This window comes from Capricornis sumatraensis, chromosome 18 (genome assembly GCF_032405125.1).
Source record: "Capricornis sumatraensis isolate serow.1 chromosome 18, serow.2, whole genome shotgun sequence".
In the NCBI taxonomy this organism is placed as follows: domain Eukaryota; kingdom Metazoa; phylum Chordata; class Mammalia; order Artiodactyla; family Bovidae; genus Capricornis; species Capricornis sumatraensis.
Window position 1 is genome coordinate 16374565 of NC_091086.1, and position 288358 is coordinate 16662922.

At 43.4% G+C, this 288358-nt stretch overlaps 1 non-coding gene across 1 annotated transcript; it reads right to left on the reverse strand.

Moving 5' to 3' along the window:
• Positions 1-240267: 240267 nt before the first annotated feature.
• On the reverse strand, positions 240268-240339 carry TRNAY-GUA (transfer RNA tyrosine (anticodon GUA)). Its single transcript has one exon. It is a non-coding gene; the product is annotated as a tRNA-Tyr (tRNA).
• Between the last annotated feature and the right edge of the window lie 48019 nt (positions 240340-288358).

Here is a 288358-nt window from a genome sequence, read left to right on the forward strand (position 1 = left end):
CTCATAGACAGCTGAGGTGAGGAGCACCTCATTGCTCCTTTCTCTGATCTGATTACACCTCATACTCCTGCTTTTGAGGGCTCTGGGAGCCATTGAATTCATGTCATCCTCAGGCAGGACCAATGGACTGTTCTGCATTTCCAAGACCATCTAACAGGGTTGCCAAGACCCCCAGCATAATTGTTCTCATCCACCACTTCTATAGCACATTGATTTCTTAATCTTTGGAGGTTATGGGTTCTCACTCCAGAAAAACATGCTTATGTACCTTCCCATAACATTTTGCATATAACTTACAGGGTAATAGACCGCCCATGAAACCAACTCATTGACTCCCTAGATATCCATGCCCTCAAGGTTAACAGTCCTGGACCAGGTCATCTAAAAGTCTTCTGCCGGTTCTAACAGCATGACTATTTTAATTCTCTATGCTCCCCATCCAAGCTTAGTCAGCTCCTGTCTTTCTTTCTGAGAAAAAAAGAAAGTTAAATACTTCTTACTTAATTGGCTCTCTCTAGCCAAATAATGGCTTGTGATTATCAAATTAATAAAGCATCTTTGTTATTCATAATGTGCTCACAAATAAATGGATACAATCTTGTAAATTGTGTTTCACTGAAGGTATGACTAATAAGTTAATGAATTAAAATGTTTCAGTTTTCACAAAAACTGAAAATGAATTATAATGTTATTACAACTTTTCTTCCATCATTCAGAACGCTTATTTGCTTGCAATATTTACTGCAAATAAAAAATGGCCCCAAATAAGATACGGTTTCATTTTTGAAAAGAGAAATGAGTTGTTGCAGTTGTTTTTAAGCACTCATTTTGGGTTTATTTTTCATATTGTGATATTTATGATGTATATAAATATATTACAAAATTCAGCAATTTTGTTAGATTATTTTTACCTATCTTGACTAGCTCCTTCACAGCCTTCACATACAGACTTCACTATTAACTTTTGCTACTCAAAGACAATCCAGGATTTATTTTTAAAAAACAACAAAAACAATAGCAACCATACAAATAGTCATAGAGAGGCCCAGTGACAAGCAACTACTGGTTGCTGACTTCTCAGTTATGGGAAACTGAAAGGTAAAAATAAATGATGTCCTCTGCTCCCTATCCTTACCCGCCCAACTTCCATAGGCTAGCAGGAAATAATGACGACAAAGAAAGGGCCATGGGACACATGGGCTTGCTTACTAGCAAATATTTATTGAGCACATCTATTTGCCAGGTGAAAAGAAATTGGGATATGAAAGCAAAGAAGAGAAATGTAAACACAGGCCCTAAACTCATGGAGCTCACATCAGACAGATGAATAAGTAAACATAGCTAAGACACAGCAAGTGGGGAAACATTTAAGTCTTGTAAAACACACTCCTTTTCCTCTCCCCTATACATAGCTCCTAACCCCTGCGTATGTTGGTACCTTTAGAGAGTTGAGAGACTGTGCTGCATTCCAGAGTAGGCAGGTTTCAGCGTTAGCATGGGTGATGGTCTTTTCTTCTCCCTCTCAATATGTCAAAGGGCTAATAAGTATACCAACTCCTAACATGGTATTATCGGAGAAGGCGATGGCACCCCACTCCAGTACTCTTGCCTGGAAAATCCCATGGATGGAGGAGCCTGGAAGGCTGCAGTCCATGGGGTCGCGAACAGTCGGACACGACTGAGTGACTTCACTTTCACTTTTCACTTTCATGCATTGGAGAAGGAAATGGCAACCCACTCGTGTGTTCTTGCCTAGAGAATCCCAGGGACGGGGGAGCCTGGTGAGCTGCCGTCTATGGGGCTGCACAGAGTTGGACATGACTGAAGTGACTTAGCAGAAGCAGCAACATAGTATTATATTCTTATCTTACAAACAAGTTATATGAGACACAGTATTTTATGATTGGCCAAAGGAGGCAAGGGGGGCAGAGGAAAGAAGAAGCTCTCACTCCTCGCTTATCTAAGGAATTAGAAATATATTTGGTCTTTCTTCTCACCCTGATCAAGACAGCCAATCTCTATGTATGATATGGCTTGTTTTTGGAGCAGTAACAATGCTCAGTTGAATGGGCAAAGAAATGCTACATGCGTTAGTCCGGGCTGCCAAGGAGCAGATGCCAAGATGGGAGTAGATGTGCAAGAGATTTCCTGGAGGAGAGAGCCTGGAAGGCAAGGAGCACTCTGAGAGCACACTAACAGTCCAACACCTATAGAGAGAGAGGGGTAAGGAAGGATGGTTGGGTAAGAAGGGTCTCAGACTTCTTGAAGGGTCTCAGACTTCTTGAAACTAGCAAAGTTTCAAGAAAGATTCACGCCTATGGAAAGTCTTTGAGATAAGATTATCCTTAAAGGAGTTCTGCATCTCACAGAGTGATCCCACCTTAGTGCCTTTGCCATGGTGGCTATGAGCAGCTGGGGGACAGCATGGTCCACGGGGCCAACAGCTGGAAATATCAGTCTCCCACAGCAGGAGACCTGAGTGGCACATTTTCATGGCCACTGCAGTATGTCACCCTATTGATCTCGAGGCAGCCTCCTGCCTGCTCCAAGCTTCCATTTCCATGGCCGCAAGCTGGGTTCTGATCTATAAGTTGATTCTGGGAAGCAGTCTCCGCTGGACATTTCAGCAGCAGCCCTGGGTCTCATGTGACGCCAAGAAGCACAAATTCCCTCTCTTCTCCATACTCAGTTTAAGCATCAAGAGCATTTTTATTCTTTGTTTCTAACCACATTTCCTGATACTCTGAGTGGAATGGAAATGCCAGCTGCAATGAATGGCCATCCTGGTCCCTTCCAATCACTGATTTAAAGTCCTGTGGGTGAAAAAGTTATCTGATGGCTGCAAAAGCCAAAAAACCACATTCAGCCAAGCGGCATCAGTTCCCAGAATCCACCCTCCCCTTGACTTGTGTTTGGTAAAGAATTTATTTTGAAAACACTTTCCCCAGAAGAATGAATACAGCCTTTATTGGATACTACCTCGACCGCATCAGAGATGCTGGAGCCTGGAATCTAAAAAGCTAAGGCTACCCTTTGTTCTCAGAGGAGCTAAGCCCTCTAAGAACTGCCTAGCCCCAGTTAGTTGCAAGGCAAGTTTATTTGTATCTGGTTTTAACTTTGCTTAGATTGCCTCAGTGAAAGAGTGCTGTTCCGCATTAGCCCTGGTTGTGGTTAGACATGTTATCAGGTTGGGCAAAAGTTCATTCGGATTTTTCCGTAACATCTTATGGAAAACCCACATGAATTTTTTGAGCAACCCAGTGCATACATCTGGATCTTCGAAGCACGATAGTAGCAAGGAAGACTCAGACTGGAGAAGTCTGAGATCAGCTCCACACAGTAGCGGGGATTTTCACATTGACCATAGGTGTTTTTCTAGAAAATAATTATTATTAGAGGACAGATATGGAAGCACATACAGAAGCAATTATTCATCATTCAGAGTCCGGTGAGTTCAGTTTATCAGGGCTCATTTTATCAGTCTGTCTGTGAGCTGAGAATTATTTATTTTATTTCTAGTATTGTGATCAAAACAGACATGCTCTCTATTACCTGGGTTCTTACTGTCCAATAAGGAAGAAAGATAATATTACAAATAAGCATTCCAAGTTAGCCTCAGTGCCTTTGCCAGACCACTAGCCTAGGCAAATACTCTATGCATGGATTTAATAATGTATTTGACCAAGTGTCTCATGATAAATCTTGAAGGCGAAATGGAATAACGTGAGCTGGCTAATAGCACAGTCTCATTTTATGCTTAGGTGCAAAACATTGGCTGTTCAAGAACAAAAATGAGGACATGTGGGCCAAGAGAATATTTCTTGGAGGAGACCTGCAGAACATGGGGGGAAAAAGCCAGCATGACTCAGCACTTCTCCATGATGCCCAAAGCTGCTGTGTCTGGAGCTGACAGCACAGAACATAGAGGGTTAACAGCAGATCAGAGCCGCTGCAGCCAGGGACACTGTGGTCCAGGAGGAGGGCTGCTGTCGCCTAGGAGATGCCAACACTCCCGTAGGTGTGGTCTGATCCACTGCCATAGACGAAGTCACCACCCAATCAGAAGGTTGTTATCAAAACACACCACAGCGTATTTTTAAAACTGTACTTTCTTGGCAGAACACCAACAGAGAGAGATCAAAAATACAAGACATGCCTCAGAATGGATGAAACAGTAACACAAAGGAGCTTGCAAATAAATTATTTGTTACAATTAGCAATTAATACTAGATCCAAAATGGTTTTATTTTACATAGGACAAAACCAAGAAAAATGCTGAGCTAGGGAAATTGAGGGTTTAGTACATGTCTGGCATATGTTGTATTTAATGTGTACTGGCTCCTTTAAGGCTCTCAGCAGTCTGTGAAGTCAGTGTTATTATTATAACCCCCATTTTCAGGGAAGACAGGAGGGCTGACCAAGGCTAGCAAGTGCGAACTCAGAATGTGAATCCAGGTCTGCCTGGCTCCAGAGTTTACTCTTGTCAATAAACACTGCTTCTTGCAAGTAAAATTTTTCCTCTTATAAATAATGACATGGAACAACATCAACCTTGTAAAAATGAGAAGTGTATTTTCATGAGATATTTGTATATTAGGGAAAATATTGTCATATATTCCCATCAGGTAAAGCATCAAGTCTATCCTTTTCATGTTGTTTTTAGAATAATAACAGAACTTTTGTTTTCAAAGATGTTTTATAGAAAAGTAGTAACAAGTGGCAGGTCTGTGTTTAGTAATAGTCTGATACTCAAACCAATCTTTTCTGAACATCATTAATTTATTTATATTGGATACTTCAGTCTCAATTATTTAGAAATCTAAATCCACAGTGGTTTTTATTTCCTTTGTAGAATTCTGGGTTTGTGTTGGTTTGATTCAGAAGCAGATTAAGACTTAAAGCTGACTTTTCATTTAAGGCTTTCTTTTCTTAGAATCTGATCTGTGGGAAGTGAGATTTTTTGGTACCCACACTCAACATACAACGAATCACTGTGCTCCATCACTGTTGTTCACCTTGGGGGCCTTCGTCCCTGCATCTTTTTTGCCTCTCAGAGATACTGTGCTGAGCTTCCCTCTACGGACCTCAATTTCTTTGAACCAGTTATTATCATCCTGTTCTCATTTGTCAGACACCCACTTTCCCAATGTCCTTTGCAGCCAGTGGTATTCAGGGGGTCCACTTTTTTTCCCAATGAAATATATGGGTGAAGTCCACTAGGGGAGGCTTTAGAAAAGATTTTATTTTCTGATAAAACGATAGACATAAGAGGAAAAGCTTACTCAAATCGTGCCTTGTCAACCTTCTGCTCTATTTGCTGCCTATGTGAACATCTGCCTGGAAAGGCAGCCTGCACTGAGATGCCTGAGTAGGAAGGCCTGGATCGCTGGTCTGGTTACCAAGCAGCTGAAACAAGCCTGCCACTGCCTACCTCCCAGCTACTCAGAAGGTAAGAAAACTGAATTTTTAGTTGTGTAAGCCACTATTAACCAACTTTCCGATTTCTTGGTATTAAAAATCTTTCTCTCTATTACACCTCACAAATATATGCTAGGTTTATAAGACCCCAGTAGCACAGGTCAATGCGGTGTCTGCTTGGTCCGTGCTATTGAGATTGAAAGTCACATGCTCTTGCAGTGGCGATTTCTTCACCTTCTCGGGTATAACAGGTCACTCCCCAAAGGCTTGTTATCACATGAAAGCAGCTATATAAATACACCTAGTATTTTTCATCTGTGTTCAATGAAAAATACATTTTGGAAGAACCCCTACTGCTGACATTGATTTTTCCTCCAAGAACCACCTGTGAACATCTGAAGGCTCCTGAACTGGAAAAAGCTGGCCCTACAAGCTCCTCTCTTCCCACTTAGTCATCCCCCCAGCTACAGCTCAGAGCGGTGGGTGTCATGCTGATCACAGAGTGTAGCTGTGGTGGAGTGCTCTTTCAGGGAACACAAGCACAATCACGGAAGGTTGCCCTTGAGGAGTTAACTTGAAGCAATCACACACATAATGCCTGCAAGTTCTCAGCAGTTGGTTTAAAGCCACCATGACCCTCAGACCAGTGCTCCAGACCCAGAACTGCATGACCCAGAAGGGAACAGGCAGGTGAGCAGGTGTGGGATGATGAAAGGGCTGGGACGCCAGCTGCCTCCGAGCTCACCCCGAGGGGAGGCCTTCAGTGACTCCCCAGTGAAGAAGGATTAGATGCTAATATCGGAGCTGAATGACTAGTTCCTTGCTATTAGGCCTAATCATGCTTAGTAAACTCTTGAGCAAAACTACATTTACTTCCTTTCTCATAGTATACTAATTTATAATTACTCATTCTTTTCACCTTTGTAAGCTTTCAAGTGAAAGAGACCCTTCAGGGTGACGTCTGGAATGGATGGACCCAATTGGTGATCTTAGGCAAAATTTCCATCCTTACAGTGAGCCCCAAAAGGTGAGCAGAAATGCCTTCTCCTCCCACCCTGCTTAATGAGCATAATGGGCTAATACTTATAGAAAAACTCACAGTCTGCCCATGGTAAACACCCAAGACAATCACTTTCTCTCCTTGCCCAGACAGAATTCTTTCTCATCACAGATTATATTTCCCATGAATAATTGTCATTGTCACTAATGAGGAGGGTGACAGTCACACCGTGTTCATCTCTAGTCAGATCATAACTTCAAGTGGGCAACACACTGTAAGAGAGATGAGAACAAAATTCTTCCATCCAAGACTGAAAATTCACGTCTTTAGAGGAATGGCTGATGTCCCGAGAATGCTCAGTCTGTACTAAAGAAGGCTGAGAAGAAATGTCTTCATGACAAGTGTTTTCAGCTCTGTAAAGGCTGTCATGTTGAAGAAGGCTTTGACTTGTGCTGTCCCCAGAGGATAGAAATAGGATTAATGAGTAAAAGGAGTACAGAGTTTATTTTTTATGTCTATATCCTTTGGAAGTGTGGAACTCAGGAATAATGGGCTAACTTCAGGGAGTGTTGACATGGTTGGCTTGAAAACTTAGGCAACACACAGAAAGAGGAATGCAAACATTGTATATTAACACATATATGGAGTCTAGACAAATGGTGTTGAGGGACCTATTTGCAGGGTAGGAATAGAGATGCAGACAGAGAGAACGGACTTGTGGGGACAGCCGGGGAAGGAGAGGGTGATACGAACTGCCAGAGTAGCGCAGACATATATACACTACCGCGCGTAAACAGATGGCTGGGCGGAAGCTGCCATATAATTCAAGGAGCCCAGCCCGGTGCTTTGTGACCACCTAGAGGGGTGGGGCTGTGGTGGGGAGGGAGGCTCAAGAGGGAAGATTATTCATACATTCACTTATGGTTATTTGCTTGGTCCTATGGCAGAAACCAACACAACTTTGTAAAGCAATTATCCTCCAATTAAGAATAAAATCAGAAAAAATAGATGCAAGAAAACTTAGGTGACATGGACGCGAGGCATACCCTTGTTCTAGCCCAAATCAGACCACGAAGAGCCCACCAACATCTTGTGTGTGTGTGTGTGTGTGTGTGTGCTGTCGCTTCACACGTGTCCAACTCTTTACGACCTCATGGACTGTGCCCACCAGGCTCCTCTGTCCATGGGCTTCTCCAGGCAAGAGTACTGGAGCGGGTTGCCATGCCCTCCTCCAGGGGATCTTCCCGACCCAGAGATTGAACCTGCATCTCCGGCAGCTCCTGCATTGCAGGTGGATTCTTTACTGCTGAGCCACCAGGGAAGCCACCGACATCTTACAAGCTACCAAGCAACTCTGCTCACAATGCCACCCCCTTCCTCACCGTGACCTGAGGCAGAAGGGACAGAAGACATCTCTAATCCTAGTTTGTCTGGGGCCCTGTCTCAGCCCAAGACAACCAAAGATTTGTAACACCAGCATGAGGCTCAGTGTTACGATTTAAAAAAGCAAAAATGCCCAAATATTACATATGCTTGGACCACTCCTAGGGGGATGGGTTTGCTGGAAATAATGTTATTCTAAAGCAATTTGTTGGGGATAATAGAAAAAAACCTAGGAAAGCCATTATGTAAATATGAGGTTATTCAAGGCAATTCAAAACCACCTGCCTTGAAGCAATAATGTCAGTAGAGGAGATGTGAATATTTTCTCCAGTCTGAATTATTACTCCTCTTTGCCATTAATATTAGGCCTGTCTGATTATTGATGTTATTGCTGCACCGGCTGCATGTCTTCTCTCCTACTGGAAGGTACACTTTCCTGGACATCCTTCATCCTTGAAACACCAAGACCTCCAACATCTGTCATGCCACCAAGGCCCCTCTGGTCTTAGGGGGATGGCAATAGGCTCACAATGAGAGAAGAAGAGCCACCACTTTTATTAGGCTGACATAGTGATCAGGGAGGCCATCCCTTTTCCTGACCTCTGGCCCGAGTGGCCTGAGAATACCAGGAGGCCAGCAGTTCTTCTCTGTTAGCAATATCTGAGCACAACCTTAGCTGCCTAAAAACATGAAGCAGCTGAAACCACACTGCAAGGGAAAGCCAAGGAATTTATTTAAAGCCATAATAAACATAGCCTCATACACAGAGTCCTTGAACAAGTAATAATGAAACAAAAATAGCAAAGGAGACTATAGTCAGATAGCAATTGTTTAATTAACAGCCTTATTAAGGTCTAATTTTCATACCATATCGTAGAGAGACAGGACCCCTCCTACACTGTTGGTGGGAATGTAAATTGGTGTAGTCACTATGGAGAACAGTACGGAAGCTCCTTAAAAAAATAAGAAGAGAGTCACCATATAACCCTGAAAACCTACCTGGGTAAATATCCAGAGAAAACTAGAGATACCTAGTTCAAAGAGATAATTCAAAGAGATATCTGCATCCAACATTTATATCATCACTGTTGGACATGGACACTACCTAAATGTCCAGTGACAGGTGAATGGATAAAGAAGATGTGATATATATATACATACATATATATATATATATTTCATTATGTATACAGTGGAATATTACTCAGCCGCAAAATAGAATGAAGCAATGCCATCTGTAGCAACACAGATGGACCTGGAGATTATCACACTAACTGAAGTGAGAGACAAGTATCATATGATATTGTTTATATTAATATGTGGAATCTAAAAAAATAATACAAATGAACTTATTCACAAAACAGAAAAGACTCATAGATGTAGAATGTGAATTTATGGTTACCAAAGGGGAAGGTGGGGAGAGGGGAGGGATAAATTAGGAGTTTGGAGTTGATATATGTGCTACTGTATATAAAACAGATAATCGACAGGGACCTACTGTATAGCACAGGGAACTAGCCCTACTATTTTGTAATGACCTAGAAGGGAAAAGAGCCTAAAAGAGAATATAGGTATGTGTGTATAACTGAATCACTTTGCTGTGCGTCTGAAACTCACACAGCATTGTAAATCAGCTCTTGGTCCTGCTCAGTCGCTCAGTCATGTCCGACTTTTTGCTGCCCTAGGTGCTGTAGCCTGCCAGGTTCCTCTGTCCATGGGATTTTCCAGGCAAGAATACTGGAGCAGCTTGCCATTTCCTCCTTCAGAGGATCTTCCCAAGCCAGGGATCAAACCCAAGTCTCCTATGTGTTCTGTATTGGAGGCGGATTCTTTACCACCAAGCCACCGGGGAAGTCCACATCAACAACAACAAAAAATTATGAAAAAAAAGTTTCATAACATAAAATCACCCACTTTAAAACTACAATTCTGTGATTTTCAGTAAGGCTACAGAGTTGTACGTCCAACAGCACAATCTAATCTTACATTATTTCCATCATCCCCCAAAGAAATTTCCTGTCCATTTATAATTACTCTTTATTTCCACCCTCAGCTCTAGGCAATCTCTAATCTACCCTCTATGTCTATAAGTTTATCTGTTTGGACATTTCATATAAATGGAATCATACAGTATATGTTCTTTTGATCTGACTTCTTTCACTGAGCATAAATTTTTTGAGGTTCATCCATGTTGTAGTAAGTATCATCACTTCATTTTTTAAAATTGCCATTCTACTGTATGGATATATCCATATTTGTTTATCCATTCATCAGCTGAGGGCCATTTGGGCTGTTTCCACTTTTAGTCTGTTGTGAATAATGCTGCTATGAACATTCATGTACAATAATTTTGAATTTTAATGGTTTATAAACATTTGTATCCTATCTTTTCAATTGGCTAAAAATTTGTTATAGATACTTAGATTCTTCCATCTGAGTGCCACAGTTGGAACCTGTTTCCCTCTTTCTTTATGTCTGCCCTTGCCCATTCCTTTTGTTTGCTTAACTTTTTATCTTCTATAGGAGTATAGTCAATTAACAGCACTGTGCTGGCTTCAGGTGGACAGCAAAGGGACTCAGCCACACAAACACATGTATCTGTTTGCCCTCAAACTTCCTCCCACTCAGGCCGCCACATAGCATTGGGCCCTTGCTCGTTCTTCTGTTACAGCATCCAGTACCAAACTGCTTGCCCATTCTCCAGAAGGCTTTATAGATTCCATCAACATACCTGTTTAAAGTATCTTTTTTCAAACTGCATTTCAAGTATCAGAATGTTTCAATCAATTTCCTTTCGTTCTATCCTGTGATCCACTACCAATTCCCATTCATCCCAGTCTTGTGAGGCATGATATAAAGAATGCTTTCAGGACATAGAGATGTAAATAAGGGCCTGGTTCTTGGTGATTTTAGGTGCAAAAATTAGTTTCCAGATAGGGTCAGGCATTAGGTGAAATCAGCTACATCTTCTCTAATAGTTTGCCTTGTAACTATTAATAAGTAACCTGAATTATCCCAGCATTGTTGACTGGGTGTAGAAGATTCAATTCCACTTTAGAAAGGAAAATGCTCATTCATTTAAACTTGGAATAGGTTTACAGTTGAGCAGTGCTTCTATAAAAATGGTGTAAAAATGTTACCCTTTTTATTCAGATCTCAAAATACAGTATATATTTATTTATATCTATATTTCCTGCAAAGAGAGGTTAAGATTTCCACTTATTTTAATGAAGGCTTTAGTTCATGATATCCAATTGGTAAACTTCATGATCTTAACATTTTAGGAAACTGGATTCCAGTAGCTAGAGGGATGGATTTTTAATTTCATGTCTTGGCATGAACATGTACATAAACCCCCAAACTACTAAAATTCCTCAAAATGAGTACAATTACTGACTTTTCCTTAAGGAAGGCTTCCTTACAATTCTTTAACCCTAGCAACCAATTTAGCCTACAACCTCAAGGATAATTTTTCAGGATTTTCACCTACATATGAAAGGAAAAGTTTAGCTCCATTTGTAGATGAGCGTTACGAAAGTTGAGACATAAAAAGCCTATGCATAAGCCCCAAGCCTGGTCTGATCCCAGAACATTTTATCCCAGATTATCCTTGTCCCTGAAAGAATTCCATTTCTAGGAGTCAACAGGTATGTTCCGGAAAGTGAGGTTTCCAGCAACTTTCCACAGCCCAGTCTCTCCCATCAAAAAGGTATGATATCCCAAGGCCTTTTTCCCTTTAATTGGTTCATTCAAGCAATGAGGTCAGTTGTTAAAAATCAGTTTCCCCTTTCTAATATCGCTGGGGGTAGAGACCTTAGTGCCAAGGGAAGGAACAAAATCTAAGTTTTCCATCTAATCCTGTTTCCCTTTTGTGGCAAGAGAAACTTATCCCTTTACTCACACTGAAAAGATGGTTTACTAGAAGAATTTAACCATCCTGTATTACAGTCTGGAGGATGCTGTGAAGATTAGCATAGGCCACCCCAAAATACGCCACTTTGGTGTAAGGATTATTTTAAGCTGAAAGTGATGAAGACGCAGAGTCAACACCAAAATATCTGCCCAAAAGGTCTGGGCAAACAGACCTTTCTAAAGTAGCCTCTATCTTCCATTCATCATCCCAAATATTTCCTAGTCACTTCCCCATAATCTACTCTCCCTTGAAGCCGGAAGTCCCCTTCGTTTGTTAAAATGGTATAAAAGCCCCCAAGTCTAGCCACTTTGAGTTTCACTTATTTTCTGTGAACTCCCATGCATGTAAAACATGAATAAAAGTTGTATACCTTTTTTGTTGTTGTTTACCTGTCTTTTTGGGCTTCCCTGGTGGCTCAGTGGATAAAGAATCTGCCTTCAATATGGGAGACCTGGGTAGGATCCCTGGGTTGGGAAGATTCCCTGGAGAAGGCAACAGCAACCCACTTCAGTATTCTGGCCTGGAGAATCCCCATGGACAGAGGAGCCTGGCGGGCTACAGTCCATGGGTTCACAAAGAGTCAGACACTACTGAGCGACTAAGCACAAACCTTTACTTAGTTTAATTCACAGGTGTCTAATTACAGAACATAAGGGGATAGAGCAAAAGCTTTTCCTCATAGGACATTTCCAGTCTAGATTCTGAGCATTTGTTCATCAAGTCTATGCAGCACCTGCACAAAGATGTGTCTAAACCCTGTGTCTCTTAAGAGGTGTTCCCCAGTGAATTTTTAATGATGTGGCCACACAGTGATCTAAACCCCTCCACAGGGCCCTATGTGAAGAAGTCCTTTAAATTTACTTTTGAATGCCACTCACATGTCCAGGTTGGGCTTCCTTAGTAGTTCAGATGATAAAGAATCCACCTGCAATGCAGGAGACACTGGTTCAATCCCTGGGTCAGGAAGATCCTCTGGAGAGGAAATGGCAACCCTCTCCAGTATTCTTGCCTGGAGGATTTCATGGGTGGAGGAGCTGGGAGGGCTACAGTTCATGGGGTTGCAAAATGTTGGACACAACTGAGAGACTAAAACACACACACATTCATGTCCAGAGCTTTCTGACCCAGTCTGAGTTGACTCTGGCATAATTCAGTCCAAACTGATTGGTTCTCAGAATATACCATAACTGTTTTGGTAGTTGTGGCCCATTAGGGGTCCTAGGAAGTAACTGAAAGGAATATAGAAATGACCGTCCCTTGTGACTTGGGAGTCAGGAAATTTCCTTCAAAAATTTTTTTATAAAGTGTTCAATTATAATATTTTCCAAGGCTTAGATAATTTTTTTATCAATCACTGTTTAGAATAACAGTTATTCTACAGCAATTAGTCTAGAGAATACAAAAACAAAAAGGATGCCATTAAACCAATATGTGGCCAACTACAATTGCTCAATATTTTCTTGCCTTGAGAGATTCAAGTCAGATAATGAGGGAGGGAAGATATTTGAGAATTTTTTGCTTGGCTGAATTGCTAAATCTCTTGGAAGGATTATTTAGCTTCTTCAGGATTATTAACATTATTCCATAACAGTTTCAGGTCCAAAAAGGTGTGAACCATGTAGTAATTAGAACGGCCCTTTGAATAGAATTGGGGTCTTTCTTTGGGAGCTGGTGAATTTCCCATCAGTAGTGTTTGTTAATTGAGGAAATGAATGAACCACTAGCAGCATCCACTTGAGGTGGTTATGGATGTTGTCTATGCCCATGCTCAGTGGAAACAAACAGCACAGGGGACCATGGGGTTGCTAATGTCAAAGGTTTTCTGAAACCCCATGCTTCCATGAGCCCCTGGTTAACCAAGGTGGCCAAAGAAAGATAGCTATAAGCAATCAATATGTTTGATTTCACTTTCCATTCAATCTTGAAGTTCTTCAGGGAACTTAATATGTTTTTCCTCAGTTTCATTGATTGTGCAATTCTGGTTCCTTTAGGAAGTCTCCCAATTTATCAATGCCTCTTAGCTATTTCTTATAGATAAACTGTAATTCCAACAGAAAATATTGATGGAACAATATTTGTCCAAACCCTTTGATCAGGCTCTGATATAAACCCTGTGTTTTATTCTAGCCTGTTTTTTTTGTTGTTGTTTTTTCCTTATTGCCGAATAAATAGAATTTGCTTTGGCAAGACACAGACTGTTATACTTTGATTTCATTTCAAGAATTCTGAGGCAGTTTCAGTTCTGGCGCAGGGAGTTGCACTGTTCTCTGGCTGGCCGAATCATGCTTTGGAAAAGGAACTCTGAGCATTTATTTTGTAAAGTGCTTTTAATGTTTTCAGGCAATAGTCAATGAATAGCTAAAATTCAGAATAATGCAAATTTTTCTTTTATCTCATTCCATTGACCAAAGGCCTGTTTGCGGTTAATCATCTGACTGACTGAGATGAAAACATATTAACTGTTCCCAAACTAAGATTGGGACAGCGCTGTGGATCTGGCAATCGCTTCTGGGAAGTGACTATAGCAAGCCCCTGCTTTGTGTCTTTCTCAGTCATCACATGCCATATTTCTAGGCAAAGGAGAAGAATTGCCTGGAATGTGATCCTTTCTCTAGGGTCCATGGTCTTCTGGTTCTCTGGGATATGTTCCTGTGCTGGCCCAGACTCCGTCCTTCCCAAGCAAAGGCATTTCCAACGACACTGGCTTAGATAATAGACCCCAAAGTCTGTTTATTTGGCTTGAAGGGACCCAGGGAGGGCAGAGGGGCATCTTTATCCATTTTTAGGTCAAGTACCTAGACAGCGTATTAAAAAGCAGAGACATCACTTTGTCGACAAAGGTTCATACAGTCAAAGCTATGGTTTTTCCAGAAGTCATGTACAGATGTGAGAGTTGGACCATAAAGAAAGTTGATCACCAAAGAATTAATGTTTTTGAACTATGATACTGGAGAAGATTTTTGAGAGTCCCTTGGACAGCAAGGTGATCAAACCAGTCAATCCTAAAGGAAATCAACTCTTAATATTCATTGGAAGGACTGAAGCTAAAGCTCCAATACTTTGGCCACCTGATGGAAAGAGCTGACTCATTGGAAAAGACTCTGATGCTGGGAAAGATAGAAGGCAGGAGGAGAAGTGGGCAACAGAGGATGAGAACGTTGGATACCATCACCAACTCAATGGGCATGAGTTTGAGCAAACTCTGGGAGATGGTGAAGGACAAGGAAGCCTGGCATGCTGCAATCCACGGAGTCCCAAAGAGTCAAACATGACTGAGTGTGACTGAACAGCAACAACTTGCTTTCTTGTTTTCCCAGATCTGACTAGAGAAGGCCTGTTAATCCTAAAATAAGAGCCATTTAGATAAAGTATAAGGAAGACCTTTCAGATATGAGATATTGAACTGCCTCCTGCTCCGAATGGAGTTTTCCTGGGAGGGAAGATGAACTATATCACCGTTTACATTTGCTTCTGGCTGCAGAGCTCTATAATTTCTTTCTGGATATGGTTTCTATTTTTGTTGCAGCAGAAAGATTTGATTTCAAAGATGTATAGGAAAACTGTGTGGGTGAATCTCTGGGGCACGAATTCTTAACATGAGGTCCCTGGCCTCTAACTGATGACCAACAGAGGCCTGTGAGCTCCCAAAATTGCATGTGAAATTATGTTTCCATGGATATTGGAGGAAGAACATTCATAACAGCCATCAGCTTTGCAAAAGAGTCCATGATTTAAGTAAGAACAAAAACAAAACCAGTGAAAAATCATTGCTCTAAGGGAAGAATTTGTTTAGCGAGGATGGTTAACTAACTCTTATCCTGGCTGTTCCTTTGCGTGCCTTTGCATGCGGTGGGAAAGTGAGGAAGAGGGCTGGGGAGGGTGGGACAGAGAAACCTGAGGGAGGGCTGAGTTCAGGGTGCATCCACCCTTATTCGTTCACTTATTTGCTCAACAAATATTTACTGAGCACCGACTACTTGCCAGACACTGTTACAGGCACTGTAGATACAGCAATGATCAAAACAGATGAGGATTTCTGGTTTATAAAGTTTACATTGGGGGAGGTGGCAGAGGATAAACAATAAACACAGCGTGAGGGACTTTTCTCTGGTGGTCCAGCGGATGAGTTTGCCTGCCAGTGAAAGGGACACAGGTTCAGCCTTTGGCCTGGGAAGATGCCACATGCTGTGGAGCAACTGAGCCTGTGTGTCATGACTGCTGAGCCTGTGCTCTAAAGCCCATGCTCTGCAACAAGAGAAGCCATGGCAATGAGAAGCCAGCCAAAAACAAATAAATAAAATTAAAAACAAAACCATAACATGAGTATATTCTATAGTGGACCTGGACAAGGGGGATTCACTGTGGAGAGGGGAGGGGCAGGAAGGTGGACGGTAGGCCATTTGCACTCTTGAAAGTGAAAGTTGCTCAGTCATGTCAGACTCTTTGCGAGCCCACAGGGTGTCCATGGACTTCTCCAGGCCAGAATAGTGGAATGGGAGCCTTGCCCTTCTCCAGGGGATCTTCTCAACCCAGGGACTGAACCCAGGTCTCCCGCATTGCAGGCCGATTCTTTACCAGCTGAGTCACAAGGCAAGCCCAAGAATACTGGAGTGCAGAGTCTATCCCTTCTCCAGGGGATCTTCCCGACCCAGGAATTGAACCCATGTCTCTTGCATTACAGGTGGATTCTTTACCAATTGAGCTATCAGGGAAGCCCTATTTGTACTCTTACATAGGGCAAATCTCAAAGAGAAGGTGTTATTTGATCAAAAACTTAGAGGTGAAGGGGTTTCCCTTGAAGATATCTTGTATCTGGGGGAAGACCAGTCTGTCAGGAAAAAAACAAAACAAAACAAAACAGGGAGTATGTTCCTAAGATGGAAGGGAAAGGAGTGATTGATAGAAGACTAGTCAGAGACTATCCAGGTGAGAGAGTTACTTGGACCATGGTGACAGCAGTGGAAGCGGTGAGAAGAGGCAGGATTCTGGACATATGTTGGAGGGCGAGCAAATAGGATTTCTTTATGGATCAGGTAGGGGGGCACACATTAACACTTCTCACCTTCCCCTCCATCATTTCCCCTCATCATTTGGTGCTCCACCATCATTGGGTGCTCCACCATCATTGGGTGCTCCACCTTCTTTGGGTGCTCCATCATCTTTGAGTGTTCCACCATCTTTGGGTGCTTCACCATCATTGGGTGCTCCACTATCTTTGAGTGTTCCATCATCTTCGGGTGCTCCACCATCTTTGGGTGCTCCACCATCTTTGGGTGCTCCACCATCTTCCAGTGTTCCACCTTCTTTGGGTGCTCCACCTTCTTTGGGTGTTTCACCATCATTGGGTGCTCCACATTCTTTGGGTGCTCCACCATCTTCCAGTGTTCCACCTTCTTTGGGTGCTCCACCTTCTTTGGGTGCTCCACCATCTTTGGGTACTCTACCATCTTCAGGTGCTCCACCTTCTTTGGGTGCTCCACCATCTTTGAGTGTTCCACCATCTTTGGGTGCTTCACCATCATTGGGTGCTCCACCATCTTCAGGTGCTCCACCTTCTTTGGGTGCTCCACCTTCTTTGGGTGCTCCACCAACCTGTCCCATGTTGACCCATGGTCTACATCTGCATAGTCCAGTCCAGAAGCCACTAGTCACATGTGGCTGCTGAGCACTTAAATGTGGCTGGTCCAAAATGAGATAGACTTTAAGTGTAAAATACACACTCAAATTTGAAGATTTAGGACAAAAAAAGATGAAGTGTTACATTGGTCATTTAAAAAATATTGATTATATGTTGAAATGACACTTTGCATGTTGTTGTTATTTTAGTCATTAAGTCATGCCCAACTCTTTGCAATCTCATCGACTAGTCCACCAGGCCCCTCTGGGATTTTTCAGGCAGGAATTTTTCAGGCAGGAATACTGGAGTGGGTTGCTGTTTCCTCCTCCAGGGGATCTTTCTGACCCAGGGATGGAACCCGCATCCCCTGCATCTCCTGCATTGGTAGGTGGATTCTTTACCACTGAGCCACCTGGGAAGCCCCTAATACTTTGGATATATTGGGTTAAATATTAAAATCAATGTCATATCTTTCTTTATATATTCTTAATAAAATAGACAAACTAACTACATGTGTTGAAGTAGGAAATGGCAACCCACTCCAGTGTTCTTGCCTAGAAAATTACATGGATAGAGGAGCCTGGTGGGCTATAGTCCACGGGCTACAAAGAGGTGGACCCAAATGAGTGCGCACACACACACACTACATGTGTTCAGTTCAGTTCAGTCGCTCAGTCGTGTCCGACTCTCTGCGACCCCATGAATCGCAGCACGCCAGGCCTCCCTGTCCATCACCAATTCCCGGAGTTCACTCAGACTCATGTCCATCGAGTTGGTGATGCCATCCAGCCATCTCATCCTTGGTTGTCCCCTTCTCCTCCTGCCCCCAATCCCTCCCAGCATCAGAGTCTTTTCCAATGAGTCAACTCTTCACATGAGGTGGCCAAAGTACTGGAGCTTCAGCTTTAGCATCATTCCTTCCAAAGAAATCCCAGGGCTGATCTCCTTCAGAATGGACTGCTTGGATCTCCTTGCAGTCCAAGAGACTCTCAAGAGTCTTCTCCAACACCACAGTTCAAAAGCATCAATTCTTCAGCACTCAGCCTTCTTCACAGTCCAACTCTCACATCCATACATGACCACAGGAAAACCATAGCCTTGACTGGACGGACGTTAGTCGACAAAGTGATGTCTCTGCTTTTGAATATTCTATCTAGATTGGTCATAACTGTTCTCCAAGGAGTAAGCATCTTTTAATTTCACTACATGTGTAGCTCACATTACATTTTATCTACCAGTTCGACAGCACTAGTCTAGAAGATATTTGAGACACTGATGTTTACATTTGAATCAAGAATCCTCTGGGCTCGTTCTTCCAAGAACAGAGATTATTTGAAACTGCTCAAGAGTGGGGCTTTTTTGTGTGTTTTTTGTTTGTTTTTGCTTTTTTTTTAGTTGCAGCATGTGAACTGTTAGTTGTGACATGGGGGATCTGGTTCACTGACTGGGAATTGAACCCAGGCCCCCCAATTGGGAACACAGTCTTAGCCACTTAGTCTTAGTCTTAGGGAAGTCCCAGTGAAACTGCCTAAGAGTGATAAAGGACAATAAATGTCCAAAATACTTGTTCTGTAGAACCTCACATGGTTAGGGGAAAAAATGAGCTTTTTACCCATGTGCAGAAACCCTGCAGCTGGCCCATCCATACATCAACAACCAGTGACTAGACTCGGCTGTAGGCACCCTCAAGAGGTCACTGCTCAGACAGCCAGAGATAGATTTCCCCACAACATCTGCAGCAACACACCATGAAGCCCTGCGGTGGAGATTCTTTTGGTCCAGAGCCATGACCTGCAACTTGAAATATCACTTCATATCAACCTCATAGTTTCACATAAATGTCTAAACCCCGAATGGTGTCTGAGCATCTCTGCTGAAGATGGGCGTGGCTGGAGCTGTGCATGTCTATATTGTGCCCTCACTTATCTTCTTGCTTGGCCTCATCTCTGCTTTATCACTCTTTTCTATTTGATAGAGAGGGTAATGCTGAATACTCTGATTAGTAAAAATGGTTTTACACCGTGGGTCAGAACCTCTGGTGAGGTGGACTGGGGATTCACATTTTTATCAAGCATTATAGGTAAATTTTGAAGAAGGAAATGGCAACCCCACTCCAGTATTCTTGCCTGGAGAATTCCATGGACAGAGGATTCTGGTGGAATGCAGTCCATGGGGTCGCAAAGAGTCAGACATGACTGAGACTAACACACACACACACATAGGTAATTTTGATGCTCCCTGAAGTTAGAACGCTGCTAGAGAGAAAGGGCCACACACACGTATGTAAATGTGTGTGTGTGTGTGTGTGTGTGTGTGTGTGTGTGTGTGATGAGAGAGATGGAGAAAGGGGTGGGGAGAGAGATCTATCAATAGAAGATCAATGTGACTGACCACAACAACAAAAACCTCATCCTATTTTCATTGCTCAGGAGGAAAATTCCACCCTGAGTCACAGGCAGGCAGTTCTGGGCAGCTCCCACCTCGCAAGCTCAGGCTCTTCAGCCTCCTCCTCCTCCTCCTGCCCAGAGCTGCCTATAGCTCATGGGGAAGGGAAGGATCTGTTTGCCACTCACTCGGGTGTCCCTTTAAAAGCTCTTGTCTCCTTCTATATCCCTATCTTTCCCGAATCTGGCCAATTTCTTTCGAATTCTTTGTCTCTCTAGCCCAAAACATCTTTTGGAGGCTAGTGGACTGTCCCCTCCCTGAGTGTGGGCACAGGAAATTTAACCCCCAAACCACTGTCCTCCTACTCAGCAACTGGGGCTGTGGACCACACACCAAATGCCAAGGGCATCGCCTTGGCCATGTACCAACTGCTACGCCTGCTGCTCCACCGCGTTCCTGCTGTTTCCTTCAGATCTTACGTGGTCTTTGGGGGAGACATGACTTTACCTTTCTGAGGTGAACTGAGCCATGGAGACAGGGTCCTCAAATTGGTTTGTTTGCCTGGATTGCATTTTTCGGGAAACCATGTGATATGCAGGCAGCCATGGATGTCTCCCTAACTCACGGTGGCCTGGAGTGCTGTGCTAATTGCACGGTCTCAGTTCAGTCTACTGAAAATGCTCCTGCGGGGTCTGGGCATGACTTGAGAATGGGAACACAACTCCCTGTGCCCGAGGAGACGGGGAGATGTGTCCACCAGGGGTGGCTGCTAGGGGTGTGGGGCGGGCACTGGCTGGGGTGAGAGCGGAAGCAAGAAAAATTCTCATGAGTTCTACCAACTTGATCATTCTCTCTGCTGCAGAAGAGGGGCTCGCAGTCTGGAGGGATTCTCAAAGGGGAACAAAGGACAGAGGAGAGGGCTTTTTCCAGGAGCCAGAATTCATTCACAAGGGGACCCGGCCCTCATTTCATTTATTTCCATTGTAGTCTTTCCACCAAGTTTCTCAAGACCGGTCCATGAAACATTTCACATTTTGTGAGATGATCCTGCTTTTTAATATTTCTGACAGGTGTCCTGCCGGTCCTTCTGGAGGGACAATCTGTCCCTTTCTTCTTTTATGCAAATGTGCTCACCCTGCTTTCGCTCTCTGGGAGAGGATCAGAGATGAAAGATGGCCCTCCTCACCAAGCTCTTCTCTCACTGGTGCATTAAAAATACTAGAAGCCTCCAAATGACAGACTTCAGAGCTTCTCCTGATTACGAACCTTGCCACGCTGTTTCTCTCCTGCTGTTACTCGGACTGTTTGCTGGCTGCATTGCTTTGCCTATAGAGGCCTCTCCTGCCTCTGCAGCTATGCCTTCGATAGTGTTCATTTGTATTTCTGAGCTCTCCGACTTTTAGTGCTTGACCTTTGCTGAGACAGAACGCGCTTGAGAAAGCTGGACTGTCAGAAGGCGAGGATGGACGACATGGGGCTGGCAGCAGTGCCGAGTGGTTTTTTAACCACAGCATCTGTATCGGGTTATCTTTTAGAGACGATCCCAAATTTAAATTGCATAAGATTAGAATATTTCTCAGAGCCAAACCATGGTTGTTGTTTTTTTTTTTTTTTTTGCCTTGAAAGGCTGAAACAGGCTTTTTAAGACTTGCGGAAGAGCTAGAAGGTTGGAAGGAGAGAAAGATGTGTTGGCAGACCACCAGAGCATGCAGTTAATTATGTCTCTTGTATAAACCTGTCAATAGTTTTCTTCTCACTTTAAAACCGCACTCTTTTGTGACTGCATTGATGATATTAACCCCTTGTGATCATTTAGAGAAGGGGGCCGAGTTTTATGCGGGGAGAGTACTACAAACGCAAAACAAACAGGGCTAGAATGACAAGCTGGCTTTCACACAAATCACTGAATAATCTGGCTGAATAGGAAATGGGTGAGAAGGCAAGCGGTTCCTGACTCATCACTGTTTTCTGTCCCTGAATTAGGGTTTAGAGAACCTCAGGGCTGAAGGGGAGCCTTGAGAGCATGCTGTGTAATCCCCCTGCCCCAGTCTTGGCCCTCGCTCCAGCCCCAGCAAGCATCTTCTCAGCTCTTCTTGGCCACACCCAGGCCTAGGAGGCTCTCTGCTATTAGAGCTAGCCTTCATGCTAAGAGGAAATGTGTCTTCTCCTGGCTTCCACCCTTGGCTTTGGTAACTTAGGGCTTTGAGGAGATCTGGGATTACTCATCGATGGCAGTCTCTGATGACCAAACATCATGTCAGGCCAGAATGGATGGCTCCCAGGACATGCTGATTCCTTGGCCCTAAGCCCCAAACATACTGGTGTCCATAATGGGATGGCTGACCTACAGCCAATGTGAGCGTCATTCATACCCCTGACTTCCAGTGTGGACTGTGCACCGGCAACATCAGCCTCCCCTGGAGCCTATCAGAAATGAGTCTAGAGTCCCCACCCCAGACCTACTGGATCAGAATCTGTGTTTTAACAAGACCCATCTGCACATTCGTATGCACAGCCTCACTGGCCCACGTGGCTTATGAAGAACACTGGCTGACTCTGACCCATGTGCCTCTTGGCACCCCAGAATCTTGGGGCACAGCATTGCTGGGAATCAGCCACCCTGTCCAGGAAAACTAGACTCCCATGGTGGAGGTGGCACTTCCAAGAAGGATACCTTGAAAGACGACAGCTGAGTGCTTGGAAGAGGTCCTCCTGAGAAGGTGACCTTGGGGAGGAGCTCCAAGGTGTTGCCCCAATACTGAGAGATATGAACTTCAGGAAGCCTTCCTCCCTTCCTCTGGGATAGGCCCTCAGGCCTACTTACTGGGAAGAGGTCCAACTCAATGACTAAGAGAATCGTTCAATTCTGGAGCCTCTGTAAATTTCCCCAGTTTGTTGTTATTGTTTTCAGCCTCTAACAGTTTGTTTCAAGAAAGATTAATAGTTTAAAACTACTTTAGGGACCAGCTCCCCAAAGACAGCAGGGAACCAGGAAAGTGGTGCATCCATCCATCACTCAGAGTGCAGCTTGCAGACAGAGGAGCTCCTGGAGCAGAAGAGATAGCAGCAGCGTGGTAAAAGGGAAGGAGGGGTCAGGAGCTGCAGGAAGGGAGCTGCGGAGACCTAGAGGCGTTCACCCACCAGCCAACACAGCGGGGTTTCAGTGGCAGGAGGACCACGTGGCTGACTTGTTGTTTATAGTTAAACTCGCACTAAAGGATCCTGGAAGGCAGTGCCGTACAGGTGTGGAGAGCATGTGCTCACCAGCCGTGGACCACGTAACTTCTCATTGATTGTCTTCCCACCTAGGAAATGTAGGTTGTAAGAGCATTTACTCCACAGGACTAATGAGAACACCATTGTGTCAGGCATGGTGTTCGCACATCCATGCCACCCCAGCTGCTGAAGGCTTTGGAGTTTCTAGAAAAGCCATCAACTCCACAGTGACTTGTTAGGGATGGGCAGGCCTGAGCCAGCTTGGGTCTCTCCTGAAGTAGGACCAACTGTCCTCAAACAGTAGGACAGAAAGACAGAAGGAATCTTGGGTCTTGGCTGATATCATGGTGCCTCTGAATGAACCAGTCCTGAAGGCCGTCAATCTCTGGACTCCAAGCTCTTAACCTGTGACCTGTAACCTGTGACCCGACACATTTTCTTACTGTTGAACCTGTGACCTGACACATTTTCTTACTGTTGAACTCTGTTGAACTCTGTTGGACTCACAGCCACAACTACCCATACAGATACAAGTCCACCTCACTTCAGTGTCTCAGTCGTGTCTGACTCTTTGCAACCCCATGGACTGTGGGTAAAGTGTAACATGCCCAGGGTGGAGTAAGCTCTTTAAAATGGCTAGCTCTTACTGCTGTTATTATTATTGCAGACAGCGTACAAGACATGTACAGACCTTTGCTGGAAACAGCACCAACCCAAAAATGGCACAAAGAATAAGACATCTCTTTTTTAGAGGCTGAAAAACAACATGTAGCGATCTACTGTAACCAGGCAACAAGTTTTTTTTTTTTTCTTTTCCTTCTGCAACCCCCTACCTCCACCTCACTTTTCACTTACAAGAAAATCACTAAAAAAACTAGCAGATTGAAAGGATTTAGTAACTCCATCAGCAGTCATGGCCAAGCCATGCCCTAGCCTCTCAACAGCTCCAGGCCCTCCCCTCTGCCCCGATCTCTACACTCGTACAAGAACAAGAAGAGCAGCTTGCCAGCCAGAGGACAGGCGGCTGGGCTGAATGCTATCGTTTTGTTTGTTTCTCTTCATTTTGAGAAGCTTTGAAAATATAGAAAAAGACAAATACAATCTAACAAGCTCCCATGTTGTTGTGTTTACTTTGTTTAATAAAATTAAAGTTACAGAAAACAGTTGGAAGGCTCTGACCAATCCCTTCTTTCGACCAATTAATATGAATAGGTTTGATTCATAAATTTATAACCTATTTTTCTTCTATTCATATCCGCAAACAGAATACACTAATTTAGCTGTATTTTTAAAATTTACATACGTGTAAGACATAACTCTAAAACTTGCTCTTTTCATTGGGCATTATGGTTTCAGATCTATCTGTGTTGATACACATAGAGCTAGTCCATTATCTTTACTCAGAGTAGCGCTTCAACAAAGACGTATAAAAGATTTTGTTGATCCATTACTTTGCTAGTGGACACTTCTTGGTTTTTAGTTTTTTGCCATCCTAAGTATAGTAGCAACGAACAGCCTTGTACGTGACCCATATCTTTAGCTCTCTTTCACACTGAAATGTATAGCTCAAAGCCTAATGCATAAAACATTTAACTCATCAACACATGTTTATTAAGCTTAGTTGGCATCAGAGTAAAAAATTGGACCAGAGAATCTTAATTAACAGCTCCAGACTTGCCCAGGGATGTGGTCTATAGCTTAAGGCACTGCCAGTGCTGTTAAGAGTAAATATATATACTCAGGAAAATACAGCTAATAATGCAAGGCAGAAGACACTTAGTATCAAATGAGAAGTACAATCAGTGCTGTAAGAACTGAGAATATATGAGTTTGAAGAAAGGTGATCAAAAAACAGAACGTCATTCTAGATCTGGAAGGATTTCAGATAGAATTTCAATAGGCAAAAGATATTCAAGTCAGGGTCAATGATGTGAGCAAGGGGAAAAGGTGGGAAGCTCTATGAAGTCAAGGCTCTGGGTGAAGGAGGGCTTCCCTGGTAGCTCAGCTGGCAAACAATCCACCTGCAATGCAGGAGACCCCAATTCAATCCCTGGGTTGGGAAGATCCTCTGGAGAAGGGGTGGCTACCCACTCTAGTATTCTTGCCTGGAGAATCCCATGGACAGAGGAGGCTGGCAGGCTACAGTCCACGGGGTTGCAAAGAGTTGGACACAACTGAGTGACTAACATACCCTGGTTGAAGGAAGACACCAGAACTCCAGTTCACTCTCTGCCCCTGGAGGAGTTATGAATCCAACTGGCCAGACTCAGGACGATGACAGGATCAGGCTTTCATGGTGGATAAGAAAACCAGAATCTTAAAAAGCGTCTTCATTTTCTGTCCATGTGGCTGGATGGGAAAGCCAGGGGGCACGTTGGCCTGGCAGGAGACATCTTGGTTGCTTTTGTTTCTCCTTGGTCATGCGTATTCAGTTTTTCTGCCTCATTCACATAAGGGGCTGGCGCTAAGCTTTAAGTCTGGGCTTAGAAGAGAAAGAATCTCCTTATAGCCCTTGCACCTCAACTCAATTCCAGTGCAATTTGCCAGACAGTGCTTTAGATTAGGCAAACAAGTTGACAGAGAAATTTTGTGTAGAAGATAAATTGACTTTAAAGGGTAGTTTTAGGTCAGATTGTGATGGACAATGAATGTCAGACTGTGAAGTCTGACTGATTCCCAAGGACAATTATGTTCCTCTGAAGATTTCTGGACCAAAAAATATGGGATCAAAGGATGATCTAGGAATACCAGTCTGAATTAGAGGGGACTGAGTTACAGGATGGGCTTCCCAGGTGGTGCTAGTGGTAAAGAAAATCTGCCTGCCAATGCAGGAGACATTAAGAGGCACCAGTTCGATCCATGGGTTGGGAAGATCCCCTGGAGGAGAGCATGGCAGCTCACTCCAGGATTCTTGCCTGGATAATCCCATGGACAGAGGAGCCTTGGTGGCTATTGTCCATAGGGTCGCAAAGAGTCAGACACAACTGAAGTGGCTTTAGCACGTATGCACGAGTTAAGAGACTGTGGAAGAAATCCCAAAGTGTGATGATCTGAAATGCTATTTCTGAAAGTGGCAAGGGAATTAGGAAAGACAAAAAGTAACAGCTGTGAGAATTTTCAAGACCTGCTGAATAACTGGATATGGAAGAAGGTGGAAAGTAGTACGATTGCGATGTTTTTAATCTAGGTAATAGACAATTAGTCAAAACAATCAAGAAGGGGATCTGGGATTGATTGATGTGGAATTTGAGCTGCTCACATTTTAATCAGGTGATAACATACTTTCGGCTGTAAGGGCTGTGAGCCTGGGGCTCAGAAGAGAGCAGGGAGACTTGGAGTCGTAATGAATGGGGACAGGTCTGCACTGTTGCCTAGTCTTCCACCTAAAAATGGCTACACTCACTGAGCACTGACTGAATACCTGTCAGTCAACTTTTCAAGTCCTTTATGAGTACTGATTCATTTAATCCTTACAGTATCCCCCAAGAAAGAGGTACAGTTGTTACTCCAATGTTGCATATGAAGAACGCAGGGAGTTTTAAGTGTTAGAGCAAGGTCACAAAGCTCTGGGAAAATGACTGAAACCCAGGTAGTCTGACCTGACAATTTACTCATAACAACATTCCACATCCTCAATACTCAGACAGCCTTGTACAATTGCACACAACACTGTTATAACCTTTGGACAGTTCACTGCTACTGAGTACCACTGTCTTTTCTGGATGACATTTAAAAGTAGGAAAGCAAGGATGACGGATCTTCACTAAATCTCTGGTAGTAATCATTACATGATCTATGTAAGTTATATCACTTAAACTTGTACAGTTTGTCAATTATATCTCAATAAAACTGGAGGGGGAGTAGCAAAGTAATGAAGCTCGGTTATTTTAAAGATTATTCAGTTTTCATTCCAATCCCAAAGAAAGGCATTGGGATTTCTTCCACAGCCTCTTAACTCGTGCGTACGTGCTAAGTCACTTCAGTTGCCAAAGAATGCTCAAACTACCGCACAATTGCACTCATCTCACATGCTAGGAAAGTAATGCTCAAAATTCTCCAAGCCAGGCTTCAGCAATACATGAACCGTGAACTCCCTGATGTTCAAGCTGGTTTTAGAAAAGGCAGAGGAACCAGAGATCAAATTGCCCACGTCCGCTGGATCATGGAAAAAGCAACAGAGTTCCAGAAAAACATCTATTTCTGCTTTATTGACTATGCCAAAGCCTTTGACTGTGTGGATCACAGTAAACTGTGGAAAATTCTGAAAAAGATGGAAATACCAGAGCACCTGACCTGCCTCTTGAGAAACCTATATGCAGGTCAGGAAGGAACAGTTAGAACTGGACTTGGAACAACAGACTGGTTCCAAATAGGAAAAGGAGTACGTCAAGGCTGTATATTATCACCCTGCTTATTTAACTTCTATGCAGGGTACATCATGAGAAACGCTGGGCTGGAGGAAGCACAAGCTGGAATCAAGATTGCCGGGAGAACTATCAATAACCTCAGATATGCAGATGATACCACCCTTATGGCAGAAAGTGAAGAGGAACTAAAGAGCCTCTTGATAAAAGTGAAAGAGGAGAGTGAAAAAGTTGGCTTAAAGCTCAACATTCAGAAAACGAAGATCATGGCATCTGGTCCCATCACTTCATGGGAAATAGATGGGGAAACAGTGGAAACAGTGTCAGACTTTTTTTGGAGGGGCTCCAAAATTACTGCAGATGGTGATTGCAGCCATGAAATTAAAAGACGCTTACTCCTTGGAAGGAAAGTTATGACTAATCTAGATAACATATTCAAAAGCAGAGACATTACTTTGCCAACAAAGGTCCGTCTAGTCAAGGCTATGGTTTTTCCAGTAGTCATGTATGGATGTGAGAGTTAGACTGTGAAGAAGACTGAGCGCCAAAGAATTGATGCTTTTGAACTGTGGTGATGGAGAAGACTCTTGAGAGTCCCTTGGACTGCAAGGAGACCCAACCAGTCCATTCTAAAGGAGATCAGTCCTGGGTGTTCTTTGGAAGGAATGATGCTGAAGCTGAAACTCCAATACTTTGGCCACCTCATGGGAAGAGTTGACTCAGTGGAAAAGACTCTGATGCTGGGAGGGGTTGGGGGCAGGAGAAGGGGACAACAGAGGATGAGATGGCTGGATGGCATCACCGACTCGATGGACATGAGTCTGAGTGAACTCCAGGAGTTGGTGGTGGACAGGGAGGTCTGGCGAGCTGCAATTCATGGGGTCACAAAGAGTTAGACATGACTGAGCAACTGAACTGACTGATCCATACAACTGATTAGTGTTTGAAAGAGGTTAAAGGAATTTATTTTGCAGGTATCATTTCTTCTTGAAATAGCTATTGAAAGCCCTCTTTCTCCCTGCAGGCTCTGAGGAGCTGGTGGGAGGTGGTGCCTTAGTGTGTACTCTGAATACCTATATGTTCTGCCATGGTCTATTTATATGCTTATTCGACTGTGAGGCCGGTAGGGCCAGGTACTTCCTGGCACCTTTTCAAAGAGCTTAGTATAATGTTTTCTTGAATAAAAGAATAAATAAATATACGTATACCACTTATAAACGTGTGTTATGACATATCCCAAACCTTGGATATGTGCTAAGGAAAACTTGTGACAGCTGATGATATCCAAATTGAGCTTAAAAGGAAGGTGGATTGGAATCACCTGGGAAGAGCTAGGGAAAAGGGTTTCTGGACAGAGGAACTAGCTTATGCATGAGAGAGTAAGGCATGTTCAGGGAGCTGGCCACAGTCAGTGGGGCTGATGGAAAGAGAGCAAGGAGTGAGGCAGGAAGTGAAGACAAAGAGACGCACATGGGCCACTCTGTAAAAGCACACTGTACTGTAAGGAAGGAGTTTGGACTCCATCCTGAGCATGACGGAGAGTCACTGAAAACATTGGTTTTCTTATGCATATTTTTCTTTTCCAGATTTATAAAAATTGAGGAATAGTATATACAAGGCAAAGTGCACAAACCTAAAGTTAGGGGCCAGTCATTCTGATTTCCCCAGGATTGGACTTTTAGTTTTAAAACCAGGTCAGTTCCAGGTAACCCAAGACAAGTTGGCCATTCCAACTAAAGTGTGGATTTTACCTATGTCTACACCATTGACCCTCCTCCCAGATCAAGATCCAGGAGGCTTCTGCATGCCACCTCATCAGTCAGCTCTAAAGTAACCACTCTTCCAGAATCTCATTATAGATTAGTTTTGCCCCATTTTGAATTTTACATAAATGGAATTATACAATGTTTCCTTTTGAGTCTAGCTTTTTCATTCAACTTTATGCCTGTGAGATTCATCCTGGTTATTGCTATAGTTTGTCCTTTTTCACTGCTGTGCGATATTCCATTGTAAGACCACATCTCAATTTCTGTAATCATTCACCTGTTAAACGGCATTTACACTGAATCAAGATTTTGGTGATACCAATAAAGCTGTTGTGAATATTCTTGTACACATCTTTGGTCGACATATGCTGTTGGGCAAATACCCAAGCATGGAGTTGTACATGGACATCTGGCTTTAGTTGCAATTGTCAAACTGTTTCCCAAAATAGTTGTGTCATTCGACACTTTCAGCAGCAATTTTGAAAACTCTTGTTTCTCCACATTCTCATCAACACCTGGTATTGTTTATTCAGTGGGTGGCATATTCATCCATCCATTTACTGAGGACTTAAAAATTTCTCTCAGTAGTGTTTTGGAGATTTTGGCATAGAGGTCTCGTGTTAGATTTATTCCTAGCCATTTTCTTTTTATGCTACTATAAAATGACATTTAAAACTTAAATTTCTAATTTTTTGTGTAGTCCTGTCTGAAGTTTTAATTTGCATTTCTCTAATGACTCATCTCACACGCTAGTAAAGTAGTGCTTAAAATTCTCCAACCCAGGCTTCAACAATACGTGACCCATGAACTTCCAGATGTTCAAGTTCGTTTTAGAAAAGGCAGAGGAACCAGAGATCAAATTGCCAGCATATGCTGGATCATCGAAAAAGCAAGAGAGTTCCAGAAAAACATCTATTTCTGCTTTATTGACTATGCCAAAGCCTTTGGCTGTGTGGATCACAGTAAACTGTGGAAAATTCGGAAAGAGATGGGAATACCAGAGGCCTGGCGTGCTGTGATTTATGGGGTCGCAAAGAGAAGGACACCATGAGCTACTGAACTGAACTGAACTGAATGACTGATGTTGTTGAGAATCTCTTTTATTGGTCATTTGGATGCCTTTTGCTAAGTGTCTGCTCAAATATGATCTTTAAAGAAGTTGGAATGTTTACTTTTTATTGTTGTTAAGGAGTTATTTATATATTCTGCACATAAATCCTTTGTGAGATATACATATTGCAAATGTTTTATCCCAATCTATGACTTGCTTTTCCACTTTCCTTAATAGAATCTTTTGAAAAGAAGAAGCCAGGGTTTTAATTTTGAGATACAATTTATCATTTTTCCCTGTGGTGAGTGATTTCTGTACCTTATTGTAGAAATTATTGCTTGCATCACTTACAATAGCCAAGATATGGAAACAACATAAGTGTCCTTTGACAGATGAATGGATCAAGAACATGTGATATATATGTATATGAATTTTACTCAGCCATTAAAAAAAAAAGAAATATCTCCATTTGTGACAGTATGGATGACCTGGAGGGTATTATGCTAAGTGAAATGTCAGAGAAAGATAAATACCATATGAACTCATTTTTATATGGAATCAAAAACAAAAAACTTAGCTCACAGATACAGAGAACAGGTTGGTGGTTGCCAGAGGCAAGGGATGGAGGGTGGGCAAAGTGAGTGAGGAAGCCAAAAGGCACAAACTCTCAGTTATAAAACAGATAAGCCTTAGGGATAGAATGCATAGCATGATGACACTGTATTGCACATCTGAAAGCTGCTATGAGAGTAAATCTTTAAAATTCTAATCACACACAAAAAACCTTCTGGAACTAGGTATGGTGACAGACCACTAGACTTTTGTGGCAATCATTTTGCAACATATCAAATATGGAATTATTATGTTATACATCTGAAACTAATATAATGTTGTAGGTCAATTATACTTCAGTTTCAAAAATTAATGCTTAAACCCTATGGAGGTGAAGATATTGATTTTCCTCTGGAAGTTTCATGTTTTCTCATCTGCATGTAGACCTACAGTCCAAGGAAAATTTTTGTTATGGTATGTAATAGGGGTTGAGAATCATTTTTCCCCCATATAAATATCATTTTGTCTCCACACAATTTGTTGGAATTCCCCCATTGAATTATCTTGGAGCTTTTGTCAAAAATCAATTGGCCACATATGTGTGGGTCTATTTAGGGGCGTTAATATGTTTCATTGACCTATTTGTCTGCCCTTATGCCAATAACACACTGAATTGATTGCTGTAATTTTATAGTGAGTGCCCAAATCAGGTAATATAAGTCTCCCAGATTTGTTCCTTTTGTTTTCAGAATTGTTACCTAGTCTATATGATGTGCGCATCTATGTAAATTTTTAAATTTTGGTAATTTCTACTTTTAAAAAAGCCTATTGGAATTTTGATTGGAATTGCATTTCATCTGTGGATCAATTTGGGGAAAACTGACATCTTAACAACATTCAATCTTTCAACCCATTAATTTGGTATATTCATCCATCCATTCACTGAGGACTTAAAATTTTCTTTCAGTAATATTTTGCAGATTTTGACATAGAGGTCTTATATAAGATTTATTCCTAAACACTTTACTTTTTATGCTACTATAAAGTGACATTTAAAACTTCTTAAAATTTCTAATTTTTTGCTAGTATATGCAAGTGATTGCTGCATGATGACCTTGCATAGAGATATTGTTAAATTATTTATTAATTTTAATAGTTTTTCAATTGATTCTTTTGAATTATTTACTTGTACAATTATATACTCTGTAAATAATGCCAGTTTTATTTCTTCTTTTCCAATCTTTAAACCTCTTTTATGCTATGCTCACTGTACTGGTTTGGCCCTCCACCATAATATTGTATGGTAATGATGAAAATGGACATTTTTATCTTTTTTGCTGAACTCAAGGGGTAGCAAGTAATATTTTGCTATCAAGTATAATGTGTGCTATAGAACACTTTCTTTTATTCCCAGTTTGCTGAAATTTGTTTTTTTAATCAAGAATGGATGTTGAATTTTGTCAGATTTTTTCCTACATCTATTGAAATGACGATAATGTTGTTATAATGTTTTTCTCCTCCATTCTATTAATATAGTAAAATTTTGATTGATTTTTGAATGTTAAATCAAACTTACATTCCTGGCATATAGCCATCATGTATTATCTTTTTCTGTATATTGATGGATTTAATTCATTAAATTTTGTTTGGGCATTTTGTGTCTGCTTATATGTAAGATTGGTCTGTGATGTTAATTTCTTGAAATATCATTCTCAGATGGATACATGTATATGTATGGCTGTGTATATACATGAAGATGTATATGTCTTCATTGTTCACCTGAAATTACCACAACATTGTCAATTGGCTATACCCCAACACGAAATATTTTTGGTGCTTAAAAAATTAAAAATTAAAAAGAAATGTCATTCTCAGATGTTGGTATCACTTGATGAAAATAATGCTGGTTTTATAAAGTGAGTTGGGAATTTTTCATTATTTTTCTTCTTTTTCCTGGAAGAGTTTGTATAAGATTAGTATTATTTCTTCCAAAAATATTTGGAAGAAATTATACCATAGATACAGGAAGATTCTACTTGTCTTTGTGTTAATTTTAGGAAATTGTACTTTTCAAGAACTCATTCATTTCATTCAAATTGTTAAATTTATTGGCATAAAAATGTACACTTAAAACCAAATATATCAATGAACATGTGGAAGTGTTAGTTGTTCAGTTGTGTCCAACTCTTTGCGACCCCATGGACTGAAGCCTTCTGGGCTCCTCTGTCCATGGAATTCACCAGGCAAGAATACTGGAAGGGGTCACCATTCCCTTCTCCAGGGGATCTTTGAAACCAGGACTTGAACCTGGGTCTCTGTTTTCTCTACCGACTGAACACTTCTGGTCACACAATGTATGGGTTTTCCCCCATGCCTACTAGTTCTCCAAGAGAAGTTTCATGTCTTAAAATTCAATTCAATTCTGACTCTGTGTACCTGGAGTTAGCATCAGATGCCACAAATTAAGGGCTCAGTTCCACAAGGCTGCCCCTGCTTCAGATGCCAGTCACAAGTAATCCCCAGATTACCTGAACTTCCATCTAAACTGGCTACAAACTGGAGATTCCTATGACTCCCTCCTCAGGTTCAACAATTTGCTATAATGGCTCACAGAACTTAGGGAGACACCTACATGTACCAGTTTATTACAGAGTATGCATGCTGCGCTGAGTTGCTCAGCCATGTCTGACTCTTTGTGACCCCGTGGACTGTAGCCCACCAGGCTCCTCTGACTATGGGATTCTCCAGGCAAGAATACTGGAGTGGGTTGCCATGCCCTCCTCCAGAGGATCTTCCTGATGCAGGGATCAAACCCAGGTCTCCTGCATTGCAGGTGGATTCTTTACCTTCTGAGCTAGCAGGGAAGCCCACTATAGAGTATAAAAGCTATAATATAATAAAGGATACAGATGAACAAAGAGGTACACAAGGTGAGTGCAGGAGATCCTAATCCCATGAATTGGAATGTGCCACCCTCCCCGCTCATAGACATATTCATCAACCCCAGAAACACTCCAAACCTTATACTTTAGGGATTTTTATTGAGGTTTCATTACACAGGTATGATCAGTAATTGACTGAATCTCCAGGCCCTCTTGGAGAAGGCAATGGCACCCCACTCCAGTACTCTTGCCTGGAAAATCTCATGGACGGAGGAGCCTGGGAGGCCGCAGTCCATGGGGTCACTAAGAGTCAGACACAATTGAGCAACTTCACTTTCACTTTTCACTTTCGTGCATTGGAGGAGAAAATGGCAACTCACTCCAGTATTTTTGCTTGGAGAATCCCAGGGACAGGGGTGCCTGGTGGGCTGCTGTCTATGGGGTCCCACAGAGTCGGACACGACTGAAGCAACTTAGCAGCACCCAGCCCCTCTCCTCTCCCATGAGGATGGGAGTTTGGGCTGAAAGTTTCAAGATTTAAACATGGCTTCATCTTTCTGGTGACCAGACCCCATCTAAGAATCCACCAAGAGTCATATTATTAGAATAGGAATATTCCTAGCACCCAGGAAATCCCAGGGGATTTAGGAATTATGTGTCAGAGTGTGGACTAAAATATAAAATATTAGAAAAAATATTCTAGGCCCTCAAATGGTGGTGCTGGAGAAGACTCTTAAGAATCCCTTGGACTGCAAGGAGATCAAATCAGTCAATCCTAGAGGAGATCAATCCTGAATATTCATTTGAGACACTGATGCTGAAGCTGAAGCTCCAATATTTTGGCCACCTGATACAAAGAGTCAACTCATTGGAAAAGACCCTGATTGTGGAGGGGACTGAGGGCAGGAGGAGAAGGGGACGACAGAGGATGAGATAGTTGGATGGCATCACCAACTAAATGGACATGAGTTTGAACAAACTGGGAGATAGTGAAGGACAGGGAAGCCTGGCGAGCTACAGTCCATGGGATCAGAGTTCGACATGACTTAGTGACTGAACAACAATAATTCTAGCTTCTAGCATTCCTATTACTCAGAAGACTACAAGGGTTTTGGAGCAATGTGTCAGAAACCAGGGACAGAGAGAGACACACACACAAATATATATATATATGAAATTATTATTTTACAAAGACATCAGTTCAGTTCGGTCGCTCAGTCATGTCCGACTCTTTGCGACCCCATAAATCACAGCACGCCAGGCCTCCCTGTCCATCACCAACTCCCAGAGTTCACTCAGACTGACGTCCATCGAGTCCATGATGCCATCCAGCCATCTCATCCTCTGTCGTCCCCTTCTCCTCCTGTCCCCAATCCCTCCCAGCATCAGAGTCTTTTCCAATGAGTCAACTCTTCACGTGAGGTGGCCAAAGTACTGGAGTTTCAGCTTTAGCATCATTCTTTCCACAGAAATCCCAGGGCTGATCTCCTTCAGAATGGACTGGTTGGATCTCCTTGCAGTCCAAGGGACTCTCAAGAGTCTTCTCCAACACCACAGTTCAAAAGCGTCAATTCTTCGGCACTCAGCTTACTTCACAGTCCAACTCTCACATCCACACATGGCCAGTGGAAAAACCATAGCCTTGACTAGACAGACCTTTGTTGGCAAAAAAAGTCTCTGCTTTTCAATATTCTATCTGCTACTGCTGCTACTGCTAAGTTGCTTCAGCTGTGTCCGACTCTCTGCGACCCCATAGACGGTAGCCCACCAGGCTCCCCCATCCCTGGGATTCTCCAGGCAAGATATTCCATCTAGGTTGGTCATAACTTTTCTTCCAAGGAGTAAGCGTCTTTTCATTTCATGGCTGCAATCACCATTTGCAGTGATTTTGGAGCCCCCCAAAATAAAGTCTGACACTGTTTCCACTGTTTCCCCATCTATTTCCCATGAAGTGATGGGACCAGACGCCATGATCTTCATTTTCTGAATGTTGAGCTTTAAGCCAACTTTTTCACTCTTCTCTTTCTCTTTCATCAAGAGGCTTTTTAGTTCCTCTTCACTTTCTGCCACAAGGATGGTGTCATCTGCATATCTGAGGTTATTGAAAGTTCTCCTGGCAATCTTGATTCCAGCCTATGCTTCTTCCAGCCCAGCGTTTCTCATGATGTACTCTGCATATAAGTTAAATAAGCAGGGTGACAATATACAGCCTTGATGTACGCCTTTTCCTATTTGGAACTAATCTGTTGTTCCATGTCCAGTTCTAACTTTTGCTTCCTGACCTGCATACAGATTTCTCAAGAGGCAGGTCAGGTGGTCTGGTATTCCCTTCTCTTTCAGAATTTTCCACAGTTTATTGTGATCCACACAGTCAAAGGCTTTGGCATAGTCAATAAAGCAGAAATAGATGTTTTTCTGGAACTCTTGCTTTTTCCATGATCCAGCGGATGTTGGCAACTTGATCTCTGGTTCCTCTGCCTTTTCTAAAACCAGCTTGAACATCTGGAAGTTCATGGTTCATGAACTGCTGAAGCCTGGCTTGGAGAATTTTGAGCATTACTTTACTAGCGTGTGAGATGAGTGCAATTGTGCGGTAGTTTGAGCATTCTTTGGCATTGCCTTTCTTTGGGATTGGAATGAAAACTGACCTTTTCCAGTCCTGTGGCCACTGCTGAGTTTTCCAAAATTTGCTGGCATATTGAGTGCAGCACTTTCACAGTGTCATCTTTCAGGATTTGAAATAGCTCAACTGGGATTCCATCACCTCCACTAGCTTTGTTTGTAGTGATGCTTTCTAAGGCCCACTTGACTTCACATTCCAGATGTCCGGCTCTAGGTGAGTGATCACACCGTTGTGATTATCTGGGTCGTGAAGATCTTTTTTGTACAGTTCTTCTGTGTATTCTTGCCACCTCTTCTTAATATCTTCTGCTTCTGTTAGGTCCATACCATTTCTGTCCTTTATTGTGCCCATCTTTGCATGAAATGCTCCCTTGGTATCTCTAATTTTCTTGAAGAGATCTCTAGTCTGTCCCATTCTGTTGTTTTCCTCTATTTCTTTGCATGGATCACTGAGGAAGGCTTTCTTATCTCTCCTTGCTATTCTTTGGAACTCTGCATTCAGATGCTTATATCTTTCCTTTTCTCCTTGCTTTTCGCTTCTCTTCTATTTACAGCTATTTGTAAGGCCTCCCCAGACAGCCATTTTGGTTTTTTGCATTTCTTTTCCATGGGGATGGTCTTGATCCCTGTCTCCTGTACAATGTCAAGAACCACATTCCATTGTTCATCAGGCACTCTATGTATCAGATCTAGGCCCTTAAATCTATTTCTCACTTCCACTGTATAATCATAAGGTATTTGATTTAGGTCATACCTGAATGGTCTAGTGGTTTTCCCTACTTTCTTCAATTTAAGTCTGAATTTAGCAGTAAGGAGTTCATGATCTGAGCCACAGTCAGCTCCTGGTCTTGTTTTTGCTGACTGTATAGAGCTTCTCCATCTTTGGCGGCAAAGAATATAATCAATCTGATTTCAGTGTTAACCATCTGGTGATGTCCATGTGTAGAGTCTACTCTTGTGTTGTTGGAAGAAGGTGTTTGCTATGACCAATGAGTTCTCTTGGCAGAACTCTATTAGCCTTTGCCCTGCTTCATTCTGTACTCCAAGGCCAAATTTGCCTGTTACTCAAGGTGTTTCTTGACTTCCTACTTTTGCATTCCAGTCCCCTATAATGAAAAGGACATCTTTTTTGGGTGTTAGTTCTAAAAGGTCTTGTAGGTCTTTATAGAATCATTCAACTTCAGCTTCTTCAGCATTATTGGTTGGGGCATAGACTTGGATTACTGTGATATTGAATGGTTTGCCTTGGAAATGAACAAAGATCATTCTGTTGTTTTTGAGATTGCATCCAAGTACTGCATTTTGGATTCTTGTTGATCATGATGGCTACTCCATTTCTTCTAAGGGATTCCTGCCTACAGTAGTAGATATAATAAATTCACCCATTCCAGTCCATTTTAGTTCTCTGATTCCTAGAATGTCGACGTTCACTCTTGCCATCTCCTGTTTGACCACTTCCAATTTGCCTTGATTCATGGACCTAACATTCCAGGTTCCTATGTAATATTGCTCTTTATAGCATCCAACCTTGCTTCTATCAAGTCACATCCACAACTGGATATTGTTTTTGCTTTGGCTCCATCACTTCATTCTTTCTGGAGTTATTTCTCCACTGATCTCCAGTAGCATATTGGGCACCTACCGACCTGGGGAGTTCCTCTTTCAGTATCCTATCATTTTGCCTTTTCATACTATTCATGGGGTTCTCAAGGCAAGAATACTGAAGTGGTTTGCCTCTTTGTAAACCATACTGAAGTGGTTTACAAAGACATAGCTACTGCTAAGTCACTTCAGTCATGTCCGACTCTGTGCGACCCCATAGACGGCAGCCCACCAGGCTCCCCCATCCCTGGGATTCTCCAGGCAAGAACACTGGAGTGGGTTGCCATTTCCTTCTCCAATGCATGAAAGTGGAAAGTGAAAGTGAAGTCGCTCAGTTGTGTCCAACCCTCAGTGACCCCATGGACTGCAGCCTTCCAGGCTCCTCTGTCCATGGGATTTTCCAGGCAAGAGTACTGGAGTGGGGTGCCATTGCCTTCTCCGACATAGACGTAGAAAGGTTGAAAAAAAGAAAAAGATACATTATGTAAACCAAAGACTAGTATGGGTATATTAATTTCAGGCAAAAAAGACTTTAGTCAAAAAGTATTACTAGATATACAGTGCTTAAAAAGATTAATAAAATTAATCTCTCTACTTAGACTAATGCAGTGGAAGCATGGAGTCGTAACCGCTGGACCACAAGGAAAGTTCCCCACTTTACCTCATTGAACACTGCAACTGACAACTTCAGAACATACTCTTTTCAAGTATATTGTTGTTGCTCAGTTGCTCAGTTATGTTCAGCTCTTTGCAACCCCATGGACTGCAGCACCTCAGGCTTCCCTGTCCTTTACTATCTCCCAGAGTTTGCTCCCCATCATGTCCACTGAGTTGATGATGCCATCCAACCATCTCATTCTCTTTTCAAGTATATATGAAACATTTACTAAATACTAACACATATTGGGCAATAAAGTGAAGAGATGATATTACAGATCCAGCAAACATTAAAAGAAAATGAGTCTGTTATGAATTATTTTTTTGCCATAAATATGACAATTTAGAAAGCATTTTAAAATATGGAGCTATATGATCAGACTTTCATTTCAGAGAGATTACCCTGGCTTCAGTGTGGAGAACGGAGTAGACTGAGGGCAATTCCAGAGGCACTGAAGATGTTTGACGCCTACTGCAACAGTCTTGGCAAAGACAAGGATGACTTAGATAAGGAAGTGGTGGTAGGAAGACTGAGAAGGGATCCAGTGAAAGAGTGCATAAGAAAGGAAAGCCAAGGGTCAGTAATCACGAGACTCTGCAAAACACTGACTCAATAAATATTTACCAAGTGCCAGACACTGTTTGCAGTAGTCAGCAAGACAGATGTATGGTCCCTGCCTTAGTGACATAGCTTATCTCTGACTGGTATCAGAGCTGGACGTTGTACCTATGTGTCTTAAATCCAGACCCAAGCCTAGTATGCTTTCTACCAGATACCCCAGCCCAGGCAGACCTGTGTCATATGACTCGCTTGGTCTGTTACCTCTGATGCCAGTATAACTATCCCTGTGTCTGCTCTTTGAGCCACCACAATGGCCAGATTCTTCCAGGCAGCACTTATTGATTTAAAAACTTTATAAGAATAAGCTGAACCCTCATAAATTTCCTTGGTTTGGCTCAAAGTTTCATTCTCTAGGAGATGGCTGTTTCAAAAATCAATATGCTTTCCTTTTAAAATGGAGCCAGGATCTTTGTCATAGTGGCATTTGCAATCTGCTGGGCATTAACATCTACTTCCTGGGGTAGGGCAAGCCTAGGTTTGGTGAAAATAGCTTCCTCCAGCCACTTCAATCACCTTGGTCAAAAGCAGAGGATGTGGGAAGCCTGGCACCCTGAACTCATCTGGTTCGCTTTTAGTTTCTCCCCTAACTATAGAACTGTAGAAGGCTGGAGCTGGAAGAAATTGTGGAAACCATTTAACCCCACCCAGACATTTGAGAGAGGAAGAGATTCGAGCTCAGAGAAGTGGAGTGACTTGCAAAGTCCACAGCTTCTTCTCCCCGGGCCCAGGACCGGCATTCCAGTCTTTGGGGTGCTCTTTCTTCCAACACCACACATCTGTGCCACAGCATTGAGAACAAGAGGTCTATGCTTACTTAGTTTATATTTTGGGAAAATAACACTTGACTTATTGCTCCAAAGGACCATTTCTAATTCAAATCCCTTTCTTTGTTCACCTCCAGCGTTGGTTCCTCATCCTTCTCTCTGGCTGAAGGGAGGCCAGAGCCTATGCAGGCAAAGCAGGAGCAGGGACAGTTCCAGATGTTGCCAAGGACCCAGGGAAGGGCCTTCTTCTCACTTGCTTTAGGTATCCAGTACACAAGGAGAGCTAAGGCCCATGTTGCAAATAAACCAGGAAGGAAAATGCGATGACTTCAACTGACACTGAATGGGAAATAACTGACATTGGATCCCTTCCTAAAGCACTTTTTGATAGTCAGGCTGGAAGATGATGCAAAAGGACACTAGCATCCTTAAAAAGGAGGGAGAGAAGTTCTAGAAGAAAGGAAAAGGTGTTTGTGTGTGTGCATGCACACGCATGTGTGATGAGGGTGGAGCTAGAAGGATTCAAAGATGAGCTTTGTCTAAAATGATCTGCATCACAGCTTGGTCCTGCCTTGACCCTATCTGCCCATCTGAGGCACCTGCGTCCTCATCCTAGGCCTGCATGTCCAAGCACTTCCATCCCAGGAGCCAGCACAGAATTGGGGTAGCAGAACATCTTCCAGCCAGTGAGCACCTAGCCAGCTGTGCCCTAGAGACAAATCCCCGGACTAATGGTAACTAAGCCTTGTGATGGGTTCCTTGTTATAGGAATTGTCATGAAAATTTTCTGTGCAAGGACTTTCAGTATGACAGAGTACATGTCAGAACTCTGTACAATGTTGCAGTGATGACTATATATCATCATACATTTATCCAAACCCACAAACGTGCACCACCAACAGTGAGCCATACACCATGGACTTCAGGTGACTATGATGGGTCAGTGTAGGTTCATCACAAACGGACCACTCAGATGGAGGATGTTGATAATGGAGAAAGCTGTATGATAATCGAGAAAGCTCTATGTATGGGAAATCTCCATACCTTCCACTCAGTTTTGCTGAAAACCTAAAACTGCTCTAAAAAAGAATCTGTTAAAAAAAAAGAGGGGTTTCCCTGGTGGCTCAGATGGTAAAGAATCCACCTGCAATGCAGGAGACCCAGGTTCGATCCCTGGGTCGGGAAGATCCCCTGGAGAAGAAAATGGCAACCCACTCCAGTATTCTTGCCTGGATAATTTCATGGATAGAGGACCCTGGCGGGCTACAGTCCATGGATTCTCAGTTCATGGTGCCTGGTGGGTTGGCTGTGAATTCCTACAGGGCGTACAAAGCGGAGGTGGCAGGTGGAGTGAACGAGGCTCAGATGGGAACCCGGGACTCTACCACCTCTGCCTCTCATCGTGCGGCCTTGACCTCCACTTCCATGACGGTAAAATGAGGAGGACAGGCTTGGGGGTTCACCGCTGCATTCTGATTTTACGGTCTTCATTAAAGATACTGCTCTCAGATTCTGTCTTCTTGAAAGAACTGTGCCTTGGAATTAAAGAAAGAAAGAAAAAAAGGTTCCCCTTTTCTCAGCTGAGACCCTCAGGGCTCCATCTGGTTTGGTTGGCCACCTCCAGAAGTACTGCCATGATCCAGCTAAGGTCTTGTCTTCATCTGAAGAGGCCTCGGTGCTCTGGGTTCTGCTCAGAGTATGTGCTGGGGCTGCTCGTGGGGGCACAGAATTTCTTCTCTGCTCGCACAGCAAGCTGGTCTCTCACCAGGAGAATGGTGATCTTCAGCCGTGAGCCTGACACCAGGATCATTACAGCAATGTGCAGTGTTGACATTCAGGCCAGGTCATTTCTCCTGGGTCTGTTTGGTTCTTCTTCCTCCCTTTCCTTCTCAGAGCCCTACCCAGGATGCCATCCCTGGGCCAGCAGGAGCTTCAGAATCGTGTTTTTCTTTCTTTTGCAGCTCCCAGTGGATGGTGAGTCCACCCAAAGCAGAATGTTACTTTTAACATCAGCTGGCAGTCCCGGGTCTCTCAATCTGGGACTCGAGCTTACACTCCAGCCCCTGGTCAGGGATGCTTGCTGGGTTGGGACTTCAGAACCTCATGTCTCTACTCCCTTTAAATTCAGCTAAGTGCTTGTGAGTCTCACCTACCACGCCTGTTTGGTAGCAGCAGGAGCTAAAGCCCTCTGGCAGCTCCTAAGCCTTTCATCAGTGAAAGCATTGGATAGAATCAAGCAAGTCCATTTTCATGGTTTTCCTTGTGTTTATTTAGCAAAACACCACCCACCAGCCCTCCGTTCTGGACCGCAGGCATGCCTGGATGTCTGTACTCCAATGAGCTGCCGGCTGCCTCACTGCAGGGAAAAGCCCCTCTATTTAGTACCCCTTGTAATTAGAGTAACTCATTTCCCTGGGTCTCTTTCCATTCAGCCTACCACTGACAACTTTCCTTTCCTCCGAATTGTTTTTATACCTTCTCCTCCTTGGAGTTCAGCAACCTCCCCACCAAAGCCTTTCTGCCCAGATCACACATCTGTGGGCTGGTCTTGGGATGTATGAGACGAGCGATCAAGATTCGAGGAGTTCGGAGCAGACCCAAGTGTTACGAGTCCCCTACTCTCCTCACACACACAGTGCTCCCCTCCTCCTGGGTTAGCCTGACAGTGGCCTTGACAAGGTGCACCCTAGACCAGTGACTGAGCTTTCGGATGAAGGGCTATCCAAGTTCTTTGCTCTCCCCTCTGAGAGAATGTCCCACAGAAGCAGGGAGCTGGGCTGAGGATAGGCTACACAATTTGGCCTAGGTCTTTTCTGGAAATCTGTTGGTGGCTGGTTGCTGGAAAGGATCTAATGACAAGGGAAAAAGCAATTGAATCCACAGTTGGGGGCCGTGGCTTGCCGTGTACATGAAATGAGAAGAGCGTTTCCACAGCAAGGAAGGACTTCCCTTCCAGGGGCTGGCGAGGCCTCAGCCTCCTCCCTGTAACTGCTCCGTGCTGGGGAGCAGCGGGGGCCTGGGCCTTGCTGAGAGTGCTAGGCGCTTGGTGGTCCAGCCCTGGGACCCAGATGACTCATTGGAGAAGGGGCCCAGGGTTTCCGTTTGGTCACTTTCTTCCCCAGTTTATTCCATGTCATGGGAAAGACAAAGCCTATGGCAAAAAGTTCAGGAGATGGAAATCCATTCAGAAAGGAGCCCATGGGTGTGTGTATGTGTGCATGCATGTGTGCGTTGTATGTGTGTATGTGTGGCTGTTGGGGGATACTTGTAACATTGATGGCTTTTATTTCAGGACAATGGAATGCAGCAAAAACATTCTCTTTACTCTCTTGTTGCTCATACACGGACACACCCATGAATGCTCACTTTACCTACATTCCCTGCAAAGAAAACTGTTATTCCTGCTGCGTGTGCATCCAATGGGGTCTTCCAGCGTGCTAAATCAATATCTTAATTTTTTTTTTTTTAAGATCCAGGAAAAGGCTCAGATGTACCCTAGGGAGTGTGAGAGGATGCGGAGGAGCTGGCAGCAGCTTCCTCCCCTCTGTGTCTGCTCCCTCAAAGGCCTCCAAGGAGCCATGAAAGAGAAGAGCATGCGGCAGCCTGGGGAGCTCAGAGCGGGACGCAAGGTTCATACCAGGGTCAGGGCCAGCGAGCTGAGCAGCTGAAGCTCTGCCCGGGAGGAGAGGCCGAGTCCAGAGCTGAGGGTGAAGGTGAAAAGGTGGCTGGGAGAGGGACAGCTGTGGCTGGTTTACTTCTCTGGAGAAAGTCCTGCAGGCGGGGGCAGGGTGGGGGGGCCAGGGAGGGGGATGTCTTCAGAAACGGTTGCCTGCACCGCTGTCATCCACCCTCCCCCTCCACTTGGCATTCCGAATCTCTCCACCCTTAGAGTGCAACAACATGGCTGCCAGGAAATCAATCATTTCCAACTTCCTGCAAATTTAAGCCAACGTGTTCTCCCTCTCAGGGTCATTTGCATTGTAAGCCTTGGCCCTAGTTGGAAAATAAAAGTCATTTCATCTTATAAAGGACTGACACCCACCAACCCACTGACGGGAGAGAAATTTTAGGGACAGGAACAATTTCTGGACTTTGGGACTTCAGTTCTTTCCGACGCCAACCCTGCTCTGGAGAATAGGAGGCTGCTGCCAAGGTCTGGTCTATCAACACTCTCCTCCACTTGCCTTCAAGAGCACCTGAAATTTTCACTATTTGTCTCTTAGCATTAAAGCATTTCTCTGCAAAGCTACATTTCCTCCACTGTTGCCCAGGACAGGGGCATTACAGTGACAGGATAAGGGACAATCATGTCCACTTCCAGATCGTAGCGACATCTCAGACACAGGACACAGAACAGCTCATTCTGATGTCCAAAAGGGAAGAGAAGCACGATGTGGTATTAATAAAAAGAAGCCTACATTTAAAGTCAGGAGAAATTCAAACAAATAAATTAATTTAAAAAAAAAAAAGAAAAAAAGAAAAAATAAAAAAATAAAAAAAAAAGAAAATAAAGTCAGAAGACCTGAGTCCATTGATAGCTATGTTAGGGGAAACACTGATTGAAACTGCCCACCCTGGTCAGGCACCATAGTAACTATCTGCATGAATTATTTTATGGCAGGAGGCCCTGGTAAGGAATACAGAACCAACAAGCCACCACCAGCTGGAAGAAGTTGGGAAAAGTCAAAAGGAGATTACCTCCCAGAATCCTGCTCACTGGAATCCATCTTGGCTGAGCAATGCATGAGCCACCAGGAAAGACCCTGAGTCAAAGTGATTGGCCAGAGACAGTCTAGAAACTGACCCCATCACCATAAAACTCACGACTGTGAGCCACATGTCCAAGCAGCTCTCCCGGGTTTCCTCACCCTCCTGCTCTCGTTCCCAAGGGCGCCACTTCCCAACAAAATCTCTCGCTTTGTCAGCATGTGGGTCTCCTCTGACAATTCATTTCCCCGGGTAGACAAGAGCCCCCTTTCAGGCCCTGGAAACGCTTCCCTTTCCTGCAACGGTTGTGTAGTCTTATATCCTCATTTGAAAAAATGAAATGCAAGCTGTTTTTCATGTGATGGTTGTGAGAGTCAAAACAGAGAGTTCATGTGAAAGAACTTTTAAAGTTGTAAGTCCTATAAAAATGTAAGTTCTTGTAATATTTGAATCTGTGAGACATAACCCCTTCCTTTTGCTAATGGGTCCCTCCAAGGCACTGATGATGTCCATGTGTAGAGCTGTCTCTTGTGATGTTGGAGGAGAGTGTTTGCTATGGCCAGCATGCTCTCTTGGCCTAACAGAGGTTCCTAACATCGTACAAGAGGCGATGATCAAGACCATCCCCAAGAAGAAGAAATGCAAAAAGGCAAAATGGTTGCCTGAGGAGGCCTTACAAATACCTGAGAAAAGGAGAGAAGCTAAAGGCAAAGGAGAAAAGGAGAGATATATCCATCTGAATGCAGAGTTCCAAAGAATAGCAAGGAGAGATAAGAAAGCCTTCCTCAGTGATCAATGAAAAGAAATAGAGGAAAACAACAGAATGGGAAAGACTAGAGATTTCTTCAAGAAAATTAGGGATATCAAGGGAACATTTCAGGCAAAGATGGGCACAATAAAGGACAGAAATGGAATGGACCTAACAGAAGCAGAAGATGTTGAGAAGAGGTGGCAGAATACACAGAAGAATAATATAAAAAAATATCTAAATGACCCTGATAACCATGACAGTGTGATCACTCACCTAGAGCCAGACATCCTGGAGTGTGAAGTCAAGTGGGCCTTAGGAAGCATCACTACGAACAAAGCTAGTGGAGGTGATGGAATCCCAGTGGAGCTGTTTCAAATCCTGAAAGATGATGCTGTGAAAGTGCTGCACTCAATATGCCAGCAAATTTGGAAAACTCAGCAGTGGCCACAGGACTGGAAAAGGTCACTTTTCACTCGAATCCCAAGAAGGGCAATGCCAAAGAATGTTCAAACTACCACACAATTGCACTCATTTCACACACTAGTACAGTAATGGGCAAAATTCTCCAAGCCAGGCTTCAATAGTACATGAACTGTGAACTTCCAGATGTTCAAGCTGGTTTTAGAAAAGGCAGAGGAACCACAGTTCAAATTGCCAACATCCATTGGATCATAGAAAAAGCAAGAGAGTTCCAGGAAAACATCTACTTCTGCTTCACTGATTACACCAAAGCTTTTGACTGTGTGGATGACAACAAACTGTGGAAAATTCTGAAAGAGATGGGAATTACCAGACCACCTGACCTGCCTCTTGAGAAACCTGTATGTAGGTCAGGAAGCAACAGTTAGAACTGGACATAGAACAACAGACTGATTCCAAATTGGGAAAGGAGAATGTCAAGGCTGTATATTGTCACCCTGCTTATTTAACTTCTGTGCAGAGTACATCATGAGAAACACTGGGCTGGAAGAAGCACAAGCTGGAATTAAGATTGCGGGGAGAAATATCAATAATGTCATATATGCAGATGACACAACCCTTATGGCAGAAAGTGAAGAGGAACTGAAGAGTCTCTTAATGAAAGTGAAAGAGGAGAGTGAAGAAGCTGGTTTAAAACTCAACATTCAAAATAGTAAGATTATGGTATCTGGTTTCATCACTTCCCAGACTTTATTTTCTGGGGCTCCAAAATCACTGCAGGTGGTGACTGCAGTCATGAAATTAAAAGACGCTTGCTCCTTGGAAGAAAAACTGTGATTAACCTAGACAGCATATTAAAAAGCAGAGACATTACTTTGCCAGCAAAGGTCCATGTAGTCAAAGCTACGGTTTTTCTAGTAGCCATGTACGGATGTGAGAGTTGGACCATAAAGAAGGCTGAGTGCCGAAGAACTGATGCTTTTGAACTGTGGTGTTGGAGAAGACTCATGAGAGTACTTTGTACTGCAAGGAGTCCCTTGGACTGCAAACCTGTCAGTCCTAAAAGAAATCAATCCTGAATATTTATTGGAAGGACTGATGCTGAAGCTCCACTACTTTGGCCACCTGCTGCAAAGAGCTGACTCATTGGAAAAGACCCTGATACTAGGAAAGATAGAAGGCAAGAGGAGAAGGGGATGACACAGGATGAGATGGTTGGATGGCATCACTGAGTCAATGGACATAAGTTTAAGCAAACTCCAGGGGATGGTGAAGGACAGAGAAGCCTGGAATGGTGCAGTTAATGGAGTCCCAAAGAGTTGGACAGGTCTGAGCCTCTGAAAAATAACCAGGGCACTGGGCCTGCAATTCAGGTTTCTGCCACTAGAGGGACGGAGTTATCTATAGCCTGCAAAAACCAAGCGTTGTACATTTCCTTCAGTTCAGTTCAGTTCAGCCACTCAGTCGTGTCCGACTCTTTGCGACCCCATGAATCACAGCACGCCAGGCCTCCCTGTCCATCACAAACTCCCGGAGTTCATTCAAACTCATGTCCATTGAGTAGGTGATACCATCCAGCCATCTCATCCTCTGTCATCCCCTTCTCCTACTGCCCCCAATCCCTCCCAGCATCAAGGTCTTCTCCAATGAGTCAACTCTTCACATGATGTGGCCAAAGTACAGAGTTTCAGCTTTAGCATCAGTCCTTCCAAAGAAATCCCAGGACTGATCTCCTTCAGAATGGACTGGTTGGATCTCCTTGCAGTCCAAGGGACTCTCAAGAGTCTTCTCCAACACCACAGTTCAAAAGCATCAATTCTGCGGCACTCAGCCTTCTTCACAGTCCAACTCTCACATCCATACATGACTACTGGAAAAACCATAGCCTTGATTAGACAGATTTTGAATATTCTATCTAGGTTGGTCATAACTTTTCTTCCAAGGAGTAAGCGTCTTTTAATTTCACTTCTGCAGTGACCACCTCCAGTGATTTTGGAGCCCCCCAAAATAAAGTCTGACACTGTTTCCACTGTTTCCTCATCTATTTCCCATGAAGTGATGGGACTGGATGCCATGATCTTCGTTTTCTGAAAGTTGAGCTTTAAGCCAACATTTTCACTCTCCTCTTTCACTTTCATCAAGAGAATTTTTAGTTCCTCTTCACTTTCTGCCATAAGGGTGGTGTCATCTGCATATCTGAGGTTATTGATATTTCTCCCGGCAATCTTGATTCCAGCTTGTGCTTCCTCCAGCCCAGCGTTTCTCATGATGTACTCTGCATATAAGTTAAATAAGCAGGGTGACGATATACAGCCTTGATGTACTCCTTTTCCTATTTGGAACCAGTCTGTTGTTCCATGTCCAGTTCTAACTGTTGCTTCCTGACCTGCATATGGGTTTCTCAAGAGGAAGGTCAGGTGGTCTGGTAATTCCCATCTCTTTCAGAATTTTCCACAGTTTATTGTGATCCACACAGTCAAAGGCTTTGGCATAGTCAATAAAGCAAAAGTAGATGTTTTTCTGGAACTCTCTTGCTTTTTCCATGATCCAGCAGATGTTGGCAATTTGATCTCTGGTTCCTCTGCCTTTTCTGAAACCAGCTTGAACATCAGGGAGTTCATGGTTCATGTATTGCTGAAGCCTGGCTTGGAGAATTTTGAGCATTACTTTCCTAGCGTGTGAGATGAGTGCAATTGTGCAGTAGTTTGAGCATTCCTTGGCATTGCCTTTCTTTGGGATTGGAATGAAATCTGACCTTTTCTAGTCCTGCAGCCACTGCTGAGTTTTCCAAATTTGCTGGCATATTGAGTGCAGCACTTTCACAGCATCATCTTTTAGGATTTGAAATAGCTCCACTGGGATTCCATCACTTCCACTAGCTTTGTTCGTAGTGACTTGACTTCACACTCCAGAATGTTGGCTCTAGGTGAGTGATCACACCATCATGATTATCTGGGTCATGAAGATTTTTTTTTTGTACAGTTCTTCTGTGTATTCTTGCCACCTCTTCTTAACATCTTCTGCTTCTGTTAGGTCCATACCATTTCTGTCCTTTATTGGGCCCATCTTTGCATGAAATATTCCCTTGGTATCTCTAATTTTCTTGAAGACATCTCTAGTCTTTCCCATTCTGTTATTTTCCTCTATTTCTTTGCACTGATCGCTGAGGAAGGCTTTCTTATCTCTCCTTGCTATTCTTTGGAACTCTGCATTCAGATGCTTATATCGTTCCTTTTCTTCTTTGCTTTTCATTTCTTTTCTTTCCACTGCTATTTGTAAGGCCTCCCCAGACAGCCATTTTGCTTTTTGGCATTTCTTTTTCTTGGGGAAGGTCTTGATCCCTGTCTGCTGTACAATGTCATGAACCTCCATCCATAGTTCATCAGGCACTCTGTCTATCAGTCTAGCCCCTTAAATCTATTTCTCGCTTCCACTGTATAATCATAAGGGATTTGATTGAGGTCATACTTGAATGGTCTAGTGGTTTTCCCTATTTTCTTCAATTTAAGTCTGAATTTGGTAATAAGTAGTCCATGATCTGAGCCACAGTCAGCTCCCGGTCTTGTTTTTGCTGTCTATATAGAGCTTCTTCATCTTTGGCTGCAATATAATCAATCTGATTTTGGTGTTAACCATCTGGTGATGTCCATGTGTAGAGTCTTCTCTTTTGTTGTTGGAAGAGGGTGTTTGCTATGACCGGTGCATTTTCTTGTCAAAACTCTATTAGCCTTTGCCCTGCTTCATTCCGCATTCCAAGGCCAAATTTGCCTGTTACTCCAGGTGTTTCTTGACTTCCTACTTTTGCATTCCAGTGCCCTATAATGAAAAGAACATCTTGGGGTGTTAGTTAAAAGGTCTTGTAGGTCTTCACAGAACCGTTCAACTTCAGCTTCTTCAGTGTTACTGGTTGGGGCATAGACTTGGGATACTGTGATATTGAATGGTTTGCCTTGGAAACGAACAGAGATCATTCTGTCGTTTTTGAGATTGCATCCAAGTACTGCATTTTGGACTCTTTTGTTGACCATGATGGCTACTCCATTTCTTCTGATGGATTTCTGCCCGCAATAGTAGATATAATGGTCATCTGAGTTAAATTCACCCATTCCAGGCCATTTTAGTTCGCTGGTTCCTAGAATGTCGACGTTCACTCTTGCCATCTCCTGTTTGACCGCTTCCAATTTGCCTTGATTCATGGACCTGACATTCCAGGTTCCTATGCAATATTGCTCTTTACAGCATCAGACCTTGCTTCTATCACCAGTCACATCCACAACTGGGTATTGTTTTTGCTTTGGTTCCATTCCTTCATTCTTTCTGAAAAGTTATTTCTCCACTGATCTCCAGTAGCATATTGGGCACCTACCAACCTGGGGAGCTCCTCTTTCAGTATCCTATCATTTTGCCTTTTCATACTGTTCATGGGGTTCTCAAGGCAAGAATACTGAAGTGGTTTGCCATTCCCTTCTCCAGTGGACCACATTCTGTTAGACCTCTCAACCGTGACCCACCCGTCTTGGGTTGCCCTGCAGGCATGGCTTAGTTTCATTGAGTTAGACATGGCTGTGGTCCTAGTGTGATTAGATTCACTAGTTTTCTGTGATTACAGTTTCAGTGTGTCTGCCCTCTGATGCCCTCTTGCAACACGTACTGTCTTACTTGGGTTTCTCTTACCTTGGACGTGGAGTATCTCTTCACAGCTGCTCCAGCAAAGCGCAGCCGCTGCTCCTTACCTTGGTTGAGGGGTACCTCCTCACAGTCGCCGCCCCTGACCTCTGGCATGGAGTAGCTCCTCTCGGCCACTCCTGCACCGTCACAGCCTGGCGCTCTCAAATCAAGATCCCACAGTAGTTATTTGGAAGTCTCTGTGCACCCCGAGACCCCTGGCTTGGATAACAGCTTCTTCACAAAGAATCTGAACTTAATGTGCTTTGCATCAGAACCTGGAACTAAGTCTATACTTCTTTTTAAAGGCTCCCAGTCCCCGAAAGCCATAAGGGAGCCCAAGAGTAACTGTTTTTAATGAGTCAAGTCATGGACTCTTCTTGATGTCATTTTGATAAACTGAGTTGCTTCACAGCCTGAAAACGAGGCTACCGGTTCTATCTTGCTCTTGGTTTCACAAAGCCAGACTTTTCCATCTTAGCTGAGCATGTAATAAGCAAGACTTCCTTTACGCTTTATTGAGGCCATCCCAAATTGTCCAGTCAACATGGTTAGGCCCAAAACGCACCATCACAGGTCACTTCGTCCTATGTCTACTAGGCAACATTTGTGTCTCATTTAGACAACTTGCTGTCATGGTACCCGTCTCTCAGGGAATTTGGCTTTAACAGTAGAACATGAAGAACAGCTATCAAACCAATCGGTTGGATGCAGGACTCCAACTTGAGGGTGGCCAAAGTAACAAGGTCAGAGCCCAACACAGAGATACATGCAGGGAAAGTCCAGCTTTCTCAGGCTGTGGCAGGGCACTAGACAACTCAGTGATTTTTCTTTTTTACTCTATTCTCTGCATTCCTGTTTTACTCTGTCTCTAGGCTACAGTCTCCAGAGAGCTGGGGGTGGGGCCGTCAGCTTTTCCAAAGTCTCATTCCTGCCTGAGTGCTGTGGACTGAACCTCTGGGCTCCTGAAGCCTGAGCAAAAGTTTAACTCTCGTTAGAGATGTCCCATGGGTCAGGAGCTGTGTGGAAACCTGAGCTCTGCAGGGCTGAGCCTCTAAGGTAAGAGGGCTCTACTGTGCGTCTGCATTTTTTAAAAAATGTTTATTTATTTATTTATTTGGCTACATCAAGTCTTAGTTGGGGCACGGAGGATCTTCACTGGGGTATTCGGGATCTTCTGTCGTGGAGCGCAAGTGGTGGCGTGCAGGCCTCAGTAGTTGCAGCATGCAGACCTCGTTGCTCCAAGTCACGTGGGATCCTAGCTCCTCAACTAGGGATCAAACCCATGTCCCCTGCGTTGCAAGGCAAATTCTTAACCACTGGACTACCAAAGGAGTCCCAGCTCCGGGATTTCTAATGCATGTCTGTAGAGCAGAGGAAGAACCCCTTTTCGGGGAGGAAAATCAAGCAGTGGTTTGCCGCCAGTTCTTTTCAGAACAGAGAAGACCTGAGACCTGTCCATCTGGCTCCAGGCTGTGTGTTGTTTCTTAATGGAACTCCTCAAGTCTCTGTAAACTTCCAGGAGAATGTGACATCATGTCTATAGCTTGTAACTGGTCACGATGAAGGTATCTGTACCACAGAAACTGGCAAGTGCTACAAACCAGTGTCCTTTCTTGCCCCAGATGGCAGTTGTTAAACATTTTCCAGCACTCCCTGCATGAAGCCATCAGGGAAGGCGCAGTAGATAAGACTATAGCTGTTTGCTGTTACTTATTCTTAGCTTTGCCCTTAGAACACAACCGCTGACACTTTCCTGGGGGTCCAGCGGTTAAGAATCCACTTTGCTATGAATGGGATGTGGGTTCGATCCTTGGTCAGGGAACTAAGATACCACATGCTGTGGAGCAACTACAGGCTTCCCTGGTAGGTCAGCAGGTAAAGAATCCACCTGCAGTGCAGGAGACCCGGTTTCACTCCCTGGGTCAGGAAGATCCCCTGGAGAAGGAAAGGCAACCCACTCCAATACTCCCTTGCCTGGAGAATTCCATGAACAGAGGAGTTGGGCAGCTTACAGTCCATGGGATTGCAAAGAGTCAGACATGACTGTGTGACTAACTTATGGAGCAGCTAAGCCCACGAGCCTCAACTAGAGAGTCCATGTGCTGCAAAGATTCCACCTGTCACAACTAACACCTGATGCAGCCAAATAAATAAATAAGCCTTGGTTTAAAAAGAAAAATCACAAAAAACCAACTGTTTTGTTTATGATTGCAACTAAGCCAAAAAAACACACATCACAGCTTCCCTGGAGGCTAGAGTCACGTGACCCATTTCTGACCAATAAGGAGGAGCCAGAAACCAGCTGAGAGACGTCTGGCTTCTTTTTGCGCGCATCTCTTTTTCCTCCTTAATTTTTGCTGCTTCTCTATCCTACCTGGAATGGTGACTGGAGGTTGACCCTCTTAGACTGTGGAGGGACACATTCCAAAAATGGCCAGGCAGAGAGACTAGAGGGGCTAGGGCGTGAATGGCACCATGGAGCTGGCATCTCCCTGCACTACGCACTTGCAGACTTCTTAGGTGAAAAGCACCCCTTACTTGGTCAAACTCCTCAGCTGGTTCTCTTTACGTGCAACCCAGTGCAATCTATTACCAAGAAAGAAGACTTTCTTTAAGGAGTGATGTTTGCTCTGGTTCAATGGGAAGAGGCAGGAACGACATGTCAGTTAAATGGGGCATTTATTTTGTGCCAGGTGAGCAGGTTTGCTGTGGTGCATAGCACTCAAATTTGCACCCCCTGAGCTCCTGATGGCTCCCTGCTGCTAATGCCTGGAATTTGCCAGGTGAAAGGGAAGGCTGTGATGAGGTTGCTAAGGGGATCGCAGCTTTGTTTTGTCCCTAGGGGCATCGTTTCATGGATTAATTGGCAGCCATGGGCTCTCATGCAGCAGGATGAAGATGAATTTAAGCTCTAACCAGCCAACCTGGCACAGCAAATAGCAACCTCTCCTACCCTGGTCCACCAACAGCCTTCCAGTCTTATTCCCAAATTCTCAGCCTCCAGGAAAACTAGCCCTCTCTTTTCTGCCTGCCACAAGCTGCTTTCCCAGGGAGGGGCCTTTTGAATTCAAGTACAGAAAATCCTCATATTAAAAAAAAAAAAGCTTTCAACCGGTTACCAGGGTTTCCTGCTTACCAAGCCCTCTTAGGAAAGCGACTCGTCTCTGTAGAGACAGCCACGTCACAGGCTGCCGCTTCCAGCACAGGCTCCTATCAGAGGCCCTCTCACTGAGGTGTGTGTCTAGGGGCTGGGAAGGGAGAGGACCCTGGAGTCAGTGGTGGCTTCAAGTGCATCTCAGTCTCTCTCTTTCTCCTTTGTATTGCAAGCAGAGAAGGCATTTCCAGTAATAAAGAGCATTTCTCTCTGTATTTCTCCTTTTCTTCTGACCCATGGAAAGACTGGGTTCCTACAACACCCACTTATGCAAATACACGCACACCCACACACTCTGTTCCAACCGGATTAGTGGCAGCTTAGAGGGGGTGCCTTTGATAGAATGCTCAGGAATCCCATCTTATTCATGGGGACTCAAGGCTTACTGAGGCCCAAGTCCCCAAAAGCCCTTGAGTCAATGCAAAACCAGTGTCTGAGGTGTGGGGGACCCTCTTCCATATCTTAGAGAGGAATGCAAGGTCATCTAGGCAAAGCAGTTATCCCCCTGCACAAAGATGCCATATAAATAGAGTGATTATATCTTTTATCATCCAAATCTGGACATTTATAAGAAGAATTCTTAATAATTATATTAAATATAGGACAACAATCATACACCAGGAGTGTCTGACTAAATGAGGACTTTCGCCAGTCCACTTAAAACTTGGAAATACATGATTAATAAAGAACACACACAAGAAAATGTCTTCCTAAATCTGGTTCTCCCTGGAAGGCTCCATTGGTCCTAAAAATGATGAAATCTGGAAAACTGGAAGCTTTTGGAGATCCTGTAGGTTCAGAAGTGAAAAGGGAATGGCATTATTGAAGGATTACAGGAGAGATTTTTAAGAATAAAGATCCTTGTATATTTGATGTTTTATACATAGTCTCTGAGGATAATTACCTGCCAGCAATATATGAACGCCTGTGTCTACACACTTTCATCTACATGTCTTCTTAAGTCTTTGAAGCCATTGTCTCTCCAACATTCTTTAGAACCAAATTGTTCTTCTGATGTCTGGCCCAACTTTCTCTGTTCACAGCCAGACTTCTGTCCACTCAAAACTTTAGCGCTGGCTTGATGAAGATAAGCATAGTGACTGGAGATCAGTTTGGCCTATGTTTGAGGAAAGAGCCACAACAGCAAGATGGAAGGAGCTGGCTTTCTCCTATCATGCTACAAAATCCTGTAAGGCTACACTACCATGTGTTACACAGCTAGCGGGAAGCTGCTGTGTAACACAAGGACTCAGCTCGGTGCTCTGTGATGACCTACAGGGGTGGGTTGGGAGGGGTGAGAGGGAGGCTCAAGGGGAAAGGGCCATATGTATACTTTTGGCTGATTCACAGTGTTGTACAGCAGAAACCAACACGACATTGTAAAGCAAGTGTCCTCCAATGAAAAATAAAAATTAAAAAAAATAAATAAATGTAAATAAAACATGTATCTCAAAAAACAAATCCCATAAGGTATCTACTACTCTCTTCTTTCAGAAATTCTGGCTTTATGCTTGTTAGTTTTTCTAAGCAGATCTTAGCATCAGTGAATTGCTTCCAATTTTTTTTTTTTTCCACTTGAAGTATTGTTTGAGGCATTAACTTTCAGGTTAATGTAGGGGAAAATGACATCTTCATGTTAAGTCTTCCTATTTTCTTACACAAGAAATTGGTTTACCTTTCCAATTTGTTTGTCTTTTTTTGTGTCAGGGTTTTTTTGTGGTTGTTGTTGTTTTGTTTTTAATACAAGCTCTTGAACAACAATTATGGATAATCTGATTTAGTGTACTTGGAGCTGGGCCAGTGAAAAGACCATCAGGGGTACAGAGAAAAAGCCTGAGGGCTCAAAAGACAAGCTCAGCATAGTTGATTTCACATTATTAGATTAAGGATCACTTCACGTCCTGCAGTCTGCCTCCAATTCTGAAATTGGGAAGCAAACATTTTCCCTAAATTGCAGTGTTAATAACTGTGGGTGAAACAGCCTTTCATGTGTGGATCCAGGAAGCTGGCCAACAGCGCTGATGTGGAAGGAGACTGACTGGGCTCGGAGTCCGAAGACACGGGTTAGCAATCTGCTATCGCTCACCAGCTCCGTGAACTTGGAAAGTTTGACTTAGTTTCTCTTTGTTCTCCACCATCTGTTAATGTAGACTCATAATACTCTCTACCCAAGTTGTTGTGACGAGCAAATGAAATCACATTCCATTTATGCTTGAACATCTGAACAATATCTAAAAGCTATTCAACATGATTAAAAAGTGAAATGTATTTTTATAATTTTTGTTTCTAATGAGAACCTATATTTTAAGTTACAAACACCTGGCCTGTAGTTTTGGAAATCCAACAGGCCCTTGAAATTGGAATACTTATAGACTGCAAGAATTCATACCTATGTTTCTCACATGCTTCAGGAAAGAAAACCCGTCTCTGCCAGATTATCTTTAAGGATCAGCAAACAGAAGGTGACTACCTGGGTGCTTGGTAGTGGCATCCTGGGGATCTCAGAGCAAGGTACCATCAACTCAGTGTTGTCAACAGCAATACACATGGGGGGGTGTTTTGTTATTTAAGTGAAATTCACTAGTGGGAAATTAAAGAGCAGACTTTTCCAAAAATGACATCTCCCCCCACTCCTATTTATCAACAGGGTCAATAAATAAACCCCAGGGCTGGCAATCCAAAGATCTATGTTCTACCAGTTGCTGGAAGTGTGAGCTGATTTCCCACTCTTCTGATGGGAAAAGTACCTAACCACCCAACCAAGGACTCATCCAAATTCTTAAAAATAAATTGGAAGAATATGAGGACTGAAGAACCAGAAAGTATCAGTTGTAAAGCTTCATGGCCAATAGGTTAACTTATGGAATGACTTTGTTGGCTGCTCTGAAAGTTAAAGAAAAAGGCTATAATTTAAAAAGATACATGTAGGATTTCTCTGTATGGCAGAAAGTGAAGAGGAACTAAAAAGCCTCTTGATGAAAGTGAAAGAGGAGAGTGAAAAAGTTGGCTTAAAGCTCAACATTCAGAAAACGAAGATCATGGCATCTGGTCCCATCACTCCATGGGAAATAGATGGGGAAACAGTGTCAGACTTTATTTTTTGGGGCTCCAGAATCACTGAAGATGGTGATTGCAGCCATGAAATTAAAAGACACTTACTCCTTGGAAGAAAAGTTATGACCAACCTAGATAGCATATTCAAAAGCAGAGATATTACTCTGCCGACTGAGGTCCGTCTAGTCAAGGCTATGGTTTTTCCAGTAGTCATGTATGGATGTGAGAGTTGGACTGTAAAGAAGGCTGAGCGCTGAAGCATTGATGCTTTTGAACTGTGGTGTTGGAGAAGACTCTTGAGAGTCCCTTGGACTGCAAGGAGATCCAACCAGTCCATCCTAAAGGAGATCAACCCTGGGATTTCTTTGGAAGGACTGACGCTAAAGCTCAAACTCCAGTACTTTGGCCACCTCATGCAAAGAGTTGACTCATTGGAGAAGACTTTGATGCTGGGAGGGATTGGGGGTAGGAGGAGAAGGGGATGACTGAGGATGAGATGGCTGGATGGCATCACGGACTTGATGGACGTGAGTCTGAGTGAACTCTGGGAGTTGGTGATGGACAGGGAGGCCTGGGGTGCTGCAATTCGTGGGGTCGCAAAGAGTCGGACACTACTGAGTGACTGAACTGAACTGAACTGAAAGTGGATAGGAATCTGCCTGCCAATGCAGGGGACACAGGTTCGATCCCTGATCTGGGAAGATTCCACACGCCACAAAGCAGCTAAGCCCACGTGCCACAACCACTGAAGCCTGTGAGCCCTAGAGCATGTGCTCGGCAACAAGGAGAAGCCACCACAATGAGAAGCCCGCACCACAACCAAGAGACTCGAATAGCCCATGCTCTCTGCTCTCTGCAACTAGAGAATGCCCATGCTCAGCAACAAAAACATAGAGCAACCAAAAAAAAGGCACCCAATGTTCACAGCAGCACTATTTACAATAGCCAAGGCACAGAAGCAACTTAGATGTCCGTCAACAGATAAATGGACAAAGAAGATGTGGTACACGTACACAAAGGAATATTACCTATCCATGAAACAGAACCAAATAATGCTGTTTGCAGCAACATGGACGGGCCTAGGAATTATCATACTAAACTAGCCAGACTGAGAAAGACAAATACCACATGATATCACCTGTATGTGGAACCTAAAAACAAAGATACGAATGAAGATGTTTACAAAACAGATAGACTCACAAACACAGAAAACAAACTTAGGGTCACCAAAGGCGGAAGAGGGAGAGCAATAAATTTGGAGGTTGGGATTAATATACACACACTACTATACATAAAATAGACAACCAACAAGGACCTACTGTTTAACACAGAGATATTACAAAATCAATAATATCTAAAGGGAAAAGAATCTAAAAATGAGTGTATATATACATATATATAAATATGAATAATATATAAGTGTATACATAGGACTGCCCTGGTGGCTCAGACGGTAAAGCGTCTGTCTACAATGCGGGAGACCCGGGTTCAATCCCTGGGTTGGGAAGATCCCCTGGAGAAGAAAATGGCAATCCACTCCAGGACTATTGCCTGGAAAATCCCATGGACAGAGGAGCCTGGTAGGCTACAGTCCATGGGATCGCAAAGAGTCGGACACGACTGAGAGACTTCACTTCACTATATATACATATATATAACTGAATCATTTTGCTATACACCTGAAACTAATACAACATTATAAATCACCTATACTTCAATAAAAACTTTAAAAAAGATGCAACAGCCTAAATAAGCCTCCTACATGAGGGTCCATGTTAAAGAGATACCCTACTTATCTAAGCCCCTTCTGGATTCACCTCGTGGTTTCAAGACTACTTCTGTCCTATTTGTAAGGGGTCCTTAAAGCTATTCTTTATACTTCTTTCTCTGTCAGTAACTCTCCTATCCTGCCTTTCTCTTCTTGAAAATATAAAATTCTATTTTATTTTCTCTTAAAAAGAATCACCTCCACAACAGTGCTTGCTGACATTTTTTTGGAAATACTAACAGTGTTATATGACAAAACCCACAAAAGTGTTCACATTCTTTGATCTATCAATCCTAACCTTGGGAAAGGGTCCCAAAATAACATCTCAAAAGAAGCAAAAGAAAAAAACTGCACCTTAAAAAAAAAGATATCTACAGGAAAACATTGGGAAATGTCCAGTGATGGGGTCAAATAAACTTGTGGAGAATTTACAAGATAAAATATCACAATTTTAAAGGAGAAAAGGGAAGACATTGTAGAAACATTTTTAAATTGTTTATGATCAGTGAAAAACAAAGACCATAAAACAGTATTCATATTATGATCCTAATTTCATAGCAATTATATTCATAAATGGAAATAATTGCATAATCAGAAGAGAGCAGAGTGAGAAGGGGCACAGCCCTATGGGGCTGCTTTAATAAATGGCACTGTAGGGAAAGATGCACTCAGTGATTCCCACCGAGTGGCTCACCTGCCTTCTGATCTCCCCAGCCTATTCCAGAATATTGTAAGAACAAGGGAGGATTCTACATCAAATAATCTCAATAGTTTTATTTGCTAAAGGCTAAATGTGAGTTTTTCACAGCTTGCCAGCTGCCTCTCCAACCCCGCCAGTTGCCACTGGAATAGGATCATTCTGTGACTTCCTATGGGCTTCCCCAGTGGCTCAGACAGTAAAGAATCTGCCTGCCAATGCAGGAGACCCAGGGTTCAATCCCTGGGTCAGGAAGATCCCCTGGAGAAAGAAATGGCTAACCACTCCAGTATTCTTGCCTGGAGAATCCCATAGACAGAGGAGCCCGGTGGGCTACAGTCCATGGGGTCGCAAAGAGGTGGACACGACTGAGCAACTAACCAACGAACGTGCAATGTCCGTGGCTTCTTATAAACATTTCACAGGTGGCAGTAGATAAAAGTATTTTTTTAATTTTGAAAAGTGCTGACTTGATTTGCCTGAAGCAGGATCCTTCCTCAGGCTTAAGACGAATGGTGAGGATGAGGTATGTCAGAAAACTGATTACATATTAAAAAAATTTTTTTTACTCAAATGTCATAAACATTGTTCCCAAACTTCGGCAGGCTCAGGGTCCCAACCATACCATGAATCAAAAGCACAGTCAGACTACGACAATATGCTGGTGCCCAAACATAAATATTTTTATGTTTAACAATACATAATTTTTTATGTTTAATATTTTATAAAAATTTATTTGTTGAGTCAGAAACATAACTTTAAAAGATAAGAAAACTATTGGAATAAAATCTACTTAGTAATAAAATAGTGCAGGAGCATTAAAATATTCTATAGAAGGCAGAGATGTGTTATTCTATTCAAGTTTCTATAATTAAATCATAATTTATTTCCCAAATTCTTTGGATTTACATCTATATTGTTATAGGCTGGGGGTGAGGATATGTTACTTACTGCCTACCAGTAAGAATTTGTCTTACTGCTAAGCAGTGAGTGCACATGTGTGCTAGTCATTTAGCTGTGTACAACTCTTGAGACCCCATGGACTGTGGTCCAGCAAGCTCCTCTGTCTATGTGATTTTCCAGGCAAGAATACTTCCAGGGAATAGTTTGCCATTCCCTTCTCCAGGGGATCTTCCCAAGCCAGGGATTGAACCCAGGTCCAAGCAAAAAGTACTTTATGTGAATTAACTCATTTAACTATCCAAATAACCCTATGAGGGTGTCCCTGGTGACTCAGCTATAAAGAATCCACCTGCCAGTGCAGGAGGTGTGGATTTGATCTCTGGGTTGGGAAGATCCCCTGGAGAGGGAAATGGCAACCCACTCTAGTGTTCTTGCCTGGGAAATCCCATGGACAGAGGAGCTTGATGGGCTACTGTCCATGGGGTCGCAAAGAGTCAGACACAACTTAGCATCTAAACAACAACCCTAAGATGTTGGTAGGATATTATCCCCATTCTACACATGTATAAATCGACGCCCAGACAGGTCACACTACTAGTGAGTTGCTGAGCCAGGAGTCAAACCCAGGCCTGAAGTGAGTGTTCTAACCACCGCGCAGAGAAGTCACCTCTGTCAAATCAGTATTCTGAGCTTTGACCCTGTAGCGCCCTGGCCTAGTTCTCCAGGGGAGTTCCAAGAAAAACGCAGGGTACTACCAGGCAGAAGGCATGCAAGGAGAGGAGTCAGAAGAACCACGGCCAATCGGGGCAATACAGTTAAGCCTGTTCGGGTCTTAGTCTCCTTGTTCTTAAGCAAAATGCTTACCCGCCTGGGCTCCTGGTTTGGTTGTGAGACAGGTTTTGCAAGCGTTTACTAAACTGCGAACTCTGCAGTCATCAAGCATCATTTTGAACTAAAGTTAAAATTTCCAAATACCTACATTTCACTGGAAATGTTGCAAAAAAGTATCACAAATTTGCAGCCTTCTCTAAAGAGCTCAAGGCTTTTTCTTGATGACTCAGTTTCAAGTTGTATATAAAGAACTATTTGCCCCCAATTCTTACGGCTGACTTTGTTTTTCTCATTCATCAGCCCCTGAGAGGATAAACATAGGAGTGCAGCTAGGAAGCCACAATTCTTCTCTGCCTGCTATCTTCCCTTGTCAGTCTCCCGGCATTAAAATTTCTATCTCTAATCTTCTGTGGACTGGGAAACAATGAAACCAAACTTGTCAGAATGCTGCTTGAGACAAGAGAGTAAGTAGTTTAAAGTTGAGGGCCACGTCTTCCCTCTTCTGATTAAAGTTCATGAGCTTCAGTATTTAGATTGACTTATTTCACTGTTCTAGGGCTTTTTCTTTTGCGCTGCCCTGTGGCTGGATCACAATAAACTGAAAAATTCTGAAAGAGATGGGAATACCAGACCACCTAACCTGCCTCTTGAGAAACCTATATGCAGGTCAGGAAGCAACAGTTAGAACTGGACATGAAACAACAGACTGGTTCCAAATAGGAAAAGGAGTACGTCAAGGCTGTGTATTGTCACCCTGCTTATTTAACTTCTATGCAGAGTACATCATGAGAAACGCTGGGTTGGAGGAAGCACAAGCTGGAATCAAGATTGCCGGGAGAAATATCAACAACCTCAGATATGCAGATGACACCACGCTTATGGCAGAAAGTAAAGAGGAACTAAAAAGCCTCTTGATGAAAGTGAAAGAGGAGAGTGAAGGCTTAAAGCTCAACATTCAGAAAACTAAGATCATGGCATCTAGTCCCATCACTTCATGGGAAATAGATGGGGAAACAGTGGAAACAGTGTCAGACTTTATTTTTTGGGCTCCAAAATCACTGCAGATGGTGACTGCAGCCATGAAATTAAAAGATGCTTATTCCTAGGTTATGACCAACCTAGATAGCATATTCAAAAGCAGAGACATTACTTTGCCAAGAAAGGTCCATCTAGTCAAGGATATGGTTTTTCCAGTGGTCATGTAAGGATGTGAGAGTTGGACTGTGAAGCAAGCTGAGCGCCAAAGAATTGACGCTTTTGAACTGTGGTATTGCAGAAGACTCTTGAAAGTCCCCTGGACTGCAAGGAGATCCAACCAGTCCATTCTAAAGGAGATCAGCCCTGGGTGTTCTTTGGAAGGAATGATGCTAAAGCTGAAGCTCCAGTACTTTGGCCACCTCATGCGAAGAGTTGACTCATTGGAAAAGACTCTGATGCTGGGAGGGATTGGGGGCAGGAGGAAAAGGGGACAACAGAGGATGAGATGGCTGGATGGCATCACCGACTCGATGGATGTGAGTTTGAGTGAACTCTGGGAGTTGGTGATGGACAGGGAAGCCTGGCGTGCTGCAATTCATGGGGTCGCAAAGAGTCGGACACGACTGAGCAACTGAACTGAACTGAACTGAACTGTGCCAAAAGTTGATATAAGGAACCCAGGTTAAGTGGGATGGACTGTATGCCTGGCCTAAATTTACACTGAGACATAGATTTTTGCAAGATTACTTTTAATAGCCTCATGACCACCTCTTGGCCAACTCCTGACTTGTCTGCTACCTGGGCTGTAGATTCTGAATATCAGAAGACAGTTGGGGCCATCACTGCACAATGTCTGCTCTCGCGAGCACCGCCTCCTCCCTGCCACAGACACCCATGTCTGTCCCCGGCAACGCCCCTCAGGCCACAGTAGACAGAACCAGGCTTTATCCCATGGAGAACCCTCCCTGTGTGTACTCAGAGGCATGGAACAATGTTCACTGGAGCATTATTTGTAGCAGAAGACTTTAAAATGGCCCAAATATCTATCCCCAGGAGAATGAGCAATAAGTTGTGACATATTTATTCTTATATTAGAATATTATACAGCAGTTAAAGTGAATGAATAACTCTATATGTATCAACATAGTTAATTTTCAAAAACCATAATTAGAGCAAAAGCACAAGTTGTAGAAGAATTTTAAAAGCAGGTTGTAGAATACCACTTACCTGAAACTTAAGAGTATGTAAACATATCATATGTTGTTTATAGATGGATATATTTGTTGTAAAAAATAAAGAAATTCATGGGAACACTAAAAACAACATCAAAATTTTAGATTCTAATTAGCTGTGGTGAGTAAGAAAGGAAATTAAATATCTAATATCTTTTTCTTGAATTGAATACATACATATGAATGTTTATTATACCATTCTCCATATTTTATTGTAAACAAAAATTTTCAAAAGGTTGTAAGTGGAAAAGAGAAGCAAAAATGCTGTAAAAAAATATTTACAGCAGTCAGATCTGAGGGATAGGATTGTAGATGAGATTCCCTTACTTTTCCTGTAAGAATTTCCCCCAATTTGTCCATTATTACACTTATTTTACTACCATCAGATTAATTAAAATATTGGGCTTCCCTGGTAGCTCAGTCGGTAAAGAATCTGCCTTCAGTGCAAGAGACCCAGGTTCGATCCCTGGATGGGGAAGATCCCCTGGAGAAAGGAATGGTTACCCACTCCAGTACTCTTGCCTGGAGAATTCCATGGACAGAGGTGCCTGGTAGGCCACAGTCCATGGGGTTACAAAGAGTCAGACATGACTTAGTGACTAAACCACCACCACACTTACTTTATGGCAGAAAAAGAACATTTATACATAAGAATGAAGTCTGAAAATTTCTCTAACCAGGCACAAAATCTTTCTTCCCATAATGAGGAACTAAATTATACACACAGACACACACACATATATATATATGTGTATATATATATATATATATACAGACACATACACTATATATATGTGTATATATACACACATATACACAATATATATTGTGTGTATATATGTATTTATATTTTCTATATAATGTATATATACTGTATATATAATGTATGTATATACAATGCATGTATATATACTATATATATAATGTATGCTTATATAATTGTATATATAATGCATATATAATGTATATATACATTATATATAATTGTGTATATAATGTGTGTATGGTACTGTATATATAATGTATGCCTACTGTATGCATATGTATATTTATATATATACTATATATGTATGTGTATTCTAAATATATGGAATGTATACTCTATAGATACTTATTTATATAGCATATATACATACAATATATAATACTGTACACATGGGAAATCATATATATACTTCTTACTAAGATGTAAATGATTGATACTTAACTCGGCAACTTCTCTGGTGTCTCAGACGGTAAAGCATCTGCCTACAATACGGGAGACCCAGGTTCAATCCCTGGGTCAGGAAGATCTCCTGGAGAAGGAAATAGCAACCCATTCCAGTACTCTTGCCTGGAAAATCCCATGGACAGAGGAGCCTGGTAGGCTGTAGTCCACGGGGTCGCAGAGTCAGACACAACTGAGCGACTTCACTTCAAAACTTCTTTTTAACTTAGCAACAACTGCCAGGAGAGAAGGGAGAATAAGAGCAAGAGAGTATTGAACACCTGAAAGATCATGAGTGTGTGTGTGCACGCGTGTGTGCACGCATGTGTGTGTGCATGTGTGTACGTTGGGGAAGTGTGTGTAGGCGTGGGAGGAGACAGGAGTTGAAGTGAAAAGCACAATTAGAAACGACTGTCACAGGAGGAAACTGGAGACCTGAGAATGAAGGGGCCACTGCCACCTGTGACTGGCAATTTCGGGGCCCATACTCCTTAGGTGGGGCCCTGTGTTCCGTGCAGCCATGGAGAATACCAGCAGGTCCCCAGGATGGGGCCACTCTGCAGCAAGGAAATAGAGGCCTGGATGTGCCGGGATGCTTCCCTTACCTCCCAAGACAAGGATGGCTCGTTCACACTCGAGTCCCTCCAGCTGCCCAGCCTGCCGAGGCCTGTGGCCTCTCACCAGGATCTGCTTCTCTGGAATTCTTTGGCAGAAGCGTCTGTTTTACCCTGATCACTGTAAACAGAAGCATTTGACTTTTAATTAATGGAAGCGGATGCATTTATTTAATACACAGAAGGAAAAGATTGATTTATGCCTTTTGCGTACGCACAGGGACAGCTTAATTTAATGGAGCTGAAGTGGGAGGGGAGAGGGTCTTAGCAAGACCCATCTGGCCCAGCTCCGATTTAGCATGGATCACTTCCCACTCACGACAGAGATGCTAATTGTGAATGCTACTTCCAAACACCATAGGATGCAGTGTAATTACACTGCTCATAAAAGAATTCCAAACAGGGCTCTGTTTTGAATTTGATGAAACATAATGAGAAATCTCTGTGGCAGATGACAACAGTCTTCTTTCAATTAATGGGACGCTTGCTCAGAGTCATCCCCCAAACCATTAGGAACTGATTAGAGAGATTTATGATCTCTGAAAGGACCAAACACAAACATTTTTCAAGTAGAAAGTGCAGTAACACTATCTCCTTTGAGGACATCAGGAAGGACATTTATTTAAATGAAATGCGAATAGAAAGAATAATTTTCTAGAACACCTTCCACCCAGCTCTGAAAGCCAAACTGCCCAAAGCAGACCACAGTAAGCCATTTTATGAGTTTCATTTATTCCTTCCCCCCTTCAGTCATTCATTCATAAAAGGGATCCAAGAGGTATTTATGGAACATGATCATGAGTAAGGTGTAGGGCTTGGCTGTCTTACACAGCAGTGATGAGTCACAAGGGGAAGTTTTGTATTAGAAGACTTGGCATGTTTGAAAGAAAACAAATGTGAAGTTAGAAATCCTTAATTCAAGTTCAAGCTTTCCCTATTACTAGGTATGTGCTCAGTCAGTCACTCAGTCATGGCCGACTCTTTGCGACCCCATGGACTGTAGCCCTCCAGGCTCCTCCATCCTTGGAATTTTCCAGGCAAGCGTACTGGAGTGGGCTGCCATTTCCTTCTCCAATTGCTAAGTATATGACTGGGCAAATCATTTAACCTCTGAGTTTCAAAGCCTTCAAAGTGAAGATAAGAATGCTTGCCTTTCTAACCTCATAGAATTGCTCTGAATAAAATTATGTGCACAAATCTGACTATAAGTGCAAGAGTCTACTGATACAGAGATACTGACTGCCCAGGAGTGGAGATTTAAAGCCCGTAGAAAATTACCTATAATACAAGGCAAAAAGTCAGTGCTAGTTTGATAGAGGTACAAATTTATTGATTCAAAATATCTATTGAGCCCTAATATGAGCCAGATGACATGCTCACATGAAGCGCAGAGTTCAGAAGAGGAAGAATTACCTGCTTGCTCTTCAAATGCTCCCTGCCAAGATTATGCCCCAGACCTGACAGTCACCCTAATGTCACCAGTGCGGCTCAGTCTTTCCAACTATTGTAAAGTTCATCGTGTAGTTGGATTTCCTTTCACCACCATGATCTCCCATTGGTCTGAAAATGATTTTCCCCAGCCTCTCCCTCCTCTTCCTCTATCTTTCACTCACCTGAAGATGAGAAGACTAAATTGGAAACACACTGACCTGGACTCTACCTTGTCCAAATTCTGTGACCTGGGAACACTCCCTAACCTCCCTGAGTCTGGTGATGTCCGCACAGCGGGGTAAATAATACTCATCTGGTCATTCCTTGGGCTGAAAAGTGTGGAGAGCTCCCTGCACCTTGCACATGCTTAGCCAGGGCAGCCTAATGTTAGCATTGGAACAAAGGCCATTTCCACACACTCTCCTTTTTTCCTTCATTTATGGATTGACTCGGGTTTTGACAGAGGATTTGATTCAACGGAGTCATAGATATTTTCTCGTTTCATTTATTGATTTGGGAGGAGAAAAGGGAGTGTGGTGAAAATTTTTTCAGTAGCTTCAAGCCTGTTGTCAAAAAAATAGACATGAGGAGATGGCCTGTTGTAGGGAGAGCGCTTGCTGCTTCTTTTATGATCGTGGAGCGAGAATCCGCTCCTCTTTCTGAGCTACTTTTAGCCTTTTCTCAACGCTTTCCCATATGGCCTGGCTTCTGTTTCTTCCACCAAAGGCAGGGGATGTCAGTTTACTTGGTTTCGCCTCTAGTTCCAACAATTCAGTTTACAATTATGTCTTACGTTTAAGCACATGATGGGGTAGAAGTGGAAAATTATCCAATTGCTTTAAAGCAAGGTTCTAGCTGAGACTCCTTGACCTGGCAGACACACAATGTAACAAGAAGATGGGTGAGGACGTGCTTTCAGCCCATCAAGACCACCTCGAAAGTGCAATGGATTAATGCTTTTTCATGACTCCCTCTGGAAGTCAGGGGAAGTGCTGCCCTTAGTGATCTCAGAGAGGCTGTGGAGATAGGATTTGGGCCAATTCTCTTCCAATCAAGATTCAGAAACACAAGTTCAATTATCGTCCCCTACCACTTGGCAGGGAAACTTCCCAGTCATGGCATAGAAGAAGAATTTGACCCGACAAGTATAAGAGCTCCCACACAAGTTAATAGAACTTGGAATTACGGAGACACTTGAAAATAGCTTTGGACTAAAGATCTTCTCTTTGACAGTTACTCTTGTTTCCTTGAATTTCTGAAAATGTCCAGAAAGAGGCTATCTGAACACCTTCCCAATCACTTCTCTAGCCAGGAATGGATGGTTTTTTTCACTTTTTTTTTTTTTTTTTTTTTTTGTGGAGGCATTTTATTTACCATTTGCTAAGCAGCAGCAGCAGCCTGTGCTTTTTGGGTCCTCAGAAAAGCAGATGCCAACCAGAGTAAGACATGCAGAAAGCAAGTGTTTGGGAAGGGTACAGGGGACAGGGAGCAGGAGTGGGCAGGGAGAGGCTTCAGACCCCTAAGCAGGGCTGATAGCTGTGTAAGGAGAGGACAAGAAGGAGAAGTGGGTAGGAAGAGGTTTACACTGCAGAGAAACTCAGATACAGGCTCAGCCAGGCCAATAGGGAGCCCCAGTGCAAAGACTACCCATTCAAAGAGCCCCACATGGGCAGCTGTCACCCGGCTCTGGTCTCCTGACCAGGCTTACAGCCCCTGGAAAGCAAGGCCTAAGCATGAATGCTGTGTTGGACCCCAAGGGGCACAGCTAGAAACTGCCCATGCACTCCTCTCACTCGTCTTGAAGGGAGACCTCCATAGCTGCTGTGTTCACTCAGTTCCATTTCTCTACATGTGTTCAGCAAGCAGCATCTCCCCAGTTCCCACTGGCATCTCCTCTGGAGGGAAAAATTAGAAGAGGTTAGTTGGGTGAACTACATCCCATCTCTGCAGTCCTACGACCCAAGTAAATGGCAGTCGGTCATTGCCTCTGCTCTCCACTATCCCTTCTAAGTTTCTCTTACCTTCAGCATCACCTGCGGAAGTCTTGATGGTGTACCCAGGGATAGACCCCAATATTTCATTCCTAAAGGGTCCAAGCCCTTAGTACCACTGAGCAGAGACTCTGAAAATGTGCCAAGTGATGTTTCACACACATTCCTCTCTGTTTCACACATATTCCACCAAAAGGATGATTCCTTTCACCTGCTGATCCTTGGACACTAGAAGTTCAAAATGCCCAGGTGGAGGGACTTCTCTGGTGATCCCAGTGGCTAAGGCTCTGAGCTCCCAGTGCAGGGTGCCTAGGGTTCCTCTCTGGCCAGCGAATTAGATCCCACCTGCCACAGCTAACGATGCCACCTGCTGCAACTAGACCCAGTGCAGCCAAAAAAATTAAATTTTTGTAAAGAAAACAACAACAACAAAATGCCCAGGTAGGAAGAGTAGCTTGTAATACAACGGGATGCATGATGCGTCCTCTGACAATACTGCACCCTCTCTAGAAACCAGAACCTCTGTCCTTGCAAAGCCCAGAATTACAGGGATGGGAAACAGAAAGCCCCGTGCGGGTCACTGAGAGTGATGGCAAGTGGAGCTACTCTTGCTCTCACCCTCTTGGTTTCTAGAGGTTCTGCTCTATTCAGCTTATATTATGACACTGAGTGGGAAAGTTTACTGTAGCCCTGGGGCAAAACTAAATAAATATTGTTGCTTGTTCAATGTAAATGCAAACTGTTTCTGCTCTTTTGGTTTTCTGATTGAAGTAGAAAGAATGCAGATGCCAAATCAATAGCCATCTACCCGAGACCTTATTAATCAGCTATAGCAAAGATACTGTGTCTGAAACAGCATTGCAATCAGGTCTACTTCCTGGGTGAGCTCGTGGTAGTCTACAGCCATTCTCCACGATCTACCTTGTGTCTTTAGTGTTCCGACTGGTCAATTAGATGGAAATGTGATAAGGCCGACCATCCCTGCATCCTTTAGGTCTTAAATGGTTGTCCTAATCTTCATCATCCACGTCCTTCCCCTCAAAAACCAAAACACAAAACCTTTGGACCTTATAGTGTTTTCACTAACTCCAGAATTTTCCCCTTGATCTTCTCACCATGCAAGCTCTTAACCACAGGCCAGGGGTTAAAGTAAGGGTTATTTCAACAACCAAGTATAGGTCTGTGGACCCTTGAACCCATTGAAAACCAAGCTAACCAAGCCTCCATTCATTAGGGAGTTATAAAAACATTTTGGGCCTTTGAGTGTTAATTTTAACTTGAGACGCTGGGTCTAACACATATTGAAATGTCTAGGTGTTCCTCTTTCCCAGTGTACTGCTGCTGCTGCTAAGTCGCTTCAGTCGTGTCCGACTCTGAGCGACCCCATAGACGGCAGCCCACCAGGCTCCACTGTCCCTGGGATTCTCCAGGTAAGAACACTGGAGTGGGTTGCCATTTCCTTCTCCAATGCATGAAAGTGAAAAGTGAAAGTGAAGTCGCTCAGTCGTGTCCGACTCTTAGCGACCCCATGGACTGAAGCCCACTAGGCTCCTCTGTCCATGGGATTTTCCAGGCAAGAGCACTGGAGTGGGGTGCCATTGCCTTCTCCTTCCCAGTGTACAGTCACTCAAGTAAACCGCCCCAAGTCTTTTTGAGGAAGGGAGTCACTATAGTGTATAGTTTCTGTGGTGTTGTAAGGATGTTCCGTCTGGAGATCTGGCCACCTCTTTAGTCAATGGAACCCAAATCAATGTATTAGCCCAAGACTAGTAATTGAGCAAGTTATCATGACCTTTTATTACAGTAACTGCCTTCAGTTTCCTCCTCTGTTTTTATCTTCTTCTGATTGTCTGTGTCCAAAGAAACTGGGAAGTATATCTGTTAATAGAGAGAGGTAGGCTGCCTCCAGTGTTCTTGCCTGGAGAATCCCAGGGACGGGGGAGCCTGGTGGGCTGTTGTCTCTGGGGTCGCACAGAGTCAGACACGACTGAAGTGACTTAGCAGCAGCAGCAGGCTGCCTTACCAAGTTTTAATGGTCCAAAGGAGTCTACATAGCTAAAAGTCTTGGGGACATTCCCCTAGATATGCAAAGTTTCAGAGTCCAGGGCTTTTCTAGTCAGGGTATTGACCTTAGCATAACAGCCCCGTCTTGGTTGAGCACTTAAATGTCTGAGAAACTTGTGGATTCTGAGGCTCCCTTCAGATATGATCTTATTCCAGTGGAGATAAAAGACTCTCTGTATTGGATTGACCAACAAGTTCATTGGGTTTCTCCATAAGATCTTACAGAAAATCTGAAGGAACAAACATTTTGGCCAACCCAATAATTGTCCGAAGAGGCTTTCTGGCTCTCACACTTAGCCTGAATTACTTGTTAATGGCCCTCAGTTTCTAATTACCTGACTACAGGGTATCAATACAATACCCTGCCATTGTTATTATTGCTCTTGTAATCATTGTTCTCTTGTGTATTTCAAAGGCCTGAACCACTCACTGTATTGGCAAAGGCATTCCCCACATCAGGACATTCTTCCAGTTCTCCCCTCCCCACCCCATGCCATGAAATCTTCAGCATCTGAGCCATACCATTTTACTCCAGGGACTATCCATGCCCCACATTTCACTTGGGTTGGTGTTCTCTTTGCCAGCTGTGTGGTGAATAAGCTAGTTCCCAAACTCCATTCTCTGTACCAACTATATAAGTCTGAGTCCTCCAAGCGTGGATCCTCCCGCCTGTTAGCTGCTCAGTCATGTGTGACTCTGCAACCGCATGGACTATAACCCACCAGGCTCCTCTGGTGCTTGGAATTCTCCAGGCAAGAATACTGCAGTGTGTTGCCATTTCCTTCTTAAGGGGATCTCCCTGACCCAGGGATTGAACTGGGGTCTCCCACACTGCAGACAGACTTTACCATCTGAGACACCAGGGAAGCCCCAAGAGTGGACACCAAGTTGGGATGAGATGTGCTAGAGATTTATTGGGCAAATGTTCATGAAGGAGCAGGTGTGGGTGGGAATTGCCCTCAGAACATGCAGGTGAAAAGGAAGAGGTAAGGAAGGAAGACCCCAGACTACCTGACAGATCTAAGAAGGTCTCAGCTGGGCAGACAGGGAGCCCCAGAGCAATGATTTCCCGTCATAGGAGTCTTGAGTCAAACAGGTACGGCAGACATGAGTCTCCATGGTCGACACATCTCCCCACAGAAGTGGGAAGCCAGACAGTGGATGCTGTTGGTGACACACCTGTCTTCCACTCAAACACGATTCTAGAGTCCCTGCCATGCTCAGTCCTGGCTGGTGTCAAATCGGGGGGAACGTGGCCTCAGCAGGAGCGCTCCTTGAGATCCCAATCTGCAGCATCTGGAAGCCACCTTCCAGGCACCATCTTGGCAGCAATGTATCTGAGCAGCACACTTCCATGGTTGACACATTTTCCCACAGAGGTGGGAAGCCAGGTATCTGGACATAAAACCAATGACCAACCTCCAGTGGGACAGAAGTTTGGAGAACTGAATTTGCTCCCCATTGTCTATGTGGAGGAGTTCAAGCCATCGTTGAGGCCTTCCTTGGGCCATTGAGGGGGAAGGTAAGGTCTATACCTATGGTATCAACTGATTTCCTTTGATTCTATCTGGATTCTTATCCCTGTAGGTTGAGCTTCTATGTACAGAACAAGATATTCCCATCTGCTATCTATACAGCTGTGACTCAGAAATCTCCAAGAGTGTGAGCTGGATTCAAGCCCATAGTAGGATTGGCTTATTGTGATCAAATCTGATCAGAAAATCTCCTTCTAGACACTTAATCTTCAGTCAGTTCAGTTGCTCAGTCATGTCCATCTCTTTGAGACCCCATGGACTGCAGCACACCAGGCCTCCCTGTCCATCACCAACTCCCAGAGTTTGCTCAAACTCATGTCTATTGAATAGGTGATGCCATCCAACCATCTCATCCTCTGTCATCCCCTTCTCCTCCTGCCTTCAATCTTTCCCAGCATCGGGGTCTTTTAAATGAGTCAGTTCTTGCATCGGGTGGCCAAAGTATTGGAGTTTCAGCTTCAGCATCAGTCCTTCAATGAACACTCAGGACTGATTTCCTATAAGATGGACTGGTTGGATTTCCTTGCAGTCCAAGGGACTCTCAAGAGTCTTCTCCAACACCACAGTTCAAAAGCATCAATTCTTCAGCACTCAGCTCTCTTTATAGTCCAACTCTCACATCCATACATGACCACTGGAAAAACCATAGCCTTGACTAGATGGACCTTTGTTGGCAAAGCAACGTCCCTGCCATTTAATATGCTGTCTAGGTTGGTCATCGCTTTCCTTCCAAGGAGCAAGCGTCTTCTAATCTCACAGCCGCATCACCATCTGCAGTGGAGCATCTGCATCCCCTTGATCTCGGACTTCACTTAAGTCTTGTACTGAACGCGTTCTATGTCCTCCCTGGGGGTCCTGTCTTCAAAGACAAGAGGACTAATTTGCTCGATTAAGAAAGCAAACAAATGAAGGCTTAGACATTGAAAGCAAGAAAGCCAACTGATTTCTCCCTAAGATGAGGCTGATGGAAGAGACTATCCGGGCAATGATCTCTAAATCTTACTGTACGGGATAACGGACTTGGGGAAACCCACTTCAACACAGTTATAAATAAAACCCTCTAAGTTCAGTTCAGTTCAGTCGCTCAGTCATGTCCGACTCTTTGCAACCCCATGAATCGCAGCACACCAGGCCTCCCTGTCCATCACCAACTCCCGGAGTTCACTCAGATTCACGTCCGTCGAGTCAGTGATGCCATCCAGCCATCTCATCCTCTGTCGTCCCCTTCTCCTCCTGCCCTCAATCCCTCCCAGCATCAAAGTCTTTTCCAATGGGTCACCACTTCACATGAGGTGGCCAAAGTACTGGAGCTTCAGCTTCAGCATCATTCCCTCCAAAGAAATCCCAGGGCTGATCTCCTTCAGAATGGACTGGTTGGATCTCCTTGCAGTCCAAGGGACTCTCAAGAGTCTTCTCCAACACCACAGTTCAAAAGCATCAATGCTTCAGCGCTCAGCCTTCTTCACAGTCCAACTCTCACATCCATACATGACCACAGGAAAAACCATAGCCTTGACTAGACGGACCTTAGTTGGCAAAGTAATGTCTCTGCTTTTGAATATTCTATCTAGGTTGATCATAACTTTTCTTCCAAGGAGTAAGCGTCTTTTAATTTCATGGCTGCAGTCAACATCTGCAGTGATTTTGGAGCCCCCAAAAATAAAGTCTGACACTCTTTCCACTGTTTCCCCATCTATTTCCCATGAAGTGATGGGACCGGATGCCATGATCTTCGTTTTCTGAATGTTGAGCTTTAAGCCAACTTTTTCACTCTCCCCTTTCACTTTCATCAAGAGACTTTTTAGTTCCTCTTCACTTTCTGCCATAAGGGTGATGTCATCTGCATATCTGAGGTGACTGATATTTCTCCCGGCAATCTTGATTCCAGCTTGTGTTTCTTCCAGTCCAGCGTTTCTCATGATGTACTCTGCATAGAAGTTAAATAAGCAGGGTGACAATATACAGCCTTGACATACTCCTTTTCCTAAAGAAATACCACAGTCCTTAGCAAGCAGGCAGACAAGTGGGGAGTCTAAAGTGCGTAGCCAGGCAGCACATTACCAGGATGTGCATGGTCTTCAGAGAGCTGGCTCGGCTCTCCTTCCAGCTTGCTGGAAGACCATGGGCAAGTTGTTTGATGCCAGTGAGTCTTTGCTTCCTCATTTATAAGATGAAGTAAGAAACACATCTCTTGTTCATTATGTAGTTAAAGGAATTAAGAAACACAAAGGAGAACAGCACAGTAAGAATGAGTTCTGGAGTCAGAAGTCCCAATTCTCCATCAGCAATTCAACTTCTTTGAAGAAGCTGCTGAATATCTCTGCATCTCAGCTGCCTCTCTTTAAAATGAAGGCCATGATAGCAAGTCATAGAGTTGTGCCTGTTAAGTAAAAAATGCATAAGGAGCATTTAGCACAGTGCTCCATGGTGGATGCTGTTGGTGACACACCTGCTTTACACTCAGACAGCATCTGCCCCACCTGCAACTTTCCAACTGCCAACACCTGCATTTCTTTTCTGTGGGATTTTTCTTGCTGCTGGACCAGATTTGCTGCTGAAGAAGTGGGACCAACTTGCCAGAGAATGAATGTCCCCAAGGAACAGCCCTCAACCAATGTCTAGTGGTAACTATACAAATCACCCAGTAATCTTCCATCTTGGTGGTAGCTCAGTCAGTAAAGAATTTTCCTGCAGTGCAGGAGACCTGGGTCCCATCCCTGGGTAGGGAAGATAGCCTGGAGAAGGAAATGGCAACCCACTCCAGCATTCTTGCCTGGAAAATCCCATGGACAGAGGAGCCTGGCAGGCTACAGTCCATGGGGTCACAAGAGTCAGACAGAGTTTAGCGATGAAACCACTACCAACCTTCCATCTCAGGTAGAGCAACTCAGGCTCATGTCTCATGTCCCCACATGTAACTAGCCAACGAAATGCACCTTTTACTGGCTGACTTTCCCTCCCTGTCTTACTTCCCTACTCTCCTAACAGATTTTCTTCCCTCTCCTAAATATAAAAGTGCTTACACATCCCATCAACAGACAAAAGAAGATGTGTTATATATAGACAATGGAATATTTCTCAGTCATAAAAAGAATGACATTTTGCCATTTGCAGCAATGTGGATGGACCTAGAGGACATTACGCCTAGTGAAATAAATCAGACAGAGAAGGTAAAATACTATATGATGAGACATATGTAGAATACAAATGAACACATATGACAAACAGAAACACACTCAGATACAGAAAACAAACTAGTGGTTCCCAAAGGGGAGAAGGAAGAGGATGAAAATTAGGGGTTTGGGATTAACAAACACAAACTAGTACGTATAAGATAGATAAGCAACAGGGATATCCTATATAGCACACGGAATTATAGCCATTATCTTATAAGAACTTTTAATGAAGTATAATCTGCAGAAATACTGAATCACTATGCTATACATGTGAAACAAATATATTATTGTAAATCAACTATACTTCAAAGAAATACTTGAGCTTGAATTCATTTCTCAGAGCCTGCCTTTAGGGGAACCTGACCAAGATAATCAGGCATACACACGCAAAACATTCAATAAAGCTGGCCAAGAATATTATAAGGAATGTGCTTTGTAAAATATAGATCATTATGTAAATATTAGCAGTGATAAAATAATTTATCAAATTCTGAGTAGGAAAAGAAGGCATCCAACACTATCACAGTTAAGACGTCTAGCAAGAACCTTGAAAGTCACCTTGTTTATTTCCACCAGTAACTTCCCACTCATTCCCATCCCTACATCCTCCAGAACAAAATGTAAATTCATGTGACACCTTGGAACCCTGCCCTTAGAATAGTACATGATTGCAAAGCTTTCTTGGAAGAACTAGAAGAGAGAAAGAAGTTTTCACAACCACTTTTTATCTTCTCAGGTCAACTTCCTATCTTCTCAGCCCAAGACAGATTTGGATGTAGCTACTCCAAAGAGAAAACAAAGAGTTTAGCTACTCACAAAAAGCTGACAGCCCCTAGGGTGGGTGGAGTAGCTGGGTTTAAACTTCCATCCTAGCAGGAGGCCTATTCTCCTGTAGCCCTTCAAGTCTGCCCAGACAGCTCTGTAAAGCACAGCTTTAATAGGCCAGTCTGGGGCCCAGCCTCTGCAGACTGACCAGATCACAGGTTCTGCTGCAGCTTCACCGCTGCCCCCCCTGCACCATCTGCCCAAACCAAACTTGTCCCCAAGGAGCCCATTCAAAGCCTGTAACTGAATCCTGCTTTATGTGGAAATGAAATATGGCCCAGAGGGGTTTTCTTCCAAGGCCCCTCTTCAGTTCAGTTAGCACATCTTGGCCTATGAAAGTGTTTGTTGCTTCAGTTGTGTCCAACTCTTTGCAACCCCATGAATGGTAGCGCAGCAGGCTCCTCTGTCCTTGGGATTCTCCAGGCAAGAATACTGAAGTGGGTTGCCGTTCTCTTTTCCAGGGGATCTTCCTGACCCAGGGATTGAACCTGGGTCTCCCGAGTTACAGATTCTTTACCATTTGAGCTACCAGGGGAGCCCATCTTGGCCTATAGGAAATACCAAATGCCAACACATCATCACTTCCCAACCATGTGGGCTGGCCTGTCTCCACATCTTGAGAATATCTACCATCAAAACAGCAAGATAGCTAATAGGAAAGGGTGAGAAGGTGTGGCACCCCGAGCCATTTTCTACAGCAGGGGGAAACCATGATTGCAGAGGTTCAATTTAGCGCATTGGGATTTTACTTATATATCCAATGTATAGTCTAGAATTAACCTTCACAAGGTCAGGAACATTTTTGTCAGTTTGTTTACAGGTATATCCCAGCACCTGGAACAATGCCAGATGTATAGCAGAAACTCACTATTTTCTTGTTCTTTTCTTTAGAGGAAAATCAGCTATAATTTATCTAAGGAGAAATGTGAAAGGGAGCAGGACTTGCCCCCCAACCCCCACCCCACCATGTCTCTTGCCTGCCTTTTGCCTATGGAAAACTTTAGTCAAAGAGTAAGTTTAATCAGAGAAGTGAGAAATGCTAAAACAAAGGAAAGGAGTCTAAGGGAACTAAATAATAATATAGTCATTAAGCATAGTCAAGGACTTTGCTTCTTCCTCAAGGGCTATAGATAATATTCTGAGCCATATCCTGTGAGCTAGATATCAAAACACCAGGTGCAGAGACATGACTGGGCTGTACCCAGGGCTTGAGCTGCCACAGTTTTGAGAATTGACCACAAAGAAATGGGAACAAGCGCACCCTGGAGCTGAAGATTAACTGTACCTAAAACAACCAAGATGATGCTAGTCAGACCACTGATGACCAATTTTAAGATGACTGTTAGAGATGTTTCTGCATGTAGCCCCCTACCCCACTCTATCCATAAATGCTCTCACTCCCTGCTTGTCAGTGGAGGAGTCAGCCTTTGGACAGATGTCTGCCAGCCTCCCCCCATGTTGGCAGCATCTGAAATAAAGCAAACTTTCCTTTCCACCAACCTGGCCTGTTTATTGGCTTTGAGCGGTGAGCAGCCGGACCCCCCATGCACACCTTTCAGTTACAAATGCTCAGACCTTAAGTGTATGATGAGTTTTAACAAATGTATGTACCCAATTAATTTAAACCCTCCTCAAGACTGAGAATATCTTCATTACCCCAAAATGCTCCCAAAGGTCTCCTCCTTGTCAATCCCCTAGTCCTTCCCAGAGACAACTGCTATTTGGATTTCTATCATCATAGATTAGCTTGGACCTTATATAAATAGAATCACAGTACATTTTGTACTCTGTGATGTCTGACTTCTTTTGTTCCACTTAATATTTTTGAGATTCAGCCATTTTCTTACAAGTTTCAGTAATTTATTTCTTTCTATTGCTAAGCAGATTCCATTTATGAATGTATCACAACTTGTTTGTTCTCCTGTGGGTAGACATTGGAGCTGTTTCCAGATTTTGGCAGCTATACGTATTCTTACACAATTGTTTTTGTGAGCATATGTTTTCATTTCTCTGGGTAAATAGATAGGAATGGAATTTCTGGGTCATAGGATAGATGTATGTTTAACTTGAAAAAAAGAAACAATTTTCTGAAAGGACTGTATCAGTAACATATATTCTCACTAATATTTGATATTGTTCATCTTTTTCATTTTAATTATCCTAGTGGGTGTGAAATGGAATCTCACTGTGGTTTTAGTTTGCACTTCTCAGATGACCAATAATATTGAGCATATTTTCACGTGCATGCTGATCATCTGCATATCTTTTTTATGAAGTGTCTGTTCAAGTCCTCGGTCAGTTTTTGTATTGGGTTGTTTGTTTTCTTACTGATTCTAAGGAGTTCTTTCATTATTCTGATTACAACTTTTCTTTCGTCAGAAAATAGATAAGTATGCCTCAGACTGGGAGAGAGCTGAGCAGAAATTTTTAATGCTGATTAAGCTCAATTTTTAATTGTGTGTACATGTGTGTGGTTAGTGCCTACTATGTTCTGTCTAAAACATCTTTGGCTCCCCTAAGTTCACAAAGGTATTCTCTTTAAGTTTCTTTAAGATGCTTCATAACTTTAGCCATTTAGCTCTATGATCCATCTGAACTTACATCCAGGGGGCTCAGATGGTAGAGAGTCTGCCTGCAAAGCGGGACACCTGGGTTCAATCCCCGAGTCAGGAAGATGCCCTGGAGAAGGAACTGGCAACCCACTCCAGTATTCTTTCCTGGAGATTCCCAGGGACAAAGGAGTCTGATGGGCTGGAGTCCGTGGGGTCACAGAGTCAGACATGAGTGAGCGACTGAACCACGATGGTCTAAAGCAGTGGTGGAGGCCCTTTATTTTGCTGCGCAGTTATCTAGTTATCCCAGCATCATTTGTAGAAAAGGCTTTTCTTTCCCTATTGAATTGTGATGGTGCCTTTCTTTAAGAAGAACAACCAATTGACTATATCTATACCTGGAATCTCAGAGAAGGCGATGGCACCCCACTCCAGTACTCTTGCCTGGAAAATCCCATGGACGGAGGAGCCTGGAAGGCTGCAGTCCATGGGGTCGCGAAGAGTCGGACACGACTGAGCGACTTCACTTTCACTTTTCACTTTCATGCATTGGAGAAGGAAATGGCAACCCACTCCAGTGTTCTTGCCTGGAGAATCCCAGGGACGGGGGAGCCTGGTGGGCTGCCATCTATGGGGTCGCTCAGAGTCGGACACGACCGAAGTGACTTAGCAGCAGCATATCTGGAATCTGAATTCTGTACCACTGATCTGTTTGTCTATCCTTATGTCAATACCAACTGTCTTAATTACTGTAGGTTTACCAACTGTCTTAATTACTATAGGTTTGTATTTACTCTTGAAAGTAAGGAATGTTAGTTTTCCGACTTTGCTATTTTTTTCCAGATTGTTTTCACTAATCTTGTTCCTTTTTAATCTAACTTTTGGTACTGGCTTGACAATTTCTACCCAAAAAAAACCTGTCAGAATTTTAGTCGGGATTACTTTGAATCTTTGGATTAAAGTGGGGATAAATGACATTTTAACAATACAGGACCTTCTCATCCATGAACGCAGTGTATCTTTCCATTTATTTATGTCTTCTTCATTTGTTTTAGCAATGTTTTATAATTTATAGTTTTCAGTTCAAGAATCTTGCATATCTTCTGATAAATAATATATTTATTATATGCTTTATAATGCTATTGTAAATGCAGACTTTTACATTTCATTGTCTAATTTTTATTCTTAGTATATTGAAATACAACTGATTTTCAGATACCGACTTTATGTCCTTGCTAAATTCACTTATTAATCTTAATAGTTTTTGGTAGATTCCTTCCAAATCAGATTATCTATGTATACAACTCTAAGTTTTACTTCTCCTTTCCAATCCTTCTGTCTTTTTTTTATCTTTTACCCTGCCTAGGATTTCCAGTACAATGCTGAATACAACTGTGAGAATGGACATCCTTGCTTCATTTTCAATTCATTTTTTTACTTTTATTATATGCTGTTAGCTATAATTATTTTGTAGACAGCCTTTATCAGGTTGAGGACATGCCCTTTTATGCCTAATTTGTTGATAGCTTGGATTTTTGTAATGAATAAATGTTGGAATTTGGTCAAATGATTTTTCGGTATCTATTGAGCCAATCATAATTTTCTCCTTGATTCTGTTAATGTGCTTACTAACTTTTACTGATTTCCAAAGTTTAAACCAACTTTGCCTTCCTGGAAAAATCTTCCACTTGGTCTTGATATAAGCATCTTCTTTGTATCTTGCTTGATTCAATTTGTTAATATTGTGAAGGATTTTTGTGTACAGTTATAGGAGGAATGTGGGTCTGTTGTTTTGTTTGTTTGTTTTGGTGTTTTGTCAGCTTTTGATATCAGGATTATGCTGACCTCACAAAATCAGTTGTAAAGTATCTCCTTTTTCCTCTGTTCTGAAAAATTGTGTAGGATTGGTATTATTTTCCTATGTAAAAATGTTGGATAGAACTCACCAGTAAAACCACACAGCCTGGAGTTTTCTTTGTGTGAAAGTTTTTATTATTAAATGTCCTTAACAGATATATAGCTATTCAGATTTTGTATTTCTAGGGTTAGTCTTGCTAAGCTACATCTTTCAATAAATTTACCTAGTTCATCTAAATTACCACATTTATGGGCATTAAAACACATTCATAATATCCTCTTAATATCCTCTCTCTGTCTATAGGCGCTGTAGTGATGTCTCTCCCATTCCTGGTATTATTTGTATTTTCTCTCTTGTTTTACTTGGTCCATTGTGCTCTGGATTCATCAGTTTAAAAGAAAATCTTTTCCATGAAACAACTTTTGGCTTTGTTGGTTTTGCCAATTATCTGTAGACTTACTGTTTTAGTGATTTCCAGTCATCTTTATGTTTTTGTATTTTTATTATTTTGGTTTAATTTGCTCTTCTTTTCCTAGCTTTTTAGGTAAAAGTTTAGATCATTGATCTTAAATCTTTCTAGTTCTCTAATATGCGCATTTAATGCCATAAATTTCTCTCTAAAGATTTAGATAGCAGCATCTCACAAAGTTTGACTCCCATTTTCCTTCATCTTAAAATATTTTAAAATAATTTATTTATTTAAAATAATTTCTCTCATGATTTCCTCTTTGATTCGTGGATTATTTAAAAAATCCATTACTAATTCTCCAAATAATTGAGGGGTTTTGTAGATACATCTTTTTTATTATTGATTTCTAATTTCATCATATTGTGGTGAGAGAACATAAATATGATTAACAATGTTTATATGCCCATCATTCCAGTTCTGAGTTGGCAATGATGAAGGCCGGTTAATGTCAACTAACTGAATCATTTTATTTATTTTATTATTCAGTGGCTCTTCTGTTGGATGCTTTCTGGTGGGTGTTAAAGTGTGATACAGAAATCTTCACACATTGTTCCCACTCCCATGTGTCCATGCACAAGCCTCTACTCCACCAACACAGTCTTGATCTTCGTGTGTTCCTTCCAGGCCGCAGACCAGCCAGCCAGGCCACCGGATGCCGTCTAGGAATCTGCACGTACACTCTTACCTCATGCTGCTTCTCTTTCGGCTCAAAGTGAAATGCCACGTGTGTCACTTGCAGTTCTGTCTACAAGGAAGACTCTCCCTCTTCACTTTCTTTCAAGGTCACCCTTGAATGTGGATATAATGCAGCACTATCTGTCTTCATCTCACTTCCATGTACTGAGATGACTCAACGTTATCCCAAGCTCAGGCTTTTTCCTCCTCCCTCAGCTAATCATATGAGATCCTCCCTACAGCCACAGGTATGAGCTGGGAGACGGCTGCTGCTGCAACTATAGAGAGTGACGCAGAAGTGTGGGTGAGCTGCCCAATGCAGACACCTGTGCTCTCTGTGCTGTTTAGGCCTGAACCTAGACTGTGTGCTGTGCTAAGTCACGTCAGTTGTGTCTGACTTTGTGCAACCCAGCAGACCATATCCCACCAGGCTCCTCTGTCCATGGGACTCTCCAGGCAAGAATACTGGGGTGGGTTGCCATGCCCTCCTCCAGGGGACCTTCCCGACCCAGGGATAGAACCCACATCTCTTACATCTCCTACGTTGGCAGGTGGGTCCTTTACCACTAGTGCCACCTAGGAAGCCCTGGAACGTATCCATTTTACTGTAGACCAATACTAGGCCTGTCCAACTGTATGATTTGATAGATCTGATAGACCATAGGTCAGAATGGATAGTCTCAGGTACAGGGTCATTTGGTGCTCCAAATAACCAAGCATTCTATCTCTACCAGGTCCCAATATCATGCCAAGAGCTGTTTTTCAAAAGGTGTCTATTTCTCTGCTGCAAATGCTACGACCTTGCTCCAGAACCCCAGAGGCCTGCATTGCCATTCTCTCACAGAGGCTTGCCATAAATTCCACACTGCATCTTTTCCCACCGTGGACACCTCCAACACTATAGAGCCTGTGAGACTGTATGACCTCCATAGGAAGACTGCATCACAGCCTGGACTTGCGCAGAGCCCTTTCCTACTCGGCCACGCTCAGCCCTGACAGCCTTCCGTGTCACTAGGTGTATGGGCCTGGGCAGTATCCCTAGGTGTGGAATGTGTTTTCTCTAGAACCCAAATGACCTGCTAAACCCTGTTCTTCCTTCTTTGTGATAGGGGATGCAAAATGCTATCAGTTTTCTTTTACTTTGGTGGAGATATTCCAGCACATTCCTGACCACTATCCCCTAAAAACTTTACTGAAGCATCAGGTTCTTCAATCGTCACAGGGGTTTTCTCTCTCTTTCTGAACCCTACGGGTTTTAAATGGATTTCAACACACTACCTCCTCTTGCTCATTTTTCCTAATCAGTAATAGATTAATGCAATGTCCCACAGGATGTCTAGACAGTCCAGATCTCTTTGGAATATATTAGGACAGAGAGTGGGGAAGTTAACATAGCCCTAGGGCAAAACTGGAAATGAATATTCATTGTCCATTTCATATAAATATGAACTCTTTCTAATCTTTTCTGATCAGAATAGAAAAGAACACGTTCACAAAAGCCACTGACTTTAGGCCATATGTCTGAGGCCTTCTTAATCTGCTTGAGCAAGCATCCCCAAGTGTAGCACAGCAGCTACCGTTAAGATTCTTACAGTCACAGAAGAACAAAAGAGAAAGGAGGCGAATAGAAAACAAACAGCAAAAAGGCAAATCCAAACATGTTAATTATTACATTAATGTGAAAGTACTAACACTCCAGTCGAAAGATATAGATTTACAGACTGGATAAGAGAGATAGACCCAAGTACATATTGTCTACAAGTGTTTCAGGGTGGCAGATTTTAAAACTTGATTATGATGGTTGCAAAATGTGTACATTTTCCCAAAACTGATCAAACTGAACACTTTAAAAAAGGCAAATGTTACTGCATATAAATTATACCTTAATAAAGATGTGAAAGAAAATGTTACAAAAAGAGGACATGCCCAGCTCATTCCTTGCGTCTAGACTTACCATAATAATATATATAAACAAGGAAAGAAGGAAGCAGGCAGGCCAGTAGAACTGATAAAAGTAGATGCAAAAATCCTAAGTTAAATATTAACAAAGTGAATTCAGCAATGTGTAAAGAAAGAGAAAACATCATGACCAAGTTGGGTGTCCCAGGATTATATGCTTGGTTTAAGCTTTAAAAAGTTGGTCAATGTAATCCATCATATTAATAAATTAGGAGTGAGCACATATGACCATCACAGGAGATGCAGAAAGAGCATTTGATAAAATATAGAAAGAAACTTCCTAAACATAATGCTTAAGATCATGAAGATCTGCTTTCTTTACTCCTTTTCACATACTGGAGATCTTAAGGAATACATAACTGTCACTATATATCGGTACTATGACTGTTCACAAAGAAACCCTGAGAATCTGTAGGTAAATTATTAGAATTAGTAGCAAAGCTTTTATATACAAAATCATTATTAAAAAATCAACAGAATTTCTATATATTAGACAAAATTTAAAATGTGACTTATGTAAGGATGTTATTTACAATAACAATAGCAACAAAAGAAGTCCCCAAAAGAAATTTAAATACAGATATATATGCCCTTTATGGAAAAAAAGCATAATTATAAAAATTTACTGGGCTTCCCTGGTGGCTCACGGGTGAAGAATCTGCCTGCCAGTGCAGGAGATGTGGGTTTTACCCTTGATCCAGGAAGATCTCATGTTCTGTGGCTCAGCTAACCAACCCCGTGTGCTGCAACCACTGAGCCTGTGCTCTAGAGCCCAGGAGCCACAACTACTGAGCCCACCTGTGGCAACTGCTGAAGCCCGTGCGCCCTGGAGCCCCCGCTGCACGACAGGAGAAGCCAGCACCACGGGGAGGCCGTGCACCGCAGCGAGAGAGCAGCCCCGCTCGCCACAACAAGAGAAAGGCCCTCATAGCAATGAAAGCCCAGCACAGCCAGATAGAAATAAACACATGTTAAAGATAAATAAATGAAATTATTTTTAAAATTTACTGAACGAGAAGAGCTAAGTAAAGAAAGCAATATTCCATGTTATTGGCTAGAAAGACTCAGTGTAATAAAGGACTTCATTTCCATAAAAAAAAGTATCTGTAAAATTAATCCAAGTCTCATCAAATCCCCAACTGAGTTTTTCGTGAAACTCAACAAGCTGTGTGTGTGTTCATATTCAGAGAACAAAGAATAATGCTTCTGAAGAAAAACAAAGTGGGGGAAGGGAGATACTAATCCCTAGAAAGATTTATTATAAAGGTGTACAAATTAAGACAGCAAGGTATGGGTAGAGGAATAGACAAAAAAGATGGCTAGGACAGCCCAGAGATCCTCCAAACAGACTCATCTATATTTGGAAACTGGGATTTATAACAACAGGCATTACGCATCAGCAAGGTAAGGATGAGCTATATAATAAATGGAGGTTAGACAGTTTTTCATATAGAAAAATGAAATTGGATCCCTACTCATATCATACATGGCAGTCAGTTCCACGTGGAATAAAGACTAAAATGTGCATGGTATAATGACGAGATTTTTTAGAAGACAATATGGGAAAAAGTCTTAAGTATTCAGCATAGAGAAGTATTTCTTACATCGGATGGACAAAGTACAAACCACCAAGGAAAGCACACCCCTCTCAGTGCAGGTCTAGCAGAGCTCACAGTGGCCTCTGGTGTCAGGGCCAACGGCTCCTGCCTCTTGCCATTCGGGAGACTTTAGAGCAGGGCAGTCAGGGCTCCAGGGAGGTTCTGGATGAGCAAGAAAACACGGCCGCTTCCATCCTGGTAATCTCCTAGCAGGAGATTGGCTGCATCTTCCCACAGAAAGAATAAAGGTTCAAAAGGCTGGGCAACACATCAATGTAATTTAGAAAGCACTATTCCAAAGGCAAGTAGTTAAGCTTTGAAATATTGCTTCCCCAGTGTAATACCTGCCAGATGAGCAGCACATTTTCTTTGATGCAGAGCTAACGAGAGATGGGCAGGATGACATGATGAGGAGTGAGGATGAAAGAGGACGTATAAAACGGGTGGGAAGGAAGGACCCCACGAAAGGGATGCATCAGAAGTGACCAAATCTCCATGGTGGAAAAAGGGGACGTGCATCTCACTCCTCACTACCCTAATGCTGCCGCACGATAGTGGACGCCCCTCTAGCCAGCTGGGGGGATATGACTGTCATGACTCCCAGGGGCCAACTGCAAGGGAGGGCTCTGGTTGCCCCTCCTTCCTGCATCCTCTACTGAGAAAAGCAGGAGAACTATGCAAAGGAACCAACGTATTACAAGGAGGAAGGGGATCAATTCTAAAACACAGAACAACTGGCTTTTCTACCACTGCTTTCTACCAGATTATCATTTACCCTTGAGAGTCTAGAGTTCTACACTTGAGTAACAGAATAAATCTCTGCTGTTGGACAGGCACCTCCAAATTCACTGGGATCATTAACATCCAACTCTCTCAGGAAGCTAAATGTGGCACCTGTTGTCTGGTAGAGGTTCAGAACCAGTATTAAGTCTCGTGGCTATTTTACAGGGCTATCAGCTTGCCACCTGTCCTTGTTTTCAAGACTAGCACATTTTTAACCATGGCTCTGGTGTATCGTCATCTTTGGAAGATTAGCAAAGCATTTCAGGCACTTAAACCTGCATGTACACTGTCAGCAAGGTACGGGACAATGGCTCCAGCTGTTAGAAGGGAATATGCAGTGATTATACCTGCTCAATAGACTGTATTTTTCACTGCCTAAACAACCCTGGTGATAAGCTAGCCATCCTCACAGGCACTATAATTCTGCTGAATAGTACTTTCCTATTCCCAGTACCTCAAGTTTCTGTCTCACTGTGACTTCATTTGAACATGCCTCTCTCTGCCCATTCAAGCAGTCATCCATCAGCTGACTATATATGTTTCATCTGACATTTATGAAAATCCCCTCCATGTGTCAGACTCTTTGACATTTAGGAATAGATGGAAGATAGAAACCAAATAGTCCTTGTCAAGGAGAATCTGAGCACTCTGTGAGAAGGACAAAAGATAAACACACACGCAGAGTTTTAAGAATGCGGACTTTGGCACCAGATGACATGGGTTCAAATCCCACCTCTGACATTTCCTAGTGGTGTGGCCTTGCATAAGTCACTTAATCTTTCTAAGCTTCAGTATCATCCTCTGTAAAATGGAGACTCATTTATCTAACAAGCATTTCTGAGGACCCATGTTATGCCCAGCACAGGCTATGTGCTAAGGCTCCAGCGCTGGACCAGACAAAAGCCCTCACAAGTGAGGCTGGCATTCAGATACTGACAAATGGGTATTAACAGGGAAACCTAACACGTTGGGATTGATAAAGTGCTATGAAGAAGAACAGGGCAGGGTGAGTGGACAGTGAATGAAGGCACAGGCTGCCGTATCAGATGGTCAGGCAACACCTCTCTGAGGAGGCAGCCCTGGGCAGAGACCCAGGTGATTCGGCAGAGAGCCCACTTGACAGTCTAGGGGAGGGCATTCCAGGCAGAGAGAAGAGCAAGGTGGGGGCATGCTTGGTGTGGCTGAGGTTGTGAGCAAGGAGAAGTGGGGGCTGGTGTGAGAGCTAAGGCTGGAAACAGGTCACACTGGGCTATGTAGACCCAGGTAGGAACAGTGTTAATGGAGGCCCATAATAGCAGCTTCCTTTAGGGTTGGTGTTTGGGTAAGGCAAGGTCGTGGATAGGAGGGTAGCATTCAGTAAGCCCTCAGTGTGTGTCAGCTGTTACACCCATGGGAGGAGAATATCACAGAGCTAGGAGGCTGGCATCAGGAAAGCATAGCAGAGGGCTCTGAGGAAGGGCACCAATATGAAACTGCTTGTGCCCTCAAGGAATTTACAGTCCAGTAGGAGAAATCAGACGAGACCCTGTATATACACCTGCACTACATAAAATACGGCATGAGCCACTGGGAAAGCTTGATCTTCTGTGTTTCAGGAATAAGTACCATGATTTCCTTTTTCCCTGAAGATCCAGGTGAGCAGATGTGGGTCTTTCTTCCCTGCAGGGTCCCTGAGGCCTAGCACAGGGTGGCGTGCATTGTATGTACTCAATATTTGATTTGACAGGAGCAATCATATATATCGACACATGTTCAACTTCCTGGTACTGACATATTGGTTTCTTAAACCTTCGGACAAAAAGGAAAATGATTTTTTTTTTAATAATTCCTGGGGCCAATCCATCAAATGTTTAAGTAGGTCACTGAGATTCTTAGAAATTGATGACAAAGAATCTCTTTCAGGCAAGAGAGTCGTTATGAGGAAAAAACAGTTGCTCTCTGAAAGAGGATGATAAGCTTTCCTGTGAAATACATCCCAGGTGTACCCAGTGGTCACCCTGGCACTGGTGACCCCATCTGATTCACTTTGTTTGAGACCAAGATTCATAGAATGAAAGGAGAGCAGAGGGCCTCAGAGGTCATTCTGGCCAGTTCTCACAAGCAAGATGCTTGTATTGTGAGAGTAATCAACGTGGAACTTTAAAAAAACAAAACCAAAAGCCTGTCCTATAGTATTGTCCAGTTCTACCATAGCTGAGGACCACTATTCTTCACCTAGATCCAGAGTTAGGCATTCATCTAAATGCAGGGCCCACGGTGTCCTCAAATCATTTCTATTTTTCATCTGACATTTATAAAAACCCCCTCCATGTGTCAGACTCTGACATACTCTTTGAGATACTGACATGCTCTTTGAGATACTGTTCAATTCATCTCTCTATTGTTCAGGAGCAGCCACCAAGGGCCTCTTTCAGTGTCCAGCAACGAGGGTCAGAGTACAGGGAGGTTGTGGAGCTGAGGGTGAGGCATGTAAATATTCATACAGCTGGTAGAATAGTTCTTCCCAAGCTGGAGGAGAAAGTCAAAGCTAGCAAAAGAGGAGGAAACTAGCCCAGCAAAGTCAGCATCAAACTGAGTTGCTAGGAAACAAGAAGATCCTGATACTGTGGGATCCTGGGAATCATGGCTAGGTGAGATAAGAGAAGGGAAAAAGAGGAAACAAAACATGATTTCAGAAAAACATAAGGGGAATGCTTACATTGTCAAGGTGCCAAGCTCATTTTAAAAAGCAATACCAAAAAATGAAATGGTGCCTTTGGAAAGAGATGAGACACTTGAGCAACAGAAATGGGTGAAAGTTCAAGGTAAGCTAGTAGAAGGGCCTCCCACTGCACAAACGTGCCAACACTTGTCCTCACTCTCCCCTGAGCAGCCTGATCCCTCTCTCACACCCACATCTAGAGGTTCTGATAGTACTGCCATGGGAATTTTTGTGATAAACAGCGAAGCCTTGCAAATCTCTGAAACTGGTGTTCAGAAAGAAGAGAAGATGCGATAACTAGCTGAGGGAAGCTGAACTACAAAGCAAAAGACCAGCCTGAATCTGAAGTCTTTCCCACAACAGTCCCCAGAGCTTTCTACTTAGGGAAATAGCTTCTTATACTGTGTTAAATTCTAGTGGTTAAAGATGCATGTACACCACTGTACATCCTCTTTTTTAAAAAACAAAAACTCCTAGGATGTTATTGGAGATGTTAGTGATCATTTACAGATTGGTATAAACTACTAATAAAGCGTGTCCACTTATCTTTCATTTGCTGCAAGCAAAGGGAAGTTTCAGTTAAGGGTGAAAGTTAATAAATGACTCTATATTTCTTCATGTCTTTTGCTCTACTTTGTATTCCTGCTACTTCTAAAAAGAATTTGGGGCAGCAAATATTTCTGGATTTTGAGGATTTTATGGAATAATGTGGACCAATTTTGCCCTCCCCACTTCCTCTCCCTCCCATACACACATAAAACAGTGATGCTGTGCTTGAATATATAGTTGGAACATAGCTGAGGGGTTAGAAACATTAAATTGACGTGATCTCTGATAACATTGTTTTCTGCTAGTTAAATTACAACCCAATTGCTCAATCAGAACAGAGAGAGTGATACTACCTCAGTTATAAAACAGCAGTCCTACTGGGAAATCAGATTTAGTTCTAATCTAATTGAAGAAATCACAAAGGATCTGGAGGTTTAAGAAAGGGCGAATAAAGGAAGAAAGCCCTGAGTTTTGATTATGCATGCTGTAACCAGAGGAGAGAACAGTGGAGCCTAAAGATGCCCTGCCCAGCCCTGTGACAGCTGATGCCCTGATCTAAGTGAGGCTCACCACACAGCTTGCTGATTGCACTCTAGCTTCCTTTGCAGATTTGCTACCAAGGAGGAAACTGGTAGCACTGGTGGCAACATGCTTATCCAGAGACTTCATAGCCAGTAATGCTATTCTGTTTGGTACATCAAGCTGGTATAAGTTTGTTTAATAGAGGTCAGACCCTAAACTCTAACCCTTTTTGGCTCTAAGGCCACAAGAGACTATTTGCATAAGACCTGACTATTATGAACCTTAGCCCAGGACTAGAACTGTATTAATAATGGAAGGTGAATAAAATCCTCCGTCCATGCCCATTTCTCTTCCTATCCCCCCAACTCCTCTGTATACCCTCTCACGTACCACACAGATATTCTGTTCCTAGACCCCTAATTTGCATTATAATTCAGCTTCATTCTGGATAAAATGGCTTCAAAGGGATATCTTGAGTTGCTCTCCACTCGCACCCAGAACCACCATTGTATATACAAGAAAAAAATAAGAAACATTGTTAATTCCAAGAGTTGATTCTCAAATGAATTTTGGACCATGACCCAGTGATAACTCGGGGACATTTTGTTCCTGTAAATTGGTCTTTCTAGCCAGCATCTGGGAGCTGGCTAGGAAATGCACTTAGTAAATCACTCCCAGTGGTTTGGGGAAGGACAGAGAAGGTTCTAGAAGAGATGAGTCAGGCTAGGGGGTGAATAGCACGGAGGGGAAAGGAACAAAGAGCCAAGCAATATTCTGAAAATGGAATTTGTGCCCAGCCAGAAATAACTGTTTGATCAGGTCTAGCTAGAGACTTTCTGAAATGATGAAGCAAATATTAAGAGAGGAATCTTTAAAAGCCTCTCTCAGTGAAGATTACATTCTCATCAGTGATACAGGTGGGTGTACAAATATCATGCTCTGCCAGGCAATCTTGATAAGGCCTTGTTCTCCTCTCCAGAGTTGGAAATTGATGTTTTATATTTCAAAAATACAGCATCTGATGTGGAAAGTAAAAGTGAAAGTCGCTCAATTGCGTCCGACTCTTTGCCACCCCATGGACTATACAGTTCATGGAATTCTCCAAGCCAGAATACTGGAGTGTGTAGCCTCTCCTTTCCCCAGGGGATCTTCCCAACCCAGGAATCAAACCCAGGTCTCCCCATTGCAGGAGGATTCTTTACCAGCTGAGCCACAGGGAATCCCGATGTGCCGCACCTGAATGCTCCTGCCCAGTGGCTTGGGATGGACATGATGATGTCATGCTGACTCTACCTAAAAAGAAGGATGTCAGCTTCCTCCCAAGTCCCTCAGTGGAAACGCTGGACTGAGGTAGGAATAGCCCAATACCAGGCTGCCTCTCACCTAGCTAGTGTGTGAGTTTAAGTGTGTGGGCTTGTCTTTGGCAGGCATGCGAGGGGTTTGGGATGAAGCTGAAGCTATGGAAACAGACAGAAGTCAGTGCAGTGTAGTTGCCACAATCCTTCTAGACTGAAATTAAGCATGCAGCTCCTTCCCGAGGGGGTCATACCAGCAGTCCTGTCAGAAGGCCGTAATGCTACAGACACACTGAAAGCCTCATTCATTCATCCAACAAACATTTATTGGCTGTCCACAATGTGCCAGAGACTGCTGGCCTAGGAGAGGCAGCAGAAGGTCGGTTGCAATCTTGTAGGAAGGGAAAGTGTGTCCAAGGGGCTTCAAAAGGACAGATGACAGCCAGGCCAGGGGGAGTAGAAACAAGAGATGGCTCCAGGCCACTTTCGCCCTGACTGGTCAAACACTTACGGAAGAAAGAGTGACTTCAAAGGGGGTCGGGGCAGGAAGGCTGGATCTGATTCTCTCTGGGGAAGAAAGGAAATGAAAACACTCAAAACTGAACCCAAACTGGCCACACCAAAGTGACAGTGGCCCAGAGTGACAGGGAGCCGGGGCTTTCACATAGAGAACAAGGATGAGCCTGACAGGGCAGGACACACTGCAGTTTTGACCATGCCTGTCAACGTCAATTTACTCACAGTGTCCCCTCCACTTGAGAGAGTTGCTGCAGCTTCCCAAACAATCTGACAACAGGGAAGACAGGGCAGGGCAGTCATACAGAGGGAGGGACTGGGTTCATGTTGGGGCCAAGGCGAGACTTCCAGCTCTGGGTGCAGAGCTGAGCTCAAGCAGAGCTCTACCACTTACTTCCTCTGCACTGGGACTCAGGGTCCTCATCTGGAAAACTGGGAGAACAACAGGATCTGCTGCTCAGAATTGCTTCAGAGCAAGGATGAAATAAAATAATGCGCCGAAGGCTTCCCTGGTGGCTCAGTGGTAAAGAATCTGCTCGCCAATGCAGGAGACATAGGTTCAATCTCCCATCTGGGGAGATCCCACAAGCCGCGGAGCAACTAAGCCCTGGCGCCACTACTGAGCGTGTGCTCTAGAGCCAGGAGCTGCAGTTACTGAGCCCACGTGCCACAAGTACTGAGCCCACGTGCCGCAAGTACTGAGCCCACGTGCTGCAAGTACTGAGCCCACGTGCCGCAACTATTGAAGCCTGCGCACCTAGAGCTGTGCTCTTCAACAAAGAAGCCACTGCGGTGAGAAACTGGTGCGACAAGAGGGTAGCCCCCCTCCCCCAATCACGCTCCGCAATTAGGGAAAAGCCTGAGTGGCAGCGCAGACCCAGCACAGCCAAAAATAAATGAACAAATAAAAATTTAAAAAATAATGTATCATGTTAGCACATAATAAGTAGCCACATATTAATATATTAGCCATCGTGGTGGCCAACAGTAAAGGAGGGCTACTCTGACTTGGTGTCTGGGAAGGCAGGGCTACCCTGGTATCAGTGGGATGCAGAGCTGAGTTTTTAGACAAGACAAACACAAGCCAGGGACGGGACACCTTCCCTCCTCACCTGGCCAAGCCCCTTCTCCTGGGGCCATACTCACTAAGCAAGGACTGGTAATTGTTCAGCCCCAGGTCCTGCCTGCCCTTTCCCCAAAGACCTGCCAACACACTTGCAGACAAGTTTCAAAGCCACTGTGCACAGGAACTAAGGGAAGGAAGAAAATTGGGGGTGGGGAGCAACCAGCAGGTCTCTTCCTGAAGAAAATGTTTCGTCCTAGTATGGGAGGCTGAGATTTAGCCAGAAAACACCCCTACAGATTTAATACACCATCCGAGAATGAGGGCAAAGGCACAGCAGATTTCCTGAGGTCTTTGAGGAGAGGGGACACTGAAGCTTATAAACGACCTTCAGTGACATGAAGGGATCAGCCAGCTTGTTGGTCGGACAGGAGCCAAGGGCCTCTATCCCGGTGAGGCCACAACCAGAGCTCCCATAAAGAGCAACGGCAGCAGGTCAGGAATTGTCATTGACCGGAATATAGAATTAAGAACAGTCAGAGATCTTGTGGAAAGAAATGCAGAGGATCTGGAAAGCAAGCCAAACATGAGGAGAGGACAGGGAGAAGGCGGGAAATGCCGGGACCCGGTTATGGCCCCACAGGGAGAATGAGAGCCACCACTCTGACTTAGAGGACAGTAAGAACCTCCTGCACTAATTAATCTGGGGATATTCTTTTCAATTAATTCATTTGAAAAAAGATCTCCTCAAGAGCCGGGGAATTAATGCAAAACAAAAGATTGCAGCCGAGATAGAAGAACTAACTCAGAGCATCTCAATCATCTCAATCAATCAGCTTCTGGACCCCACCCCATTCCAGGGAACAGATACATCATACCCAGAGCATTGCCGAGACCTGCCCAAGCAGAGCCACTCTCCTGCTTCCTGGCCGTTCGAACCCCCGAAGGGAAGGAAGATGGTGTTTGGATTCACAAGCCTTACCAGGCACACCTGAGTGTGAGGACTAAGAACTTTTGGCCTTTCCTCTTATATTTTATAATAATCCAAAGACCCTGTTAGAACCCATCAGCACAACTGTAGCTGGCCCAAATGTTAAGAAGTTAGAGGCTCAGAGATGATGGTTGCCGCTGCTGCTAAGTCACTTCAGTGTCCGACTCTGTGAGACCCCATAGATGGCAGCCCACCAGGCTCCCCTGTCCCTGGGATTCTCCAGGCAAGAACACTGGAGTGGGTTGCCATTTCCTTCTCCAGTGCATGAAAGTGAAAAGTGAAAGTGAAGTCGCTCAGTCATGTCTGACTCCTAGCAACCCCATGGACTGCAGCCTACCAGGCTCCTCCATCCATGGGATTTTCCAGGCGAGAGCACTGGAGTGGGGTGCCATTGCCTTCTCCAGAGATGATGGTAGGGTGACAAAAAGAGGGTAAGTGCATGCTATGGTTGGCCCCTGACTAGGGTTTTTAATCAACTCTCAAATTCCTAGTTTCTTCCTCAATCCAAAGGATACCAACCAAGGTAAGCATGTTGACATAGAGATTCTTAGAGTAGAAACCTTTTTATCAGGAGACAATGATCAAAGTGAAACCCAGTTTAACCTTGCTGCGTCCTTCTCTGCCACTTTCACCACCCCACATCCACCCCAAATCCTAGCTTTAGTCTATTTCTTACAAGCAGGACTCTGCACATTGAGGAAAATTGATGTAATAAATAATGGATGTATCGGATTTTTCTACAACCTATCTGAGACACCTGGCCTTTGCTGGGACCCCCAAATCACTTATCCTGGGGAAGGCAGAGCAAGGTGGAGAATCTGGGGATGCTCAAGAGATCCCATGACAACTAATAGCTGGTTAACTTTTATCACGACAATATATTACATGGGTGTATTAGAACTGTTTGGAACACCAAGGCACCAGAAGATAATAGAAGCAGAAGCAACAGTAAGGGGCATCTGGAAAGGGAAGTCTTCTTCACATTGCTTTTATCATCATATCAAGATTTTCAGAAATGGGGGAGAGTTGATTGTACGTTCAGAACTAACCTGTCCCTTGCAAACAGCGCTTCCATTTGACACATCTTAACATTGAAGATACAGTCTGCAAACTGAGAGAAGGTATTCCCCAAAGCAGAATCATTTTATGACAGGGAATTTAAGGCACTCTGCTTATTTCACATTAGTAAGATGCTTCACGATCTCCTGAGGAAAGTACATTATCAGGAAATATTCTGGGTCCAGAGCATTCTGCAGAATCCCCCAGTAGAAGATGAGACATGTCAGACACCCATCTGGCAATAAAGTGTAAATAATTTAAAACTCCTAGATATTATCCTGCCTTCTCATCATGTACATCTTTAATAATTAATTCAGCTCAGTCTTTAAAGGAATTCTCTTCATATCGCTTAAATCATTGTGTTTCACCTGTTAACAACAGGAGACCATTTCCTGTTTAGGACTCGTCCTTCCCAAGTGAGGTGCATTTACTTACACAGGAGACGTTTTCCGGCTGCTGTCGGTTTCCATGGAAGTGTTGTGCGCCTGCTCAGTGAGCATCATGGTTCGGATCAGAATTCTCATTAAGGTACTCACCACTGTCAGAAACTGTTTTAGTGCCTAATATCTAGTGGCATAATTTTCACAGCAATCCTATTACCTCCCATCATTTCTCTATTTTATAGATGAAGAAAATGGTTAAATAACTTGAATGCTTCCATCACACCTGCCTACCTCCAGCAGATAAATCATTGCCTGACATATTCACCATGGGAACAAGGCTGTGCATAATTCCTATCGTGGTGTTAAGTGGGCTTAATTTTTTGTAGAAGAAAAAAGCTGGCCCCTTTAAATATCTGATTACTGAGTCTTGCTAAATCATTCACACACAGAAAGCCTTGGGGGATGGGGAAAGGGAAGTGACAAGGTAATTGAAAATAGCTGAGGAACAGTGACATCAAATGCTTCCAACAGAAAAGACAGAGGACACCAGCCACAGGAGAAGATTTAGAACTGGAGGGAAAGGAACTGGAGCATGTTTATGTTTTGCAGAATGCAGTTTGCTCCAGAAATGGAAATTATTCCAGGAAGGTCAGAGAGAAGACACTGCTGCAGTTAGAAAGGACAGTTGAGCAGGAACCCCAAGATCGAAAAAAGAATCACATCAGGTAAATCCACAACTGTGTAATTCTATGTAATATATTGATGGCAAAGTGGAATTTACAGTGTTTCTGCCCTGAGGTTCTGCCTATTAAGAAATGGTTAAGAAGGTCATAGCCAAGGTGTCATAATATATCTTTTTTATTGTACACTTTTATTTTAGTGTTTCACTTGCATATGTTACTTATTTTTGGTTTTTAAAAACTGAAGTATAAAATACATAAAAAGTTTAATGTGTGAAGGACACAAATCTCACCTGCGTAGCTTCATGAATTTTTATATGCATATATCTATTTCAGTGTAACCAATCTCCAGATCAAGATATAAAATATTCCCACCACCTCAGAAAGTTCTCAGGCAATACCCACCAACCTCTGCCTGAACGAGAAACTATTCTTTCTTCTAACAGCATAAGTGAGTTTTGCCTGTTCTTGGTAAGTTACAGAAATGAAATCAGGCAGTCTATACTCTTTGGGTTCTGGCTCTTTCACTCAACATAATGTCTGTAAGTTTCAACCACATTCTTGTATCCATCAGCAGCTTGTTCTTTTATATTGTGGTTCCCTCTTCCATTGTGTGAAGATACTCCTAATTCATTCATCTTTTCTCCTGCTCATAGACATTTGTGTTGTTTCAAGCTTGGGGCTGTTATGAATAAAGCTGCTATGAAAATTGCTGTATCTTTCTTTGTTGCTGTTGGACAAAGGCATTCATTTCTCTTCCATGTTTACCTAAGAGAGGAATGTCTGGGTGATAAGGTAGGTATATCTTTAGCCGCCATTGATAATTTTGCTGGACGCTACAGCACATCCTTCATTCTCCTTCAAGACATTCCTCCTGGCTGCTGGGACGAGAGCCAGCTGTCAGCCCTCCTTGGAAATGGCTGCAGCTGAAGAGTGTTTTCCCTGCAGCTCATACCTATGGCCATGTGGGGGATCCATTATGACCAGGGAACAAAGAGAAAGAAGCCTAAGTTCATAGATGGGTGGGTTTGGATGTACATGAGTGTGTGCATATGTGCTAAGTCATTTCAGTTGTGTCTGACTCTTTGCAACCTATGGGTTGTAGCCCACCAGGCTCCTCTGTCCATGGGAGTCTCCAGGCAAGAATATTGGACTGGGTTGTCATGCCTTCCTCCAGAAGATCTTCCCAACCCAGGGATCGAATTCACCTCTCTTACGTCTTCAGCATTGCCAGGCAGGTTCTTTACCACTAGCACCACCCAGGAAGCCCAGGTTTGGATGTGGGTCTAAGCCAAATCTGGGTGAACCTGAAGATAGTTGTGAGGAAATATCCTCTCAAAGGGCAGAGCTTGGCAGTGATCTGGCCATCTACTTTGTGTGACAAGAGAAACGCTCAGAAGTTAGAACTTACAGAGAGACCCACAGGCAGGGGCAGAGGGCATAGCCAGCAGATCAAAGGTCTGGGAGGAGACAGATGGGAAGGTCAGGGACAAAGCACAAGTAAGAGGGCAGAGGGATGTGGATAGACATGGAAATGAGCTGGAAACATGGAGACGTCAGTATTTCATGTTAATAACATGCCAGCACCAGTACAATGCACGTATGAATACAGTAATCATGGTAGGATGAAGACTGTATGGTACCAACAGCATCCCTCCCCCTTACAAAGGCTGACCTTGCCCATGCTGCTGTTGAATGTCCAACTTGCTAGGCTCAGGGACCAAGCATATGTCCCTGATATGGCACCATCCCTCAAGTGGGCCAGTCACTTGGTGGCAGGTTTATTACATTGGACCTCTGCCATCCTGGAAGGGGAAGTACTTCACTGACAATAACAGACACATACTCAGATATGGGTTTTTCTTTCCTGCCCACAGAGTCTAAGCCAACTCTACTACCAAAGTTTTACGGACTAAGTCATCACTATATAGCGGAGAATCTGTGTGAGTGGGCTCCACCTGATTATATCAAATGCCATACAATTCAGTAGCAGCTAGGCTGATAGAGTGATGGAAGACCTACTGGAGGAACAGCTAAAGTGCAAATTTGGAAGTGGTACCTTGCAACGATGTGATGTCATCCTTTAGGACACAATATATGCTCTAAATCGGTGACTTTTTTATGGTGCTGTGTCCCCAGTAGATTGAATACAGCGGTGCAGGAACCAAGGACTGGAAGGAGGAAAGGTCTCATGGAACGTGACTCCCAGTGATGCACTGAGAGACCTTGTGCTCTCCTTCCCTGCGGCTCTGGGCTCTGCAGGCTTAGAGGCTCTGGGACTTTCCATGAGGGGACACGCAAGAGAACCAGTGAGCTAGGGCTGCTGCCTGGGCATTGCTTGCTCCTTCTCCCAGGAGAGCAACTGGCGAGAAAAGGAGTCACTCTTCTGGGAGAAACAACTGTCCCAAGTCATCAGGAGGAGGGCAAAGAGGAATATAATTGACATGCAGGCAACGCATTTGGTGCCTCTTGATACCCCATGCCAATTTCAGTGGTAAAATGACGAGTGCGGTGACCATAGCCTGAGAAGAGGGTGGTAACCAAGACTCAGGAACGAAGGTCTGCATCATAGCTTCAAATAAGCCACTGAGACTAGCAGAGGGGATAACTGGCAGTGAAAGGAAGACTGGGTGTAGGGTATGAGGAAGGTATGTGTCCCAGCTGAAACAGCAGAGACTGCAGTTTGTGCCAAATGAAGTCCATCAGAATTCTGGAGAGTTTATGAAATGAATTCAAAACTTTATGAAATGAATCCAAGCAGTGCAAGCGGTGGACTGTGGTGATGATCTGATGCCCCTCAGACCCCCCTTCAGAGCTGAAGGACTGTTTTCCTAGCTTTTGGGTGTGCAGCTGGAGGTGAACCCTCTTCAGAGATTGCCTTGGCTAAGGAAAGGGACACCTCCTTCCTCCTAAGGTCACACAAGGTCACACATCCTTCTCAAGCCAGCCCACATCCAATGACTTACCAGTCATCGATGACTGAAGTGAAGTGAAGTGAAAGTCGCTCAGTCGTGTCCAACTCTTTGCAACACCATGGACTGTACAATCCATGGAATTCTCCAGGCCAGAATACTGGAGTGGGTAGCCTTTCCCTTCTCCAGGGATTAATGACTGATCAGGGGTATAAAACTGAGGTCCCTTGCCCCACCTCTGAATAACTCTGAATGGTCATCTATCCCAGCTTTAGAGCTTCTATCCTGAGGCTGCCTTGTAGCCCAGCTTTTCTTTCTTCCCAAAGCTCCTTTCTGTTCTTCCTCATCTTTCCCTTTCCCTGGTGTTGGTTCCAAAAGTGCTCCCTAAAAAACTTCCTACATGCTAATCTTCATCACAGAATTTGCTTCCGGGGGAGTTCAACCTCCAGAGTTTTCCGAAGCGGCTTATCCAATTTACATTCCCTTCTGCAGTACATCAAAACCCTAACGGCTCTAGATCCTCCTCACACTTGGTACTCTTAGTCTTCTCAATCGCAGTCATTCTTATGGATATGCAGTAGTATCTTATTGTGGTTTTCGTTTCCATTTTCCTCATGAATAGCCATGTTGAACACATTTTCAAATGGTCATTGGACATTCAGATATCCCCTTTTTCTTACTGATGTATAGCTATTCCTTACATATTCATATTTATATACAAGACCCCTTGTCAGATAAATGTATTGCAAAAAAAAAAAAAATGTTCCCAGATAGTGAAGGTTGCTCAATCATGTCCAACTCTTTGTGATCCCATGGACTGGACTGGAATTCTCCAGGCCAGAATACAGGAATGGGTAGCCTTTCCCTTCTCCAGGGGATCTTCCCAATCCAGGAATTGAACCAGGGTCTCCTGCATTGCAGGCAGGTTCTTTACCAACTGAGCTACGAGGCAAGCCTGAATGAGGAGCTTAAATTTCACTCTCTTAATCACAGTATGTTAGTTTTCTTTTGAAAAAAAATTAAGCCTTCTACCTTTGAAATAATTATATATTCACAGGACACTGCATGGAGAGGTCACCCAGTTTCCCCACTGGTTACATCTGACATTCCTATAGTACAATATCAAACCCAGGAAATTGACATTGTATAATATGTCCACAGTTCTGGGTCATTTTATCACATGTATTGTTTTGCGCAACTACAACTGTAGCTAAGATACAGAACTGTTCCATCACTATAAAGCTCTCCTTTCTGCTATCCCTTTATAGTTATATACATTCCCTGTAACCTCTGGTGATCACTCATCTGTACTCCATCTCTATATAATTTAGTCATTTTAAGAATGTTACATAAATGAGATTGTACAGAATACAACCTTTTGAAATTGACTTTTTTTTTTTTTTTGCTCACCATTATGCCCTTGAGATCCATCTCAACCTTTTTTACATTTAGAAAATTATGTTACTCAGACTACTTTGCATTTTTTGAGTTCTCTATTTATGTTTGGTAAGGGAAAAAACAGTTTTTGCTATTAAAAATAAGATTCTCATCTTGTATATCCCACACTGGAGTGATAATTCCTTGGAGGCTACGTCCAGGCCACTCTGCCAGGCTGTATGCTCCATACACTCCTCTCCCACAAGTCTTGATTACAGCTTCCATTATTGCCTGTGGTCCATAGGGCCCCCTGACTTCACAGGAGGTGTGTAGAATAAGAACATATGATGGAACCATTTGAAATTTCTCTTTTTATTGTTCAGGGCTGGTGAGAAAAACAAATGATTCGTTTTGCTTCTAAAAATGATGAAACAATTTTTTTAAATGGGGCATATTAATAACCTCCTTTATTATGATTACTTTCAGAAGAAATTAGAATATCACCTCTGAATGCACAAGTGGTGTTTTTACCATAGGAGACGATATTCCTCTGAAGCCTGGTGTCCCCTGCTGCCCTCCAGGCCTCTGCAGCTTCCTCCTTCAGGTCACCGTGTCCTCGCACCTTCTCTAAGTTGTCTGCCGTGAGCTCTGACTCTCGAGCCTGGGTCTGTGACTGTGCATGCTAATCAACAGCCTGCAAAACACCTCTGCCCTTCACTTTGAAAGGGACACACTTGGTGGTGCCTTATTTCAATTGATTCTCTACGCATTTCGACTGTATATTGCAATATCACAGAAGGTCACCAAAATAAAGTGAGAAGTGGCTGCTTCTGCCACTCCTCCCTCAGTCAGAGCCAGGAAGACGTGGGAGAAGATGAACTGAGCGGGCTTTCTAGGCTGGATGGGACGTGTGCAAGGAATAGAACATTTCTAGGTTAGCTTGCGTGAGTGTGGGGCTTGTCTGGAAGACTGCCTGTTGAGTAATAACGGAAAGAACATCTCAAGAACTTCTCAGAAGTGCCTGGGGGCCAAGCTTCCTGGATAGAGGAGCTGGAGGGCAGCATGGGGTCCCTGCAGGAGGGCTTCCTGGATCTTCACTCTGCAGCTGTCTAGTCATGCCTTAAGCACACTGTGCCTCTTCTCTGCTTCTATTCTATTTTTCTCTGCATCTCTACTTCAAAAACCAAGTAAGTTTCTGTACTTCCTAGTTCAAATTTTGGAGGGACTTGATTGGCTGAGCTAATCATTTTTTTCAGGCCAGCCTATGGGTCAGCTGTTCTTAGGTTAGGTGTCCGCCCTTGGTCCAGTCAGATGTAACTGGAAGAAGTTGGGTTATACGTAGAATGTGGCTGCCTAAGTCTGTCCCTCTGCCAGTGGCCGCAATGCATTTTGTTCTACATGGGTGTGGCAGTCATCACGGCTGACAAGTCTAATACAAAAGAAAAAAGGGAAAGGATGGATTTGCAGTTGGTTTTCTCTCCTTCCAAGAGTAGTTTCAACGTGTGGCTCCAAGGGGAAAGACACTGGATATTAACTGGGACTGCAGTGAACTGACCTGTCCCGATCCACAGATAGCTATTGCCTGTCAACTTGTTATTCTAAGATGATAACTACAATTTCCCACCACATTTGTGAATTTTCAGGTGATATTTCCTGTGTGGATTCATCAGCTCTTTCCGTAATAACGCTGCATATCAACTCCAACAACCTCAGTGACTTAAATAACAAACACTTATTTCTCATTCATAGATCTGATTTGAGGCTCTGTTGGGATCAGCTGAACTCAAGTGGAGTCAGTCAGCTGTGACCCGAGGCTGGAAGTCAGAGTTGGGTCTGGTCCCTGTGTCTCGCATTTGGGGACAGGCTAAAGAGGATCCCAGGGATGTGTTCTTTTCACAGTGGGTGGAAAAAATGCATGGGACCAAGCCAAACTCTGCAAGCACAATAAGAGCCTCTGCTCACATTGTATCTACCAATATTTTGGTAGCCAAAGCAGGTAACATGGCCAAACCCAGCGTGGGCAGGGAAGTATACTCTTCCCATGAGCTGGGGGAAGGTGTCAGGGAGAGTGAATATTTGCTGACCAGTAACATATCTACTGGACCATGCATTTCTCCTTACTGCCCTAACATGGTAGAAATGCCGAACAAGACGTGTGGTGGCACATTTGCTGATACTGTGACCTCCCCAAATGAAGAAACCATACCTCAACTTATTTTGTGCCTAATTTCAAAGTATCTAACCCCATGTATCACTCTCAGAAGGTGTGCAGTAAAATTCCCTTTAGTTGACACAAATTATCAGAATTCTAGACTAGGATCAATATCAATCCACCTGTGACTATAGTCAAATAAATTCTTATTTTCTCTACTCGAAGGACTGTGTATGTGGAAGATGAAATGGCAGAATGTAGCAGTCAAGAGCATGAGTTCTAAGGTCAAAAAGCCTGAGTTCCAATCCTAATTCACAGCGTCCTAGCTGTATGATGTGGGACAAGTTGCTTAGCTTGTCTATATCAGCTTCCTCATCTATAGAGTGAGGATGCTAATAGTAACTTCCTGATAGGGTTGTTCTGAGGTTTACATGGTGTATTCATGGAAAGACCACGCAGGAGGGCCTGACTCATGGGAATTATTTCACTGTTGTAACATGACTGGAGTGACTTAACACACGTGCATTCACACAAGCAAGCTAAAAAAAACAAAAAAGCAACGTCTGCCTTTTAAGAGAGCTGGGACCTGGAGTTAAAAAAAACCACAAAACTCATGTTGAGTCCCAGCTCCTCTATTCACACTACCTGTGATCTTGACCAAGTCCCAGTTTCCTTGCCTATGAAATAATGGCTCCCTCCCCTGTGCATGTGGGAATCAAGTGACACATGTGAAAGCACTTTTGGAAAGTGCAAACCAATAGAAAATGTGAGCTGCTTTTATCAAATTATTCCACCTTTTGCGATGCTTATCTGATGAGAGCCAACGGCCACTCAGCGAAGAGTCAACTCATTGGAAAAGATCCTGATGTTCGGAAAGATTGAGGGCAGGAGGAGAAGGGGGCGACAAACGATGAGATGGTTGGACGGCCTCACTGACTCAGTGGGCATGAGTTTGAGCAAACTCTGGGAGATGGGGAAGGACAGGGAAGCTTGGCGTGCTGCAGGCAATGGGGTCAGAGTCGGACATGACTGAGCAACTGAACAACAATGGCTAGTAAAGGGGTTCTCTGCTGGACACCACTGATCCCATCTTTACAGACATAAGAATTTCTCTGCAGCTCTCAGTTGGGTGAATCATCGCCTCCCTGATCTAGCAGACACCCAGCAAGCTGATCTCACAGACACCCAGAGACAAGAATGAGCTCCTCTTTGCTGACTGAATACTGGGACTTCTCATAATTCCACTGCATCAACAGTGAACGCCTTGAGGCTACTTTTTGGCCTTCACCTCTCGTCTACCCTTCCTCTCCTCCCATCCCCTCATGAGGCCCCTGTACTTCCAATTTTCCACTGCAGCTGCTCTAGTCAAAGTCACTGTTGACTTCAGCACTGCCAAAGCCAGTGGTCATTGCTCAGCAAATCTGACTCAGTCCATCAGCAGTTTTGATTTGATGGTTGATCACTGCCTCCGTCTTGGAAGATTTTCTTCAAATGACCTCTGAGACACCACCCTCTTGCTTCCCCTCCTCCTGCCCTGGCTGCTCCTTCTCAAGCTCCCCTGATGTCATCCTCAGATCTCATCTCTATGTGCACTCACTCTCAGGGTGATCTCATTCAGCCTAGTGGCCTCAAATGCCAGCTCCATGTTGACAACTCCAAAATTTAATTCTGTAGCCCAGACATCACCCCAAACTGCAGAGTCATAAATCCAACTGCCCACTTGTGAACCTCTACTTGGATGTCAAAGTGACATCTCAAATGTGGTGTGTCCAAAGCTAAGCTCCTGTTGTCCTGACTTTAATCTGCTTTCCTCTAGTCTCCCACTTCTCAGTAAACAAGCAATGTCTTCTTCTTGCTCAGGACAGAAACATAGGAGCCATTCTCACCTCCTCTCTCTTGTGCTCTACAGGCCATTTATCAGTTAAACTTTAGGCTCTGCCTTTGAGTTACATCTGGAATCTAACACACACACACCCTTTTTTTTAACCACCTCTACCACTGGCATCCTCACCTGAGTCAGCGTCATATCTTGACTATGTCTACCCTTGTGCTACTGGCCTCCCCTCTCCCAAGAAGCATCGGTCATATTATGTCACTTCCTTGATAAATACCCTTCAGTGGCTCCCTGTCTCACTCAGAATGAAACACCCAGTCCTTGCTCTGACCTGCAGAACCTCTCAGTTCTGCCCCCCCATTGTCTCTCGGACCGTCCCTCCCAGCATTCTCCTTCTTGCTGTTGGGTTACACTGCTCCAGCTACAGCAGCCACCTTGCTCCTCATGGGACACACCAGCCTGCTCTCACCACACAGCCTGTTCACTTTCCATCAAGCATTGTCCCTCTTTTGAAACAACCTCATCAGACAAAGGGAGATGTTATCAGTGTGAGTCTCCAGAGGAAGGATGCAGCAAGTTACTCTTTTATCCTTTGTGCTTAAAAATTTTTCTAATTATTTTCAATGAATATTGTTTGTAATTTATTTTGTAATCAGAAAATAAATATGATTTAAATTTAAGCCAGAGTCATGTTTGAAGAACTGTTGCTTAGATACCATGAAAGACTCGTCTCCAGGGCAGACTCCTCACACAGCCCAGAGGCCAGATCCGCAGATGGGCCTACTCAAAGCCCACGGGTCTCCTCCACCCCATCCTCTCTGCTTCTTCCCCTTTCCCCCCAGTTAATGAGCTTCACACCAGGATGACGATAACTGATCTCTGGATGAAAATTCTGACTCACCAGTTAAATTGCAATGAAATGCTTTTTAATTCCTAATCTAGGATAATAAATAAATTGTTATTTTCCCCTTGTGAGTGGCATTACCTGTCATTATAAAAATTAATCTTATTTAAGAGATGCTTAAAATATGCAGCAATATTGGTTCTTGAGACCAAGCAGTTCAAGGAGAATTTAATCTGTGTGAATTATGAATCTTGATATTTTTCAGTGCTATTCTCCTTTAGAGCTATGAGCGAATCTCTTCTTTTCTCAGTTGTTACTGAGATTTACGTTCTGATTTTACAGAGTCCTCTCTATAAGGTAGAGAAAACACTACTGACCTACTTGAACTTAAACAACAAACATTTCTTTTGGTGTAGTAATTGAAAAAGTTCAGGACCCCTTAGAGGAGGGGTTTCCCTAAGGTGTGGCAGGTGGGTGTCAAGAACATGCAAAAAAGGTGACTCTTACTTCCTTTGAAAGAAAAATGACTTGATGTACCAGGCATCATAGCATCGCTGGAAGTCCTAGTTGCAATTTCATTTTTAAACTCCACATGTTCCCTGGAAGATAACTGGACAAAGAATTGTGGCAAGTGGTGAGAGATGGAGTGAAGATATCTATTTATCATGGATTTTATTATGTGTTTCAGACCTTTTGTGTATGTCTTTAAGGCCCTTCAAAAGTATTAAATTGAAATCTGCTTTTAAATGTCAACAGTCCTAGCACTACTCTGCAGTTTGTTCTGTTTCTTGGAGAGACTGGTAGAGAGGAGCAGACTTTATAGCCTTGGTTCAGCTCCAGGCCCTGTTCTGTGTTTGTATCTATGGCTGCCACCCAAGGCCTGGGAGCCTATGACATAAAGATGGAGATATTTTTGCTGGCATTAGCATAGCTCAGCCATCCTGTGCTTAGAAGCGGGACAGAAGCACACCGTGGGACTAGTCCTGTGGTTTCAACAACCCCATCAGACCTCACCTAATTGTACTGGCTCTGCTCAAGAGAAACACCAGATTTGGACTGTCTCCCTTTCTGCAGGGAGTCTGACCTCTCGGCTGCCATAGGTAGCTCAGAACCTCTACGTTCCTCTTCATAAGTGGTCTGTGCTCCACCTTCCCTCCCATAATGCTGCCACCGGACCGTAACGGCCTGTCAGCAGCCCAGGAACCACATCTGCCTCATGTGTTATTGTAACCCAGGGCCCAGCACCGAGTTTGGCACATGAAAATGCTCAATAAATATTTGGTGACTAAATGGATGGGTGAATTGACAGATGAATGCTGTCACACCTCCTGGGCAAGTCCCAGCAAATGCTTTCTCTAAGCTTCCCTCCGGGTTGCCAGCAGCTCTACACTGTGTTCATATGCAGTCTCCTTGGAGGAGGCTGGAGCCAGCCAGACCGTCTACACTGGCCTCTCATCCACTTGGGCTTGGTCTCTGCAAGCGCAAAGAGCCCTGATCCTGTCACTCCTAGCCAGACTCAGAAACTCTGCATGGCAGTTCCCAATGAAATGAAACAAAACCAAGGGCTTTGTAAGCATGTAAGCAATAACCTGACTAATGACTCAAAATTTACTAGACACACACCCCAGCACTGCCATCTAAGCCCTCACTGTTGCTCCTTTTAATTACCACAGGTGGTTACGCTGGGGAGGCCCCTCAGCTGGCGTGAGGCAAAGGGACCCAGGAAAATTCATATCCTGGTCTATTCTGTGACCCTAGTCACCACTGGGATCTGCTCTTATCACGTGTTCCTGAATTTTTATTGCATCCTGGACACTGGTGTCTCTCCTCTAGTGCTCATTTTGCAACCAAGATTTCATTCTGAACATGATTAGAATGTGATGGAATCTCCAGCTGTCATCACACACAACAGCAGTACCCAAGAACCTCTCATCAGCAACATCGTGTATTCCCATGAGTGACCCTGAGATACTTGGGCCTGACATTGGCAGCTCACTAATTAATTTTGTCAGTCAAATACTCACTCCTATGTTAGACTCTTTGTGTTTATAATTTAGAAATTTCCCTGGTGGCTCAGTCGGTGGAATCTGCCTGCAATGCGGGAGACCTGGGTTCGATCCCTGGGTCAGGAAGTTCCCCTGGAGAAGGAAATGGCAACCCACTCCAGTATTCTTGCCTGGAGAATCCCATGGACAGAGGAGCCTGGTGGGCTACAGTTCATGGGGTCACAAAGAGTCAGACACAACTGAGTGACTCATTTTCACTTTCAAGTTAGGTATATATATGAAACAACAAAACAATAACACCAATAAAAACAGCCAGTACCATGTAGAACTTATGTGCCAGACACTGTTTTCAGTGTTTTATGTACCAACTCATTTACATCCAATAACAGTCCTAAGTGATAGGTATGGTTGTAATCATTCCCATTTACAAATGAGCAAACCCAAGTACAAGGAGGTAAATAACTTGCTGAACACATCTATTATGAGGCAGAGTCAGGATATAAACGCAGACTGTCTTAGTCTGAGTCCAAGCTGAAAACTCTGCACTTTCAACACTTACCTAAGACAATAAGCATCCCCATAGAAAGTGAAAGTGAAAATGAAGTCGCTCAGTCCTGTCTGACTCTTTGCGGCCCCATGGACTGCAGCCTACCAGGTTCCACCATCCATGGGATTTTCCAGGCAAGAATTCTGGAGTGGGCTGCCATTTCCTTCTCCAGGAGAGCTTCCCTGGTGGCTCAGATGCTAAAGCGCCCGCCCGCAATGCAGGAGACCTGGGCTTGATCCCTGAGTTGGCAAGATTCTCTGGAGAAGGAAATGGCAACCCACTCCAGTATTCTTGCCTGGAGAATCCCATGGACAGAGGACCCTGATAGGCTACAGTCCATGGGGTCGCACAGAGTCGGACACGACTGAGAGACTTCACTTTCACTTTTCTCCCGCATTGTAGGCAGATGCTTTATCGTCTGAGCCACTCAGGAAGTCATCCCCATAGAGCCTCACTCTTAAATTCAATGTCTCTAATCTACATATGTTCTCATTACCCACCTAGGCCCCTCCCCACCATCTCAAGCTTATCAGTTAACACTGATACTAATATTTATGGAGCACTCATTGTCAGGCAGTGTGGCAAATAGTTTTACGCTCAGTACCTCATTTGATTTTCACAGTTACTTTTAAGTATATATGCTACTATAGTCCCTCATTTTGTGGAACAGGAGACTGAAGCCAGGCGAGGTGAAGTAACTTCCCCAAAGTCTCCCAGCTGAGCCCGTAGCTGCGCCAGGATTCCAGCCAGGTCTGAACGGCCTTGAGATCAATATCCTGTGTTTTCTATGGAGGCTCTCCGAACCACACCCTCAGCACCTATTGCTGACCTGCTTGACAATCTTGACAATCATGACCTCCAAGACAACCTTCCCTTTAACACCTCTCTACTAGTTCTATTTCTTTGCAGCCCACTGAGGTCTTTTTCCACCCAGATCTCTGATCGCCAGCCCCATTCACCATACCCAGCGTGTGAGTCACTGGAAGACAAATCCCACTATCTTATTTTCATTTCTTTTGCAGTCCCTCCCTGGACACTAGAGACACAGCATACCCACCACACATACACTGACTTGCTCACTTGGCCGTGTCACTTGACACAACCAGAGAGGGCCAGCTTGTCAGGGATGCCCCTTCACTACAGCACTGTGGTCCTTTCTTCTCATTAGCTTTTCCTCCCCTGGCTCGACGTTTGGGTTTACCGTTGTTCGGGATAAATGTCCCCCTCCTCTGTGGCCTGCACAACGCCACTCTATAGGGTCAGCGGGCTCAAGTCCAGGCACCGGCCATCACCCCAGACCTGGAGACTTTACTGAAAGCATTCAGAATTCTCTCCAGATGTAGACCAAGCATAGTGGTCAGAGCAGCTCTTCTTCAAGAAGGAAAGTCCCCGAGGAAATCAGCTCTAAGCTCCAGATAAGCAGAAGAGAAGAAAGCCAAGTTCGATTACCAGTCCCCACTAAAAACTACAGAAGCAATCAAATAACACACTCCCAACCAGAGGGTGAGAGCAGAGTATCCACACAAGACCCCTTCCCTTGGAGAGAGCATTTCCCAACAACCCCAAACAACCTGCTTTAGAAACCTTCCTATTGCAGATGTCCTGGGCTAGACACACAGCTGAGGTTCAAGCATATCCATGTAAACGAGGCCCATCTCCTTCCACTGATGCCATCATTACTATGCACAAAACATATTAAGAGCCAAGCTACCTTTATGCTGGACTTGCATCCTCAGCAGTTCATTTAGCCAACATGATAAACTTGCCAAGTCTTTTAGCCTTGTGCTTCCATTCTGGGGCACAACCCATCATCTCCCTGCAAAGCAACCTTTCAATTGATCCATGGTTTATATTCCCCTATATTGCCTGTTTAGGGATATATTTATGCTATTTTTATAAGATACTCTCAGTCAAGTATTATTATTGACTGGATTATTCTTAGTGACATACAATAAAAATAAAGTCACAGTGCCTGTCCTTCCTCGTGATGTCTATCTGATAAAGATTTTGCAGATGAAGCGAGGTGCATTGACTGATATGCTAGGTGCCCTGTGCATGTCATTAGGCTGAGGACTGGAATGTCCAGAGCATTTATAAGAGGAATCATTACCCCAGCACTGCCTACTTAGATTATATAAATAAATATTTGCCCATAATATGGCAGATTTATGAGCTGCATTTAATACTGTAATGAAAAAATCTATCACTGTGTGAGAGAGCAAGAGAAAGGAGAAGAGTTAAGGTTGCCATGGGAGCCTTTGGCACTTCAGAACCTTTATGATTACGAACAATAATTAGCAGTAATGTTTTACGGTGGCGAAGCTCCTCATGGGCTCCTGATAATTGTAAAGTGTTTGGCAATTAACTCACCCTCCCTGAGATTCAGGTTGATGTAATTAACCCCACAAGGAGAAGCAGCCTCGGGGAAGCAGAGTCACGTGGGGAGAGTCACCCCTCTTTGCGGTGGCACAAACAAAGGGACCTCCTCAGCTCTTGCCCACACCCGCTCCATCACATATCTCTGTCACAGACTCCTTCCTGGCCAGAGGCACTTTGCTCATGGCTGGGTTGGGTCCATGGGAATGTTTGCCTGCACTGTGGAGAGACGGGTAGGATCAAAGCCCAGGCATCAGTCAGGGTTTCATTTCCCTGGGCGTGGACAGGCAGCCCTGCACAGCTGCGGCAAGAGGAATGCAGAAAGCCACCTGGGGTAAAGGAAGCTGGAGATACGCTGCTTTGCTGTGATCAGCTAAGTCTTCATGAAACCAGTACTCCTGTCCTCTCTTTCCCAAGAAGCTCCAACCTGGGATCTGTCTTTAGTCAGCCAACTTCTCTATTTATTGTTTCATGACACAAACTTGCTATTAGACACTAACAGGAAGCTGGAGAGAGTGGGTTGTCTTAAAGCAAAGTGTTACTGACATTATATGAAGTGAAATGAAATGCAAGTCCCTCAGTCGTGTCTGACTCTTTGCGACCCCATGGACTGCAGCCGATCAGGCTTCTCCATGCGTGGAATTCTCCAGGCAAGAATACTGGAGTGGGTAGCCATTCCCTTCTCCAGGGGATCTTCCTTACCCAGGGATAGAACCTGGGTCTTCCACATTGCAGGCAAATACTTTTTCCCATATGGCAGGGAAGCCATATGCATATCAGTTCAATTCAGTTCATTTCAGTAGCTCAGTCATGTCTGACTCTTTGTGACCCCATGAACCGCAGCATGCCAGGCCTCCCTGTCCATCACCAACTCCCAGAGTTCACCCAAACCCATGTCCATCAAGTCGGTGATGCCATCCAACCATCTCATCCTCTGTCTTCCCCGTCTCCTCCTGCCCTCAATCTTTCCCAGCATCAAGGTCTTCTCCAATGAGTCAGCTCTTTGCATCAGGTGGCCAAAGTATTGGAGTTTCAGCCTCAACATCAGTCCTTCTGATGAACATCCATGACTGATATCCTTTAGGATGGACTGATTGGATCTCCTTGCAGTCCAAGGGACTCTCAAGAGTCTTCTCCAACACCACAGTTCAAAAGCATCAATTCTTTGGCACTCAGCTTTCTTCACAGTCCAACTCTCACATCCATACATGTCCACTGGAAAAACCATAACCTTGACTAAAAGAAAGAAAGTGAAGTCACTCAGTCGTGTCCGACTCTTTGCTACCCCGTGGAGTACAGCCCACCAGGCTCCTCTGTCCATGGGATTTTCCAGGCAAGAATACTGGAGTGGGTTGCCATTTCCTTCATCCAGGGGATCTTCCCAACCCAGGAATCAAACCCAGCTCTCCTGTATTGCAGGCAGATGCTTTAACCTCTGAGCTACCAGGGAAGTTAGATGGACCTTTGTTGGCAAAGTAATGTCTCTGCTTTTGAATATGATATCTAGGTTAGTCATAACTTTCCTTTCAAGGAGTAAGCGTCTTTTAATTTCATGGCTGCAGTCACCATCTGCAGTGATTTTGGAGCCCCTCCAAAAAAAGTCTGACACTGTTTCCACTGTTTCCCCATCTATTTCCCATGAAGTAATGGGACCAGATGCCATGATCTTCGTTTTCTGAATGTTGAGCTTTAAGCCAACTTTTTCACTCTCCTCTTTCACTTTCATCAAGAGGCTTTTTAGTTCCTCTTCACTTTCTGCCATAAGGGTAGTATCATCTGCATATCTGAGGTTATTAATATTTCTTCTGGCAATCTTGATTCCAGCTTGTGCTTCTTCCAGCCCAGTGTTTCTCATGATGTACTCTGCATAGAAGTTAAATAAGCAGGGTGACAATACACAGCCTTTTCCTATTTGGAACCAGTCTGTGGTTCCATGTCCAGTTCTAACTGTTGCTTCCTGACCTGCATACAGATTTCTCAAGGGGCAGGTCAGATGGTCTGGTATTCCCATCTCTCTCAGAATTTTCCACAGTTTATTGTGATCCACACAGTCAAAGGCTTTGGCATAGTCAATAAAGCAGAAATAGATGTTTTTCTGGAACTCTCTTGCTTTTTCCATGATCCAGCAGATGTTGGCAATATGATCTCTGGTTCCTCTGCCTTTTCTAAAACCAGCTTGAACATCTGGAAGTTCACAGTTCACGTATTGCTGAAGCCTGGCTTGGAGAATTTTGAGCATTACTTTACCAGCGTGTGAGATAAATACAATTGTGCGGTAGTTTGAGCATTCTTTGGCATTGCCTTTCTTTGGGACTGGAATGAAAACTGAACTTTTTGAGTCCTGTGGCCACTGCTGAGTTTTCCAAATTTGCTTAGCTTATTGAGCACAGCACTTTCACAGCGTCATGTTTCAGGCCTATATGTATATGTGTATTTGATGTTTAGTTGCTACGTCCTGTGTGACTCACTTGCAACCCTGGACTGCAGTCTTGTGACCCCATGGACTCCAGCCCACCAGGCTCCTCTGTCAATGTATAGTATATTATAGTATAGTATAGTATATGTCTCTATATTATATAAAGACATCTATGTCATCATATCATATTGTTTTATGTATATTGTATAAATATATGACATGTATATGTGTGTGTGGATATATCAGGTAAATCCCTAAAATAAGCGGGTCATATGCGGGCTTTATATCAACCAAACCTAGCTCTCCATTTTCTCCAAGAAAAATGGCTTATAACTCTTGAAAATATCACCCAACACCCTCTTTTGTTTCAACTTAAGGTTCCATAGGCTAGCTGAAACATTTCATTTTCTTGGTTGAAAGCTACTACCTTTTGTATCTGACAGATTCCGATGAGGGAAGGTGTTGGATTACTGCCACTGACAGACGTCACCCCATTTCCCAATCTCTGTCCGACCCCCCAGCTCCCCACCTCACACAGTTCAGAGAAGGTTTGGTAAAGGATCACTGCCTGACTCGAGATGTGAGGGCCACAGGTACACAAAGCTGGCACGGAGGACCCTGTCTGCCAGCGCTGTGCTAAGTGGGAAGACAACGTGAGCGTGTTCCCTCAATGCTGTGGTCCTGTTAATACCTGCTCCCAAGAATAATACCTGATCTCATTAGAGGCCACAGCTGCACTGCCATTTGAGCCAGGGACACAGAGAAGAGATGAGGTAAGCCACATCTTTTACTTCCCTCCAAGGAAGAATCTGCGCAGCACAAGGCCTCTAGCATTTTTGAGAGAATGTTTTGTACAAGAAAAGCTAATTTGCTGTGATTAGTTCCATTACATCTGGGAGATTTTTGCTCTGTATTTATTTGGAGGCCAGTTTGGAGTCCTCTTTGGTGATTTTCCTCTATGCACCCAAGGCATTCTCTGAAACTTCTACCATGAATAACAAAACCCAAATGCAATGAGTAATATCTCTTGGGTTCTAGGAGAAAGAAGTGCTCTTGTGACATGAGAAGAGAGGGTCCTGAGTCATTTGCAAGTCCCCTGAACAGGAATTCAGAGGGTGGGAAGGGGAAATGGAGAGCCAGGTGTGGGGCTGGGGTCTGGGAGAGAGGCGGGTGGGGTCATTCACTTTCCACCTTCCACACTTCTCTCCTGTCTGGGACACTTACAAGTTTCTTTCTGTTGACAAAAACAAATGTTGGTCATTTAGGATTCCTACTGCTTCTGAAGCAGCCAGGGGTACATTATTTGCTGAACTGGTGATGACAGGGAAGATGCAAGCTGCAGGGACGGGGCCGGAGCCAAGCACCAGATCAGACGGGAAGACAGAGGCATCCTCTGGGAAGGTCTGAATGGTAGACATGAGTTGGGGGGAAATTAGAGGCTTTGTGGGGCAGGACCAGGGAGAGAAGTGAAGCCTGTGGCTGAAGGCTGAGCAGTAAGACTTGAGGAAAGCAAAACCCAAATGAGGTTTCCCTCTTTCCCTCCCTCCAGCTCTCCCCAACTCCCTTCCTTCTTTCCTCTCTTTCTCATAAAATTCTTCGTCCTAGGCAATATAGCCCACAGATGGCTCAGATGGTAAAGCATCTGTCTACAATGCAGGAGACCCGGGTTCGATTCCTGGGTTGGGAAGATCCCCTGGACAGGAAATGGCAATCCACTCCAGTACTATTGCCCGGAAAATCCCATGGACAGAGGAGCCTGGTAGGCTACAGTCCATGGGCTCACAAAAAGTGGGACACGACTGAGCGATTTCACTTTTGCTTTCACAGACCATGATGGACATGAGTTTAAGTAAGCTCCGGGAGTTGGTAATGGACAGAGAAGCCTGGCATGCTGCCATTCATGGGGTTGCAAAGAGTCGGACACAGCTGAGCGACTGAACCGAACTGATAGACCATTAGTCAAGTCCACAGTTCTCACTAATGTCTCTTGGAGTGGGTTTCCTTTTTAAGTGTTGCAAGAAAATGCTAAATCCCGCTTGGGGGTGATGTGAGGGAAAAGTAGGGGACAGCTACATACATATCCACTGGGTTTCTATAGTCATAAAAGATGGTTGACACAATGGAAGGGAGTAAGGAGAGACAGTGGAAGTTTGGAATCCTGACCCCACGTTCCTCCCCTACTTAGCTGCCCTGGCCTTGGTCCTTCGCATTCTGTAGTGTCCCCTCCCCTGACACTTCCCCATCGCCCTTCTCCCAGGGAGAGTCCACCCACATGGTATTCTCAGGGGCAGTGCCCAGGACTGGGGGCAAACACTAGCCCCACCACATGGGCCCACACTGCCAGGGACCCAGGTGAAGGCAGCCCCAGCCAGTCATACGCTCTCCCAGGTGCCAGGGACAGCCAGCTAGACCTGGCCCTTCCGATTCTGCACAAACTCATTAGACAGGGACTTGGGTGGGAGCCGGAAGAAGGAGAGCCGTTCCCAGGGCAAGCAGCGGTGGTCTGGGCCATCTGGGTGCCAGGAACAGAGGACAAAATGCTCTGAAACCCATCTTGGGTGCAGAAGCTGGTGTCAAAGGAGGCAGACCCTCCTGCATATTCTTAACACGTCTTTGCATATCGTCTCACAGTGCTGATCAAAAGGGCTCTTTTGAGAGATTAGAAAAGAAAAGAAAGAAAAGAAAAGCCAAGCGTTCACGCATGCAGTCTTCCTAATTAACACTGCAGGCCCAGAGGGAGAGAGAAAGCACATGGGTTTTTCTGAAGCAGCTGTGCTCCCCACAGCAGTCTCTTCTCTGGGAAGCTTCAGGCTACTGCTCGTTGAGTCTCTGAATTCGGAGAGAGGCCTCTGACTGCTTCCGGTGAAGGGCTAGCTGACGTCTGGGGCAAAGTAGATATTCTCAAAGCCAGCCGCACAGGCAGCTGGAGTCTCGTAACCTGGAATTCACAGGGGCCAAGCGTAACACAAGGTCTTGTGCCATGCTCTCTGCTTTCATCTTCCCAACAACTCCATTCAGTCTTTGCCTCCCTTGCCAGTGAGGACTGTCACTGCCTGTGGTCACACAGCAAGGAGGGGATAGACACAAAGTTCAAAGACAGATTTGTGTGGGGCTTCCCTGGTGGCTCAGTGGTAAAGAATCTGCCTGTCAATGCCAGAGACACAGGTTCAATCCCTGATCCGGGAAGATCCCATGTGCCTTGAAGCAAGTAGGCCCAAGCTCAGGACCTGCAACTACGGAGCCTCTGTGCTGCAGCTACTAAAGCCTGAGCACCCTACAGACCCTGCTGCACAACAAGAGAAACCACCGCAATGAGAAGCTCTGCACCACAACTAGAGAGCAGTCCTGGCTCGCTGCAATAAAGAAACGCTCTTGCAGTAATGAAGACCCAGCCAAAAACAAATAAATAAATAAATAAAATTATATTTAAAAAGACAGGTTTGTCTGAATCAAAGCCCAACTGTCATCAGTTCCCGTCAGCATTCCACTAGCATGTTGGGCTCTGCCTCCTAGCTCACCCTGCTTTAGACACTGGGCTGTATCCAGGCCCTGGCATTGTTAGGGCTGGATTCAAGCCTGATCATTATGGGCATGATACCGTATGGGCCTTCATGAAGCTGTCCCTAACCCCAGGCCCCTCCTCTGTGCTCACAGCACACCCACCGGGGACCTAGCAGGGTTCACCTTGCATCTGTTGCCATTACTGACTCCAAGCTGCCTTTTGTGTGGGCTTCCCTTGTGGCTCAAAATTCTGTGAGCTCCTTGAGAGGAGAGGGATAGTAACTGTGTATTTATCCCCAGCACCTAGGCAATGCCCGATACATAGTAGATGTTTATAGAATGAGTGAATGACCTAAATGAGTGACATTTCCAAAATAAATTAAGCAACAAAAGAACAATGGAGTTATTTGCAACCCCATGGACTCTTTGTGACCCCATGGACTGTGGCTTGCCAAGCTCCTCTGTCCATGAGGGTTCTCCAGGCAAGAAAACTGGAGTGGGTTGCCATGCCCTCCTGCAGAGGATCTTCCCAACCCAGGGATCAAACCCAGGTCTCCCACATTGCAGGCGGATTCTTTACAGCTGAGACACAAGGAGAGCCCAACAATGGAGTAGCTTTCTGCCATGGAGAGGGCACCAACTACTGAATCAGAAATCCTGCCTTCATGTCTAGCTACCTTTTCTAATAACTGTGTGCCTTTGGACAAATCACTTAGCCTTTCTGGGCTTCTGCTGCCTTGTCTACAAGCGGAGGCAGTTGAAATTTAGCTCCCCAAGGTCATATCCAATGCTGATATTCTATGAGTTTAGGTTGAATACAGTCCATCCTTTATGAACCATCCTGCTCAAATAAGATGCTCCAACCTCAACATGAAGAGATGGCCTTCCTCAAACCCAAAGTTCAAGGATTTCTTTCTTGGGCTGGGGAGCCCCACAGCTATGCCCCTACTCATCCCCATCCCTGACTCCTGGCCCCTTGGCTACGTCTCTGCCCAGGTACCAACGCATCCACCACATCCCTTTGGCTTGGTCCTCACTTCAAGCTCTTTCTAATTCGAGTTCCTCTCTAACTACTCACTTTATATGGATCTGGTCCTCAAGCAAATACCCCCCCACCCCCCCCACTCTGTGGGCAGGACCCACTCAAGAGCTTCAGCACCTCTAATTAGAATGTCAGCCTCCATCTTTAACATCTTAAAATGATTCCTAGGCATTAGGAATGATGGTGTGGTTAGTCACCCAGAGCCAGACATTCTGAAGTGCAAAGTCAAGTAGGCCTTAAGAAGCACTACTGTTAATAAAGCTAGTGGATGTGATGAAATTCCAGCAGAACTATTCAAATCCCTAAAGGATGATACCATCAAGGTTTTGCATTCATTATGTCAGCAAATCTGGAAGACCCAACAGTGCCCACAAGACTGGAAAAGGTCAATCCTCTTCCCAATTCCCAAGAAGGGTAGTACCAAAGAATGTGCTAACCATCAGACTGTTGCACTCATCTCCCTTGCTAGTACGGTCATGCTTAAAATCTTTCATGCTAGGCTTCAGCATTATGGGAACCATGAACTTCCAGATGTCCAAGCTGGGTTTAGAAAAGGAAGAGAAACTAGAGATCAAATTGCCAACATCCACTGGATTGTAGACAAAGCAAGGGAATTTCAGGAAAACATTTATCTCTGTATCATCGACTACGCCAAAGCCTTTGACTGTGTGGATCATGACAAACTGTGGAAAGCTCTTAGCGAGATGGGAATACCAGACCATCTTACCTGTCTCCTAAGAAACCTGTATGTGGGTCAAGAAGCAACAGTTAGAACCCCGTATGGAACAACTGATTGGTTCAAGAAAGAGAAAGGAGTATGACAGGGCTGTCTGCGTCACCCAGCTTGTTTAACCTATATGCTGAGCAGATCATGAGAAAAGACAGACTGGATGAGCTACAAGCTGGAATCAAGACAGGTGGGAGAGGCATCAGCAACCTCAGATATGAGGATGATACCACTCTAGTGGCAGAAAGTGAAGAGGAACTAAAGAGACTCTTGATGAGGGTGAAGGAAGACAATGAAAGAGGAGGCTTAAGACTAAATATTTAGAAAAAAACTAAGATCATGGCATCCGGCCCCATTACTGCAGAGCAAACAGAAGGGGAAAAGTTGGAAGTAGTGACAGATTTCCACTTCTTGGGCTTTAAAATCACCTCGAATGGTGACTGCAGCCATTAAATCAGAAGACAATTTCTTCTTGGCAGGAAAGTGATGACAAACTTAGACAGTATGTTGAAAAGCAGAGACATTACTCCGCCGACAAAGGTCTGTATAGTCAAGGCTATGGTCTTCCCAGTGGTCATGTTCAGTTGTGAGAGATGGACTGTAAAGAAGGCAGACGCCAAAGAATTGATGCCTTCGAACTGTGGTGCTGGAGAAGACTCCTGAGAGTCCCTTGGATAGCAAGGAGATCAAACCAGTCGATCTTAAGGGAGATTAACCTGAATATTCACTGGAAGGACTGATGCTGAAGCTAAAGCTCCAGTATTTTGGTTATCTGATGTGAACAGATGACTCATTGTAAAAGTCCCCAATGCTGGGAAAGATTGAGGGTAAAATGAGAAGAGGGCGTCAGAAGATAAGATGGCTGGACGGCATCACCGATGCAATGAACATGAACTTGGGCAGACTCCAGGAGATGGTGAGGGACAAAAAGGCCTTGCGTGCTGAAGTCCATGGGGCTGAGAAGAGTCGGGCATGATTGGGCAACTGAACATCAACAACAAAGGCTTGTAGCACATCAGGAAACCTTCATGAAAGGTCAATTTTTAAATTTCCCTTGTGAGGTGTTATTAATGGATTTGGGCAAGCAGACTAAAGGACACGCTGCAATACAGATATTGCTAATTAACACCATTCTAGCAGGTACATACTAATTGGGCACTTCCTATGCTTGAAGTCACTCCCTTTATCAAGTGGCTTTGATAAGAGAATGTGAGAGCCAGGTGTGAAGTCGTTTGCAGGGCCACTTGCTCAGCCACTGCCCAGTGCATGCAGGCAAGCAGGTGGCTGGCAGAGCAGAGACGGAGCTTTTCAGACAGAAAATGCCCTTTCCCCTTCCCATTGCCTGAGTTTTGCAGTGAAAATGGCCAGAGGCGTTTTGCTGTGAAATGATGGCAGAGACATAGCAACTGAGTCAGCAGTAATGCGGGAATTCTAGTTTCTGAACCTGACATACTTTGAAGAAAATGATTTAAATTTGTCTTTAAAATGGGGAGGGAGTCACCCTGAGGCTTATTTGTGGAGGGCTTTGTATTGCTGGAATAAGAGGAAGCCACCAAAACTGCCATGAGGAACCTAGAGGAGAAAAGGCCCAGGTTGATAGGAGGGCAGGGGTGGGGGTGGGGGGTGCAGTGCCAGGCATTCACACACACACACAGGGTGGCATGAGGACAAGGATCTGTCTGTTCCCCCTCCCTGCTCTGTCCAGGAGGGGCTGGAAGATTCCTGCTCTGTGTGGGGAGCACTCTGCAATGATTTGAGCTCTGACTAGCAAGCTTCCTGTCTCTGTTATGAGTCTGGATGGCCACATGGCTGGATGGTCACAAACGGGCTTCCATCACACAAATGGGCTCCATCACACATGGACAAAAAGCTTCCATCTGACTCTAACATCAACCAGATATGCTCAGCCTCATAACTGTGACAGGGTGGCACTGATTTTCCACGTGGCTGGGGCACGGGAGTCTATCACAGGCCTGTGAGTCTTGGTTTTTCTAAATTCTTCCCACATTCATTGTTTATGACAGATATATTGGTTCTCCATCACTTGATATCCAGATGTCATACCTGACCAAACAATGCCCACACTCTACGGATGCTAAAGAAGTTTTACATGACCCTGCCAGGGAGGATGTCTCAGAGGACCTGTGAGAACCCTCTCCCTGGTGGGGGGGTGGTACTCACCAGTCGTTGGACAGTTCCACGGGGACTGGATGATGAGAAGAATCCTGCAATTCACAGCCATCTGCCTACAGTTAATTGTTTGTGTCCTTTATATACAGAAAAGTACACTTGTGTCCTTGATTCATGTTCCCACCAAACACTACAACTACAGAATGTATAAGAAACAATCCTGCCCTCAGATGGCTTAAAATCTGGGGCCATAAAGTGGCATGTGTGCAGGGAAGAATTAGAGGACAACCAGACGTGCAACTTTGTGGAAACAGCCCTATGGGGTATTGGAATGAAAGGCAGGCATTGATCAGGAGGGTCAGGCCAACCACACTCAACATTCCAGTCCTGCTCTGTATTAGCTCAGGGACCTTGGATGGTTACTTAATCTTGCTGAGCCTCATTTTCCCTCTGTGTAAAATGGAAATAAGAATACTCACCTTTCTGAGCTCTTTTAAAGATTACAGGTAATATACATAAATTACCATATAGTGGTAACATTCTTACAGTGTTTATTATCTGCCAGGTACTGTGAAGTAGATTCATTCTATGAGGTAAGTACTATTTGTTGTTTAGTCACTGAGTCATATCCGACCCCACGGACTGTAGCCCACCAAGGATTCTGTCCATGGGATTCTCCAGGCAAGAATACTGGAGTGGGCTGCCATTCCTTCTCCAGGGGATCTTCCCAACCCAGGGATCCAACCCACATCTCCTGCATTGCAGGCGGATTCTCTACCACTGATCCATCAGGGAAGCCCAGATGGTAGAATTTTGAACTATGATAACTTGCTTCTGTCTAATTTAGGGTGTCCAAGGTCAGGGGCGGCGGCCGAGAGTGCCAGGCTGCCACGGCTCAAGAGCGGCCGGGAGGAGCTACCCCACGTCCGAGGAGCAGTGGCTGTGCAGGCACAGGAGAGCCAAGAGGGGCTATTCCACGTTCAAGGTCAGGAGGGGTGGCGGTGAGGAAACAACGCTCGCCCAAGGTAAGGAGCAGCGGCTGTGCTTTGCTGGAGCAGCCGTGAAGAGATACCCCACGTCCAAGGTAAGAGAAACCCAAGTAAGATGGTAGGTGTTGCAAGAGGGCATCAGAGGGGAGACACACTGAAACCGTAATCACAGAAAACTAGTCAATCTAATGACATGGACCACAGACTTGTTGAACTCAATGAAACTAAGCCATGCCCTGTGGGGCCACCCAACATGGGCGGGTCATGGTGGAGAGGTCTGACAGAATGTGGTCCACCGGAGAAGGGAATGGCAAACCACTTCAGTATTCTTCCCTTGAGAACCCCATGAACAGTATGAAAAGGCAAAATGATAGGATACCAAAAGAGGAACTCCCCAGGTCAGTAGGTGCCCAATATGCTACTGGAGGTCAGTGGAGAAATAACTCCAGAAAGAATGAAGGGATGGAGCCAAAGCAAAAACAATACCCAGTTGTGGATGTGACTGGTGATAGAAGCAAGGTCCGATGCTGTAAAGAGCAATATTGCATAGGAACCTGGAATGTCAGGTCCATGAATCAAAGCAAATTGGAAGTGGTCAAACAGGAGATGGCAAGAGTGAACATCGACATTCTAGGAATCAGCGAACTAAAATGGACTGGAATGGGTGAATTTAACTCAGATAACCATTATATCTACTACTGTGGGCAGGAATCCCTCAGAAGAAATGGAGTAGCCATCATGGTCAACAAGAGTCTGAAATGCAGTACTTGGATGCCATCTCAAAAATGACAGAATGATCTCTGTTTGTCTCCAAGGCAAACCATTCAATATCACAGTAATCCAAGTCTATGCCCCAACCAGTAATGCTGAAGAAGTTGAACAGTTCTATGAAGACCTACAAGACCTTTTAGAACTAACACCCAAAAAAGATGTCCTTTTCATTATAGGGGACTGGAATGCAAAAGCAAGAGGTCAAGAAACACCTGGAGTAACAGGCAAATTTGGCCTTGGAATATGGAATGAAGCAGGGCAAAGGCTAATAGCGTTCTGCCAAGAGAACGCACTGGTCATAGCAAACACCCTCTTTCAACAACACAAGAGAAGACTCTACACATGGACATCACCAGATGGCCAACACCAAAATCAGATTGATTATATTCCTTGCCGCCAAAGATGGAGAAGCTCTATACAGTCAGCAAAAACAAGACCAGGAGCTGACTGTGGCTCATGAACTCCTTATTACCAAATTCAGACTTATATTGAAGAAAGTAGGGAAAACCACTAGACCATACAGGTATGACCTAAATCAAATCCCTTATGATTATACAGTGGAAGTGAGAAATAGATTTAAGGGCCTAGATCTGATACATAGAGTGCCTGATGAACTATGGACGGAAGTTCGTCACATTGTACAGGAGACAGGGATCAAGACCATCCCCATGGAAAAGAAATGCAAAAAAGCAAAATGGCTGTCTGAGGAGGACTTACAAATAGCTGTAAATAGAAGAGAAGTGAAAAGCAAGGAGAAAAGGAAAGATATAAGCATCTGAATGCAGAGTTCCAAAGAATAGCAAGGAGAGATAAGAAAGCCTTCCTTAGTGATCCATGCAAAGAAATAGAGGAAAACAACAGAATGGGACAGACTAGAGATCTCTTCAAGAAAATTAGAGATACCAAGGGAGCATTTCATGCAAAGATGGGCACAATAAAGGACAGAAATGGTATGGACCTAACAGAAGCAGAAGATATTAAGAAGAGGTGGCAAGAATACACAGAAGAACTGTACAAAAAAGATCTTCATGACCCAGATAATCACAACGGTGTGATCACTCACCTAGAGCCGGACATCTGGAATGTGAAGTCAAGTGGGCCTTAGAAAGCATCACTACAAACAAAGCTAGTGGAGGTGATGGAATCCCAGTTGAGCTATTTCAAATCCTGAAAGATGATGCTGTGAAAGTGCTGCACTCAATATGCCAGCAAATTTTGGAAAACTCAGCAGTGGCCGCAGGACTGGAAAAGGTCAGTTTTCATTCTAATCCCAAAGAAAGGCAATGCCAAAGAATGCTCAAACTACCGCACAATTGCACTCATCTCACACGCTAGTAAAGTAATGCTCAAAATTCTCCAAGCCAGGCTTCAGCAGTTCATGAACCATGAACTTCCAGATGTTCAAGCTGGTTTTAGAAAAGGCAGAGGAACCAGAGATCAAATTGCCAACATCTGCTGGATCATGGAAAAAGCAAGAGAGTTCCAGAAAAACATCTATTTCTGCTTTATTGACTATGCCAAAGCCTTTGACTGTGTGGATCACAATAAACTGCAGAAAATTCTGAGAGAGATGGGAATACCAGACCACCTGACCTGCCTCTTGAGAAACCTGTATGCAGGTCAGGAAGCAACAGTTAGAACTGGACATGGAACCACAGACTGGTTCCAAATAGGAAAAGGAGTATGTCAAGGCTGTGTATTGTCACCCTGCTTATTTATCTTCTGTGCAGAGTACATCATGAGAAACACTGGGCTGGAAGAAGCACAAGCTGGAATCAAGATTGCCGGGGGAAATATCCATAACCTCAGATATGCAGATGACACCACCCTTATGGCAGAAAGTGAAGAAGAACTAAAAAGCCTCTTGATGAAAGTGAAAGAGGAGAGAGAAAAAGTTGGCTTAAAGCTCAACATTCAGAAAACTAAGATCATGGCATCTGGTCCCATCACTTCATGGGAAATAGATGGGGAAACAGTGGAAACAGTGTCAGACTTTATATTTTTGGGCTCCAAAATCACTGCAGATGGTGACTGCAGCCATGAAATTAAAACACGCTTACTCCTTGGAAAGAAAGTTATGACCAACCTAGACAGCATATTCAAAAGCAGAGACATTACTTTGCTGACTAAGGTCCGTCTAGTCAAGGCTATGGTTTTTCCTGTGGTCATGTATGGATGTGTCTTGGACTGTGAAGAAGACTGAGTGCTGAAGAATTGATGCTTTTGAACTGTGGTGTTGGAGAAGACTCTTGAGAGTCCCTTGGACTGCAAGGAGATCCAACCAGTCCATTCTGAAGGAGATCAGTCCTGGGTGTTCTTTGGAAGGACTGATGCTAAAGCTGAAACTCCAATACTTTGGCCACCTCATGTGAAGAGCTGACTCATTGGAAAAGTCTCTCATGCTGGGAGAGATTGAGGGCAGGAGGAGAAGGGGATGACAGAGGATGAGATGGCCGGATGGCATCACTGATTCGATGGACGTGAGTTTGAGTGAATTCCGGGAGTTGGTGATGGACAGGGAGGCCTGGCACACTGCAGTTCATGGGGTTGCAAAGGGTCGGACATGACTGAGCGACTGAACTGAACTGACCCCCAATATATAAAGCAGGAGTCTGAGTCTCTAAGATGTAAGTGACTTGCCCAAGTTTAGTAGCTAGTAGGTGACAGAACTCAAATACATACTGAGACAGACTGCCTAAACACAGCCTTAAACACTGCACTACTTGACTGATACAGTCGGTGCTTAATAATCTGTCATTGTTCCTAACAGGACCAGCATCCCCACCAAGACTACACAACCAGCACTAGTGTGGACTGGACAACCTGGCAGAGTTCCCATCAAGAGTAGCATCCAGGGCTAAAAATCACAATAGCTTGCTTTTTTGATGCTGATTAAGTGGGAAGAATAGAGGACACAGCAGGTCAGAACTGCAGGACCAAAGACAGCAGAGCCGTCTAGGGACAGCCCTGAGAGAGGCAGGGCAGGCCTGCCTGGGTGAAGTGTGCCATGGGCTGGGAACCGTAAAACATGCCCCGAAGCAGCAGGGCGGGGGCCAGAGCGTGGAGGCTCCTGAGACCCACATAGAAGACGGACCGGACTCAGTGACGGCCATAGGAGGCCAGGCCAGTGCTCAGACCGGGCAATGTGACATGCTGAAATAGAAGCTGTATTTTAGAAATCAGCTAAACAGCAGAGAGACCAGCCTTGGCAGGAAGGCCAGCAAGGACATTGCTGGTAACAATGATGTCTAAAGTGATGACACCATGAAATTGGAGCAAAGGGCAAATGAGTGTCACTACAAGGGTTTAAATTCAGTGCAGGAGACAGAGGAGTGGATGGAAGGGAATGAGAAGGAAACTTTAAAAGATGCCGCCAGCTTTACCAGTGATAACCGTGCAGAGAGCTACAGCTGCATTTTTCAACCTTCACTCTCCCATGAGTTCTCGCGTCTGCTCAGCGCAGTACGCAAGCATTTATAAAGCAAGGGAGGTCTGCACATGATGAGCAGCTGGGGAACGTGCACTACATGGGCCTGAGGTCTCTGACCTCAGAGCGTAGGATCCCGTCCTCCGGGAAAGCAGACCAGATCCACACACCGTGTCTGTGTCTCTCTGAAGCCCTTCCAAGATATGGGCTGCATATCAACCAAGACGGAAGAAATAAGAGGCTCTCTGAAAATTCTTTGTTAACAATCCTTCTGTTTAAAAATCACAACGGCTTGCTCTTTTGAGGCGACCCATCTGCCCACACATTTTCTAAAGGAAAGATGGGAGGAGAGCTTGACATTTGTACCCAGATAAGGTGAAAAGTGGTGAAGAGTAGTGTCACGGGGCTCTTAGTTCCTGCCCTTGGTGAGACAAGAAACCGGTCAGAACACTCCCTGCTCTCAGAACCCGATTGCAGGGTCAGTTGTTGCTAACTCAGAGCTCAGCTGCAGGCCATTTGTTGCAAACCCCTCCGCAGTCTGTCCCTGTCACCGAAGGAGACACCAGCTCTGAGATTTTGAGACTGTTTGGAGAGCTGAATGATCCCACCTTTGCAGAGAGCTGAAGCAACATGGAAAATGTGTGTGTGTTAGTCGCTCAGTCCTCTCCAACCAACCCCATGGACTTCAGTCCTCGGCGACCCCATGGACTGTAGACTGCCAGGCACCTCAGTCCATGGAATTCTCTAGGCAAGAATGCTGGAGTGGGTAGCCATTCTCTTCTCCAGGGGATCTTCCCAACCCAGGGATCGAACCTGCATCTCCTGCACTGCAGGCAGGTTCTTTACTGTCTGAGCCACTAGAGAAGCCTAAAATACCGGGAACTGAAGAAAGAGCAGGCGAAACTCTTCGAGCAAGTGAAACCTTTCATTCAGACTCAGCTTCTTGTTATCTTCTATCCCATCTCCACGGCCACCTCCTCCGTGGGCAGGACTCGCCTTCTGGGGATGGGAGAGGCTAGGGACTCTCCCCCAACCTGGTAACAAAGTCCAGAGGCATGTGGGCCAGAGATGATGCAGGAGATCCTCAGAGGAGAGGCCCTGCTGGGTCCAGCCGAACCCCCACACAGCAAGTTTGTTTCCATCTAATCAGCCAAGCCTGACTCCCAGGCCAGGAGAAATTAGATTAGTCTGACAAGATTTGGGCTGTCAGAAAGCACATTTTATTTTTACCCTCAAGCTTGTGATCTTCTAGGTGTCTGCAAATTGGGGAATTATTTTTACCCAGATGTAGAAATCAAGTTATTCCACTTTGCCTTCCTGCATGCACGTCCCACATGGTATTGGCTCTGCTGGTTGGAGTAGCCCGACCTCTGCAGGGTCAGAGCTGAGCTGGAATCTTGCCTGTGCCACTTTCAAGCTGTATGTTATTCTGGGCGAGTGTTTTTAACCCTCTCTGGAACTCAACCTCCTTATCTATAAAACACACAGGGTTAGAGATGGCCTTTATGGTACAAAAGAGTAAAAGGACAAAGCTTTTTTAAAATGCACCTGTTTGAATACAATCCATTTTGTCTTTTCTCCCTCCCATTTGTGAAAAGGGCAGCATCTTATTTCTGTAGATCCAAGGACATTTGCCATGTTTTGGAAACGTATTGTCTTTACCAAATGGAGGGATGGGTGATGGAGGAAAAACTAAGAAACAGAGAATGCAAGAAATGAAATGGTCCTGTTTGTAGAGACTGAAATGTCCAGACTGTAGCTTCAGAGGGTGAGCTTTACGGGCCTGCTCCCCACCCCGCCAGCCCATTGGCTTTCTCATTCACACCTGGCAGAGTACCTTTTAGCCCTCAGGCTCCGTATGAAGCACCATCTCAAGCTCTGTCTCTCAGGCTCTGCTCCCCAGTGATTTGACATCCTCAGGACTGAGAGCAAACGAGTCAAGCTGCGAGGACATGAGATGCTCTTGCTGGACTTTCTGAGGGACACAAGGGTTCTAGTACCAGAATCCTGCGCTCCTGACCAGCCCGTAGCGATCAACAGCATGATAAAGTGACTTGCAGTCATTAGAGACTTTGTGCGGCAATCACCAGCTTTCTAGCTCTTCAGAGGAGGGAGGTCAGGGGAGCCAGAGCAGGTATGCACATGGAACACCAGCCACGCACAGTGCTCCAAGGGCCAAGAAAGAGCGTGTTATCTCTGCACTGACATTTGTGGTCTCATCATTCACTCCCGCCTTCCTTCTACCAAGACTCCAACTTTGTTCTCTTTTTTTTGCAACACTGTTTTGGTTATTCTAGGTTTTGCTTTTCCATACAAATTTAGGAATAGCTTGTTACTTTCTATAGAAGAAAATAAAAGGTTGACATTTTTATAGAAATTACAGAACAGGACAGAAATAACTGCCATCTTAACCCTACTGAGCCTTCCAATCCAGGCCTGTGAAGCGCTTCTCTCCATTTAGTCAGGTTAGATCGTCTCTGATTTCCCTCAGCAGCATTGTGTAATTTTCAGGGTATAATCTTGCACTTCTTTTGTCAAATGTATTCCTTAGTATTTTATCCTTTTTAATGATATTGTGAATGAGATTGTTTTCTTTCTTTTACCAAAAGCTACAAAGAAACAGGTGCACTAAGCAGAAATAGAGTCACAGATGCAGAGAACAAACTTATTACCAAGGGGAAGGGGGTGGGTACGAACCGGGAGATTGGGACTGACGTATGCACACTCCTAACTATGAAACAGGCAACTAATGAGAACCTACTGTGTAGCACAGTGCTCTGTGGTGACCTAAATTGAAGGAAATCTAAAAAAGAGTGGATAAATGAATATGTATGACTGATTCACTTTGCTGTACAGCAAGAAACTGATGCAACATTGTAAAGCAACTAAACGCCAATAAAAATTAATAGCAATAAAAAAATAAGACTATGATTTTTGAAAAAAAAGCTCAAAATTTTGTTTAAAAATGTAGGGATATACTCTAAAGCTATTTATTTAGCTTAACTACTTTTTGTTTCATATAATAAAGATGTTTTAACGATTTGCTTTAATGTATATGGATATGTGTTGTTTTCTGTGGGTGTGTTAGTTTTAGTTTTAAAGGAATTTTATTTTTGAAAATAGTTTTGAACAGAACTATTCTGGGCTGTCAATATTATACAATTAATATGTCAGCCAACAAATCAATTTTTTTAAAGAATTAGAAAAAAGGAAGCAGGTGCTCTAGTATCTCTAACAGATGACACAGGAGAACAGTAAAGAAAGCAGAAGGGAAAAAAGGAAAAAAAATAGCAAAACAGAGAATTCCAGAGACTTAGCATCTAGGACCATTCAGTGAAGGGTGAGCAACACTACATACCTCAGAAAACACTGAATGTTAGCAGCCTGTGATAATTAGCCTCCCAAGAAAGAAAAAAATTAAATTAGGTTCAGTGACTGCTAGTCAAGAAAAATAAAGATACGCATCTGTCTATCCACCTGACATGGTCATATTTTTAGAGTTTGACATTTGCTAGAACACATTGTTCTCTCCTAGAAGGCTTGTTTGCTTGGAGATGCTCCCTGAAGCATCACTGTCTTCTCTTTCCCCTGAATCTAGGGTCACCCCGGCAGCCACCACGGCCACCAGGCCTTTTCCCAGTGGTCCCTGGGGTTCTCTGTATAGTAGAAACTTTTCAAGTTAATGTGCCTTGATTAACTTGAGAAAATCATCTCCAGCCAACACTGAGGAGTCTGCTGAATCTGGGTGGAGGTCTGATGCTGCCTGTCTGTGTTCTCGGCACAACAGCCTGTGAGCCAGGCCCAGGGAGAAAATTATGCAAAGGAAATTAATACTGCGGAATGGCCTTCTATCTGAAGGGAGAAGAAAGCCAGCTGAAGCCATTAAAGTGAGTTAAGTGCTCAAAGACACAGCACTGTCCGTACCCCTGAGGCAGGCTCTCTCTGTCTGCCAGCTTCCCAGCAGCTCGGATGGAACAGATGGGCAGGGCCCCCGGGAGCAAGGAGGCCAGGGTGTGCAAGCAGCAAATGCCGGCCAGTCCTTTGCAGAGCTCCAGGGAGAAACAGCCCCTGGGGTGGAGATGGAGAGGAAAGCCAGCTGTTCCACAAGGTCCAGGGACCCTGCAACGTGACCCTGAGAGAGGCAGGTGATCGATCAAGGAGCCCCTCCTGTTTCCATTGGTGACATTCAGGGTATGAACAGGGTGTCGCTCTCTCACTCTACTGCAGATCCCAGAGTGGAGGAGAGAGGGGAGGGAAAGACAGAGAATGCACATGAGCAGCAAAGATGCCGTGTCATCGCTGAGCCTCCAGGCAGGCCTTGGCTCCCCCCTGGCCTGGAGGTCCTTGGAGGATGCTCATGCCTCCTCCCATCTCCCGGTTGCACCTGACCCCTGTCTCTTCAGGCCCATTCTTCCTCTCCATTTCCCTGCTTTGACGTCTCACAGGCATCCCTATAGCAAACAGCCAGAGCAAGCACCAGGTTGCAGTCATGGTTCACGGCAACCCATGTGAATCGGAGCCGCCCCCATCTCCATCCTAAGGAACCACTCAGCCTGCCTGGCTAACCCAACCCACCACTGCTGAACCAGGTCCAGGCAGATCCAAGAATGCTGACTCTGGGCTGCAGGCTCTGGTTTCCAACCCAGGTGGCTGCTGTGGTGGGGGCAGGGGGTGGGGGGGTGGGGAGGTGGGAACTACATGCTACTTTGCCTCTTAGGGAGCAGGAGGGGCCCAGGCCTGGGCAGACCCAGTTGCCTGCCCCAGTCCCCCACCCATATGCATCAGAGCACTGGCTGAGCCTTTATTTACCCAGCTGATCTAATATCAAGGGCTTCCCTTATGGCTCAGCTGGTTAAGAATCTGCCTGTAATATATCAGGGAGACCTGGGTTTGTCAGGGAGACCTGGGTTCGATGCCTGGGTTGGGAAGATCCTCTGGAGAAGGGAAAGGCTACCCACTCCAGTATTCCGGCCTGAAGAATTCCATGGACTGTAGAGCCCATGGGGTGGCAAACAGGTGGACACGACTGAGCGACTTTCACTGACCTAACATCAAACCAGAGTCAGGAGAAGGCAAGAGTGTGAGACAGTCAATTCCTAGGCAGGTTGATAAGAAGTCTGGGGTCCCTGAGGAGAAAGGAGTCTGGGGCTCTTGAAGCACAGACAGTGGTCTGGAACTCTCAAGGAGGAGGAAAGAACAAACATCTTTTTTTTTTTTTTTCCCTATATTCCTTAGTCTTAATCACATAAAATGTTTTTTCTTTAAGCCTGAAACTGATGATTACACAACAAACAACTCAGTTTAAACTCTGTACTAAGGATTATATAACAACAATGTATCCGGCTTGAGGACAGTTTCTTCCTGAAAACCTTCTGGCTAATCCTGTAATCTTAAAATGTAAACTACTGGAGTGGGTCTAGTAAGGTCTTTACAACTTTGGGACATTCTTTTGATTTGTTGTAATAACTAATTTTAAAAGTATATAACTCCCTTGCTTAGACTAGCGAGGGGGGCACTCTCCGTCCCCCTTCTGATGTCTATGTCAGAAGCTTTCTCGTTACTTTTCATACTTTAATAAAACTCTGCTACACAAAAGCTCTTGAGTGATCAAGCCTGGTCCCTGGTCCTGAAGCTCAATCTTCTTTGGAGATCACGAATCAGACACCATTAACTGTAAGCTATCAAGCGGATGCTGGTGCCCAGGACAGGAATCAGGGTCATCACAACCAGAAAGAGTCTAGATTCTCACCCAGAAGGCCTTAGACAAAACCAGCAGCTCAAAACTGTTAGGCCTAAAAATAGGAAACCGAGCTGACAGGTAGAGAGGCTTCCTGAGTTATGAAACGAGGGCTGCAGCCCCTGGGTTTGGGGCCTAGAAGCAGTGGACTAGTGAAAGCACAGTATTTGCTCTTAGACACCTGAGCGACTGGCTAGTCGGGACCCAAGGCAGCAGAACCAGGCTTTAGGGGGCGGGGCAGACGGTGCACCAGCCCCAGGCTTGTTGGGAGAGCTAAATATGAGGATGGCACACAGAAGCACAGCTTGTCCCCTGCCAGACAGCCAATCAGAGTTCTCCAAACAGCAGCTGTTTCTACCCATGTAGAAACCTTCCCTGCTTCCAAAGGACCGAGTTGTTCCACCCGAGTGGGATCACCCCTCCAGTGACAGAACTTGTTTATGTTAGTAACTTTAAATATCATGCTTCAGCTCAACACCTGTGGCTCTTACCATTAAAAAGAAACAAAGCAGATAAATCACAAAGCCTGTGATCCTCACAGCTCATCTGTGCAACCAGTGAACATGCACCAGGTTCTTCTCATGGGCCAAGCACCAGAGAGGCTATCAAGCTGCCCTGGGCATGAACTCTGCTCTCTGAGAGCTGATGGGGTGGTAGGGAACACCCATTGTGTACACAGACAACCGAAAAACAGGGTCGACAGTGACACCTCACAGGAGGCTTCTTTCAGGAGAGATCTGAAACAAATGCCGTGAACACACATAATAGACACATATGCACTTCCTAGCTCTGTCCCCAGAGAGCCCAGAAACAGTGGCTTTCTAGTGGCCACATCATGCCCAGTGCCCAGATCTTAGTTTCTAAATACCTTCTTCAATAAAAGAACCCAAAGCTACTTGGGAAAATAGCTAATTCTCCCGGGTATGGGGTGGGGAGGGTTGGAGGAGGCATACAGGACCCAACCTGAAAAAGCTTTCAATAGCCAAACCTAGAACAATTTGACTTACTAAATATATAAGGATAATATAAGATTATAACGTAAGAACAAAATATTGCATATACAAATTTAGTTATATTTATTTTTATATCAAATAAAGCCTGATATATGAAATAAAAATAGAACAAAATAAATATCTGTGAGTCCATCCTGAGATGATGGAATGAGTAAAAAAATAAGAGACGGGATAGGTCTTCCTTAGCGAAGAATTACAATGAATAAATGTAGAAGGAATGGGCAAAACAGATCATCATTATATCACCACAGCAGTGAGCCACTGATAAATGCTAAAATTAGTGGGAGAAACTTAAGGGCCTCAAAGTACTGCTCCCCAAGTTCAATAATTAACATCACAAATTCTTTGGTTTCCTCCCCTCCAGGAAATAATGCTTAATTCCCCTCCTCCTGGATGTGGGCTGGATGTAGAGATTCATGAATATTTGTGGAAGGGGAAATATAGGAACATTACAGTGGAGAAACCTGGCAAATATGACCTTAATGAAGGGGTCAAGGTTAACATCACCAGTGATGTTAACACTCTGACATCAGGTGCCCACTGATAATATGGGAGGAAAAGATACTTCTGTGATATTTTTCCAAAAATCTGTAACCTTAGCCTATGAATGAGAACATACCAGATAAACCCGAACTGAACTATGAAACATCTATCTACTACTCTTCAAGAGTGTTAAGGTCATGAAAAGCAAAGAAAGACTGATGAACTGTCAAGGTTTGGGGGAGATTAAGAAAATATGATGACTAAATCTAATGTGGTACCTTGGATTGGAGTCTTCCCTGATGGTTCAGTGGTAAAGAACCTGCCTGCCAGTGCAGAAGATGCAGATTTGATCCCTGAGTCAGGAAGATCCCCTGGAGGAGGAAATGGCAACCCACTCCAGCATACTTGCCTGGGAAATCCCGTGAACAGTTGAACCTGGCAGACGACAATCCATGGGGTCACAGAGTCAGACACGACTTAACAACTAAACAACTTGGACTGGATCTTGGAACAGAAAAAAAGACACAAATCCTGACACAAATCCTGTGTGTCCCAAGCGTGCATGTATAGAACACACCCCAAGAAATATAGCAAAGGCTTTGGGAAGTCAGCCACAAAAGTCACTGCTCAAGTCCTCAACTACCCCTGAGTGATATAGACAAAAGGCAGTCTCCAAAAGCATAGCAAAGGCTTTGAAAACAATGTGAGCACTGGAACCAACAGCCTCAGAAAGTAAGACAAAACTTGCAGTGTAAATCTAATTGGTGTGATTGCCAGCCAAAACATAATGCTCCACATTTCTCTGGAGGACTTTAACAGGCCCAGGGGTCGCACAGAGTCGGACATGACTGAAGCGACTTAGCAGCAGCAGCAGCAGAGTCTCATGACTAAATATGCAAACTCTCCTAGATATCATCCAAAATTATCCAGCATACCAAGAACCATGAAAATCTGACCATTCTCAAAGGGAAAGAGACAATCAACAGATGCCAATCCTAACATGACCCAGATGTTGGAATTGTCAGATGAAGACTTCAAAGCACTAACTGAGGAAAAACTGAACACTCCTGAAATGAATGGGAAGTTCTCAACAGAGAAACACAAACCATAACAAAAGAATAAAATGGAATTTTAAAATGAGAACACATTATCCAAAAGAAAAAGAATTCACTAGAGAGATTCAAATAATTGAAATCTATCTTCAAAAAAAAATTAGAGATGACAGAAAGAGAATGTCCATTAACTTGAGGAGAGATAATAGAAATTATCTAATCAAAAAAGCAGACAGAAAAATCTGTTGAAAAAATGAACAGAGCCTTGGAGATTAAAAAGGATTTAAAAAATAATAATCACATGCAACAGTGACATTGTTTCAGATGTGATTTCTACCAAAAAAAAATTGTAAAATGACATTTTCCCAATAACACAGGTACTTGAATATGGATTGGATATTAGGTGACTCAAAAATGTATTGTTAATTTTATTAATAATTACAGTCAAGAAGAAAACAGCATAGGTTTTATGAATGTTTAAAGTGTTTTAGCAAATATAAGAGAGGATGGACTAAAGAAAGCAAGTGTAACAAAATGATTAATCTATCTTTTATATAAGAGAATGTGTTTATAACGTCATAGTCTTTAAAATGCTATGTGCATATATCATCTTTCTAAATGGCGGCCACACTATTTTCATGCTTTGGCAAATACAGTTTTGTGTAAATTTGTGCATATCAAAGTTTATGGAATTGTCAATCTCTCAGCCAGTGTCCGTTACCAATGTGCAGTGGAGGGTGATAAATAAATTAGAAAGTCAAAGGAAAAAAGAAAGTGAACAGAGACTCAGGACTTTTGGGGCAATATGAAAAGGTCTGATGTATGTGTGGTTGGAGCCTGTGAGGAGAGGGGACAGATACTAGCCCAGAAAACAAAGTTTTGAAGAAGTAATTACAAACAACTCCCAATTTCAGTGAAAGACAAAAACGTACAGAGGCAAAGACACTCAGAGAACATTAAACAGGATAAATTCAATGAAATCATCATCATCAAACCATGAAAACCAAAAGAAACAAAGAAATCTTAAAAGCAGCCAGAGAAAAATGGCACATTAAAAGGAGAGTAAAAATGTGTTTGACTGTGGGTTTCTCATAGCAACCAAGGAGGCCAGAAAGAAAAAAGCGGTCAACTGAGAATTCTATATCTTATGAAAATATCCTTGAAGTATGATGGCGACATAGAGGCATTCTCAAGTGAAAGAAAGCTAAGAGACTTCATTGCCAATAGACCTGCACTAAAATAAATGTTAAAGAAATTCTTCAGGGATCTGAGAGAAAACAATTAGAACTTCGGAAATGAAGGAAGAGCAACAGAAATGGTAAACATCTGAGTACATATAATAAATTACTTTTCTCCTCTTGTATTTTAAAATACGTATGACTATTGAAGACCAAAATTATAACATGGCTGGGTAGTTCTCATGTATGTAAGTATAATATATATGACGTATACAATGCAAAGGGGGAAGGGTTAAGGGGCATATACAGTTGTAAGGTCTCTACATTCTACTAGAAGTGGCCAAATATTAAATCTAAACAGAATGTGAAAGTTAGGTATATATATTGTAATCCCTAGAGCAGCTGCTGCTGCTGCTTAGTCGCTTCAGTCGTGTCCGACTCTGTGTGACCCCACAGACAGCAGCCCACCAGGCTCCCCCATCCCTGGGATTCTCCAGGCAAGAACACTGGGGTGGGTTGCCATTGCTTTCTCTGCTATAGCAGCTACCAGAGGTAAATACAAGGAAATATAGCTGTGAGCAGGGCCGCCTGATGCCTCCCCAATTCTGGCCTAGTCACTCCCCTATCAGAGGCTGTGAGGAGTGATTGACCCCCTACAGCTCCCCCAAACCTTCCTTCTGGGGCTCTACTGGAGGCTCCTCCAGCCATCATGTTTTCTAATCCCCTCCAAAATATGAAGACAGATTGGCTCATGGCCCAATCCACATCCCAATGTCATAGATAATGAAGGAAATTCAGGCCCTTTCAATCCAGTCTTCTGACCTCGCAGGTGGAGAGTCTGAAGGCAGAGAAGGAAAGCTACTATTTGCTCAAGACTCCACAGAAAGCCATTGTTAGAACCAGATCTTCCAACACTATTGTGAAACTAGAGCTCTGGGGCTCCTGAGCTTTTGTGTCTGGCTATCCCCTAGGTCTGTTATTAACTGACATGTCCATAGCCTATGTACCAGGAACTCTTCTAAGTTTACCTGTCTGCCTAAAGATCCATCAATAGATCCATCTATTTTCCCTTTTTCTGTATCTATTTTCCCCTTCTTTCATCTATCTTCCCTTCTTTTTTTAACCTATGTATTTTCTACTCTTCTGTCTTTCCTTTATATCTATCCATCTATCCATTCATCCACCCACCTATCCATCTATCTTCTATCCATCTATTTTGCCTTCTTTCCTTCTTGCCTGTCTTCACTTCCTCATATTGATCTTTTCCTCTGTCGTCTATCTTTCCTTCCTTGTTATTTTAGCCGTGTCATGCAGCTTGTGAGATGTTAGTTCCCTGACCAGGGACAGATCCCAGGCCCTGGCAGTGAAAGTGCCAAGTCCTAATCACTAGACTGCCAGAGGATTCCCTCTATTTTTAAAAAATGTGTTTATTTCCTATCTATTTTTCCTTCTTTCCTAGCTATTTATTTTCTGTCTATCCAGTTTTCTTTCTTTTTATTCCAGTCTTGGCTTTTTATTTTATTTTTTAATTTTTATTGCAGTAGAGCTTATTTACAATGTTGTGCTAGCTTCAAGTGTACAGCAAAGTGAATCAGTTATAAATATATATTTTTTTCACTCTTTTTTAGATTCTTTTCCAATATACACCACTACAGAGTATAGAGTTCCCTTTACAGTGGGTTCTTGCTGCTGCTGCTGCTGCTGCTAAGTCGCTTCAGTTGTGTCTGACTGTGTGCGATCCCATAGACGGCAGCCCACCAGGCTTCCCCGTCCCTGGGATTCTTCAGGCAAGAATACGAGAGTGGTTGCTATTTCCTTCTCCAATGCATGAAGGTAAAAAGTGAAAGTAAAATCGCTCAGTCATGTTCAACTCTTAGTGACTCCATGGACTGCAGCCTACCAGGCTCCTCCTGGAGTGGGGTGCCATTGCCTTCTCCAACAGTGGGTTCTTACTGGTTATCTATTTTATATATAGATCCCAGTCTATATATATCCCCCTTACCCTTTGGTAACCACACATTTGTTTTATAGATCTATGGCTCTATTTCTGTTTTGCAGATAAGTTCATTTGTACCCTATTTTTTCCTTCTTTCCTTTCTATCTATTTTCTATCCATCTACTTTTCCTCTTTTCCTTCCATTTATCTATCTACTTGCCTATCTATTCACTCTAAATCCTCACATTGGCTCAATTGAGGTAGGTACCGTTATTCTCCCTGATTTATAGGTGGAAAAACTAAAAAATACTGAGAGGTTAAGAAATTCCCGAAGAGGACATATCTGTAAGCACTTGTTCTGGAATCGGAGCTCAGACCTGGCTCCAGCATCTGAGTTCCGAACCATCACTGTCCTCTCAGGAAGAACGGTCCAGACCAAAAACTCTCTTGGTTCCTTGGTCCAGAGCAGAATGTGCGCTGGCTGCCCCTGACCCATGCATGGCCCACACACTTGGCGGCATTTCTAACCAGAGGAAATCTGGCTAAAAGGCGCATGAAAGGCAACTTTGAAGGAGAAAATAAGGAGGCAGGAGCTGACAAGAGGCCCCAGAAGCCTGGAAGGCACCGTTGCTAGGCAACCTACCCTCTGGTCCTCACAGGACTAGAGTTTCCTCCCAGGCTGCTCTGTTCTTTCTTAACAACAGCTGACGACACCAGCTCCTTCTCGCCTTCCAGCATACTGCCCCCTGAGTCACTGCCATGCCCACTCTCACGCTGAAGGTAGCTTGGCTCTGCCCCAAGACCCCTGGTGAGCCCAGATAAGGAGCCTTCAGCCATGCTGGAATCCAGCCTCCCTTCATTCCTGGGAAAGTCCAGTCTCCTATGGCTACCAGGGAAGGGGGGCTTCAACCAAGAAGGGGGTTTAGCTGAGCATCAGCAAAGCATTTTGCAGCTGAGCTCAGTCTGACTGGGGGAGCTGGTTAGTGGCTTGCATGGTGGTCAGGGGGAAGGCAGTCTCCTTGTCCTGCTTGTTTTTTGCCTTCGTCAGAGGTATCTGTTTTGCCACCAGCTCTGTCCAGGTACCAACAAAGTGTGATTGCTGTTGGAGCCTCACAAATGTGCCCCTTGGATTCACTAGGAAGTCCAAAAGGAGACAGATTAATCATCCTGCTCTCTAAACTCCTTTCCTGGTTTCCCTGTGATTCACTGAAGGTGAAAGGCTATTTTCACAGCCCACTCTAAAAGGCTAGAAAAATGAGATCATCACGACCCAGCAAAGAGGGGCAGACACTGCCCCCACCCCCAGGAAAGCCATCAAAGCTGTTGGGTGCTCCGAGTGCTTTCTCTGCCAACAAGTCCACTCATGGGAGCAACTCAGGGTCCAGTCTCCCCCCACAGAGGGCCCTCCTTCCACCACCCTGCCCCATTCAGCTCACAAACCATCTAGCCACCTTCAGAAACACGGAACTGTGCCACTATCAGTAAACAGCCTCATTGGATGCCTTGTATGAGCCAGATTCTTGACTTTAATAACTTAAGAGTGTGGCAGCCAACAACATGCCAGAAATCATTCACTATTTGTTTAGTTAGTTATATAAATATTTATTTAGTTATTAGAAAACCTGCCAATTTTTGTGCACAGAAACGACTAAGAAGGGGAGCCCAGGAAAACAGCTCCCACCATAAATGCATCCTGATGACAAGTTGCTCAAATACCACTTTGCAGAGGCAAAGGTGGCAGGTTGGGTCTTCACATCACCCAGGCCTGGAAAGGCACCAAGAAACCCAAAGCTGCTTCCTGCTGAAGGCTAAAAGCATCCTTCAGCTGCACTTGAACATCTTCTCCAAGGTCATTTCCAAAAGTGGGCTCCAGGGTCAGGGTCACTGATGCTGATGGGGTATCAAGCCCGCTTCCCACTCATCTCTTCTGGAACCCAGAGCTCTCCTGTGGGTCTTTCAAAGAAGGGTGAGACACCCAGGTGGAGGAGGAGGAGGGCAAGGCCCGTGAGGTGTCCAGAACCCTAAACCCCTCCCATTTGATGCAGGAGGAAGTTGTGTTTCTAACATATTGTCAATTTTCCAGAAAGCAGCAAGTAACCGTTTGCCTTCTTCCTAACCTGATATCCCAGGCTTGGACACTTGCCCCCAGAGGCATGGAGTAATTTTCACCAGTGCATTGCCAGAGTTCCCATGCAGAGGGAGCAGAGATCTCATTATTATTCCTTCTGGTGAAACACAAAAGGGCTAGTTTGTTTCGGTCAGCAAAGCTTAGAGTTCTCACTTGGTTGCCCACCCCTCAAGAAGATATCTTCAGTCAATGAGTTCTAAGGCTCTGAGTGGTCATACTGGGTAGCTTTGCACTGGGGTGAAAGAAAGGAGATTCTGGATAACTCCTGTGCTCAGGAAGAGGAGCAGGGAAGTTTTTTAACTTCTAATCTCAATGGCACTCCTCCAACCCTCCACCACACACACGCAAGTACACGCCATCGTAGGTTATAATAGTTTGTTTTCCTTAGAATGACAAAAGTCCTGCTCAGTTCATCAGATCCTGTTCTCTGTCATCACCTCATATCCTCTGAAACCATAGATGAGGCCTGGAGGAGCGGACAAAAGAGGGCGTCTTCCTGTCTCACACGCACCGCAGAAACCAAGGACAGCTAAGTCGCTTCAGTCGTGTCCGACTCTGTGCGACCCCATAGACAGCAGCCCACCAGGCTCCCCCGTCCCTGGGATTCTCCAGGCAAGAACACTGGAGTGGGTTGCCATTTCCTTCTCCAGTGCATGAAAGTGAAAAGTGAAAGTGAAGTCACTCAGTCGTGTCCGACTCAGCGACCTCATGGACTGCAGCCTACCAGGCTCCTCTGACCATGGGATTTTCCAGGTAAGAGTACTGGAGTGGGGTGCCATTGCCTTCTCCGAGTCATGGGTCAGGACTCATTAAAATGACCTAGAGAATAGAACTTGCAGATAGGAGCCAAGATTTTAGTTTCATCTCTGCTGATCATAATTAAAGGTATCATTTATTATAGGCCATGTGCTATGTTAAGCACTTTACATGCATTATCTCACATATTCCTTAAAATTATTCTATGAGGGAGTTATTAGGAGGTCTATTTAGTAAGTGAGAGAATTAAGGTTCCAAAGTTAAGTTAAGTTGCTCAGTTGTGTCCGACTCTTTGTGACCCCCTGAACTGTAGCCCACCAGGCTTCTCCGTCCATGGGATTCTCCAGGCACGAATACTGGAGTGGGTTGCCATTTCCTTCTCCAGGGGATCTTGCCAACCCAGGGATCGAACCCAGGTCTCCCACATTGCAGGCAGACGCTTTAACCTCTGAGCTACCAGGGATGGTTCCAAGAGGTGAAGTAATTCACTCAAGTTTCATAGAAGTTAGTTAACTGAACTGGGATTTAATACTCGTTCTGTCTTACTCCAAGGCTCCTAATCACCTCAATCTAAGACCTGGGTCCGTGGACAAACCCCTTCATTCTCTGAACCTGAAACCCTTTACCTGTAACAAGGGAAGACTATGATTTCTACCGTCCTTTTGGCTCCACCATAGGTGGGTAGCCCTGGGCAGTAGGCACTGGAGCCTTTAGCATTAAATTCCTTTAAGGCATGGTGTTAAAGAATCTGCCTGCAATGCGGGAGACCTGGGTTCGATTCCTGGGTTGGGAAGATTGGACATAACTTTTCAAGGCTGAGAAAGTGAAAGAGAAAGTTGCTCAGTCTTGTCCGACTCTTTGCGACCCCATGGACTGCAGCCTGCCAGGCTCCTCTGTCCATGGGATTCTCCTGGCCAGAATACTGGAGGGTTAGCCATTCCCTTCTCCAGGGGATCTTCCCAACTCAGGGATCGAACTTAGCACAAATGACATTTGGGCTGGACAGTTCTTTGTTATCAGGGCTGTCCTGTGGATTATAGGAATTTTAGCAGCATCCCTGGTCTCTACCCATTAGATGCCAGTCACATACATTTCCCTAAGTTGTGACAACTAAAGATGTCTCCAGGGACCTCCCTGGCAGTCCAGAAATTAAGACTTGGTCTTTCAATGCAGGGAGTGGGGGTTTGAGCCCTAGTTGGGGAGCAAAGATCCCAACATGCCTCGCAGCCAAAAAACCAAAACACCAAACAGAAGCAATATTGTAACAAATTCAATAAAGACTTTTTAAATGGTCCACATCAAAACAATCTTTTAAAAAAGATGTCTCCACACCTTGCCAAATGTCCCCTAGGAGGCAATCTTGCTCCGCCCCTTCCCCACCCCCACTCAGAATGTCTGTTTTCAGTAATATTACAGTGGCCCAATTCTCAGTCTTCACAGAGGGCCTGGTGGACAGCATCTCCTTCCCCAGATGTCCCTGTCCTCTTTCTGGTAACATCCCTGGCTGGGAGAATCAAGGAGAGATCTGGGTGGTATAACAAACCCTTTTGTTTCCCTTTGCGGGGCTATGCATTTGCTTTACACTTAGACACTCATTGGTTTAGAAATTGGTGGCCCTTGGAATGCCAGCAAGTGCCAAGTGTCAGACTAAAGTGCAGAAGTCTTTTCCCCTACCCCCTCCCCGCTTCCTGTCTCTATCCCCCCTGCTACCCTGGACTCTGCTTCTCTCTCCTATTCTCCTCTCTCCCTGCTCTTTCTCATCAGACACTGGCAGAGCAGGGGAGCCGCTGTTGCCAGGAAACTGTTTGCACACTGTTCCCAGCAGGCCCTTCCTCTGAGTGGAGCCTGAGGAGAGCCAACGATGGCCGCCCAGCACCAGAGGGGCTCCCCTCTGGTTCCCCGCTCAGTTCCCTACAGACTCTGCTCACAGAAGCACTCCTGCTGTCACACACTGCGGGGGGACATACCTGGTGCAATGAGGGACACCCCAGGACCTCATGCTTCCAAAGCACAGAGCACTAGAGCAGGGTGGATGCAAGAAAGAAAGCCCCTCGCCAGCAGCCTGAGCTCTGTCCTCTGCTCCTGGAGTCCAGCCAGGTTCCCACCCCCTCACTGGGCAGCTGGGATGCAAGCACAGGTCAGAGGTGTCGGGGTTAGAGCCTGACTCTGGCAGCTTTTCTCCTCGGCTCCCACACCTGCCCTTGTGAGAAGGAGGCTGCTTTCCCTCCTGCATGAGAGCCTGTGAAAACATTGGGTGCATTACACGTCTCTCAGCTTTTCTCTGTCACAGGTTAACTACCCCCAGTTCCTTTGAAGAACAGTCCTGCAGTATGATTTGCAAACACGGAAACAGCCTGGATGTGCTTCCTTGCCAGTGGCACCTCCAAAGAAATATATCCAGATCATTCTCTCCTTTTTCTTTTTCATCATTTTCCTATTGCTGAGTCCAGCAACCTGTATAACAAATAACCTAGACATAGTGTATTATATTTTTGCAAGCTTCAGCACATTCTATGATGTAACTGTCTTGACATAATTACTTCAGGTTTGTGTCATCATTGGGACATTGGGATTTCTCCCCATGCCCTTAATCAGTGGGAACATTACTTCTCTTAATACTTCTTGAGTATTCTTAAGACTTGAGTCTATATTTTTATTAATGCAACTGACTGCAATTTGCAGAGTTTCTGCAGGCCCTGTGCTGGCCCAAAGGATCACCACTCCTTTTCTAAGTTCTGCCAGATTATCTAATTTATCATCTCTTCTAGGATTTTGCAAGGGATGAACATCTGTGGTTTCTGGAAAAAAAAACTTTAGGAAAAACCAGGAAATGTGCTCGCCTCCAGTCATTTGGCATCTCTTTCTCCATAGGCTTTAAAGATAACCAATGACAACAGATTTATAATGCCAGTTTTTGATGTTGTGTGACATAACTCATCTGGTCTTAAACGTTGTCCTCACTTGGTGCCATTAGGTCTTCCTTCCCACCCCGTCTCCTATCTTTGGATGACGTTTGCCCTAAGCCATGTTTATTCTGCAAATTTTCAGTTTGGAAGATCCTTCTCTCTGATGCAGTAGAGAAGAAAAACAGGAAATGATCAGGGCCGCTGACCCCATCATCTGTCAACATTACATCATCTGCTCCTGGCCCTTATTTCTTCATTGTTTTTGATCCCTGTGCAGCTTCTTAAATGCTCTTGTTTTTTCCCTTAGCATTTTCTGCGAGCCTCAGCTTGCTCTGGGATCTCCCTCACCTTTCTGGCATGATTCCTGCGGGTTTGGTGTCACTCCTTTGAGTTTGTCTCTGACTCTTTGCCCATTTTGTTTTTAACATAAAATTATTATACTACTAATATTTTATTTAGCAGCCTCTTCCACCCCTCCTGACAAAGGCTGCTTATAGCCACAGGCTCCACCCTGTAAGATCTATAAGATCTTACCTCCATTTTTTTGGCTTCAGTCCTGAGCCCTCATAAGCTCAGACCATACACAACCAGTGCAGTTTTAGAGGTGTAAAGAACCAAAGAGTATGGCTTACAAAAGAAATCTCAACCCCAAGAGAGTGTGAGATTAAAAAAAAAAATAGTAAAATGAGAGTAATAAGGAATATTAGGGCTCTTGCAAAACCGAATTTCCCTGATCACCTGAGATGTTTGTGGAAAGTGCAGATTCTTATCATCACCCGGGACTTCCTGAATCTCTAGGGGGAAAGCCAAGGTGTTCATTTTTAAACAGTTTCATCAGATGTTTTTCCTGTAAATCAAAGTTTGACAGTCACTTTACTAGAGGCCAGAGAGAGGAGAACAGAGTAAGATTTGATGGCTGAGATGGATTGGAAAATCCAGGCCTGCCCATCCTCTGTACTGCCACATCACTCTGAATTGATGTGATTTCAAAGAAATCTTTCAGTGGGGGTCAGAAGGGAGTTGAACATCAGAAGAAATAAGACCCTAACTGAAATGTTAACAGAGAAATTTCTAGGACTCTGTTGTAGAACTAGAATTTCATGCTGACATTAGAATAGTCATTCTTGCATTATTTGTCTTCTTAAATCACACCATGTAAGGGTATACCTTGGGGGCATACACTGTGAGTTCAGTTCCAGACCACCATGATAAAGTAAATATCACAATAAACTGAGCACACAAATTTTTTGGCTCCCAGTACCTATAAAAGTTATGTTTACACAACATTGTAATCCATTAAGTACGCAATAGCACTATGTCTAAAAAAACAGTGTATGCACCTTAATTTAAAAAGTTAATTGCTACCTAAATGTAAGGCCGGATACTATAAAAGTCTTAGAAGAATACATAGGCAGAACACTCTTTGACATAAATTGCAGCAATATCTTTTTGGATCTACCTCCTAGAGTAATGAAAAAAAAATTTTAAATGGTACCTAATTAAACTTAAAAGCTTTTGCACAGCAAAGGAAGCAATAAACAAAATGAAAAGACAACCCACAGAACAGGAGAAAACATTTGCTAACAAAGTGACCAACAAGGGATTAATCTCTAAAATATACAAACAGTTCATGCAGCTCAATACAAAAAAAAAAAAAAAAACCCAATCAAAAAATAGGCAGAAGATCTAATTATAGGCATTCCCCAAAGATGACATATAGGGAGCCAAAAAGCACATAAAAAGATGCTCAACATCACTAATTATTAGAGAAATGAAAATCAAAACTATAATGAGATATCACCTCACACCAGTTAGAATAACCATCATCAGAAAACTCTATAAGTAATAAAAGTTGGAGAGGGTATGCAGAAAAGGGAGCCTTCCTACACTGTTCAAGGGAATGTAAATTGGTACAGCTGCTATGGAGAACAGTATGGAGGTTCCTTTAAAAAACTAAAAATAGAGCTACCATATGGTCCAGCAATTTCAATCCTGGACATATATCTGGAGAAAACCACCCCAGTGTTCACTGTAGCATTATTTGCAATAGCTAAGACAGGGAAGCAACCCAAATGTCCATCAACAGAGGAAAGAAGATGTGGTACATATCTACAATGGAATATTATTCAGCCATTAAAAAGAGTGAAATAATGCCATTTGCAATAACATAGATGGACCTGGAGACTATCACACTATGATATTACTTATGTGTAGAATCTAAAAAATGTTATACAAATGAACTTATTTATAAAACAAAAACAGACTCATAGACTTCCAAAACAAATTTGTGGTTATCAAAGGGAAAATGTGGGGGAGGGGAAGTGATGAATTACAAGTTTGAGATTAACATATATTAATTACTATATATGAAATAGGTAATCAGCAAGGACCTACTGTACAGCACAGGTAAATCTACTCAATATTCTATAAACACCTACATGGGAAAAGAATCTGAAAAAGAACAGATATATGTATATCTATAATTGAATCACTTAGCTGTAACCTAAAACTAACACAACATTGTAAATCAACTATACTCGAATATAAAATAAAAATTAAATTTAAAAATATAGTTTATTGCTGGAGAAAAGACAGTCTCTTCAATGAGTGGTGGTGGGAAAACTGGACAGCTACATGTGAAACAATGAGATTAGAACATTCCTTCACACTGTATACAAAAATAAACTCAAAATGGTTTAAAGACCTAAATGTAAAATGGAAATCATGAAACTCCTAGAAGAGAACATAGGCAGAACACTCTGACATAAACTGAAGCAATATTTTCTTGGATTAGTCTAACATGAAAGAAATAAAAGCAAAAATAAATGGGACCTAATTAAACTTACAAGTTTAAAAGCTTTTGCATATCAAAGGAAACCATCACATCAACAAAACAAAAAGAATACCTACAGAATGGGAGAAAATATTTGCAAATAACATGATCAAACCAAATGGCTCAGTGGTAAAGAATCCACCTGTCAATGCAGGAGACACCAAAGATTTGGGTTTGATCCCTGGGTCAGAAAGATCCTCTGGAAGAGGAAATGGCAACCCACTCCAGTATTCTTGCCTGGGAAATCCCATGGACAGAGGAGCCCGGTGGGGTTCCAGTCCATGGAGTCACAAAGAGTCCGACACAACTAAGCAACTGAGCATGCACACAACCCAAAATATTTAAAACATCAATACAACTCAGTATAAAAAAAAAATGCAGAAAAGGAGCAAAAGACTTGAATAGACATTTCTCCAAAGAAGACGTACAGATGGCTAACAGGCACATGAAAAGATGTTCAGTGTTGATAATTGTTACAGAAATGCAAACCAGAACCTCAAAGAGGTAGCACCTGTCAGAATAACTATCATCAAAAGATCTACAAACAACAAATGTCAGACATAAACTACTGTATATTAAATGGATAAATAACACGGATCTACTGTATAGCACAGGGACTTATACCCATTATCTTATAATAACCTATAATGGAATATAATCTGCAAAAATACTGAATCACTATGCTGAATATCAAGACAATCTTGAAAATCTACTATATTTCAAAAAAGTCTATTGCTGAAAAATATTAACCATCATCTCAGCCTTCAGCGAGTCATTGTGTCAATGGTAACATTAAAGCTCACCAATCACACATCTCCACAACAAATACATATAATAATAAAAGTTTGAAATATTGTGAGAATTAACCAAAATGTGGTACAGAGACACAAATAAGCAGATACTGCTGGAAAAATGATGCAGATAGCCTTGCTCTGCAAGGGTGGCTGCAAATCATCAATTTGTAAAAGATGCCGTTATCTGTGAAACACAATAAAGTGAGGTATGCTTGTAGTTGGACAAGAATTCAGTACACACACACTCTTTGATAAGTGTCACGGCACTGGACAGTGGAAACACATGAGTTTTGGAGTCTGGTAGACCTGCACAGGAGTACTATGTCTTCCACTGAATAGCTGAATGACCTTGTTCAAGTTGTTTAGCTATACATACAAAATGGGGATAATAATACTAATCTTGATTTTTCAGAAAGTCAATGAGTTAATAAGGTATTGCTAAAGCACCCAGGTTTCCCACATTGCAGGCAGATTCTTCACCATCTGAGCCACAAGGGAAGCCCCCGTAAAGAACCTACTGTATATTAAATGTTCAACACACATTCCTTTCCCTTCTTCCCTAAGGAAGATGTCAGATACTAACCATTTTTCCCACTCCATGGAGAGTTCTTAAGGAAAACTTCACATCCAATTCAGGGAAACTGCTGTTATGTAACTGCTGTAAGCAGCCCAAAACTCCAGGACAAGAAGGCCTGGATCTGTCCTAAATGGAGTTCTAATTTAAGGCTTGACTTATTAATTATTTATTACCTGTCCAAAGTGATTGTTAGTATGTTATACTTTCAGAATGAGTTTTCCTAATAAGGATGTAAAAATTAGAGACTTCTCTGTGCTGCAGTGTATCTTGGAATTCTTTTCATGGGAAAATGTTTTTTGGAATAAAAAGCTATGGGATTTTGGAATTCTCCTTCATATGAATTCCTTTCTTTTGAATAATATTTAATCTTTAATAACCACAGTTTGGGGATATTCTGGGAGACTATATCTATGATTACGGTTCTTCTGCTTTTTTAAACTAACAATGCTGACCCATTGACAATCAAGGACTTTCTCTATTCATTTACACAGTATTTATGAAGTACATAGCATCTAGTTTGACTTGATGGGTCATTACTCCAAACTCTACCCCCCTCAGGATCCCTCCTGACACTTGTTTTCAGACTGCCAGAACTTTTCTCAGATCGCTTAAGAAGAAGCCTTCCTGAATTTAGGGAACCTAATGAGGAGTTTTAGTTTATGGTCACATCTTATATTTACATAATGACTCCTTTGATGATAAGCCCTTAGACTAGAATCCAAGATTATAGCTTACTGCCAAGCCCGTCAGTATGAGAAACAAGGCAGGGAACGTAACTGTTTTCACCTCTGTTGCTGGAGGGATGGTTAATGAGGTGACACATAGTTAAGGACCTGTCAAAGTGCTGTCCAAGGGTGGAAATATTTTTTTAGACTTCAAGCAAGAAGTGATATTCTCTTCCAAATTTGAGTCTTAAAATTTCATTCTTACCACAAATTCAGAAAGAGGGCAGAAAGAGGGTCCTGGTGAGTAAGTCATTAACAGTCAGCCATTTTTTATTAATAGGTAACATTCGTTAGTAAGATGCAGTACATAAGGCGAGTACATGAAGAAGGAAGGGAGGGAGGTTGGTTCTGGCAAATGACCTGGGGACAACAGCAACTGGAACCCGCAGAAGAGGATACAGGGGCTTCCCTAGTGGGCCGGTGGCTAAGACTCTGCATCCCCGGTGCAGGGGGCCAGGGTTCGGTTCCTGGCCAGGGAACTAGATCCTACTTGCCGCAACTAAGAGTTCTCATGCTGCAACTACAGATCTCGCGTGCTGAAACTAAGCCCTGGCGCAGCCAAATAAATAAATTTTTTTTTTTAAGAAGAAGAGGAGGATGCAGATTGCCCCAGAGTAGACCCTTTCCTCAACCTCTTTTGCCAAGTGTGACTGACTGTTCTGTGAAAGTGAAATTCTCTCAGTTGTGTCTGACTCTTTGCGACCCCATGGACTGTACAGTCCATGAATTCTTCAGGCCAGATATGGGAGTAGGTAGCCATTCCCTTCAGGGGATCTTTCCAACCCAATCCAGGTATCAAACCCAGGTCTCCCACATCGTTGGCGGATTCTTTACCAGCTGAGCCACCAGGGAACTGTTCAGTAATGAACAGGAATTAGGGATTGAAGTGAAAATCCACTGTGTGTTCTTTAAAGTTCTTGAAAATAACTGTGTATATCAAATTGTATCTAAATTCTATTAATGATTTCAATCATTCTCAACTATGTCTTTCTTCATTTTCATGAACCCTTTTTAGTTATGCTCAAATGGATATATATGCATGGCTAGGTGAATTGTATTTGCTACAGTTAAGGCTTTGATGTCAAGATTAGTAAAATCTGGATAACCTGAGCCCTCCCACAACCACCTTCAAAATTCTGTCTTAATGAGGCTTAATTCCCAAGATCCCTGGGTCTTAGAAAATAAAAACAGAAGTGCTCCATAAAATCAATAGGCACTCCCAAATGTTGATTTTGGTTTAGTCTGTCCCTCAAAAACTGTTATGTTTCACTCTTTTTTACTTGAGGGATTTTAAATAGGAAATGAGAAGCAAGGAAGGAGTATTAGTTAAGGACAGAGGTGATCAAGATGGCACTAGGCATTTAGAATTAGCTGCTGTAACAAATAACAAAATATAGAATGATTCATATACAACAGAAGTTTATTTACCTCAGTGCAAGTTGGATGTTCCTTCTCAGAAGTTGGCTTCTCTTTGTCATCCAACTGTCATTCAAAGGTTCTGGCTGACAGGGGCTCTGCCATAGTCATCATAATCATTTCCATCCTAATGGAAAAATCATGGAGTAGTACTTTATGGAAAATTTCTACAGACCAGTCCTGGAAATGGGACATATGGCTTCTGTTCCAATTCTGTTGGCTAGACCTTGGCATTACTTGACTGCAAGGGAGGCTGGGAAATGTGGTCTTAGCTATATACCCAGGAATATAAGGAAACAGATGAGTGAATAGTTAGCAATCTCTGACACAGAAGGTATGTATATATTTACTGCCCTCTCCACTCTACAACGGACAAGGCAATGGCACCCCACTCCAGTACTCTTGCCTGGAAAGTCCTATGAATGAAGGAGCCTGGTAGGCTGCAGTCCATGGGGTCGCTAAGAGTCGGATACGACTGAGCAACTTCCCTTTCACTTTTCACTTTCATGCATTGGAGAAGGAAATGGTAACCCACTCCAGTGTTCTTGCCTGGAGAATCCCAGGGACGGGGGAGCCTGGTGGGCTGCTGTCTATGGGGTTGCACAGAGTCGGACACGACTGAAATGACTTAGCTTAGGAGCCATTCTACAAATCTAGAACACTAATGCTCCATTCCCAGGACCATTACAGAAAGTCAAGAGATGGCTGTGTTTATTATAAGAGACAACAACAAGGTGGGAGCTACTGTTTCCTGAAGGCTTCCTGTGCTCTAGAACCTGTGTTAGTTAGATGCACACATTATTTTATTTAACGCTCACGTCAACTCTGATTTTACAAACACGGTGACTGAGAGAGGATAAGTCACCTGACCGAAGACTCATAGGTAGTCAGTGACAGAGCTCGGATGTGAACTCAGGCTGTCTAACCCTGATGGCCGAGTGCTTTACTGCCTCATTACACAACCATCACCGCACTACAGAAGGACCAAAATATAAATTGCAATCTACTCCAAAGTTAAGCCAGGATTCTTCTATTTTCAACACAAGGAAAAGGAAGGAACAATCTTCAGATTTTGAAAATCCTCATGTGAACGAACTTGAAATAGAAAATCAGGAAAGCCTTTTGGCCAAGTTTAGAATTCCCTGAAACTCCTTCAATTCTGCCATTGAAACCTCATTTGAGCCTTTCCGGTTTATTTTTAGTTCTCACCAGGCACCATATCCTGGATCAGTAAAGCAGATTCAAACATCCTTATGAGGATTTTGGATATAAGTGAGATTTTTTAACTGAGGGTGAAAGAAATGGAGCTATGAGACATGAATATCTGAAATAAATAAGAGCCCAATATTTAAGCAGGAAGTGTCCACATTTACTACAGCCTGCTGGACTTTGCTGTGACTAAGGCTGAGGTCCCCCAGAAACCTCACTTGTTCCCCAGGTATGTTGTCCCCAGCCTAAGCTTAGAACCTGAAGGCTCTATAGTTTAGTCAGCACCCTTTCCCAACACTGTCTGAAACCCCAGCAAGGACAGTGCAGATTCCTAAACTCTGCAAACACTTGTCTAATCTTTGTGGTTGACCTTGGTTGATTGCTTGTATGGAATATAAGGAATATAAAACCTGGTTGATCACGCAGACCAAAATCAGAAGATGGAAATAGAGATACATGTCGTAAATATCATGTGAGTTGGGTTAGTGAATTCTACTCACCATGATCTGTAGTTGGCAGTTTTGGTACCCGTGAACACTCGATCCAGGGACACCCTTGGGTTTATACTCAATATTCCATCACAGACAGTGGTCCTAAACCAAGACCATTTGTTTCGCTACTGGCATCTTGCTCACCTTTTGAGGCTGTTTGGGAAAAACAATCACCCTCTACCTCTCCTGTAAATCTTCCAGGAACAGCCTCTCCAGCTACTTGTGTTAACATACATCATGCCACGTGTGAATCATAACCATGGGCAGAAAAGAGGCAAAGGCAAACAAACGTTTCCTGTTATACTGTGACAAGATCATCCTTTCCTTACATATAACTGTCTCCTCAAGAAAAGGAATAAAGTGAAGTGAGAACATTACTGGACAAGGACCTACTGTAGAGCACAGGGAATTATATTCAATATCTTATAACGACCTGTAGTGGAAAGTGAATGTCGCTCAGTTGTGTCCAACTCTTTGGGACCCCGTGGAATATACAGTCCATGGAATTCTCCAGGCCAGAATACTGGAGTGGGTGTAGCCTTTCCCTTCTCCAGTGGATCTTCCCAATCCAAGGATCGAACCCAGGTCTCCCACATTGCAGGAGGATTCTTTACCAGCTGAGCCACAAGGGAAGCCCCTATAATGGAAAAGAATCTGAAAAAGAATATGTGTGCATGTGTGTATAACTGAATCACTTTGCTGTGCACTTGATACTAACACAACATTGTAAATTAACTGTACTTCAACTTTAAAAATTATTGGAATATGGCAAACTGTTTATAAAGTTGGGTAGTGTGCAAGGGTGATCATTATATAATTATATGCAATCATTTAAAGATTTTTCAATATTTCATAATAAACTATATATTAAAGAGAAATAATCTGAACTGAGTTTCTTGTTATTTCCACTTGCCCTACTCACCAGGGCATCCGGAGCCATGAGAAACTGAATCCTACCAACAACCATGTGAGCTTGGACACAGATCCTTCCCCAGTCAAGCTTTCAGATGAGACCTCAGCTCTGATTGTCATATTGAACACAACCTCATGAGAAATCTAAAAGCAGAGCCCCCAGTTAAGCCATGCCTGTATTCCTGACACACAGGAACTATGAGATAATAAATGTGCGTTATTTAAGCCACTAAGATTGTGGTAATATCTTTATACTGCAATAGATAACTGATGCAGTGTTTATACCTGGAGATGACAAGCCACCTCTCCTTTTGGGTCATCAGTGTAGGGAGTCTGGGGAGTTTAAAGAATACTTTAGCTGAGTGCCACCCTCACTCAATTGCTTTGAGCTATGGCCTGGATATTAGAATTTTTTGAAACTACTTAGACGATTCTGATGTGTTACAAAATTTGCGAACTACTGCAAAGGTAGTAATCTCATGTTTCCCTTCTTTTTCAACTGTCACCCTTTTACTATTCTCGGACTCTCTCCTAAAAGCACCTTGCTTCATTCTCACTTCTGACTCATTAGTCTGCCTGGGTATGCATAGGTAACCAGCTGGGAAGATAAAAGATGGCTGTGTCTATCAGGAGAGAAGGATAAGTTGGAAACCTAGAATGAGGTATAAATTTTTGGATCTTTTAGTGACACACACTGGTGCTGATTAAGAAGTTGCAAGAAACCATCAAATATGCTAGCTTTTAAGTTTAACAAGTAATAGAGTAATAGACACCATCAGAGAATGTGCAGTAAATGCTGGGTCTGTATCATCATTACCCAGTGAATGCTGTCTGAAATTTTTTGAGAAACCTGTGACCTTGTGCCTTCCTTTGATAAATCACCACATTAATGACTATCTCTTCCTCAGTGCCTGCCTATTTAAGGACACCTGTCTATGCATGTCTGGGTGTAACATACAAACGTATCAATTGTTGTTTTTGCTAGTTAGGATGGCTGGTGGCTGACTTGTTCTGATTGATAAAGTGTTTCTGATTTGTCTTTGCACTATGTCACAGGCGACAATGGGCAGAAATCTGCCCAGAGCAATATGATTATTACATTAATGATTTGCAACCTTGATGCCCCCAAACCACAAGGGCATAATAACCTGACCTGGGGGAGAAAATACTGTCCTGGCTGGAGGCCAGAGGGACAGCTGACAAGGAGCACGGCTTGCCTGTGTGCACCTGGCTTCCTGCTCTGCTCCATCGCATCACGCTCTGCTGACCCCTGACCCCAGAAGACCAGCCTTACTGCCCGTCTCCAAACACTGCTGCTTGCTTTGAATGAGCATTGCCTCCTCTCCTGACCCTGGCTGCCAAACTATGCTTGAGGTTAGACATTGATTTATTGCTTGTTTGCAGTTAAAATTGGCCTATATAAAAAGGAAAGCAATTTTAACAGTGCCTCACTGTGAGAGTTTTTAATTCCTCCTTAACCCTTCTCCTGAACAAAAGAACCTTGAGGTTAAGGCAGCAGTATAAAATATACCTCACTCCTCACAGAGCTCAACTGCTCTGCGCCCCACCCAGAGTGCCATATTTCAGTGGCAGTAAAGCACAGTAGATGGGAACATGCACTTTGACATCAACAGAATAAGGTTTCCAGATCCACCATCTACCAGCTTCATAACTTGCAGATATGCTACTTCACCTCTCTAGACCTCTGCTTTCTCATCTACTCAGCACAGTACCCGCCACATGTTAGGTGTTCAATGAATAGGAGCTATCATCATTGTTATTTATATTTTTCATCCAAAGGTGTGATGGATCCAGATGCATATTCACAAACTGGGTTATAGTCCACCCAAATTGTAATTTACTGTCTCTATCTCCAGCTAGTCCGTCAAAAAGGAGGCCAAGCCCAGGACACTGGTTTCATTCTTAGCTACCCCTACATATATTTCTATGTTGTTGTTGTTGTTTAGTTGCTAAGTCATGTCCGACTCTTTTGTGGCACCATGCTAGGCTGCCAGGCTCCTCTGTCCATGGGATTTCCCAGGCAAGAATATTGGAGTGGGTTGCCATTTCCTTCTCCAGGCGACCTTCCTAACCCAGGATCTAACTCTCATCTCCTACTTGGAAGGCAGATTCTTTACCACTGAGCCACCTGGAAAGCCATATTTCTATTTACAGAAGTCAAAATCCCCATCAGTTCCTAAGAAGTACCATTTGCAGGTGCCAAGCATAGTGTTAGGTGCTGGAGGAGACAAAAACATAAGATTTATGAACTTGGAAGTGGATCCTTTCCCATTTATCTTTCAAATGAAGTCTCAGCTCCAAAGACACTGATCACAGTCTGACAGGAGAGCTTGAAGCAGAGCCCCAATGTAGTCATGCCTGACATTCCACTCCTGGGTATTTATCAAAAAAAAAATGAAAACCCTAATTCAAAAAGATACACGCACCCCAATGTTTATAGCAGCACTATTATTATTTACAATTACTAAGATATGGAAACAACCATCAACAGATAAATGGGTAAAGAACATGTGGTATGTATATACAATGAATATTAGCCATAAAAAGAAAGAAATGTTGCTATTTGCAACAACATGGATGGTAAGCAAAATAAGTCAGACAAAGACAAATATTGTATTATATCACTTATATGTGAAATCTACAACAAACTGGTGAATATTACAAAAAAAAAAGCACTCAGATATAGAAAACAAACTAGTGATTACCAATGGAGAGAAGGAAGCAGGGAGGGGCAAGATAGGAGTAGGGGATTAAGAGCTACAAAACTGCTACCTACAAAATAAATAAGCCTCAAGGATATACAGTACAAGACAGGAAACCAGGAAATATAGCCAATATTTTAAATAACTATAAATGGAATGTAATCTTTAAGAACTGTGAATCACTATGTTGTACACCTGAAACTTAAGAGATAAATAAATAAATATGTATTGTTTAAGCCACTAAATCTGTAGTAATATTGTTCCTACTGGTACCTGCCTTAGTAGCATATAATCTAATTGGGGATATATTACATGTCTATTATGTTAACCAACAGTAGGAGGTAGAAATTGACAAGTGCTAGAAAAATATGGCTAATTCCCAAAGTGATCTATGGTCAATCAACAGGTGGGGGCTTCCCTGGGGATCTAGTGGTTTAGAATCTGCCTGCCAGTGCAGGGAACACAGGATTAAGCTCTGGTCCAGGAAGATCCCACATGCCGCGGAGCAACTAAGCCATTCCACCACAAGTACTAAGCCCACATGCCACAGCTACTGAAGCCCGAGCACCTAGAGCCTATGCTTTGCAACAAAAGAAGCCACTGCAATGAGAAGCCCGTGTCCCGCAATGAAGAGCAGCCCCTGCTCTCTGCAATTACAGAAAGCCTCCATGTAGCAACCAAGACCCAGGCAAAAATAAATCAATAAATCTTTTTTTTTTAATCTGCATGTGGAATTCTCACTATTCAATGATAAATGATAAATCCTAAAATACAGTATTGAGAGCCTAATTGTGTATGTTAAAATCGGATGATAATTGTTAAAAACATTTCTAAACTTTGTAGCGGGTAAGTTTTGTGCTGTCTTTAGTCATCCAATAAATATACAAAATAAATAGATACACATGGTAGGATTCAAAAATCTCTGGTGGTTTAGTCTCTAAGGCATGTCCGGCTCTTCTGATCGTGTGGACTGTAGCCACCATGCTCCTCTGTCCAGGGGATTCTCCAGGCCAGAATACTGGAGTACCATGCAAATTTTCATACTATCACACTGTGAGCTTTGGCTTCCCACAGTCTAGGGAAGAGTACAGTTTTGACTTGTTTAGATTCATCAACCATTTTTTGGACTAAGAATATGCCTGGGTGGAGTTGAATCATGGCGCTATAGTGTCCACGTTGAGGAATGATGAGGGAAGAAGCCCTCTAATTCTAAGCAGCTTAACCCAATTTGGGCAAAGCCAAGTGTGAGAACTATAAAGGCTTTCTGGCCTCCCACAACCCTCTGCTAACTCTATAATGGAAATGATGGCAATTACTTCAAAGTCCCTGGTGATTCCTGGGTCTTTGGTAATGTTCATTGTCGATTCACCTCAGCCAACCAGCTGTCTTCTGGGCTTGCCTTTTGTACCAAACCTTTAATGAAACTGGCATTTGTGTCAATAAACTTTAAGCCCATCTTTGCTGAGATAATTATCCAGGTCACTCAAATTTCAGCTACTTCAGATAATTATAGCCATTTAGCCTGGAATATAACGTGATGATTACAGGAGAAGGAATCAGAGGTCCCCATGCCTAAGTCAATTAGATGAAAATGCTGGCAGTTCTCAGCTCCGGCCTCTGATTTGAATGCACAAGCCTCAGGGCCTCACAAAGAATAACTCACTTATAAAATACATTTGTTTGGCTGGACCATGATCTAATTTGCAGACATAACGATTTTACCACATTAGCTGTTAAGGGGGAAGGCTCTCTCATGAGCACCATCATAGAGACTGGAGCGTCAACAACTAGACTTACATTCCATTTTCCCATAGATGAGCAAAGGCGATCGCAAAAATCACCGTATAGATTTCAAAACTATCCACATCCACAGACAAAAAACAAATTTTACAGTTTCACTAGATTCCTTTTCCATGACTTGGTAAAACTTCAAGGGATCAACTTTTAGCCATTTCATATATATTTCCCTATATTCTTAACGTAACAAAATTCACTAATTACAAAAAGGACTCATGTTTTCACTTTGGTCAAAAGCTTGAAATATCCAGGAGAAAACAAAACAAAACCCTTTGGAGACCAGGAAATTATGACATTAATTCCAGTTCCTTCTGTGGACTAGAAAGACAAAGCCCTTTACTAATCACCCCACACCCACTTCCATCTCCACCTGTCAACATTTAAAACTGGAGAGTAATGGTAGACAGGCTTCTCCTGCAGGTCATAATTGCCTTTCCAACAGAGAGGCTATCTCCAAAGCAACCAAGATATGAGCTATGTATTCAAGCTGCGACTCTCTATGTAAATTGCTTCCAGTGAAATTGAAATTTCCCAAAAGAAAGCCTGTACTGATTCAGTCTATTAAATGCATCCCTATCTCAAATGCAGCGTTGTGCTCTAGCAGCTAGGAAATTGTCCATGCTCCATACATTGTACACGGAGATAAGACCCAAGAGCTTTATAATCTGACCCTAAATTTAAGAAGAAATCCTGTCATTATTCATAATTCAATAATTGTTGTTCAATACTTAAAGTAGCCCAACTGTCCACAGCTGCCTACATTAGTCCCAAAATGAAATAATTGTGTTTTACACACCATCGTCTCACATTAGCTCTTTTTTTCTGTACTAGCTTTGAAATGCTTTTGTGCAAGGAATTTTGGGGTTTGGCACGTGTTCATTATTCAGTATTAAATGTTCCCATGAACTTTTCTGTTTCGTTCTGTTTGCTTAATGTTTTGTTTTTGTTTTTTGCCATAAACTGCTCTACTTCAGAAACAAATCAGATAATGTTCTATTATATTAAGGCAACATTATTATTGTTCAGTCGATAAACACTTTGCCTAAGCAACCCTGGGGATGAGATACGTGAAACCCTTGGGGCACACAATTTGGTGAGCACTTGACATAGACTTCCAGATCACTGCACTGCTCACACTTCATTTGGCCCACGTCTGCCTCCATCAGCCATCACCAGCCCTTTTCTCTCTTGGGCCCACCTAACGTCCCCCCACCACCACTCCCCTACGCCTGATACCTCTAGGCTCCTTCAAACTCTGTTCATGAAAATCAAGGAACAGGGAAATAAATGTGACGGGCTCACTTTGTTGGCAGAGTGCCTCCCAATATTCATTCTCTCCTTTTTCCATTACAATTCCTGACTTTTAGCTGGGCACACGGCTGCCTGGAATATAGGTAGGGTTGAATAAGACTAGTTCAAGCCAATGGCATATAAACATAAGTTTCTTTTTGTGAATGTTTGGGAAAGTCCACATTTTATGTGACTGGCCTGAGGCCTTTGTCCCCTTTCTTCATTGCCCTTTTCTCCATCCTACTACATAGTAAATATGGCTAGCGTTCCAGCTACCATATTGGTGCAAGAAGTTGAGGGTCACATCCTATGGCAGAGAACTCTGTGGAACCGGGCCGCCATGCCAGCCCTGGACCGTCTACCTCCAAACCTTAATGTGAAGAACAAAACACACTTTCATCTTGTTTAAGGCACAATTACCTGGCGTGCCTGTTACTTGCGATGGAATTTGATCTCAACTATAGGCACTCTGATTTTCATTAGCACCAGAACTAATTTTTTTGTGTGTCAACATTCAGATCATGAATCTTTTCAGCACCTGGTAAGATCATGTGCTTGACAAATATTTGATAAATTCGTTAAAAGACTAACCCCATTAGTAAAGAAAAAGCTCATTTAATGTACTCATTTAATGCCAAAACATCAGAAGTTTAATTGATGAGAACAAAAAAGTATGTCTTATTTTTTGTAAGCAAAAAATGATGACATTCAGGAATCTAGGCTCAGAAGTCTGCTCCACTGACTGTGTAATTTCACTTTCTGGGACTCACTTTGCTCATCTCTGAGATGGGTCCCTTGTTCCCGGAGGGCTAAGAACTGGAGAGGGAGTGAGGCAAAAAGAAAGTCTACCGGGTGAACCTCTAGCTCTGCAGCCCCTGCTTCATCCTAAGCAGGTCTACCTTTAAAATTCTATATAAGATTTTGTTTGATAAGGAAATGAGAATCTTCAAAATCAAGGGATCAGCTCATCTGTAAGAATCCTTCCAGTTCTGACAATGTATGATTAGAAAGACTCCCACATGGCCAGAAAGAGGCAGGTGGTAGCCTGCTGTGAAGCTGAGTCAAATTGGGAGTGGCATTGTCCCGGAAGTGTTGCCAAAGGCAAAGTGGGAGCCAGGGGAAGAGATGGGAAGATGTCAGATCCAGCAGGGAGGCTACAGGACAGGGCTGTTTTTTCTGTTTGGCTCTAGTTCTGCATTAAACACAAGGATGAGTACATGTTCAAGGATAGACATTTGCTTAATGGATGCGTATTCAAAGTTAAATACTGATGAATAGTTATACATGTCACAATTAAACTGAGCAAATGCCGCCTGGATGCAGCTCATCTCATTTATTCATGAGACGTTTCAGCAGAGGAAGGAGCGAAAGGCTGAGCGGTGTCAGGGGCCGGCACTCAGTGCTCACTAGCGGGGGTGGGGGGTGAGGGGGGTGGTTGGAGAGATCCGCACCCCTAGAGCCGCGCCCTGGGAACAGCCCTGCCAGCTGCACAGCAGACGAGAAAGGAGACCGTGGACCACTCTCAGTTCTGCTCCTTCAGCCAAGTCACTCTCCCTCACTGAGTTTGCTTCCTTTTGTGTAAATGAGCAGAGGGGGCTAGATGACCTTGTAATTTCCAGGGTTCAAGGTGTGTGATGCAGGGGGTGGGCATGGAACGCTTCTTCACTTGGGCTGTGTCTCTGGATGGAGGACTGCCCCAACATGATCCTTTTGGACACTTCTCACTCTCCGACTCACACCGGATCTGCGGAGGCAGGGACTTACCTGGTCGGTAGCTTTGAGGAGAACAAGTGGGCAGACTTGACTCCATCCTTCCTGCCTGGCAGAAGGGGCAGGGGGTCAGCCTCCACCGCCGCCCCAGGAGCAGCTCCCTGCTGTCAAGGCTCTGCTTCTATCCCGCACTGCCTGAGACAGGGTGGGTGCTCCTCCCCGCCCAGGCGCTCCAGGCTACGCTCCTAACGGCACATCCTTCCATCTGCCTCAGTGCGACTTTACGTTGAGGTGGCCCACATGCCAGTATTAGAGGGGGTTCCTCTGTTCTGGGGGTTCTTATATTAAGCAACCTTGGGAGGGAGGTGCTGTTATCCCCATTCTACAGATAAAGAAGCTGAGACTCAGAGCTTAATTAACTTATCCAGATTCTCATTATCAGCTGGGTGATGTCATCTACCTCATGGGGTTGGTATAAGAATGGTATGAACCATGTGTCAACATGGTTTTTAACGTTGTATCTTTGAAGCCTGGCTGTATGACATGAAGGAGGGTCACGTGACACAGCCTCTCTGGAGAGCAGCACCCCTCAGCAGTGTGATGGATAAAGGGGGGAACCTGTCTTCAAAGCCACAGCTCCAAGACCCTCCATCTACACTTCAGCCATCTCCTGCTCAGGAGCAGTCAGCTGAACAGAAGCGAGCGGTGGGACCACCAGTTCCCAGGGAAGGCACTTATCTCAGGGGATGCCCGGTGCCTGGAGGAGACACTGGGGCGGGCGGGCTTGTAGTCTGGCTAAGTTTCCACAGGAGGTGCAGCTCACCTGGGAGCCCCTCCTGAGGGCAACCTCCCCGCCTCCCTGCCAGAAAAGAGAAGCTTCCACCTGGTGAAGCTGTCAGCTGCAGTTAGAATGAACAGCCTTCAAACGCCAGCAGTCCCTTGCTTAAACCTTACCTCCTCCCGAGGCGTCTTCCACCATCCAGAGCAGCAATTTTCAACCCTGAGAATCCCCCAAGAGGACTTGAAAAAGCAGGGAAGCCTGGGCCCTGTCCCTCCCCAAGGAAATCAGAATTTCTGGGGCTGGCCACAGAGGCCAAGGTTGGGGACTGCTGTTGAGGACAAAGCCCCACCCTTACCACTCATAGAGCCCACATCCCACTTTGATGTGTTTCAACAAATGCCCAGGCCATCGTGTGTACTGGATTTCTGCTAACTTGTGAGCTCCACCTCAACAAGGAGTGCCTGCTGACCCCCTCTCCAGTACGTGACACAGTTCTTGATGTTCAGCAGCAACTCAAATAACGTTTGGTGAATAAAGTAAAATAGTAGTAACTTGGAAATCAGGACTTCCCCCCAAAAAAAAATCAATAGATTTTTGCATTGAAAATTAAAGACAAGTATATATTGCTTGCATATGTATGTCTCACAGTTTCATAGTTGAAAAACATAAACAGCTCACACAATTCTTAAATAAACCCTATGAGGTAAGTATTGTTGCCCAGCTGTGAGAACTTGGGCAAGTTAATCAGAGTGGAGCCTCAATTTCTTCCTCTTTAAAATAGGAATAATAGTGCCTCCCTCAGAAGGCTGTTAAGTAGATTAAATGAGATAGCCCTGGTACTTAGCACACTGCCGGGCCCCTGGAGAGGGTTCCAGAAAGCTAGTTATTGTTACTGCTATTGTTCTTATCATTCCCCTCACGTTACAACAGGTAAACTGAGGCACAAAGAGGTGAAAAACTTGACTAAGATTCCCACAGGTTTAGGACTCAAACCAAGGTCCTCTGACTCTCAATCTTGTATTCTTCTATAGGCCCTGTTGAGAATATTCCTTGGAGATGGTGAGCGGCAGGCAACATCAGCCTACTTTTCCAGACGGGAACACAAATGACTGCGAGGTGATTTGCTTGGAAACCATAGGACTAATGGTTCAGCGGCATGCGGTGCGGGGTGGGTGAGGAGGACACTGGATCAGAAACCAGGGGCTGTCCCTCTGCTCCCCCAGTGGGCTTTCTCCAGGCCGCAGCTCTCCCCCGTGCTCCGTGCCTGCCCCCAGCCTGGGCACTGACAGGAAGACCCCCGGGCATCTGCAGCCCCGGGGCCCAGGGAGCCTCCACACAGCAGGCGGCAGTGTCCCTGTGGTCTCCGCCCCGCCCTCTGCCGAGCCGCTCATGCGCGCTGAGCCATGGCACCACCGGAGATGCTAAATCAGTTCTGCACCTCTCCCCCCGGGCCACACCCCACACACACACCCCGAATGCTCTCCAAGGAGCCTTGAAGAAAGATGAGGTCGCCCCGGGAATCCCCTCCCCCGGCCAGGCTGCTGCGTTCATTAAGCACATCCTGAGCCGGGAGGCCCTGGGGACTCCGGATCAGGAGATGATGGTCTCAGGTTCTTCCTCCGGAGCATTCTGCAAAGTGGTAAATAGACGCTAACGAGCCTCTGGCTCCTGCGTGATCTGCCGCGGTGTCTCCACAGGTTTTGTCGGTTGCCTGATTCCATTCTTCCAGGAAAGGTGGCTCTGGCCTTCCGCTTAGCTCAGGAACAAAAGGAAACCAGGCAGAGAGCTAATGGAAAACCAGTCAGAAAAAGAGAAGAAAAAAAAAAAAAAGACCCCAAAATCACACCAAAATATTTCCATTAGTTATTTCTGAGTGATTTTTTTTTTCTTTTTAGTGAGTAGGTATTAGTTCTCCAAAGAGAGGAAGTCCAAGACAATTTCTTTATGTTTATCCAGGCGTTCATGAAGGCATCAATTGCCTGAGCTTCCTGCTATTGTCTTTGCCTCTGCCTGGAGAATCTAAGCTAGGGGCCGCCCGAGAAGCGCAGTACCGGTGGACAGGAGGGCCGTCTTAGTGGCCCAGGCACCCAAGGGCCACGGGCACAAATAAACAGGTAGATGACTGAAACTCAGATGGAACTGTAGTTATAGAACTTATCTTTCAACTCCTCATCTCTCAGGTACTTGCAAAAATAATTCCAAAGCCCTGCGCTAAGCAAAGTTCTAAAAGCTCTCTGGGAAAAAAACATAATGGCGCAGACAAAAGCATAGAGCTTATTAATGAGTCCCAATTTGTCAGACAGGGTATGTGCAGGTTGACATGAAAAGATATTCCGAAAATACTGATTTTTATTTAAAGTTATATCCACATGTACATTCTAAAGGGATAGAGAGAGCAGAGTTCTCACCCAACCAACAGGTCTGAAAATTCCATCTCATACCTCTCCATGCTATGCCACAGCAGTCTTTGGCAAAGGGGAATCTCCTAGAAACACCTAAACACTTGCTTTGACAAGAAAAAAGGCAAACCCATAATTAATATGTTGGGAAAAGAAAGATATTTCAAAATGAAAACTAAGATCTAGGGAATTTGCTGGCAGTCCCGTGGTTAGGACTCTGCATTTTTACTGCCAAGGGTTCGGGTTCGATTCCTGGTCAGGGAACTAAGATGCCATAAGCCACACAGCGTGGCCAACATAGAAACAACAAGAACACACACACACACAAACCGAGATTTATAGCCAAGACCTAGAAATTGACAGAACAAACAACTGCTACTATAACAATACAGATAATGACATCAAGACCTTACTGGGTGTGGAACGCAGTACCTCCCTCACCCAGACCTCAGCACTTCACATCAGCCACCCTCACATCTCCTCTCTCATCTGTCCTCGTGACAACCATAGGAGGAGGGCAAGGCAGGGCAGGTACTTTTATCCTGAGTAAATAGGTAAGAAAATGAATGGATGGAAAGGAAAGGACTATGAGCTTGGGGAAAGAAGATGCAATTTCCTTTTTTCAGCTTTAGATTGGGGCAAATAAGTGGAAAGTTGCCAAGATGCAACCACCAAAGAATATCTGATGGATCCCTTTTCCCCAGCTTCTCCTTTCTTTTCCTTCTGTCCTTACTCATGATATTCCAGCTACTCTGGAATAATTTGTTTCTGATATACATCATGGTTACTCTTATTTCAAGGCCTTTGCATCCACTGTTCCCTATGCCTGAAATACCTTTGATGAGGAACTCTTTTCAGCCCTTTGGGTCTCTGTTCAAATATTAGTTTGCTAGAGACACCCTCTTGGACACACTTGCTAATAAGAAGCCAGACACCTCCTGCCCTAATTTTCTTCCATCCCATCACTACATTTTGTTTCTGCAGGAAAGGTCTTTGGGTCTAGAAAGGATCCATTAGGCTTCCTTAAAATGTAACATGACCTCTATTCCCCCAGATATTATATTTGCACCTAGATATTCTCTTAGAGGATTTCTGTTCTGGAAACACTCACCATTGTATGTCCTGGAAAATGATACTGATCTCTCTGCCATGAGTCCTGACAGTGCCAACTTCCTTTTGTATCACTGGGTAAGTATATTTTGTTTGATTAAGAATTATCAAAGCCTGGTCTTTCCAGTAATGCAGTCCCACTATTAACATGGGATCATAGTCATTGTGCAACTTATCATTGTGCTAAGACTGTTAGTTTTCCTCAACATCTGTCCACTTGTTCCTTCATTTAAAAAAATCTTTTTAGCTGAGTACACGTTGTTCAGTATATAAAAATTACACTTCCCAGACTCCTTCGCTTCTGGGTGTGGTCATATGACTAAGTACTGACCAGTGGGATGTGAATTAGTGATGTGTACACTCTCCAGGTCACATCCTTAAAAGGAAAGGAAGTGTCCTCACTTTCTCTTCCCCTTCTCACTTACCTGAATGTTACCTACAAGAAGTGGTGAGCCATCTCCAACCTTGTGGATGACCACATCCAGTGATGGCAAATCAGCAAGACAGAAGGTACCAATTAGCAGCCACAGAGCTGCTAATTGTCCTAGACTGCTCACTGCCAGAGAGTTACATGAGAAAGAATTAAATTCTCTCTCGCTTAAACCATTCTTATTTGGGTCCTTCTGTTATAGTGGCCAACCTATATACTCTGGCTAACAGAATCTGAAGCCATCATATTTATTGTATATTGTTCTGTACTGCTCCTAGAAAGTAAATTCTAAGAGGACAGAAATTTTAATCCTTGATCATCACTTAGAACTTGAAACAGTGACTGGTGAATAATGACACTTAAGACAATAAGCAGTATTTGTTCCATGAATGAGTAAGTGAAAGTAGAAATAATTCATTTACTTTCATTGGCTGACTGAGATTCTTTCTGCCCAGGTGTTTGCTTTTCTCCTTCCTTTCTAGCCCTTTTAGCTTGTCTGTCTCTGTTATAAAAGATGTCACAGTCCTGGGGCTGCCCCCATCTCTTCCACCTACTCATCTGACCTTAACGTGGAGGAGGAAGCTTTCTGACTCAGGAATCTGAATGTTTCCTCAGTTCTTTGCAGCCCCAAGTAAGTTTGGAAAGATATTTTGACACAAGATCATACTTCAAAGAAAGTCACATGGGCTATCAGAGACCATCTGGTCTCTCCCCAGGTTACCACATCATGCTCTTCCTTTTCATGATGAAATATCAAAGCATGGGTTCTTAGGGTGATTTGAGACTGTGAGTCTGAAAACGCATCGGCCTAGAGCAATGCTCTCCGATGAAAACACAATGCAGACACAAGCTATATGTATAACTTCAAGTGTTGTAGTAGCCACATTACATTTAGAACAGTAAAAATAAACCAGTGAAAATAATTCAATACATTTAACATGCTCAAAGTATTGTTTCAATGTGTACAAAATTATTCAAAATCAATATAAAAATTAACCAATATTTTATGTTTTATGTTAAATCTTTGTCTTTTACAGCACATCTCAGTTCAGACTAACCACATCTCAAGTCCTCAGTATCCACATGTGACCATCACACTGGAGGGCAGAGGTCTAGAGAAAAACATACTGAGTTAGACTGGGTTCAGTTTCTGTCGCAGGCTGATCCCCAAGGTGATCTGACCTTCAGTGTTCTCATCTGTAAAGTGGGGCACAATATACCTTCACATTTATACATTTCATGATGTTTGGGGGAGGAATTATAGAGCTAATTTAAGTGAAAGTGTTGACTAAGTGTGGCGCAGTGTGTTTTTTGTGAAAAGTAAAAACAGGTTCCAGCATGCTCTTGCTCTGCTACTCCTCTCTCCCAATGTCAGTTATCCAGCAATAGGAGGCAGGAAGAAGGAGGACTCATCTCCCTAGTCAATGGATGCGGCCTGGGTGACCCTGTCCACTGCCACTGTCCATCTGAGATCCCAGAGGAGTTTGGGGCAGGGAGTGGGCACTGTGTTAGTCGGGATGCTCCAGAGAGACAGAAGCAATCGGCAATAATGATATAGATGTTATCGCAAGAGAAAGATTTACTACCCATTGAGGACCTGAATGGAACAAAAAGGCAGAAGCAGTGGGGTGGGGCAAATCTGCTGTCTGGTAATGCCAACATCCATCTATCTTCTCCTGTCTTCAGACACAGGTGCTCCTGGTCCTCAGGCCTGCGGACTCGGACAGGGGATTTACACCATCCACCCAGACATCTGCTCCAGCCATCCTGGTTCAGACCCACCACACTACAGCTGTTCTCAGTTCTGCCTTTACACACACAGTAGAGACGCTGGTCCCTGAGTGGAGGGATTTAGGATGCTCTAGAAAATACTCTGTTTCCAAATGTCTTCCCACTGTGCCTGAAACCCACCATAATGAGTCCCGCTGAATGGGTTTCAACTATTGTCCTCTGACCACCCCACCTCCATCCTTAATCTGTACCTACTGCTGAGATTAAGGACACTTGAGAGCACTTTCAGTTCAGTTCAGTTCAGTCACTCAGTCGTGTCTGACTCTTTGCAACCCCATGAATCGCAGCATGCCCGGCCTCCCTGTCCATCACCAACTCCCTGAGTTTACCCAAACTCATGTCCATCGAATCGGTGATGCCATCCAGCCATCTCATTCTCTGTCATCCCCTTCTCCTCCTGCCCTCAATCCCTCCCAGCATCAGAGTCTTTTCCAATGAGTCAACTCTTCCCATGAGGTGGCCAAAGTACTGGAGTTTCACCTTCAGCATCAGTCCTTCCAATGAACACCCAGGGCTGATCTCATTTAGAATGGACTGGTTGGATATCCTTGCAGTCCAAGGGACTCTCAAGAGTCTTCTCCAATACTACAGTTCAAAAGCATCAATTCTTCAGTGCTCAGCTTTCTTCACAGTCCAACTCTCACATCCATACATGACCACAGGAAAAACCATAGCCTTGACTAGACAGACCTTTCTTGGCAAAGTAATGTCTCTGCTTTTGAATATGCTGTCTAGGTTGGTCATAACTTTCCTTCCAAGGAGTAAGCGTCTTTTAATTTCATGGCTGCAATCACCATCTGCAGTGATTTTGGACCCCCCAAAAATAAAGTCTGACACTGTTTCCACTGTTTCCCCATCTATTTCCCATGAAATGATGGGACCGGATGCCATGATCTTCGTTTTCTGAATGTTGAGCTTTAAGCCAACTTTCTCACTCTCCTCTTTCACTTTCCTCAAGAGGCTTTTTAGCTCCTCTTCACTTTCTGCCATAAGGGTGGTGTCATCTGCATATCTGAGGTTATTGATATTTCTCCCAGCAATCTTGATTCCAGCTTGTGCTTCCTCCAGCCCAGCGTTTCTCATGATGAACTCTGTGGTTCCTAAACTCGTGGGATCAGCAAGTCTTGGTGTGGAGCCTGGGAGTAAGCACGCCTCACCTGCACCCAGAAGAGACTGGAGCAGCGTGGGCCTTAAGTCAGAGCACGGTCTTGTTTGTCTGGTGCTCTCCTGTCGTGGCTGGAAACACAGGTCGGCCATCAGCGCCACTCCATCCACAGACCAGCTCTGAGCTCCTGGAGCTCTGAGCAGCATGGGCTCCGAATGTTTATGCATGTGGGTGCATACATATATCCTCTGTCTCCCTCCTTCCCTCTCTCTCTCACATACACACACACACACACAGCTGCTAAATACAGCATCCCCACGGTGTCTGGTCTGAAACCAGACCACCAGCCAGCTCGCCTCTTTGGCTCCAAACCTTTCAGAAATGCTGGGAAGGTCACAGTCTTCCTCCTCCACCTCGTCCTCCCACAGACAAAAACACAGCTCAGGGGTAGGCAGCAAATTCCTGCCTGAGGATGCAGATCTCTGGGCTGATTAAATAAACACAGCTTAATTAAATTAAAGTAAGATCAGAACCTGCCTGAACTCTGCTGGCAGCCCAGCAGAGTCCCTCATGAATTTTTCATTTTCATAAATGAATGATTGTTTACCTACTTTGGGGCTTTCCCTGATGGACAAGGGGCCTCTGGCTAGAAGTGGCTCCCTCTGGTTAGAGGAAAGCAGAAATGGAGTGTTTTTATTTAGGGAGCCAAGAGGCTTTGGAACCTCTGTGCTTTTTGCCAGGGAGTAAGCATCACGCCTTGTCACTGGGCACAGGATGAGTGTGTCTGAGGCTGCTCTCCTAAAACTGGAGGGTTGTTGAATTTAGGACCAAACGTTTGGTGGAAAAAGAGAGACAGAGAGAGATAGAGAGGGTGAAAGAGAGTCAGAGGTTGAACACAGGCAAAGCTGTAAGCTTGCCCACAGGCGAGGCTGTTAGGAACATAACAGACTTTGGCATTGGTTGCTGCCAGAAGTTAGCAAGAGGAAAGAAAAAGCATTTGTTCCAGAAAATGTCCTCAAAACAGGAGCTAGAAGAGATAAAGAAAAGCAACTGTGTTCTACCTTAAATTTACACAGTGTGTGTGCCGCTCAGTGGTGTGTGAGTTTCTACAACCCCCTGGACTGTATACCTTGCCAGGCTCCCCTGTCCATGGGATTCTCCAGGCGAGAATACTGGAGTGAGTTACCATGCCCTCTTCCAGAGGATCTTCCCGATCCAGGGACTGAACCCGGGTCTCCCGCACTGCAGGCAGATTCTTTACCATCTGAGCCACCAGGGAAACCCTAAACTTACACAGTGCTATGTGTTAACTATGTCTCAATAAAACTGGAAAGAATAATAGAAAGCAACGGTGCAAACCTTATGGAACAGATAGAATTCCTCTGTTCAGCAGGGCAAAACCCACATTTGCCCACAAGGTTTGCCATGGGGGACCGTGAGGAAGAGTGTCTCAGCACGGCTCTGGGAGAGCAGGTCCAGGGTGGGCCCCAGGAGCCTAGCTGACTGAGTCATCTGTGTTGGAGAGCAGTGGGGGGACGGCACAGACACCGCCGCCCTAGGGAAGTCCAAATGGAGGGTCCAATGCCTGGACCCCATCTAAAACTCAGAGCAGGAGAGGCAGTGTGCACGACAGGTTTCCAACCAGCCAACTTGGGGGTCCCTGGGGATTTAACTCCTCAGTCCTGTGGATCTCCTCCGGCAGGCTGGGAAGGAAAGGACAAAGAGGAGAAATGCACATTTTGCAAGTTCCAGTGGGAAGCCTTTGGGGAAGGAAGTTGAAACTAATGGGCAAGCTGTGGCTTTCATTCATCCACACGGCTGTCACTTCCATTAGCCCGGAAATGTGAGAGGCAGGCTGTGCAATCTATCATTGTCCTTCGTGTGTTAGTGACACTGCTGACAGTGTTATTTTCTGGCTTCAAACTTATCCTCGTTACAGGACTTCAGCTCAAATTTCTCATAGAATTTATCAGTTCTTTACAATTTATCAATTCTTACATCACCTTGTAGACTCTTTAAATTCCACAACTGGCTTCCCACTTAGTTCATCTCTCCCTACTGCCAACTCAGACTCAGCAACGACTGAGTAGACTCTGCTATTCCCATAACCCTACTTACCTGTCTCCACTTTCAAGCCCTGATCTGAGATTTATCCCAGCCAGGAATATCTCTCCATTAGTTTTCTGACCAGTAGTAGAGGTGTCTTCTTGTCATTTTGATCAAGTGCTCCCTACCCAGTGAGGCCTTCCAGACTACTTTTTCAGTTCCATTGACTCTAGCCTCTTCAGTGACCCCAGAGCAACTGAGGATCAAATGAGAAAGTGTGCAATACACTATAGGGCCTTTCACTAGACCAGGGTACACTGCCATGGGTCATGGCTGGCTATAAACTTTGAGCCATATAAAATCATATGACCTTGGAGGAAAAATAAACAAGAAAATTAAAGTAGGAAAAACCTCGAATTAATATTTCTAGAGACAGATGAAAAGATATTGCATCCATAAAATATAAATGTAGAAAAGAGACCATCAGAGAAAAAAAGTCTTCAAAAAGAAAAATATGAGTGGTAAAATTTTGTTAAAGTTAATGAATTGAAAGATTAAATTCTTGAAAATACTCAGAATATAGAATATTAAGACAAAAGAGGCAGAAAGGGGGAAGAGAAAAGAGAAGATGTACATAGGAGCAATTCAATTAATAGGCTTCCCAAAAAGAGAAAAAAAGAGGAAATGAAAGGATGGAGATTATCAGTGAGATAAGAGAATTTTCCAAAGCTGAAGGATACAAGTAGTAGGTTGAAAAATCTCACAAAGTTCAGGACAGTCCATTTTTAAGAGTCCTCTGTTAAATTACATCATTGTGACACTTTGGAATGAAAAGGACAACAGTGAAACTGTAAATGCGTCCTGAGAAAAGAGAAGAGGTCCTTGGTTCAACAACAACAAAAATGGTAACATGGTAATTTACATGGACTAGAAATGCATTGGAAGGATGTTGAGTTAACTACCTACTAAAGGAATGACTGAAGAAAGAGGCTCAGAAAAACAGGCAGAAACAACGGGAGGCCAAAAAACAAAAACAGTCAACGGCATGCCACAGAAGCCGTCTGATTCCAGGAGAGCTGCCACTATTACTGGGGCCCACACGCCACTTCCAAGATCATGCCCACTACCATCTACCACTGAGCCCTGAGCACTTCCCCAAATAGCAACATAAACTGCACCATCCACTGCAGACTCAAAGTCCCAGACGGGGGCATCTGATTGGCTAAGTTTAGGCACATGCCAATTTCCCAGTTTTCAGATGTGAGAGTGAAAAACTATGGAAACTAGAACCCTGCCTCCCACCAAGACTCATGCAAAGACAGATTCCTCAAGCTTCAGAGGATGGTCAGATGCCAAAATTATAAATGTCAGCTACAGTTACCCCTGACTCTTCACCATCTTTACATACACCTCTTCCCATAGTTACAGTTCTAAAACAAACATTAAAATGTGCATAACTACCATATGCAACTGTCTTCACACTCATCCTCTTAATAAAATGAAAGCCTCATGAGTTGGTACATCCAGTAACAGTGTAAGACATTCTAGGTGATGCCCATTTTTCCTCTAGCTCTAGCAAAATCTCTTATTAATTTGTACAACTTTTGGGCTAAATATCCTATGCATAACAATGAAATAAAGAGAGAAGTGAAAAAAATATTTTAGCTCAGTTGGTAAAGAATCCATCTCCAATGCAGGAGACTCGGGTTTGATTCCTGGGTTGGGAAGATCCCCTGGAGAAGGAAATGGCAACCCACTCCAGCATTCTTGCCTGGAGAATCTCATGGACTGTAGCCTGCCAAGCTCCTCTGTCCATGGAATCCCAAGAGTCAGACACGACTTAGTGGCTAAACGACCACCACCATAATAAAAATGGGGTGAAAATTACACTCTTTATTTCTGCCCAAGGCCATGTGCTTAATTCTTCTCAGCTAGTAATGGTAGTAGACATATTATAGGTAATAAAAAATAAATCTAAATTTAAGAATCTATTCCAGTGAGGACAAAGCACCACCCTCCCTCCATATGATAGAAAGAATCTAACGCAATCAACCTCCCCCATGGCACCTAGCTGACCCTCGCTGAGCACCAGACTGGAGTCCCATATTGTAAAGCCAGAGTACTCACTGAAAAGTGGCCCTCAGCAGATCAGCCTTTGTCAATGAAAGTGTTCACCTGATTATTAAGACCCCCTATTCCAGCAGAGTCTCTAGTGAGCAGCCTCATGGAACACAACCATTCTCCCACTTTCTTAATTTGGAAAAGTCAATGTTCATAACTCTTCTCCAACCCTCCCACTCTCCTGACCTCTAGTGTTGCTCCTTTCAGATCCAAACCACCACGTGCAATGCATGAAGCAGTATACGCTCTTTCCCCAGGTCACTCTCTTTCCATGCACACGGGCAGTAAGATGCACTGTTCAAACCCCTGCCCACTAGGAGGTTTTCTCTTCCCCAGTGTCCATCGTGGTGAGCCCAGGTGAGGCTGCTGCTCCAGCTGTTTGCGTCTGATGCCAGGGCATCAAGCTCTCTGACTGATGCTCAGTTTTCAGTTCTTGCCTAGCATCATTCACTCCCTCCCACAGCCAACAGTCACCCCCAAGTATGACTTCTACCATTTTCAGTTGTAGGTCCCGTTCCTGAGCCTTAGAGGCAAGAGTCCCCTTTGTGGATATAAATATATGTGTAGAGACTCAGGAAAAGACCCTAGAGTTCCTCTGGTCCAGCCTTGCCCTGACCATCCTTTCCTTCAGATCTACTCACAGCCCTCAGTTAAGGGTCATTCACATAGTGAACACTCACGAGGTTGCTGACTGACTAAACTGAAAAGGGAGAGATTTAAGACCCCAGATGTTTGAGGTCTCGGGGGCCCCAGGGGTTTATTATATTATTTTAAAATAAATTCATCACAGAAGACTGGGTTTCCAGGAAGCAGATTCTGAGACTGGTATTGGTGGGCAGAAGATTTCCTTTGGAAAACTCTTGGAAACAACACTTTTGGAAGGGAAAAGAGGTTGCAGGATTGGGCCCAAGGAGCCCACAGGCTGGATACCACATCAGAGAAGGTTTCAGCAGCTCCACTGGGAAGCTCAGAAGATAAAATGGCGTTTCAGAGGGGTCATCGTTTGGGTCAGAGGTTACCTGGCCTTCAAACACTAAATTTTCATTGGATATACTTTATCTATATTTAGGTTTTATAAATTTACACTTTAAAAAGTAGATTCACATACCCAAGTTGTTCCAAACATATGTTTCATTTTCCAATAACTAAAGAGAATACCAGATTTTAAATTTACATTGAGTGTTCAATAAATTTTTAAAGATAGATGGATAAATAAAGAGTATATAAAATTAAAAATGCAGTTCCTCGATTGAACCAGCTCCATTTCAAGTACTCAACAGCCACACGTGGTGAGTGGCTGCCAGAGTGGACAGAGCAGGCCTATACTATAAAAATCACATGTGCATTCTCCTTGTGCAAAATAGAATATAGCTTTAGACCCCAAGTACCTCAATCCCCTCACCTTCACCTTGGGGCCAATAATGTAGAACACAAACATATATGGGTCCTTACCAACTCATTATCAGCCAACTTCACGAAAATAAATGTATACAGGTGACTCCTTCTGCCGTGAAGCTTTTAGAGAGTCTGTGCTTCAGAAATGGGCAAAAGAGAATAGCCTGAAGAGAAAGGCCAGCCCACAGGAGCCGCCACGGAAGGTTCCCAGCAGGATACCAGGCAAGACTGACTTGTCTACAGGGTTTTGCCCTGGCTAAGGATCTCAACCCCTAATTCCAAAAGGTCAGAATGCCCCACTTTCCCTTGTGGTGATCACAATTCTACCAATTAGAGATTCCTCTGCTTCTATTTTAACAATCTACACAACTCTTACAGATACAGGATTATTAGTCATTCTTGTCTTACAAATGGTTTGATCAGATGGCTTTCCTCTTAAGACCTAAGTGGGATCAACAGTGAATTCAAGGATCTTTCAGTAAATTGGTAACTTGAGGGCCTCTGGACGTGGCCTCTTCGGGACTCTTAGAGCAACCTGGAAGCCTTGGGGAGCCTGGGATGGAACAGGACGGTGTGGAAGGTGTGCAGACATACAGGAAAAGCTGCCAGGGAAGGGCCAGGGAATGCAGGCCTGGGGTAGAAAAGAGCGATGGAACACTCTACCCTTCTTCACCTCCTCGCAGGTTCTCTTGTCCTTCTATTCTTTCCTCTTCCACCTCCTTTTCTGTCCCTGCCCTCCTCCACCTCCATCTCCTTCATCCTTCCTCCCTTTCTCAGTTCCTCTTTTGTCTTCCCTGTCTCTGCTCTCCTTGTTCACTTTCACTAAGAGTCTCTGCTCCCAGTCAGTTCAGTTCAGTCACTCAGTCGTGTCCGACTTGTTGAGACCCCATGATTCGCAGCATGCCAGGCCTCCCTGTCCATCACCAGCTCCCGGAGTTCACTCAGACTCACGTCCATCGAGTCAGTGATGCCATCCAGCCATCTCATCCTCTGTCGTCCCCTTCTCCTCCTGCCCCCAGTCCCTCCCAGCATCAGAGTCTTTTCCAATGAGTCAACTCTTCCCATGAGGTGGCCAAAGTACTGGAGTTTCAGCTTTAGCATCAGTCCTTCCAAAGATATCCCAGGGCTGATCTCCTGCAGAATGGACTAGTTGGATCTCCTTGCAGTCCAGGGGACTCTCAAGAGTTTCTCCAACACCACAGTTCAAAAGCATCAATTCTTCGGTGCTCAGCCTTCTTCACAGTCCAACTCTCACATCCATACATGACCACAGGAAACACCATAGCCTTGACTAGAAGGACCTTAGTCGGCAAAGAAATGTCTCTGCTTTTGAATATGCTATCTAGGTTGGGCGTAACTTTCCTTCCAAGGAGTAAGTGTCTTTTAATTTCATGGCTGCAGTCACCATATGCAGTGATTTTGGAGCCCCAAAAAATAAAATCTGACACTGTTTCCACTGTTTCCCCATCTATTTCCTATGAAGTGATGGGACCGGATGCCATGATCTTCGTTTTCTGAATGGTGAGCTTTAAGCCAACTTTTTCACTCTCCTCTTTCACTTTCATCAAGAGGCTTTTTAGTTCCTCTTCACTTTCTGCCATAAGGGTGGTGTCATCTGCATATCTGAGGTTATTGAGATTTCTCCCGGCAATCTTGATTCCAGCTTGTGCTTCCTCCAACCCAGCGTTTCTCATGATGTACTCTACATATAAGTTTAATAAGCAGGGTGACAATATACAGCCTTGACATACTCCTTTTCCTATTTGGAACCAATCTGTTGTTCCATGTCCAGTTCTAACTGTTGCTTCCTGACTTGCATACAGATTTCTCAAGAGGCAGGTTAGGTGGTCTGGTATTCCCATCTCTTTCAGAATTTTCCACAGTTTATTGTGATCCACACAGTCAAGGCTTTGGCATAGTCAATAAAGCAGAAATAGATGTTTTTCTGGAACTCTCTTGGTTTTTCGGTGATCCAGCGGATGTTGGCGATTTGATCTCTGGTTCCTCTGCCTTTTCTGAAACCAGCTTGAACATCAGGGATTTCACGGTTCACATATTGCTGAAGCCTGCCTTGGAGAATTTTGAGCATTACTTTACTAGCATGTGGGATGAATACAATTGTGCGGTAGTTTGAGCATTCTTTGGCATTGCCTTTCTGGAAAACTGACCTTTTCCAGTCCTGTGGCCACTGCTGAGTTTTCCAAATTTGCTGGCATATTGAGTGCAGCACTTTCACAGCATCATCTTTCAGGATTTGAAATAGCTCAACTGGAATTCCATCACCTCCACTAGCTTTGTTCGTAGTGATGCTTTCTAAGGCCCACTTGACTTCACATTCCAAGATGTCTGGCTATAGATGAGTGATCACATCATCATGATTATCTGGGTCATGAAGATCTTTTATGTACAGTTCTTCCGTGTATTCTTGCCACCTCTTCTTAATATCTTCTGCTTCTGTTAGGTCCATTCCATTTCTGTCCTTTATCGAGTCCATCTTTGCATGAAATGTTCCCTTGGTATCTCTAATTTTCTTGAAGAGATCTCTAGTCTTTCCCATTCTGTTGTTTTCCTCTATTTCTTTGCATTGATCGCTGAAGAATGCTTTCTTATCTCTTCTTGCTATTCTTTGGAACTCTGCATTCAGATGCCTATATCTTTCCTTTTCTCCTTTGCTTTTCACCTCTCTTCTTTTCACAGCTATTTGTAAGGCCTCCCCAGACAGCCATTTTGCTTTTTTGCATTTCTTTTTTTTTAAATTAAATTTATTTATTTATTTACTTTATTTTACTTTACAATACTGTATTGGTTTTGCCTTCTTTTCCACGGGGGATGGTCTTGATCCCTGTCTTCTGTACAATGTCACAAACCTCATTCCACAGTTCATCAGGCACTCTATCTATCAGATCTAGGCCCTTAAATCTATTTGTCACTTCCACTGTATAATCATAAGGGATTTGATTTAGGTCATACCTGAATGGTCTAGCGGTTTTCCCTATTTTCTTCAATTTAAGTCTGAATTTGGTAATAAGAAGTTCATGATCCGAGCCACAGTCAGCTCCTGGTCTTGTTTTTGTTGACTGTATAGAGCTTCTCCATCTTTGGCTGCAAAGAATATAATCAGTCTGATTTCGGTGTTGACCATCTGGTGATGTCCATGTGTAGAGTCTTCTCTTGTGTTGTTGGAAGAGGGTGTTTGCTACGACCAGTGCGTTTTCTTGGCAAAACTCTATTAGTCTTTGCCCTGCTTCATTCCGCATTCCAAGGCCAAATTTGCCTGTTACTCCAGGTGTTTCTTGACTTCCTACTTTTGCATTTCAGTCCCCTATAATGAAAAGGACATCTTTTTTGGGTGTTAGTTCTAAAAGGTCTTGTAGGTCTTCATAAAACCATACAACTTCAGTTTCTTCAGCGTTACTGGTTGGGGCATAGGCTTGGATAACTGTGATATTGAATGGTTTGCCTTGGAGATGAACAGAGATCATCCTGTCGTTTTTGAGATTGCATCCAAGTACTGCATTTCGGACTCTTTTGTTGACCATGATGGCTACTCCATTTCTTCTGAGGCATTCCTGCCCGCAGTAGTAGATATAATGGTCATCTGAGTTAAATTCACCCATTCCAGTCCAATTTAGTTCGCTGATTCCTAGAATGTCGACGTTCACCCTTGCCATCTCTTGTTTGACCACTTCCAATTTGCCTTGATTCATGGACCTGACATTCCAGGTTCCTATGCAATATTGCTCTTTACAGCATTGGACCTTGCTTCTATCACCAGTCACATCCACAACTTTGGCTCCATCCCTTCATTCTTTCTGGAGTTATTTCTCCACTGATCTCCAGTAGCATATTGGGCACCTAATGACCTGGGGAGTTCCTCTTTTGGTATCCTATCATTTTGCCTTTTCAAACCAGGAATCAGGCTCGTATTTGCAGCAATACAGGTCTCAGGTGATACCTAGTTAAATTTCCTTTTTTGGACAATCTTGGGAAATGATCATTGCATATAATATTATTTTTTTAAGAAAATGAGTTCCTAATTCCAAGCAACTCTTTGCTTAGCTGGTTACTCCCTGTATATAGACTCTGATATACAGTGCCTTGCCCATGGTAAAGCTCAATAAACATTGGTTTATTAGAAATAAACAAAGATGTTGATGTTCTTGGGTGTAAATATATTCTTTCACAAAGAAACAAACCAAACACATTCTGGTATGTTAGTGGCCAGGTTTAGACCAGATTGCGATTCAAACACTCATCCATCAACTCAGAAGCCACCTTTTGTTATAACAACAAAATAGTGCAGTAGCTGGAGGCCATATGTTAAATAGATGTGAGGAAATATTTTCATCAGTAAATGTCAGCTTCTTACATATACTTGTCAAAATGATGAGTTCTAAAACTTAATCTAAATTCAGTTTCATATTTATAAATGAAAGATTATTTTTCTAACACATGAAAATAAGCAAATGTCACCTTCAAATCTGACTGAATTCCCTGATTAAAATTTCAAATTAGTTAAGTAATGTCTTCACATAATTTGCATTAAATGCCAGTTTAGTGTTTTTTTTCTTTTGTCTGAATATACATAAAATGAAGACTATTCTTTTTGGCGGGGAAAGTGCTTTGGTTTGTTTTTACTGTTATCGTTGATTACACAAACAAAAACATTATAATGATATTATAAAAAAGGAAAAATTTGCTCATAATTTCACCACCTCTGAAAATCAAAATGTTTTTACTTCTTTAACTTTATTACTGGGACTTCCATCTGGATATAGGCAAGATTGTCACACATATTGATGTCATTAACAAATTAATTATGCAAACAAGTGCTCCTCAAATACTAACATGTGTATTGCCATCCTTACAGCTTTATAGCTGAGAAAATAAGTATTACAGTTAGTGTGAAGCCAGCATACAATTCTCCACGAGTTCAGACTTGACCCTGCCTCCCATGCACTCAAGCTCACTGGAGTCAAAAAGCAAGCTCTTCTAGCTGCTTCCAAACTGCCGCTTCCGTGTGGCAGTCAGATGCCTGAACCAAGGAGAGTCACTCGAGCCTTGGAGCAGGGGCCTTCTGCCATCAGCTGTGCGATTACCTTTGGAAATCTAAGTATGGCTCAGAAAGCTGTCCTGCACTGAGAACTACTAGAGTCTGCCAATCAAAGCGAGTGAACCTCGGCATCAGCCTGACTGGCCTCACTCCCCCCGCTCAGGGTGGACTCAGAGCCTGGCTACCCTCACTCACTGTGCTGTCACCTGCGCCAATTAGCAAAAACAGGTTCTCTCTCTTCACAGGAGCGATGCTAACAAAGGGCGAAAGGGAGAGAGAATACAGCGCCCGACACAATCCTGCACATAGACATTAGGAGCTCAACAAATATTCCACTTACTGGTTCATGTATCTAAACGTACATGATAGACAAGCTCAATGAAAGGTGAAAGGTTAGGCACTCAGTTATGTCCGACTCTTCGCGACCCCATGGACTGTAGCCCACCAGGCTCCTCTGTCCATGGAGCTCCCAGTTAAGAACAGTGGAGTAGGTTGCCATTCTCTTCTGCAGGGGATCTTCCCGACCCAGAGATTGAACGCGGGTCTCCTGTATTGCAAGCAGATTCTTTACCGTTTGAGCCACCAAGAAAGTCCCACATAAGCTAAATAAATTGTTCCAAGGTACAGACATCCTTGGAGAAGGCAATGGCACCCCACTCCAGTACTCTTGCCTGGAAAATCCCATGGATGGAGGAGCCTGGTAAGCTGCAGTCCATGGGGCTGCAAAGAGTTGGACATGACTGAGCGACTTCCCTCTCACTTTTCACTTTCATGCATTGGAGAAGGAAATGGCAACCCACTCCAGTGTTCTTGCCTGGAGAGTCCCTGGGACAGGGGAGCCTGGTGGGCTACTTTCTATGGGGTCACACAGAGTAGGACACGACTGAAGTGACTTAGCAGCAGAAAGACATCCTAGTAGCCACAACTCAGATCAAGAAATAGAACTTTATCAGCAGCTCAGAAGCCTCCCCAGAGCCCCTGTAGTCACCCACTTTCTTCCACAAAGGTAAATACTATCCTAATTTGTAACACTAGGGTTTATTCAGTTTTATAGCCATGGTATCTCACACAGGAAAGACAATCAATGTTCATTCTAACACCATAATTTAGATGTCTGTTTTGAACTTTATATTAATGCACTTGTACAGTATACATGTTCATGAAATTCATCCATGTTGAGGCATATCATTGTAACTGAATTCTTCATTTACCCCTGCACTCAATTACATGCATGTAGAGTGATTATGTACCTTTCCTACTGTTGAAAGATATCTGAGTTGTTCCAGCTTTGGACTATTACAAATAGTGCAGCAGTGAACACTGTCATCCATCTTTCAGTGTTCATATGTATGTGTTTCTGTTCGATGTAAATCTAGGAGTGAATTGCTAGGTCCTCACATGCTACTAAAGTAATGCTCAAAATTCTCCAAGCCAGGCTTCAGCAATACATGAACTGTGAACTTCCAGATGTTCAAGCTGGTTTTAGAAAAGGCAGAGGAACCAGAGATCAAATTGCCAACATCTGCTGGATCATGGAAAAAGCAAGAGAGTTCCAGAAAAACATCTATTTCTGCTTTATTGACTATGCCAAAGCCTTGACTGTGTGGATCACAGTAAACTGTGGAAAATTCTGAAAGAGGTGGGAATACCAGACCACCTAACCTGCATCTTGAGAAACCTGTATGCAGATCAGGAAGCAACAGTTAGAACTGGACATGGAACAACAGACTGGTTCCAAATAGGAAAAGGAGTACGTCAAGGCTGTATATTGTCACCCTGCTTATTTAACTTCTATGCAGAGTACATCATGAGAAATGTTGGGCTAGAAGAAGCACAAGCTGGAATCAAGATTGCTGGGAGAAATATCAATAACCTCAGATATGCAGATGACACCACCCTTATGGCAGAAAGTGAAGAGGAACTAAAAAGCCTCTTGATGAAAGTAAAAGAGGAGAGTGAAAAAGTTGGCTTAAAGCTCAACATTCAGAAAACGAAGATCATGGCATCCAGTCCCATCACTTCATGGGAAATAGATGGGGAAACAGTGGAAACAGTGTCAGACTTTATATTTTTGGGCTCCAAAATCACTGCATATGGTGACTGCAGCCATGAAATTAAAAGATGCTTACTCCTTGGAAGGAAAGTTATGACCAACCTAGACAGCATATTCAAAAGCAGAGACATTACTTTGCCAAGAAAGGTCTGTCTAATCAAGGCTATGGTTTTTCCAGTGGTCATGTATGGATGTGAGAGTTGGACTGTGAAGAAAGCTGAGTGCTGAAGAATTGATGCTTTTGAACTGTGGTGTTGGAGAAGACTCTTGAGAGTCCCTTGGACTGCAAGGAGATCCAACCAGTCCATTCTAAAGGAGATCGGTCCTGGGTGTTCATTGGAAGGACTGATGCTAAAGCTGAAACTCCAGTACTTTGCCCACCTCATGGGAAGAGCTGACTCATTGGAAAAGACTCTGATGCTGGGAGGGATTGGGGGCAGGAGGAGAAGGGGATGACAGAGGATGAGATGGCTGGATGGCATCACTGACTCGATGGACGTGAGTCTGAGTGAACTCCGGGAGTTGGTGATGGACAGGGAGGCCTGGTGTGCTGCGATTCATGGGGTTGCAAAGAGTCGGACACGACTGAGTGACTGAACTGAACTGAACTGAGACTACATGTGGGCTTCCCAGGTGGTGTTAGTGGTAAAGAACCCACCTGCCAGTGAAGATGTGGGTTCAATCCCTGGGTCAGGAATATCCTCTGGAGGAGGGCATGGCAACCCACTCCAGTATTCTTGCCTGGAGAATCCCACAGACAGAGAGTACAGTTGGTGGAGTACAGTTCATAGGGTCACAAAGAGTCAGACACAACTAAAGCGACTTAGCACACATGCACAGACACACGCAGAGTATGTGTAAATTTAACTTTTTAAGAAGGTGTCAAACTTTTCCTGAGTGTTTGTATCAGTTTACACACCCACCAGGAGGTTCTGAGAGTCCTACTATTTCCGCATCTTTGACAACACTTATATTTTCAGTATTTTTTTTAGTATGAGTGATTCTGGCAAGTGCAAAGGGGTATTTCATGGTTTTCCATTTAAATATCCCTGACCAGTAAAATGAGCAGTTTTTCACATGCTTCAGTTCAGTTCAGTTCAGTCACTCAGTCGTGTCCAACGCTTTGTGACCCCATGAATTGCAGCACACCAGGCCTCCCTGTCCATCACCAGCTCCCGGAGTTCACTCAGACTCACGTCCATCAAGTCAGTGATGCCATCCAGCCATCTCATTCTCTGTCATCCCCTTCTCCTCCTGACCCCAATCCCTCCCAGCATCAGAGTCTTTTCCAATGAGTCAACTCTTCCCATGAAGTGGCCAAAGTACTGGAGTTTCAACTTTAGCATCAGTCCTTCCAATGAACACCCAGGACCGATCTCCTTTAGAATGGACTGGTTGGATCTCCTTGCAGTCCAAGGGACTCTCAAGAGTCTTCTCTAATACCACAGTTCAAAAGCATCAATTCTTCAGCACTCAGCTTTCTTCACAGTCCAACTCTCACATCCATACATGACCACTGGAAAAACCATAGCCTTGACTAGACGGACCTTTGTTGGCAAAGTAATGTCTCTGCTTTTGAATATGCTGTCTAGGTTGGTCATAACTTTCCTTCCAAGGAGTAAGCATCTTTTAATTTCATGGCTGCAGTCACCATCTGCAGTGATTTTGGAGCCCAAAAATATAAAATCTGACACTGTTTCCACTGTTTCCCCATCTATTTGCCATGAAGTGATGGGACCAGATGCCATGATCTTTGTTTTCTGAAGGTTGAGCTTTAAGCTGACTTTTTCACTCTCCTCTTTCACTTTTATCAAGAGGCTCTTTAGTTCTTCACTTTCTGCCATAGGGTGGTGTCATCTGCATATCTGAGGTTATTGAGATTTCTCCCAGCAATCTTGATTCCAGCTTGTGCTTCTTCCAGCCCAGCGTTTCTCATGATGTACTCTGAATATAAGTTAAATAAGCAGGGTGACAATATACAGCCTTGACGTACTCCTTTTCCTATTTGGAACCAGTCTGTTTCATATGTTTAGCAGACATTAAATATCCTCATTTGCAAAGTTCTTTTTCAGGTCTTTTGCCTTTTTAAAAAGATTTATTTATTTGTTTGTTTTGGCTACATTGGGTCCTACTTGCAGTACGCAGACTGCAAGCAGGCTTCTCCCTAGGTGGGGTGTGGGCTCCAGCGCATGTGGGCTCAGCAGTTGCAGTGCGTGGGCTTAGTTTCCTATGGCATGTGAGACCATAGTTTCCTGACAGCTCGAACCTGTGTCCCCTGCATTGGAAGGCAGATTCCCAACCCCTAGGCCACCAGAAAAGTCCCTGCCCACTTTTAAAATTAGATTGTCTTTTTCTTATTGGTACAAAAAGGCCTTCTCATATTCTGCAAATGATCCCTTTGTTACATGTACTGCAAACATCTCTCAGTGACTTGACTTTCCAACTCTTACTGGTGTTTTGATGAATAGGAGATCTTAATGTTGATGTAGTCCAACTTGTACATCTTCTTTTTCTGAGTAGTGTTTTTGTGCTTTGTTAATCTTTGTCCTCCCAAGGTCATGGGGACACTCCCATGTGGAATTTTCCAGAGTATTATTGCTCTACTTTTCACTTCCAATCTACAAACTGCCTGAAGTTTGTGTACTTTATGTATTAGAGATTAAGGTTTGTTTTTTCCAAATGAATATATAATTGGCCCCACACCATTTATTCAAAACATCATCTTTTCTCTGTTGTTCTAGAATTCCACCTTTGTCATAAATCATGTGTTCATATACATGTAGGTCTATTTCTGAGCTCTATTCCACCTGTTTTTTTAACGGGGAGAAGGAATGGTTATCTTTGCATTAATACACTGCTTTCTAAATTACTGCAAATTTAAAATAAGACTTGATATTTATTATAAGTCCTCCAGCTTAGTTCTTCTTCAAAATTGTGTTGATTATTCATGGCCCTTTGCAATTCCATACAAATTTTATAGTCAACTTGTCACTTTCCACCAAAACAGCTGCTAGGATGTTGAATGGGACTACATTGAATTTATAGGTCAATTTGCAAAGAACTGATATCTTTATTAAGTTATTTAGTCCATAAACATAATCTATCCCTCCATTTATTAAGGTTTTAATTGTCTCTAAACAATGTTTTATAGTTTTCATTGTGGAGGTCTTATGCACACCTTTTTATTAGAGTACTAGATATTGGAAACATTTTGATGTCATTATAAATGATAATTTAAAAATTATTTTCTAATTTTTTGTTCCTGAAATGGAAAAATATGTTTTATTCTTACATCCTGACCTTTAGCCAGTGACCTTACTAAATTCACTTATTAATGTCAATTGTTTATCTATAGATTCTTTTGTGTTTTCTATATGCAGGATCACATCATCTATAAATAATGGTACTTCCAATTCAGTTACCCTTTCAAAAAATTGCATCACCTATTGCACTGCCTAGAACTTCCAACACAATGTTGAACAGAGGTTGTAATAGCAAGCTCACTTGTCCCACTTCCAATTCCTGAAGGAAAACAGTCAATATTTCACCATTAAATGTGATGCTTGCTATACATTTTTGTACATATTTTTGTTCAGTTAAAAATATTCTGTAATGAGTGAGAAACTTTGGTATTGCATTACAAGTTAATCACTAAAGGAATGTAGCCTATAAGCATAAATTATTAATTATACATTTGCTATGCTTATAGGCTACAATTAGACTGCAGCCAGCCAGGCTCCTCTGTCCATGGAATTCTCCAGGCAAGAATACTGCAATGGGTAGCCATTCCCTTCTCTAAGGGATCTTCCCAACCCAGGGATCGAACCTGGGTTTCCTGCATTGTAGGTGGATCCTTTAACATTTGAGCCACCAGGGAAGACCAAATTATACATAACGGATCATTTCTGGGAACCCTACCTTCCAGGTAATGAGCTTAAGCTAAGGTTCTTTTGTTTAGCTCACAGGAAATATCCTGACCAGGACCACCCTGTGAATGACTGCAGGAAGGAAGAAATTAACACAAACCCTCTGGAGACTGATAGGAACCAGGATATGTCTGATTTTTACTCTCTCCCCTTTTAGTACTAAAGAAGCCTGAATTCTAACTCAGGAATGGTGGTTCTTTGGGACATGAGTCTACCGTCTTCTCAGTCTTCCAGTTTTCCAAATAAGGTCACTATTCTTTGCCCCAAAAACTTGTCTCTAGATTTATTGGCCTGTTGTGCAGTAAGAAGTATAAACTTGAACTCAGTAACATTTCCATTCTTAGTTTTCTAAGGAGTTGCTGCTATTATTATAAACAGCTGTTCAAATTATATGAAATAAAAGATTGTTTTGCCTATTAAGATAACTGCACAATTTTCTCCCTTATTTTGTTAATGACATGAGTTACATTCATTGACTTTTGAATGTAAAAATCAGTATCACATTAATAGAATAAAGCACAGTCATGATATATTATCCTTTTTCTATATCAGTGAATTTAATCTGCTAATAAATTGTTTAGGGATTTTGCATTTCTGTTCATGAAAGAGATTGCTTTGTAATTTTCATCTTTTGTAAAGAACTGTCAGGTTTTAGTGTCTTAAAATGAGTTGGAAAGCTTTTCTTCTTATTATTCTCTAGAAGAGTTTATCTAAGAGCAGTATGAATTTTATTCTTTTACAGTAATTTTAACTCTGATGAAGTCATATTGACCTGAAGTTTATCACATGGGAATATCTAAACCTATAGGACTGTTCAGACAATTTGTTTATTCTCTGTCATTTTTGCTAAGTTATTTCTAAAAATGTATCAGTTTCAACAAAGTTGCCCAACTTATTGGAATACAGTAGTTCATCATATCATTTTATTATCATTTGAATGTCTGTAATATTTGTAGTTTTGTCGTCTTTTTCATTCCTAAAATTATTACATTTTGCCTTCCCTCTTTGTGATTGCTCTTGCCAAAAGTTTAGCAATTTTATCAATCCTTCTACAGAACCAACTTTTCACTTTTCTTTTTGTATGGAAACACAAAAGACCCCAAACACCTAAGATAATCTTGAGAAAGAAAAACAAAACTGGAGGATTCATATGCCCTGATTTAAAACTATACTACAAAGCTACATTAATTAAAGCAGTATGGTACTGGCATGAAAATATTACATAGATAAATGAAACTGAATTGAGAGCCCAGAAATAAAATCATGCTTATATGGTTAGCTAATATATTTTAAAAATAGGCAATAATATACAATGGTGAAAAGACAGCCTCTTCTATAAATGGTGTTGGGAAAACTCAATAGCTACATGCAAAAGGAGATGCAAAGAACTGACTCATTGGAAAAGACACTTATGCTGGGAAAGACTGAAGGCAGGAGGAGAAGGGGATGACAGAGAATGAGATGGTTGGATGGCATCACTGATTTGATGGACTTGAGTTTGAGCAAGCTCCGGGAGTTGGTGATGGACAGGGAAGCCTGCTGTGATACAGTCCATAGGGTCACAAAGAGTCAGACACGACTGAGCGACAGAACTGAACTGACATTCAAAAGAATCAAAACTGGACTATCTTGTCACCATATACCAAAAAAAAAAAAAAAAAAATCAAATGGATTGAAGACTTAAAAGTAAAAACGCCTGAAAGAAAACATAGGCAATATACTCTTTGACACTGATTTTAGCAATTTTTTTAATATGTTTCCTCAGGCAAGGGAAATGAGCAAAAATAAGTAAATAGAACTGCATAAAACTAAAAAGCTTTTTCAAATCTAAGGTAAGTATTGATACAATGAAAAGGTAGCCTACCAAATAGGAGAAGATATTTGCAAATTACATATCTAAAAAGGGATTAATATCCAAAATATACCAAGAATTCATACACAAAAAACCAAACAACCTGATTAAAAGTGAACAGATGACATAAATAGACATTTTCCCAGAGAAAGCATATAGATGGCCAACAGATACATGACACTAATCATCAGGGATTGTAAATCAAAACTGCAATGAGATACCACCTCACACCTGACAGAATTGTTCTCATTAAAAAGACAACAAATAATAAGTGTTGGCAAGGATGTGGAGAAAAGGAAACCCTTGTGCACTGTTGGTAGGAATGTCGATTAGTGCAGCCACTATAGAGAGCATCATGGAGTTTCTTCAAAAAATTAGAAATAGAACTACCATATCCAGCAATTCCACTTCTGGTATTTACCCAAAGAAAGTGAAAGACACTGATTTGAAAAGATAGATTCATTCCAGTGTTCATTGAAAAGTTATTTACAATAGCAAAGATATGGAAGCAATCTATGTGTCCATTGATAGATGAATGGATAAAGAAGATGTGATATATAGACACAGTAAAATATTTCTCAGCCATGAAAGTGAAATCTTGCTATTTGTGGCAACATGGATGGACCTAGAGGGCATTATTCTATGTGATATAAGTCTGACAGAGAAAGACAAATACTACAGGACCTCACTTATGTGTGGAATCTAACAAAACAAACAAACATAACAAAATGAAACAGACTCAAAGATACAGAGAACAATTGGGTGGTTACTAGAAGGAAGTGAGTGGCAGGATGGACAAAGTAGGTAAAGGAGATTAACAAGTACAAACCTCCAGCTGTATATATAAGTAAGCCACAGAGATGTAATATACAGCATAAAGAATATGTAATTTTGGTAATAATTTTGTGTGGGGAAAGATGGTTACTAAACTTATCCTGGTGATCATTTCTTAATGTATGCAAATATGAAATCATTATATTTTATACCTAAAACTAATATGATATTGTATGTCAAGTATATTTCAACTTTAAAAAATTTAAGTCAAAATTTAGAAGCTAGAAAATTACAATATAGAAAAAGACTCCATTTATATTGGCAAGAACTACAATAACTAGAAAGATTAAATTTCTTAGAAATAAATTCAATAATAAGCACATAATTTTTAAAATTCATCAGGAAAATTCCAGAGGACACAGAATATATATAAACAAATTGGAAAGCATATCATATTTTTAGACAAGATGACTTAATGTCATTTTCATTTTTTTTATCGAGTATGCTGATATTCCTAATATAATTTTTTAAACTCAGCATAATCTCATTAAATCTGTAAATAGGTTTTTTTTTTAATAGACAAAGGTATTCTACAGTTCATACTGGGAAATAAGTAAACAAGGTTTGCAAGGGAAGCTTTGATTAAAAAATCAAAGAGGGATTACCAGATACAAAAATATTCTCCAAAGCTCAGTAATTAAAGCAACAAAATACTGGCTGATAAACAGGTAAACCAACAGAAGAGAAAGTAACATCCAGAAAAAGAATAAACAGCAAGTCAGTGGGAAAAATGAACTCTCAAATAACAGTAGAGCAATTAGGTAGCTATATGTGAGTGAAAGTCACTAAGTCGTGTCTGACTTTGCGACCCCATGGACAGTAGCCCACCAGGCTAGAATATTGGAGTGGGTTGCCATTTCCTTCTCCAGGGGATTTTCCCAACCCAGGGATCGAACCTAAGTCTCTCACACTCCTTACTGTCTGAGCCACCAGGGAAGCCCAGGTAGCTATAGGGCTCATATCTCTCTGTGTGTTCTAAGATATGTTCCAAATGGATCAAATTTTTAAATATAAAAAGTAAATCAGGACTTCCCTGGTGGCGCAGTGGATAGGAATCTGCCTGCCAATGCAGGGGACACAGATTCAATCCCTGGTCCGGGAAGATCCCACACGCCACGGAGCAGCTAAGCCCACGCCACAACTACTGAGCCTGAACTCTAGAGCCCACGAGCTGCAACTACGGAAGCCCCCATGCCGAGAGCCCGTGCTCCCAAACAAGAGAAGCCAGCACCACGAGAAGCCTGTGCACCGCAACGCGAGGCCCCACTCGCTGCAACCAGAGAAAGCCCACACACAGCAACGGAGGCCTGGTGAGCCAAAAATAAATAAATAAATGATCAATCAGTCAGTCAGTCAATGACTGTCAACGTAGTAAGTGAAAGCTTCTGCTAAGTCACTATAGTCATGTCCGACTCTGTGCGACCTCATAGACAACAGCCCACCAGGCTCCCCCATCCCTAGGATTCTCCAGGCAAGAACACTGGAGTGGGTTGCCATTTCCTTCTCCAATGCATGAAAGTGAAAAGTGAAAGGGAAGTCGCTCAGTCCTATCCGACTCTTAGCAACCCCATGGGCTGCAGCCCACCAGGCTCCTCCATCCACAGGATTTTCCAGGCAAGAGTGAATAGATGGGACAATTTTTCATAATCTTAAGAGTGTGGAGTGCTTTTCAACTATGATCCCAAATCCAGAAACCATGAAAAAAATATCAATACATTCAACTACATAAAATCAAAATTTTAAATTTTGGCCTAACAAAAGTAAACTGCATCATTAAAAGAAAAAAAACAAAGACAAACTGGGAAACATAATTACAACTCATCACAGACATAGAAAAATCTTCCTAGTATATAAAAAGCTCTAGCAATTAATAAGAAGAAAGGCCAATAACCCATTAGAAAAGTGGACAAATACTATAAACAAACAATTCAAAGAACATGAAAATTATTCCAAAATATATTTTTAAATGCTCAGTTTTACTCATAGTAAGGAACATGCAAATTAAAACTTCCCTAAGATATCATTTTCACCATAAATTTGGCCAAATTCCAAAATTTGATAGCATGTTCCATTGCCAAGGCTGTGGGAAACAGGCACTGTCATAAGTTGCTGGTGGGAGTATAAATTTTCACAACCCAGATGGAGGGCAATTTAGCAATAGCTATCAAATTCCAAATGTATGTGCTCTTGGTTCCAGCAATCCCACTCTGGGGAGTTTACCCTACATATATATTTGCATATCTACAGAATTGCATATATACACCTTATTAATTGCAGCACTACAGTCAACAGGGAGAGACTGGAGAGAATCTGGATATTTGTCAGGGGAGAACTAGTTAAATAAACTCAATGAAGTGTTCTGTAACTATTAAAAAAATAAGAAACCTCTTTATATATTGATATGAAAAACTCACTAAAACATATTAAGTGAAAAAAGCAAGGTACGGAATGGTGTGTTGTTGTTTAGTCACTAAGTCACACCCAATTCTTTTGCAACCCCGTGGACTCTAGCCCTCCAAGCTCCACTGTCCATGGGATTTTCCAGGCAAGAATACTGGAGTTGGTTGCCATTTCCTTCTCCAAGGGATCTTTCCTACCCAGGGATTGAAACCATGTCTCCTGCATTGGCAGGCACTGGTAGGCAGATTCTTGACCACTGAGCCACCAGGGAATGACATGTATAGTATTTGTTGTTGCTCAGTCGTTCAATCGTGTCCACCTCTTTGCAACCTCATGGACTGCAGCATGCCAGGCTTCCCTGTCCTTCACCATCCCTCAGAGCTCGCTCAAACTCATGTCCATTGAGTCAGTGATGCCATCCAACCATCTCATCCTCTGTCGTCCCCTTCTCCTCCCGCCTTCAATCTTTCCCAGTATCAGGATCTTTTCCAATGAGTCAGTTCTTTGCATCAGGTGGCCAAAGCATAGGAGCTTCAGCTTCATCATCAGTCCTTCCAAAGAATATTCAGGATTGATTTCCTTTAGGATGGACTGGTTGGATCTCCTTGCAGTCCAAGGGACTCTCAAGAGTCCTCTCCAATACCACAGTTTAAAAGCATCAATTCTTTAGCACTCAGCCTTCTTTATGGTCCAACTCTCACATCCATACATGACTACTGGAAAAACCATAGCTTTGACTATATGGACCTTTGTCGGCAAAGTAATGTCTCTGCTTTTTAATATGCCATCTAGATTGGTGATAGCTCTGCTAACATCTATATTACAAAGGAGGAAAGTGATGTATTTGCTTTATGTATGTGTTTATTTTCATAATCTCTGGAAAAGTAAATAAAACAGTGATAATCTGGCCATTGGGACCTAAGAACTGAAAACATAAATGACCAATGTGGGAGGGAGGTTTTTTTTATTTTTTAAAGTATGTCGTTTCATACTTTTTGATGTTTTTACCATATGAGTGTATTAATATTAAATTTTTTAAATAATTTAGAGCAAAGAACCATCCTAACTGTACTGTCACATACATTTAATTCCACACATGGCTTAAATGCACTAATTCTAATAAGTATTAGCTGTAATTCTAGCAAGGCCTTCTGTGCCATTACTATTAACAGGTGCATCAGTTATGATGTTTTGGGCTGTAAGAGTTGAAAAGACTTAAGAAATAAAAACAATTTATTAATTCCATGTAATAAAATATCCAAAGACAGATGGTTCCACGGCTGGAATTGCCTCTGCAGTTTCAGACCTGTTCATAAGCAACCAAATGGACAATGCCCATGACTTCCAATGCATGGTCCAGAAGCCCCCAGTAGACTTCCTCACAGAGCCACCTGGCCAGTAATATGTAATATGCCTACACCCAAATTTCAGAAGAGCCTGGGACATAATAGCAATAATAACAATAATCACTAACATTGATTGAATACTTCTTATATGCCAGCTACTGTCATAATCACTTTCGGTGCATTAACTCATTTACTCTTCAAAGCGATCTATTAAAGATGTGGTACTATTGTGCCTACTTTACAGATGAGGAAACTGAGGCATAGAGAAGTCAAATAAGGTCGCAGTGAGTAAGTGCTGGAATTGAGATTCACACTTTAGTCATCTGGCTCTAAAATCATTGATTCCAGCTGCCATGTGTACCACTTGAGAAGGAATCTTCAATGTCTTCAATAGCAGGACGTTGATTATACCAGCAAGAGGGGATAAGAATGGCTACTGGATACAGAACCAGCAGAATTTTTCCCTAGGAACAAATTGCCCAAAGAGTAACCTTTGACTGGCACGTACCAAGCCTTCAGTGACAGACACTCGCCATTTTGTTAAGACTTTGCATGTTCTCTAGAACTGTGTATTCAGTTAATAGGCAGGAGAAACCCCTGGGATCTTTCAGGAGGGAGTAGTAGAAATCTACAGAAATCTCCAAGCGAGTAGTCATCATGCCTACCAGGGCACAAGGGATGAGCTCTGGGGGACAGACCCGCTTCCTCTCACAGGCAGAATGGCAACAGGAGGTTGGGGACCCCTATAGAAGTCTCCGGGGTGCTTTCATGGGCGGCCACATACCCATAGCTCACCTGCAGCCCAAGTTTCCCTGCTTTTTGTACCCAGGCAGACATGGTGCTGGACTGCCAGCCCAGCGTCTCACTTGTACCAGCACTGAGGTACTCTGGGGATCAAATGGAGTCTCTGGTTTGTGAGAAGGCCGGCCATGCCGGGCTTCACAGACAAATCCCCACACCACTCTGCTCTGCTCTTGCTAAGATCACCACGGGGCATTTGCCTACTGCAGTTTTCCCCTTCCCTGCCTCACTTGCCACTCGAGAGCCCCCACTGCTAAATACATCTAAAACATTGAAGGCAAACAGCTCTTTTTCCAAATAGAAGCTTCCATCTTCTAGGACTTTACCGCAACTAACTCTGCCCTTGTATGCTAAAAATATCCAAATTCTTCCTGTCATTAATCCAGTAGTTTTTTCATATATTTGTCTTTTCATAGAGTCAGATATGCAGTGAGTCAGTTTCCTCACCTCCCAGGCACATCGCCTAGGGAAGGGGGTGGATATATTCTTAGCCTGAGAGCACTTTGCTTTATGTAAACCCCCAGGAGCTGGATGTCTCTAGACTCAGATAAAAAGAAGCCCAGGGTGAGCAGAAGAGACTGAGAATAAAGCTCCTGAACAATGAAGCCGTCTCTACTGAACCACTTGCCACCGGCTGATCTGAAATAGAGCTGTTGGCCTGGGGGAATGCCACCTTCCACGAGCAATAAGCAGGGAAATTCCACTCCACGTTTCCTCCACCAGAGGTGTCAGAACAGTTCATACAGCAGGCCTCCTGTCTTCTCATTGTCCTGAGAGCTGGTGGCTATGCCAAGGAGGGACATGAGGTCTGGCCAGGAGGGTACCCAGGACCCCCCAGCAGAAATGGTTAGAATAAGAATTATTCTCAGCAGAGTTGTAAGAATAAGATGGGGCATGTTTTGCTGGCTATCATGACCAAGCATCCCCAGGCTGCAGAGAGGCCACAGTCATGCTCACATATGCCCCAGCCATCATGCTATTGATTTGAGCTTTCTAGAGCCAAGAAAGCCACAGTCACTTATCTTTTCAAGGCTATGCAGTCTGAACCATCTGTCTTTGAAGGTAAAGTTCAAAAAGGCCAAAGATCTAAAAACCATGTTTAAATCTGAAAAGCCCCGTCAGGCTTTACAAAGACTGCTTTCAGAACTCTTTGCTTCTGAAACCATGACCTTGGCCAAGACATGCCACTTCTCTGGGCCTCCATGGCCCCATCTTGATGGGGTAGGCAGGTTCTTATCTCCAACAGTCTCTCCAGCTCAGCGGTTCTGAGCTGCACCAGTGGACTTTACTTCCCTTTAAAGGGTGGAAGTGTCCTGTATCTGGCTTCAGGTCCCTTCATGCTCTTCATTCAGTCCTTCCCAGCATCCAGTGGACATGGTGGGCAGACCCCCTTGCAAAGGTTGCAATGTTTTCTCACCCTTGGGCAGCAGAGACAGTCAATGAATTATTTATACAGTGCAGTAATTCAAGCAATGCTCCCCACCCCCATGTTCACACCCCCGTTCCTGGAACCTGTGAATATATTATATTAAAAAAAATTACAAAAAGGACTTTGAAAGTAGAATGAAGGTCATTAATCAATGACCTTAAAATATGGAGATTATCCTGGATTATCCAGGTAAATGCAATCTAATCATTTAAGCCTTAACTAAAAATCAGAATTTTCTCTGGCTGGAAATCAATGTGATGCACCAGAAAGGAAAAAAATCACAGAGATTTCAAGCATAAGAGGTGGGCCACATGGAAAGCATGAGATGGAAAATGGGCAGGCAGATTTAAGAGCCAAAGGCCGGCCCAATCCCACCCCCAACCCAGTTCCGGCAGCCAACAAGGAAATCTCAGTCCAACAACCCAAGGAACCGAATTCAGCCAACCACCTGAATGAACATAGCAACAGATTCATTCCCAGAGCTTCCAGAAAGGAATGCAGCCCTGCCAACACCTGTGAGAATCTAAACAGAGGATCCTCAAAGCGATCCTATTTTGAGAATTATGACTATAGAACTGTGGGAAAACAGGAGTGTTGTTTTAAGGCACGACATTTGTGGTAATTTGTTACAGCTGCAATAGCAAATGACGACAAAGGATGTTCCAAGTGAAAAAGCTGGCTTAAAACTCAACATTCAGAAAACTAAGATCATAGCATCTTGTCCTATCACTTCATGGCAAATAGATGGGGAAACAGTGGAAACAGTGGCTGACTTTACTTTGGGGGGCTCCAAAATCACTGCAGATGGTGACTGCAGCTATGAAATTAAAGGACGCTTGCTCCTTGGAAGAAAAGCTATGACAAACTTAGACAGCATACTAAATTTGAATCAGTTCTGATGAGATGGATGAAACTGGAGCCGATTATACAGAGTGAAGTAAGCCAGAAAGAAAAACACCAATACAGTATACTAACACATATATATGGAATTTAGAAAGATGGTAATGATGACCCTGTATGCAAGACAGCAAAAAACAAAGATGTGTATAGCAGACTTTTGGACTCAGAGGGAGAGGGAGAGGGTGGGATGATTTGGGAGAATGGCACTGAAACATGTATACTATCATGTAAGAATCGAATCGCCAGTCTATGTCTGATGCAGGATACAGCATGCTTGGGGCTGGTGCATGGGGATGACCCAGAGGGATGTTGTGGGGAGGGAGGTGGGAGGGGGGTTCATGTTTGGGATTGCATGTACACCCGTGGTGGATTCATGTCAATGTATGGCAAAACCAATACAGTATTGTAAAGTAAAATAAAGTAAAAAAAAAAAAGCAGAGACATTACTTTGACAACAGAAGTCTGTCTAGTCAAAGCTATTGTTTTTCCAGTAGTCACATATGGATGTGAGAGTTGGACTATAAAGAAAGCTGAGAGCCGAAGAATTGATGCTTTTGAACTGTGGTGTTAGAGAAGACTCTTGAGAGTCCCTTGGACTGCAAGGAGATCCAACCAGTCCATCCTAAAGGAAATCAATCCTGAATATTCATTGGAAGGACTGATGTTGAAGCTGAAACTCCAATACTTTGGCCACCTCATGCAAAGAACTGACTCACTGGAAAAGATCCTGATACTGGGAAAGATTGTAGGCAGGAGGAGAAGGGGATGACAGAGGATGAGATGGTTGGATGGCATCACCGACTCGATGGACATGAGTTTGAGTAAACTCCAGGAGTTGGTGATGCACAGGGAAGCCTGGCATGCTGCAGTCCATGGGGTCGCAGAGTCAGACACGACTGAGCAACTGAACTGAACTGACTGACCACTGCAATATCTTAACACGGGAAGCTTGTCTACCCAAGACACCTCCTTCTGCATCTGGAGGCAGGATGGCTAAGCCTGGACCAGGCCACTGGGCTCTGTCTTCCTTCCAGGAATGGACATATCTCAAAAGCTTGAAAGAAGGGAGGAGTGACAGAAGAAGGGAAGGAGGACGAGAAGATCCCGCGCTGATGTTGTTATTACTATAATCCCCATAGGCATCAAAGTCCCAACAACATTCTCTTCATAATTAAGAAACATGAAGTTTGCTGCAATGACCATATGGAGGAAGAGGGGCCCGAGTGCCCTGGAGATGCTTTGGAATCCAGCAACTTATATATCTGCAGAGAACATCTTGAGAGCAGCCCTTTGGCTGTGAAAATGCAAATGACCCAGGCTGGCTGCCAAGCGTCACCTGGGAGGCCCAGCTGACACAGGAGTCAGGGCTGAGCTCCCTTCTCCACGCCCCCTCCCGCAGCTCCAGAGGGGACACTCAGAGCAAGTCCTCCTGAGCCAGCCAGGGAGGCTCGGCCAGGGGCCAGGGCGGCAGGGGTCCCCCACGATTGATGGCTCTGGGAATGCCCCCCTCACCTCTGGAAAGGAGAGTGAGGAAGTGAGCTCTCTGTCTCGGACACTCTCCTTCCCTCTTGCCTCCCTTTCAAGTTTCAAAGTAGCAACTGAAAATTAACCCTGCCCTCTCCAGCTCTCCTTCCTCCTGTATCTTCTCAAATTTACGTAGTGATTTTGTACTATTCATTTCTATTCCTCATAAACAGGAAAAGGATAATAGGACAAAATTTAAGAGGTCTTCTGAAGACCTTCTTTCCCTAACTCTGAAAAGTCACCCCTTGCCTACACAGAGGGCTTCCCAAGTGGCGCTAGTGGTAAAGAACCCGCCTGCCAATGCAGGAGATGTAAGAGACCCAGGTTTGATCCCTGAGTTGGGAAGATACCTTGGAGGAGAGCATGGCAACCCACTCCAGTATTCTTGCCTAGAGAATCGCCATGGACAGAGGAGCCTGGTGGGCTTCAGCCCATGAGGTCGCAGAGAGTCGGACACTACTGAAGTGACTTAGCACACACACACGCCTACACCGACCATGCACCCCCATACACATTCTCCCTGTACCTCTGACCTCCTCCTAGCAAACTCCTGATACCCGAGCAGGAGGGGAGCAGACAGCTGGGTAGCAGAGGAAGGGTAACCACAGATAATCTACAAGGGGCTTCCCTGGTAGTTCAGTTGGTAAAGAATCCGCCTGCAATGCAGGAATCCCTGGTTCAATTCCTGGGTCAGTAAGATGCTCTGGAGAAGGGATAGGCTATCCACTCCAGTATTTTTGGGCTTCGCTTATGGCTCAGCTGGTAAAGAATCCACCTGCAGTGTGGGAGACCTGCGTTCGATCCCTGGGTTGAGAAGATCCCTTGGAGAAGGGAATGGCTACCCCCTCCAGTACTCTGGCCTGGAGAATTCCATGGACTGTGTAGTCCATGGGGTCACAAAGAGTTGGACGTGCTGAGCGACTTTCACTTTTTTACAATCTACAAGTGGGGAGGGGGCAGGAACCTTTTTGAGATTATCAATAGCATTTAGTCCCTGAGCGAATCTGAGAGTTCTTCCTTTTGAGTAAAATAACTGTAATGACTAAATTAATCCCTCAGACAGCCTCAACACTCGGTGGGGGATGTGTGCTCCATTTTAAAGGTCACAAAGACTGGAGGTAAAAATCTATGACCTAAGTTAAACGTTTCCTGAACTTCCAGCGGATGATTTGTTTACCAACTTCACAAAGAGGAAAAGAGAAATGCGGTAAGAAGTAGGGAGCAGGAGGGACTTCCCTCATCATCTAGTGGTCAAGAATTCACCTCCCAATTCAGGAGACACAAGTTCAATCCCTGGTCTGAGAAGTAAGATCCCACATGCCCCTGGGCAACTAAACCTTCAAGTTGCAACTAGAGAGTGCTGTATGCCGCAACTACCAAGCCATCTAAGAGTGCTGCGTCTAAGAAGGAAGAAGGAAGGAAGGAAGAGCTGGGGAGCAGAAGCCTCCTTTCCCTGGATGCTGCCCTGTTCAGATGAACACCCCTTCATCCACTTGTCCTTCCAACCACTCCCATCACCCTAAATACACATGTGGACATGCATACACATGTATGTATGCACACACACGCATACATATCAGCCCCCTGCTTTAATCCTCCACATCCAAACCCCATTTCAGCACCAATTCCAGCCTACTTGGAAATGACCCCTAAAACGCAACTGAGTCAGAAGGGTTCCTCTTCTCATATGAGTCAGCTTGGAAAAGGAGAAAGTTGCCAACCTCAAAGACACAAATGCCAGGCTCGAAGCAGAGCCACAAGCAAGAGAAGACATTGGAGACCAAAATGGGTCCTGCCAGCCAATTGCATCTCTGAGAAGGAAATCCTTCAGCTCCAGTGTAGGCTTTAAGAGCTGCTGAGCCATCCTGGACCCCACCAAGCTGCTGCCAGCCCACCCCACTGAACCCAGGGGCCCAAACTTCTAATGTGATTTTACTCAGGAGACTGGAGGGAAAAATCTGTCCCGGCATTTGGAAAAGAATGTCCCCTGATTTGACTGTTGTTCTTTCTCCAATGCCATCTGTTGATGGCTATTATTCCATGAAACACAAGCTGTGACAGTACTCACTTCTCTTTCTTGCCTGCTTCCAATCTTCACAATACATACAAATCATTCTACAAACAGAGATTTTCAACATTTGAGTCCCTGCTCTCTGAAAAACAGCACAACACAGAGCCATTAGCAAGTACTAAGCACCATTGAAAGCACTTTACATAAATTAATTTATTTAACCCTCACAACAGGCCTATGAGATAAATTCTATTATTATCCTCATCTTACAGTCAAGAAGACTGAGGCAAGGGAAGTGAAGGGGGTAGCCTGCAGTCTTATGAGTTAGTAAATAGCAATTCCAGGATTCAAATTCAGACAACATAGCTCCAGAGTCCACAGCCTTACATCTTAACCACTGTGTTTTCAAGATTTCCAAGCACTGTATCTTAGGACCTGCCCAGCCCCTGGAGAGAAGATAGTGAGGAAACAACGAAGACCAATAGTACATTGTCTATAAGAGAAAAGAAATGTGTCCTTGGCAAACACATTCCCACATTGTGTGTGTGTGTGTGTCTGTGTGTGTGTGTCTGTGTGTGTGTCTGTGTGTGTGTGTGTCTGTGTGTGTATGACTCTCTCTCTCTCATTCTCTCACACACACACTCTTACACATACAGGCTTGTTATACCTGGATCCAGTACCACCATGCAATGGGATTTAACCTGACTCAGGGTTATCTTTTCATCTTGCTCCTTGGAAGGAAAGCTATAACCTAGACAGCATATTAAAAAGCAGAGACATTATTTTGCTAACAAAGGTCCATGTAGTCAAAGCCTTGGTTTTTCCAGTAGTTGTATACAGATGTGAGAGTTGGACCATAAAGAAGGCTGAATGCTGAAGAACTGATGCTTTCAAACTGTGGTGCTGGAGAAGACTCTTGAGAATCTCTTGGACAGAGAGGAGATCAAACCAGTCAATCCTAAAGGAAATCAATCATGAATATTCATTGGAAGGACTAATGCTGAAGCTGAAACTCCAATACTTTGGGCATCTGATGTGAAGAGCTGACTCATTGGAAAAGACCTTGATGCTGGGAAAGACTGAGGGCAGGAGGAGAAGGGGACGACAGAGGATGAGATGGTTGGATGACATCATTGACTCAGCGGAGATGAGTCTGAGCGAAGTCTGGGAGATAAGGAAGTTGGGTGTGCTGCAGTTCCCGGGGTCACAAAGAGGCAAACATGACTTAATGACTGAACAACAGTAACAACAGGATTATCTAGGCTGCTTGGACACAAACACAGACTCTTTTCTTTACCTTATCACCTCACGTACTTGGGTGCTGTGAGAGTTAATTCTACATGTCAACTTGGTTGTGCCACAATGTCCAGATATTTGGCCAAACGTTATTACTGTTAACATCTATGGCAAACAGAGGCACAGACAGCCCCGAAAGGCCACACTTTTCTTTAAACCAGAACTTGCTTCACATGCAGAAAGAAGGCAATGGCATTCTGAGGAACACAAACCAGCAAGGAACTCTATCATATTCTTTCTTACTCAGGTTGCTTCATTGTTTATCTGATTACTTCCCTCAAAAATGATGGCAAATAAGAGTGGGAAAAAAGATAAGCCACTCAACTCATGTTCCTTTTCCTTTCAGACCTTCTTTACTCACCAGGTGGCTCAGAGGTTAAAGCATCTGCCCACAATGTGGGAGACCTGGGTTTGATCCCTGGGTAGGGAAGATCCCCTGGAGAAGGAAATGGCAACCCACTCCAGTATTCTTGCCTGGAGAATCCCATGGCCAGAGGAGCCTGGTGGGCTACAGTTCACGGGGTCACAAAGAGTCAGACACGACTGAGCGACTTCACTTAACTTTCACTTTCATGCCAAAGGCAGAGAGTGTTGGTAGAATGTACCCATATCAAGAAGTGAAATGAACACAGATGAGTTAGTTTTGTGTAGCATTTCCACTGTTCTCGTTAAGAATACAATACACAAATACATATGCATATACCAGCTATGAAATACAATGTGTGTGGCTTCAGTTACTCTGCATGTGAGTTAAATTCTCTTATATTTGCATTTAAAACTAGGATTGCACCATATAAAGATAAACTGTGAAATTCACACTAACAATTTAAATTTTTAATCTTTCTTCACTTAGAATGACATTAAAGAGCAAATGAAAGAAAACACTTGACAAGACAAGAGAGAGACTGTGGAAGAAAGGAAAAGGTTTTACATTTTATTATTTGCCTTTAACAACACTTTTTTCCTGTTTTTGGAACAAAAGATCCCATGTTTTTATTTTGTACTAGAACCTTCAAATTGTGTAGCTGGACTTGAGAAATGAAGTCTATTCTGCTATGATCCAATAATTCCAATGATTCTAATTGTTTTAAAACTCATCCATGATCAAAACATTTTTTATAAAAATGGCTGCTCCGGGGGCTTCCCTGGCGGCTCAGTGGTAAACTGTCTGCCAGTGCAGGAGACACGGGTTCTATCCCTGATCTGGGAAGATCTCACATGTCGTGGAGCAACTGCCCTGCAGCTACTGAGCCTGTGCTCTAGGGGAGCCCAGGAGCCACAAGGACAAAGCCCGAGCACCCTGGAACCTGTTCTCCTCAACAAGAGAAACCACCACGTTGAGAAGCCTGTGCACCGCAACCAGAGAGAAGACCCCGCTCTCTGCAACTAGAAACACCGCAGCAACAGAGACCCAGCACAGACAAAAACAAAACAAATAAATTATTTTTTTTTAATGGCTGCTTCAGAGCCCCTTTCATTATATAAGGACACAGCTAGAAGGTGCTGGCTATAACCAGGAAGGAGCTCTCACCAGAGGCTGACCATGCTGACACCTTGACCTTGGACTTCCCAACCTTCAGAGCTATGAGCAGTACATTTCTGCTGTTGCTTGTTTAAAAAAAAAAAAAAATTTAGTTCCTTCACTGGAAATGAGAGCTTATAGACTGGAGAATTTCAGACTCATCAAAGATATTTGCCTGTGGAATTTTTACTAACAGAGGAACATTTTCTTGTATGACAATATTACCTAAACAACACCTTGCAAATCCAGCATAGGAATATGTCTACCTTTTGCTTGAGAGTAATGGTTTTTCTTTTTCTCTTGCCACTAACATTATCAGCAGTAAGAACTTCTTTCCTATTCTCATCAGCTTTTTCATCCATTGTCATGTCAAAAACAAAGCAAGAAGTTCAAACAAAGCAACCATGCTCCTCAGTGGCTTATTTCCTTTCTCTGTGGGTGCTTCTTCCTCATTGCTATTCTTTCCTTTTCATGAGAATTTTCCCATCTCTCTGTCTCCATAATGCAAACCATGCTCCCGAAATAACACCCAACTTATATCCAATTCTTATCATGACACACTCGGGGGAAATGTCTATAATTACGATGCTCTGAAATCTCGACAGGCTGAAAAGTAAGAAAATATCAAAAGTTGAGGATCTAAAAATCAAGGTGCTGTCTAGAAAACAGCAATCCAAAATCTCACAGAAAACTAATCTCATGGGCAGAGGAGCCTGGCAGGCTATAGTCCGAAGGGGTTGCAAACAGTTGGACACAACTCAGTGACTAAGCACACACACATGTTACATCTGGAAGGTGGCTTATCAAATCATTCCTTTTCACATTACATATGAACCTGAAGCTGGGACATTAAACAGCTCCTAAAAGATCTTGAACTTGGTGGCGGAGTTACAATACACACACAAGAAACTTGACTCCTGATTGAGAACCTCTCTACGCCACTCTAATAAAATACTTTGTAGAGAGAATTCCTTGAGTTAATCTCACCACAAGGGAGCCCAAAGCACTGAGAGAAAAATCCTGGAGTCTCTTTCTAAAATTCTGGATTTTCTTTCTAAATTTAATTTTGGAGTTTCTTTCTAAATTTAATTTGAAATAAAACAGATCCTTCCATTGGAAGCAGTTAAAACTCAAAACTACCCTAAAAACACACTCACTTCGGTCAGCACTTTTTGACAATGTAAGACAACCTTCATTTTGAGTTTCTTAAAATGAGTAACGTATACCAAGATCAGCAGATACATTTCTTCTGAGTCCTCCTGATGCCTCAAGTTCAGTGGACAAGACAGCCATGGACCCCAACACAGGCACAGATATTCAAATAAATTTCCATATTGAATGGAAAAATTGCCATTTTCTTTGAGCCAAGTCAATAATGATCATTTGCAGTGTGGCTAGCCATGTGTCAAACACTATCCAAGCTAAGATTACACAGATGAAAGAGAAGACCCCTGTCCCAGTGTTCATAACCAAGAAAAAAGTAGGCACTCAAACAGCTAAGCTGATATAATGGCCTGAGAGCCACATCTTCTCCATAAGCTAGGTGCTGTAAGGCCACAGATGACGAAGCCTTGATTCTGTCTGAAGGCTCCATGAAGATCTGAGGGATATTTATAATTGATAGGTATGTAATGATGAAGGGAAAAAAAAGGTTTATAAGTTATCCTTTTTAATGCAGAGTCGGACATGACTGAAGTGACTTAGCAGCAGCATTCCTTATACTCCTTGGAGGTATGAAAACTAATAAACAGAAACCTTATTTAAAGTGGAATTGGGTGGATGAACCTAGAGTCTGTCACAGAGTGAAATAAGTCAGAAAAAGAAAAACAAATACCATATATTATTAATGCATATATGTGGAATCTAGAAAATGGTACAGATGGACCTATTTCCAGGGCAGGAATAGAGATCCAAACATAGATAACAGGCATGCAGACACGGGGGCAGAGTTGGGGAAGGGAAGGGTGAAAAGAACTGGTAAATTAGAATTGACATATACACACTACCAGGTGTAAAATAGATTCTAATGGAAACCTGCTATAAGGCAAAGGAATATCAGCCCGGTGCTCTGTGATGACCTAGATGCGTAGGATTGGAGGGGGTGGGAGGAGGGAGGTCCAGGAGGGAGGGGATAAATGTATACACAATGCTGATTCACTTCATTGTACAGCAGAAACTAACACAACATTAAAAAGCAATTATACTCCAATAAAACAAAATGAAACTGGGAGGCCAGAAGAGGCAGCTCTCATACCCTATCACTTGACATCAATTGCACACCCAATGGGAACAGATGCTCCTTGCATCTCCAACAGGATGAAGCTTACTGTGTTACTACCCAGCAGGAGGAAGGAAGAATTTCTCCTTAACCAGTAACAGCCCAACCAATTGAAGTCTGTCACAATTCAACCAATGAAAAGTCACTGCACTTCAAGCTTTTCGTTTCCTCCAATGGACTCTTTGTTTATAACAGCCCCTCCCAACTCCCCCATCTCCACTACAAAAGCATGTTCCCCTCCTTGGTTCTCCCGTCTTGCCTGTGGTTTGCCAATGACTGCATTTCCTGAATTATAAGCCTTTGCTGTCCCCAAATAAATCCATTTTCAGGTAAAATATCTTTTTATTGTCTTATGTCAACAGAAGAATAATAACTTGTTATTCAGTTAGTTTATTTATGTATCCTCCAGACAACTCAGTATCATCTCTCTCACAAAGCCTCTCTCATTGACCAAACCTTAGTCAGGGTCCCTGAGTCCTCTTCTCAACTAAGCTTCAATCTTGGTACCCATGCTTGCTGAGCCTGGATAGCCCCATCTTGGCAAGAATTCTGTTAGGTCAATTTAGCAGGCATCCCCTTATTCTCAATGTCTCTTATTAGTAATTCTCTGTCCACTGACTCTCCCTCCACTCTGCTTTTTGGCTGTAAGTTCCCAACTGTCTTTGCTGTATTTGGAGTTGTGCCCAATCTCTCTCCACTGTTGCAATAGACTTGACACTTCTCAAAATGTTTTTGTTGTTGTTCAGTAGCCCAGTCATGTTTGACTCTTTATGACCCCATGGACCACAGCACGCCAGGCCTCCCTGTCCCTCACTGTCTCCCAGAGTTTGTCCAAGTTCATGTCCATAGTCATGAAGAAAGTCTTCCTTACCATTTTCATGACTTCCCTGCTGGCTCAGATAGTAAAGAATCTGCCTGCAATGCAGGAGACCCAGGTTTGATCCCTTGGTCAGGAAGATCCCTGGAGGAGGGCATGGCAATCCACTTCACAGCATTCTAGCCTGGAGAATTCCGTGGGCTGAGGCTATCGTCCGTGGAGTCACAAAGAGTTGGACGCGACTGAGTGATGAACACTTTTGCTTTCACTTTACCATTTTCACAAGTGTCAGAATAATTTTTTCTCTAGCATTACTTTCAAAATCACCAACTCCTGGGTATTTTTTTAAAATCTTTTACCAAAATTTAGATCATTGTAGCATTAACACATATACAGTCCCACGTGTAAAATAGATAGCTAGTGGGAAGCAGCTGTATAGCACAAGAAGCTCAGTTTGGTGCTCTGTGATGACTGGGGCGTGGGGGAGATTCGAGAGGGAGGGGATATATATATATATATATATATATACGCATACAGCTGACTCACATTGTTGTACAGCAGCAACTAACGCAACATTGTTAAGCAATTATACTCCAATTTTTAAAAGGGGAGAAAAAAAGTTTAGAGAAGTGGTTTTTCAATCATAATAAAACAACACACTATCTTAGTCAATTGTGAAATAAGAATTAAATTAAAAACATAGTCACAAGAAAACATTAGCTTCTAATATGATTTCCTGAACAGCCCCTGTCATCAATGATTTCCCCTGCCTCCCATTAAGGGGTCTCTATGCCTTAAATGAGACCCCCTAGGGGCTTCATGAAACTCACTCGTTTGGTATGAACTGATCAATCTGACCCTAGTCGGGAACCCCAAAGCACTCCACCCATGGACCCTAACACAGGCATCCTAACTCAGGTCCTATCTCTCTGTCTACATTCTGCCGTGTGGCCCCTTGAGGCACGCCACGTTCTTCCTCCAGGACCTGTGAGTAATAAACTCAATTTCCCTGTGGTCTGCTGTTGAATAGCAGCTCACCATCTGGCACTCTACGCTCCACATAACAAATGTTAATTTACCAAAGTCATAACAGCCGCAAAAGACAAGCCCACAGATAACGCCATCCTCAATAGTAAAAGCTGAAAGCCTTTCTTCTAAGATCAAAAACAAGACAAGAATGCTTACTCTCACTATTTATATCTAACATAGTCCTGAAAGTCCTAGTCACAGTAATTAGGCAATAAGTAAATAAATAATAGGCATTTAAATCAGAAAGGAAGAAGTAAAACTCTGTTTGCAGATGACATCGTATTATATGTAGAAAACCTTAAAGACTCCACACACACACACACACACACACACACACACACACACACACACAAAACCTGTTAGAACTAATAAATGAATTCAGCAAGTTTGCAGGATATACAAAGTGAGTGAAAGTCACTCAGTCGTGTCTGAATGTACAGTCCATGGAACTCTCCAGGCTAGAATACTGGAGTAGGTAGCCTTTCCTTCTCCAGGGGATCTTCCCAACCCAGGGATTGAACCCAGGTCTCGCACATTGCAGGTGGATTCTTTACCAGCTGAGCCACCAGGGAACCCACAAGGGAAGCAGGAAACAAAATCAATATGCAAAAATCAGTTGCGTTTCTCTACACTAACAATCAACTGTCAAAAAGAGGAACTATTTTTTACAACTTGAAGGTTTGTGGCAAGCTTGTTGTTGACAGTTGATGTTCGCATTTTTTTAGCAACGAAGGATTTTTTAATTAAAGTATGAATTACGGTATTTAACTAAGGTATGAATACGGTAAGGTATAATTAAGGTGTAAAGCATTATATATTTTTAGACATAATCCTTTTGTACAACTAATAGGCTACAGCTTAGTGTAAACATAACCTTTACATGACCAAGAAACCAAAATATTCATGTGACTCAATACACTGTGTCAGCCACTTTACTAGAGCAGTCTGGGACCAGACTCAAAATATCTCCAAGATATGCCTGCAGAGGAACTCATGCAACTCAATAGCAAAAAATAATCCAATTTTAAAATGGGCAAAGGACCTGAACAGCTACTTTTCAAATAAGACAAAGGACCAACAGGTATATTAAAAGGTGCTATACACCACTAATCACTCAGAAATGAAAATCAAAAACACCATGAGACATCACCTTATACCTGTTAGGACACCTATCAAAAAGATGAGAGATAACAAATTTTAGTGAGGACAGGAAGAAAAGGGAGCACTTGAGCACTCTTGGTGGAAATATATGAACTTGCACAGCCCAGTGAAAAGCAGTAGGGAGTTTCCTCAAGAAATTAAAAACAGAACTATCATATAAACCAACGCTTCTGGGTACATATACAAAGAAAACAACACTCTTATCCCAAAGAGCCATGTTCACTCTCATGTTCATTGCAGTATCCTTCACAATAGCCAAGGTATGGAAACAATTCAAGTGTCCACAGGAAGATGAATGGTTACAGAGAACGTAGTACATACATTCACAATGGGATATCATTCAGCCTTTAAAAGGCAGGAAACTGTGCCATTTGTGATAACATGGATGAACCTGGAGGGTTATGCTAAGTGAAATAAGCCAGACAGGGAAACGCAAATCCTGCATGGTGCCACTTCTAATGTAGAATCAAAAAAAGAGAAGTCGAGCTCATAGAAACAGAGAATAAATGGTGGTAGCCAGGGAGCTATGGGTGGCAGAGGGAGATGTAAAAAGAGAGAGGTTGGTGAAATGATACAGACTTCTCTTGAGGAAAAGGGGGCAACAGAGGACGAGATGGTTGGATGGCATCATCGACTCCATGGCATCAACTCGTCATCGACCCCACTGAGTCTGAGCAAACTCTGGGAGATAGTGAAGGACAGGGAAGCCTGACGTGCTGCAATCCATGGGGTCGCAAAGAGTCGGACATGACTGAGCAACTGAACAACAACAACACAGAATTGCTAGGAGGGCTAGACGAGGGTTGGGTAAAAGGCCACTGTAGGGACACTGCAAGATGCCAGCCTGACACCTTAGTGGGAATTTATTTAAATTGCTACCCTTCCCAGGAGTATCTGCATTTTAAATAAAAGACAGAAGTTCAGGCAATTTCTTCAGTTGGAAGAGAACTGGGGACCCAGGATTCAGTCCATGGGAGGGAGGAAGCCATATTCAACTCTTCCTGCTCAAAAATGCAGCCTAAACTGAGCCAAACTCCTTGAGCTTCTTCTCCAGGTTTTGCTGAGGGAAGAAAGGAATTCCAGGCTCTTGTGTTCAGGGAACAATGGCAGACTAGCACAGATTTCAAGGCTAAGTAATGCCTCTTAATAAGCCCCCCGCTGGGGGAGGCCTGGGCCTACATCTGCTCTGAGATCTGCTTCCGCAAGCCTGCATGGGGAGTGTCATTTAAAATCTGTCCATCTCTGAAGACAGCACCCCGTCACATGACACCCAAGCCCGGGGGAAGCAGGATGTTACAGACAGAAGTGTCCTTTCTAATGACACATGCAGAACAGCAGGAAGAGCTTGCTGGGGATGAGGCCACAGAAGGGAGCAGTGAATAACAGCCGCTTGGACAGCACGGGCTTGGAGACCACATTACTCTGAGGAGTGTCTTCCGATGGGCGGTTAAGAGGAGCTGCAGATAACAGTTTAATTGCATTGACTCAGAAATCGTTTCCCAGGGGTTTATTCTATAATTTGCTCAAACTTTTGTTATAAAGGGAAAGTCATTCTGCATTCAGGAAGCACGATCGATCCTGGCTAATCTGGTCTATAAGGGGCCATTTAAACAGACAGGTTGCCATGGTAATGTTCCTGCTTTATTTATAGTAACAAGTTCAAGGTATGAGATGTGAGAGGCAGTGGAGTCTCTCTCTGCTGTGATTTTTGAGCTGTGTTCTGAGGAGGGGTGGTTTAGGGAAAGATGCTAAAAGCTGTGAGATTGGGTGGGAGTTCTGGCTCCCACCTCCACCATACCCAGAGCAGCCTCACTTTGATTTCTTTCACATTTTAGAACTGCACAGTCTGGAAAAAATAGAAAAGAAAACCAGAGGACTGTCATAAAGAGCACTGGATCAGGACTTAGAAGGCTAAGTTCCTGTGCCTTTGTACCCCTAACAGGCGGAGCCTGGTGGCCTTGGTGTTTCCTGGCTCCAGCCATCATCCTGCTGCCCTCATGCTTCTGGCCAGAACGTCCAGCCACCTTAGTGCACCCCTAGGGTGCTGGGGCTTGGTCACAGAGCTACTCGTGTCTCACCCTTGCCTTCCCCTTTCACCTCCTCCTCTCTCCAGAGGTGGCAGATGGGCAGCTGGCCCCCTTCTTAAAGTCTCGCTTCCCCTCTTTCCTGTGGTGCCCTTAACACCTCCTTTCCTGGGGTCAAAATAACAGATAGGATGAAGAGAGAGAAACAACAGAGGGAAGAACCCAAAGTGGTATCCCTGCGATGTGCACAGGCCTGAGTGCAGCCCATGCCTAGTCAGGGTGTGGGCATGGAGGGCTGTGATGACAACCACGCGCTTCTTCCATCAGCCTTAGCTGCTGAGGCTCCCTTCTCTCCAGCCCCACCCCACCCCTCTGTCTTCTCTTCTTCCCCTTCTACGCTATTGAGGATGCCCTATTCACCTGCATAAACACGGGAATAGAGGCAAATTTTATAACAGCTCACCCTGCAGTCTCAAGATTCTCCTTCATAAGCAGAAATGGCAGGGTCTGTTCAAAAACAGGTGAATCTGACCTTGCAAGGTGTTGGGCTATTCACGTGTGTCCTCCCACTGGGATAGGACAAGGGACAGGGTTTGAGCAGAAACCAGGACCAGACGCAAGCCAAGTGTGATGGCTCTGAAGAGCCTAGAAAAGAGATTTAGAACGGTGCACTGGTGGTCCAGGGGTTAAGACTCCAAGCCCCCAATGCAGGAGGCCCAGGTTTGACCCCTGGTCAGGGAGCTAGACCTCAAATGCTGCAACTAAGACCCAGGGCATTCAAATAAATATTTTAAAAGAATAATAAACACGAAGAATGGTGCACAGGCCTCTGCTAGGCTTACACGAGAGCAACAGAGGAAGAGACCCTGACTTGGGATGTTCACCAATTTCTCTGTTATATTAATAAATATCCCTACCACGATCAATTTCAAGTTACCAGGGTGATCCCATCAAATGTGATGTGGTGGAGCCGGGAAGAAATGGACGAACAGCACATCATTATGTAGTATCTCTCCCACATAGATACAGTGGATAGAAATAACTCCAGGAGCACAGACAATAGTAAAAATGGTGAAACAATTAGGAAGCAGAATTTACATATTCATTATCTTTGTTTCAATGTAAGGTATTTAACTCTAAGTTTATATCATTTAATTTCTAAAAATAGCAAGATTCCTGAAAATGTAACAGTTGGCTCTGAGAGCTGGTGTGAGTCTGCTCCAGCTCATCACTGCACCTGCCCCACCTCTGTACCCCCCACCCACCCACCCTTCTGCAGGGCAGAATTTGTGAGGAAATTCTCTATGTCAATGATTCAAAAGCAACTGTAATACAAGCTACAGGTTCTTTCCAAATCTAAAGCGGTAGCTATTCATTTCTGACCCACAATGTATTTTCCCGAGTTTTGCTGGCTTCTTGGCTTGCCCTGGAGTCTACAGTCTGGAAGGCCGTGCTCGAGCCCTCCTTCATCTTTGCTTCTGCTCCCTGGATGAGGAGTTTAGGGTGCTAAGAGGATGTGCCCACAAGGATCTCACTCCTCCCTTCTAGCTCATGGCCTAGATCTATGCAGGATCCCACAATTCCCTGCCCATAGGCCATGAGCCTGCCTCCAGAACTCTGAGGGCCCCGTCCCCAGGTCCCTCCTCCTAAAGCCAACTCCAGGCTATGCGTAGGTGTAGCATATGTATGGGCCTGAAGGGAGACCAAAGGGAGGCTGTTTGTGGCAAGGAGCCGTGAGTGGAGGTTGGACGTGCAGGTTGGGATGGCCTTAGCTACGAGTGCAATGCTCCTCACAGCGCTAGCTGGATCTGAGGATGGCACGAGAAGGGGGTCTCTGTTGCATTCTAGTTCAGGGTCCCAACAGCGTGGGGCTCCATACTGAGCCTCCCTGGGCTCCTTGTTTGAGTCCCCAACTCTACAGAACACATCTTTCTTACTTCTTGCCCCCTCATGAAGACCAGGACATGCTCCACAAATATCAGGGGAGGAAACTCAGCCAAAAGCTAATCTTGATCATTTCTTTGGTGTGAGAGTCTGGCTCAGCCTTAACAGAGCTAACACGATTGTCCTTGAAGAACAGATGATGACAAGTCCTATGATGCTATGATAAGCTGTCGTGATCAGGCCTGCAGCTCTCATGAACCTGAAAAACTTCCCTAAAGGCCCCAGGCCCTCTAGCAGAGTGGGAAAATCTAAATATCTATTCATTGCAAACCGCATGTGCTGAGTACTTATTATGGGCAAGGCACTTTTATTGCTGCTTTATGCCTAATCATGTGAGAAAGGCATTAGGCACTGCTGTCAAGGAATATATCATCTAATAGAGTAGAGAAGGTAGGGGCTGATGATACTTGAATGAAAAAAATGATAATAGCAGATAAAATATTTTCAGTATGATAAAAGGTTAAAAAGTACATGAGAAATTATCAAAACCAAAACGTAAACAAGATGTCCTTCCATGGATGAATGGATAAACAAACCATATGTCCATAAAATATCATACTATTCAGCAATGAAAAGAAATGAGCTATCAAAACATTAAAAAACAACATAGAAGAAATCTGAATTGCTAAGAGCAAGAAACTAATGTAAAAAGGCTTCATACTCTATGATTCCAACTAAATGACATTCTGGACAAGGGAAAATTCTACAGTCAATAAAAAGATCAGTAGCTACCAATGTTTCAGAGGGAGGGGGATGAATAGGTGGAACACAGGGAATTTCTAGAGCTGTGAAATTACTCTGCACCATACTATAATGGTGGTTACGTGACATTATGCATTTGCCAAAACCTATCACAGAGTGAAGTTTTATATGAACTATGGACTCAACTTTCAGAAAACTAAGATCATGGCATCCTGTCCCATCACTTCATGGCAAATAGATGGGGAAACAGTGGAAACAGTGGCAGACTTTATTTTGGGGGGCTCCAAAATCACTGCTGATGGTGACTGCAGCCATGAAATTAAAAGATGCTTGCTCTTTGGAAGAAAAGTTAGGACCAACCTAGACAGCATATTAAAAAGCAGAGACATTACTTTGCCAACAAAGGTCTGTCTAGTCAAGGATATGGTTTTTCCAGTAGTCATGTGTGGAAGTGAGAGTTGGACTATAAAGAGAGCTGAGAGCTGAAGAATTGATGCTTTTGAAGTGTGGTGTTGGAGAAGACTGTTGAGAGTCTCTTGGACTGCAAGGAGGTCCAACCAGTCCATCCTAAAGGAGATCAGTCCTGAGTGTTTATTGGAAAGACTGATGTTGAAGCTGAAACTCCAATACTTTGGCCACCTCATGTGAAGAACTGACTCATTTGAGAAGACCCTGATGCTGGGAAAGATTGAGGGCAGGAGGAGAAGGGGATGACAGAGGATGAGATGGTTGGATGGCATCAGCAATTCAATGGACATGAGTTTGAGTAAACTGTGGGAGTTGGTGATGGACAGGGAAGCCTGGCGTGCTGTGGTCCATGGGGTCACGAAGAATCGGACATGACTGAGCAACTGATCTGAACTGAACTGATGGACTTCAGTTGGTAATAATGTATCGATATTTGTTAACTGTAACAAACGTACCACAGTAATGCAAGATATTAATAATAGGGGAGACAGAAAATGACAAGCGTTTGTTAGGATGTAGAGAAACTGGAGCACTGAGTGAAATGCTGATAGAAATGTAAAATTGTACAGCCACTGTGGAAACAGTGAAATTCAACATAGAATTAACATATGATCCAGCAATCCTAATTCTGGGTATACATCTAAGAGAACTGCAGAGACTTGGACAGATATTTGTACACCCAGACTCACAGCAGCATTATTCACAATAGCCAAGAGGCGGAAACAACCCAAACATCCACTGGTATGTGAATTAAAGAAGTGTTGTAGCTTCATATAATGGAATATTATTCAGCCTTTAAAAGGGGTGGTATTGTGACACATGCTACAACACGTATGAAACTTGAGGACATTCCGTTCAGCTCAGTTCAGTCGCTCAGTCGTGTCCGACTCGTTGAGACCCCATGAATCGCAGCACGCCAGGCCTCCCTTTCATCACCAACTCCCAGAGTTCACTCAGACTCACGTCCATCGAGTCAGTGATGCCATCCAGCCATCTCATCCTCTGTCATCCCCTTCTCCTCCTGCCCCCAATCCCTCCCAGCATCAGGGTCTTTTCCAATGAGTCAACTCTTTGCATGAGGTGGCCAAAGTATTGGAGTTTCAGCTTTAGCATCAGTCCTTCCAAAGAACACCCGGGACTGATCTCCTTTAGGATGGACTGGTTGGACCTCCTTGCAGTCCAAGGGACTCTCAAGAGTCTTCTCCAACACCACAGTTCAAAAGCATCAGTTCTTTGGTGCTCAGCTTTCTTCACAGTCCAACTCTCACATCCATACATGACCACAGGAAAAACCATAGCCTTGACTAGACGGACCTTAGTCGGCAAAGTAATATCTCTGTTTTTCAATATGCTATCTAGGTTGGTCATAACTTTCCTTCCAAGGAGTAAGCATGTTTTAATTTCATGGCTGCAGTCACCATCTGCAGTGATTTTGGAGCCCCAAAAAATAAAGTCTGACACTGTTTCCACTGTTTCCCCATCTATGAGGACATTATGCTAAGTAAAATAAGCCAGACACAAAAAAACAAACACTGTCTGATTCCACTTGTATGTTATCTAGAATAGGCAATTCACAGGGATGGAAAGTAGAATAAAGTTTACCAGAAACTAAGGGAAGAGGGAACGAAAAGTTACTGTTTAACAGGGTACACAATTCCAATTTAAGAAGATTAAAAAGCTCTGAAGATGGATGGTGCTGATAGTTGGACTACAATGTAAATGTATTTAAATACTACAGAAATTTACACTTAAAAATTATTAAAATGGTAAATCTGATGTTATGTATATTTTGCCACAATAAGTAATGATATGGGGAAACCATGCAGGGCGAGCATATTGCCTGCTTAATTTTCCATAAGTCCAAAGTTGCTCTAAAAAGTAATTAAGTATGAGAAAGCATACTTCAAATTAATACAGTAGACAATTATATATGTATACTGTGTGCTGTCCTCAGTTGCTCAATTTCGTCTGCCTCTTTGTGACCCCGTGGACTGTCCATGGGATTTCCCAGGCAAGAGTACTGGAGTCAGTAGCCATTCCCTTCTCCAGGGGATATTCCCAGCCCAGGAATCAAACCCAGGTCCCAATATGTCAGTTACATCTCAGGTTTAATTAAGCTCAGGAGAGATTAAAGCAAGGAGAGATCCCATCCATTCAAGGGTACAGGCCAGGAGAGCCTTATGGAGGGGGATAGTTTTTGAGACAAGTCTTAAAAGATGCTAGGATTTCAACAAAGGAAGAGGTGAGAGAGGGAAACCATCACACAGAAGAGCAACAATATGAGCAAATGCGCAGCAAAAAGACGTTTGGGAAAGGACGACCGATTGACTTCAGTCTATAGGGATGCAGGTGAACAATGACAACAAATATTTAGAAACGCAAGTGCATTCATTTATTACACAACGATTATTAAAAAGTTGCTATGTGTTGCAGGGAATCCCCTGGTGGCCCAGTGGTTAGGGCTCCATGCTTTCACTGTCAAGAGCGTGGGTTCAGTCCCTGGTTGGGAAATTAAGATCCTGCAAGCCATGCAGTATGGCCAAACAGAAAAAATAAAAAAGATTTTTTTCTTTTTGCTATGTGCCAGGCAGTTACAGGTAAGGATGGAACAGTGAGAGTCCTTGTCCGCAGGCAGTTCATATTCTAGTGAACTATACAGCAAAGGTTTTGAATTTCAGGTCAGTATTTGTATTTAATTCATCAGTCAATAGGGAGCCACAGAAGATTTTTGAGCAGAAAAACTAATACACGTTCTTTTCTGTGCAGTTTCCATGGTAATTTAAGAGCAATGGGGTTAGAGAGTATTTATTTCACTGTAATGTAACCTCATGAAGTATACTGAAGACTATGACCTTCTCTAAGAAAATCTCATTCTGTATCTCTGTGAAGTATAGTATGACAGTCCAAAATCATTATACACAGGGCTCTCAACTGCCTGTGAGGGGCAAAGTGTTTCTCCACTCCTCAGGAGGCTGAGAGGGAATTTTAATACAGATTAAATTTAAGATTATGTATGCCTTTATGTATGTATATCTTCCCTATTGTTCAGTTGGTAAAGAATCTGCCTGCAATGCAGGAGACCTGGGTTCAATTCCTGGGTTGGGAAGATTCCCTGGAGAAGGAAATGGCAACCCACTCCAGTATTCTTGCCTGGAGAATCCCATGGACAGAGGAGCCTAGCAGGCTCCATGGGGTTGCAAGAGCTGGACACGACTTAGTGACTAAACCAAACCAAACCATGCCTTTAGAAATTCTGAGTCATCTCTCAAGAGAAGCATAACATCCATACAAGCATACTCTATAAAACAGGACTTGGTCAGAAAAACAAAAACCATTCAAAGTAATTCAAGGAAGGGATTTAATTTAGGAAATGGAAGGCTCACAAAACTGTTGAGAAGGCTGAAGAAAGAAAATCAGGGAAAGATATCATTCGTTTTCAAGAAGCCTGGAATTACAGGAGTATCAGAAAACTATCATTGATGACCTCAGCTTGCTGCAGCTCCAAAGCAGACAATTCGCAGGAGTACACCAAAAGTTATTGCAAAATCTCATATCTCATATCTATCAATGCCTGTATCTTTACCTGCTGCTACTACAGGAGCAATAACAACTTCATTGCACAAATGACTCTTATTGGCACAAAATAAGGCAGAACTCTCACACCAGGAATTCTGAAGAAGATAGTTTTCAGGCTTCCAGACTTCTCAGTATAGGAGAACATACAGATGGAACTAGGATGGGATTCCTGTTTCCAAAAAATACCCACTGTTGTAGGTTGACTTGTGTCACCCAAAGAGATGTACTCAAGTCTTAACCCTGGAAGCTGTGACTTCATTTGGAAGTAGGGGTTTGTAGACATAATCAAGTTTAAATGAGGTCATATGGAATTAGGGTGGGTCTTAATCCAATGATTAATGTCCTTATAAGAAAAAGAGAATTCAGACGTAGAGACAAAGAAGAATGCCAAGTGGAGACAAGATTGGAGCGATGTACCTGCACACCAAAGAATGTCAAGGACTGCCACCAACCCCCAGAAGAATCAACAGATCTTCCCATAGAGGCTTCAAAGGGAACATGACCCTGCTGACATCTTGGTTTCAGACTTCTAAACCTCCAGAACTGTGAAACAACAAACTTCTGCTGTTTTAAACTATAAGTTTGTGGAAATTTCCTACAGTGGTCCTGGGAAACTAATGCACCACCCTGCCACACAGACACACATGTTTTTATACAGTCCAGTGCCCTTTGCTGTTGCTGTTCAGTTGCTAAGTTATGTCCGACTCTTTGCACCCCAGGGACTGCAGCACACTAGGCTCCTCTGTCCTCTACTATCTCCTGGAGTTTGCTCAAATTCAAGTCTGTTGAGTCGGTGATGCTATCTGAGCATCTCATCCTCTGCTGCTCTCTTCTCCTCCTGCCCTCAATCTTTCCCAGCATCAGAGTCTTTTCCAATGAGCCAGCTCTTCACATCAGGTGGCCAAAGTATTGGAGCTTCAGCTTCAGCATCAGTCTTTGCAACAAATATTAAGGGTTGATTTCCTTTAGGATTGACTGGTTTGATCTCCTTGCTTTCCAAGGAACTCTCAAGAGTCTTCTCCAGCACCACAGTTCAAAAGCATCAATTCTTTGGTGCTCAGCCTTCTTTCTGGTCCAACTCTCACATCTGTACATGACTTCTGGAAAAAACGTATCTTTGACTAAACAGACCTTTGTCAGCAAAATGGTGTCTCTGCTTTTTAATATGCTGTCTAGGTTTGTCATAGCTTTCCTTCCAAGGAGCAAGCGTTTTTTAATTTCATGGCTGCAGTCACTGTCTTGAGCTCTTGATTTTGGAGCTCAAGAAAATAAAATCTGTCACTGTTTCCATTGTTTCCCCATCTATTTGCCATCAAGTGATGGGACCAGACTGCCATTATCTTAGTTTCTTGAATGTTGGGTTTTAAGCCAGCTTTTTCACTCTCCTCTTTCACCTTCATCAAGAGGCTCTTCAGTTGCTCTTCGCTGTCTGCCATAAGGGCGGTATTATCTGCATATCTGAGGTTATTGATATTTCTCCTGGCAATCTTGATTCTAGCTTGTGAGTCATCCAGTCCAGCATTTCGCATTATGTACTCTGCATAGAAGTTAAATAAGCAGGATGACAATATACAGCCTTGACATACTCCTTTCCCAATTTTGAACCAGTAGGGTTCTAAATGCTGCTTCTTGACCCAAATACAGGTTTCTCAGGAGACAGGTAAGGTGGTCTGGTACTCCCATCTCTTAAAGAATTTTCCAGTTTGTTATGATCCACACAGTTAAAGGCTTTAGTGTAGTCAATGAAGCAGAAGTAGATGTTGTTTCGGAGCTGCCCAGTGCCCTAGTGAGCTACTGTGACAGACAGAAGTGTGTTTGGGAGCAGAGGTTAGGAGATAAACTACGACTACCGCATTGGGTGGGGGTCCCCCTATATTTAGAGGCCAGGTATCACTGAAGGAAGCAAGAAGATAACAGTCATGCCGCAAAGCCACAGCCCAAACAAGATGTGTTGCTGTTCAGTCACTAAGTTGTGTCCGACTCTTTGCGACCCTCTGGTCTGTGGCACGCCAGGTCTCTCTGTCCTCTGCTATCTCCAAACAAGAAACAAATACCTAAAAGATGATTCTGGTTTCACTGGATATGGAAAGTTGATTATTTCCTTGCCCTTGAACATTGTTAAGGGAGCTATGTATCTTTGGCACAAATTGGCTCACAAAGTATTTTTCATTGATTTACTTGGTACACAGCTATACTGATTTTAAAGCAGCTAGAAAATCCATTTCTAAAATAGGAGGGCTGTCTTTAAAAGCATATCTAGTTACCAAGTTCATGATGTTCCTGGACCAGTGGCTCGGGGGGGAAAGAAGAGCCTGACTTTATTTTTCCATCTTTCCCTCAAGCTATAGATCCACTTCTCACACACTCCTACCCAGGACATTTCAGCATATAATTGGCTTAAAGACTCATCCTTTTCTTAGACCAGTTTCCCAGAATTAAATACAAAATTCCTGGGAGTGGGCAGGTTGGCAGAAGGAAGAGAGAAGGCCTATTCAGCTGAGTCACGTGGGTGGAGGTAAGAAATAAGATGATGCCACAAACCTACAAATTCCGTGAGATTTTTAAGCTGTAGTTCTTAAGGAGCTCATTTCTTTTTTGGACTGGTATCAAAGAGAATATTTTCTCTGCATTTTCCCAGGCTGCACTTCTCCAATAGAGTAAAGCTCAGAAATTATAAAATACAGATAAGTAGCAACTACAATTCTATGTCTTGGCAAGTCTGAACTAAGCACCTGCTTTTACTTGGCTATCAGGGAAGGCAGCTGAGAAATAGAATTGAATTTTGTATACTTGGCCTAGTCTGAAAGCAGACTTGCCTAGAGGCAGGAGACTGACACTATTGACCCCTAGGGTAACTTTCCAGCTGACTGTGATGTACGTTGGATTACTCTAGTGGCTTCTCCGTCGCTAGCAAGAGAAGCTTATTCATTTGCTAGGACTACCTCCTAAGTCACATGGTTAATCATGTTCAGAGGTGTTTCATGGGCAGAAAAATCTTACTGCCTTTCCCAATCATGACCTTTCATGTCAAAAAACCATGAGAGGTGGGGCTTTTAGTGGCAGAATTTTCCTACTAAAACCTGGCAAGGCCACACACACACTTGCTTTGCCATTCCGACCTGTTTCTGGAGGGCTGTAAAAGCAGCCCAGCGGTGAGCTCCATGACACTGATGTGCTCTGCCCTAAGCCTCACCCTCAAATACTGCAACCCCAGGCCCCATCTTCCAATGATGTTCATCCCGGCTTTTAAGTCCTGAGTCTCCTCTTTGACATGAGCCCAGGAAAATGTAGAGGCAATAACCAGATGGTGAATGCACATTGGCAGGTTTTGCCCAGAAGTTATTTCTTTTCCTTCATCAGAATTCATTATCATCAAGACGGTAGGCCGTCTCATTAATAACTGTGACAGTGACCAGCCCTCATCATTTATCAACTTATTGCTCATTCGAAAATGTCAAGAGATCTAATCTGATTAGGGAGCTGAATGTAAGTGTCACCTATCTCAGTCCCCTTCTGAACAATCTAGGAAACAACCTTTGCCTCTCCATAAAACAATATTATTGAAGAGGCTACACAAGACTGGAATCATAGGGCTCAAGGAAATCTCAAAATGTTTGTTAATTTATACTTGCTGTCTTTAAACAGAGGTGCATGCAAGCCATTTAAGTATCTAACCCATACCTCAGACTATGAGGAACAGGTTAACATACACACACACACACACACACACACACACACACATATGTGTGTGTGCTAAGTCACTTCAGTCTTTGCGACCCTATGGACCGTAGCCCACCAAGCTCCTCTGTCCATGGGATTCTCCAGGCAAGAATACTTGAGTGGCTTGTCATGCCCTCTTCCAGGGGATCTTCATGATCCAGGGATCAAACCTGTATCTCTTATGTCTCCTGCACTGGCAGGCAGGTTCTTTACCACTAGTGCCACCTGGGAAGCCTAATATATAATATATATATAATAATATAATGTGTATATATATAATATATTAGGGGTTGGCCAAAAAGTTTGTTTGGGTTTTTCCGTAAGATGTGAAAAAAATACATACATGTGAATATATACACATAAGATCCTCATACTATATTAAGAGCTTTATATGCATAACTGCTCTGAGTGCATGCATGCTGAGTTGCTTCAGTTGTATCTGACTCTTTGTGACCCTATGCTTGTAGCCTGCCAGGCTCCTCTGTCCATGGGATTCTCCAAGCAAGAATACTGGAGTGGGTTGCCATGCCCTCCTCCAGGGGATCTTCCCAACCCAGGGACTGAAACTGCATCTCCTGCGACTCCTGAATTGCAGGCAGATTCTTTACTGCTTAGCCACCAGAGAAGGCCTATAACTACTCTATGAGGTATTAATTTTATTACCAGTTCATATGAATATAAATAAAGGTTTAGAGGAATCAAATAACTCAAGCAAATAAATGGCAAAGGTGAGATTTAAACATAGGTACCATTACTGTCCCAGAGGGTCCTTGTGGCTAAAAAATTGTATTCTTACTGTTGTGGTTGTTCTTTTCCCATGAATCCATAGGAGAAGGGAAAAACACCCTTTTTCTCTATACTCTAGGTTTAGCACCAGGAGGCCTGAATGTTAGATCAACAAAAGACAGATTAACAGGAGAAAGGTTTATTATTATATATGCACATGGAAGACTTCATAGAAAAATGACCCCAAAAAACAGATGGGCCTGAGAGCTGACATACCTTTTTAACAAAGAATGATAAATTGTGCAGACATGACAAGATAAAGGAAAAACGGGTTTGGGCTAGAGTGGCAAATTGTTGGAAAGTGACTAGGAAATACCCAGGAGAAACTGGAAGAGAAAGGCTATTTTAATAATGCTTGTTTGCAGACCAGTTTAATTGTCTTTCTGTCTTCCTCCTGGGTATGGCTATAAAACTACTCCAGGAGAGGGGATTTATGGCAGTCCTCATTTCTCAGGAATTTCTGTGTGTAGTCAGGAAAGGGAAGATCTAAGAAGGGTTCTTTCTGCATCTGTTGATTCTCATTTGCCTCCAGCTCAAAACAATCATGCCAAAGTGGCATATTTGGGGGAGGAGTAGTCTTCACTCCCCTTCAAATCCATGCCATCTTTCTTTGAATACAATTTAGCAAATATTTTGAAGGTCTACAAGATGCACGTTCTTTTTTTCTCATTTTTTAAATCAACTGGATGCTACCAACTCTCCTCACATATCCTTCAGTGCTTCCCAACCCCTCCTATGAGGACATTCTTCATAAAGTTTTATTTTCATGCCTCCTACTGCAATGCAAGCCCATCCTTCCCTTATTGTGTCTTAAGGGAAAGCAGAACAGATGCTTCTTTTTTTTTAACCTGGTTGAATATTGTTGACTCGTGTGTGTCTGTATTGGCAGAGGGGTGGATTTCTAACTACAGAAAGCAATGATTTTTCCATCAGTAATTAGGAAGGGACCTGCCCTTTGGCAGATAATCTCCAGCTTCTTTACATATTCAGATCGTTGCACTTGCATTGTTAACTGTCACAGTCCAAAGGGAAGATTTAGTGTGACACTTATACCACCACCACTACCCTACTAATCCTCTTCCGAGATTCAGAAAGTGTCAGTGACACTCTTGACTTATGAATAAACAGTTTCTATTCCTCATGGTCTGCAACCATGGCCCAAACTGACCAAAGTGAAAAAAATTTAATGCAGCATCCAAGCTCTGAGTAATGAAGACTTAAAGGAACCTCAGAGAAACCATTTACCTTTGAACAGATTCTTCTAGGAATCAGCAGAATTAACTTTATCAGAAGCAGCAGCAAGCCTGGCTTTGAGGATAGATATGTTATTTTAAAGCAAGATGAATTTCTGAATGCCTTTAGAGACATCTAGGCCAATAAGCACAGGAAAAGATGCTCAACATCACTCAATATTAGAGAAATGCAAATCAAAACTACAATGAGGTATCACCTCACACTGGACAGAATGGCCATCATTAAAAACTCTACAAATAATGAATGCTGGAGATGGTGTGGAGAAAAGGGAACCCTCCTACACTGTTGGTGGGAATGTAAGTTGATGCAGCCACTATGGAGAACAGTATGAAGGTTCCTCAGAAAACTAAAAATAGAATTACCATATGACCCAGAAATCCCACTTCTAGGCATAAATCATGAAAAAAAAAAGATACATGCACCCCTTTGTTCATAGCAGCACTATTCACAATGGCAAAGACATGGAAGCAACCTGTTAATAACTGTCCATCAACAGATGAATGGATAAAGAAGATACAGTATATATTTACAATGGGATGCTACTCGGCTGTTAAAAAGAGAACAAAATGATGCCATTTGCAGCAACATGGATGCAACTAGAGATTATCATACTAAGTGAAGTAAGCCAGAAAGACAAACACCATGATATCATTTATTTGTGGGATCTAAAGTATGACACAAATGAGCCTATCTAAGACACAGAAACAGACTCAGAGACATAGAGAGCAGACTTACGGTTGCCAAGGGGGAGGGGGCTGGGGAGGGATACAGGGAGAGGTTGGGGTCAGCAGATGTAAGCTTTTATATTTAGAATGGATAAACAACAAAGTTCTACTGTGTAGCACGGAGTAGCATAGAATAGTCAATAGCTTATGATAAACCATAATGGAAAAAGAATATTAATAAAAAGAATGTATATATATATATATATGTATGTATGACTGAATCACTTTGCTGTACAGCAGAACACAGCATTGTAAATCAATTATATTTCAATTTTTTAAAAAAGTTGACTACAGTTTGAGATTTTCAAAGGGGGGAAATTATCCTTAATGACTTTTCTTAATTGCTTAAATTTTTAAATTATCTTTTTCTATAGAAGCCTCTAGAAGGCTAGATAAATAAACATGATTTCTAATAGCTCGGTCCCATTTGCAGTAGCTATTCCCTAAATACCATTACCAGTGCCAACTTCCTTCACAGAGGTAGCATATCATGGAAGAACTAAGAACATGTTCATTTTCAGCAGGAATGGGGTTTGAAAATAGACCCTTTGAACACATGGTAGCAGAAACATAGCAAAGTGAAGAGGAACTAAAGAGTCTCTTGATGAAAGTGAAAGAGGAGAGTGAAAAGGTTGGCTTAAAGCTCAACATTCAGAAAATGAAGGTCATGGCATCCGGTCCCATCACTTCATGGGAAATAGATGGGGAAACAATGGAAACAGTGTCAGACTTTATTTTTTGGAGCTCCAAAATCACTGCAGATGGGGATTGCAGCCATGAAATTAAAAGATGCTTACTCCTTGGAAGAAAAGTTAGGACCAACCTAGATAGCATATATTCAAAAGCAGAAACAATACTTTGCCAACAAAGGTCTGTCTAATCAAGGCTATGGTTTTTCCAGTGGTCATGTATGGATGTGAGACTTGGACTGTGAAGAAAGCGGAGCGCCAAAGAATTGATGCTTTTGAACTGTGGTGTTGGGGAAGACTCTTGAGAGTCCCTTGGACTGCAAGGAGATCCAACCAGTCCATTCTGAAGGAGATCAGCCCTGGGATTTCTTTGGAAGGAATGATGCTGAAGCTGAAACTCCAGTACTTTGGCCACCTCATGCAAAGAGTTGACTCACTGGAAAAGACTCTGATGCTGGGAGGGATTGGGGGCAGGAGGAAAAGGGGACGACAGAGGATGAGATGGCTGGATGGCATCACCGACTCAATGAACATGAGTTTGAGTGAACTCCGGAAGTTGGTGATGAAAGGGAGGCCTGGCGTGCTGTGATTCATGGGGTTGCAAAGAGTCAGACACGACTGAGCTACTGAACTGAACTGAACTGAACTGAAGCCAAGAGTCCAGTGCTATAGGTCAATATTTACCTGTAGGGATCCAGATGAACTAAATTCAGCCAGGTTTTAACTCTTTCAATCCCATCACAATCAGGACTATGACCATTGCATATCGTGATACCGTTCTCAAACTGAGTGATATCAGCATTATGTGAAGAAGTACTAATGCATCCCGAGTTGTTAGCCTAGGAATTTGCTTTTTTTGGGTGGGGTGGGGAGGAGTTCCTCCAGTAAATCTCCATGTTTAGAGTAATCAACCATGTTTAGGAACCACTGGTCAATAGTACTGCAGACCTGGAAGCCTCTAACCAGAACTGAGACCTGTGCCAGCAGAAGTATGGGACCAACAAGGTTGTCTCAAGGAATTGGGAAGAACCAGAAAACAAAGAGGAATGAAAGAGGAGGACAGGTGGAGGAAAGAGGGGGCTGGGAAAGAAAAGGTAGAAAGCCCACCTCGGCCCAGGTCTCAAACCAGCTTGGAAACTGCTCAGCCTAGGAGAAGGCTTGGTGACTGACTCGGTGACCCGCGTGGAATCGTGGCTTATGGCCCAGAGTGGTGGGGGAGAGCACACACCCTTCAGTCACGTGGCCTAGTCGTGAAGCCAGCACTGCCACTGGCAAGCTGTGGGAGCCCAGGCAAGTGACATAACCTCTCTTGGTCTTAGTGTCCTCATTGCCTAGGAAGGAGTTAGGTCAAAGTTTGAAAACCGCAGCGGTCTAGAGGAGCATAGCACAGTTTCTCAGTAAACTCTTTAGAAAATACATTACCTACAGTGAAGGAGAAAAGAAAGAAAGCTAGTCACTCAGTTCTGTCCAAGTCTTTGTGACCCCATGGACTGTAGCCCACGAGGCTCCTCTGTCCATGGAATTCTCCAGTTAAGAATACTGGGGTGGGTTGCCATTTCCTTCTCCAGGGGATCTTCCCGACCCAGGGATCAAACCCAGGTCTCCTGCATTGTGAGCAGACTCTTTACTGACGGAGCCAGCAGCAAAGCCCATAGTGAAGGAGAACAGCTAGGTAAGCTGAGGGAGATTTCAAGCTGCTTATCATCGATAGACCACTTCGGTGATCTTGCAGGAGGGCATGATTGAGTCAGATCTCTAACCACGGCCCTTCTCAGAGCTGCGCTTCCCTTACCCATGATATAGGAGTCAGAACACCTTCAGCAGAGGACAGTGAGGGTTCAATAAAAGAGCGAAAGCAGACAGTAATGCTGTGAGAAATATATGGTCATTATTACAGTTTCCTCATAGCATCATTGTACCCACAAGCCATCCAGAGATTCCTCAAACATGAATTTAAAGTTACCAATAAGTAGGCTGTATATCCCCAGTACTTAGTAACCAATGCCAGAAAGTAACCAGGAAAGCTTTGTTCTACTTACTTTTGTGATTTGTGTTTTAGGGAGGGAGGGAGGCAGGGAGGGAGGGAAGAGATGAACTGCTTATTGACAGCCAATAGGCTTTTCTTGAGAATATGATAATGACCAGGGAATCAGCAAGACAAATGCCTGATTTCTTTTCTGCCTTATTCCCCTGGGTTTTAGTCCTCTGGGAGGAGCTTAGGCCTTGGGCCAACCTGAGTTTCAAGCCAGGGTCACTCTAGACTATTTATAGTGCTAGGTTGTTGGGCAGATCTCTTCCAAAGTGCATATTTCCAGCTCTTTCTAATTCAAAATAGCTCTTGACAGCTCTGGGCCATAACAGTGTGTGTTTAAGTGCTTTTACATATCAATATCTCGGGTCTCACCAGATGCATAGATGAAAACAATATTAGTCATCCTGGTTTACTCCATCAAGTGAAATAAATAGATCAGTAGCAGCCATGCATTGTTCTTTGCATTGTGGGAGAAAGATCTAGCTGCTGTTGTCACTGATTTAGTCTTTTCCATCCCCTGGAAAAATAAAACCATTTGTAACAATGGCTTCAGCTCTACTTGTTTTAAGCATGCTTATTCCTCTTCCCTCTTAATAAAGATACTGAGACTTCAGCATGGCCTCTGTCGAATATAGATGGTGTTATGAATTATGAATACACCATCCACTGTGAGGCCCATCAGTCACTGATATTGAACATTTCTGATGAAATATTGCAGCCAGCTTAAATTGTTTTCCAGAAACTCAGACTATTGATGAAACAGCTCCAACTGCCAAGGCCAGTTCATGGTAAGGAGCGTGTCTTCATTTGGTGAGAAAGTATGAGTACCCTTGGCTTACCATCCAAACGGAAGAAGGAACTGCAGGAGGAACTCAGATGGAATGAAGAACGGGAGACCTTTAAATCCCATTTCTTGGGGTTTATTTTGCACTAGAATGAATTAGGGGGAGGAAGGTACAGAACAGCTGTTCTCATTTTTTCCCCAGTTAAGCTACAGAAGGTAAAGAGATGCATTAATATTAACTTTGCCTGCGTGTGTGCATGCTTAGTTGGGTCTGACTCTTTGTGACCCTATGGACTATAGCCTGCCAGGCTCCTTTGTCCAGGAGCCAGGAATTCTCCAAGCAAGAATACTGGAATGAGTTGCCATTTCCTCCTCCAGGGGATCTTCCCCATCCAGGGATCGAATTGGCATCCTGTTCCTCCTGCATTGGCAGGCAGAATCTTCTACCACTGCACCACCTGGGAAGCCCCCAGTATTAACTTTGGTGGACAACTAGTCATCCAATTGACAGCAAAATGAATTTCTTAATAGTAAGAAGACGTTATATAGAAAAACCGCTTTTCAAAAGAGTGGCGGAGAATCTCATGGGGCTTCAAGCTCTTTTTTGTTATGGTATAAGACATTGCCACTATATTGGGCTACACTACATACTTGTTATTTTCACTGCTTTTTGTAGAACTTCCATGTAAACTTAAGGCTTGGAACCTGAGAGCAGAGATCAGCTGAGTCATGGAGCCCTTAGATTTCCTTCACTTTTTTCCTTTTCTAATTGTAGAGCTAATATTTGTTCAATGCAGAAAATTTGGAAAATATAAAAAGTATGACGGAAAAAACTACTCGCTCTTCCACACCCAGGGGTAACTGTGGTTCACATCTTTCTAGTCTTTTTTCTTTGTATATACATACATACATGTGCATATTTTTTACAAAACTAATGGCATACTACACATTTATTTTATACATACTTTTGTCACTTAGCAAGTTTTGGCATCCGGTCCCATCACTTCATGGGAAATAGATGGGAAAACAGTGGAAACAGTGTCAGACTTTATTTTGGGGGGCTCCAAAATCACTGCAGATGGTGATTGCAGCCATGAAATTAAAACACACTTACTCCTTGGAAGGAAAGTTATGACCAACCTAGATAGTATATTCGAAAGCAGAGACATTACTTTGCCGACTAAGGTCCGTCTAGTCAAGGCTATGGTTTTTCCTGTGGTCGTGTATGGATGTGAGAGTTGGACTGTGAAGAAAGCTGAGCACCGAAGAATTGATGCTTTTGAACTGTGGTGTTGGAGAAGACTCTTGAGAGTCCCTTGGACTGCAAGGAGATCCAACCAGTCCATTCTTAAGGAGATCAGTCCTGGGTGTTCTTTGGAAGGACTGATGCTAAAGCTGAAACTCCAGTACTTTGGCCACCTCATGCAAAGAATTGACTCATTGGAAAAGACTCTGATGCTGGGAAGGATTGAGGGCAGGAGGAGAAGGGGACGACAGAGGATGAGATAGCTGGATAGCATCACCAACTTGTGAGTTTGAGTGAACTCCGGGAGCTGGTGATGGACAGGGAGGCCTGGCATGCTGTGATTCATGGGGTTGCAAAGAGTTGGACATGGCTAAACGACTGAACTGAACTGAACTGAAGTTTTTGTAAACATTCTTCTGAGATGGCAAATTTGATTTTTAATGGCTATATAGTATCCTAGCACAAAATGTTCCACAACTTATAAATCCACTGTGTGTGTATATTAGGTGGTTTCACCTTTATAAGAATTCTACAGGGAACATTTTTTTTGACATGTATATTTTGCAAGAAGACTGCCAATTTATTCAGGATGGATTCCATAAGGCACACTTTTAAAACTTAGCGTCATAGTACCAAGATTACCTCTAGAAATGAAGCAGCTGTTAATTGTCTCCAGACTAGGTATGGAAATGTCTGTTCTGCCAACACCCTCACCATCACTGGATATTATCACTTTTAAATGATAATTTGCTGATGTGATACCAAAAAGAAAAATAGTAATACTGTTTCTTTGCTTTCACTTCTATATTTTTATTCTTCTCTCTCTCTCTCTCTCAAAGTCACTCAGTCATGTCCAACTCTGTGACCCCATGGACTGTAGCCTGACAGGTTCCCCTGTCCGTAGAATTTTCCAGGCAAGAATACTGGAGTAGGTAGCCATTTCCTTCTCCAGGGGATCTTCCCAACCCAGGGATCAAACCAATGTCTCCCAAATTGCAGGCAGATTCTTTACCATCTGAATCACCATGGAAACCCACTTTGATTCTTAAGCACATACATATACTTGTATATACTATTAATAATTTTTCCTTTTGTGACTTGTCCATCCAGGCTATTTGCCATTTTTATACTAAACTGTTTATATCTTTCCCATAAATTTGTAAGAGCTCTTCTTATTAAAATAAAATCAGTGTTTTGCCTAGCATTTATTTTATAAATATATTTCCTTTCTGTTTTGTTATATTATATAACACCAAAAGTTTCTAATTTTGTGTTTTAAATCTATTATTCTTGTCTGTCCTTTCTTTTCTACCTTACACAGTCCTTGCCCTTCTCTACCCCCAAATTATGTAATATTTATCTAGCTTTATTTTTCTTTTGGCTTCATTTCTATGCTTAATTTTTTTTATCAGTTAAGCATTACTATGGAACTAACACAATAACACAAATCAACTATATTTGATAAAAAAAATTTTTTAAGAATTTATTTCGGGGTAAATAATGAGTTACGGAACTAGATTGTTTCCCAGGTGATTAGATGGCTGGTAAAAACTCATCTATGGCTATAGCTACCTTTTCTTATCTAATTTCAAATGGAAGTTTTGCTACACATTAACTCTATATAAGACTGCAAGGAGATCAAACCAGTCAATCCTAAAGGAAATCAACCCTGAATATTCATTGGAAGGACTGATGCTAAAGCTGAAGTTCCAATACTTTGGCCACTTGATGCAAAGAGCCAACTCACTGGAAAAGACCCTGAAGCTGGGAAAGACTGAAGGCAAGAGGAGAAAGGAGTGACAGAGAATAAGATGGTTGGATGGCATCACTGACTCAATGGACATGAGTTTGAGCAAACTCCTGGAGATAGTGAAGGGCAGAAATCTTGGTGTACTACAGTTCATGGGATAGCCAAGAGTCGGACATGACTTAGCGACTGAACAACAACAACATCTTTTATTGGTTTTTAAAGCTTTTCTATTTTTTTTCTTTTTATTTATCTAAAAGTTAAAATATTTGAATTATTTGACTTTATAAATGTGTTTTGACATCTGGCAGTGGTAGATATACCGCTATTCTTATTTTAACACGTGTTATTACTGTTCTCGTTGTTTATTCTCCTAGATAAACTAAAGACTCATTCTTAAGTTAAAAAATAATGTTTGGAATTTTATTGAAAGTGAAAATGTTAGTCGCTCAGTCATGTCCAACTCTTTGCAATCCCACGAACTGTACCCCATCAGGCTCCTCTGTCTGTGGAATTCTCCAGGCAAGAATACTGGAGTGGGTTGCCAGTTCCTTCTCCAGGGGATCTTCTTGACTTAGGGATTGAACCCAGGTCTCCTGAATTGCAGGCAGATTCTTTACCTTTTGAGCCACCAGGCAAGGATTGTGTAAATAATTTATAATTAATTTGAGGAGAATTCATATATCTACAATAGTGAGATTTATCATCCAGAAACACAGTCCCCCATTTGTCTAGCTGCTTTCTTTTTTTTGAAGTATAGCTGACTTACAATGTTGTGTTAGTTTCAGATGTATAGCAAAATGATTCAGTTATATACATGTGTGTGCATATATATCCCTTAGAGGTTATTACAAAGCGTTGAGTATAGTTTCCTGTACTATACAGTAGGCCCTTGTTGGTTATCTATTTTATACATTGTCTTGCTTGGTCTTCGATGCTGCTCAGATTTTTGTCTCCAGTTTGGTTCATGGGCTTCTCACGGCAGTGGCTTCTCTCCTTGTGGAGCACAGGCTATAGGGTTCGAGGGCACCATAGCTGTGATTCCCAGGCTCTAGAGCATAGGCTCAACAGCTGTGGGCTTAATTGCTCTTTGGCATGTGGGATCTTCCCAGACCAGGGGTCGAACCCATGTCTCCTGCATTGGCAGTGGACTCTCTACTCCTGAGCCACCAGGGAAGCCCTTATCTAGCTGCTTTTAAAGTTTCAGTTTCCTTTATACAAGTACTGTGACCTTCATAAGGATTTCAGTTCAGTTCAGTTCAGTCGCTCAGTCGTGTCTGACTCTTTGCAACCCCATGAATTGCAGCACACCAGGCCTCCCTGTCCATCACCAACTCCCGGAGTTCACTCAGACTCACGTCCATCGAGTCCGTGATGCCATCCAGCCATCTCATCCTCGGTCATCCCCTTCTCCTCCTGCCCTCAATCTCTCCCAGAATCAGAGTCTTTTCCAATGAGTCAACTCTTCACATGAGGTGGCCAAAGTACTGGAGTTTCAGCTTCAGCATCATTCCTTCCAAAGAAATCCCAGGGCTGATCTCCTTCAGAATGGACGGGTTGGATCTCCTTGCAGTCCAAGGGACTCTCAAGAGTCTTCTCCAACACCACAGTTCAAACGTATCAATTCTTCGGCGCTCAGCCTTCTTCACAGTCCAACTCTCACATCCATACATGACCACTGGAAAAACCATAGCCTTGACTAGACGGACCTCAGTCGGCAAAGTAATGTCTCTGCTTTTGAATGTACTATCTAGGCTGGGCGTAACTTTTCTTCCAAGAAGTAAGCGTGTTTTAATTTCATGGCTGCAATCACCATCTGCAGTGATTTTGGAGCCCAAAAATATAAAGTCTGACACTGTTTCTACTGTTTCCCCATCTATTTCCCATGGAGTGATGGGACCAGATGCCATGATCTTAGTTTTCTGAATGTTGAGCTTTAAGCCAACTTTTTCACTCTCCTCTTTCACTTTCATCAAGACGCTTTTTAGCTCCTCTTCACTTTCTGCTATAAGGGTGGTGTCATCTGCATATCTGAGGTGATTGATATTTCTCCCAGCAATCTTGATTCCAGCTTGTGTTTCTTCCAGTCCAGCGTTTCTCATGATGTCCTCTGCATATAAGTTAAATAAGCAGGGTGACAATATACAGCCTTGATGTCCTCCTTTTCCTATTTGGAACCAGTCTGTTGTTCCATGTCCAGTTCTAACTGTTGCTTCCTGACCTGCATACAGATTTCTCAAGAAGCAGGTTAGGTGGTCTGGTATTCCCTTCTCTTTCAGAATTTTCCACAGTTTATTGTGATCCACACAGTCAAAGGCTTTGGCATAGTCAATAAAGCAGAAGTAGATGTTTTTCTGGAACTCTCTTGCTTTTTCCAGGATCCAGCAGATGTTATTTTATATTTTGGATGGTTGTTTTGAATGTTAAAAAAAAAAAAAACTATGGATTTTACTGTATTCTCTCATTAATTCTGAAGATTTTTTCATTAGTATTCTTGGCTTTTTCCAGGTAGTCAGTTTTATAACTCATATATAATAATAATTTTATCTCTTCTTCCCCAATATTTGACCCCACTTAATTTTTTAGTCTAATTAATTTTTATCTTTTCCAGAATGATGTTGAACAAAAATGGTTAGCATTCTTAAGAGTTTTACTTTAATAATAGTTAATATTCTGTAAAGGCTAATGATATATAAAGCACTGTTCTAAGCAATTTACATGTTAACCCACTGAATCCAACCAATGGCTCAAAGGTAAGTACTTTTATTCCCATTTTACAAGTAAAGAAACTGACTTACTGAGTAAGTTGCCCAAGGACATACTACAAATAACCAGAAGAATCAAGCTTTGAATCCAGGCATTATGAGGAGCGGGGTGGTGATAATTTATACAATGTCATCGATTAACAGATTCTCTGGCCATGAACTGAGATATGACATAGTTTGACAGGGCTCAGCAGTATCTCTAGCATCTCATACTGCCAATGCCTAAAGAGGAAAGCCACCACTGGACTTCCTAGTGTCAGTGGCGATGATGAGATTCCAGAAGACCAGAGGTCAGGCAGTAGAACTTAGCCAGCAGAGGAAACAGTGGGCCATCATCATTATGGAGGCAAGGTCACAGTGTCACCTGGGGCTGCCATGGTGTTCCTGAGGGCAGCATAGATGGCCAGACAACAAGTGTGCCGCTTCTCACCTACACCGATGGAAAGCCACGGCCATTCACTAGCTTCCAGACCTGAGCCAACTTTCAGAAGATCCAGAACCAGCCAACTGAAAGAATGGCTGGGTCTCCCTGTGGAGAGCTCTGCATCGCCACAGCTAGTGTCCACAGGGGTGATTCCAGTAGTTCTTCCCAAAGCAACAGAGCCATTCACCTGAGTAACTGTACACAAGAGAAAGGAGAATCTACACATGATTTTTCAAAAACTACTGGGTACGGGATACGGGTTGACAATAACACTTAGGGACCCAAAATACCACCAGAGGGGGCACTGGAGGCCAGGCCATTCGTGGGATCAGGGGTCAAGCCTACCTAAGAGTTCTGGTGTGTTTGTAGACCTTCCCTGTGGTCATTTTCCTAGTTCTTTTTTCTTTTTTTTTTACATTTTATTTATTTATTTATTTTTGGCTGTGCTGGGTCTCTGTTGCTGCACAGGTTTCTCTCTGGTTGCAGTGAGCAGAGGCTACTGTCTCTTGTGGTGCACAAGCTTCTTATTGCAGTGGCTTCTCTTGTTTTGGAGCTCAGGCTCAGTAGTTGTGGTACAACTAGTTGGTTGCCCTGCAGGATGTGAAATCTCCCTGGATCAGGGATCGAATCTGTGTCCCCTGCATTGCCATGCAAATTCTTAACCACTGGATGACCAGGGAAGTTCTCCCTAGTTCTTAAATGCATAAGCTGGATGAATATTCATTGGTAGACTCTCATATTGATGGCCTGACTTGGGGCAGAAGAGCCCTCTGCTACTTTCTAAGCTGCTGTCTTTCAACTTCAGCCTCACCCCTTTTCCTATGTCCTGCTCTATGATGCTGGGACTGGACCTCTGAAAACCACATTTCTGCTTTATCAGGTAGCTCTGCATTCAGCTCTGCCAATATGGGATACTAAGAGTAAGAAGACTTGTGCTTCCGATTTGCTCCATGTTCCTGTCAGCATTTCCTTCATCTCATTCCTCACCCCAGCATTGGCAATTGGTTGCCATCACAACAGTTGAATCCAATTCATGGTTTTTCCAGTACCTGCAGGATCTCATAGAGAGGATCTCTCTCTCACCTGCATGGGTCTCATAGAGGCCCATGGAAACCCCAGTACCAATTTGGCCAGGGCCTCCTCAGAGTTCTGGACCACAGCCCATGGCCCCCTCCTTTCAGCTCAGAGTCATCATCACAAGCTGAGAGGTGGCCCCTTTCAAACGTCTGAATTTCAGCTCCTATTCTAAGCACCTAAGTGATAAATTCCATCTTCTTCTCCTATTCCCCCAGCCATAAGAATAATAATCACCACCTGCAGTTTCTGGAATATCTTCATGTTCTCTCTTTGCTTTTCCGCTTTTCAAAACCACTTAATTCTTTAAATTAAATTCTCTTTTTTTAATAAGTTGTGTAGCATCTATCGCCTGACTGGACCCTGATGGGTGCATTACAGGAAAAGCAGGTGAAAACCTTGAAATTGTCCCCATCTACTCCTGACAAGACAATCAGAAGCAATGCTCAATCATAGGTAAAGTGGCAGAAATGAGGGCCACCCTCCAAGACCCTCAAAGACTTCAGGAAGCTGGGATGGCAGCTGTCACATTCCCAGTTAGGTCACCAGTCTAACCCCTGTGAAAACGGTGGAAGTGAAAGTCGCTCAGTCGTGCATGACTGTTTGTGACCCAAAGGACTGCAGCTCACCAGGCTCCTCTGTCCGTGGACTTCTCCAGGCAAGAACACTGGAGTAGATAGCCATTCCCTTCTCCAGGGGTCTTCCGAACCCAGGGATCCATTCTGGGTCTCCTGCATTGCAGGCAGATTCTTTGGCATCTGAGCTACGAGGGAAGCCCTAGTCTGTCCCCTAGAAAAAGCCAACTGGATCATGTTGCTGGTGGTAGACTAACACAAACTTAACCAAGCAGTAACCCCAACCACAGCTGCTGCTCCAGATGCAGCGTCTTTATTTATTACAACAGATCAACACGGCCTCTGGCACTTGATATAAGGCTACTGAATCGGAAAATGTGTTCTTTTCAACCCTCACGAGAAAGGAGGATCAAAGCAGTTGCTGTCACTTGGAACAGACAGAAACATACATTCACTGGCATATCCTCAGGGCTATGTTAACCTCCCTGCTCTATGTCACAATGGAGTTGAACAGGATCTTGATCATCTGAGTATTCTGTTCAAGGTTGTGGTGTTTCATTGTACCCATGACATCATTTAATCATGCCTGGGGAGCGGAAATGCTGAGTACTCTGAATGCAAGGGTCATGCCCACATGGATTAGAGAGATGGTATGAACTTCTTTGCCTTGATCAGTTAGGTTTTCAAGGGTCCAGTGGTCTGGGACCTGCCGGGTCGCTCCAAGAAGCAAATCAGTGTACTTTGTACCTCTGATCACTAAACAAGTGAAACTCTGCTCAGTAGAACTTTTCAAATCTTGAAGAATGTGCATACATTGCACTTGAATACTCCTCCAACTCTGTTAGTGACTTGGAAGGCTGTCAGTTTTGATTGCTTGCTATGGCCTGCATTGCGTCCTCCCATATTGATATACTGAAGCCCTAACTCCCAGTACCTCAGAATGCAACTGTATTTGGAGATAGGGCCTTTAAAGAGGTGACTGAGTTAGAATGAGATAACCTGGGTGGGTCCTGACTGATATCCTTATAAGAAGAGGCAATTTGGATTTACTAAGGGACATCAGGGGCACACACACAGCGGAAAGGCTATTTGAGGACCCAGCAAGGAGGCGGTCATGAGCAATCCTAGCAGAGAGACCTGAAAAGAAACCAAACCTGCCAACACCCTGACCTAGACCTATTGTCTCCAGAACTACAAGACAGTGAATTTCTGTTGTTTAAGCCACCCAATCTGTGGTATTTGGTTATAACATCTCAAGCAAATGGATACAGTGGGCCTGAAGCAAGAGAGAACACTGCAGCTGGCCCAGGTGTGGTACAAGCAACCCCAGTGCTTAGGCTCGATGACCAGAGGGTCCTATGGCACTCACGCCTGTAGAGTCTTTGATGAGCTTCCACAGGAGAATCACAACGCAGACCCCTCCCCTTGAGGTTGGGCGCACGCCCCTGGCATCTGAAGCAGAGGGCTCTCCACTGGCAGAAAGCAGCTCCTGAATGCTTCTGGGCCCATGGGATAGCTGAGGGCCTGAACATGGGGCATCAACGGACCATGCAACCAGCACCGCCTTGTATGAGCCAGGTATTATCAAACTCACCAGACCACACCAGTTACACAGAAGAAATCCATCATAACCTGGGACTCGGACCTGTCAGTGTAACCCATAAAGAACTGGGTTTCTCCACCAAACAAGCCACCTAACCCGCAGAAATTCTGGCTGAGGAGAGGGCCCTCCACAGAGAGTGGAAGAGGAGGGAGATGATGGATTAACGTCTTGGGACCAACCCTGGTAGCAGACACTGAGACCTTGGCCCCCCCGTCTTCCTGCTGTAGGCTCTTTTGCTTTCTCTTCATGACCTTGGAGAAACAACGACAGGGCCCTAACACAGGGCACAGGGTTTGAGAGGTGCAGAGTTTGGGTTGTAGCAGATGCTGTTGGTGGCCTGCCCAGCCTCTCTCATCCTGAGCACTTCAGAGCACATCAACTGCCTCCCTGTCAGCACCAAGGTTTCTTTGCCTAGGGGTTTCCTCTGGCCTACAGAGCAACTCCACTCCTATGCATAGCACCCAGATGTACCAGGGAAGTGACGCCAGGCCCTCAGGAGTCACCTTGACCTAATAACTAATGGGAAAGTGAAAGTGCTAGGCGCTCAGTCATGCTCACGCTTTGCAACCCAGTGGACAATGGCTCCTCAGTCCCCGGAATTCTCCAGGCAGGAATTCTAAAGGAGCGTGTGCATAGTTATCCCGGCTCCTTCATCTCTTTAGGTGGGATGACTCTAGTCACCCACAGGGCTAACTTGCTTCACAAGAGTTTTCATTTACTTCCCTCTCCTCCCTGCATGACTAACTCTCCTACCACACTTTCCTTTGATCATTTCCCAAGTAAACAATTTGTGTTACCGTCCAGTGTTGGCTTCTGGAGGACCTCAAACTAAAGTAAAATACTGCATCTATCAAAACATAATTAATGTCTAATCAACAGCATCTTTCTTATTCCTTCTCATTGTTGTCCGGGATTACCTTCTCTTATGCGTGCATAAAAATGAGGCAGTGAGTTTGGGAAGTAATGGGAAAAGAGTCCTCTGGTCACTTAATGGGTCAATACCTGCAAGGTCAGGAAACTATGCTATTTTCTGGTGGGTACAATCCCGAGGTCTCTGTCTAAGGCGGTAAAGAGTACATTGTCTCCTTATATCTTTCCGTTGTCATTCTTGCATGATCTGAAACCAAAGTGTGCTATAAGGCATTCCTTAAATCTACTGCATTTGCCTTTTACGTCATGAGGAGGGATTCCTCCAAGATTCTGGCGTTTGTCCTCTACCAGTGTTCCTTTGAATCATCACTGTAAATTTCCCCATTTTCCATGTCTTTGTTTCTATGCCGCCATAAGTATTTTAATGATAGTTGACTGAGATGGCATGGCCATATGGTATTTTGATCTGAATGCTTTCAGTGTTCTGTCTCAAGAAGCAGTGAAGTGATCAAATGAAAGATGAAATTCCACAGGTCCATAGAGGCTATCTTCCTAGAATAAGGCCATCTTTCCATATAGAACGACAGTAGAGATACACTGTTACCAGAAATAATCAGCCTTAGATATAGAACTAGAAATTTAAGTCATCATTAGCATGGTTCTTAAAATGATTCCTAAGAAAATTATTCAGGAGCTTGGGGCGGGGGGGGCAGGGAGAGCAAGAGAGGCAGGGAGGTGGGTCTACATTTCAAAGAGGTCTTATATCATAATTATTTCTCCAGAGATCTAAACTGGTCATTCAATAATGCCTGGAATATTTTGAGAAGAATTAAAGAACTATTTCATATTGAAGTTCGCATCTTCAATTATTTCATGCTGCAAGTGACATTTTAATGGCCAAACAATCACAGTGCTGCAATAAATTCTGGAAGTGTAAAGGTTAGTTTCCTTTTGGGCTAGGTCATGATTTGAGTGATTTTACACTGGTTAAGTTCCATTATTATCTGAGTGACACTTCTTGTAATAATAAACTTGCTTTGATCCCCATCTTGTCATATTTGTCTTTCTTGACCAACTGCCACTCACACGCTGACCCTGCGATAGTAGCTAGTCTGCCCTGACCTTTGCAGCTATTAAACCCAAGGGGGCTAATAAGCTACCAACCCACACCAACCCTAATTAGCTATTTCCAACAGCTGAAAGAAAGGGGCAGTTCTAAGTGATCTTTCCATCATAAAAATTGAAAGTCAACCTATGCTGGAAAGGAAAAACCAAAAGGAAAGCACCTTAGAAAATCCAAGAAGCTTCTCAGCCAGACTGAAATCCTGTTTTAGCACTTCCAAAGCCCTCCAGCGTGACTCTGAACACTTACCCTAGGGATGATGATATTGGCTTAAAGATTCAAACACATATTCAGTGTGATGCATCCAAAAGGTGCTAGGAGCTGAAGAATCATGAGACCATATAAATGAGCTGGGCTAGCAAATAAGATGCGTTACATATTGCAATAGAAAACATTTGGGTCGCCTAGATATCTTCCTGAAACTTCCATTTAATACTGTCTGGCAGTATGCTTTGAAATCATGTCATAATTATATCTTTTTAATCAGCAATGAAAATCCCAGAAAATGGTGTTTATTTTAACTTTAATGTGCATTACAAGTCTACCTGGAAAGTTCATTTAAAGCCTCAGATGGTCTGGGATGGAACCTGAAAATCTGTATTTTTAAATTTTATTTATTTATTCTGGTGCACTGGGTCTTCGTTGTAGTGAGTAGGCTTTCTCTAGTTGCAGTGCATATGTGTTGGTGTTGGGGGTTGTGTGGGGACGTCTTTCTAGTTGTGGTGCTCAGGCATAGATGCCCTGTGACATACGGGATCTTAGTTCCCCAACCAGGGACTGAACCTGCATCCCCTGCATTGGAAGGCAGATTCTTAACCACTGGACCACCTGGGAAGTCCTGAGAATCTGTATTTTAAACTGATATGGATGAGGTTTATGTCCAAATCCTGATTTTAAAAGTTCCAATGAATAAACACCAAAACAAAACTGTGGTAAAACCCAAACCTTCACCATGATTTAATATCTTGGCCAGTGGGGAAGGGATATGTAAACAGAGCATCAGAGATGTCAGGATGAGTCAGATTATTCCAGTCCATGGGCCCCATGGCTGCTGGAGTTTTTAATATGTTTTTCAACTGGCCCTTTTACATCCAAACTGCTCTCAAAAATTACCCCTAGGACAAAAAAATGCAGGCTTACTCATTGAGCACCTAATTTGTCTATGACTGCTCTAGACAGGCAAGTCAGAAGTAGAGGAGAAATGATCCCTGTCCTCAAGGAAACAAGAAATTATATTAAATCCCAACAAAACCAGAAAAGAGCAATGAAATTTTAAATTGGCACTTGACCTTAAGAATTAAGAGATCCAGGAGGTTACAGTGTCTGGAGAAGGCTTCATGGGAAGAAGTGGGAGTTACTGGAACTAGTCTTGGAAAGAAACTTGGATTGGATTGGGGAGAAAAAAGAAAGAAGAAACTATTCAATATTTGGAAGGAACAGGCATGTCAGAAACTTAAGTCAAATACATGCCTCAGGTGCCACTAGCTGATGGGATTTATCCATGGTCCTGTATCTTAAAAAGCTTTATTTATTTTTAAAAACCAATCCTGGTGGCTCAGTGGTAAAGAATCCACCTGCCAATACAGGGGACACGAGTTTGATCCCTGGTCCTGGAAGATCCCACAAGCCATGGAGCAACAAAGCCCACGTGCCGCAACTACTGAGCCTGCCTGCTACAGCTGCTGAAGCCCATCGGCCCTGGAACTCATGCTCCGCAGCAAGAGAAGCCGCTGTGACGAGATGTCCCGGTTCACCAAAACTAGAAAGCCTGCACAGCAACGAAGGCCCAGCACAACCAAAAATAAACATATAAGGTAACTTTTAAAACCAACCCAGAGTTATTACACTATTATTGACCATATTCTCTTTTTAAAAATACATATTTATTTGGCCGCGTTGGATCTGAGTAGGAGTTTGTGAGCTCTCTGTTGCAGGGCAAGGGCTTCTCTCTAGACGTGACGCTCGGGCTCAGCAGTTGCAGCGAGTGGGCTTAGTTGCTCCTTGCATGTGGGATCCCGACCAGGGATAGACCCCCTCATGCCCTGCACTGGAAGGAAGGCAGACTCTTAACCACGGGACCAACAGGGAAGTCCCTCACATAGCTTTAGAAGAGAACTCATAGGACATGAAGTCGAACCTGAATTAGAGCCTTCAGAGTGATTCGGGAGGAGAAAAAAAAGCAAGTAAATCGTCGGGATGAACACTGAACTGGGCTAGCCCTGGGCCCCTCACCTGGATCTGCTACTGCCTGCCACGTTACCTGGGTCTTACATCTGACCTCTCTGTGGCCTGGCCTCCTTCTCCCTGTTCCTCCAAGATGGGGCCAACACTGCTTACCTTGTACAGGTCTCCTTGAGTTCTGAATAAATGAGGGGCACCTGCAAAAGGCCGAGAAGTCATTCATAAAAAGGAAGTTTGAGAATTTACAAAAAAACAAAAGAAAAGAGAGTGATCAGTAACCAAGGAGAGAAGCGCTCCCTGGAGCAGCCTGGGGCTGGGATCAGGAAAGAAAGTCAAGTGCCTGCTGCCTGGGATCAGCGACCCGAGAGGAAGGAGGCTCTTCTAAGAACAGGGGCACAAGCCCCAGATGTGAGCAAGAGAGTACAAAAGCAACACTTTATAAACATCTTTAAGAGGCCTCATGACAACCTGATAGTCAAAGGAAGAAAAGACAGGATGTGTTTGATAGCCAATGGTTACAGGCGACTTCAGGATTTGCTGCCAGCCTCCAGCCGCCCGTGGAGAGATCTTTTCTCCTTCCCTTATGCACATATAATTTCCATTAATGCTGAATCAGACCTAATCCCACCCCCACTCCTCCTACATGGGAAAGCACTTCCAAAGGTATTTAAGTAACTAGGACAAAACAGATCAGACAAATGACTTTCAAAGAGAAAAGCTTTGTCTCCCAACGTAAATCTCAAAGAGGATGTTTCAGGCCAGCAGCTTTCGGATTTTTCTTTTCATCGTAAAGCCATAACATTTTTAATTCTATTTTTCAAAAACAAATCCAAGGAGAAAGTTATAGGCAGCACCACGGTGCCATCCTTTTAGAGGTTGTTTACTTCCTTTGAATTGCTATGTTTGCAACTGGGTATTTTAACCAGGTAAGTGGCGGTGCTTGGGTTAATTACACCTTATGGACAGAGAAGGACTCAGCATGTGTAGGCACTAAGTACCCCAACTATCCTTGTAAATCTTAGCAACAGTGAGCCCATGAGCAACTGCTGGGGGCCAGCATGAGGAACTCCGCCCAAGGCAAAGGTCATGAGGAAGGAGGCTTGGCATACGCAAAGGCGTGATCAAGCCTCAGGAAACCCCCTGTTCCCGAGCATCTACCCCAAAACCAGCATCTGTTTTATGCTCTCACCTACACTTCTGACTTCACGGGGGGCTCTCCCCCATCACCGTTTCTCTCAGAGAAGGAGTTAACTTGCAGCTCCAAGGCAATAAAAATTCCTGGGCGTGACAAGAGTGTTTCAGCTTATGGACTCCTCTGAAGATTATCTAGCCCGCCTGTATAGATTCATCTGGCCACATGTGATTGTTTATAGCCTCCCAATCTGAGAGGCACAAGATGTTTTAGACTTAGTAAAGGCAAATTCTTTGGGGGAGTTGGAAATTATTAGTATAGTGGGTTGGTTAGGAATTATATTGGTGAAGGGTTTTTCATTTGTTGTGCCAATAATTGCTGCTAATTCCCTGCCCTGGGTGTGACAAGGGTGTCTTAGGTCAAACCTCTCTGCTGACAAACTAGCTTGTATGACAGGATTATCCATACTCCTGCCACTACACACATGATTGTTTACTACCTCTCAACCATAAACAGCACAGAGAGTTTTGGAGTATTTTGAAAGTCTTAATTAGCAAAGGGCTTTTCTCATTGTTGAGTAAATGATTGCCGCCAGGCCTCCATATCCTTAGGCACCTGGGAATATATTAATCAATGTATTTGGAATATAGAAAATGAAATATAGTAGTTTTTAAGGTTAGCAATACTAGACTTTTTGAGTTAATGAATTTTCTCTGTTGTAATAGATCACTGTACTTTGTTATAAATCACTGTGTCCTTGCTATGTAAAAATGTAACCTTATCACTATCTTAAGACTAAATAGATCTTAAGGGGAGCATTGGTGAAAGGATTTTCATTTGTTGGGCTGATGTTTGCTGCTAAATCTCCATATCCCCTGCCCTTATAATGAATATAACTAACATTTAGGAGAAATAAGTATTAACCTTTAAGCATATAGGAGAAATAAGTATTAACCTTTAAGATTAATCATGTTAACCTTGGGTTAAATAAATTCCTTTCTTGATTGTAACTCACTACACCCTCACCCTATAGGAATGTAACTTTATTTGGAGGGTAGTGCCTGGTTTAAGAAAAAACACCCTTGGAAGAAATAAGTTTTTTGGTTATCAGAAAGAAAGGATCATAAAATATCAGCAGGTCTCATTCATGGCCAGAAGATGATATAAAATCCCTAAGACCTTTTTATGTGAAGAACCTGATTTTGATAAAGGTCAGGACTGCTGACCCCCACGTGACTCTGTATTCATCCCTATGTGTAACAAAAGGTATATAAGCAAACCCAAAAATAAAGAAATTGGATCAGTTTCCAGAAAGACTGATTCCCCCATGTTGTTTCTTTCTTGCTGCCCGTTTTTCTGGCTGAATTCCCATCTGAAGCATGGATGCTATTCCACGTAAACCAAGTTATTCAGCCTCTTTTTCTCCACTAATTTTCCTACTACACTATCCATTTCTAATCTCTATATATATCTATAATTAAATATGTATTTTTCCAAGGATGCCGATGCCGTCCCCACCTTCGAATTCCCTGGATCCACCGGGGCTGGACCCCGGCAAGCAACAACTTGACAGCCTCTTGCAATGAGTGGATCCTGCCTGTCTATACATCTGTGAATGGAGTCAAAGATTCGGTACTTCTATCAGATCTGACCACAGATTGTCTAGCAAATGTACTCAGGCTCAAACCATGTGGAGTTAGGGCCTTTACTCAACATTGTCAAGCTGCCTGCTAACTTCAGAGCCAATGGGAGAAGCCTCACACCGAAGACTGGGACTGGTTTGATCACTGATTTGCTCACCAAGGATTTGTGGGTTTGTGCTATGTGTCTTGCCTTATGCTGGGTACAGGAGACACTGTGGTGGGCAGGCGGTATGAAAGACTGTGTTTATCCTGAAAGTTAAAGTCACTCAGTTGTGTCCAACTCTTTGCAACCCCGTGGACTGCAGTCCACCAGGCGCCTCTGTCCATGGAATTCTCCAGGCAAGAATACTGGAGTGGGTAGCCATTCTCTTCTCCACGGGATCTTCTCAACCCAGGATTTGAACCAAGGTCTCCTGGATTGCAAGCAGATTGTTCACCATCCGAGCCACCAGGGAAGCCCGTGTTTATCCTGAGTACAACGGGAAATCTTTGAAGGATTTCAGGCTGGGGAGTACATTTCTTAGGTCTGCATTTCAGAATTGCATCTGACTGCAGTGTGAGCAATGGATGGTGAGAGAGGGCTGTCATCTCCCTCTTTACTTGAAGAATACATGGGCCATCCTGGAAGCCTTTTGAAGGGAGGTGGGGAGGCGGAAATACCTCCTTCACACCGGTGAGGCCTACATTCCCAATGGGCTCAGGCAGTTTTCAGACACCAAAATACCATCCCGTTCTCCTCAGTGTCCCCACATTACACGTGGCACCTATATCCGCTAAAGCAGCAGAAGACAAGCAACCTAATAATTGAAGAGCCGTTGCTCAAATCAGTTCTGTTATAGACTGAATTTTATCCTCCCAAAATTGATATGTTGAAGCCCTAACCTCAATGGGACTATTTGAAGACTGAAACTGTCTCCCCCTTAATAAAGCCCAAAACTTTATTCCCTTTCTTATCCCCTCTGACCTCAGTCTTAACACTAATCAACCAGAGTCAGACTGTAACAAGGAAGAGTCAATTTTGACACTTCCATGCTAGATGTTTCTTTAACTTTAACCCTTGTTTTTTTGCCACTTTTGTTATTATCATATATAATGGCCTGCCTCAGAGGATCCTACCCCTCTGCCTGACCGTTGAGCTAAAGTGTCTTTGTTCAGAACCCTGTCTGCCCGTAGATGGCAGGAAGGAAGAACTTAACACATTCACATCCCTCTGCCTGAGGCCTGCCATTCTAAGAGACACTGCAAGATCAAATGGCCTTTTTCCTTTGTTTCCTCACCTCCCCCCACATCTCTGATCCATATAAGAACCTGGCATCCAGACCCCAACAAGATGATTATTCTGAGATATTAGTCTGCCAGCTCCTCAGGCTTTTATAGTCCTTGCTGCAACGCCTCATCTCTCAAATTCACTGGCCTCTTGTGCAGCGAGCAGAGCAAGTTTGGACTTGGTAAAGTGAAGTCGCTCAGTTGTGTCTGACTCTTTGCGACCCCATGGACTGTAGCCTACCAGGCTCCTCAATCCTTGGAATTCTCCAGGCAGGAATACTGGAGTGGATTGCCATTTCCTTCTCCAGGGGATCTTCCCACCCCAGGGATCGAACCTGGGTCTCCTGCATTACAGGCAGACGCTTTACCGTCTAAGCCACCAGGGACTTGGTAACAAGATGACTAAAACTGTGGTTATAGATGTCATCATTAAGAAACAAACTCAGGTGATTTCTCCAGGGCACAAAGAACTAGCAGGCTCTCCAAGCTGTGGACAAGGCCTAGCCAGAAAATCATAAGCTGGAGACATCCTGACTCCCAAAACTATGATTAAGACATGTCACAGACATAAAAAACAAACCAATCGCCTCTAAAGGGAAAGGGGTGAGGAGGAATAAATTAGGAGTTTGGGATTAGCAAATACAAACCACTATACATATGGTAGCTCAGCTGGTTAAGAATCTGCCTGCAATGCAAGAAACCCTGGTTCGATTCCTGGGTTGGGAAGATCCGCTTGAGAAGGAATAGGCTACCCACACCAGTATTCTTGGGCTTCCCTGGTGGCTCAGTTGGTAAAGAATCCTCCTGTAATACAGGAGACCTGAGTCCAATCCGTGGGTTGTGAAGGTCCCCTGGAGAAGGGAAGGGCTACCACTCCAGTATTCTGGCCCAGAGAATTCCATGGACTGTATAGCCCATGGGGTCACAAAGGGTCAGACATGACTGAGCGACTTTCACTTTCACATACATAAAAGAGATAAACAATAAGATCCTGCTGTATAGCTCATGGAATTATATTCAAAATCTTGTAATGTAATGAAAAGATATGAAATATACATATACATATATATCAAACTGAATCTGTTTGCATACACCAGAAACTAACATAACTTGTAAATCAACTACACTTCACTAAAAATAAATAAATGTCACAGAACTGTCACAAGACAATGACTAATGTCAGCTTCTTTCTTCTTCTCCTTTAAAAATACCTGGAACTCAAAGACCTAGTCGGTGTGTCTGAGGCTTGTCTCCTGCTCCCTTGCTTGGTCCCCTACAGTAAACTCTTGTGTGCGCTGCCTTGTCCAACTCTTTGCGACCCTATGGGCTGTAGCCCAGCAGGCTTCTCTGCCCATGGGACTCTCTGGGTGAGAAGAGTGGAATGGGTTGCCATGCCCTCTTCCAAGGACCTTCCTGACCCAGGGATCAAACCCGAATCTCCTCCAGCTCCTGCATTGCAGGCAGATTCTTTACCGCTGAACCACCAGGGAAGCCCGCGGGTAAACTCTTACTTTGCTGTAAACACCCACTGCCAAAGTTCAGCTTTCTGTGAGGCAGGCACATGAGTCCTTGCTTGGTTACAACTGGGTCCATCAGAAAGTTCTAAAAATTAACTGAGGCCCTGAGGAGGGAGCCTCATCTAATAGGGCTGGTGTCCTTACAAGAAGAGACGCCAGAGCTCTCTGTCTTCCCATGAGCATAGGGAAAGGGCCATGTGAGGACACAGCAAGAAGGCAGTGTCTGCAAGCTCCCCAGCATCTTCATCTTGGACTTACGACCTCCAGAACTTGACAAAATATATTTCTACAGCTTAAGCCACGCAGTCAGGGCTATCTTGATATGACAACTTGAGAAGACTAACACAGTTTTAAGCTGAGAAAATTACAAAACCCGTCTATTTTCATGTTCTGTGATTATAAATACTTTCTCCCAAGCTTCCCTTACAATGAAAGGGAGTGGAAAGGCTGGAGAACAGCTTGTTTTTCAAGAGCAAGTAGGACTTCTAAACTCATGAGGAACGAAGGCAAGAAGGATTTCTAGAGATTACACTGCTTGATGTAGTGGCTTCAGTCATTAAAATCTCTTTAATGAGATTATCCATGACTCCACAGAAGCTAAATCCTCTGACAGGAGGGCTTCAGGTATTTGTCACAACCAGCCATCGACACAGAATTAAGCAGATACTCCTGAAATACATTCTCGTTTCTTCTTTTTTTTGTTTTAAAGCAAGGCCTAGCAGGAGAATATCTTCCACTCTCCACTTAGTTTCTGAAAATCCTTAAATGTAATCAGCAGTGAGCAGTCAGGAACTGGTTATGAGGGATTCTACCTTTCAGCTGAAGAAGTCCTAGTTGTGAAAAAGAGTCAGTGTCACAGGACCAGGAAAGCAGTGGAAGTAATGTCAGCAAGTAAGCAGACTGCTGTGTCAGCCAGAAGAGGCTGGATTCTGCTGCAGTAACAAAACTCTCAGTGACTTAACCCAGCCAAAGTTTATTATATTTCTCACTCACACAAAGTCCTCTGAGGGTGTCTGTCAGCTCCCCTCCAAGGCATGCCTAGGGGTTCCAGGTGGATAGTGAGTAAGCGCTCAGTCACTCAGTTGTGTGGACTCTTTGTGACCCCGTGGACCATAGCCCATGAGGCTCCTCTATCCATGGGATTTCCCAGGCAAGAATATAAGTGAGTTGCCATTTCCTCCTCCAGGGACTCTTCCCAACCCAGGGATCGAACCCACGTCTCCTGTGTTACAGACAGGTTCTTTACCACTGAGTTACCCAAGAAGCCCTCCAGGAGGATAGAATCCCTACCATTTTGTAGCATCATCTGGAACGTGAGGCCTCCACACTCACTACAGTAGAGGAAGGGAAGCTAGCTGATCATAAAGGAGCTTTTCCCTGCCTCAGCCAGGAAGCGACATGGCACGTTTCATTGACCTCAGCTAGTTGCGAGGCCCACTCCAAACTTCAAGCGGTTGGGAAGTATAATTTCCTATGTACCCAGAGGAGGCGCATGAGAATGGACTTGATGAACACATAGCTTTTTCTCAGCCACAGTTGCCAACGTGTGAAAACCACCAGAAGGATAAAAGCATGCCTGATTATCAGACGCCAAGTTGAGTTTTGAGTGGAACAGTTCCTAGACGTGTGGTTATAGAGCCGGAACTCAGATGCCGCTCACCCACCTCCCCTCTGGGAACTTGACAGATGAGTTGCCTACACAAACACCACTAGACACACGAAAGTAGAATACTCAGCTGCAGACGCCCAGGTAAGCTGTGATACCCCAGCACAAAACGTGGCCATAGCAGGCTAGAGGACGGATCCTATGCTGGAAGATGAAATGGACTTTGTTTTTTTAGTAATTTTTGGCTGTGCTGGATCTCTGTTGCTGCGCGAGGGCTTTCTCTGATTGTGGCAAGTGGGGGCCCACTCTCTAGTTGCGCTGCTGGGGATTCTCATTGCGGTGGCTTCTCCCGTTTGGGCAGCACAGGCTCTAGGGCCCATGAGCTTCGTTGCTCCATGGCATGTGGAATCTTCCCAGACCAGAGAGCAGACCCAGGTCCCCTGTATTGACAGTTGGATTCTTAACCACTGGACCACTGGGAGAGTCCTGGACTTCCTTTTTTCTGATCCTTCCTCCCTGACCTTAAATCTTGCGAGAAAGAGAGAGAATGGCCCAACTCAACCAACTGCATGGACTTTGGCAGCAGGCCTGGCTTACCCAGCCAGGCACAAGAAAAAGTACATTTATTATATATTGTTTAATTCTCAAAACAAAGTAACTACCCCCACTTTACAGATAAGGAAACAGAATGAAAGCAGTAAATTGTCTGAGTTCACACAGCAGGTCAGGGTGAACCCCCATCGGTCTGACTCCAGAGCTCACACTCCTAGCCATTCCATAAATGGAAAAAAAAAATGGATGGAAGGAAAGATTTCATGCTTGAGATGTTCTTATATGGTAGTACTCTAAGTACAAGGTAGAAATCAGTTCTCCCAGTTCCATAAGTCGGAGGAGATACCCACAGATTTGTGATGGTGAGCCCCTGCTGAGTGATGAGTACTGATACAGCCTCTGGGCTCAGTTTAGCATAAACCTAATCCAACATCTGGACTACTCCAACATCAGCCTGAGCCACAACAACCCACAGAAGGATGTCTTCTCATTCCTCAATCTATCCATCAAGGAAAAATATTTCTAAAGTCCCAAATCTTTCTAGACAACTGTACTATTATCTGATAGAAACTGGAAGGAAAAATATGGTTGGGAAAAATAAAAACGTATTTGGGTTGGCCAAAGTGTGTTCAAGTTTTTCCATAGAGGCCTGTGAAAAGCCCAAATGCACTTTTTGGCCATCCCAATTCCTTGTGCTATTTCCCTGGGTGAATGGGCTACTTCTGGGTTCAAAAGAGCCCCATGGTTTTATCTCCCTTCATATCTGTGATTAGACCGTTTCCTGTCCTTTGATCCACTTGGCCAATAGCTCCCGGAGTTCACTGGCTGGGAGGCTGAGATGCCAGAGGTTGAAGTCTCCATGGCCCACATCTCTGCTGCAGAGATGGGCACGCGCTCATGGGCGATGGATCCATCATCCCTCCAGTGGGCAGGGAGGGCGGGCTCAGAGCTGCATTTCAGGAGAGTAATTCAACCCAGGTGGGGAGTAACTGTCCCCAGCTGAGGAAGCTGGCTGTCCTGCTGGGTCACTCCCTCTGCAGAAGCAGGGTGAGACTGACATCACCCAGGACCACGGGCCCAGCTGACCCCATCACAGACAGAGGGGTGAGGCTCTCCCAATGGCATTCAGCCTTTTTTCCCACTCTAGGGGCTCCTTCATGGTGAAACGCACGCCTGTTTCTACACCACTATGAAGAAGTGGAGGGCTCATTTTCTCAACTTCCTCACCTGGTCCCAGGCTCCCTCTGGCCCTCAACTGTGTGCGAGGATCCTCAGTTCACAGGAGAAGAACCCCAGCCACCTCCTGGATTCGTTCACACAGGCTGGCCTCTGACCCGCCTTCCAAACGGTTTCCTGGCAAAATCCAATTAGCCCAACACACATCGTGCGTCTGGCTAGAAACGTCCATTCAGATAAACTTCAGCCTAGAAAAAAAGCTGCTTCTTTTTAAACAAGGTAATAGGGATGAATTGTTTTGGTTTCCTGAGCAATTATCTTTTAAAGAGCGAAACCCTCATCTGTATGCTAAAATACAATGGGCTTCACCAGTGTGGGCCTGGCAGTGACTCATCCCATCCAGTCAGACAGGAGATCAGCAGATGAAGCTCACAATTTGACTTCAGAGAAACTGAGTTCTGAACTGCAGAAAAATTCAATGGTGATTTCATCACAACATGAAACATAATTAGAGAACTTTCATTACCTACTTGCATGCCTAAAGCCGGGGAGAATGCCAAGTTATTAATTTTTTTCCCCTTTGGACGTAGCTTTTGGCAGGGTTTATACCATTACAGCACCTTTCATTTTAGAACTCAAATGGTTGCTTGGTTTCTTCATTAATTATGGGATAGTTGCTATTTATCATGATAGGGAGCCAGTATCAGGACCTTCATTTTTTCAAATAAAAACCCTAAAACACAGTCAAATTCAGAGGCATAGCCAAAGTCACAAAGACCTGCTCTCTGGAAACACTGATCTTCAAGTTTCTCAAATTCCTTTTCACCTGGAATGTTCTTTACACCCTCCCTTCCCACTTCACACTCCCAGCAATTTTCACCTGGTTAATTCTTAGCCATTCTTCAGATCTCAGTTTCAACATCTCTTTCCTTATTATATGCTTTCATACAACTATGCACCTATTTTTCACAGCACTTACTATAATTTGAAACCATATATTCATTTTCTAAAAAACCATACGTGTATTTTTGTGTTTATTTGCCTAACATCTGTCTCCCCCACTGAATGGAAGCCTGTGGAAGGCTGGGACTGGTCTGTGCTTGCCCAACACTGCATCCCAAATGCCCAGCATGGTACGCAACGTAATCCACTCACTGAGAATGTGTTGAATGGATGGAGAGAGGGAGGTAGACAGATGGATTTGCTTTCTGGGTATCATACAATTTTGCACGGCAGAATGGCATATTTAAATGCTATTGTGGTACTAACAAAAAGTTGTGCACTGTTTTCTAACCTTGATGTAAAAATGAAAATGACAATTTTAAAATAAAACCTAAGGTCGCCTCCCTCAAACAACACCTACTGATTGCTTGCCACTTCATCACCACTGCCATGAGAGAGCCCTTTGTTAAAGAGAAAAGATCATTCTTCCTCCAAGCATGAACACATGGCGTTTATACACATGGAATAACACTGTAATATCATGTTGTAGAAAATAACTGGCTGAGTTTTCCATACCTCAACGATATCTCCAACCCTAACGCTTAGTTTAGAGCAGCTGAGATGCACCAAGATGTGGCAGAATCCCCCACGTGATTTCTCAAACAAGTGAGCATCTCGAAGATTGCATTGTGTCTCAAGAATACTAAGTGCATTGTCCTGACTTGCAGTTTTTAATTACTTCAATATCCAAAGATCTCTAATGACAATACCAGTCAGCCAAGTAAAGAAGGTCTCTGCAGGAAACCTCGAGGAAGAGTCAACAACAGAGGCAGCAATGTGAATGCGTGTATGAAGCTTTTGCCTTCCCCACCTCACCCCCTTATTTCTTTTGACTGTGCCACGTGTTTTGTGGGATCTTAGTTCCCCGACCAGCGATTCAAACTCAGGCCCTCAGCAGTGAAAGAACCAAGTCTTAACCACTGGACCACCAGGGGATTCCCTGCCTTCCTCTTTTGATGCAGATTTCCCTATGCCAACTTCGGAGAAGGCTTAGTCCCAGACAAGTCTGCGAAGCAGGTGAGATCGGCCTCAGCTCCTATCCCACCTCTTTCCAGCAACCCTCCCCCTCACATTTTCCTGTTCTCTGTACTGTGATTTTGTTCTGCTTCCAGCTCAATGCTCAGCCCCCAACCCAAGGTTCAGAACCCCGTGACCAGCCCATTCACCCTTGCACCTAACCTGCACCCCAGCCACTAACTTGGGCTCGCTCTCTCCATCACTGTCCGGGTGCCAGGTCTCATCGTTCTGTATTATACCACTCAGCTGGGTCCTAGGAAACTAAGCTTTGACCAGATGTTGGTAATTGACAACAGGCTTATGGGTTAACTGTGACTATACTGTAATTAGGATCAATATCACCCCCAAAGAGTGGGATGATCGGGCATCACTTGCTGATGGAGCGATATCAGACATCAGTTCTGAGATAGTCAGGTACCCCCAAGTTAGAATACACCGATTCCTAATTTCTCTATACATGAGACAACTTCATCCATCCCAGATTCTTTCTGGTGTAGCAAAGTACCCCGAAGCCAGAATTATATTATTGTTTTACTTCTGAGATTTCCAAGACTTTTTGTATTAGTAACTGTCAAATGCCTTGAAAAGACCTATCCTCCCCAAAACAAAATAACTGCCTGTGTCCTCAGCAACTCCTTCCATTACCCTTGACCCTGGTGTTTATCAGCTCAAACTATTTAACAGAATAGCAAGGGCTTTTCTTTTTTATTATGTTAACATACCTTTGAGCTGAAAGGCTACAGCACAACAAAACTGATTTGGTCAATAAGTCACTTTGCAATGAGAATTTGTAGTCAGCATAATGCCCTATGGAAAAAACAGAAGATCCTCCCGCTATTTTGCCTGAGCGTGGTTCTTTATCTGCTTCTGACATCTTTGAAGTCCATTTCAGACAACAGAGAACAGCGATCATGCAAGGTCAGATGAAGAGTTCCTCTCTGAGCCTGCCCGCAGTAGCAGGGCAGGCTGTCCTGTCGCAGTGAGAGAGGGATCCGGAGAGCCCTCACTCCACCCCCCTTCCTTGTCTGCCCCCAGTCCTCAATTCCATCTGCAGCAACCACTTAGCCCAGTGACCTCCACCAAGCTGGGGTCTCTCCCGTCAATCCTCCTCGCTCATGACCAGTGTAACCGATCTAAACACAAAACGTGGGCAGGCACAGTAGATGGTCTGCTTGTTGGTTGAGCTAATAAATGTGAACAGATAAAATCTTGCACCAAACTCTCAAAGCTTTCTGGGAAGCAATTTAGTATCTTTTTTCATATCTGTTGAGCTAGTAGGAGAAAGAGCATTTTGAACTAGATATTCCTAACAACTGCATCATGTAACAAATGAGAGTATACAAAGCAAACTCTCCTCCAGTAAAGGACAAGGTTCAGAGAAGCTATTCAGATTGGAGTAGCATTAGGCTTGAGGTAGGGGGTCTGAGATGGGGTGGTGTTATCTGTCATGTATATTACATGGACATTTCCTTTTCTTTCATTTTATTTATTTATTTATTTGTTTTTGGCTCTTCTGGGTCTTTGCTTCTGAGTGGACCTTTCTCCAGCTGTGATGAGCAGATGCTCCTCTCTAGCTGCGGTGTGCAGACTTCTCACTGCACTGGCTTCTCTCGTTTTGGAGCAGGGGCTCTAGAGCACGTGGGCTTCAGTAGTTGCAGCACATGGGCTCAGAAGTTGAAGCTCCTGGGCTCTAGAGCACAGATTCAATCGATGTGGCACACAGGTTGAGTTGCTACATGGCTTGTGGAATCTTCAGGGGCTGGGGATTGAACCTGTGTCTCCTGCCTTGGCAGGCGGACTCTTTGTTATGCCCAGTGTCCGAGTTCCCAAAACTGAGAGAATAAGACATCCACAGCAATGCAAAAGCATAAAGCGGTTTATTGCTAGCTCGAGCTAGGGCTCAAGTCTCACCCAGCGCAGTGGCGTCTTGACGAGAGCACCGAGCTCTGAATCACATCTACTTTTATACAGACGGTTCTTTGTTCCTGTAACTGCATAGCTGATTGGTTAAACTCTATGCGCGCCCGGGACTTTTAAACCTCGCATCCCTATCCGGATTGGCTCAGGTCTGGCACGGGCGGTGGGGGGGGGGGGGGGGGGAGGCTACGGGGATTTTTTCTGATTGGTCGAGCTACACTGCCTGCGGGAGTTCCCAGTGCCTCAGCTTTCCTAGAGACTAAACCTCAGGCCTAGCCTGCCCCTTAGAGCCTGTCCTGGCTCCAGTTTGGTCCTAACACTCTTATCCACTGTACTGCCAGGAAAGTCCTCTGCTGTGTATCCTACATGGAAGTTTCTTTAACCTAAATAAGCAATGCATTTGATGCTTCAAATATTTTTTAAAAAAACTTTAAACATCCACAGTGCAAAGTCTTTTCACTGCTCCTGACTTCTTTTCTCTTGTTTCCTATCAACCCAGCAACTGCTATTGTTTGGTTGTGAATTCTGAGAGTGTATGCATAGGCCATGAATAAATACTATGCAAGTCTCAACACTTTTAAACAAAATGTAGCATACATTCTGCTGCTCACTCTTTTTTATGGTTGTATTTGGTTGTCTGCATATACTATGATTAAATGGTCCTCTGTTGATGAACATTTGTATTGCTTCCAATCTTTTGTCATTACAAATGGTGCTGCAGTGACTAAGCCTGTACAAAATTCATCTGGCATCTGTGCAAGGGTATCTGCAGAATGAATTCACAGCAGTGGAATTGCTCTGTCCTTTCTCCATCTGCTTTTGGTGGGCATCACAACAGCTCTGGGTCAAGATGCCTGCACGAAAAAAACCACATCACCACTGACACAAGATGGGGAAACCATTTTAATATTAGCAGTGCTGCCAGCGTTAGAAAAGAAGCTGGTCCACGTTCAGCTTCTACCAATGCCTTTCTTGAAAGCTGTGGGCGTGTGTTGTTTTCTTGGCCACTCAGAATCAAAACCCTTAAAAATGGCCTGGTCCCAAACTTTCAATAGTACCTCTCCTGTTTACATTTCCCAGAAATAGAAATGACCTCAGGCAAAAATCTACACTGAATCACAACAAGTGCTTAATGGTTCCTTTAGCTAGTCAGAGGCTTGGCAGGAGCAAGATAGGAGAAGTGGTGACAAAGAAGGATGTTTGGAGGAAAACTACACAGATGAACTGTTAGACTTAGGCCCAGAATATGAGACTATTTGTGCTCCATTGCACACATGCCCACCAACGGGCATTGGTGTGGAAGCAGTCTTTAATAACCAGGTTGTTCTACATATACAATAAAAATCAAGGCAAGCATATAAAAGAAATATTCAATACATGGAGAGACGAATGTTGTTATTAGATAAAAAGATTCAGTATTGTAACCAGTAACTCAGCCCAGCCTCACTCCTGAACTCAGATCCATATTTCCAGTTGTGCATTTCACATCTTCATTTGAATGTCTTACACTTACTGTGTCCCAAACTGAACTACTGACATTCTCCTCAAAGCTCTGCTCCAGATATAATCTTCCCCATCACAGCTGAAGCCTGACCCATTCTTCCGATTGCTCAAGCCAAAAACCTAGAGTCACCTTTGACGCTTCTTTTTCTTATATATGCCCACATATGGTCCATCAGAAATCATGTTGACTCTTACTCCAATATACAGAATCCCAGCAATTCTCCCCATCTCTGCGTCAAACCACCATCCTCTCCCACCTGAATTGTCATATGAGCCTCCCACGTGGTCTCCCTGCTTTTACCCTTGACCCCTACAGTCTATTCCTTATGCAGCTGCTGAAGTAAACCTTTTAAAATAGAGTCAGGTTATCTTACACCTCTGATCAAAGTCCTCCAACAGCCTCTCATTTCACTCATGACCTGGTTCTCATCACAGCTCAAGTCTCACCATTTTCTCCTCTTTTCCTTACCCACTCCCTCCTAGGCACTGGGGACTTTTGCACCGGCCGCTGCCTCTGCCTGCAGCAACGTCTCATCAATGTCTCCTTTCAGTCTCTGCTCAGTGGTCACCTTTTCAACCATCCTTGCTGATGAGAACTCTGCCCTTTGCCCTGCCCCAACTCTCCTCCCTTTCCTGTGCTGAGTTTTTCTGTAGCACTTAGCAACTTCTAACACAATTGTTATACCCTTTACTTCATCATTCCATGCACTATCTGCCTCCCCTGCTGGAATGGGAGCTCCTCAAGGGCAACCAGCTTTGTCTGCTTTGCTCACTGCTGTATCCCAAGTGCCCAAACCATCCCTGGCAAATAGCAGATACTTTAAAAAATGTATTTGTAGAATAAATGAGGAAATTTTTTTTTTGCAACTGTTTTAAGCATATTGTTGCTTTTTAGTCACTAAGTTGTGTCTGACTCTTTTGTGACCTCATGGCCTGTAGCCCACCAGGCTCCTGTGTCCATGGGATTTTCCAGGCCAGAATACTGGAGTGGGTTGCCATTTTCTTCTCCAGGGGATCTTCCTGACCCAGGGATCAAATCCAAATCTCCTGCATTGGCAGGCAGGTTCTTTACCACTGAGCCACTAGAGAAGCCCTTTTTAGCATGTACCACTTTAATAATTAAAACATCTGGGCAGGGGTATGATTAAGTATTTTTCTCACCAATCAACTCTTTTCAATGACTGATTGATCCAGAGGGGCGTCTCTCTCTTTGAACTTGAATAAAATTAAATCCATGAATCTCCAAACTTCATGTAACTTCATTTAACAGCTTATCTGCTGTTACAGGTCCACTAGCTATCCTGATCACAAAAGCTGTTTAGCTGATTACTTTTCTAGATATAGGTGATTTCTCTCCAGCACTAGTCACAAATATTCTCTTTGTTCTGCTAAAATTATTGAAGCAGTGACACAGGCAACTTTAATTAGCCTTAAAAAATTATTTATTTTGCTGTGCTGGGTCTTTGTTGCATGCAGTGTGCAGGCTTGTCTGGTGTGGCATGCAGGCTCTGGAGCACATGGGCTCAGCAATTACAGTGCTCAGGCTTACTTGCCATATGTGGGATCTTAGTTTCCTGACCAGGGATCACACCCAGGTCCCCTGTATTGGGATTACAGAGTCTTATCCACTGGACCATCAGGGAAATCCCTTAGTTGGCTTTTTGATTGCCCCTGAACAAGGTGCCTGCATGGTGTCCTCAAAATACTTTTTATGTCTTACTGTGAACTCATTCTCATGCTTTCCATTACCACCAGGCTCTCTGCCAGTAAGCTTCTAACTCTTTGGTGGACAGTACCCATGCTAGCAACTCATTTCTAGGCAATAGGATTTAGTTGTGTTGCTCTTCTCTCTGTTTTCATCACCAATAGCTCTAGAAGATTCTCAGTTTACCAGCAGAATTGCTTTGGAGTCATCCTGTTTTCAGCTACAGACAAAACTTCCCAGGGTAAATACCTTCATCTCAAAGCCTTCATACAAGTGGTTTGGGTAGAAATACACTCTGATGCCCATAATCCCCAACAGCCACACCAAACAAGTGTTTCATCTAAGTGATGGACAAATGCCAGCGACTGAAAGGCAGGTGGTATAGTGGCCAGGCTCACAGATTCTGGAGTAAGCCTTCAGTAATGTAAGTGGTGATTATATCACGACTTATCCAAGACCTTGGGCAAATTACAGTGTCCCAAATGGAAATCAAAACAGTGATATTAATAACAGAATATCTGCCACAGAATTGTTTTGAGAATTAAATGAATCATGCACACTACTAAGTTTCCAAAAAGTGACAGTTTAAATTATTATGCAATCTCTGCTTCAGAACAGCTCCCCAGCTGCCCCACTTGGAACCATATCTGTACCCCCAAGCTCCTTTCATTTAGAAAGTTTCAGGGAACCCTTGATTTAGACAGGATTTGCCAAGCATTTCCAGCTTCTCAGTGGTTACCACTTTACCAGCTCTTAAAAGGAGATATCTATTTGCCCATGTTATACATTGCCTGCACAGAAACACCCTCCATCCTATGCCTGAACTCAGTAAGCACTCAGTGAAGAATTAAATAACCAGAAGTGCACAGGCCACCAAAAGATATATTCTCAGGTCTGGGAGAAATGGTAAGGTGGGAATTTTCAAGTGGAATCCAGTACCAAGTAATCACCTGTCCTAGAGTCAAGATTTCCTAGACCACCTCAATCCCACATTTCCACAACCCCAATTTTTTATTGTTCTCCACTGTTGCTGCTTGATAAGACTCACCATTCAAAGTGTACAAATGCAATTAAGACTTGAGGCCTATCCCATTTTCCATTTTAGTCAGAGACATCAATGCCAAGCAAATTCTTGAAAAGTTAGAGTTTTCAGAACTCTGTGCCCAAATCTTGGGCCAAGAGCTGGGAATTGATGGAAACTCCATGTCACCCTCACCTCACACAACCTGCTCAGGTTTCAAACATGTTACCCAAGTGATCTCATCTGGATGAAAAGGAAATCTTATTTATTGCAGAATTGTATTATTTCTAAATGGATTAAGATAATCTGTTTTATTTGCCATTTAGTCCTTGTCTTCTAAGAAGGAAGGGAGAGTGAATTGTGAGGCTGATGTTGTGCCTTTGTGAGGGCATCTTCTGCCCAATTCCAAGAGACAGGAGGGGACCTGTAGGCACAGAGAAGCAATTCCACTTAGAAATATCACACTGAAGGTTGCCTATTAACCTGTGTTGAGATACAGTCAGGCATGGATGATGTCATGTGTTGTGGGATGATTTAGAGGCACCTATGCCACTGGTGGTGGGTTGCTCCCATCAGCTTGGGCCTGGGGTGGTATCCAGCTGCCCCCTGTAAAGTGAGGGAGGGCATTCCTGCCAGGAACTCCTAGACTCAAAGAAAGAGTGTTGTACTGGCATAAAAACGGAAGTATAGATCAATGAAGCCAGATGGAAAACCCAGAGATAAACCTGCCTTTGAGTCTTTGACTGTCTCCTATGGAGGTATGGGTCAGCAGTGGCCTGCCGCAGGGGTAGGGGCTCTGGGTGCAGCAGACCTGGGTATGGCATAAGCCCTCTTGGAGGAGGACGCCATTAACCCTACCATAGAGCCACCAAAAGTTACACAGGACTGGGGAAACAGACTCTTGTAGGGCACAAACAAAACCTCATGCACAGCAGGACCCAGGAGAAAGGAGCAACGACCCCAAGAGACTGACCCAGACTAGCCCATGAGTGTCCAGGAGTCTCCAGCGGAGGCATGGGTCAGCGGTGGCTGCTGCATGGCCGGGGGCACTGACTGTGGCAGGGCATGCTCAGGACCTTTTGAAGGAGGTCGCCATTATCTTCATCCAGCTCAGTTCAGCTCAGTCGCTCAGTCATCTCCGACTCTTCATGACCCCATCGATTGCAGCACACCAGGCCTCCCTGTCCATTACCAACTCCTGGAGTCTACTCAAACTCATGTCCATTGAGTTGGTGATGCCATCCAACCATCTCATCCTCTTTCGTCCCCTTCTCCTCCCGCCTTCTATCTTTCCCAGCACCAGGGTCTTTCCCAATGAGTCAGTTCTTCACAACAGGTGGCCAAAGTATTGGGGCTTTAGCTTCAGCATCAGTCCTTCTAATGAATATTTAGGGCGGATCTCCTTCAGAATGGATTGGTTGGATCTCCTTGCTGTCCTAGGGACTCTCAGGAGTCTTCTCCAACACCCACAGTTCAAAAGCATCAATTCTTCAGTGCTCAGCTGTCTTTACAGTCCAACTCTCATATCCATACAAGACTATTGGGAAAACCATAGCTTTGACTAGACGGACCTTTGTTGGCAAAGTAACGTCTCTGCTTTTGAATATGCTGTCTAGGTTGGTCATAGCTTTTCTTCCAAGGAGCAAGCATCTTTCAGTTTTATGGCTGCAATGACCACCTGCAGTGATTTTGGAGCCCCCCCTAAAAATAAAGTCTGTTGCTGTTTCCATTATTTCCCCATCTATTTGCCATGAAGTGATGGGACCAGATGCCATGATCTTGGTTTTCTGAATGTTGAGTTTCAAGCCAACTTTTTCACTCTCTTCTTTCATTATCATCAAGAGGCTCTTTAGTTCTTCTTTCTGTGGCTCAGATCATGAGCTCCTTATTACCAAATTCAGACTCAAATTGAAGAAAATAGGGAAAACTGTTAGACCATTCAGGTATGACCTAAATCAAATCCCTTATGATTATACAGTGGAAGTGAAAAATAGATTTAAGGGCCTAGATCTGATAGATAGAGTGCCTGATGAACTATGGAATGAGGTTCGTGACATTGTACAGGAGACAGGGATCAAGACCATCCCCATGGAAAAGAAATGCAAAAAAGCAAAATGGCTGTCTGGAGAGGCCTTACAAATAGCTGTGAAAAGAAGAGAAGCAAAAAGCAAAGGAGAAAAGGAAAGATATAAGCATCTGAATGCAGAGTTCCAAAGAATAGCAAGAAGAGATAAGAAAGCCTTCTTCAGTGATCAATGCAAAGAAATAGAGGAAAACAACAGGATGGGAAAGACTAGAGATCTCTTCAAGAAAATTAGAGATACCAAGGGAACATTTCATGCAAAGATGGGCTCAATAAAGGACAGAAATGGTATGGACCTAACAGAAGCAGAAGATATTAAGAAGAGGTGGCAAGAATACACGGAAGAACTGTACAAAAAAGATCTTCATGATCCAGATAATCATGATGATGTGATCACTCATCTAGAGCCAGACATCTTGGAATGTGAAGTCAAGTGGGCCTTAGAAAGCATCACTACGAAAAAAGCTCGTGGAGGTGATGGAATTCCAGTTGAGCTGTTTCAAATCCTGAAAGATGATGATGTGAAAGTGCTGCACTCAATATGCCAGCAAATTTGGAAAACTTAGCAGTGGCCACAGGACTGGAAAAGGTCAGTTTTCATTCCAATTCCAAAGAAAGGCAATGCCAAAGAATGCTCAAACTACCGCACAATTGCATTCATCTCACATGCTAGTAATGCTAAAATTCTCCAAGGCAGGCTTCAGCAATACGTGAACCGTGAACTCCCTGATGTTCAAGCTGGTTTTAGAAAAGGCAGAGGAACCAGAAATCAAATTGCCAGCATCCACTGGATCATCGAAAAACCAAGAGAGTTCCAGAAAAACATCTACTTCTGCTTTATTGACTATGCCAAAGCCTTTGACTGTGTGGATCACAGTAAACTGGAAAATTCTGAAAGAGATGGGAATACCAGACCACCTAACCTGCCTCTTGAGAAATCTGTATGCAGGTCAGGAAGCAACAGTTAGAACTGGACATGGAACCACAGACTGGTTCCAAATAGGAAAAGGAGGACGTCAAGGCTGTATATTGTCACCCTGCTTATTTAACTTCTATGCAGAGTACATCATGAGAAACACTGGACTGGAAGAAACACAAGCTGGAATCAAGATTGCCGGGAGAAATATCAATCACCTCAGATATGCAGATGACACCACTCTTATGGCAGAAAGGGAAGTGGAACTAAAAAGCCTTCTGATGAAAGTGAAAGAGGAGAGCGAAAAAGTTGGCTTAAAGCTCAACATTCAGAAAACGAAGATCATGGTATCCGGTCCCATCACTTCATGGGAAATAGATGGGGAAACAGTGGAAACAGTGTCAGACTTTATTATTTTGGGCTCCAAAATCACTGCAGATGGTGACTGCAGCCATGAAATTAAAAGACACTTACTCCTTGGAAGAAAAGTTATGACCAACCTAGATAGTATATTCAAAAGCAGAGACGTTACTTTGCTGATTAAGGTCCGTCTAGTCAAGGCTATGGTTTTTCCCGTGGTCATGTATGGATGTGAGAGTTGGACTGTGAAGAAGGCTGAGCGCCGAAGAATTGATGCTTTTGAACTGTGGTGTTAGAGAAGACTCTTGAGAGTCCCTTGGACTGCAAGGAGATCCAACCAGTCTATTCTGAAGGAGATCAACCCTGGGATTTCTCTGGAAGCAATGATGCTAAAGCTGAAACTCCAGTACTTTGGCCACCTCATGTGAAGAGTTGACTCACTGGAAAAGACTCTGATTCTGGGAGGGATTGGGGGCAGGAGGAGAAGGGGACGACAGAGGATGAGATGGCTGGATGGCATCACGGACTCAATGGACGTGAGTCTGAGTGAACTCCAGGAGATGGTGATGGACAGGGAGGCCTGGCATACTGCGATTCATGGGGTTGCAAAGAGTCGGACATGACTGAGCAACTGAACTGAACTGAACTGAACTTGCTTTCTGCCTTAAGGGTGGTGTCATGTCATCTACATATCTGAGGTTATTGATAATTCTCCTGGCAATCTTGATTCCACTTGTGCTTCATCCAGCCCAGCATTTCTCATGATGTATTATCTTCATTACCTCCACATAGTTTGGCCTCAGGTCAAACAGGGAGGGAACACAGCCCCACCCATCAACAGAAAATTGGATTAAAGATTTACTGAGAATGGCCCCACCCATCAGTGAAAGTGAAAGTGAACTCTCTCAGTCGTGCCCAACTCTTTGTGACCCCTGGACTGTAGCCCACCAAGCTCCTCTGTCCATATGATTCTCCAGGCAAGAATACTGGGGTGGGTTGCCATTTCCTTCTCCAGGGGATCTTCCCGACCCAGGGATCGAACCTAGGTCTCCCACATTGCAGGCAGACGCTTTAACCTCTGTACCACCAGGGAAGCCCTTAAATATAAGACTCCAAGTACTAACATCAAAGATTTCCTGGAGGAAAGGAAGCCAGGTTGAAAGAAGAAGGGGGAGGAGCCGGGAGAGGAGGGGCGAAAGGGGTGGCCTTACAGACGTCTCCTGCCACCTACAGATGCCCAGGTGTTATGGGACTTTTCCCTGGGCCTCCAGAGAAGGGAGGAGTGGTACTCAGCCCTACCAGAAATCAGACCAGACCAGAAGCAGAATTCGAGTTCTCTGCCAAGAGGAGGTGATTGGTCTCCAATCCTCACCTCAGAGTCACCATTTGTTGTAGTCGCCACCCATCAGAGCTAGACCCAGTTTCCCACTCAGTCAGTCTCTCCCATCAGAAAGATTCCACAAGCCTCTTATCCTTATCCTTCAGAGGGCAGACAGAATGAAAACCACAATCACAGAAAACTAATCAAACTGATCACATGGACCACAGCCTTGTCTAACTCAGTGAAACTATGAGCCATGCCATGTAGGGCCACCCAAGACAGCGGGTCATGGTGGAGAGTTCTGACAAAATGTGGCCCACTGGAGAAGGGAATGGCAAACCACTTCAGTATTCTTGCCTTGAGAACTCCCTGAACAGTATGAAAAGGCAAAAAGATAGGACACTGAAACATAAACTCCCCAGGTCGGTAGGTGCCCAATATGCTGCTGGAGATGAAATAACTCCAGAAAGAATGAAGGGATGGAGCCAAAGCAAAAACAATGCCCAGGTGTGGATGTGACTGGTGATGGAAGTAAAGTCTGATGCTGTAAAGAGCAATATTGCATAGGTACTTGGAATGTTAGGTTCATGAATGAAGGTAAATTAGAAGTGGTCAAACAGGAGAAGCCAAGAGTGAACATCAACATTTTAGGAATCAGTGAACTAAAATGGACTGGAATGGGTGAATTTAATTCAGATGACCATTATATCTACTACTGTGGGCAAGAATCCCTTAGAAGAAATGGAGTAGCCCTCACAGTCAACAAAAGAGTCTGAAATACAGTACTTGGATGCAGTCTCAAAAATGACAAAATGATCTCTGTTCATTTCCGAGACAAATCATTCAACACCACAGTAATCCAAGTCTATGCCCCAACCAGTAACGTTGAAGAAGTTGAATGGTTCTATGAAGACCTACAACACTTTCTAGAACTAACACCCAAAAAAGATGTCCTTTTCATTATAGGGGACTGGAATGCAAAAGTAGGAAGTCAAGAGATACCTGGAGTAACAGGCAAATTTGACCTTGGAGTATAGAATGAAGGAGGGCAAAGGCTAACAGAGGTTTGCCAAGAGAATGCACTGGTCATAGCAAACACCCTCTTCCAACAATACAAGAGAAGACTCTACACAAGGACATCACCAGATGGTCAAGACTGAAATCAGATTGATTATATTCTTTGCAGTCAGAGATGGAGAAGCTGTATAGAGTCAGAAAAAACAAGACCAGGAGCTGACTGTGGCTCAGATCATGAACTCTTTATTGCCAAATTCAGACTGAAATTGAAGAAAGTGGGAAAAACCACTAGACCATTCAGGTATGACCTAAATCAAATCTCTTACAATTATACAGTGGAAATGACAAATAGATTCAAGGGATTAGATCTGATAGACAGAGTGCCTGAAGAACTATGGACAGAGGTTCATGACATTGTATAGGAGGCAGTGATCAAGACCATCCCCAAGAAAAAGAAATGTAAAAAGACAAAATAGTTGTCTGAGGAGGCCTTACAAACAATTGAGGAAAGAAGAGAAGCTAAAGGCAAAGGAGAAAAGGAAAGATATACCCATTTGAATGGGTTCCAAAGAATAGCAAGGAGAGATGAGAAAGCCTTCCTCAGTGATCAATGCAAAGAAATAGAGGAAAACGATAGACTAGGAAAGACTAGAGATCTCTTCAAGAAAATTAGAGATACCAAGGGAATATTTAATGCAAAAATGGGCACAATAAAGGACAGAAACAGTATGGACCTAACAGAAGCAGAAGATATTAAGAACAGGTGGCAAGAATACATAGAAGAACTATACAAAAATGATCTTCATGACTCAGATAACCACTATGGTGTGACCACTCACCTAGAGCCAGACATCCTGGAATGCAAAGTCAAGTGGGCCTTAGGAAGCATCACTACAAACAAAGCTAGTGGAGGTGATGGTATTCCAGCTGAGCTATTTCAAATCCTAAAAGATGATGCTGTGAAAGTGCTGCACTCAATATGCCAGCAAATTTGGAAAGCTCAGCAGTGGCCACAGGACTGAGAAAGTTCAGTTTTTCATTTCGATCCCAAAGAAAGGCAATGCCAGAGAATGTTCAAACTATCACACAATTGCACCCTTCTTACACTCTAGCAAAGTAATGCTCAAAATCCTCCAAGCCAGGCTTCAACAATACATGAACCATGAACTTACAGATGTTCAAGCTGGATTTAGAAAAGGCAGAGGAACCAGAGATCAAATTGCCAACATCTGCTGAATCATCAAACAAGCAAGAAAATTCCAAAAAACCATCTACTTCTGCTTTATTGACTATGCCAAAGCCTTTGAATGTGTGGATCACAACAAACTGTGGAAAATTCTGAAAGAAATGGGAATACCAGACCACCTGACCTGCCTCCTAACAAAGCTGTATGCAGATCAAGAAGCAACGGTTAGAACCCGATATGGAACAACAGACTGGTTCCAAATTGAGAAAGGAGTACGTCAAGGCTGTATATTGTCACCCTGCTTGTCTAACTTATATGCAGAGTACATTGTGTGAAATGCCAGGCTGGATGAAGCACAAACTGGGATTAAGATTGCCAGGAGAATTATTAATAACCTCAGATATGCAGATGACACCACCCTTATGGCAAAAAGCAAATAAGAACTAAAGAGCCTCTTAATGAAAATGAAAGAAGAGAGTGAAAAAGTTGGCTTGAAACTCAACATTTGGAAAACCAAGATCATGGCATCTGGTCCCATCACTTCATGGGAAATAGACGGAGAAATAATGGAAAAAGCAACAGACTTTATTTTTGAGGGCGGGGGTGCTCCAAAATCACTGCAGGTGATCATTGCAGCAATAAAACTGAAAGATGTTTGCACCTTGGAAGAAAAGCTATGACCAACCTAGACAGCATATTAAAAAGCAGAGACATTACTTTGCCAACAAAGGTCTGTCTAGTCAAAGGTATGTTTTTTCCAGTAGTCAGATATATGAGAGTTGGACTGTAAAGAAAGCTGAGCACCGAAGAATTGATGCTTTTGAACTGTGGTGTTGGAGAAGACTCTTGAGAGTACCTTGGAGTGCCAGGGGACCAAACCAGTCCATCCTAAAGGAAATCAGTCCTGAATATTCATTAGAAGGCCTGATGCTGAAGCTGAAGCTCCAATACTTTGGCCACCTGATGGGAAGAACTGACTCATTGGAAAAGACCCTGGTGCTGGGAAAGATAGAAGGCGGGAGGAGAAGGGGACAACAGAGGATAAGATGGCTGGATGGCATCACTGACTCAATGGACATGAGTTTGAGTAAACTCCGGGAGTTGGTAATGGACAGGAAAGCCTGGCATGCTGCAGTCAATGGGGTCACAAAGAGTCAGATACAACTGAGCGACTGAACTGAACTGAAACCCACACACCATTGGGCACCTTATCTTTGACAAAGAAGGAGAGAATATACAATGGAGAAAAGATGGTCTCTTCAATATGTGGTGCTGGGAAAACTGCACGGCTACATGTAAAAGAATCAGATTAGAACACTTCCTAACACCATACACAAAGATAAGCTCAAAATGAATTAAAGACCTAAATATAAAACTAGAAATTATAAAATTCTTAGAGGAAAACATGCACAGAACACTCTCTGACATAAATCACAGCAAGAACCTCTATGACATACCTTATAGAGTAAAGGAAATAAAAACGAATGTAAACAAGTGGTACCTAATTAAACCTAGAAGCTTTTGCACAGCAAAAGAAACTATAAACAAGGTGAAAAGACAGACCTCAGAATGGGAGAAAATAAGAGCAAATGAGACAACTGTCACAGGATTAATTTCCAAAACACACAAGCAGCTCATGCAGCTCAATACCAGAAAAACAAACAATCCAATTAAAAAGTGGGCAGAAGACCTGAACAGACATTTCTCCAAAGAAGACATACAGATGGCTAACAGACACATGAAAAGATCCTCAATATCACTAATTATTAGAGCCATGTAAATCAAATTAGAACAAATCAAATTAGAACACTTCCTAACACCACCCTGATACTACCATGAGGTATCACCTCACAATAGTCAGAATGGCCATCATCAAAAAATCTACAAACAATAAATGCTGGAGAGAGTGTGGATAAAAGAGAACACTCTTGCACTGTTGGTGGAAATGTAAATTGATATAGCCACTATGGAGAACAGTATGGATATTCCTTAAAAAACTAGGAATAAAACTACCATATGGGCCAACAATCCCACTACTGGGCATATTTCCTGGGAAAACCAAAACTGAAAAAGACACATGTACCCCAGTGTTCATTGCAGCACTATTTACAATAGCTAGGACATGGAAGCAACCTGGATGCCCATCAACAGATGAATGGATACAGAAGTTGTGCTACATATACACAATGGAATATTACTCGGCCATAAAAAAGAACACGTTTGAGTCAGTTCTAATGAGGTAGATGAACCTGGAGCCTATTATAGAGTGAAGTAAGTGAAAAAGAAAAAAAACAAATATCATATATTAACGCATACATATGGAATCTAGAAAAATGCTACTGATAAGCCTATTTGCAGGGCAGAAATGGAGATGCAGACATATAAAGCAGACTTTGGGGGAAAGTGAGGCTGGGACGAATGGAGAGAGCAGTATGGAAGCATATACATTACCATATGTAGAGTAGACAGCCAGTGGGAATTTGCTGTGTGGTTCAGAGAGCTCAAACTGCTGCTCTGTGACAACCTAGAGGGGTGGAATGGAGTGGGAGGTCAGAGGGAGGTTCAGGAGGGTGGGGACATATGTATACCTATGGCTGATTTATGTTGATACATGGCAGAAACCAACACAATATTGTAAAGTACTTATCCTCCAACTGAAAATAAATAAATTTTTAAAAATAAAAGAAGCATGTGCAGGGAATGCAGAACACCAGTTGAAACCTACTACTAATTATATTTTGAAACTGTTCTCTGGGCCTCAGTTAATCTTCTGTATAGTGAGAGTTTTGAGATGGAGGTTCTCAAGGTCTCTGACTCCAGCTGCAGGAAATAGAAGACTGCTTCCTTTCACAAAGGCTCTTTGTTGTAGAATTCTTTGCTGCTGACCCTCCGGACCCCAAGCAAGCACAATCTTTAGAAATTAGCATTTTATTGACTTTGACATGTGCTGTCACTGACGCTTCTATTTTATGTGTTTTAATTAAATGTTATTATTTGCCACCATGTCTCAAGGCCATGTGTTGGGAATGGGCGAGATTTCATAAATCAGACCCAGACGTCTACATTGGGAGTTCATTGATTCTTCTTGTGATGTCATTGTAATTATTTCCCTTCGATCAATAGAGATGCTTTGATGTTCTCTTTAGAGCTGAAAGAGGCTTCTTTCCATTTATCTCCCACCTTGTTGAAAATGCACAAAGCCCTTCTCCAAAAATTACCCTCCTCTGATATAAAAATGAGTGTCTTGTTTTGTTTTCAATGTGGTTGCTATTTTTAGATGCTCAGAGCAAAAGCCGCCTGTGAGCCCATTTTACTCTGTGAAAGTAAAAGAAGTCGAATCCTGCGACAATGGCTTTTGTCTGTTCCTCTCTCTGTCCTTGCTTTGCTGCCCCCTGTGTTCCCTACACACTGCTCTTCAGGCTCTGGAGGAAATTTTTGTTTGTTTGGTCTTTGTTTTTTCCCAAATGTATTTAAATTTATTTATTTAAATATTTATTTTTAATTGGAGGATAATTGCTTTACAATATTGTGTTGGTTTCTGCCATATATCAACATGAATCAACCATAGGTATACATATGTCCCCTCCCTCTTGAACCTCCCTCCCTGGATCAACTTTAACGTGAACCTTCCAGATGCTCATGTTGTCAGGGATGTCATGTTTATTACCTTCTCTACAGTCTGCATGTCTGCCTGGCACTAAGTTAGTGCTCAAGGCACACTTGTTGTTGTTGTTTGTTGTTGTTACTGTTGTTGTTGTTGTTGTTGTTCAGTCGCTCAGTGGAGTCCAGCTCTTTGCAACCCCGTGGACTGCAGCACACCAGGCTTCCCTGTCCTTCACCATCTCCCAGAGCTTGCTCAGACTCATGTCCATCGAGTCAGTAATGCCATCCAACCATCTCATCCTCTGTCGTCCCCTTCTCCTCCTGCCTTCAATCTTTCCCAACATCAGGGTTATTCTAATGAGTCAGCTCTTTGCATCAAGTGGCCAAAGTATTGGAGCTTCAGCTTCAGCATCAGTCCTTCTAATGAATATTCAGGATTGATTTCCTTTAGGATTAACTCGTTTGATCTCCTCGCAGGCCAAAGGACCATCAAGAGTCTTCTCAAACACCACAGTTTAAAAGCATCAATTCTTTGGTGCTCAGCCTTCTTTAAGGTCCAACTCTCACATCTGTATATGACTACTGGAAAATCCATAGCTTTGACTAAATGGACCTTTGTCGGCAAAGTAATGTCTCTGCTTTTCAATACTCTATCTATGTTTGCCACAGCTTTTCTTCCAAGGAGCAAGTGTCTTTTAATTTCGTGACTGCATTCAACATCCACTATGATTTTGCTCCCAAGAAAATAAAGTCTCTCACTGTTTCCATTGTTTCCCCATCTATTTGCCATGAAGTGATGGGATCAGATGCCATGATCTTCATTTTTTGAATGTTGACTTTCAAGCCAGCTTTTTCACTCTCCTCCTTCACCATCATCAAGAGGCTCTTTAGTTCCTCTTTGCTTTCTGCCATTAGGGTGGTGTCATCTGCATATCTGAGGTTATTGATATTTCTCCCAGTAATCTTGATTCCAGCTTGTGCTTCTTCCGGTCCAGCGTTTCTCATGATGTACTCTGCATATAAGTTAAATAAGCAGGGTGACAGTATACAGCCTTGATGTACTCCTTTCCCAATTTGGAACCAGTCCGTTGTTCCATGTTGGGTTCTAATTGTTGCTTCTTGACCTAATCCAGCTTTCTTAGGAGGCAGGTCAGGTGGTCTGGTATTCCCATCTCCTGAAGAATTTTCTACAGATTGTTGTGATCCACACAGTCAAAGGCTTTAGTGTAGTCAATGAAGCAGAAGTAGGTGTTTTTCTGGAATTCTGTTGCTTTTTCTATGATCCAACAGATGTCAGCAATTTGATCTCTGGTTTCTCTGCCTTTTCTAAATCCAACTTGAACATCTGGAAGTTCTCAGTTCATACTGTTGAAGCCTGGCTTGGAGAATTTTGATCGTTACTTTGCTAGTGTGCAAGATGAGTGCAATTGTGCAATAGTTTGAATATTCTTTGGCATTGCCTTTCTTTGGGATTGGAATGAAAATTGACCTTTTCCAGTCCTGTGGCCACTGCTGAGTTTTCCAAATTTGCTGGCATATTGAGTGAAGCACTTTCACAGCATCATCTTTCAGGATTTGAAATAGCTCAACTGGAATTCCATCACCTCCACTAGCTTTGTTTATAGTGATGCTTCCTAAGGCCCACTTGACTTCACACTCCAGGATGTCTGGCTCTAGGTGAGTAATCACATTATTGTGGTTATCTGGGTCATTAAGATCTTTTTTGTAAAGTTCTGTGTATTCTTGCCACCTGTTCTTAATATCATCTGCTTCTGTTAGGTCCATACAGTTTCTGTCCTTTATTATGCACACTGGTTGGATTTAATTGAAGGGAGAGAGTGAGGAATTTGCACTTTTCCCAGGCAGAATCAACCCAGAGCCAGTTGAGGCTCACCTCAGAGCCTGAGTCTCAACTGGGTCAGGAAAGACCTTGCACCCACTCCAGTATTCTGGCCTGGAGAATTTCATGGACTATATAGTCCATGGTGTCACAAAGAGTCACACACGACTGAAAGACTTTCACTTAGAGGGGGAAGAGATTGTGAGTCTATCCTTCTTGTTAAAGCATCACTGTATGTGTTAAATCCAAACAATGTTATGTTCAAAATCCCATTATACATAGAGAATTCCTAGAATATTTGAAGGGATGGAGGACAGAAAGGTGGGAGAGATTGATTATCAACCATTTTTTGCTCATGCTCAACAAATATTTCTTGAGTACTTAACCATGCAGAAATTAGGGCCTAGAGCAAACATAAGCATCCCTCAGGCTCTGCTCTCTCCCTGATTCCAAATCCAGCCCCTACAAGAAGCAGGGCCTTTCCCAACACTAACACTTCATTTTTACAAATTCCTAAAGCCACAGGTTTTTATTTGATTATACGTATTTATTTAACAAATACGTATAGAGCACGGTGTGCCAGGCACCATTCTAAGCACACCACATATATTAACTCATTTAATCCTCATTAGAAGCCTGAGGTATTATGATTATTAATGAGAGGATTATTAATCTTCAACTTATTGATGAGGAAAACGAGGCACAAAAGAACTAAATAATTTGGCCAAGGTCACACAGCTAGTGGGTGCCAGAGTCAAGATTTAAACCCAGGCAGTTAAGCCTCAAAGTCCACTTTTTTAACCACTATTTCAGTCTGCCTCAGCTTGGCTATGGATTTGACCATTGGTTGTTGCCTGTCAGCCTGGACTCTCTAGTTACACTGTCAGCTTCCTGACAAGTGGGACCACAACTCCAACGCCTTTATCCCATCTTCTCACCATGTACATTCAGGAAATACCTATTAAATACCTCCTCTCTATCTGGAACATTCTAGATTCTAGGAACACAGCAATGAACCAGACCGTCGGGACTCCCGCCTCACACAGCTTACATTGGATGAGGCAAAACACACGACACCAGGTAAGCCAACTGACCAGCCAAATGAGAAGACAGCTACCAGTCATCACAAATGCAGGGAAAGGAGTGAGAGAAAGTCATGGACCAGGGGACCTGAGACAGAGAAGCCTCATGAAATGATGCTGTGAGGAAGAGACTCTCAGGGGAGGTCATGTCTGCGCTGATTCCTGAGGAAAAGCAGCCAGCCCTGTGAGGATCTGAGGGATGAGAACTCCAGTCAGACGGTCAGCAGGTGCCAAGGCCCTGTGGCAGAGAGGCGCCTGGAGAGCAGCAATCAAGAGGGGAGGGAGGGAAGCAGGGCTCAGACGGTGAAGTCTCAGGGGGTGGATTCTTTGTGCCATGTTGCAAAAAGCCATGGGACATGGCACAGTGCTGAGTCCCCAGGGAACTCTAAGTGACTCCCACATCGCTAAGCCTGTGTGCCCTCAGCAGAGCAAGCTACCTGGGACTACCAAGCACTGCCTCCAGGGGGCCCAGTTACCCCCACCCCACCAACCATTTCAGTGGGCACAGTGAACAACCCCTCAGACCTGGAGTCCGACTTCCTGGCTTTCAGTCCCTCTATTCACTCTGTTTCCTCTAGTCACTAGCTGAATGATCTGGGGGCAAATTATTGAACCTAAACTTTTCTGACCTGAAAAATGATATCATCAAGTACATAACCCAGAAGATGACTGAGAAAATTAAATGAGATGATGAGTGTCAAATGCTCAGCACAGTGCTGGGACAAGGAAGCATACACCGAAGGCAGTTTTTATGTTGTGATGGTTATTCTTGTATTATTCTTGGTGGGTGATCAGCCCTGAAGTGTAATCACTGCCTGATGGAAAGTGCTGGAATCTCTGGCATCAGCTCTATTAGTTTCTGGGCTGACTACAGCAGATCGGTGAAGAGGAAAAGGGGGAAAAAATTAGACAATCCAAAACATCTACTATTTTTCCAAATAACGTGATCTCTACTACTTTTTTCCATGCAAGTTGCTAGAGAGTTCCAATCTTTTTCGTTCAGCATTCCTCTCCAAGCTCCATTCTATTTCACGTTAGTGTAGGTACCGAGAAAACATCAGAAGTGACATGACTCTCCGATGGAGAATCACTAAGTGATAGTGTCGGGCACCATGATAAGAAACACAATTTTTAGATGAAAAGAGAAGAGAATTTAACCCGAGTGAATGCCAAGGCCAGGATTTTTGTTCAGATCTCCCAGGAAACAGTTTCATCCAAAAGCCAAGACTGGAGCTACAATAAGCGTTTTCTTTGGTGTGCGCAGAGTCCATTAAGAACCAAGCCCTGGTGCCACCTACTGGCCATCTCCAGAACTGAAGAACAGACTCGGAGGACCCCCTTTGCCTCCTTGTCAGAAATTAAGTTTAGCGGGGGGAAACTGGTAATTTCACAGTAACTTCTGTGTTTTCAACCTCGTGTGAATTATTTGAATTGAGAAAAGCATATGGTGAAAATCTCAGTCACTTACAGTCCCCACAAGGGACAGGCCCTGACATGCCACCACTTGCTTTGTATCTGTAAGAACTTGTCACCCAACGAGGTACCCAGAGATAAAGACAGCATATTTTTTTTCAGTGGGCCAGTGCCTGGCTCCACTCCCATCAACGCATCCAGTCTTACAAGAAGATAGTCTCTACTGCCCAAATTTGTATCCTTGAATACTTTCATTTACGGGAGGTACTTTACACAAAGAAATCACGTGTGGAATCTGCCTTCAGAGAGTGGAGCTGGCAGCTCACTATACAACTGCAAGCCTAAATCCCCTTCTGTCCCCAGAATCTCAGGATAAGAGATTCTCCCTAAGGTAAGAGAAGATGGCCACTCTCGTCATCATCAGCTCAGTTCAGTCGCTCAGTCGTGTCCAACTCTTTGTGACCCCATGGACTGCAGCACGCCAGGCCTCCCTGTCTATCACCAACTCCCAGAGTTTACTCAAACTCATGTCCTTCATGTCGGTGATGCCATCTAACCATCTCATCCTCTGTCGTCCCCTTCTCCTCCTGCCTTCAGTCTTTCCCAGCATCGAGGTCTTTTCCAATGAGTCGGTTCTTCACATCAGGTGGCCAAAGTATTGGAGCTTCAGCTTCAGCATCAGTCCTTCCAATGAATATTCAGGACTGGTCTCCTTTAGGATGGACTGGTTGGATCTCCTTGCAGTCCAAGGGGTGCTGCAACCCCTGAACCCCACTCACCTGGAGCCAATGCCCTGCAACAAGAGAAGCTGCAGCAAGGAGAAGTCTGCCCACTGCCACGGAGAACAGCCCTGGCTTGCTGCAGCGAGAGGAAAGCTCGAGCTGCAGTGAAAACCCAGCACAGCCAAAAGTAAACTTTAAAAAAATTTTTAATGCATTGAGTCCATCAACAGAGGAGTGGATAAAGAAGATGTGCTACACATATACAATGGAATATGACTCAGTCATAAAAAAGAACAAAATAATACCATTTGCAGCAAGATGGATGTGCACGGAGACGGTCACACCGAGTGAAGTAGGTCAGAGAGGGAAAAATATCACTTCTATGTGGAATCTTTTTTAAAAAATTATACAAATGAACTTATTTACAAAATAGAAATAGAGTCACAGATGTAGAAATCAGTCTTGCAGTTACCAGGGAGGGAAGGGAGGGAGGGATAGATGGGAGACTGAGATTGGCATATACACACTACGATATATAAAACAGATAACGAATAAGGGTCTACTGTGTAGCACAGGGAACTCTAGTCAATATTCTGTAATGACCTATATGAGAAAAAAAGTCTTTAAAAAAGTGGACATATGTGTTTATATAACTGACTCACTTTGCTGTACACCTGAGACTAATACAACATTCTAAATCAACCATACTCCAATGAAAACTTTAAATCTAAAAATTGACGAATAAAATGTATCGAGTCTTTTCTGCTTGCCAGATAAGCACTTCACCTACAGCTCCTCACTTAATCTCAACAAAAATCTTTGCACTTGATATCATTTTTGTTTCCACCTAGCAGATAAGAAAACAGGCTTAGAGACAGCTTAAACACTTGCCCATGAACAGCAGAAATTAACACAACACGACTGCATTGGTTACAACCAGAGTTGAAACAATACAAATAAAGTATGGTGAATTTAAGGAGGAAAAATTTCCCTTAGGAAGGCAGTATAATATGTCAATAACTTTAAAAAAATACATCAAGTAAAATTTTCTCTCTCCAAAATTTTTTTTAAAAAAATAAATCAATCAATCACTTGCCCAGGATCTTAGAGCAAGTAACTAGTAGATGCAAGATCCAAACTCATACATCCTCATTCCTCTTAATCACTCGAAGTATTTCTCAGAGACCCAGGACTTAGGATTTCCACAGGCACTCATGAAACACAACCACTCCTTATATCTGCAGGATGAACGAAAGGGGTAATTCTCCATAAAGACGCTCTCCAAGCCCCTGTAGATGTGTGTGGCAGGAAGAAGAGGAGGTGCTTTAGCACCCAGCGCCACTCACCCTATTCTTCTCAAACAGCACACACCCCGTATACACCTTCCCCTTCATCTTCACGCGCTTGACGCAGTCACTGAACCGTAGTGCTCACCCCAGCCGGTCCCCTGGGACCTTGACCATAATCTTCTCACACCGTCCATGCCTGACGAGTGATTTCTCGTGGTTATTTGCAAAAGCACAAACACAAATGCTATTAACTGGTAATAAAACCAGCCAGCCATTTCTAAAACCCAGCGCTGGCAACTGCTCTGTGGTCTTTGGGGACCCTTCATTTGCCAGAGTAAATATTTCTTTCTGATATGAAAATGCCAAGGGAGGCAACCTGGTCTTTTGCTCTTTCTGAAATTTAGGTCTTTAGGTCTGGCTGGGTCAGGAGTAGGCAGACCGTCTCTTAAGAATCATAGAAAGCTTTTAGGATTCCTGATTCCAGAAACTACCCACCAGCTTCAATATATAGATATTTCATGTCGCCCTTCCCAGATAATATTGTTTATATTTTTTTAAAGTAGGACTTTAGTAAGAATTTATCAGCTGGGCTTCCCTGGTGGCTTAGTGGTAAAGAATCTGGCTGCCAATGCAAGGGACACAGGTGTGATCCCTGGTCCGGGAAGATCCTACATGTTGCAGAGCAAGAAAGCCTGTGCGCCACAACCACTGAAGCCTGCACTCCTAGAGCTTGTGCCTTGCAGCAGGAAAATCACTGCAAGGGGAAGCCCGCACACCACAGCTAAAAAGTAGCCTCTGCTCGCTACACTAGAGAAAGGCCACAGGCAGCAACAGAGACCCAGCACAGCCAGAAACAGACAAATCTTCAACACCGACAAAAATCATTAGCCAACTTTCGGGTTCCTGACACGGTGCTAGACACTACAGAGACCAAAGAAAGCCCTCCAGGTGCTTATAACCTAGTTATGGAGACATGACTCACACAGGAAGCAAGTCAAGAATAAGACAAGGCAGGTCTTAATCAGGTGTGAGGCGCCAAAGTACAGATAACAGGAACTGTCACACTCAGAAATGAAGGTGGTCGGCCTGGAGAGACCAGTCAGAGGGTGACGCTCCTGGTTCTGCTATTCACTAGGCTCTGCTATTCTAGCCCCTCATGCACCTCATCAGACCCTGGTAACGGGATCTGTGAAATAACAGCAAAGAAGGCTGAGCACTGAAGAGCTGATGCCTTTGAACTGTGGTGCTGGAGAAGACTTCTGAGAGTCCCTTGGACAGCAAGGAAATCAAACCAGTCAATCTTAAGGGAACTCAACCCTGAAAACTCATTGGAAGGACGGATGTTAAAGTTGAAACTCCACTGTTTTGGTCACCTGGTGCAAACAGCTGACTCATTGGAAAAGTCCTTGATTCTGGGAAAGATTGAGGGCGGAAATAGAAGAGGGCATCAGAGGATAAGATGGTTGGATGGCATCACTGATGCGATGGACACAAACTTGGGCAAACTTTGGGAGAAGGTGAGGGCCAGGGAGGCCTGGTGTGCTGCAGTCCAGGGGGTTGCAAAGAGTCGGACACGACTGGGCAGCTGAACACCAACAAAATGACAGAGCTTGGCCACTCGTACAACAAGTTTGTTTTGAACCCTGACCATGAGCCAGGCACTGTTGTGGTTCTGGTGATGCGATGTTGAAGGAACAGGACAGTGAAGTGCCCGACAGTCTGGTGGGAGAAACGGGTAAAGCAGACAACAAATACATGAAGGGATAACGATATTACATGACAGTAGTGACAAATCCAAGTAGGGGCAGAGTGGCAGGGGCTGTCCGGAGGGGTATGGGTGGGGGGGGGGCCACACCAATCAAAGGACAGTAAGAACGTTTGAGTGAGGACGTGGATGACATGAGCCAGGCAAACTGATGTCTACGGGATGAGCATTCCTGGAAGAATAAAAGCAAGGGAAAGACCCTGAGCTAAGAATGGCTGGAAATGTTTGAGGAAAGGCATGGATGCTGGTGAGGCTGCGTCACCATGGGTGTCTGAGAACTGTTGGGAAATGAAGAGCAGCCAGGAGCCAGATCATGAAGGACCCAGAGGGCCAATGGTTCAGAAGGGAAGAAGTTCAGAAGTTCAGAAGGCTTCAGAATATGTACCAGAGTATCCAAACCATCTCTGATGCTAAGTGGTAGGACTTGAGCAAGACAGTCCTAATAAGCAAGACCTACAATGTAGGCGTCCAGATGCTAAGTACCTACATGTAAGATGGTCTGGGTTCTTTTGCACTTAGCAGTAATTTAATTACAGAAGAAACCAAACTAAGGGGGTAAAAAAAATCAGAGGCATAATCCTAGAGACTTAGAAGCATGTGTGTGTTAGTTGCTCAGTCATGTCCGACTCTTTGCAACCCCCATGGACTGTAGCCCACCAGGCAACTCTGTCCATGGGATTTTCCAGGCAAGAATACTGGAGCGGGTTGCCATTTCCTTCTCCAGGGGATCTAGCCCACTCAGGGATCAAACCCACGTCTCTCGAGACTCCTGCATGGCAGGCCGAGACCTAGGGGAGTCACAGGTATTTCATGAGCAGATTGAGATGATGCCTTTGAAGCTCTTCAGGCAGCCAGTGCCCTTCTGTCCAAAGACTGCCAGTGTGGTACCCAAGTAGAACTACGCAAGATCCCTCCCTCCTAGACAGCAGCCGCCATTCGAAACCCACTCCCCAGTGTTTCACGGCCACAGTTAACGCTACAAGAGATAACAGGTGAGCGTTAACTTTCCGAGACAGCAATGGCAACCCACTCCAGTGTTCTTGCCTGGAGAATCCCAGGGACGGCAGAGCCTGGTGGGCTGCCGTCTATGGGGTCGCACAGAGTCGGACATGACTGAAGTGACTCAGCAGCAGCAGCAGCAGCAGCAGAGCATTAACTTTGAATAAACCGAGCTAACTGGTTAGTGCTTTTCAAATTTTCTAACCTCCATTTACACTCTCTTCCTCAGAGAGAAGACAGAAAAACATGGCTGCAGAATGCCTGAAAGGTGTGCAGTGAAACAGTTCACTGCCAGCAGGAAATTCATTGAAAATGCATGTTTCATCTTAAGGCTTATGTGAATGATGCATTTTATTTCAGATCTACCTGTAAGAACCTAACAGTCATGTTTTCTAGTACTCAGGGAGCAAATATGGCTCTTCAAGAAGATATCCTGTGCTTTGCCACACACTTGGCATGTCCTTGTATGCATGCGTGCTAAGTCCCTTCAGTTGTGTCCAACTCTGTGCAACTCTATGGACCGCAGTCTGCCAGGCTCCTCTGTCCATGGAATTCTCCAGGCAAGAATACTGGAGGGGGTCACCATGCGCCCTCCAGATACCATGCCCTTGCTGCTGCTGCTAAGTGGCTTCGGTCGTGTCCGACTCTTCGCAACCCCATGGACTGCAACCTACCAGGCTCCTCCATCCATGGGATTTTCCAGGCAAGAGTACTGGAGTGGGGTGCCATCACCTTCTCCGACCATGCCCTTCAGTTCAGTTCAGTTCAGTCGCTCAGTCGTGTCCGACTCTTTGCGACCCCATGAATCGCAGCACGCCGATAACTGAAAGCGGATAACTAAAAGTGACCCAATTAAAGCACTCTTCCCTCCAGAAGGACTCTAAGCAGTTACTGATATTTGAGATTTCAAGGATCATGAACCACTGTTTGGGGACAATGTGTGAGCCGAGGGTTCCTAAAGCAGATCTGGGTGCTTCTTAAACAAAATCTCTAATGTGAGGCCTCATTCCACAATTGTTTGTTCATGAACGCACAAGTCATTTCAGCTGTGACTTGTGTTACCAGCTCAAGTTGGAAATGAGCTGCATCTTAACCATCTCTGAGCTTCAGCAGGCATAATGGGAATAGCACGTGAGATCTGGCAGCTCTATAGCCATCACACAAATCTCAGTAAATTCCTTCAGTGTCACATGCTCTTAGGAAGTGATGCCGTTACCATGAACAAGAAAGCATTCACAAAGAAACTGACACTGCTTCTGTTTCTTAAACAGTCGTGTGCAGCATCTCTGAGGGGCCATGTTGCTCATATTGTGTTTGTTTAATATTTGACAATATCTTGGCTCATACCATAGTAGATTTGAGATTAAATGATTACTTGTAAAGGCACAGTTGCCCACACAGATGGGAGAATGTGTTTATTTGAGGGGAAAAAAAGAAACTAAAAGGAAATAACCCTCCACGATGCATGCATCAATACTACTATGATTACATAATACTATATTAGTAATATTTTGAGGGACTTACCCTAAATAACCATCCTCCCTTCCAACTCAGCATCCACATAATCACAGCTTTCTCAGCTCCTAGGAAAGGGAGGAATGCCGTGTTGAACACGGCCCACACCAGGGGGTTGAGCAGGCCGCTGCTGCCACACCGTGGCGACTGTTGGGATGGCAACCATAGGAAGCTTTGCCTGCTTCCACCCAGAGAAAATATAAAATATTTACTTCCTATGCAATTCCGGTCTTCACCTCTCTCAGATGAAAAGCAATTATAGTAAATAATAAACACAGGACACTCTACATAATTCCAGCTGCATCGTGTAGCACAAAATGTGTGAAAACATAAGCATTTCTATATTAACTATATTCAATATACATTAACTATATTAACATATAGTTAAATATAAACATACTTTATTTTATCATTTTATCTTACTCCTTAAATATCTAGCTTAGGTTGTAATTATGCAGAGTTACTTTTTTAAATTTAGGTCTGATATATGGTTTTTATGCTTAACAAAATGTGAATATTCCAAACCCAAAAAAATTATCCTTTTTGCTTAGGGTATGAAAATAATATCTGTCTCTGATAATAATTTTTTTCTTTCTTTTTGAGTAAGCTAAGCATTGATTTTATGCAGAGTTCTCCGACCTAAAAAGATTCCCAGAATTCTTACAAATTCAATGGAAGTCTTTAACACAAAAATTAGGGTTTAAACTGGACATATAAACATATAACATTTTTCTTGGGCTCCAAAATCTCTGTGGATGGTGACTGCAGCTACAAAATTAAAAGATGCTTGCTCCTTGGAAAAAAAGCTATGACAAACCCAAACAGTGTAGTAAAAACCAAAGACATCACTTTGCCAACAAAGGTCCATATAGTCGAAGCTAAGGTTTTTCCAGTAGTCATGTAAGGATGTGATAGTTGGACCATAAAGAATGCTGAAAGCTGAGGAATTGATGCTTTTGAACTGTGGTGCAGGAGAAGACTCTTGACAGTCCCTTGGACTGCAAGGAGATCCAACCAGTCAATCCTAAAGGAAATCAGCCCTGACTATTCATTCGAAGAACTGATGCTGAAGCTGAAGCTCAAGTCCCTTGATCACCTGATGCAAAGAGCCAACTCATTGGAAAAGCCCCTGATGCTGGGAAAGATGGAGGGCAGGAAGAGAAGGGGACGACCGAGGATGAGATGGCTGGATGGTATCACTGACTCAATGGACACAAGTTTGAGCAATCTCGGAAAGATAGTGAAGGGCAGGGAAGCCTGCTGCAGTTCAGGGGTTACAAAGAGTCGGACAAGACTGAGAGACTGAACAACAATAAGATCTTTGTTATACAGAGTGTGATGTGCAAATCCAGGGCCAGAGCTAAATAAACAAGGGGTCCCAAGTGTCCTCCTTTCTCCATAGAGTGCTCAACCTTCCCTCTAAATAACTTCAGATCAAACAAGATGGGATCTGTCTATTTTTATTTTTATTTGAATTTTGATTTTAGCAAATAGGAAAATTCCTATTTTGTGCTGTTGTTCTAACTCAAAGGAGATACAACAAAAACAGTTTTACAGACCCCTATGTCTCCCAAACACAGCAGATTTATTTGGAACAGGAAATTGGCAGACGCTGATAGAGGAAATTTTAATTTAATTCACTACCATAAATTGCAGAAATGTGTCCATGCATTAGAAGCTCCATGGAGGGAATATTTCTTTAGGAATAAAAAGAAAATGTAATTTGGAAGAAATATATTTTAGGTTATTATTTCTCTGTGTAAGGAAGCTAAATCTTCCCCCAAAATAAATTTTGTTGTCTAGACTGCAGTCTAGAGGGAAATGAGACTGCAATCTATTCATTCCTCTTGCTTTCACAATAGAACCAATCACAGTTGTGATGAGAATCATCCCAAATTATAAGGCATAAAAACTGGCGGTGCCTCACATGTTATTAGTTTATTTGCAGATGGCACCACAATTTACAACCCAATCCTATTACAAGAAATGCTGATTTCACAAATGCTCTGCTTGTGAGCAAGAATAAAATGCTCAGAAATCACAGCAGTGCCATACTCTGTTTAAGCTTTCCAAAATTTTCATTAAGGCAATTCTTGAAAGTTATAAGAAATTGCTCTAGACCTTCAAGCCATTGCAAATATATGCACATTGCATCAAATGTGCATATAAACCAATAAATATCTTTGTTGCTCTCTAATTAATCACAGTTATTTCATTAAGTGGAAATTTTAAAGGATCTAATCCATTGAACAGGACTTCCCTGGTGACTTAGATGCTGAAGAATCTGCCTGCAATGTGGGAGACCCGGGGTGGATCCCTGGGTCAGGAAGATCTCCTGCAGAAGGGAATGGCTACTCACTCCGGTATTCTTGCCTGAAGAATTCCATGGACTGAGGAGCCTGACGGGCCACAGTCCATGGGGTGGCAAAGAATCGGACACTACTGAAAGATTACCATACACAATACGTTGCACAATTAGCATATATAGCCAACAAAACTTTAGTTAATTAAGACTATTCCAGCATAAAATAATAAATACTGAGCATATAGCTACCAAATCCAAACATAGGTGATTTTATTCACAATAGCAAAAAGGATACTAGGAAATTCATCTCAAATAAGGACCGAGAATTTCAATTCTTAGATCTTTTTTCTGACAACTTATGTTTCTGAGCTGCCCTGAGTCTACAGGTTTTAACATGAAGCCAAAGTAACCAATCTATTCCTTATATTTCTATTTAACATTTGGACGGATGGAAATTCAAATCACCCTTACAAAACTGTCATTTTCGATTCAACAAACAGCTACTTGAAAAAAGAGCTTAATCTTTCTGCTCTTTGCATAATGCTCTGTGGTAAGAAACACATCCAGATAAATCTTCACCAATTCTTCACCTCCTCCAGGAAGTCTTTGCAGCTGTATTCTTCCATTTTTGTCTCATTTTATAAAATTGACTTTGTTACATTAATAAATAATATACGTTCATCACAAGAGACTTAGAAAATACAGAGAAATAGAATAAGGGAGGAAGGCCATCCTTAGTCCCACCAGGCAGAAGTAATAAAATCTTTATGGATTCCCTCACAACATTTGTTGAGAATTTCTATCTAATTTCAATTATGTGATATATCCAACACTATTTGAGTTAACTTTACAAAGTAGTATGCAAGACCATTTTTCCCTTTAAAAGTTTTCTCTCACCAGCCTCCTAGGTGCCCAGACCAAAAATGTGAGTTATCCCTGATTCCTTTTTCCCTCTTCCACTTGCATCCAATCCATCAGCAAGTCCTTCAGGCTCTTACTGAATGTTCACCCAAATCTTACTGTATATGACCCCTTTTCACCCTCTCCTCTGCTAAAACACTAGTCCAAACCACTTTCCCTTCTCCCTTAGATGACTGCCGCAGCCTCCCTGCTGCTCTGCTTTCACTCTTGCCCTTGGTTATTGCACAGGGCCCCTAACAGTTTAACACATCAGCCAGAGAAAACATCTCAAAAGGCAATCATAAATCCATCACACGCTTAAGACTCTCCATAGGTCCTGAGTGCAACTGGAATAAAATTCACCCTCCTTACCACAGCCTACAAAGCCCTACATGATCTGACCCCTGCTTCTTTTCAACCCCATTCAGAATGGGCTGGTCCCACCGGCCTTTGGGTCCCTCAGATTAGCTCTTTCCTGTCTCAGGGACTTTATATTTGGTGTTCCTCTGACGGGAAGGCTCTTTCCCTGAATCTTTCTGTGGATGTCTCTTTCTTATTCCTCAGGACTCTGCTCAAATGTCACCTCCTCTGAGTATCCTTCTCCCTCAGCCATTTGCTATCCCATTACCTGATTTTCTTTACAGCAATAAAGAAACAAAACCGAGTCTCCTACGTTGCAAGCAGATTCCTTACAGTCTGAGACATGAGGGAAGCGACAAATAGTTTAATAATAGTATTTGAGATGATCATATTTGCTAACACACTTGATACCTTTTATGTGAGATATAGTTGCATATGAAGGCAGAGATTTTGTAATTTTTTTAAAGTGAGGAATAGTTGATAATCTTGTAAATAGCATTTGCACCACAGTCTAAAGAGGAGAGAGGAGATATCTGGCACAGAGGAGATATTTGTTGGACTGCATAAATAGCATCAAGAACTGCAAGCCCTTAAGGAAAAATACCATATGCTATTCATTATAACAGGCTTCCCTGGCGGCTCACTGGTAAAAAATTCGCCTGCCAATGCAGGAGATTCTAATTTGATCCCTGGGTCGGGAAGATCCCCTGGAGAGAGAAATGGCAACCCACTCCAGCGTTCTTGCCTGGGAAATTCCATGGACAGAGGAACCTGGCAGGCTACAGTCCGCAGGGTCACAAAAGAGTCGGACATGACTTAGCCACTAAACAACAATGCGACATCACGAATAGGTAGCTCAGTGTGGAGAAAAGGGAGCCCTCTTGCCCTGCTGGTGGGAATGTAAATTGGTGCAGCCACTATGGAGAACAGTATGGAGGTTCCTTTAAAAGCTAAAAATCTAGCAGTCCCACCCCTGGGCATAGTATCTGGAGAAAACCATAACTCGAAGAGATACATGTACTCTAGTGCTCACGGCAGCACAATTTACAATAGCCTGGACCTGGAAGCCGCCTGTGTCTATTGACAGAGGAATGGATAAAGAATATGGCACATATATATACAACGGGATATTACTCAAGCACACACACGAAAAGAAGCAAATAATGCCATCTGCAGTGACGTGGATGGGCCCAGACATTATCACACTGAGTCAGTCTGACAATCTCTGGGTATTTGTAGAAAGACTACCTGACAGCACTTATATGTGGGATCTTAAAAAATGGTACAAATGAACTTATTGGCAAAACAGAAATAGAGTCACAGATATAGAAAACAGACTTATGATTACCAGGGGGAAAGGAGAAGAGGGGTAAACTGGGAGACTGGGATTGGCATTTACACACTGGGCTGTGTGTGCTCGCTCAGTCGTGTCTCGACTCTTTGTGATCCCATGGACTGTAGCCCGCCAGGCTGCTCTGTCCATGGGATTCTCCAGGCAAGAATACTGGAGTGTGTTGCCATGCCCTCCTCCAGGGATCTTCCCAGCCCAGGGATTGAACCTGGGTCTCTAGCTTTGCAGGCGGACCACCAGGGAAGCCCAATATGCACACTACTACATATAAAATAGATAGCTAATTACAGCCTATTGCATGGCACACACAACTCTACTCAATACACTGTAATGATCTACATGGGAAAAGAATCTAAAAAAGAGTGAATGTGTGTATAATTGATTCACTTTGCTGTAAAGTAACACAGCATTGTAGTAAACATAAAATCTTCTAAGTACACATTGAACATTCTGGAGAACAGACCATATATTAAGCCATAAAATGAGGATGAATAATTTTACAGAATTGAAAACACGCTTTCCAACCACAACGGAATAAAATTAAAAGTCAATGACAGAAAGAAATTTGGGGGTATTCACAACTGTGGAAATTAATCAACACACCCTGAAAGAACAAATTAAGTCAAAAGAAGAAATTACCACGAAGGAAACTAGACAATATTTCAATACGATTGAAAATTAAAACATAGCACATTAAAACTTCTGGAATGACACTGAAGCAGTGCTTAGAAGCAAACTTATAGCATTATATTCCTATGTTAAAAATTTTTTTTTAATCTTGAATCAACAACAACCTTCTAGCTTAAGAAACTGAAAAAAGGGCAAATGAAACCTAAAGCAAGAAGAAGGAGATAATAATGTTAAATCAGAATATTAATTAATTTAAAAATAGAAAGATAATAAAGAAAACTAGTAAAACCAAAAGTTGCTTCTTTGAAAAGGTCAACACAATTGACAAACTTTTAGCAAGACTGACCAAGAAAAGACTAAAAGAAGCTCAAATTACTATAATCAGGAATGAAGCAGGAGACATAAATACCGACCTTACAAAAATGAAATGAAATAAGCAAACACAATTAACAACATATGGAACAAATTACATAACCTAGATGAAACGGACAAATTCCTAGAAAGATACAAACTACTCAAACTGACTTAAGAAGGAATAGACCTATGACAAGAGATTGGATTAGTAATCCAAAAACTACCTGCGAGCAAAGCCCAGGACTAGAATGGCTTCAGTGGTGAATTCTGCCAACTATTTAAAGAAATAACAACCCTTTCCACACACTCTTCCAAAAGTTTGCAAAGGAAAGAATGCTCCCCAATTCATTTTATGGGGCCAGTTTTATCAAAACTAGAAGTCATCACAAGAGAAAACCAAAAACCAATATCTCTTATAAATTTAGATGCAAAAGTCTTTAGTAAAATCTCAACACGCACACCCTAGAGTTCATGGTCTGCCACAAGAGAAGCCGCTACAATGAGAAGCCACACACTGAAACCAGAGAAGAGACCCCGCTCATCACAACTAGAGAAAGCCCTGCATCAACAAAGACCCAGCACAGCCAAAAATAAACACATTATTTAAAAAAATAAAGGATTAAAACTACACGATTATCTCAACAAATGCAGAAAAACATTTGCCAATAGAAGTAATGGGTACGCTTATGGTATAGATGGGGATGCCTTCACAGGTGTATATCTTCAAGTTCATCAAGTCATATACATTAAATAAGTACAGCTTTTTATATGTCCCGTCATACCTAAATAGAGTGGCACTTTTTGTTGTTAATTTACAAAGTCCAATACCTTTTCAATATCAAAAAAGAAACCCCACTCAATTATCTAGAAATAAAAGGGGGGTTCCCCAATAAAGAATTTAAAATAAAGAGCATCTTAATAAAAACCTTCACTAACATCATACTTAATAGTGAAAGGCTGAATGCTTTCCTCCTACAATTAAAAACAAGACAGATGTCCACCCTCATCACCTCTATTCAATGTGGTAATATATGCAAATAAGCCTGGACAAAGGAGATAATGGCATCAAGATTGTAAAGGGCAAAGTAACCCTATTCAGAAATGAATAGAAAATTCATCTATAGAAAATCCTAAGAAATGTCAAAAAAATAAAAGCTATTAGATTTAAAGCATTCAGCAAAGTTCAGAATACAAGATAATATACCAAAAAAAAGTTGTATTTCTATACACTAACAATGAACAATCTGAAAATGAAATTAAGAAGACAATTATAATCACAAAAACATCATAAACAAAATACTTTAGAAATAATTTATCGGAAAAGTATAAGAATTGTACTTTGAAAACTACCAAAAATAATCACTGAAAGAAATTTAAGAAGATCTAAATAAATAGACACCCCACATTCATGGATTGGAACACTTAATATTGTTAAGATGGCCAAACTCCCCCAACTAATCTACAGATTCAATGCAATCTCTATCAAAATCCACTGGTTTCTTTGTAGAAGTTGACAAGCTGATTCTAAATTCATATGGAGATGCAAGGGACCCAGAATAACCAAATAATCTTGAAAAAGAAATTTGGAGGACTCACACTTCCCAATTGCAAAACTTATTTTGAACCTACATTAATCAAGAAAGTGCAATACTGGCATAAGGACAGACATACAGATCGATGGGATTTAACTGAGGGTCCATAAATAAGCTCATGTATCTATGATAAACAGATTTTTTCACAAGGGTGTCAAGACAACTGAAGGGGAAAGAATGGTGTTTTCAATAATGTTGCTGGGACAACAGTATATACACATGCAAAAAACAAAACAAAAATAAATCCAAGTCTGACTGCAACCTCACACCTTATATTAAAAAACAATTCAAAATGAATCACAGACATAAATGTAAGAGCTAGAACTATAAAACTTTTAAAAGAAATATAGGAATAAACTTTTGTGACCTTGGATTAAGTAATGGTTTCTCAAATACAATTAAAAAAGCACAAACATAGAGACTTCCCTGGCAGTCCAATGGTTGAGACTGCACACTCCCAGTGCATGGGGGACATGGGTTTGAATCCTGCTCAGGGAACTAAGATTCCACATGCCACATGGCATGGCCAAAAAATAGCACAAACATAAATAAGAAAAAATAAATAAATTGTATTGCATCAATACTAAACACTCTCAAGTGATACCATCAAGAAAATAACAACAACCCATAGAGTGAGAAAAAATTTTTTGCAAATCACGTATCTACTAAGGAATATCTATCTAAAATGTACAAAGAGCTCTTACATTCCAACAATGGAAAGACAAATAACCCAATTTTATTTTAATGAGCAAAGGATTTAAAAAGACATTTATTCAGAAAAGAAATACAAATGGCTGAAAGACCATTAAAAATAACAAGATAAGTTGTTAGGAAAAAGTAAATCAAAATGATTTCCTACACACCAGGATGGCTAAAATAAACAACAAAAAATAACAAGCAGTGGCAATGGTGTGGAGAAAGTAGAATTCGCCTGCATTCCTTGTGATATTGTAAAACGGCATAGCTGTTTGGGCAGTTTCCAAAAATGTTAAACACTGAGTTACCATAAGACTCAGCAATTCTATCCTAAATATATAACAAAAAGAATCCAAAACTACGTCCACAGAAAAACTTGTCCATGAATGTTCAAAGCAGCATTAGTCAAGAAATAGACAAAAGTATAAACAATGCAAATGTTAATCAACTCATGAATGGATAAACAAAAGTGACACGTCCATGTAATGAAACAGTGTTTGTCTATAAAAGGAGCTAAATAGTGATACATGCCATACATGAAAAAATTCTGACAACTATACTAACTGCAGCCATGAAATTAAAAGACACTTACTCCTTGGAAGAAAAGTTATGACCAACCTAGACAGCATAGTAAAAAGCAGAGACATTACTTTGCCAACAAAGGTCTGTCTAGTCAAGGCTATGGTTTTTCCTGTGGTCATGTATGGATGTGAGAGTTGGACTGTGAAGAAGGCTGAGTGCCGAAGAATTGATGCTTTTGGACTGTGGTGTTGGAGAAGACTCTTGAGAGTCCCTTGGACTGCAAGGAGATCCAACCAGTCCATTCTGAAGGAGATCAGCCCTGGGATTTCTTTGGAAGGAATGATGCTGAAGCTGAAACTCCAGTACTTTGGCCACCTCATGCGAAGAGGTGACTCATTGGAAAAGACTCTGATGGTGGGAGGGATTGGGGGCAGGAGAAGGGGATGACAGAGGATGAGATGGCTGGATGGCATCACCGGCTCGATGGGCGTGAGTCTGAGTGAACTCCGGGAGTTGGTGATGGACAGGGAGGCCTGGCGTGCTGCGATTCATGGGTCGCAAAGACTGAGCGACTGAACTGAACTGAACTGAACTAACTGCAAAAAGCCAGACACATGTACGGTACGGTCATTTAGATAAAGCTTCATAATAGGCAAATCGACAAAGACACAGAGCCTGTGCTCTGCCGCAAAATAAGCCATACAATCGGGAACCCACGCACCGCAGCTGGAGGAAGCCCTCACGCAGCAACGGAGAGCCCGTGCAGCCAAAAATAAATATATAATAGATAAATAAATTGTAAAAATAAAACATGGAAGTCATTCTGGATGAGTTACCTTTAATATTTACTTTATTGGACTTTTCTTTCAAACTAAAAAGCAATATGTACTCTTTATCACCTTTTATTATAAGCCCCCCTCTCAAAATCCTGAAGGTATCAAAGAAAAACCCAACAATATTTTTCCTCCCTATGACCCTCCTTCCCACCACCACCTCTTCCTAGGAGGATACATGTGAATAGCTTAATGTCCACATCCTTCTCTATGTTCCTAGTAATGCACCCAAGTGAAAATCTTCACATCAATAAAAGCTTTTTCTCCGATTTTACAAAACTAGGTCATGCCACACACATTTCTCTTCAACTCCCTTTCTTGTGGCTTTTCCCATAGAGCATTACATCTAAATCAAACTCCTCCTTTTGAATAGTTACATAATATCCAAAAATAGGGCCATGCCACCCTTTATTCAACTATTTTCTACTGGTAGCATTCAAGATGTTTCTTTTTTTTTTTTTTTAATCTAATGTATGCCTTTATATATTTATCTACAAACCAATCCTTTTATTTTTGTAGGATAAAATTATTTAATCCAAGTTTTAAAGATGCAGAAAATCATGACTTCGCATGACAATATAAAGCTCTTTAAACTTAATTAAGTATCCTGCTTGGTGGAAATAGGAAAATGTATTTTTTAGCTCTGAGTCATAGCCCCTAGATAGACTGGGCTTTGTTTGCAAATGAATAAACAAAACTCAAATCACAACTGCTTGCCAAACAAAGTATTAGATTCTACGTGTATGAGGGGGCAAAGGACGTGTCGTAATAGACACATTTCCTGGTACAGGAAAATGAGCAGCTGAGGAAGGAAGCAGCTTAGGGAAGCACATTGACTCTTTGACGGCAAAATCCCCCGACAGCAAGGAATCCAATGAGCCTCCCAGCTTCAGAGTTCAGGTTAGGTTTACAGATAGGCTCGGAACTTCCCAGGTAGCTCAGATGGTAAAGAATCCGCCTGCAACACAGGAGACCTGGGTTCGATCCCTGGGTTGGGTAGGTCCCCTGGAGAAGGGAATGGGTGCCCACTCCAGCATTCTGGCCTGGAGAATCCCATGGACAGAGGAGCCCGGTGGGCTACAGTTCAGAGTCAGACACAACCAACACTTTCACTTTCACTTTGGGGCTAGGCTCCTGTTGGGACCAGGATCCCTTCCAAACCACAGGTTCCCTCGCTTCCCTCTCTCCTTTGCTTCATCCCTTGGTTAGCTGGAGCAGTTTTCTCAAGAAGGGGATGCGGATGGTACGATTCCCGTGCCCTTACATATCTAAGGATTGCTCTCTATTGTGGTCATACACAAAACACAACGTGGCTGTTTTCGTCTCCCCGCTGCAGCATGCAGGATCTTAGTTCCCTAACCAGGGATCAAACCCATGCCCCCTGCAATGGAAGCCACTGGACCCCCAGGGAAGTCCCCAACATGACTTATTTCAAATACTTGGATCACAGCCTTTTCTTCCTCCAAATTCCACAGATACTGTATTTTTAAAGCCTTGTAGGTTGCAGTCATTCTGAAGACAGCCCAATTTTGGCTTCTCTGCTGGTAACTTATGTGTGTGCATGTGTACAGAATATAAATATCATGAACTGTAAATGCACTCTCTGTCATTAAAATGGCCAGCAGCTAAACTGTCTGCTCTGATATACTCAGAACTTATCCAAAATGCTAAGACAAAGAAGGAACTCTGCATGAACTATGCCTGTGGCAATGTGACCATTACATCAGTAATTGTGAGTCTTAAAGTGCCAGGGTAATCAGGACACAGCAAATTACCCTGAGGCAATAATTTAAACATTTGATTTTATTATTCTTGAATTGCTGCAAGTTATCCAAAGCCATCAGAAGGAGTCGTCCTTCCCGACTGTTCCAGAATGCCTTGTACCATTTATTTGGGGGGCATCAGCTATTTAGTTTGTCATAGCGCCACCTGCTGGTGTACCTCGGGAAAGCAGAATGTTTAGCTTTGCTGGTGTATACCGTGGGCTCCTGGAAAAGGTGGCTCAGACGGTAAAAGCATCTGCTACAATGTGAGAGACCTGGGTTCAATCCCTGGGTCAGGAAGATACCCTGGAGAAGGAAATGGCAACCCACTCAAGTACTCTTGCCTGGAAAAATCCCATGGACAGAGGAGCTTGGTGGGCTGCAGCCCATGGGGTCGCAAAGAGTCGGACACGACTGAGCGACTTCACTTCACTTCTTCAGAAAAACATCTATTTCTGCTTTATTGACTATGCCAAAGCCTTTGACTGTGTGGATCACAGTAAACTGTGGAAAATTCTGAAAGAGGTGGGAATACCAGACCACCTGACCTGCCTCTTGAGAAAGCAACAGTTAGAAATGGACATGGAACAACAGACTGGTTCCAAATAGGAAAAGGAGTACGTCAAGGCTGCATATTGTCACCCTGCTTATTTAACTTCTATACAGAGTACATCATGAGAAATGCTGGACTGGAAGAAGCACAAGCTGGAATCAAGATTGCCGGGAGAAATATCAATCACCTCAGATATGCAGATGACACCACCCTTATGGCAGAAAGTGAAGAGGAACTAAAAAGCCTCTTGATGAAAGTGAAAGAGGAGAGTGAAAAAGTTGGCTTAAAGCTCAACATTCAGAAAAGTAAGATCATGGCATCTGGTCCCATCACTTCATGGGAAATAGATGGGGAATCAGTGGAAATAGATGGGGAAACAGTGGAAACAGTGTCAGACTTTATTTTGGGGGGCTCCAAAATCACTGCAGATGGTAATTGCAGCCATGAAATTAAAAGATGCTTACTCCTTGGAAGGAAAGTTATGACCAATCTAGATAGCATATTCAAAAGCAAAGAAATCACTTTGCCAACAAAGGTCCATCTAGTCAAGGCTATGGTTTTTCCAATAGTCATGTAAGGATGTGAGAGTTGGACTACAAAGAAAGCTGAGTGCTGAAGAATTGATGCTTTTGAACTTTGGTGTTGGAGAAGACTCTTGAGAGTCCCTGGACTGCAAGGAGATCCAACCATTCCATTCTAAAGGAGATCAGTCCTGGGTGTTCTTTGGAAGGACTGATGCTAAAGCTGAAACTCCAGTACTTTGGCCACCTCATACGAAGAGTTCACTCATTAAAAAAGACTGATGCTGGGAGGGATTGGGGGCAGGAGGAGAAGGGGATGACAGAGGATGAGATGGCTGGATGGCATCACCGACTCGATGGACCTGAGTTCGAGTGAACTCCAGAAGTTGGTAATGGACAGGGAGGCCTGGCATGCTGCAATTCATGGGGTCGCAAAGAGTCAGACACGACTGAGCAACTGAACTGAACTGAACTGAACTGTGGGCTCTTGATACCTGACGTGTGAAGGGGCCCATAATGGCCTTCTTCCTCATTGTGGCCAGTTCCCCACCTGTCTAAAAATCTGCCCTTCCCTTGAGAAAAGTGGAATTTATAGAAACAATATAGGGAAATATCCTCAAACTCTAAAAGAAGGACCAACAGGCTTGAAAAGACACAACAGAGCTACTCGTGGAATTTCTGTTGCAGAAATTGACAATGGATATTGTGACATTGTGACTAGGGTGAATGAGCAGAAGCAACTATCTTCTGTCTTTTTGTTAACTCTGTTAAAGTTCCAATTTCAGAGAGAGACTGTTCTGTTGGTCTCAGGTCACAATCCCACTTCTTGGCAGGAAAGGATAAAGAATCTGACAGTTTGTTGTACTGACTCAAGTGAAAAAGTCAAGTCCCCCAAAGAGAGTCAGAATGCCTTTAACCAAAAAAAAAAAAAAAAATGCTGAACTCATCCCTATTCGATTTAGGTAAACTGCCTTTCCAAGCAGATATTTGTAGGATTCTTTGTTGTTGTTGTTCTGTCAATAAGTCATGTCCAATTCTTTGCAACCCCATGGACTGCAGCACTCCAGGCTTCCCTGTCCATCACTATCTTCCAGAGTTTGTTCAAACTCATGTCCATTGAGTCAGTGATGCCATCCAACCATCTCATCTTCTGTCACCCCCTTCTCCTGCCTTCCATCTTTCCCAGCATTAGGGTATTTTCTAATGAGTCAGCTTTTCTCATCAGTTGGCTAAAGTGTTGGAGCTTCAGCTTCAGCATCAGTTCTTCCAGTGAATATTCAGGGTTGATTTCCTTTAGGACTGACTGGTTTGATGTCATTGCTGTCCAAGGGACTCTCAAGAGTCTTCTCCAACACCCCAGTTCATAGCTTTGACTAGATGGACCTCTGTGGGCAAAGTGATACCTCTGCTTTTTAATACACTGTCTAGGTTTGCCAACAAAGGTCGGTCTAGTCAAAGCTATGGTTTTTCCAGTAGTATGGATGTGAGAGTTGGACTATAAAGAAAGCTGAGGGCCAAAGAATTGATACTTTTGAACTGTGGTGTTGGAGAAGACTCTTGAGAGTCCCTTGGACAGCAAGGAGATCCAAACAGTCCATCCTGAAGGAAATCAGTCTTGAATATTCACTGGAAGGACTGATGCTGAAGCTGAAACTCCAATATATTGGCCACCTGATGCGAAGAACTGACTCATTTGAAAAGATCCTGATGCTGGGAAAAATTGAGGGCAGGAGGAGAAGTGGGCGACAGAGGATGAGATGGTCAGATAGTATCACCAACACAATGAACATGAATTTGAGCAGTCTCCCGGAGATAATGAAGGACAGAGGAGCCTGGGGTGCTACAGTCCATGGGGTCGCAAAGAGTCAGACGCAACTTAGCAACTGAACAGCAACTGA